General features: G+C 47.6%; 6 protein-coding genes across 25 annotated transcripts; 3 read left to right on the forward strand and 3 right to left on the reverse strand.

The window, feature by feature from the left end:
* Positions 1-14,702: 14,702 nt before the first annotated feature.
* On the reverse strand, positions 14,703-111,627 carry FKBP15 (FKBP prolyl isomerase family member 15). Of its 10 annotated transcripts, none has more exons than XM_039506568.1 (30): positions 111,460-111,627; positions 103,097-103,209; positions 86,242-86,329; positions 85,516-85,585; positions 82,446-82,520; positions 79,539-79,637; positions 78,816-78,965; positions 77,160-77,228; positions 75,129-75,272; positions 74,541-74,683; positions 73,867-73,915; positions 64,795-64,914; positions 64,347-64,449; positions 63,187-63,290; positions 45,315-45,405; positions 43,895-44,004; positions 43,034-43,144; positions 42,747-42,841; positions 39,115-39,217; positions 37,879-37,911; positions 35,727-35,898; positions 31,919-32,055; positions 31,456-31,611; positions 30,460-30,612; positions 26,575-26,667; positions 25,874-25,999; positions 25,253-25,360; positions 20,070-20,815; positions 19,336-19,429; positions 14,703-17,247 (listed from the first exon to the last, which is right to left on the reverse strand). In XM_039506568.1, exons 1-30 carry the CDS (start codon positions 111,510-111,512, stop codon positions 17,170-17,172), a joined length of 3,786 nt encoding a protein of 1,261 aa, XP_039362502.1. In that variant the 5' UTR covers positions 111,513-111,627; the 3' UTR covers positions 14,703-17,169. The 10 variants fall into 10 exon arrangements, with proteins under 10 accessions (XP_039362502.1, XP_039362501.1, XP_039362503.1 ...); XM_039506567.1 differs by having other exon boundaries at positions 30,460-30,609; positions 86,242-86,332; XM_039506569.1 differs by having other exon boundaries at positions 103,097-103,206; positions 111,460-111,626.
* Positions 111,628-111,695: 68 nt separating this feature from the next.
* SLC31A1 (solute carrier family 31 member 1) lies at positions 111,696-187,572 on the forward strand. 8 transcript variants are annotated; one of them, XM_039506580.1, is made up of 6 exons: positions 111,762-111,842; positions 119,322-119,462; positions 175,661-175,842; positions 180,557-180,629; positions 181,021-181,189; positions 183,644-187,572. In XM_039506580.1, the coding sequence occupies exons 3-6, from the start codon at positions 175,708-175,710 to the stop codon at positions 183,843-183,845; spliced, it is 579 nt and encodes a 192-aa protein (XP_039362514.1). In that variant the 5' UTR covers positions 111,762-111,842; positions 119,322-119,462; positions 175,661-175,707; the 3' UTR covers positions 183,846-187,572. The 8 variants fall into 8 exon arrangements, with proteins under 8 accessions (XP_039362513.1, XP_039362514.1, XP_039362517.1 ...); XM_039506583.1 differs by having other exon boundaries at positions 119,322-119,379; XM_039506579.1 differs by lacking the exon at positions 119,322-119,462 and having other exon boundaries at positions 111,696-111,842.
* A 2,018-nt stretch (positions 187,573-189,590) lies between these two features.
* CDC26 (cell division cycle 26) lies at positions 189,591-194,489 on the reverse strand. 3 transcript variants are annotated; one of them, XM_039506588.1, is made up of 3 exons: positions 194,364-194,489; positions 192,957-193,065; positions 189,591-190,040 (listed from the first exon to the last, which is right to left on the reverse strand). In XM_039506588.1, exons 2-3 carry the CDS (start codon positions 193,035-193,037, stop codon positions 189,864-189,866), a joined length of 258 nt encoding a protein of 85 aa, XP_039362522.1. In that variant the 5' UTR covers positions 193,038-193,065; positions 194,364-194,489; the 3' UTR covers positions 189,591-189,863. The 3 variants fall into 3 exon arrangements, with proteins under 3 accessions (XP_039362522.1, XP_039362524.1, XP_039362523.1); XM_039506590.1 differs by having other exon boundaries at positions 194,440-194,461; XM_039506589.1 differs by having other exon boundaries at positions 194,413-194,438.
* Positions 194,490-194,514: 25 nt separating this feature from the next.
* On the forward strand, positions 194,515-217,131 carry PRPF4 (pre-mRNA processing factor 4). The gene is made up of 14 exons (XM_039506575.1): positions 194,515-194,680; positions 203,051-203,228; positions 204,743-204,929; positions 205,169-205,256; positions 206,183-206,262; positions 206,561-206,654; positions 208,207-208,301; positions 210,102-210,160; positions 210,619-210,742; positions 211,812-211,901; positions 214,251-214,373; positions 214,509-214,616; positions 214,707-214,825; positions 215,065-217,131. Exons 1-14 carry the CDS (start codon positions 194,597-194,599, stop codon positions 215,256-215,258), a joined length of 1,623 nt encoding a protein of 540 aa, XP_039362509.1. The 5' UTR covers positions 194,515-194,596; the 3' UTR covers positions 215,259-217,131.
* Positions 217,132-218,704: 1,573 nt separating this feature from the next.
* On the reverse strand, positions 218,705-221,633 carry RNF183 (ring finger protein 183). 2 transcript variants are annotated; one of them, XM_039506577.1, is made up of 2 exons: positions 221,410-221,633; positions 218,705-219,969 (listed from the first exon to the last, which is right to left on the reverse strand). In XM_039506577.1, exon 2 carries the CDS (start codon positions 219,903-219,905, stop codon positions 219,318-219,320), a length of 588 nt encoding a protein of 195 aa, XP_039362511.1. In that variant the 5' UTR covers positions 219,906-219,969; positions 221,410-221,633; the 3' UTR covers positions 218,705-219,317. The 2 variants fall into 2 exon arrangements, with proteins under 2 accessions (XP_039362511.1, XP_039362512.1); XM_039506578.1 differs by having other exon boundaries at positions 218,705-219,972.
* Positions 221,634-251,962: 30,329 nt separating this feature from the next.
* LOC120386925 (RING finger protein 223-like) lies at positions 251,963-252,649 on the forward strand. Its single transcript, XM_039506974.1, has one exon. It carries the CDS (start codon positions 251,963-251,965, stop codon positions 252,647-252,649), a length of 687 nt encoding a protein of 228 aa, XP_039362908.1.
* Positions 252,650-274,507: the final 21,858 nt, after the last annotated feature.

Raw genomic sequence — 274,507 nt, forward strand, 5'->3', positions numbered from 1 at the left:
ACCCCACATTGGGGACATTGCAGACTGTATATGTTATGTGCTGTCCAATACCAAAACACTTAGCATCCCCCTATACTCTGTATGCCACCTCTGATGACCAATAACTGACGCTTCAAACTCTCTGTATCATTTATTTTTAAACATTCTCTAATAAACTTTTAATCTGGCCCTGCAGCCTTTCTCCGCAGCCCCAGCTAATCACTAGCTGTCAGGGAGAGCTCATTTAGACTTCGCTTACAAATCATCATTTGAAATTATTAGGTTGGCCAACATCACCGAAATGAATGCACTGACATCATAAAAAACAACAGCTGTATAAGGAAGCAAGGAAGCTAGTCTATACTTTTCAAATCTATTATACTTTTTCAGATACACATATTTTATCATACACTGTATAAGCTTTTAAAGTGTGTATTAATGTTTCAGTTTAAATTCAGATTTCCAAACAGTCACTAAATTGGTATGTAACTAGCTCACAAAACTGGGGGGGGGGGGGGGTGTAGGGAAATCACTGCCTCCTAGTTTAGTGTCATCTGCAAACTTGCTGAGAGTGCAGTCCAGGCCATCCTCCAGATCATTAATGAAGATATTGAACAAAACCGGCCCCAGGACCAACCCTTGATACTGGCTGCCAACTAGACATGGAGCCATTGATCATGAGCCCAACGATCTAGCCAGCTTTGTATCCATCTTATAGTCCATTCATCACGACTTGCCCTTGGTGAATCCATGCTGACTGTTCCTGATCACTTTCCTCTCCTCTAAATGCTTCAGAATTGATTCCTTGAGGACCTGCTCCATGATTTTTCCAGGGACTGAGGTGAGGCTGACTGACCTGTAGTTCCCCAGATCCTCCTTCTTCCCTTTTTTAAAGATGGGCACTACAGTAGCCTTTTTCCAGTCATGCTGGACCTCCCCCGATCGCCATGATTTTTCAAAGATAATGGCCAATGGCTCTGCAATTACATCCACCAACTCCTTTAGCACTCTGGGATGCAGCGCAGCCGGCCCTATGGATTTGTGCTCATCCAGCTTTTCTAAATAGTCTTGAACCACTTCTTTCTCCAGAGGGCTGGTCACCTCCTCCCCATGCTGTGCTGCTCAATGCAGCAGGCTGGGAGCTGACCTTGAGAGGCAAAAAAGGATTGAGTACATTAGCTTTTTCCACATCCTCTGTTACTAGGTTGCCTCCCTCATTCAGTAAGGAGCCCACACTTTCCTTGACTTTCTTCTTGTTGCTAACATACCTGAAGAAACCCATCTTGTTACTCTTAACATCTCTTTCTAGCTGCAATCATGTTCAGCTGATTATCCACTGTGACCCCCAAAACTTTTTCAGAGTAACTTCTTCCCAAGATCATGTCCCCCATCCCATGCCTACACTTGTTCCTAGATGTAGACATTTACATTTACATTTACTCATATTAAAATACTCTAGGTATGTCTACACTAAAAATGATATAGTGGCACAGCTTCCACTCTTTCGTTGCTGTAGTTAATCCACCTCTTTGAGAGGCAGTAACTAGGTCAATGGAAGAATTCCATGTCAACCTGATAGGCCAGTAATTAGCTGAGTCATCCCGTCTATGCTTTTAAAGTATTAGCTTTTCCAGTCTTTTGAAAGTCCCCAGTGTTCCAAGGCTTATTGCAAATCCACATTTATGGTCCAGTGAGCTCATCAGCCAGCTCTTTTAAAACTCCTGGATGCAAGTTAACTGAATCTGCTGATTTAAAAATGTCTAATATTAGTAGCTGCTGTTTAACATCCTTCTGAGATTCTACTGGAATGGAAAGTGTTATACAGTATGGCTTTAGCATCTGACCCCTCCCCCCTAATAGAGAGCAGAGGTGGATTTTTTTTTTTAAAACTTATCTGCTTTTTCTTCATTCTTTTTTCATTATTTCCATCTAGTAATGAACCAATATCATTGTTAGGATTCTTTTTGTTCCTAACATACTTTAAAAACTCCCTCTTATTGTGATTTTTCTTTGCTTAATGTATCAATTTTCTACAATTTCTAGCTTCTGGTTTATGATGTTCATTGCTATCAACTTCCCTTTGTTTATATATATATATATATATATATATATATATATATATATATATATATATATATCTGGCTGCTTTCACTTCCCCTCGAAAGCAGGTTGTTTTTTTAATCAATAGGGCTTCCTTCTTTGATGGGACAGTTATAAGTCAAACTCAGATGCAACAGCTCTTCTCCCATGTAGTTGTACATAGACATGTGCCTATTGGAACTTAAGACCAACACTGTAACTGTTTGGCCATCCTGCTTGACTCCATGAAGGTTTTCTCAGCAAAACAGCAACTTCATGGGATGTCTCTGACCCAGCTCTATCTGTGTCCATCCCCAAGTGACCATTGCAGACACTATATGGCATATGGGGTGGGGCCTAGCACCAGGTTTGACTCTGTAGCTTAGGAGGTTGGTGCAATAACCTTATAAAGCAGCAGTCATAAGTTCAAAACTCACTAGGGGCCTTGGCAAATCAGCAGTTTCTGGGGAGAGAGGTTATCCCCTGAGTGTGATGGTGTTTCTGGGGGAGGGGTCTATGTTAAAGGGAAACAGTATTGTGATTAATTTTTATACAAATTGTTAAAAAGGAAGCAGCAACAACCCCATACAGGGCAGTCAGAAGTGGCCTTGACCCCCTAGAGGCACACGTCCACTAGGATTTGAGTAACAGAATGGCCTAGTGCTAAAGGTGGTGAACACTAAAGGGAGACGTCTCCATTCCAACAGACATGTCTTTGGCATGCTCCAGCGCTCTCGCTTTTGGTAATAACACACACTTGTGGGAGATAGGTTTGACACTCAGGGCTTAGCACACTGGTCTCATAAGTCAGGGGGTGTGAGGCCAAATCTTACCAGGATCTTAGCAAAGTTACTGGTTCTTGGAATCCTTTTCCTCTCCTAATGTCACCTTTGCAGTAATGGGAGTGGATGGGTGAAGAGAGCTTCAGTTACATGGGGCTGTGACAGTTCTCAGGGTACTCAACACTGAGGGCTTGGCTACACTGGAGAGTTGCAGCGCTGGTGGTGGGTTTACAGCGCTGCAACTTAGTAACTGTCCACACCTGCAAGGCACATCCAGCGCGCTGCATCTCCCTGGCTGCAGCGCTGGCTGTACACCTGATCTGCCTCAGGTATAACAAGTGCAGCGCTGGTGATGCAGCACTGGGGAGCAAGTGTAAACAGTGATTAATCTTACTACGCTGTAACTGACCTCCGGACCCTTACCAAAATGCTTTAAGAGAAAGTTACTCACCTTGCAGTAACTGAGGTTCTTCGAGATGTGTGTCCCTGTGGGTGCTCCACTCTAGGTGACGGTGCGTCCCGGCGCTGTCGATCGGAGATTTTCGGTAGCAGTGCCTGGTTGGGGCGCATGCACCCAGATGGTATCTCCCGTCTAGTTGGAATCTTCCTGAGTGCGTGCGCCCCACACCCTCCTCAGTTCCTTCTCTACCGTGGAGAGTCATCTCAGTACTCCAAAGTAGAGGGGAGGAGGGCGGGGAGTGGAGCACCCACAGGGACACACATCTCGAAGAACCTCAGTTACTGCAAGGTGAGTAACTTTCTCTTCTTCTTCGAGTGCTGTCCCTGTGGGTGCTCCACTCTAGGTGAATGTGTAGCAGTACCCACTATGGTTGGTGGGACTTTGGAGATACGGCAGGGAGTACTGAAGATAGTACTGTATGACCTACTATTGTGTCTGCCGTGGTGTCTTGCGTTAGAGCATAGTGTTTTGCAAACGTGTGTTCAGATGACCATGTAGCCGCTTTGCAGATATCAGGAATGGGAACGTTGTGTAGGAAGGCAATGGATGCCGACATGGCTCTAGTGGAATGAGTTCTAATGCCTTCGGGTGGTTGAAGATTCTTCGCCCGGTAACGGGATCTGATGCAGTCAGAGATCCACTTGGATAGACGTTGTTTAGAGATAGCTGTGCCTTTTGATCTTTCGGCAATGAAAACGAAGAGTCGTGGAGACTTGCAAAATGGTTTAGTCCTGCCTAAATAAAAGGCAATTGCTCGCCTGACGTCGAGAGTATGCAGGGTTGCATCCTGTGGAGTTTTGTGAGGTTTGGGGTAGAAAGTAGGTAAATATATAGGTTGGTTGAGGTGGAAGGTTGATACCACCTTAGGAAGAAATTTAGGATGTGGTCTCAAAGTGACTTTATCTTTAGAGAAGATTGTGTATGGAGGGTGGGCCATCAGGGCACTCATTTAACCAACTCTCCTTGCTGATGTTATGGCAACTAGAAAAGCCACCTTCATGGACATATGTAGATCATAGGAGGTTGCCAAGGGCTCAAATGGAGGTCTCATGAGAGCATGAAGAACGAGGTTAAGATTCCATGTAACCACTGTTGAGTGAATCTCAGGGTAGAGATTTTGCAGGCCAGAGAGAAAGCGTTTAATGGTGGGGTGTGTAAAGAGTGAGTACCCATCCAATAATTCATGGAAGGTGGTAAGCGCCGCCAGGTGCACTTTGATGGAGCTGAGCGACAGTCCGTCCTGTTTTAGTTCGAGGAGGTAATCTAGAATATTAGGAAGGGTCACGTTGTTGGGTGCTAAATGTTTATGTGAGCACCAAAGAGCAAAGCGCCTCCATTTCTGAAGGTAGGTTTTACGAGTGGAGTCTCTCCTACTGTGCAATAGGACATATAGGACTTGCTCAGAACAGGCTAGTTCATGGGTTTGGAACCATGAAGGAACCAGGCTGTGAGGTGGAGCTTCTGGAACTGGGGGTGAAGGACTCGTCCATTGTCCTGGTAAAGGAGGTCTGGCCTGTTGGGGAGAACCCATGGGTGACGGGAGGACATGCGGAGAAGGTAGGAGTACCACGTCTGTCTTGGCCAAGCCGGGGCAATAAGGATGACCTGGGCCTTGTCATCCGCGATCTTCCGAATAACCCTTTGTAGTAGATGGATAGGTGGGAAGGCGTAGAGGAGGTAGCTGTTCCTAGGGATGCAGTCCCGAGTCCCGCCCTGGAGCAAAACAGGGGCCATTTTCGATTTCGGGTCGTGGCGAAGAGATCTATTGACGGGGTGCCCCAGTGGGAGAAAAGCTGTTGGAGTACTGCGGGGTGCAGCTCCCATTCGTGTTCTGTCGAGAAGTGCCTGCTGAGTGCAGCGGCAGTAGTGTTGTGGCAGCCTGGTAAGTAGGAGGCGATGATCTGTATTTGATGTTGTATGCACCAATTCCATAGTCGAATGGCTTCCATGCAGAGGGAATGTGAGCGGGCTCCCCCTTGTCTGTTTATGTAATACATACATGCTATGTTGTCTGTTAAGACTCGCAGGTATTTTTTCTTTATGAGGGGAAGAAAGTGAAGGCATGCTCTCCTCACTGCTCTGAGCTCTAGGAGATTTATGTGTAGATGCATCTCTGATGGAGACCACCAGTCTTGTGGCCTGTGATGAATAGAGAGCGTGCGTATGAGCTGTGTGATAGCGAGGAATCTGTTGTATGGGAGCGAGGCCCTGCTCTGGGTTGAGTCGAGATGAGCTCCAATGAACTTTATCTGTTGCATGGGTATCAGGGTGGATTTTGGATGTTTATTTGGAGACCTAGGCTGTGACAGAGGGAGATGGCGAGACGCGCGGCTTGAAGTGTGTCGCTATAGGAGTCGCCCTTGATGAGGCAATCGTCCAGGTAGGGGAAAAGTGTGACCCCATGTTTGCGGAGGTGAGCCACAACGACGGCTAGGGTCTTGGAAAAAACTCTTGGAGCCATGGAAAGTCTGAAAGGAAGAACTCTGTATTGAAAATGATCCTGACCGATTGTGAATCGTAGGAAGTGTCTGTGAGCTGGATGAATTGATATGTGGAAGTAAGCATCTTGTAGGTCGAGGGCTGTGAACCAGTCCCCTTGATCCAATGCAGGTATTACTGTGCCCAGTGTGACCATCTTGAATCTTTGTATCCTCACAAATTTGTTCAGTCAGCGTAGGTCTAGTATAGACCTCCATCCTCCGGTCTCTTTCTGCGTTAGAAAGTATTGGGAGTAGAAACTTGTCCTCTGGTGTTGCAGATGCACAGGCTCCACTGCACCTAGCTGCAGAAGGTGAGCCACTTCTGTGCGAAGTAATTGCTCGTGAGAAGGGTAGGATATAAAAGGGATGGAGTAACCAGTCTGAACTATTTCGAGGACCCAGCGGTCCTGTGTGATCCGCTGCCAGGCATGTTGGAAATACTGGAGGCGGTGGCCAAATGGACAAGTAAGTGGTGGAATCAAAGGGTAGTCGTGCAGACCCTCGACCAATGCTTCAAAACTGTTTATTGCCCTGTGGACGGAGAGTGGTTGCTTGACTTTGGTTTTGTCTGGATTGAGGGCGATAGTACTGATGTGTGCGTGGTCTTTGGTAGGGTTGGTATCGCTGTCTCCTGGGAAGAGATGGGTGAATGCCCAGGGTGCGCAATGTCGCTCTGGAATCCTTCATGGTGTGGAGGAGTTCATTTTTTTTTTATATATATATATATTTGGGGGGGGGAAGAAGAGTTTGTCCTTATCAAAGGGGAGATCCTCCACTTTAGTCTGTAGTTCTTTAGGAATGCCTGACGCAGAGAGCCATGCGGCTCTGCGCATAACCACAGCAGTTGCAGTAGTACAGGCTGCTGTGTCCGCCGTGTCTAAAGATGCCTGTAGGGCCATTCTGGAGATCAGTTGTCCCTCAGACAGGATTGATTTGAAGTCTGCTCTTCTGTCCTCTGGTATGTAGGAGGCAAATCGAAAAGCTTATTGTAATTATCAAAATCATAGCTGGCGAGGAGGGCAGAATAGTTAGCAATCCTGAACTATAGCGTAGAGGATGTATAAACTTTGCGGCCCAGGACATCAAGGCGTCTAAGGTCTTTGTCTTGAGGAGTGGGTCGATATTGTGACTGTTTGGTCCTCTGTGCAAGTGCATTGATGACAATAGAGTTCGGTGGTGGATGAGAAAATAGGAAGTCTGCGTCCTTTGCAGGAATGTAGTATTTACGTTCAGCCTTCTTGCAAGTTGGTACCAGAGAAGCTGGGGTTTGCCAGAGAGTGTCAGCTGGCTCCATGGGTGCCTCATTTATAGGGAGCACGATTTTCGAGGGCGCAGATGGTTGAAGGATTTTAAGGAGTTTGTGTTGCTTCTTCTGAACCTCTTCCAAGGGAATATCCTGGCTGAGTGCAACCCTCCTAAAAGGTTCTTGGAACTGTTTGCAGTCGTCCATGGTCTGTGGAGGTGAAGGGAGGATGGCTTCATCTGAGACTAGTGGAGAGTTAGGATTAGGCGAGTCAGGATATGGTGCGTAACTCCCAGAGTCAGGAGGGGGCTCAGGCACCCTAGAAGTGGATGGAGCAGGAGATTGAGGCACAGACGGAGGATGATTGGTAGGAGGATGTTGCCACGGGTACCACTGAGGCCAAGGCATAGGATAGGAGAACCCAGGTGCCACCCACAGGGGGAGGCAAAGTAAGGAAACTGAGGCTGCTGAACTTGATCCGTGACCTGAGGTGGTAAAGGTGCCTGTGGAAGAGAAGCAGGAGGGGAGAACTCCGCTTGCTGCTGTAGCTCAAGGTCACCATCAGTGAGAGCCAGTTCAGGAGAAAGTGGCGGTTCAAGAAAAGAGTCCTCTGTATCTAGGAGCGGAGTGAGGCTCAAGTGGCACTAAAAGGTCACTTTGAGTAAGAAACTGTTGCTACTGCTCCCTAGGCTGAGCTAAGCTTGCTCTCTGCTGTAGCTCGTTAGTAGTGAGTTTAGAGGTGCCCTGTAGGGGTCTGCTGCTGGTGCGCGGGTACAAGAGTGGCTGGGTGCCGATGCTTTTCGCCCTGCCGAGGCTGATCACGCTGTCGGCACCGCAGCTATTTTCACTGCTGAGGCACAGCGCGCTGGCTGGACCACGGCTGCTTTTAGCGCTGAAACTGACAGCGCTTTGAGTGACTTTGTCAATTTCACTGCCGGTGCCGAACGCGCTGAGGGCACCGCAGCTATTTTCACTGCTGAGGCAGAGCGCGCTGGCGGGACCGCGGCTGCTTTTAGCGCTGAAACTGACAGCGCTGTGAGTGCCTTTGTCAATTTCACTGCCGGTGCCTAAAGCGCTGCCGGCACCGCAGCTGTTGTCGGTGCCGAGGTGGAACGCGGTGCCGGTGCTGCGGCTGTTCGCGGTGCCGAGGAGGACTGAAGTGTCCGCGCCGTGGTCGTTTGTGGCGCTGAGGGGACCGAATTAAGAAGTACCTTCCCGGCGCGGGAGGTAGGGTCCCTGCCTCTGTGCTCTGTCAGAGCCGTTGCTGAGGCATTAGAGGAGGCTGAAGCAGCTGTCTTTCCTGCTGTCAGCACAGAGGGTAGGGATTTCGCAGGAGACCCCCTACCCTTGTCAGTCTCTCTTCTGTGAGACTGTTGCGCTTCGTGCCTCCGCTCCAGGGAGGGTGAAGCGACGCTCCCTGCCGGTTCCGATCTGGCTGGGGAGGATGTGGGAGTGGGTTTAACTTTCCCCATCTCCAAAAGTGGCTGTGGGGATTTTCCCATGAGAAGTATTTCAAGCCGCAGGTCTCTGTCGACTCGAGGCTCATACAGTGGAGGCACTTTGCGGGGATGTAGGCTTCCGCGAGGCACTTCACACAATGTGAGTGCCCATCCAACCTTGGTATGGAGTCCTGCCAGAAAACACACCTCTTGAATCCTGAAGCCCCTGGCATTGTAAATTAGAAATGGCAGGGGAGAGTGTCTCAGTGAGAGACAAGTCTGAAGTGATTTTTTTTTTAAACTAAGTAACTAACTATGTAACTATACTAAAGGAAGGGAAACAACTGGGAAGTAATTAATAATTATTTCTATGTTCTTTGTTACTGTTTCCTATAGATACCAGGGAAGAGAAGGCAGCACTGCTCTGAGTCCCGTCTTCAGCCGAGGACGGTTGAGAAGGAACTGAGGAGGGTGTGGGGCGCACGCACTCAGGAAGATTCCAACTAGACGGGAGATACCATCTGGGTGCGTGCGCCCCAACCAGGCACTGCTACCGAAAATCTCCGATCGACAGCGCCGGGACGCACCGTCACCTAGAGTGGAGCACCCACAGGGACAGCACTCGAAGAAGAAGTACCAGATAACATTCTTTGTTTTGTTGTGATGCCTCTCTTTGTTTTGTTGTGAACGCGGGGCTCCCGGAGCTGCTTATCTAAAAAATAAACACAGCTCCTGTTTACTGGAGCAGAGACAGGCAGGGGAATTCCTTTGGAATGAGAGAGATAATTTGCTTGAGGAGAGAAGCGGGGGGCGGGGGGGTCCGTTTTGAAACAGCTGCTTATGTAGTCTGAAGGCTATTTGCATTTAGTGAATAAGAGAGGGGTGGGGGAAGGGGTCAAAAGTTTTTAAATGATTGAAGGTTGGTGCTGTGTATCTTCCAGTCCTTAGAACTTGCAAGGCAGGGAGCTGACACACAGTGTCGGCTCCAAAAATCCAGTCTGTCTCCCCCACGCTCCCTGTCACACTCCACCCCCCCCTTTTGAAAAGCACGTTGCAGCCACTTGAATGCTGGGATAGCTGCCCATAATGCACCACTCCCAACAGCGCTGCAAATGCTGCCACACTGCAGTGCTGGTAGCTGTCAGTGTGGCCACACTGCAGCGCTTTCTCTACACAGCTGTACGAAGACAGCTTTAACTCCCAGCGCTGCACACCTGCAAGTGTAGCCATGGCCTGAGTCACCTTGTTACTCTCTTGCCTCCAGTGAGAGAGGTGCTGATGCTTAACTAGGTGCCACCTCCCTAATAGCACCCAATCAATCATCTCTGGCACCCTTCCTTTGCCTTGCAAGTTAACAATAGTTGCACCCTAGTTCCTGAGCACCTTTGAAGCATTCCTTGTAGCGGCTGGCCCCTTATCCAGCAAACAGTCACAGAAATACCACGTTTGCTGGCCCCAAGGGAACAGTGCAGACTCGACTTGGGATCAGTTCCTTGCTTTGTATGATTACTGTAGTACTGAAAACAATATAGTGAAAACAATCCTGAGTTTATTACCACAGATCAAGATTTAAGAGCTAGTGAGTAAGGCTAATGGAAATAGAAGGGTTACTTATATAACAAAAATCAATACACATATTCTGGAGCCTAAACTTAACAGGCTAACCTCCTGTCTAGGACAGTCTTAGCTCACCCCTAGCCTTTTACAGCATTTTCAACCAAGGCTAGTGGGGCCGGGAATAAGGAGTTTGGGGTGTAGGAGGGTGCTTGAGCTGGGACCAGGGGGTTCAAAGAGCAGGAGGGGGAATCAGGGCTGGACTGCCAGAGCGGGGCCATGTGAATGCTTTCAGATGGTTCCGCGGGCCAGATGTGGCCTGTAGTTTGCCCAAGTCAAAGGTCATGAGCTCAAGTCTTGCAGCGGCCTAGGCAAAGCAGCAGGTTTTGAGAAGGGGCATCGTGCCCCTGGAGTGGTGGGTTGGGTTTTTTTGGGCACAGGAGAGGCCATGTTAAATAGAAACAGCAGCATGCATTCTTGTACCAGCTGGTCAAAGAGCAGGGGCAAACAGAAGTGGACTTCAAACCCCCCCAGCTTCACACCCTGGCGGTTTACATCCATCACCGTAACTGCTTGGCCATTCAGCACAAGTCAAAATCTTCTCCTCTACTCAGGGCCGGCTCTGGCTTTTTTGCTGCCCCAACCAAAAAAAAAAAAAAAAAAAAAAAAAAAACAAACACACCTGCAGGCCGGCCGGAGCAGCCAAGCGGGAAGAGAACAAACCAACCTGCGGGCGGCCAGAGCAGCGAAGGGCGGGGGCGGGAGAGAACAAACCAACCTGCGGGCGGCCAGAGCAGCGAAGGGCGGGGACGGGGAGAGAACAAACCAACCTGCGGGCGGCCAGAGCAGCGAAGGGCGGGGACGGGGAGAGAACAAACCAACCTGCGGGCGGCCAGAGCAGCGAAGGGCGGGGGACGGGGGGGGAGAGAACAAACCAACCTGCGGGCGGCCAGAGCAGCGAAGGGCGGGGGACGGAGGGGAGAGAACAAACCAACCTGCGGGCGGCCAGAGCAGCGAAGGGCGGGGGGAGAACAAACCAACCTGCGGCGGCCAGAGCAGCGAAGGGCGGGGGACGGAGGGGAGAGAACAAACCAACCTGCAGGGCAGTTGGAGCAGCAGGGAAGGGACAAACAAACCTGCGGGCGGCCGGAGAAGCTGAAGTGGAAAACAAACAAACCAACCAACCCACCCTGCTGGGCGCCCGGAGCAGTGCGGGGTGGGACACAACCTGCAGGGTGGCTGGAGCAGCAAAGGGGGGTGGCGGGGGGAACAAACCTGCGGGCCGGCCGGAGCACCTGAAGAGGAAAAAAACCAAACCAACCAACCTGGGGGGTGGTGGGAACGGCGAAGGAGGGAAAAAAACTGTCAAGGTTCCTTCCCCACTCTGGACTTCAGAGTACAGATATGAGGACCTGCATGTGAACCCCTAAACTGAATTACCATCTTAGATCTGGTTTTGCTGCCACCACTCCCAAATATTAACTCCCTTCCTTGGATAGTCTTGAGAGACTTCTTCACCAAGTTCCTGGTGAGTCCAGATCCAATCCCCTTGGATCTTAAAACAAGGAAAAATCAATCAGGTTCTTAAAAAGAAGGCTTTTAATTAAAGAAAGAAAGGTAAAAATCATCTCTGTAAAATCAGGATGGAAAATAACTTTACAGGGTAATCAGATTCATAGAGCCCAGAGGAACCCCCTCTAGCCTTAGGTTCAAAGTTACAGCAAACAGAGGTAAATCCTCTTAGCAAAAAGGAACATTTACAAGTTGAGAAAACAAAGCTAAAACTAACTCGCCTTGCCTGGCTGTTACTTACAAGTTTGAAATATGAGAGACTGATTCAGAAAGATTTGGAGAACATGGATTGACGTCTGGTCCCTCTTAGTCCCAAGAGCGAACAACGCCCAAAACAAAGAGCACAAACAAAGCCTTCCCCCCACCAAGATTTGAAAGTATCTTGTTCCCTTATTGGTCCTTCGGGTCAGGTGTCAGCCAGGTTTACTGAGCTTCTTAACCCTTTACAGGTAAAAAGATTTTGGTGTTTCTGGCCAGGAGGGATTTTATAGTATTGTACACAGGAGGGCTGTTCCCTTCCCTTTATAGTTATGACACAAACAAAAACAAAACCTGCGGGGTGGCCGGAGCGCGGGTGCAGGGGGACTCCCAGCCCTGCAGATCTGCCCCAGGCAGCAGGGGGGAGAGAGAAGAGGGGCGTCCAGGGCTTCCTTCAGTGGGGCACTCGCTGTGCCACCTGCCAGGAGGGCTCCGCGCCGCTCTGGTCGGTGGGCAGGGAAGGATGCGGGCTTCCCTGCTGGGCTTGCTACAGACCTGGCACTGGGTGCTCCCCTCCTCCGCGCTGCTGCCCCCTACAGGGTGGCCGGAGCAGCAAACCAAAAAGAAAAAAACCTGCGGGGGTGGCCGAAGAGGCAAAGCAAAAAAAAAAAAAAAGGATTGGCCTGAACGCTGCCCCTTGGAATCTGCCGCCCCAAGCACGAGCTTGCTCGGCTGGTGCCTGGAGCTGGCTCTGCCTCTACTGCAGAAAAGTCTTGGGCATGCTCCAGCACTCTCATTTTGGGGGATTACTCGCCGCCTTTGTCACTGTGACTACCATCTCAAACATAAGGGCATGCCCCACACTTGTGGTAGATAGCTTTCTACCTGACTCTGGAGCTCAGGGGGACTGCATTGGCCTTAGAAACCAGGGGCTAAGAGTTCAACTCTCAGCAGCCCTGGCAAAGCAGCTGGATCTTGGAATCTCTCTGCTTTTCTAATCTAATTTTGGTTGGAAAAGGGACCTGGGCAAAAAGAGCTTCACATATACAGCACAGCAGCCAAATGGAGAAACGGCACTCATCTACAGCTCATAGCTAGGTGAGCAGCACACTCAGCCCGAGACCTTCTTTCTATGAGAAACAGGAATGCTAGTGTCTTCCACTGGCTAGGTGCTAGGAATGACAAATGCAGGTCATAGCGACAGGGTGGGGGACTCTCCCGGGAAGCAGTGACTGAAACAGATTTGGGAGTCATGGTGGAACATGAGCTCCCGCTGAGACACAGGAATCTCAGATAAAAACTACTGGAATATTGTGACCAGTTCTACTGTCTGTAATTTAATAAAATTGGCAAAGTTCAGAGAATAGCTGTGAGAATGATTAAGGGATTAGAAAACATGTCAGACTCAAGGAGTTCTAACAACAAAAAGGCTACTTGATCATAGTATGTAAGGACCTACATGGGGAACAAAAATGTGATAGGTTCTTTGATCTGGCAGACAAAGATGATGTTGAAGCTGGATTAATTCAGACTGGAAATAAGGCATAGTATTTTTAAAAGGGAGGGTAATTAAGCCATTGGAGCGATTTACCAAGGACTGTGGTTTCTCCAACACTGGCAGTTTTAAAATCAAAACTAGGTGGTTTTTAAGAAACATACCAAGGTTCAAACAGGAATTATTTCAGGGCAGGTCTGTTATACAGCTCAGACTAGATCGGGGTAGGCAAACCTTTTGGCCTGAGGGCCACATTGGGGTTGTGAAACTGTCTGGAGGGCCGGGTAGGGAAGGCTGTGCCTCCCCAAACAGCCTGGCCCCTGCTCCCTATCTGCTCCCTGACTGCCCTCCCCCTCAGAACCCTCCTGCTCCCTGACTCCTATTCACATCCCGGCCCCCTGGGACTCCCGCACGTATCCAACCCCCCCATTCCCTGACTGCACCCCCCAGAACCTTCACCCCATCCAACCGCCCCCTGCTCTCTAGAACCTCCAACCCCTCCACCCCCTTATCATGCCGCTCAGAGCTGCAGGACTGGAAGCTGCACCACCCCACAGAGCCAGCTGTGCTGCCTACGTGGGAGCATGACTGCAGAGATGGGAGGGGGGGCAGTGGGGGAGGGGCCAGGGGTAGCTATCCCAGCCAGAGCTCAAGGGCTGGGCAGGATGGCCTGTAGTTTGCCTGAGGTTATGTTTACACCACAGAGGCACAGCTATGGTGCTGCAGCCCTGTTACTGTCATAGGTACTGACTCCATCCAGGTCTGGAGCACTGACAGAAAAAAAGCTTTGTGGGTGCCTCACGCCCACCACGATCAGCTGTTTTGCAGCATGCAAGAGGTGCTTGGGAGGGAAAGGTAGAGTGGGGACGGGGCGTACTCGGGGGAATAGAAGAGGCAATGCAGGGGTGGGCCCTTGGGGGAAGAGGTGGAGTGTGTGTGGGGGGGGTGGAGGGGGGAAATCAGCACCAACCCCTGGGAAGAAGAGGAAGTCGGCACCTATGGTTACTGTAGTGTACACACTTGCTCTGAACATGGAAGGAGTTTTTCCCATGGGTGTAATTAATTCACACCCTCAAAAGGCAGCAGCAAGGTCGGTGGAAGAATTTGCTTGGCCTGTTAAGATGAGCAACAATTATGCTGAGATCTGTGGAATTGCAAAGGATGTTGTAGCAACTCAGTCACTTCCTGATTCTGGGGCTAACTGCCCAGGCTCTGCTCACTCTTCTGGAGAGACTTCATAAAAACCCTGGATCACCTCACCAGGCCTCCTGACAGGAGCCCATTTCTCTTTTTGGACAGGAATTTCAGGGAAACTGGACAAAGAATGAATAAAACGAGTTTCTGGATTTACAACTAAGCTTGGTGAGCTTTGCAAACAATGTACATTAAAAGCAGGAATTAAAGACAGTGAGATCCGGAAATAGATTTGTTTAATTGCACTTTTATTTTTTAGGTTTTATCAAATCTGTGTAGGAGACAGACATGGCTTTTACAGTTTCCACAGACACGTTGATTCCAAAGACCACACTTAAAGGACAGATACATAGAGACTATCACAATGAAGAGGACTTCTGGAAAACCTGGTTTACATGTGTTAATCCCTTTGCTCTTACACATTTATTCCATACTTTGACTTTAGATAGTTTCTACTTGAGAGCAAGGTGCTCTACCCCAAGCTAGAGGAGTTATGTGAAACAAGTGTTTACACTTCAGTATATTGGCTGGGTCACAGGAGTTAGTCTTTCATATTTTTAAGTTAAATTTGGCTACTTATCCCATTTTTATTCACTAGAACAAAGCAGCCTTTGGGTATGTGAGTTACTGCTGTCAATCAGGTCTGTACTCTGCACTGCCTGAATTAAAACAAGTTATTCTATATTTAACAGAACACTTGCAAATTTTGCTCAGGTATTTTTGTAAAAAAGTGTTCACAGAACCTAGAACAGATCTAAACAGTTTCCATTATGCGATTATAATTTAAGTGGAAATTTTTGTTTTTAAAAACAATTTGTTCCCTCCCCTCATGTGCAATATTTGCAACTCAAAATGCTGCAGGGTTGTGTACACAAAGTAAAATGACTAGAAAATGAACATAAGATTTAAACTTCCCAGCTGAGTGAAAAGCAAAAAGGAAATAGAGCACAAAGAATGAAAATTGGATTTACAAATTCTGTTCCAATAACCTATGGTGTCCTGAATAAGCCGGTTAAGATATATACACCCTCATCTATAATTTAACAGTGCCCCTTTAATCTAAAGAGTTCTAGTTTATCCTATAATCCTGCCACCTTTAGCAGCAGAAAAAAAAGGCACAGCAGATTGGCAAATGACTGCCCGGAGTAACTCCCTCCTCCTCTGTCTGGACAGGGATCCCATTAACATCTTGTTGCCAGTAGTGCTGTTGTTGTGGGGTTTCTATTGCCCATGGCAAAGTGCAGCCTCAGATAATCTAACCTGCATCACATATGGACATACATGATGTCAATGAAGTAAGGACAGGGGTGTGAGCAGATTGTGCGGTGACAAAGGTGCCTTTGGTGGGACTGGTGGGGAGCGCTAACAGCCAGGGGTTGTGGGACACGATGGCTTCATGGTATCAGACTGCAGTGAGTAGGAGGCAGAAAGTTTTGTTGTGCAGGTATTTATCGCATCAGAATTGCACTGCTGCCAAGTGCCATACACAGTTAAATAGTCAATGGTAGCTGCAAATTCTTCTGTTTCACTGGACCTGTACACTTGGTAAGGAGCAGGCTGCCTCTTCTGCAGGCTTTTCGCCTTGTGGTTTGAAGAGGCTAGTTGGATAGTTCACCCCTAAAGGGATGAAGGTTCACAATAGGCAATCTCAGTCTCACTCTTGGTCCTATACTCAGCCAGCGTGCTGCCTCCATTGGATTAGTTTTACAGGATGTCCTGGCACACACATTAAGAACATACTGGATACACATGAGCATACTATAACCCTTCAGTGTCACTCATTTTAGTGAAGGAGGGTAAAGGGATTTAACTTCTCACAATGGGAAACACTAGAGGAATCTTTAAAGCACTTACTAGAAGCTGCAGGTCTATATTTAACAGAGTATTCATTCTCTTGGCACTCTGGTCTCAGCCTGTCAGAGCTCAATGGAGCTGTGATGAATTCACAGCTTTTGCAGAGTAGCCCTTGGCTCAGGTAGCACCATTTATTGTTTTTTACAGCTCAGTGTTCAACACTCAAAACCTATGTTACCTCAACTCCTTTAGTTTCCACAAGGCATGTACGTGGGCAGGAAATACTCGGATTAGAAGTCTCAATAGTAACCTACTTCATGTACTTTCAATTGGCATCTAACTGCTTGGTGAGCATGTTTGTGATGGCCAGATGTGAAGCCCTACAGGTGGATCCTGAAGTGTCTCTAGTGAAGGGTTAATCTGACATCCCACAGATCTTCGGAATTCTATATTTGTTGTTTTAGTATTAATGGTACTAGGAGAGGTACAATTTTCTCTGCCCTGTTTTCATCACTGTGTCCGCTGCAGAGTACTGCCAGACTCGCTTATTCCAGAACTGGTTACAAAGTTCATACTTACATCAGAGTTTCAGATTAACAAATTGATGGCTCACACAAAAGGACGGCGACAGGAACATGCAGGATGAGTGGCTGACTGCTTAAACCGGGCTAGCTGATCAGGACAACGAGATTGGGTCCAACTGCCCAGCAGTGCTGTCATTTGCTTATAGTCCTGGTTAACTTGCAACCTGGGGAGCTTGGAGAGTCCCAAGCCTGTTCCATTTCCATCCCAAGGAAATGCAGCTGGTAAGTGCAAAATACATTTGAGAGGCAGCCATGTGCCCGAAGGGGAAGCTCACAGGCTTGCTTGCCAGCCACATCCAAATCATCTTCCAACACTTCATCCCATCCAGTCCAGGTCATCATCATCGTCATCATCCCCAAAGAGTGGGGTTGGGGGAGGGTGCCCTTTCATGCTCTGAAAACCCAATTGGAAAGCAGGGTGAGATTATTAGATTTCAGGCTCTGTACAGTCTTGAGGGAGACAGCACCGGGAAACCTCCCAGCTGACTGTCTTCCTCTACCTAGCATGGTGGCTCAAGCCTTTTAAATCAGGTAGGAAGGTCTGCAGTCCCAGAATATGCCTATGGAGCCTTAACATCCCCTAGATGTCCCTTGCAGGAGGGTGTCTCTTGTCCCATCATTACAGTACATTAGCTCTGAACCTGGTGATGTTTTCCTGCTGACCTGTCACCAGACAGGTGGTGTTGCTGGTCACTGCCTTTATGTATGTAGCTCATCCCTTATGTAATGTCTCAGATTCACTAGACAGTCTCCAGTTCAGCCCCAAATTTGGGGCTCCCAAAAACCTAACTAATCAGAACTAAAGTAAATGCAGGGCGCATAAGTAGTGATAACCTGAAGCTACTGGATGTCAGACATGAGGTTCCCCCATGTCTCGAAAGTTCTTCCAGAGCAAGCGGTGGCTTAATGCCTCAGTCACTTCAGAGAAACAGAAAGACTGGGGTGGTATCGATGAAGGGACTTAGGTGTTACAATGCTGAGTGGCCCAGCACATAATCTTTAGGCTTGTAGTAAATTACAGGAACACTGATCCATAAAGCCAAGTCAGGCCTCTAGGTTCCCTGTACAATAAATGGGGAGAGATAGGCACCACAAAAGCCAACACATTAGGTGCAGAGCGACTTAAGCTAACCAATGGGAGATACCAAGCAGAGGGGTGTGCGCTGAGCCCCACCCACTCTGCTTGTGATCTGTGAATGGGACACCCCTGCCTGGACTCAGGAGGCTGAATTGCTTAAGCTGCTTCTTGCAATAACGAGTTAGATGCTGCTCCACATGTGGTGATACCATCCACTTTACAACTTTTAGCCCAGTGGCTAGAGCTCTGATCTAGGATGTAAGAGACCCAGGTTCAAAACTTCTTCTCCCTGCCCAAGGAGAGAAGATATTTGAACGGGAACCTCTCCTTCTCCCCTGCAGGCAGGGGGTAGAAATTGAACCTGCATCTTCCACATCCCAGGATAGTGCTGTAACCACGGGACTCTGCGATATTCTGATGTGAGGCTCCCTCTTTCGCCTGCTGAAGCTGTTCCACTGTGGATAACTAATGAAAAAAGGATCAGAGCCTGGGGACTGGACCCAGGGCCTTCTATCTCCCAGGCTGGTGCCCTAATCACAGGACCACACTCCTCCCACCACGATGATTATCCCCAGCCAGTGGAACAAATATCTAAATAGTCACTGGGCCAGAGAGCATGGGAATGAGTGAGCACTAGCACCATTTCCTCCTGGATTTTGTGAGACCTAACCCTGCAGGCAGCCTCTGAGCATGCCTACTGGAACGGTCCTCGACTTAGGTGGACAAACGCCTGTCTTCCCTGCTTTGCAAAGCACCCTCGGGCTTAGGTGGGAGACAGGCGCCTGAATGCCTAGATGGAAGCAGCAGTGCACATACCCCCAGGATCTAGAACCTAAGAGTCTAGAGAACATTTCCAGTGGAAGCTTAGGCACCTATAATGTTAGGTGACAGCCAAGCAGGGGTTTCCCTTAGCTTTTAGGCCCAACCTGACTGGAGCCCCCAAGGGTCAAGCTGTTTTCAACCCAATCCCGACACTTCCCCTCAAACCTAAGCTGTTTTGCTGCTGCAGTGCCTCCTGCCCCTAGGGTTGGCATGGCAGCAGCTGTATGCCTCGATCCTTCCATCTGCTGCGCTCTGCTGCAGAGTGCGCTGCCACTCTTTGGCACACTCCGAATGGCAGTGCACACAGCGCAATGAGGTGGTGAAGGATGGCAGGAGCAGGGCATGCAGCTGCCATCACCCAATCCCATGGGCAGGAGGAGGGGAGCCATCCAACTCTGGGAGTCCAGCTGTTTTTACACCTAACCCAAACCTGACACTTGTAGTCCCATCCCACTGGGTTTGGGTCGGGGTGCAGGGACCTAGTTTGGTGGACTGCAGTGGTGCTGTGCATAGAGACTTAGGTGCCTAACTCTGGAGTTCAGGTTTCTAAGTTACTTTGTGGATCACACCCCAAGTTCTTACCACTTCTTCCTCATCCTCCTCTTCGGGTGGAACTCCAGGCTTTAGTGGTTTATGGGTTGCAACTTTAAACAAGTCATCATCATTCTCAGTGAGACTAGAAAAAGGACAGAGAATTAAAAGAAGCTAATTCTCAATGTGGGAAAGGAAGCCAAATGCAATTTGCCTGCATTTTAGGAATAAGCTCTAGTCTCACCACTCAGGTTTGTATGGCAGTAACAGGCTACTCACGGATGCATGAAGCTAGTTGGGGCTTATACAGTGAAGTAACAGGATTCCCCTCTAGGCAGTCAGGACGAGATCACACATTGGAGTGGAACTTCACAATAGCTAGCTGTTGATAACAACTTTGCAATGGAATCTACTGATTCAGCTAGAAACAAGGGACAAGGACCATACTGACTGCCCAGTTTGTAGTGCAGCACTGCAATCACCTATCCTGTAGGTCTCAGCCATACTAGCACTTTTCAGTTTCTCCCCTGGAGACAGCACTAATTTAGACTGGACACCTGCAACTACTATTATTTTAGCCACCATTGTTCAGATTTGCTCTGAACAAGTACCTAGCTGGCTAGCCAGTCCAACCTAGCACACTGCCCTGCACCAATGGGACAGCAGCACCAGCTGCCAGATGGTTAGGCTCCACTAGCCCACCACCAGTGGCAGGGCAACTGCACAACAATGGGAAATTGAGAAAGGAGCTACTGCAGCCATAGCACTCTCCAATCACCACTAACCTGGAATCCTTCTGCTTGGGGCTAGATGCCAGTCCTTGGGGTTCTGTAGTTTCATGGTTGGTGGCTGGATCCTTCTCTGCCATCTCTGATGTTAAGTCAGAAATGCTTGTACCCATTTCAATCCTGGGTGCATCTGGGATTCCCAGACAACTTGCCCCCTCTGCACTTTTCAGAGGCAGGGGTTCCAGTCCTCCTGTAGGCTCCTCTGCCTTGTGCTCTGTAGCTGGCATTTCTGAAGGCATGGCCTCTTCCATTGCTCCCAGCTGTGTGTCTAGAATAGAGGGCTCCAGAGTTTCTGCCTGAACAGATGCTATTTTTTGTGAGCTGCCTTCATGCTGAGCTAGCCCACTGGGAGCACTTGCCTGCCTTTGCTCAGCCAGTACAGAGTCTACATCCTCCTCAGGATCCACCAGCCCTTGGTTGGGCTTTACTGGCTGAACCAATTCAGAGAAGGTATGCGCTTCATGCATCTCCTGGATCATCTTCACTTCTGATGCTGTAGTGTTCTGGGTCCTCTGCCCTTCCTCAGGAGACCTGGGAGGTGTAGCAATACCAGCAGACTCACCTGCTGGTTTAGTTGGGTACACAGTGCTTGGTGCTGACCCATATTGGACAGCACCTTCATGGTCCTCTTCTGCTTTTGGTGGGCTTTCCTGTTTCCTCTCTCCTGTTCTAGGCTCCTCCTCCTCATCACTGTTGCTCTCTCGCCTCTCCTGTTGTCTGCTGAGCAGCTGCAGAGTTACAGTCTGGAAAACAAAGGAAAAAGAAAAGGAAAGGAAGTGTTAATCACTAGATATACAAACAGTCATGGTGGTTCATAACAGCTGCTGCTCCACTGAAGGAAGGAAAGTTTCTTGATGTTTTAATATGGAAGAAGATCATCCAGCCAGTGCACTTGAGTGGTCCATGTATTAGCAGGGCCTCTGAGGCATTTTCAGATAAGTTCTTGCACTCTTGCAGAAAGCAACTATCTAAGGTAGAAATGCTACTGCACTTGTACTCTTAGAAGATGGCAGTGAACATTAGACAAGTATCAGGCAGCACTTCTCCTCAAAGAGGCAGGCAATGCATTACCTGCAAACGGGAAAACCAAGGCTGGGCAGTTGGGACACAGCAAGTCACTGTCTGTTCTTGGAGGTGAGGGAGAAGAAATTAAAACTCGTTCCCTAACTCCCAATCCCATGTTTCTAGCCACTAGGCAACACTGTTTCCAGTTACACAGCACAGTCCTCCTTCCTTCCCCTAACCAATGGGACTTGAAACCAACCCAGGAAGCGCATTTTGGGGAAATGAGACTTCCAACTTTGCCCTCTCTCCTGAGCCTCCCAACAAAGCAGCCACTGAGTGGATGTGTGTTTGCCATCCAACTTCCACTACTCAGGCCAATACTCGGCATCCCACCTGTTGACATGCTCAGGACTGAGTCAGTGTCCTGGAGGTCAAAGGTCATGTCTCATCCTTGATGCTCTCAGCTTCCTAACCCTTGCTTCCCCTACCCCCAAGTGCCAACACAGGAAGCACTTCTGGCTGTGTAAAAGTTCTATTGCTGCCCCAAACCTAACCTGACAATCCTGAGGCTGCTATGTGTGTAGGGATTCTAGGCAGAGGCAAAGTCTAATTTCTAACGAAAACTGTTTCCACCTTAATTGTTGAAATGAGACATCTGCCATGAACTAAGCCCTACTCTTAACCTTTCTTGGTGAAGGGACCTAGAACAATCCTCAAAATCATCTCTCAAGTTGATCTGAGAGGGAAGAGTGGGTACAGCAGGCAGCTGTGTTTTGGAAAGTGCCATGTATACTTTCGAAAGTATATTGGGAAGGGCAAAAGTAAAACTTCTTAGATTCAAGTCAGCAAGAAGCCAGCAGGAACTCAGCAAAGAATCCTGTGGCACCTTATAGACTAACAGACGTTTTGCAGCATGAGCTTTCGTGGGTGAATACCCACTTCTTCGGATGCAAGCAGTGGAAATTTCCAGGGGCAGGTGTGTATATATAAGCAAGCAAGAAGCAAGCTAGAGATAATGAGGTTAGATCAATCAGGGAGGATGGGGCCCTGTTCCAGCAGCTGAGGTGTGAAAACCAAGGGAGGAGAAACTGGTTCTGTAATTGGCAAGCCATTCACAGTCTTTGTTTAGTCCTAAGCTGATGGTGTTAAATTTGCAGATGAACTGGAGCTCAGCAGTTTCTCTTTGAAGTCTGGTCCTAAAGTTTTTTTGCTGTAGGATGGCCACCATAAAATCTGCTATTGTGTGGCCAGGGAGGTTGAAGTGTTCTCCTACAGGTTTTTGTATATTGCCATTCCTAATGTCTGATTTGTGTCCATTTATCCTTTTCCTTAGAGACTGTCCAGTTTGGCCGATGTACATAGCAGAGGGGCATTGCTGGCATATGATGGCATATATTACATTGGTGGACGTGCAGGTGAATGAACCGGTGATGGTGTGGCTGATCTGGTTAGGTCCTGTGATGGTGTTGCTGGTGTCGATATGTGGGCAGAGTTGGCATCGAGGTTTGTTGCATGGGTTGGTTCCTGAGCTAGACTTACTATGGTGCGGTGTGCAGTTGTTGGTGAGAATATGCTTCAGGTTGGCAGGTTGTCTGTGGGTGAGGACTGGCCTGCCACCCAAGGCCTGTGAAAGTGTGGGATCATTGTCCAGGATGGGTCGTAGATCCCTGATGATGCGTTGGAGGGGTTTGAGCTGGGGACTGTATGTGATGGCCAGTGGAGTCCTGTTGGTTTCTTTCTTGGGTTTGTCTTGCAGTAGGAGGCTTCTGGGTACACATCTGGCTCTGTTGATCTGTTTCCTTATTTCCTCGTGTGGGTACTGTAGTCTTGAGAATGCTTGGTGGAGATTTTCTAGGTGTTGGTCTCTGTCTGCGGGGTTAGAGCAGATACGGTTGTACCTCAGTGCTTGGCTGTAGACAATGGATCTTGTGGTGTGCCCGGGATGGAAGCTGGAGGCATGAAGGTAGGCATAGCGGTCGGTAGGTTTTCGGTATAGGGTGGTGTTAATGTGACCACCACTTATTTGCACCGTGGTGTCTAGGAAGTGGACCTCCCGTGTAGATAGGTCCAGGCTGAGGTTGATGGAGGGGTGGAAGCTGTTGAAATCATGGTGGAATTTTTCCAGAGTCTCCTTCCCATGGGTCCAGATGATGAAGATGTCATCAATGTAGCGTAGGTAGAGAAGGGGCGTGAGTGGACGGGAGCTGAGGAAGCGTTGTTCCAGGTCGGCCATAAAAAAATACTACCCAAGATCCACAAACCCGGAAATCCTGGACGCCCCATCATCTCTGGCATTGGAACTCTCACTGAAGGACTCTCTACTCAGACCCTATGTTACCAGCACTCCCAGCTATCTCCGTGACACCACTGATTTCCTGAGGAAACTACAATGCATTGGTGACCTTCCAGAAAACACCATCCTAGCCACCATGGATGTAGAGGCTCTCTACACAAACATCCCACACACTGATGGAATACAAGCTGTCAGGAACAGTATCCCTGATGATGCCACAGCACAACTGGTTGCTGAGCTCTGTGCCTTTATCCTCACACACAACTATTTCAAATTTAATGACAATATATATCTCCAGATCAGTGGCACCGCTATGGGCACCCGCATGGCCCCACAATATGCCAATATTTTTATGGCCGACCTGGAACAACGAAAGCTCATGCTGCAAAACGTCTGTTAGTCTATAAGGTGCCACAGGATTCTTTGCTGCTTCTACAGAACCAGACTAACACGGCTACCCCTCTGATAGCAGGAACTCAGTCCTCTGAGCCAGGTACCCACATCCAATGCCCATATTCTGACTGATCCACTTCCTCCAGTACCACAGTGACAGCTTGCATTGCTGCACTTGTATTATTTCTTTAGAGGTAAAAACTACCAAATTCTTCTGCCCAGTTTTCCTTAATATTAAATCAAATTAAACCATCCTTGTCTTATTTAGCTTATCCCCTACTGTCTTGTGAAAACGCAACAAGAATGTTGAGCATATCAGATGCATTGTCTGGGGCCGGTTTTGTTCAATATCTTCATTAATGATCTGGAGGATGGCGTGGACTGCACTCTCAGCAAGTTTGCAAATGACACTAAACTGGGAGGAGTGGTTGATACGCAGGAGGGTAGGGGTAGGATACAGAGGGACCTAGACAAATTAGAGGCTTGGGCCAAAAGAAACCTGATGAGGTTCAACAAGGACAAGTGCAGAGTCCTGTACTTAAGATGGAAGAATCCCATGCACTGCTACAGACTAGGGACCGAATGGCTGGGCAGCAGTTCTGCAGAAAGGGACCTAGGGGTTACAGTAGACAAGAAGCTGGATATGAGTCAACAGTGTGCCCTTGTTGCCAAGAAGGCTAACGGCATTTTGGGCTGTATAAGTAGGGGCATTGCCAGCAGATCGAGGGACGTGATCATTCCCCTCTATTCGACATTGGTGAGGCCTCATCTGGAGTACTGTGTCCAGTTTTGGGCCCCACACTACAAGGAGAATGTGGAAAAATTGGAAAGAGTCCAGCAGAGGGCAACAAAAATGATTAGGGGACTGGATCACATGACTTATGAGGAGAGGCTGAGGGAACTGGGATTGTTTAGTCTGCAGAAGAGAAGAATGAGGGGGGATTTGATAGCTGCTTTCAACTACCTGAAAGGGGGTTCCAAAGAGGATGGATCTAGACTGTTCTCAGTGGTACCTGATGACAGAACAAGGAATAATGGTCTCAAGTTGCAGTGGGGGAGGTTTAGGTTGGATATTAGGAAAAACTTTTTCACTAGGAGGGTGGTGAAGTACTGGTATGGGTTACCTAGGGAGGTGGTGGAATCTCCTTCCTTAGAGGTTTTTAAGGTCAGGCTTGACAAAGCCCTGGCTGGGATGATTTAGTTGGGAATTGGTCCTGCTTTGAGCAGGGGTTTGGACTAGATGACCTCCTGAGGTCCCTTCCAACCCTGATATTCTATGATGATTGTCCTAGTTTCTCTGGGAGAAAAGGTTCCCATATTTTACTGTCCCTCACTGTTACATCTCCTCCTATTATTTTATAGTATCCTTTTCATTGCGGTTACTAACCACAGCTTCACACTATTTCAGACCCAGGCTAGAGGTATATGTGTTCTTTTGGCCCAAGACTCATTTTCACCTTTGTTGGCTTGTATCCCATCAGTACTGTACCTTGATGGTGTTCATGATAACACCAAGAACCATTCTGCCACTGTATGACTCCTCCAGCTCAAATTCACCTCTCAAAATCTGAAATACCCCATTCATGATCTTCTTCACCTGAGAACAATGAAGAGGAACATATAAATATGATATCTGCGTCATTTGTAACATGTAAGAAAGAATGGGCCACCAAACCAACATCGTAGGCTTCTCCATACAGCAGAACAGTCAGTCCAAGAGGGACCACAGTTCTGTTTTACGAGAATGCACCTTTCACATTAGGCATGGCAAGGCTGGAGACTGCCAGAGTTGCACAAAATATAATTAGTGACAGCTTGAGCATGTGCAAATGGTACATCTTCCAGGATTTTCATTCTTTAAGAAGTTGTAATCTGTATTGAGGGGTCAAGACTTCACACCAGGAGTCACACTGCATCTTTCCCTCCAACGCCTCTGATTCCTAGTACTCTACACAGGAACAAGCTCATCCTCTGGGCATGCTTCCCCCAAAGAATAAGGCACTGCCAATGTGTTTAATAAGTAACTCTTCCCCTACCTAGGGAAATAGTTCAGGGTAGATATGGAGCAGAGACGAGGGTAAACCAGACCACCCTGGTTGGGCCAGCTCACCTCTTCTGTAGAGTCTGCAGGCGGAGATCTCTCCTGATTTTCCAGTACAGAGTCCTTCTCCAGCTCCCTGATACGCTCTTCATAGCGAGCCTTCAGGGCAGCAACATGGGACTGTAGGGCTGAATACTGTCAAGGGAAAGAGGTAGTCAGAGCAACTCAGTAGATCTTCACTGACATTCAGATTTTGCTACTGTTGTGCCCAGTTTGCAGCAGGACAGGTTAGTGACAGCAGCACATTTGTTCACAATGCCATGATTGTCTTTGCAAGAGAGATTAAAAAAACAACAAAAGCCTAAAAAATTTGCAGAGAGCTCCTAAGAGGCAGAACACAAGCTGCAATTTTCTCCTGTTCCTGATAAAGCAGCTTTATGCAGGATTTCACTAACTGAGGTATTTACAGAACTCCCTCAGAATTGTCCCAGGAACAACCACCATTGCCCCTACCCCTGTGAAGACAATAGTCATGCTGGGAAGGAAGACCCTGTGGAGTCCTCCAACCTTGGGATATCAAGGAGGGGGTACGACTGCACTGGGATGCTATGCAGCAGCATTCTCTGGCAGAAGAGCTGGATCCTATCACTGGGCCCATATCAGCCACTGGAAACAACACAAAGCTCTCTCCTTCATCCAATGGGACAACATCAGTGGCCTCAGTCAAGATACTACATCAGTGAGGGCTGGCCTTAGTGTTCACCCTTTACCTTCTCGTTGATCAGCCCCAGTTGCTCCAGCTTCTCCTGAAGCACAGAGAGTTTTTGCTCCTCGGCATTTCTAGAGTGTTTCAGAGTGGAGAGCTGAAAAAAAGAAACAGAATTTTAACAACACACATAAGAACGGCCATACTGAGTCAGACCAAAAGCCCACCTAGCCTAGTATCCTGTCTTCTGACAGTGGCCAATGCCAGGTGCTTCAGAGGCAATGAACAGAATGGGTAATCATCAAGTGATCCACCCCCTCTCACCCATTCCCAGCTTCTGGCAAACACAGGCTAGGGACACCATCCATGCCCATCCTAAGCCATTGATGGACCTATCCTCCATCCATTTATCTAATTCTTTTCTAAACCTGTTATTGTCTTGGCCTTCATAACATCCTCTGGCAAAGAGTTCCACAGGTTGACTGTGTGTTGTGTGATTTAGCTGGGGATTGGTCCTGCTTTGAGAAGGGGTTGGACTACATCAGGGGTAGGCAACCTATGTCACACGAGCTGATTTTCAGTGGCACTCACACTGTCCGGGTCCTGGCCACCAGTCCAGAGGGCTCTGCATTTTAATTTAATTTAAATGAAGTTTCTTAAACATTTTAAAAACCTTATTTACTTTACATACAACAATAGTTATATATGATGGACTTATAGAAAGAGACCTTCTAAAAACGTTAACATGTATTACTGGCACGTGAAACCTTAAATTAGAGTGACTAAATGAAGACTCGGCACACAACTTCTAAAAGGTTGCCGACTCCTGGACTAGATGACCTCCTGAGGTCTCTTACAACCCTGATAGTCTACGATTCTAAGAAATACTTCCTTTTGTTTGTTTTAAACCTGCTGCCTATTAATTTCATTTGGTGACCCCTAGTTCTTGTAAAAGCAGCAAAGAATCCTGTGGCACCTTATAGACTAACTGACATTTTGCAGCATGAGCTTTCGTGGGTGAATACCCACTTCTCCAGATGCAAGATCTTGTGTTATGTGAAGGAATAACATAACACTTCCTTATTTACTTTCTCCACACCCATCATGATTTTATAGACCTCTATCATATCACCCTGTAAATGTGAGGGACTCACCCCTGCAGCGCCTCCTGCTGGTCTCTTAGGGAATTAGCTCAATTCAGCTCCAAAGCGCCCTCTGCAGGCTGGTGATCCGCCTGTCCTCTGGCCCCCGTGTCCCTCCCGGACCCGGTGCCCTTGTACGTGGGGTGCTCCCCTCAGTCTTAGGGTCTCCCCTCGCTGGGGAACCCCCACCCACTAGTCCCACCTCGCCTCAGTATAAGGCTACTGCTAGTCATTGTCTAGCCCCCCCGCCCTGGGGCAGACTACAGTATCAGCCTACTCAACACTGCCAAGGTTGGGTTTGGATCTGCTGCCTTGGCCTACCCCTGGGCTGCCCTCTGCAACCCCCAGTACCTGTTGCCTTATGCTAGGCCACAGCCTGGGGCTTTCCAGGCCGGAGCTCTCCAGCCCCTTTGCCTTTCCCCAGCCCTGCTCCACTCAGGTACCTAGTCTCTAGCTCCTGGCAGCTAGGCCCTTCTCCCTCTACAGGCAGAGGGAGACTGTATGTCTGCCCCTGGCTTCTCTGCCTTTATAGGGCCAGCTGAGTCTGTTTGGGCTGCAGCTGGGGCCATGCCCACTTCCCCCAATCAGCCCAGCCTAAAAGCTGCTTTCTCCAGCCACAGCCCCCTCCCAGGGCTGTTTTTAACCCTTCAGGGCAGGAGCGGGGTAACCACCCTACTACACACCCCTTAGTTGTCTCTTTTCCAAGCTGAGAAGTCCCAATTTTATTAATCTCTCCTCATATTGCAGCAGTTCCATACCCTTAATAATTTTTGTTGCCCTTTTCTGAACCTTTTCCAATTCCAATATATCTTTTTGAGATGGGGCGACCACATCTGCACACAGTATTCAAGATGTGGGTGTACCATGGATTTATATAGAGGCAATATGATATTTTCTGTCTTATTATCTATCCCTTTCTTAATGATTCCCAAAATTGTGTTCACTTTTTTTAATGCTGCAATACATTGAATGGATGTTTTCAGAGAACTATCCACAATGACTCCAAGATCTCTTTCTTGAGTGGTTACAGCTAATTTAGATCCAATCATTTTATATGTATAGTTGGGATTATGTTTCAATGTGCATTACTTTGCATTTATCCACACGGAATTTCATCTGCCATTTTGTTGCTCAGTCACCCAGTTTTGTGAGGTCCTTTTGTAACTCTTCACAGTCTGCTTTGGACTTAACGATCTTGATTTTTTTGTTTTGTATCATCTGCAAATTTTGACACCTCACTGTTTACCCCTTTTTCCAGATCATTTATGAATATGTTGAATAGGACTGGTCCCAGTACAGACCCCTGGAGACCACCACTTATTTACCTCTCTCCAGTCTGAAAACTGACCATTTATTCCTACCCTTTGTTTCCTATCTTTTAATCAGTTACCAATCCATGAGAGGATCTTTCCTCTTATCCCATGACAGCTTACTTTGCTTAAGAGCCTTTAGTGAGGAAACTTGTCAAAGACTTTCTGAAAATCTAAATACACTATATCCACTGGATTACCCCTGTCCACATGCTTGTTGACTCCCTCAAAGAATTCTAGTACATTAGTGAGGCACGATTTCCCTTTACAAAAGCCACGTTGACTCTTCCCCAACAAATGATGTTCATCTGTGTCTGACAATTCTGTTCTTTATTATAGTTTCAACCAGCTTGCCCGGTACTGAAGTCAGGCTTACTGGGCTGTAATTGCCAGAATTGCCACTGGACCCTTTTAAAAAGCTTGGCATCACATTAGCTAGCCTCCAGTCATCTGGTACAGAAGCTGATTTAAACGAGAGGTTACATACCAAACTTGTTAGTTCTGCAGTTTCACATTTGAGTTCCTTCAGAACTCTTGGGTGAATACCATCTGGTCCTGGTGACTTATTACTGTTTTATTTATCAATTTGTTCCAAAACCTCCTCTAATGACACCTCAATCTCCTCTGATTTGTCACCTAAAAAGAATGTCTCAGGTTTGGGAATCTCCCTCACACCCTCAGCTGTGAAAACCGATGCAAAGAATCCCTTTAGTTTCTCTGCAATGGCCTTATTGTCATTGAGTACTCCTTTAGCATCTCAATCGTCCAATAGCCCCACTGGTTATTTAGCAGGCTTCCTCCTTCTGATGTGCTTAGCAAAAATTAAAACAAACAAACAAAAAAAAAACCCTACAACTTTGAGTCTTGGCTAGCTGTTCTTTAAATTCTTTATTGGCCTTTCTAATTACACTTCATTTGTCAGAGTTTGTGCTCCTTTCTATTTTCTTCAATAAGATTTAACTTTCACTTTAAAAGGATGCCTTTTTGACTCTCACTGCTTCTTTTACTTTGTTGTTTAGCCACAGTGGCACTTTTTTGATTCTCTATGTTTTTTAATTTAATCAGCAGCAGAGATGCATTTTTACTATTCCCTGTCCACCAGACCTATCAAACCTTTCTCCTCAGAAAAACTGTCATACTCAGTAGACATCAGCTGCAGCATTTCCTGATAGCTAATTCTGTTCTGAGGTCAGCATGCCCCTTCTCTGCCCTATACAGAACCCCTGCTAATACATCAACAGCCAGCCTCTGCATTAATCTCAACCACCCAGAGTTAATGGGGGCAACATCCAGACACATCCTCCAGTCAAGAGGGGCACTGTCATCTCCTCTGAAAAGCCAGGAAATGGAAAACACTAGCCACACCAAGGTGGCAGAGCACTACTGGGTATTAGATTCCGACTACACCCCTCCCATTTGCTTCTAAGGGACAACAGCATGCAGGAAAGAGGTGGAGAAGTGAGTGTATAGACAAGCAGTTAGCAAGGGAGAGTCTACCTTCTCTTCCAGCTGGGTGATGTGCTGCTGTTGAGAGTCTCTCTGCTCACACACCTCCTGATACTGCCGTAAGTGCTGCTCCTTGGCAGAGACCAACATGCGCTCACATTTTGCTTCCCACTGGGATTCCAGTTCTGCCTGGATGAGCGACTGCTGCCCATGAAGTAACAGCAGTTATTAGCAGGGAACTACCAATACATGACAGTTACATCCACTCTTATGAGCAGAGAATTCTGAGGTAGGGCCAGGGCAAGGCAAACTCTCTTGCCTAATTCTGCCATCTTGGAGTTGGTGTTCTATCCCTGCAGCATTTCCTCCCCACACAAAGCACAACTCTATCCTCCGTGGGAGGGCAATTCTCTAACGCTGGCTCAGATTGCAGCCCCTTGCTTCACCAGCTGCCGTTGCTATTTGAAGGAAGCCCAACAGTGATGGAGCCCGGTTCACGCTTCCCTCTACAAACAACTCTACTCTTCCCCAACTCCACTCTGACTAGTTAAAAAGGAGCTCCGCTCTTCTCCTGCTCTGTTAGCCAAGAGGTGTCCACCCTTGTGCCATCTTCTGATCACTGCATCACTTGCTCTGGAAGACCAAGCAGGCAAGATTTGCACGCATCAGAACTCAGGCTGCTCCTGTTGCCCCAAAGCCACACAAAAGCTGGCTGGAGACCAAACTCAGAATCACAGCCAATTGTTTTGAAGTTAGGAGCCTTCCTTACTCCCTAACTAGTGTAGTTTCCTGTTTGCCTTGGTTACTTAGTTCTTTGAAGTCATAGGTAAGAATCCTGGAGCAGGAGGTAAAGGCAAAGCCAAAGCCAACACAGGCCAGCAAAGCAGAGGAGAAGCACTGAAGACTAATCCCCTTAGTGAAGCAGGGTGCTATTTCTACACTGAGCAACTGATGCAGCTGTATCTAATGTGTATTGGCTATCTATAATCAACTGGCTTTCCAGCTGGAACTCACACAAACCTATCCAGTGGGAGGAGGTCCCCTCACCTGCTCTGCTGCTGCTTGATCAGTTGAAGTCCGTGCCTTTTTCAGGAGCTGTCGAAGCTTGTCCAGTTCTTCCTGGTAGGACCTGCGAATCTCATCCATCTCTTCCTCAGCCTGGCTTCTCTCCAAGAGGGATTTCTTCTTCCTCTCAACAAGGTTCTGGGGCACAGATAGTGGTATGTCTGAGCACAGGTCTGGACTGCATCCAGATAGCATCTCATCCCCTGGGGCTCTGTGGGGAATCTTATTATCATTATTATAATATACGGTCATTAACATACAAGGAACATTAAAATCTATGTAAGTGCACTCCTGAACTGATGCACCAAAACTGTGTTGCTTGTAGGGAAAGAGTTGGCAATCCAAAATTTGGTTTGCCTTGTGTGGGTCTGCAGAAACACTAGGTTAAGTTTAGCATCTAACTGGAACTGTGCATTTCCCTTGAAATGTAGATGCCTGGTCCTACCTTTTCCAGGTTCTCTTTCTCTACTTTCAGGTCTGCTAGCTCTTCTTCCAGTGTCATAACCTTCAGGTCCAGTTGCCTGTGGCTCTGCTTCTCAGCTCTGAATTTAGCGTGCGTGTCTTCTGAGGATTCTTGGAGCTCTGCAAGAACACAGCTCACTGTGAGTTTCCACACTTCGTATTTCAGATTAATCTGAGTGGAAGAAAACTTACAGCCCATAGCAAGAGTAGAACACAGAAGGGTCACAGAACACGTTAATGGCTGTTGTTATGAGGACTGAAGGTAGGACTAGAAGTAATAATCTCCCTTGCAGCAGATTAAACCTGTTACTTCTTGTCCTACCTTCAGTCCTCATAACAACAGCCATTAACATATCTCAAGACTTATCAGTTTCCCCTGCCACCCCCCGCCCCCAAGTCTTTCCCCCCCCCCTCAAGAGTTCTTTTAGCAGCTAAAATTTTTAGTCTTTCCTCATAGGTCAGGATTTCTAAATCCTTTTTTTTGTTGCTCTCCTCTGGACTCTAATTTGCCCTCCTCTTTCCTCAAGTGTGGTGCCCAGAACTGGAGAGTACTCCAGCTCAGGCCACACCAGTGCTAGGTGGGACAATTACTTCCCAAGTCTTACATACAACACTCCTGTTAATATACCCCACAATGATATCAGCCTATTTCGCAACTGCATCACATTTATAAGAGTCTCTGGCTCTCGCATTGCACGCTGACCTCTTATTAAACTCCAAAGATATCCAATGAAGTGACTACTTGTGTTGATTTTATTACCCTAAAGAAATACTGGTACATTACATATTGACTGAATTAACCCTTCAGAGTCTGTATGGCTCCTACATGGAAGACACCTGGGAAACTAGCTGTTTTCAGAAAGAGGTGGAAAGGTTTCTGGCCCAGGGGAGGACAGGACGGGTCTGGACTCTTGACCAAAGCTACTCCAAATCTGATATTTTGCTTCCAGGAAAAAAACAACAACAACTGAACTTCTGCTTGCATCCAGTCCACTTCTCTACCACCAGCTTGAGCAGACTGTCAGCTGAAAACAGAGCAGCCAGGATTCAGCCTGGGGGCAGGAGGAATTGATCAGTATAATAGAAAAAAAACCACAATAATAAAAAACTAACAACTCCTCTTCAGGTTCATAGTACACAGTCTCCTGAAGGCAAGTGCCTATATAGAGCCAAGGAGAGCTTAATAGTGAGCTGAAAAGTAAAGCCCGCTTTTTAGCTCAATTAGATGAAGCAGACACCGCAAGAACAGTGTCTCAACTAACAACAATACTTAAGGCCAGATCTGTTTACACCCGAAAAGAATCAGGATTGAGCCACAGTGAAATATATGGGTTTTCACTGATTTCACCAAGAAGGGAAATTAACTTTGTTACTAGAGTCTGCATTGTTTGCAAAACAATCACCAGGTTATGTCCACTAAACAACTAATGAATGCTGAGAAGTTACCCAGTTGCGAAGCACTATTGGTGTGCATGACAAAGTCTCTATCCCATAAAGGAGCTTAATCTAACCCTGAAGGAAAAGCGAGAAGAGAAAAGGAGAGAGGAGGATCTGCTCTTGGAGGAACATTTGCAAAGAACTCAGAGCATTTTAGTCTGTGGGCTCCTCCAGCCTTGAATGTGCCACAGAAACAAGGCACTCTTTACTCATCTATGTCAATAAGCCACATTTGCAAACAGGGCAGACTTTGTATGGCCCTCCTTCCCCACTGCCAGGCATATTACCAAGGAGGATTCAGGAGACTGAGTGAACATAAGAATGGACGTACTGGGTCAGACCAAATGTCCATCCAGCCCAGTATCCTGTCTACTGACAGTGGCCAATGCCAGGTACCCTGGAGTGAGTGAACCTAACAGGCAATGATCAAGTGATCTCTCTCCTGCCATCCATCTTCACCCTCTGACAAACAGAGGCTAGGGACACCATTCCTTACCCATCCTGCCTAATAGCCATTAATGGACTTAACCTCCATGAATGTATCTAGTTCTCTTTTAAACCCTGTTATAGTCCTAGTCTTCACAACCTCCTCAGGCAAGGAGTTCCACAGGTTGATTGTGCACTGAGTGAAGAACTTCCTTTTATTTGTTTTAAACCTGATGCCCATTAATTGCATTTGGTGGCCCCTAGTTCTTATATTATGGGAACAAGTAAATAACTTTTCCCTATTCACTTTCTCCTCACCACTCATGATTTTGTAGACATCTATCATATTCCCCCTTAGTGTCCTCTTTTTCAAGCTGAAAAGTCCTAGCCTCTTTAATCTCTCCTCATATGGGACCTGTTCCAAACCCCTAATCATTTTAATTGTTCTTCTCTGAACCTTTTCTAATGCCAATATATCTTTTTTGAGATTAGGAGAACACATCTTTATGTAGTATTCAAGATGTGGGCATACCACAGATTTATATAAAGGCTATTTTGTTCCCAATCACTTAGTTTTGTGAGATCTTTTTGAAGTTCTTCACAGACTGCTTTGGTCTTAACTATCTTGAGCAGTTTAGTATCATCTGCAAACTTTGCCACCTCACTGTTTACCCCTTTCTCCAAATCAATTACGAATAAGTTGAATAGGATTGGTCCTAGGACTGACCCTTGGGGAACACCACTAGTTATCCCTCTCCATTCTGAAAATTGATCATTTATTCCTATCCTTTGTTCCCTGTCTTTTAACCAGTTCTCAATCCGTGAAAGGATCTTCCCTCTTATCCCATGACAACTTAATTTATGTAAGAGCCTTTGATGAGGAACCTTGTCAAAGGCTTTCTGGAAATCTAAGTATACTAGGTCCACTGGATCCCCCTTGTCCACGTGTTTGTTGACCCCTTCAAAAAAACTCTAATGGATTAGTAAGTAGTGAGAAAAAAAAGCAGCAAAATCTTTGAAGCGTTCAGTCAATTTTTTGGTTTTGCTTTTGGCTGTGCAATATTAAGTATGGGGAGGAGAAGCTTTCTTTTTTACCCCATCTGGTAATCAGTTTATGCTGTCAGAGTATGAGGACTGTTGAAACCCTTGTCATTTTATGGGCTACTATTCATCTAAAAGTCATATCCTTTTATCTATCTTGCCGAGTTATTTATCTCCATAGCTTCTTATGGCAGGAAGCAGGAGGCGTCACAGTAAGCACTGATATTCTGTACCATGGTGTTTCAAGAAGGCTGCTCACCCAAGAGGTGCCAATGTCAGAAAGCTCACATGCAGTCCAAACTCAGGTAGTTCCATTATGCCTAACTAATCTCTGCATTTATGCTAATTATTGATTTCCTCTCTTAAGACTTGGCTGTGTTCCACATTAGAACTAGCTTCAGTAATCTTTGGGATAACGGTGCTATAGGAACATGGACTAGTTGACCCAACTGCAAGAGGGACTTAGTTGCACAACTCACTAAGGACTGCCATACTCTCTGGCAGGGCACCCTCAGTGGGTGAAAGGGAACCACCAGTATATCAGTTTAAATCTAAATCTCAGTAGAGACAAAAGTGATAGGGATGAAGCCCACCAGCCTAACAGCAAGGTGTCCACCTAAGAGCCTGTCCTAACAGGCTCCTTTGTTGGCAACCTCAGCAGGGAGGCTAAGCACTGATTTGCACATAGAGGCAGAGCTTCCTTCTCTCCCTTAGTTGGCCCCTCTAGCTGAAAGCTAAGGCACATTATGCTAAATAGATTTTTTTGGCAATTCAGACAGCTGCCACTGAAGTATAGAGTTAAGGTCACCAATACAGCTGACCTCAAGTTAACAGAGAACTAGACCATGATCTAAGCAATAGAATCCACCCCCTGACCGAACACTTACCAGCTAGATGTGCTTGCAGTTTGTTGAGCTGTGCCTCATTCATCTCTGCCTCCTGCAGGGCTGTGGTCAGCTGTGTGTGCAGGTCCATCTCCTTCTTCTGGTGAGCAGTCAGCTCCAACTGCAGACGGGAGACCTGTGCTGTAGCAGCTGCCAGCTCCTCTGCAACTTTGACCTGCAGCACAGAACAGGGGGAAATATCAGAACTCCTAAGTATGTAAGGAGGGCCATTTAGGGATCTAGGGCAAAAAATTGGGGATTGGTCCTGCTTTGAGCAGGGGGTTGGACTAGATGACCTCCTGAGGTCCCTTCCAACCCTGATATTCTATGAAGTGGGGTTTCCAAAAGTTGACTTACAGGTCAGTGCTAGGAGCCCAGATTCCATGCTTGGTTTGCATAACTAGATGGCAGATGCCCTCCTCCATTACAGATACACCTTGGTGGAAGTTGCAGGCCAAAGATGAAGCACTATACATTGAGCTGAGCGGCAGCTACCTGACCACACCCTCCACCCTGATTTATTCTAGTGGCTGGTGACAACCTCATTTCCAAGACAGATTAAAGCAGGTCACTTCAGGATGTTTTTTCTGAAAAAGCTTTAAATGAGACGTGTTTCACTGGTTGGCTGCTCTGTTCAGCCCTTTGGGACTACCAGCTGGCGAGACATCAAAGCCTAATTGCCCACAAAAAGGCAGACAGGAGTCTGCCACCTGCAGACACACACAGCTCCCTGGAGGTTGCAAACAGACTGAGTGCCAGGGTAGCAAGTCTGATGATACAATTCTGCCCCTGTCCTTCTAGATTTGACATAAACAATTAAAATGAACCGGATGATGTGCTCCTGGGGATAAAGCTATGTTTGGGATGGGTAATAGTCAGATGGAAGTGGACTTGCAGACTATTTTCAAGTGAGTACAGGGATCAGCTTATGAAGACTAGTTGTGGAGCGGGAATTTCAGAACAGGATGTGTTCTCTGCATTCTCTAGATGGTTAGGTACATGCTAATTTGCTGAGGTATTTTTCTGGCTTGCCAAGTTATGCACTGTAAAGTGCAAGTATTATATACTTCTAACAGTGATCACTGTTCTATTAAACTTTTACATTTGGATTTTATTTAAGTCAGTGATTCACAGGAAGCCAGAGCTAATAGACAACTTGTTAATTAAAACGTATTGTTAAAAAAACAAAACACTGAAAAGGCTCAAAGCATCTAAAGGAAACGGATACAAACTAGATCCAGCTCCAAGTCTTTTGGGATAGGGACAAAATTCATGAAGGATATGCTGTAAAGACAGGCTGCATTATAATAGCGTGAATTTACACAGTTCCTACTGTAGTTAAAAGTTGCATTCAGATTCCCAACAGGTTCTCTTTTGTGCTCCACATAGTTCCAGCCCAATTTCCTCTTGGGCTAGCTACTTGCTGGCATTCAGAGAACTACCTCAGGTCTTGAATTATTGGTGGTCTCAAACTTGGAAAATGGATCTGTACACCAGAGACTGACACTGTGGCTGTTAATTAATCTTACCTAGAGACCTCTCTCCAAAGTATTTTAGTTACTGGGCTGCCAATCACACTTCCCCAGTGGGAGAAATTGTGTGATCACTTAATTAAACAATAAAGTACTAGTACCTGTGGATTAAGCACCTGTGGATAATGTGAAGTGATAAGTGCTGACTATATATTAACATAGTTCCTAGAACAGCATTCCCTTCTGTTCTCTTTTGGAAGGGTGAAAAAAGATCATTACCAATGTAGCTTGTAAACTGTGGTTCCCCCGCCCCCATCTCCAGATAAGCTGCCTCCAGCAGTTTTTATAAACTCAAAGGAAAACAAAGACCTGTTTCTGTGCTGAAATCAGCCAAGGTCAAAAAGAGTGGGTCCCCCCCCTTAACTTCTGTATTCTGTGCAACAGTATCTGAACTCCTAAGATTGGCAAGTTTCCATCCACTCAGTTCAAACAGTTGAAAGGATTTTGCTCACAATTCTTCCTACCCAGCCTCCTGCCAAAAAAAGTGTTGGCTGTGGACTGTAAAGATGCAGGAGAATCTTCAGCTCAGAAAGAAACGTTATCAAAGTCAGAGGCATGTGTAAACTGTAGGTTATGGGAGAGAAACCCCAAGGCTCTAGACAGTCAGAGACACACTGCCTCACCTGGTCCCAGCCCCGATCCACTGGCAGCATGTGCTGGGAAGAGAAAGCAGTGACAGGAAACAGGAAGAGTTAAGAACGCCAAGTAGAAAGGCAAAAGCATTAATTACTTAGAACAGCTAAATGTGGCATTACAGGGGCCTGAAATGTGACAAGAGAAGCATTCAACCTATTTCTTGTTTGACAGCTGCAAAAGCTCAAAGGCAGAAAGAACAGCAGTGAAGTCATTTTTAAAAAGCAAGGGACTAAATCTTTCCAAATGTGCAGGACTGTATGGAACATGGATGGTCAAATGGACTATGCACTCAACTGGGAGCCAGGAGCTTCTGCATTCTAATCTCTGTACTGCCAGTGACAGCAAGTCATTTCACCATTCTGGAGAGCAGTGATACCACCAACCTTATAAGAACATGGCAAAGCCTTGATATCAAATACTCTGCAAGTGCTAAGCTGAAATGTACTACCCCAGGGGCAGCAAGTTACAGATTCACTGCTCCTCACTGAGACCTGGGCCATGCCGGGATAGAGGGCTACATCTGGTTCCACGTTAAACTGATATGGCTACTTGAGAGAGAAGATGGGTGAGAAAGTAAGTCTACTAAGAAATTACCTCACCTACTATGTCTCCCTAATATCCTGGGACCAACACAGTTACACTATGATGGCTACTAGAAGTGAGTTTGACATATAACACTATATTACCATATCTGAAACCTGAGATTTCACGGATTTTTGAAATCAAGACATCTTATCAGAGAATCAAATCTATCAGGTAAGAGGATTGTTATATGGATATTTAGCTGTGCCCAAGTTCTACCAGCCATTTAACAGTAGGAGAGGAGCTTTTCTGGGAAACTGACAATGTAGTAAAATAGGCAATGTGCAGTTATGAGGCCCTGCTAATATACATGGTAGCTTAACTTTCTGTTTTCACACCAAATGGTAGCTAAGAGTAACTTTTGTACCTTCCATACCAATTTAACAATTGAAAGAATTCCAAGCTAAAACATCTTTAAGCCTTATGCAATAGAAGCTACAGTGCTGGGGCCATGCAAACACCTAGATAGATCAAATGAACACTAAGGTAACGGCTTTAGAAACCATGAGTGAGAACGACTGGGTTCTCTTTTTAGGAGAGTTTTAGGTCAGAATCCCCAGCATCTGTTAGATAGAATTGCAAACCCCTCTCTAGCCTCAGTCAGAGCTCTGTGCTTGTACTTAGTGCTTGGCTAGTTTTACCTTCTCCTGCTCTGCATGCAACACCCTTGCCTGAGTGTGTTCATTTGTCGTTTGCAATGAGTTGTTTCTCTGCTCCATCAGCAGGTTGCTCTGTTCAACATACCTAGGAAAGGGGGGGGAAAAATCATAGAAAGTGACTTGAGCACAAACACAAAAGGGGCCTTGAAGTGAAAGCCTATTATGGAGGAAAGACAACAGTGTTTGTGACAAAGCCTCATTAACAGAGTAAATTCCAAAACAACTCTGTTAGATGTCTTGCACACAAATGAAACTAAGGATATGTGGCTATTTAAGATCTGTCAGTTTAAGGCCAGAAGGGACCATTAGGGCATCTAGTCTCACCTGCTGTACAGCACAGGCCACCAACATCACCCAGCAATTGTACGCTAAACCCAACAACCAAAACAAAAATCAAAGTACTATAGACCACAGGAGACTAGATTATTCTGTGCCACAGGCACAGAATAGGAGGTACTGAGGTATACCAGTATTTGAGGCTCTCCTGAATGCCAGGGAAATTAAATGATATACACCCAGATAATCTTGGCAAATGAGATGCACCCACATTCTGCAGAGGAAGGCAAAACCCTCCCAATGTCACTGCCAATCTGAACTGGGGGAAAATAAGAACATAAGAAAGGCCGTACCGGGTCAGACCAAAGGTCCATCTAGCCCAGTATCTGTCTACCGACAGTGGCCAATGCCAGGTGCCCCTGAGGGAGTGAACCTAACAGGCAATGATCAAGTGATCTCTCTCCTGCCATCCATCTCCATCCTCTGACGAACAGAGGCTAGGGACATCATTCTTACCCATCCTGGCTAATAGCCATTTATGGACTTAGCCACCATGAATTTATCCAGTCCCCTTTTAAACATTGTTATAGTCCTAGCCTTCACAACCTCCTCAGGTAAGGAGTTCCACAAGTTGACTGTGCGCTGCGTGAAGAAGAACTTCCTTTTATTTGTTTTAAACCTGCTGCCTATTAATTTCATTTGGTGACCCCTAGTTCTTGTATTATGGGAATAAGTAAATAACTTTTCCTTATCCACTTTCTCAACATCACTCATGATTTTATATACCTCTATCATGTCCCCCCTTAGTCTTCTCTTTTCCAAACTGAAGAATCCTAGCCTCTTTAATCTTTCCTCATATGGGACCCTCTCTAAACCCCTAATCATTTTAGTTGCTCTTTTCTGAACCTTTTCTAGTGCTAGAATATCTTTTTTGAGGTGAGGAGACCACATCTGTACACAGTATTCGAGATGTGGGCGTACCATGGATTTATATAAGGGCAATAATATATTCTCAGTCTTATTCTCTATCCCCTTTTTAATGATTCCTAACATCCTGTTTGCTTTTTTGACCGCCTCTGCACACTGCGTGGACATCTTCAGAGAACTATCCACAATAACTCCAAGATCTTTTTCCTGACTCGTTGTAGCTAAATTAGCTCCCATCATGTTGTATGTATAGTTGGGGTTATTTTTTCCAATGTGCATTACTTTACATTTATCCACATTAAATTTCATTTGCCATTTTGTTGCCCAATCACTTAGTTTTGTGAGATCTTTTGAAGTTCTTCACAATCTGCTTTGGTCTTAACTATCTTGAGTAGTTTAGTATCATCTGCAAACTTTGCCACCTCACTGTTTACCCCTTTCTCCAGATCATTTATGAATAAATTGAATAGGATTGGTCCCAGGACTGACCCTTGGGGAACACCACTAGTTACCCCTCTCCATTCTGAGAATTTACCATTAATTCCTACCCTTTGTTCCCTGTCCTTTAACCAGTTCTCAATCCATGAAAGGACCTTTCCTTTTATCCCATGACAGCTTAATTTACGTAAGAGCCTTTGGTGAGGGACCTTGTCAAAGGCTTTCTGGAAATCTAAGTACACTATGTCCACCGGATCCCCCTTGTCCACATGTTTGTTGACCCCTTCAAAGAACTCTAATAGATTAGTAAGACACGATTTCCCTTTACAGAAACCATGTTGACTATTGCTCAAGAGTTTATGTTTTTCTATGTGTCTGACAATTTTATTCTTTACTATTGTTTCAACTAATTTGCCCGGTACCGACGTTCGACTTACCGGTCTGTAATTGCCGGGATCACCCCTAGAGCCCTTTTCAAATATTGGCGTTACATTAGCTAACTTCCAGTCATTGGCTCCTCTAGCCTTCCCCCAGCCCTGCTCCACTCCCAGTACCCTGCTCAGATCCCTAGCAGCCAGGCCCTTCTCTCTCTACCAGCAGAGAGAGACCTGAGCTTCTGGCTGCCCAGGCCTTCTTGTAAGGCCCGGTTAGTGTGTTTGGGGCGTGGCCCCAGCTGCAGCCACTTCCCCCAGTCAGCTGGGGCTTTACTCCCTTCCCCAGCCTCAGCCCTCTCCTGGGCTGTTTCAAGCCCTGCAGGGCAGGAGCGGGTAACCACTCTGCTACATGTATATATAGATATCTTAAGATATTTCAGCATGGCCCTCTTAATCCGCGGTCCGTTAACACACGGTCGTGACAACTTGACTCCTGACATCCACGCGTAAACAGGTCTGAAGAAGTGGGTATTCACCCACGAAAGCTCATGCTGCAAAACTTCTGTTAGTCTATAAGGTGCCACAGGCTTCTTTACTGCTTCTACAGGTCTGTACTGTAAGTTGTTTGCCCCCCACAGCTCCTATTGGAAAGGCTGTTCCAGAACTTCTCTCTCCAATAGTTAGAAATCTTCTCAATTCCAGCTGAATTTGTTCATGGCCAGTTCACATACATAATTTTTTGTGCCAATACTGCCCTTTAGTTTAAATAGCTCTCCCATCTCCCTGGTATTTACCTCTCTAATGTGTTTAGACAGAGCAATCATATTCCCATCTCAGCTGCCTTTTTGCTAGACTAAACAAGCCAAGCTCTTCTAGTTTCCTCTCATAAGACAGGCCCTCCATTCCCTTAATCATCTTTGTTGCATTAATTCAAGATGAATTTAAAGACTGGAATGTGGGTGACCAGGATCGTACACAGTATTCCAGATGAGAGAGACAGTATGCTGCAAGTTACAGAAACATTGGTCAATCTAGAGATAGAGGAAATTGGTTAGTAACTCTGCTCCATCGTCCTGCCAAGAGAGCAGTGTTGCTGCAGTACAATGAAGTGTTTAACATCCCAAGTGATGAGGCTTTCACCACTTCCTTTGGGAAACTATTCCATTCTAGAGACATTGTATGGCATATATCTGAGAACGGTGATACATTGGGAATACATCCCATGCACCAGCACCATTCTCCATTTGACCTGAAGGAGCAGCAATAAGAATAACCAGAGAGAGCAGACCCCTCTCCCTTTGGCCATAAGGACTGTTCCTGTGATGTGGTCAGGAAAAGCAGCAGCAGGACTTTACCTGCCTGCTGTGCTCCAAGTTTATGACAAACCCCAGTTTCAGAGATATGCACGCCTACAGTACCTACAAAAAAACACATGTCCTTGTGCTAGAACCTAAAGAATCTAGGGCCCCTGTCCCCTGAATTCAATAATCTTTGTTCCTTTCAGCAGTGAAATGAAGACCTTCTCTACAGGCAAAAGAGAAAGTGCAGTTAGTAGCCAGGTCTGTAGCCATGAGTAGGCTGCACCCGCCCATTCCTCACCGCTGATTCCGCTCAATCAATTCGCCGATCTTCTCATTCTGTTCTTCAATTCGGCTGCTCTTCTCAAATATCTCCTGCTTCAACCTCTCGTTCTCCTAAGGTGTAACCACAGAGTAGGAGCACAGTCATCTTACTTGAGGTGACCTAGGGGATGCCACCTACAGCTGACTTCATTATCAGAAGAAATTTAATAGTAATGCTGCTACCGCCTAGGCAGCTACACAACACAATATCAATTTCCTTACTGAGGAACCAACAAGGTTACCCTAACACTCAGCCACCCTCACCTGAATGATGCGCTGGATGTTGCTCATGATCATGGCAGTTTCCATGGTAACCGAAGAGATGCCAGGTAGCAGCAAGTTGTTGCTAGTGTTTTGTTTCTGTAACTCCTCCACCTGTAAGGAATAAACCATGGAAGCCACACTTTAACATCCTGCTGATGTGAGCATTTAGCACATCACAACTTGTCACAACTTCACCTGAGACACACCAAGTAGGTGAAGTAGTATCTTTTATTGGACCAACTTCTGTTGGTGGATGATAGAAGCTTTCTAGCTTCATCTGATCACTCATACAGCAGTTGTAGAATATGCATGTAAACTACAGCCATGCCACCTTGTGCAGGGCTGTGGGATTCCTCACATGCGAGGCACTAAGTGTATGATCATAATAGACCGCTTTTTCATGAGGATCATCTTGCTGCAACTGGGCATTTTTTATAGTAGTTAAATTGCATGTGAAGTATAATTAGTGAAAACTCCACCTTTATATGGTTAAGTTACTGTATAATAATAATAAAAAAATGGAGATATACCTCTCTCTTAGAACTGGAAGGGAAGGTCATTGAGTCCAGCCCCCTGCCTTCACTAGCAGGACCAAGTACTGATTTTTGCCCCAGATCCTTAAGTGGCCCCCTCAAGGGTTGAACTCACAACCCTGGATTTAGCAGGCCAATGCTCAAACCACTGAACTATCCCTCCCCCCCGGTACAATGTACAAGCTAAACACAGCAGCCTGAACTCTTCAACAGAACACTTACTTCTGAGGCACTATATGGCTGAGACAGGCAAGTGGCTTTATCCCCTTATGAACAAGCCCCCTCCACATCAGGTCTCTCTCCTCTACTGCCAGGTCTATATCATTACCTTGGCAGCTAGATGATCCATTTTGTCAGCTACTTTGCTAACAGCCATTCGGATTTCAGTGTTATGTTGTCGAGCTTCTGTCATCAAGAATGAAGTAACATCACTAGGTGCTAGAATGGGACCGAGAGAGGTGACCAATTAGCGTGGCAAAAAGACCACCACAGAAGCAGTATTTGCATTGGTCTGCGTTCAAATCCTGGCAGCTACAGGGATTGCCATCTTCCTAAAGGTCAGTGATTAAGAAGATCTAGCAAACAAGACATGTTATTGCTTTAACTGTAAGAAACCAGGTCTATAATGGCAGGAAATCAATGGGACTCGTTTACAGCAATTCATAGATTCCAAGGCCCGAAGGATCATTGTGATCATCTAGTCTGACCTCCTGTGTAACAAAGGTCAGAGAACTTCCCAAAATAATCCCTAGAGCAGGGATTCTCAACCTTTTACTCCCCTCCCCCGCCATGCTATAAAAAGTCCAAAGCCCACCTGTGTCACAACTGCTTTTCTGCATACAAAAGCCAGAGCCAACATTAGGGGGGTAGCAAGCAGGGCAATTGCCTGAGGCCACACACCACAGGGCCCCCCACAAAACTAAGTTATTCAGGCTTCATCTTCAGCCCTGGGTGGTGGAGCTCAGACCTCAGGCTTCAGCCCCCTGCGGTGGGGCTTTGGCTTTCTGCTCTGGGCCTCAGCAAGTTTAATACAAGCCCTGCTTGGCAGCCCTCCTGAAACCTGCTTGCAGCCCCCCAGTGGGCCCTGAAACGTTGGTTGAGAACCACTGGCCCTAGAGCATCTCTCAGAAAAACATCCAATTTTGATTTAAAGATTGCTAATGATAGAGAACCTACCACGACACCTGAGAAATTGTTCCAATGGTTAATTATCCTCACTGTTAAAAATGTATGGCATATTTTTCCAGTTTGAATTTCTCTCACTTCACCTGCCAGCCATTGGACTGTTCAATCTGATAGAATGGTGTAAGAGCTCATTGTTAAATATTTGTTCCCCATGTTTAATCTGTAAATTCCTACATTTGGCAGCCACAATGACAAACACATGGAATAGGATAAACAAATAATAATTTATAATGAAATTTAACAAGTGACTATGTTAAAGAGTCACTAGCCACATGCACACTCAGGAATCGATCTTAGGAATTTTTTTGCCCATATTAGTCCCTCCCCTGAGTGCACCTTGCGGGGTGGAGGGCGGAATTTGAATTATTAAGAATCATTTGTCCTTATCTGACATTAAAAAAATAACATGGCACAACATAAAACTGAGCCAGCAGATGTAAGGGTTCTGAATGGGATGGCTGTATGTCTGCTTCCAGTCCTGTGTGGATATTTATTACAAAAAATTTTTACAATGCATCAGTGCAGCTGAGAGATTTCATATGGTGCACATTTTCCTGACATACCTTGGAAAGGTGCTGGATACATCTGTCCTAGAGGCTGGAGCTGGGAAGCAGCTGCAGTTTGTGAATAGGTATATGCCATTTCTCCATACGGCTAAGGGAAGAAGACATTTCATTTTGTTTTGTTCTAACAGTTTCAGTTACACGCTACTCACTATAATTTCTGGATGAAATTTGAGAAACAAGGTCTGAGTGGAGCATCTGTAGATTAAATAGTCTCAAAATGGATGCTAAAATAGCAAATGTCATTGAAGCCATTTTTAAGGAAGAACAAGAATAAAACCCATTCACTTCTGTCCTACCTAGAGATGACCACCACAAAACCCAAATAAATATTCTCCTGACAAGCGTTCCTCACTCAATGTAAGTGAGCTGAAGCATTTGAGGGTCACAAATGCTATTAACTCAGACTTTCCATTTAGTCCAAAACAGGAGTTTTGCAAGGGAGTGTGCAAGCTGGATACACCTAGTAAATGTTCTCTGAATTTAGACCAATTAACATTCCAACCACAAAAAACATCAACAAAAAAACCCTGCAAGAGTACAAATAATACAGGCACAAGTCCAGCAGCAGAGTAGAGGCTATCTAGTTTACTGCACTGAATGTGGCATGTATTACACCTGCCTTGTGGGAAAGTGGCAGATAGCCCTTAGAGCAAGTGCAGGCTCTTGAGACTAGAGTGGCTGAACTGGAGGAGCTAAGGGAGACAGAGAGGCACATAGATGAGACTCTCAGGACACAGTAGAGAAGTCCCACTCCCCATATGACAGCCTCTGTGCTGTTGAGGAGGATGAAAGTCTTGGGGAAGGAGAACATCAAGGTGGAATGGAGGGAAATAATCCCATAATAATCCTCCTTCCAGATCATGTCATGGTATTCTCTCATGAGGGTGGGGAACTATGTTATTAGGAAAAGCCTGTAATAACAACAACAACAACAGGGGTGTGATGCTGGCAGACCAGATGCCAGCTAATGCCAAGGCCTCTAGGCCTCCTTTAACACTGACAAATCCATAGCTGGAAACTAGTCTGGCTCACATGTATGTCAGTATTGTTAAAATAAGTATCAGAGCTATAAGAATGTGTTTAGACTTTAGGATATGCTTGTAAGTTGCTGCGTGTATTAATCTCACTTAATAGCTGTATCCCATGTTATAAGGTAATATTTAAGTGTTTGTTCCATAACATAAAAGTGTTTCCTAAAACTATAAAACCCCACAGTCAGGAGAGAAGCACTACCGAGTATGAAATGCTAGTATATCACAAGACGTGTTATCTCCAACACAACAAAAGAAGGCCCTGAAGACAAGCCATAGTGGAACATCAGGAGAAAAATACTTTGTTGATTGCTCCCTCCCACACCCATCAAAAGGGGACATACACAAGCCCTCATCCCATCACAGCTTGTACTCTGGGGTAAGGGGATCAAAACGCCTGAAAAGAAGAAAATTGTTATCACTACGCTCCTTGGAATTCAGAGAGGGCAATATTTCTAGCAAAAGCAAGGGACCCCCATCTGCTTGGCCTGGGTTAGCCCTAAAGGACATATGCAAGCTCTATATTATAGCAGCTACTATTACCTTTTGGAATCTAACACTATATCTCATTTGTGTGCGTATGCTTACCTGCTTTAACCTTGAAAATAATTCTCTTATTTTTTTTTCTTAATTAATAAATCTTTAGTCAGCATTCTAGGATTGGCTACAAGCATTGTCTTTGGTTTCAAATCTGACGTACAGTTGCCCTGAGGTAAGTGACTAGTCCTTTGGCACTGGGAGTAACCTGAATATTGTTGTGATTTTTGGTGTAAGGTGCCATCTATTACAAAGGCAGGCTTGCCTGGGTGGCAAGATAAACCAGAATACCCAGCGAGACTGTCTGTGACTCCACATTTAGACTGTTATAGTGCTTGAGAAGTTCACACTTGACACCTGGTTGGTGAAATCTAATAGAAGAACACACTACTGATTGTTACAAACCTGGGCACAAACCCCAATCTGCCCTGAGATTGGCACTTACAGTCATGAGTTACTTCAGAGAGCCTGACTGGGGGACTGGAGTATTAGAAATATAGATGGTTGGGTTTTGATGACTAAGAAAGCCACATGATAAGTTGCCTGCTCAGTGTGAAGGTCAAGTACCTCTCAAGACATCTAGACAGACCTATGTGCAGTGCTGGGGATGAGCCATTGGTCATGGTACAAGTCAGTACCAATGACATAGGGAAAGGTAGGAGAGAGAGAGATCCTGGATGCCAAATTTAGGCTGCTAGGTAAGAGACTGAAGTTCAGGACATCCATGGTAGCGTACCTGAAATGCTTCCAGCTCCACACACAGGGTCAGTTAGGCAGGAAGAACTGCAAGGGCTTAATGAGTGGATGAGACTGAGTTCAGAGGAGGAATTTAGGTTTATTGGGACCTGTGGAAATTTTTGGGAAAGGAGGAGCCAATGCAGGAAGGATGAGCGCCACCTAAACCAAAACAGAACCAGAATAATGGCATGTAAAATTAAAAAAATATGTCTAGAGGCATTTTTAAACTAAGGGGTGGGGGAAACAGATAGGTGGAACACAGGATCTGGTCCAAGAGGTGAATATAGCTAAACCACTACATAACAGAGACCATAATGTAATAAAAGTTAACATCCTTGTAAGGGGAAAATACCAAAGAAATCCACCACAGTTTAACTTCAAAAAAGGGGAACTGCACAAAAATTAGGCTAGTCAAATGGAAATTAAAAAGAACAGTCATAAGAGTGAAATGCCTGCAACCTGTATGGAAACTTTTTAAAAACACTACAGTAGAGATTCTGACTATAAAGTATAACCCAAATTTAAAAAAAAAAAAAAAAAAAAAAAGGACCAAAAAAAGCTGCCATGACTAAACAGAGACAAAAAGACAACTTTTTAAAATTGGAAATCAAAACCTAAATGAGGAAAATAGAAAAGAAAAAACTCTGGCAAATCAAGTGTGGAAGTATAATTAGGCAAGCCAAAAACAAATCTGAAGAGTAACGAGAAAAAATAAATAAAAATAAAAATAAACCGACAAAAAAAATTCCTGTTAGTTTTTGTAAGTAAGTACATCAGCAGCAGGAAGCCTAACAAACCATCAGTGGGGCCACTGGATGATCAAAGTGCTAAAGAAGCACTGAAGGAAGACAAGGCCATTGCAGAGAAGTTAAATGAATGCTTTGCATTGGTCTTCACTGCAGAGGATGTGAGGGAGATTTCCACAACTGAGCCATTCTTTTTAGATGTAAAGTCTGAGGAACTGTTCCAAATTGAGGTGTCAACAGAGGTGATTTTGGAACAAATTGGTAAATGAAAGAGTAATAAGTCACCAGATGTCTTGGATGAATACCATCTGGTCCTGAAGGAGCTCAAATATGTAACTGCAAAACTATTTACTGTGGTATCAGGTTTCAGAGTGGTAGCGGTATGTAACTTATCACTTAAATCAGCTTCTGCACCAGATGGACAGGCAGAGAGCTAATGTAATACCAATTTTTTTTTTTTTTTTTTAAAAGGCTCCCTAGGTGACCTGGGCAATTACAGGTCAGCAAGTCTAACTTCAGTACCCAGTAAAATTGGTTGAAACTATAGTAAAGAATGGAATTCTCGAACACACAGATGAACACGATATATTGGGGAAGAGTCAACATGACTTTTGTAAAAGGAAATAATGCCTCACCAATCTATTAGAATTCTTGGAGGGTGTCAACAAGGGTGAATCAGTGGATATAGTGTACCTGGACTTTCAGAAAGCCTTTGATAAGATCCCTTGCCCAAGACTCATAAGCAAAGTAAGCAGTCATGGGATAAGAGGGAAGTTCCTCTCATTGATCAATAACTGGTTGAAAGATAGAAAACAATGGATAGGAATAAATGGTCAGTTTTCAGTGGAGAGGGGTTTCCGCTCCACTGGTCTGCCAAGGATCTGTACTGGGACCAGTGCGGTTCAACATAAAAGACGGTTACTCACCGTTGTAACTGTTGTTCTTCGAGATGTGTTGCGCCTATCCATTCCAGTTAGGTGTGCGCGCCGCGCGTGCACAGCTCTTCAGAAGATTTTTACCCTAGCAACACTCGGTGGGTCGGCTGGGTGCCCCGTGGAGTGGTGCCGCTATGGCGCAGGATATATACCCCTGCCGACCCATCCGCCCCTCAGTTCCTTCTTGCCGGCTACTCCGACAGTGGGGAAGGAGGGCGGGTCTGGAATGGATAGGAGCAACACATCTCGAAGAACAACAGTTACAATGGTGAGTAACCGTCTTTTCTTCTTCGAGTGATTGCTCCTATGCATTCCAGTTAGGTGATTCCCAAGCCTTACGTAGACGGTGGGGTCGGAGTTAGATGTTGCAGAATGCAAAACTGCTGAGCCAAAGGCTGCACCATCTCTGGACACTTGGGCCAATGAGGCAAAGGTGTGGACCGAGGGCCAGGTAGTTGCACGACACATCCCCTGAAAGGGTACGTGAGCCAGGAAGGCAGCAGAGAAGCCTGAGCCCTGGTGGAATGTGAAGTAAGGTGGCTCTATGGAACATGTGCCAAAACACAGGAGGTGCGGATGCACGACGTCAAAGACGAAATCCTGTAGGAGGAGACAGGCATGCCCCTCGTCCGGCATGCCAGCTCGACGAAGATTTGGGGGCGTTACGAAAGGGCTTTGTCCGCCCGATATAGATCGCGGATGCCCTACGGACGTCTAGGGAGGGCAATTGCTGCTCTCCTTGCTATAAGTGAGGCTTCGGAAAGAAGACCGGAAGGAAGAGATCCTGGATGATATGAGAGGCTGACACCACCTTTAGGGAGGAAGGCCGGACGTGGTCACAACTGCCCTTGTCCTTGAGAGACACAGTATACCGTGGGTCCATCGTGAGCGCCTGAAGCTCGGAGACTCATCTGGCCGATGGAAAGGCTACAAGGAAAAACTGTCTCCCAGGACAGGTATGTCAGCGAGCATGTCGTCAGTGGCTCAAATGGGCAACCATAAAACTGGTTAGAACCAGGTTGAAGACCCAGGTTTTGGCGGGGCCAACTGGGGGGGGGGTATAATGCTCCAAGCCCTTGAGGAACCTAGAAACCACAAGGTGTAAGAATACGGAGCGGCCACTCTCCGCTGGGTGGAAGGGAGAGATGGCTGCCAAGAGTGCCCTTAATGATGACCGCGCCAGGTGCTGCTGTTTTAGAGACCAGAGGTAGTCCAAGACGGAATGGATCGGGACCTCGGCGGGAGAAACATTGTGCGTTTCGTAGCAGCAGGAGAAACGCTTCCACCCTGCCGGATACGTTAACCGAGTGGAAGATTTCCTACCACCCAGGAGAATCCTGTAGAACCGAGGCAGAACAATGTAATTCGGATCGGTTTAGCCACGCAGCAGCCATGCTGTGAGGTGCAGGGATTACAAGTCTGGGTGGTGAAGCTTGCCGTGATCCCGCGTTATGGGGTCTGGACAAAGAGGTAGGGAAATAGGGTTGGCTACCGACAGGGGTAGCAACCTGGGTAGCAATCCAGTGCTGCCTGGATTACGCTGGAGCGATCATGATCAGGTGCGCTCCGTCCCTGCGGAGTTTTAGCAGGACCCTGTGAACCAGCGGGAACGGTGGGAAATCGTACAGCCAATGGCTCATCCACAGCATCAGAAAACCCCTCCAAAACTGAGCCTGTGGAGAGGCCTTGGAATGAGGAGAACTTCTCTCTCTTTTCGTTCTCGCGGGAGCGAAGAGGGCTATGCGGGGAAAGTCCCACTTCCGGAAAACGGAACGGATAATGTCCGGAGGAAACGACCACTTGTGAGACAGGAAGGATCTGCTGAGGCGATCTGCCAGCTGAAATGCCTGGCATACAAGGCAGACTGCTCTCAGACATTGATGTGTAAGGGCAGCTCTTGAGCCGACCGAAGGCCGTGAGTGCGAAACTGACCCAGGTGAGCACCCAGCTGAGAGATGGGGTGTCTGTCATGAGGGTCCCCGAGGGGTTAATGGAACAGCCTGCCTGGATACACCAGGGAGGGCGCTGACTCCTGGTCGAGGGAGCTTAGGATGCTCAGGGGGAACGAGACGACCAGGAGTATGCTATCTCTGCCCGGGTGGTACACCAAGGTGAGCCACGATTGAAGTGGACGGAAGCGAAGCCTGGCATGTTTGGAAACAAACGTGCAGACAGCCATGTGACTCAGGAAACCTAGGCAAGTGCGAGCCAAAGTTGTCGGGAAGGTCCGTAGACCTTGTACAATTGTTACCATCGCATGAAACCGAGGCTGAGGTAAGCAGGCTCTGGTGAGACTGGAGTCCAGGATGGCCCCAATGAATTCTATTCCCTGTGGGGGAACCAGAGTGGATTTTACTATTGATCATCAGGCCTAGACACAGGAATAGGTCCATGTCGATGCCCACAGGACTGGTAACTTGGGCCGGGAGGTCCCTCGAATGAGCCAATTGTCTAGATACGGAGAACGTGTATCCGACAGTGGCGAAGAGAGGCGGCGACTACCGCCATGCACTTTGAATACACTTGGGCTGTATAGAGGCCAACCGGGAGGGCCGTATACTGGAAGCGACGGTAGGCCCCTGTGGAAGCCAGTAAATAATTAACAAGGTTTTGAAGAGATCTTAATGACTGTTAGTTAGCATGAGTTAGGTTAACTCTGACCCTGGTGACGTGAGGAAGCAAGATAATGTAAGACAGAGTGAATTGTGTGAAAGTTATTACGACCTTGCAATATGCAGTCTTGCAGTCTTGTTTTTCTAGTGAGATAGCAGAAAAGCTTATGTATAAACAAAATGTATTTGTTGCTTTTTACTGTCTGTATTATTGCTAGAAATTGTCCGAAACAACGGTATAAAGGCTTGATGTAATTGTTTACCAGTTGAGAGACCTGTCCAGGACCCTGTGTCCTATGGCACTCTCTCCCCTCCATTGTAATTACTGGAGAAATAATAAAGTATTTAATTTTGCTGCACCCAAACAAAAAGCGAGAACTGAGTTTTTCTTCAACAATTTGGGGGCTCGTCCGGGATGGCAACGCCCACGGACTCACAGACAACTACTACGGATCATTCCCCTTCGAACCCCATGGCGCCACATGAGAGGTATGAGACCTTTTGAAATCTCTATTGGGGTATCGGAGGAGGACTGTCCCTGAGGACGTCTGTCTCTCTGTTGGGCTCACGCCATCTGAACTTATTGACTGTGCAGCAGGATCAGATGCAAAGTGGTATTGGGGAGAGGCCCCAATAAGGTTAGTTTATAGCAGTACTGGGAACTGCTGAGTTGGCCAAGGAAATGCATAAGGTAATGCATAAGGTAATGCATAGGTAAATGCATTAGAATGCACCGGTGCTGAGGGGTTTTTACCGCCTCAAGAGGGGTTGTCATACCGCCTCATGGTATTGGTCCGGACCAGGTAAAGATGCATCATGGTTTAAAAAAAAAAAAAAAAAAAAAAAAAAAAAAAAAGGTTGAAAAAGGGTTAAAAAGAAAAAGAAAAAGGAAGAAAAAGAGGCCTTGGTGTGTGTGTGTGTGTACACCAGTGTGAGTGGCTGTTACCGGGCTAGCCCGGTAACTAGTGGATCTTTAGGAGATCCGACCCACGGTGGGCTGACTCAGCCTGGCATAGTCCGGCGAGGAAGCTGCCTAGGTCTAGGAGTGTGTGAACCCATCTTCCCTCCCCTTTCCTTGTGAGTCTCTCCTGTGTGAGTGGAAAATGGGTAAGGGACTGTCTAAATATTCCACCTTACCCCCTAAGGGTGCCCCAGCATATTACATGTATGTACATTATGGTCCTAAAACCTGCAGGTATTTAAATGATTGGAATCTGTATACGCGTGAAAATTCATTTAAACAATGCCCATTAGAAGGTACCTTCAATCTAGATAAGATCATATATCTCAGTGGAGCTTTAATCACAAAGAAAAACCTCTGTCACAGTGTGAGCAATTTGTCTGGAACGGGTTAATTTGAAATTCGGCTTAGCCCTGAGATAAAGGAGAAGTTGTTTTGTGTTCAAGGTCATGAATTAGTGCGGACTATGCTAAGTGCAAAGAAAACTGCTTTCAGCCCCAGCTGCTTGTGGAAAATAGAGGCACTACAAGTTACAGAATTGGAATTATATTTGCAAAGCTTAACTTCCCAGTGAGACATGTGTGAGTATTGAAGTGGTTTAAGGCTTGGGGCATTCATATTTTTCCCGAGTGATGTGGGAGCATTCCCAACACTCTCCATTGTTGTTTTATTATTTTTAATGAAGCTTTAAAATTTGATTATATGCTCTGTTGGTCTGATCACCTGACATGAGGGATAAATTAGTAACAGGAATTTGTCACAGTTTGGTGAGCAATTAAGAATGGGAAGCCCTGCAGAATTTACACCATTTATCTGTTTTACCCTTGTTATTTTGTGTTTGCTTTGTTTGGTATTGTTGGTATTATATGATAAGGATTGTATGGTTAAAGGTGAGCCCTAATAGAATAAGGAAACACTATTTGGTTTTGGTGCACTATTTAGCTTTGGCTCTGTTTTGTTTAACCGGTTACTGATGTTTTTCTGCTCTGTTCATTTGGGCGTTGGGTGTGTGAGCGGAACTGAACTTCTCGTTCGTAATTCCTCAGGGTGGAAGCCATGTGTGCGATGAAGCTCTGAGGTTGTCCTGAGATTTTACAGTCCCCCCCCCGTAGCGGACAATGTAATAGAAGTAGAAAAATCTGGCTTAGACTGTAATTTTCTCTGCTCTCTGTGTAATTTTCTTTTCTGTTTAAGTGTCAGCAGACAAATGGGTGGGTCTCTGGGTAGACCCCCAAAGGGGTTTGGATTATGTGTTAAGTGAATGGCCATGTATTTTTGCCCAGGTGGCAAGCCTTACTAGGGAGGACTCAGGTAGTCTTGTGAGTAGAAATGTTTTGGGGACAAGAACAGAAGGGTGGGGGCTAGTTGAGTAGCCCACCCTCCTAGCTAAGAACTGGTTGTGGAACAAACTCGTGTCCATGGACGGGACGATTCAGCGAGAAAAAAAGGATCGGGCCCAAGCGGGAGGACAACAGACAGAGTGATTGGAAAACAGGTTGGAAACTTTTGAGGGTGTAGTGGAAAGAAGGAGTAAGTGAATATAAGCATGAGGATTTCAAATACTCAGAAGGATATTTGGAATGGTGATTTGCATTGGTAAAGTGGCTGTTGGAAGGAAAAAAGCAATTGATTTTTAAGGGAAAATGAAAAATTGACTGTGTTTGCTGGGGGGAACAGCAGTTGAACTTTGTGAAAATGCTAAAGAGAACAGTTTTTTGGTGTCTTTGACATGTTTGTGAATGAATTCAGGCAAAGAAATTATTAGATTGCACTCATTTGGCTATGAACAATTTTGTTAAATCAGTTGAAGAATGTATACAGTGCTATGTAATGAAATTTTATTAGGCCCTACAGGCACTATACGTGGGGATGGTATTCTTTCAGTGTTTAAAAGCAGGAGTTAACAGTAAAAAAAAAAAAGCAAGCCGGAGAGCATCTGTGTTAATGCAAATTAACTAACTGATAAGGTAGAGGCCGCTGAACCAGGGCTGTCTAAGAAGCACATACGAGAAAATATGGGGTAATTCCTCTGTTTTGCCTAGAATCAACAAGAGTATTTGTATATTTTAAGTATTTAACTGCCCCGAAGGGGTGGACCTCTGTTTTTGTCTTTCAGATAATCAAAGAACATTAATGCCAGCTACACAGCATTCAACGTACCTTGATTTACTGGCACAGTAAAAAATTATGTTGTGCGTTCTATGTTCTGTCTTGTCGTGTTTGTCTAGTGGCCAGAATTGTTGTGGTTCATATTTTCATGAGATGGTCTGATTTGAAATCAAGCAGAAGTGTTGGATTGAAATACAGATACTTGTTTTGTTTAACTTAGAATACAAAGTGTTTGGTTACATCAGAAAAATGTGATATACTAAAGTCTAATACATTTTCTTCAGTAAGAGAAAGAAACTACATTGGCCAAATCTTTTCATTGAGAATTGTTGTTAAAATCATACTGACAGTCTTTGGAAGCAAGGACATGAAAAGTTAACCCACTCCCCATATTGTACAAGGGATCCTTCTGGCTACCTCAGACTTTTAGCCAGAGGGCTGGGGATGGTGGATAGCTATTGGACTAGAAGTTATATTAAGTGAACTTCTCAAAGTGGGTGTGCTTGTCCTGGCTTGTTCTTCCAAAGTTCTGTAATAAGGTTATTTTAGTGAAAGGGTATATGTGGCATACATTGAATGATAATACTTCTGTACTGTATAACAGTACTGTTTATGTGTTCATGGTATGAAAAAGGTGTATAATTGAAGAGTAAAAGTTTCCTTTGTAGGTTACATGGAAAAAACAACCAGAGAATGGCTAACATGCGCTGGCCCCAGTCAAGGACACTGCTTGGCTGCTTACCAAGGGAAGTGGGGGGGGGGATGGTTACTGCAGTTACACGAGATTGGTGTGCAGCGGCCAGCCCACTCTCCTCCTTGGGGACCTTTTGTAAATATTCAGATTGATTTTATTTCGATGTCTACATGTTGTGGTTATGGATATGTATTTGTTTTAGTTGATGTATTTACCAATTGGGTTAAAGCTTTTCCCTGCAGGAAAGCTGATGTCAGGACTGTTGTGAAATTTTGCTTACAGATTTTGTACCACGTTTTGGCATCCCTGTGACTATCAACAGTGGTCGTGGAACTCACTTTACTGGACAGATTGTAAAGGAGTTATGTGCAACTCACTGCCCTCACCACCCAGAATCTGCTGGGACAGTGGAACGCCAGAACGGGATTTTAAAGAATAAACTGGCCAGGATTTGTGCTGAGACACACTTAAAGTGGCCAGATGCCCTTCCTTTGGCACTGATGTGTTTGAGAACCATTCCCAATCGAACGACTGGACTCAGCCCTCATGAAATTTGACAGAACACCCAATGCTGACTACCAACTGCACCCCCACTAACCCCAGCTCAGATGGACATTCATTTGCTGGATAACATAATGCTTACATATTGTCAGGCACTAATGAAATGTGTTAAGTCTTTTTATACACAGGTGATGGAAGCACTACCAAAGGATCCTGTGCAACCTTGCCACTCGTTGGAACCAGGAGCCTGGGTCTACATAAAGATCCATCAGCGAAAGACTGCCTTGGCTCCATGCTGGAAAGGCCCTTTCCAAGTCCTGCTGACTACCGACACCGCTGTGAAGTGCCACAGACTGACTGCTTGGGCCCAGGATTCTCACTGCAAAAAGACCCCTCCACATCAGGAGAATTTTCCTATTGATGATTAGCCTATTCTTTCTTCTAGTTCTACTGTGCTTCTGGACAGCAGGGAAAAAGCTCCCTTGTCCACTGACAGATCAACTGTGCCTTTAGACTTTTCTAGAAAAAGCAAAGCCATTACAGGGTGATATGTGCTGGAAACCTCTCCCCTGTAGGATGCTAAACCTTGATTGTTTTGGGAACGAAGAAGAAACACTCACTCCACTGACATTGCCAAAGTCCAGGAATTCCTGACTGAAAAGGACATTGAGAACTGACCCTGGTGAAGAAACAAAGAATTGTACACTGGCAGGAGGAAATTTGTGGGACCCATGCTTGGGACTGTGGTATTAATTGGATTTTGGGGTTTATTCTACAGGCTGTGCCCTGTGTTTTGGATAAATCCTTCAGTATGTATTGCCCTCCCTAATTGGATTTTACCTGACATTGCCCTTATCCAGTTTTCTACATACCCAGATTGCTCACAAGGGGCTACCATTAGATTAGCACAACAAAAGGCATGGGTTATTTCCTCTAGACAAAAAGGGAATTGACCAGATCCCTGTGGGCTGGAGCCAATAGTGTAGTAGCCATTTGGACTACTCTTCCAGGCCAAGAACATGATAAGAAATTGGGGCAACTAGAAAAGGCCACTAGTCTTATTTTTGAAGCTCAGCTATCTTCAGTACAGGCTGGAGTTGGTGAGTTACATGTCATTTCCACCCTTAGTTCTATGACCCAGAAGTTACTGACAGAGATGGTATTGAATATCACTGAGGCTGGGAAGGCATTGCAGTGGGATCTGGACTAGACTTGGCCCACTACCCTTCCAGACACGTCAGGAGTACCATCTGATCTGTGGTCATGAAGACATACTTGGACACTTTCTGGATGGAAGTGTGGCCATTCACAGTGCTCCTTCCGAGCATATGGACCGGTTAGGGTGGGTGTGGGCTCCCACATACCGAATCCTGCTGGGTCCATGGGGAGGATGTAATTGTTTACCGAGACATCTGGGGAAATTAGACCACCTGGTATCTCCAACTGATTTCTAGACAGTACCCCTAGAATGACACCTGACATTTTGGATAAGAATAGAGAGTCAATGGACATTTTGGCCGTTAGAACCACCACAGCTCAGTGTATCTATAAACTGAAGCTAGGAGAAGTTGTCACTGTTTATGACAATATTTGTTGAGAGGGTGGAGGTCAAGGAACTACCCTGACGGGACACCCATTTTTTTTCAACCTAATGATAGCTGTGTGTGCGTTAATGCCACCACTTTACAAGATATACATATTGATCTTACCACTGCTGCAGGCAATTATATCATTTACTGGCCTGCAGATAGAATGCAGATAGAATATTGCAAGTAGCTTTTAGATTTTAGGTATATTTTGATTGGACTAGAATAGTGCCTGATCAGTTTCAAAATTTGCTTTCATTGTTACCAAAGGTTCAAAGAATCTCTAAATTGCAAGGGCAAATTCCCATGCTTTAGAATATATATCAAGCTGGAAGGCATGCCTTTCATACAGCTTATAGAGTGTTTACTTTATGTACTAGGTATGATGTTTTGTGCTTTGTGTTCACGATTGTACAACAGTCCCATTATGTTATTCCTATAGGATTGTTATTATTTGTAGTGTTGTTAGTTAATTTAGGATTATATTATTGTTGTTGTTGTTGTGAATAACGTAAGAATAGCAATACCTTTCATGTTCATGCTAATTATGCATTGTCATTACGTCCCCTGACGGTTCACATGTTTGCTGTAGAATCTGAAGTCCATGGTTTCATGCGAATTGAGATTTGAAATTGTTTGTTGTAGTAGTAGTACAAAAGGGGGGAGTGTGGAAGCCAGTAAATAATTAACAAGGTTTTGAAGAGATCTTAATGACTGTTAGTTAGCATGAGTTAGGTTAACTGTGACCCTGGTGACGTGAGGAAGCAAGATAATGTAAGACAGAGTGAATTGTGTGAAAGTTATTACGACCTTGCAATATGCAGTCTTGCAGTCTTATTTTTCTAGTGAGATAGCAGAAAAGCTTATGTATAAACAAAATGTATTTGTTGCTTTTTACTGTCTGTATTATTGCTAGAAATTGTCCGAAACAACGGTATAAAGGCTTGATGTAATTGTTTACCAGTTGAGAGACCTGTCCAGGACCCTGTGTCCTATGGCACTCTCTCCCTCCATTGTAATTACTGGAGAAATAATAAAGTATTTAATTTTGCTGCACCCAAACAAAAAGCGAGAACTGAGTTTTTCTTCGACACCCCCAACCGGGGGTACCTTCTGTGTGGAAGAGAAATGGCGACGTGAAAATACGCGCCCTTCATATCGAGGGCGGCATACAGTCTCGGGGATCCAAGGATGGGATGACGGTCCCCATGGGTACCATGCGGAACTTATCTGCATCATGAACTTGTTGAGGTCCCGCAGGTCTAGGATAGGTCTGAGACCTCCCTTCGCCCAGGGGATTAGGTTTCGTCCTTAGGTACCTCCTGTATAGCTCTGATGAAGAGGAGCGTCCGCACCTGTTGCAAGCGGAATCGCTCGTGAGAGGGGTCCCTAAGAGGGACGAGGATGGGTAGGCTTTTGCCCCACTGGTGGTTAGAAGGACCTTAATTTTGGCTCCTTTGGGGGCCTGATTGACGCCTATGACCGCGTAAGTAACGCCTGCTGGCAAAGTCCTGTCTTTGTCTAGGCGCAGGGTAAGAGCGGTGAGGCTGGGGACGGAAAGGTCGGTGCTGAAGCACCGGCGTGTGCATGCCGAGAGAGAGCGCGCAAAGTGCCCCTGCTGCCCTTCAGGCTTTGCAGCCTAGGGCCCGTTTTTCCAGAGAACAGGCCTTTGCCATTGAAGGGCAAGTCCTGTATAGTGTACAGCAGCTGCGAGGGAAGGCTCGATAACTGGAGCCATGAAATGCGCCTCGTGGCAACACCCGAGGCCAGGGTCGTGGCAGCAGAGTCAGCTGCATCCAACGAGGCCTGGAGGGAAGCTCTAGCCAGCTTCTTCCTTCGTTCCAGGAGGGCATCGAACTCTTGAGAGTTCTGAAGAACCGACTCTGTAAATTTGCCCACCGCCACCCATAGTAGCGGCTGAGCAGGGCTTGCTAGTTTGCTACACGAAGTGGCAGGGCCCCCGCCGAGTACATCTTACGGCCCAGTAAGACCATTTGCCTAGCCTCCTTGGCTTTAGGGGCTGGTGCCTGCTGGCCATGGCATTCCATCCCATTGAGGGACTGGACGACAAGGGAGCGGGAGGGGGGGGGTAGATGTACCTAAAGGCACTCGTACCCCCTGGATGATACCATGCACTTGCGTTCCGATCAGAGGAGGGCCCGAGGAGTATGTTCCTGCCCCCGCCTCATCTGGGGAGGAGGCAGAAGAAAGGCCAGGGACAAGCGGGTCCTGTGTGGGCTCGTGCTCCTGGACGACCTCCTGATCCGGTGGGATCTGGGAGCCCGGTGGCTGAACCGGGGCTTGCTCCGTACCGGTCGGAGGGGGAGGCTAATTGTCGCCTCTGGCACCCAGAGCTCCAACAGAACGGAGCGAGATGGGAGCACCGGTATGCCTCTGGCGTGGTAGTATGCCCAAGGTGACTAGAAGGACCACTGATAGGTCTCCTGGAAGACTCTGGAGGGCACATCGGAAAACAGAGTACTGCGCATATGAAGTGTCCGCACGTGGCAACACTGATGCGTGGCTGGATGGTGCTGAAGGAGCTGAAGAGCCTTTGGTAGAGTCTCCTTCTCTAACTGACGTCGCTCGACGCGGCACCGGGGATCGGTACCGGGAGACATACCGGTACTGAGAACGGGACCTGCCACCGCAGCTGTGCCGGGCGGTCGACCGAGAGCGCGAGGCTCGATGTTCAGGAGTGGCTACGGGAGTCTCGGTGCCTGGGGCGGTGCCGGGAGCGGGATCGGTGCCGAGTGTACCGGGCCAGCGAACGGGACGCTGACCGGTGCCGCGAGTACTAAAGGTACCGAAATAGAGAACGGTGCCGAGACCTCAATCGGTGACGGGACCGAGAACGTCTGCGGGACCGCGATCGGGAACGGTGCCGCTCTGCGGTACCGACGCAGGGTGGCGTGAGCAAGACAGGCTCGCCGATAGACAATGTAACCCGCACCGGCGGTGTCGGGGGTTAAAGCAGCGCAGGCTCTGCCCTTGCCATCAACTTCCTCGCTGTGGAAATGTTTCCAGCATGGAGGGAATAGTGAGCTCGACCACAGCTCGCACCGGGGAGCGTTCAGGTGCTGGACTCGACGGCTCTTGTGTGTCCGGAGTCTACGGTGCTGATACTGTCGGTGCCGCAGCAGGTACCGGTGCCGGGCAGTACAATGTAGTAGAGCACTCGGGCTGCGGAGCAGGCGGCTCGGACGCAGCTTAAAAGCGAGCTCGACCACGGCAGGTACCGGGGAGCTTTCCAGCACCGGACTCGACGGCTCTTGCCTGGCCGGAGTTAACGGTGCGGATACTGTCGGTGCCGCGGCAGACATCGGTGCCGGGCGCTCCGACTGAGCATAGCGCTCGGCTGCGGAGCAGGCGGCTCGGACGCAGCAAGTATATTGTGCCTCTTCATCCTCCAGGAGAGGGAACCATGCCGAGTGGACGTCGGAGCCAGCGAGGGCCAGTGCCGGGAGGCCTTGGCGGTACCGGCGATCCGGTGCCGAGGGAGCGCTCCTTGAAGACTAACCAGCGCTTGGCGCCGAGAGCGGAGGAGCAAGAGCTGCCTCCCTCAGGAGCTGCTTGAGACGAAAGTCCCGCTCCCCTTTGTTCTCGGATTAAAGGCCTCACAAATACGGCACTTATCTGTTAGTTGAGATTCCTCGAGGCACTTAGGAGAGGCTCTCTTGTCGGCATCGGCTTGTGGCCGGCTGAGCAGTGTAAAACCCTGTGGACCGGGCATCGGACCCGGCACCGGGTGAGGGGAAGGGGATAAACCCCGAACCCCTGAAAATAAATACTATACTACAAACAAACAAAGTTAACTACAACTATAAACATCTGAACTATATACTAAACGAGAGAAACTACGAGTAGCTAGGGAAGTGGAGGTCAGCTAAGCCACGCTCCACTGTTCCAACGGCCGTCACGGGCGGGAAGAAGGAACTGAGGGGCGGATGGGTCGGCAGGGGTATATATCCTGCGCCATAGCAGCGCCACTCCAGGGGGCGCCCAGCCGACCCACCGAGTGTTGCTAGGGTAAAAATCTTCCGAAGAGCCGTGCACGCACGGCGCGCACACCTAACTGGAATGCATAGGAGCAATCACTCGAAGAAGAATAATAAATGATCTGAAAAAAACGGGTAAACAGTGAGGTAGCAAAGTTTGCAGACAATAGTAAATTACTCAAAATAGTTAAGTCCAAAGCTGACTGCAAAGAGTTACAAAGGGTGACAAAAAGGCACATTGGAAAATACTATCCCAACTATAGACACAAAATGATGGAGTCTAAATTAGCTGTTACCACTCAGAAGAGAGATCTTGGACAGTTCTCTGAAGAGTTCTGCTCAATGTGCAGTAGCAGTCAAAAAAGCTAACAATGTTAGGAACCATTAGGAAAGGCATAGATAGTAAAACAGAAAATACTATAACTCACTATACAAATCCATGGTATGCCCACACCTTGAATACTGTATGCACTTCTGGTCACCCAATCTCAAAAAAGATATTACAATTGGTAAAAGCACAGAGAAAGGTAACAAAAATGATTAGAGGTATGGAACAGCTCTCATATGAGGAGAGATTAAAAAGACTGGGACTTTTCATCTTAGAAAAGAGAGAGTGGGTGGGGGTGGGGAAATATGACAGAGGTATATAAAATCCTTATTCATTTTCACCACACCATTTGTGAAGTGTTGTTCATCCCTTCACGTAACACAAGAACCAGGGGTCACCCAATGAAATTAATGGGCAGGAAGTACTTCACACAATGGACTATCAACATGTGGAACTCATTGGCAGGGGTTGCCGTAAAGGCCAAAAGTATAACTGGGTTCAAAAAGAGTTCGATAAGTTCATGGAGAATAGGTCCATTGATGGCCTAGGGAGGTTGTGAAAATCTCCATCACTAGAGATTTTTAGGAGCAGGCTAGACAAATACCTGTTAGGGACTGTCTAGATAATATTTAGTCTTGCCCTGAGTGCAGGGGACTAGACTAGATGAGCTCTCGAGGTCCTACGATTCTATGGCTATTAGCCAACATGGTCAGGGATATAACCCCATGCTGTGTGTCCCCCTCAACCTTTGAATGCCAGAAGCTGGGACTGGATGACAGGGGATGGATCACTCACTGATTGCCTGTTCTGTTCACCTGGTATTGGCCACTGTCAGCGGACAGGATACTGGGCTAGATGGACCTTTGGTATGACTCAGTATAGCTGTTCTTATGTTCTTTAATTATTCTTGTGGCTCTCTCCCCGAACCCTCTGATTTTTCAACATCCTTCAGTTTGGTGAAACGGCTCCTTCTTTGGGTGGCTCCTCAATTCCAGTTGTGGATCCCCTCTTCCCAACAATGGAGAAGAGTATACATCTAAGAGAGCGCTGCCATCAGAAGCATCAGAGGTCTCCACTAATCTGATTTCAATACCTGAAAGCTCTGTGCACTTCCAGCGAGAGCTGAGTGGGGCTGAAGGGTTGCAGGCATTAAGGCAGCAGAGGGCACTTGGAGCCCAGAAACAGATGGTTGAGGTACTGAAAAGGAACAAGAGAAAATATCTAGCACAGTAAGTCTATCATTTGTTGCTGACAGTCAGTTTCAGTTGTCTAAGTTACTTGACATAAAAGTGTATGGGACCCCTACACGATGCATGTAACTACAGTCACTGAACAGACCAAGGCTAACATGAGGGGAGGGATAGCTCTAGTGGTTTGAGCATTGGCCTGCTTAAACCCAAGGTTATGAGTTCAATCCTTGAGGGGGCCATCTGGGGATCTGGGGCAAAAAATTGGGGATTGGTCCTGCTTTGAGCAAGGGGTTGGACTAGATGACCTCCTGAGGTTCCTTCCAACCCTGATATTCTATGAGACTGCCCACAATCCTGCCTAAGTGAGAGTCTGTATGATGGAGATTAAGGGGCTGTCTTCAATGCAAAGCAAGCAAGAGTTTGCCCCTAATCTGAGTTCCCTCCACACACAGAAATACTCAACTCAAGTGCAGTAGTGCTTTTAAGTCAAGTTGTCTGGCTTGCCCAGGAGGTAAAGGTGAACCCAACTCATATGCTAACATGACAACTCTGCAGTGTGGAAGCCAGCTAGCTCCACTTAAGTGCTACGAGTCCTCCAATGCCTTCCCATAATTCCCCTTCTCTCCCTCATGTACACAGAAAGGACAGACATTCTCCCACAATCTACTGGGAAAATTCCCACAGCAGCTCAGTGAGCCATGGGATGTGCCCCCCAAAGTTTTAGTGACACAAACAAGTGCAGTGCCAGTGTGGACATAAACAGCTCAAATGTTACTTTGCTTTGAGGTCCTCTTCCACTCAAGCTAGACTAACTCATGAGAAGTAACTTCAGTGCAGATAACTAGAACAGACACTGCAGTGAACGCATACCCTCAATAACTCAGCCTTTGGGTACAAGAAATAGTTCACCTGGAGAGCTGAGTGATGGGAAGGTCACTCACAAGTCACATCCTCTTTTCAGTTCCTTAAAGGAACACACAATTCATGCAGCAGAAAATGGTTAAACATGCCAGTCCATGACTGCAGTTTCTATTTATCAAACCCAAGCAGACCAATTCATTACCTTGCGTTGTCAACTGAGGCAGTACTGCATGAGCTGGCTGCAAGAAAGGTCTCTTGGGGGACGAAGAGACAGGCTGTGCTGTTCCTCTCAATGTATTTGGGTCCTAAAACATTCCCAAATTTCAGTCAGTATTAGTGAGCTAACAACGTAGGAATAGCTTTGCATCCAAACTTTTGACTAAGACAAGATATGATTAATAGCAATGCACCCATTATAAAGAGGGAATTTAAGCTTGACAGGAATGCTAGCCTCATGTGGATTTGAATGTCAACAATTCCAATCATACAAGGTGTCCCCACGAGCTTCAAAAAGGCACAAGTGAGACACTGACAGAGCAGTCACCCTGCAGGCAGGCAGAACAGCCACTGCACTCAGGAGTAGTTCTTGCACTGCCTGGAATGTACATCAAATCCTACATTTTATGGAACATGAGTGCTTGGTGACGCACCTCTATTTCTGAGTCACTGGAGTCCAGCTGAGTGCCTGCTGTTCCTGCAAGGAAAGGTAGCATAGGCTGTCCCATTTTAGCCATCCGAGAAATCAGCTTTGCTTTTGCTACATCAGGATTCTGGAAGAAACATTTGCAATTACATTGCCTCTGTATCTTTTAACTCATTTTTCAGTACCCTTGATACTAACCCAGATTACTATGGTTTTATATACCACAGAGTTATACACTGACTCAGTTGCAGAAGCTTTGTTCAGTCTTTTTCCAACTATCAAATGAAGACAGTCTCTGTATTTAGAGAATTCCTGAGATCTTTTGGTCCTTTAGATAATACTTAATTAAAAGAGAGAATAGAGTTAATATACTGTTATTATAGTCACGAGTACTGTATGGCTATCTATTGCACAAACACATTGACAAGATAGAAAGACAAGCTGGACGAGGTAATATCTTTTATTGGACCAATGTCTGTTGGTGGATGGGACGAACTTCACAGAGCTCTTCCTCAGGTCTGAAGGAAACCAAAGCTTCCAAACTAAATACAAGGTGGGACAGATAAGGATAAGTTAAGTTAAGCATAAGGGGTTCACACATGTTGCTGCATAGCTTTTGAAGATGTGCAGATTTTATTTGAGAACATGACAGAGGTCAGATACAGAGTGTTCACTTTGCGAAAATTCACACAGGAATTGAGGGGAATCAAATCTTTCCTGAAACAACTCTACAACCTCATCCTCCAGGGACCCCACTCTAGGGACCTCCTACACGCTTCCCAAGATACACGAACAAGGGAACCCAGGCAAGGCCATCATATCTAGCCAAAGGAATATCAGGACTCACAGAAGCTACCTTCAAACCACTCACCACACAAGGGGCAGTTTCCTTCAGAACACAACTGATTTCCTCTAGAAAACTCCACGACATTAACAACCTCCCTTAGAACACCATCCTTGCCACCATGGATGTCAACCTCCCTAAACATCAAAATCATCATCATGATGGAATTGCTGCCTGCCTCAAATATAGTAACTCCTTGCTTAATGCTGTAGTTATGTTCCTGAAAAATGCTACTTTAAGTGAAACGATGTTAAGCAAATCCAATTTCCCCATGGGGGGGGGGTTAGGCTCCAGGGAAATGTTTTTCACCCTATACTGTGTGTATGTAGGTGTGTAAGTTTTAAACAAACAATTTAATACTGTACACAGGAATGATGATTGTGAAGCTTGATTGAGGTGGTGGAGTCAGAAGGTGGGCTATTTCCCAGGGAATGCCTTACTGCTAAATGATGAACTAGCACTCATCTGAGTCTCACGAAGGCAGCACGAATGGAGGGAGGAGACACAGAATGGCAGTGGCTGCAAACATTCCCTGTGGAAACAGAATGTGATGATGAACTCATGTTATCCCACTGAAGCGCATCACTCCCTCCACTTTCCAAATTGCTGGGAGGTGGGGGTGCACATGTGTGAGAGAAACACACACACACCATGTGTGTAAGGGAGAGAGATCTGTATTGCCCCTTTAAATAAGCTGAAACCACTCTAAGGGTATGTCTACACTACGGGACTATTCCGAATTTGCATAAACCGGTTTTGTAAAACAGATTTTATAAAATCGAGTGCGCGCGGCCACACTAAACACATTAAATCGGTGGTGTGCGTCCATGGTCCGAGGCTAGCGTCGATTTCTGGAGCGTTGCACTGTGGGTAGCTATCCCGTAGCTATCCCATAGTTCCCGCAGCCTCCCCCGCCCCTTGGCATTTCCGGGTTGAGATCCCAGTGCCTGATGGGGCAAAAATCATTGTCGCGGGTGGTTCTGGGTAAATGTCGTCAGTCACTCCTTCCTCTGGGAAAGCAACGGCAGACAAGCATTTCGCACCTTTTTTCCCTGGATTGCCCTGGCAGATGCCATAGCATGGCAATCATGGAGCCTGTTTTGCCTTTTGTGACTGTCACCGTATGTGTACTAGATGCCGCTGACAGAGGCGATTCAGCAGCGCTACACAGCAGCATGCTTTTGCTTTTGCATGACAGCAGATGGTTATCAGCCATACTGCACCATCTACCAATCCATAAATTGGTAATAAGATGGGCATGGCTACCAGTCCTTTTGCACTGTTCCATTTGCTGCTGTCATAAGTGCCCCTGGCTGCTCTTAGCCAGGGGCGCAAAAGCCAAAATTGGGAATGACTCCCTGAGTCAATCCCTCCTTTTTGGTATCTAAAAATAGAATCAGTCCTGCCTAGAATATGGGCAAGTGTACTAGAGAACCGCTGTATCAGAGAACCAGAGAGCACAGCTGCTCTGTGTCAGATCCTGCAGAAATTATGAACTGTATGCTATTCACAGGGGGTGCTCCTGCAACAACCCCACCTGTTCATTTCATTCTTCCCCCAGCCTTCATGGGCTACCGTAGCATTGTCCCCCCACTTGTGTGATGAAGTAATAAAGAATGCAGGAATAAGACACAGTGACTTGTTAGTGAAGGCAGCCTCCAGCTGCTATGATAGTCCAGACAGGACAGTAAGGAGTGTGTAGGAGAGGAGCCCAGCATCCCTCTGCTAGTTCAGGGGCACTTGAATCTTTTCTTTACACATGAAGGGTGGGGGCTGATGGAGCTCAGCCCCCTATTGCTATGACGATGATGGATATCAGCCATACTGCACCATCTACCAGGAAAAATTAGGACCAGGCGCCCTTGATCGACCTGACCGATGCTAGTATGCATGGTTACCAGCCCTTTTGCACTGCCCCATGTGCCAATAGGCTGATAACGAGGACGGGTACCAGTCATATTGCACCATCAGCCACCCATGGCGGGGGGGGGAGCAAGGATGTTGGTGTTGAGTGCTGCACCATCCCGTCTATCTGCAGCATTCAGTAAAGATAGGGTGACATGTAAAACAGTCAAGAGAGGATTGTTTTCCCTTTCACTTCTGGGGGTGGGTGGGGGGGTGCGTAAATTGCCTAGCTATGCCCTGACCCACCGCGGACACTGTTTTTGACCCTAGAAGCATTTGGAGCTCAGCCAAGAATGCAAATGCTTTTCAGAGACTGCAGGAACTGTGGGATAGCTTGAGTCCTCCAGTCCATGAGCGTCCATTTGATTCTTTGGCTTTCCGTTACGCTTGTCACGCTGCAGTGCGCTGAGTCCCTGCTATGGCGTCTGTCTGGAGATTTTTTAAAAAGGATTCTGAATTTCATCTTCTGTAACGGAGCGCTGATAGAACGGATTTGCCTGCCCTTACAGCGATCACATCCGCATGGTCCGTGCTGGAGCTCTTTCTTTATTTTGATTTCGGACTGCATCGCCACCCGTGCTGATCGGAGCTCCACGCTGGGCAAACAGGAAATATTCAAAAGTTCGCGGGGCTTTTCCTGTCTACCTGACCACTGCATCCGAGTTCAGATTGCGGTCCAGAGCGGTCACTGCTGCACTGTGGGATAGCTCCCGGAGGCCAATACCGTCGATCAGCGTCCACACTAACCCTAATCCGATATGTTAATACCGATACTAGCGTTACTCCTCTCGTTAGGGAGGAGTACAGAAACCGGTTTAAAGAGCCCTTTATACCGATATAAAGGGCCTCTTAGTGTGGACGGGTGTGGCGTTAAATCGGTTTTACGCTCCTAAAACCGGTTTAAACGCCTAGTGTAGACCAGGCTTAAGTACACTGCTTTTTTAAGTACAGTAACTCCTCACTTAAAGTCAGCCGGGTTAATGTTGTTTCATTGCTGATCAATAAGGGAACATGCTTGTTTAAAGTTGTGCAATGCTCCCTTATAACGTCGTTTGGCATCCGCCTGCTTTGTCAACTGCTTGCAGGAAGAGCAGCCTGTTGCAGCTAGCTGGTGGGGGCTTGGAACCAGGGAGGACCGGCAGCCCCCTGTTCTCCGTGTGGTAGCCACCTAGCAGGCTATCAATTGCCATCAATTGCCAGCAGTTCAGCGGTCCCTCTCCCACACTGCCATGTGCTGCTCCTGCCCTCTGCCTTGGAGCTGCTCACTGGAGCCTCCTACTTGCTGTGTGGGGGTGGTAGAGGGGGGCTAATGTCAAGGTGCCCCCCTCCCCCCTGCTTTTGCATCCTGCTTACCCCATCTTCCATAGAGTGCGGGGGGAGGAAGGGGGGAAAAATGACAGGGCTCAGGATGGAGGGAGCTTCCTGGCAGCAGCTACCATCTCAGCTTGCTGATTAACTTAAAAAGGCAGTGTACTCAGAGTGGAGTCAGTATACTTAAAGGAGCAATGTGCATCTCTCTCTCTCTCTCAGACAGGGTGTGTCTCTGCCATGCTGTCTCCTCTTCCTCCATTCGTGCTGCCTTGTAGAGTGTGAGGCTACACTAACAACGAGTTAACCCTTGAGGGCTCAGCCAATTGCTAGTTCATCATTTAGCAGTAAGGCATTCCCTGGGAAATATCCTACCCTCTGACTTCACCACCTCAATCAAGCTTCACAATCATCATTGCTGTGTACCAGTATTAAACTGTTTGTTTAAAACACATACTGTGTGTGTATTATATCTCTCAAAATAAAAAATACAGTCTTTATCTGGTGAAAAAAAATTCCCTGGAACTTAACACCCCCCCCCCCCCATTTACATTCATTCTTATGGGGAAATGGGATTTGCTTAACATGGTTTGCCTTAAAGTCACATTTTTTCAGGAACAGAACTATAACCTTAAGCGAGGAGTTACTGTAGATCAGCAAGTTGAGACAGCTGCTGCTGCCGCCAGCAAGCTCCCTCCATCCTGAGCTCTGTCCTGTCCAGTCCCTGCTCTGTGGAGATGGGGTACAGGAACGGGGGGCAGGGGGATTCTGACATCAGCACCCCTCTTCCCCCCCTCCCCTCCACTGCACAACAAGCAGGAGGCTCCTGGGAGCAGCTCCAAAACAGAGTGCAGGAGCAGCACACGGCAGTGGGGGGAGGGATACCTGAACTGCCCAGCAATTGCCAGCCTGCTGGGCGGCTGCCACACAGAGAACTTAGGCGAGCTGATCGGGGGGCTGCTGGTCCACCCTGGTTCCAGGCCCCCCACCAGCTAGCTCCAACGGGCTGCTCTTTCTGCAAGTAGTGGACAAAGCAGGCGGCTGCCAAACAAACAATGTTATAAGGGAGCATTGTGCAACTTTAAACAAGCATGTTCTCTAACTGATCAGTGATGTAACAATGTTAACTGGGACATTAAGTGAGGAGTTACTGTAACTACAAGACAATGGACCATACAGAGAAATCCAACCCAAACATCGCCAAACTCATCCATTTTTATCTTCACTGATAATAACTTTACATTTAACAGAGGGGTAGCCGTGTTAGTCTGGTTCTGTAGAAGCAGCAAAGAATCCTGTGGCACCTTATAGACTAACAGATGTTTTGCAGCATGAGCTTTCGTGGGTGAATACCCACTTCTTCACGAAAGCTCATGCTGCAAAACATCTGTTAGTCTATAAGGTGCCACAGGATTCTTTGCTGCTTTTACATTTAACAAACACTTTGTCTATACTATGGGAACTACCATGGGTACTAGGATAGCTCCCCATTATGCCAATCTCTTTATGGGGTACTGAGGAAAAGCTTCTAGAAAGATGCACCACAAAATCAGTAATATACCTCAGATACATCAATTATATTTTCATCCTCTGAACAGACAACTTAAACTCCTTCATAGTTTCCATTACAGCTTCCATCACCTTGACTACATCCCCCATCTATCAAAATCTCTTCCACACCAACATCAGCTTCCTGGGCACCATGATAAGCTTCAGCAATGGAACCCTACAGACAACTATACACAGGAAATCCAAGGATCACCACACCTATCTTCACAAATCCAGTAGCCACCCAAGACCCAGCAAGAAATCTGTTATCTACAGACACTCTGATATCACAGAATATGCTCTTAGGAGGAAGTCTGAGATACACATCTTAACACCGCCTTCATCAAACAAGGACACTTCACCAGAGAAGTAGATTGCAACATGGAACAGTCCACCCACATATAACAGGAGAACCTGCTTCAATACAGAAAAATCCCTACTTTTCAGCTACCACCCCACACTAGAACCTGTATGGGGTATCAAACAATTACAACCCATACCTGATGGGAACCACATCCAGGAAATATTTCTTTCAGAATGCCCTCTTCTGGCCTTCAGACAATCCCACAACCTCTCCAAAATCATCAGAAGAAAGCTGTCCACAGACCAGGACACACCAACTCAGAGCTGCACTAGCACTAGACCCTGCCAAAATAATAGATGCAAAACCTGCAGCCATATCTCCACTACAACAATAATCAATATCACACAACACATCTTTCCAGATTCATAGGTCTTATACACCACATGTTGTGATAGATGTGTGTCTCATCCAGTGCATCAAATGCCCCAACAGCAGCTATGCTCCACTCATGCAGAAAAATGATAAGACACAAAACACCCCATCACCAACTGGCAAACACTTTTCACAAAGCAATCACTCCATATCTGACTTCAGTCCTCGTCCTTAAAGGAAACCTGCACGACACCTCCACCACACGAGCTTGGGACCTTAAATTCATAATTCTGCTGGACACTCAAGAACATGGACTTGACAGAGAGACTGGTTTTATGGCTCATTACAACAACTTGTAACACTCTGCTGCCTACTAATTCTCAATTGTCCTACAACAGCAGAGGTATTAATTTTAAGTTGTCTTCTACAACAGGTGTGAATCCCTTATGCTTAACAATCTGTCCCAGCTTGTATTTAGCTTGGACACTGTGGTTTCCTTCTCCAGACCTGAGGAGAAGCTCTGTGAAACTCAAAGGCTTGTCTCTTTCATTAACAGAAGTTGATCCAACAAGAGATGAGATAATATCCCACATTGTCTCTCTGATAGCTTGGGACAAACATGGCTACAACAACACTGCAAAAGATGGAGAGTTTCATGCCTGAACTCCTAGAATTGATTTTCAAATTTAACCAACTCCATTCTATGGCTGTGCTCCATCTGGATAAGGTATACAAAAGAGCCCAGATTTCTTGACAGTAGCCCATTCTATTCTGTAACACGTAGGAGACCACCTCATGCTATTGCAGCTAACAAGCTTTACTTCCGAGGGCCTAAAAATAAAATGGATAGCAAGAAGTTGACTATCACCTTGGTATCTGATCACTACATATGAGATGATCGTTACAGTTCTATTAGCACCCACAGAGCCAAAGAAACTAAGCCCTTCAATACTGTACAAAATTACCCTTTAAGGGCCCTTATACAAATAATGTTTTTAAAAAAGCATATAGACCCATATGTCCTTGAGTTCCCACATCATAACTGAAAACGATAGGGAAATCCTCAAGCTCTCCTAAAATGCCTGTAGAGGATCAAGCAAGTCAGATTCAAGGCTGAAACTGTTGCCTTAACTCCAGTAGACATGGCCTCATCCAGGGAAGTGGGAGAGAACCAGACCCTCAAGTGATAACCTTCAGGCTACTGGACAAGGTGAAATGAAAAGCTTTTCTAAAGAATGGAGCTACTGAAGATGCCCCTAACCATTAACAGGATGAGAGATGCAACATTTTAAAACAATTTACTAAATGAGAGGCCACAGGGAAGCGAAGGAGGAGTTAAGACTGGCATTTCTCTTTGAAAATGTCAGTGATGACAAAGCCCCTGAACCCAGAGGACAGAGTTGTTTCAGGCTCCCATGAGGTTTACTCCTGGGGGGATTCTGCAGGACTGCGTGCCTGCAGAAAATCCTGCCCCCTCCGCGCCCCGCCCCCGCCAATTTCCTGTGTTTCCCTGCGGGAAGCAAAGGGAAGCTGGCAGGGGGAGGGGACCATGGGCAGAGTTTTGGGGGGAATTGCCCCCCTCCAAACAGAGGCAAGGCATGGGAGGAGACACACAAGGTTACATGTCACTGTCCTCCTCATTCTGCAAGCGCAGAGCTGCCTAGCTGAAGGAGACTATCTATCTTGGCTCCACTAACTCTGCAGCTGAACTCTGACCCCGCACTCCACCGATCCCAACCAACTGCACCTGGACCCCCACCCCATCAAGCACCACTCCCCCAGCATCCAGACCCTCTCACCAAGTTCCACCCAGCCAGACCTCCCCACCCTCACCAAGCCCCAATCACTTTCACCACTGAGCCACCTGTACCCAGATTGCCCCACACCAAAACCTCTCACCCCACACTAAGCCCCTCCACACCCGGATCCTGCTGGGCTGAGCCTGCCCACCCACATGTGGTGCACCTGGCGCAGAGGGGCAGGCCCAGATCTTGCACTGTCAGGATGAGGTGCAGCCTCACTGCTGAGTCTCTATATCAGGTGAGGTGGGGGTTTCGGGGTGATCTACCACCTCAATGCAGCCAGTGGCCTGTGCTCCCCACTGCCATGCTAGAGCCACATTCATTTATTGACAAATGAAATTTGCAGAATTTTAAAATATTGTGCACATAATTTTTAATTTTTTGGTGCTGAATTCCCTCAAGAGCAGAGGTTATTGGCTATTCTAAGGAAATCATGAACCCCAGGGTGCTTGTACACCTCTACCCCGATATAACGCTGTCCGCGGGAGCCAAAAAATCTTACCATGTTATAGGTGAAACTGCGTTATATTGAACTTACTTTGATCTGCCAGAGCGTGCAACCCCGCCTTCCCCGTAGCGCTTCTTTACCGCATTATATCCGAATTCATGTTATATCGGGGTAGAGGTGTGAATTACAGACAGACAAAAAGTTATCCATCTATCATTTCAGGGTGCATAAACCCTAAAACATTCCACTGATGATCCAGGGAGCTTAGTTTTCAGTATAAAACTCTTGCTGTTCATTTAAAGACAAAGTTTCAATCTTAATTCTGAATGGACAAGGACTAAGTCTTCCCATGTTTGTACAGCACAAAGCAAAGCTAGGCTTTGATCCCAAGTGAGGCTTCTGGGTAATAACACGATAAGTGTTAAAGATATAATGCTTTGCTTACATGCATTTCAGATAGGCCCTTAGCATTATTTTAATAATTTGGGCATGACTTAAATATTTGGACATTCTTGTGTATGTTTCACATTAACTAAAGCAACACTTACTGCTAGTTGTTCACTTATAGAGTTAGACTTGGCCCGAACAGCTGGCTCTCTGCAGAGAGGAAACAAGTATATGGTGGGATTAAAGTTAGAATAGAAGAAAAAAAAATCATCTCTGAAGAACTGATGAAGAGTACGCTACATCTCTAAATTGTTGAACATACTCGTCAACTGTAGTTCCCACAAGAAAAACTTCACTTTTCCATCATAAGATATTTCAACACTTCATGTTTGGAAAGCTATTTGTAACCATATATGACAACTTAGATTCTGTACCACTATTCTGTAGCAAATTCCATGACTGCAGAATTGCAAAATACACATGTCATTGATGATAAGTATCAGAGGGGTAGCCATATTAGTCGGTGGCACCTTAAAGACTAACAGATTTATCTGGGCATAAGTTTTCACGGGTAAAAAAAACCCACTTCTTCAGATGAATGGAGTGAAAATACAGATACAGGCATAAATATACTGGCACATGAAGAGAAGGGAGTTACCTTACAAGTAGAGAATCAGTGTTGTCAAGGCCAATTCAGTCAGGGTGGATGTGGTCCACTCCCAATAGTTGATGAGGAGGTGTCAAAGGGGTTGCCATCAGTTTGGGTCTTACAGATATTTTCACAAATACTAAGTTCTAGGAGCTCTGAACTCATTCTGCTTCCTTATTTTCTTACCCAGGCTTCGGAAGTATTGTCAAAGGAGGCAATCCGACAGGGTCTGCGGAGAAGCTGTCCGAATTGGGCACTGGGGAAGATGCAGAAGAATCCCTAGAACCAATACTCTGCCCATCAGAGCCAGACTCCTTTATCAGCTTCACCTAAGAAAACCATGATGAAGGTATTACACAGAGACCTGTTTTTTCTGGGTACTGAAACAACTCTTTAGTATTCTGCTTCATTCTGGCCAATGTTTTGTTCATCACACGTTTGCTACAGAGTAAAAATTTACATCTATTTAAGAACTATAGGTTTGAAGTTCCCTCTCCATCTCACTCTAAATCTAGCCTTCATCAAGTTATTAATTTTTTCCTGGACATCTTAAATGCAAGTGGAAGAAAGATACCTCAAATCAGATGTGTCTTAGTAAGGCAGTTATATTTTTGTTCTTATCCTGACATTTTACTGGGTATATAGAAGCTTCTAACTATGTTGTAATTCTCATGTACAGGGACGTTGTTACTTTACAAGTAGAAACAATAGAAGTGTTGCCAACCAACAGCCCAAACCAGATGTACAAAAATATATTTGGAAGGAGACACTCACCCGCTTAACTTCCACCTCAAAAACCAGGGTGGAATCAGGAGGAATGCGACTGGCTACTCCTTGGGACCCATAAGCCCATGCTGGAGGAATAATGAGAAGTCGTCTCCCCCCTTTCTTCATCCCCATCATTCCTTCTTCCCAACCCTTACGTTTTAGAAATACAAAAGAAGAGAAAGTTGATTTGTAAGCAGCAGTCTGACTCAGTGACAGAAAAATATCTGCAACCATTCTGGTGAAGCTGTTCTAGGCCAGGTTATAAAGGTTCCAGTATGCATATTGAAAAGTTTCTTGTGAAGCCCTGGGGATACAGCATTGCTCCATTTAGGATAAAAACCCTTAGAGTAGAGGACCCATGATATCCAATTAAGAGTAGCAATATTAATTTCTAGGCATCAGAAGACAACACCTAACATACGAACAGTGGAGCAAATTTCACCTTCTGCCATCTTTAATATGGAGATGCAGCCAGCCTCCAGGACCTCTATTTGGGTTGGAGAAGCTTGGATGAAGCCTTGCCTAGTAACTCAAGGCTGGTCTACACTGGGAACTTATACCAGCATAGCTACGTCTTGCAGGGGTGTGAAAAACCCACCCCTGAGAGATGTAGATATGCCAACCGCCTCCCTCCCCCGCCCAAGTGGAAGACAGTGCTAGATTGATGGAAGAAGAATTCTTCCCTCAACCTAGTACTGCCTCTCTGGGAGGTTAATTACCTACATAAACAGGAGAACCGTTCCCATTGGCATAGGTAGTGGCCACACTAAGCACTACAGTGGCACAGCTGCAGCTGTATTGCTGGAGTGGTTTGAGTGTAGACATATCCATATTTTTCATGGGTCAACAATTGTATACTTTAAAGAGTGACCTCTGGTAACTTCTGCTGTATGTTAGTAATCTGGCCAATTAAGTGCTATGCTTAGGTTTAGACATAGCATTTAAGGAAACTGATTATGGGTAGAAAAATGTAGAAGTTAATGGAGCAAATTAAAGAGTCAGTTTATAGCAATATCAGCTACTGGATTAACATGCAGATATACATTTAAACAGACAGATGACAGAATTAATCTTCAGTTAGTGCCAGCTGGCCACAGGACCAGTACAAAATTACTATTAATGCAGTAATTAAAGTATAAATTGGGAAAAACTGGTTTTGAAATCTTGAGGCTTGTTTACACAAACACTTAGTTCATGGGCAAGCTGGGGTGTAAATCTACCCCACACTAACCTGCTATACACTAAAATGTCTGTGTGGATCTTGCTGCCATTCACTAAAAGTTCTGTAGTCCATAGCAGCAGGGTCCACGCAGATACTTACACTTCGGGCACAGCAGGCTAGTAGATTTATGGGTAGATTTATGCCCCAGCTTGCACAAACTAAGTGCACAAACTAAGTGTTTGCACAGACAAGCCCTTAGCAGACAAAAAAAAACCCCTCTCCCTCCTCCCCGACTATGAAAGAATCTCAGATCTGCACCAGTTTGATGGACCAGAGGGGGTGCCATGATGCTGACGTCTTCAGAGGAGTTTCATAAAATCCTCACACAGCTTCAAGTGATCTGTACACATGAATGAACATAACAGAATACATTCTTCTTGAACTGGAGTTTCCTCACAAGGAAGCTACTTTTCTGGAACCTGTGCAGGGTACAAGGGCTGCCACCAGAAAAGTCTCAAGGAACCTCCTGATATAAAGATTAATTTTCAAACAGGCAGCTTCCTTTCTACTGCACAGGAAAGTTCTATGGACTTTGCTCTCTATTACTGAGAGAGAACAAGAGGCTTGGTTATTGGACGGCAAGTCAATAAGTATAGATGCAAGATGCTGTGCAAAACAAGGAAAGAAGAGATTTAAAAAAAGAAGTCAGCAATTTCTTTCATGTCACTGATGCAAGCACAAGTCTTATCATACTATCATAAATACAACAGAAGTTATTATGGTTTGTGTGAATCCAGACAGAACTTTCAGAAGTCCTCCAAGATCTACGAGACTTTAGTACACAGAAGATGAAGGTAAAATGCCAGAAGTTCTACCTTAATGACTTTTCCAGAACCCAGCTTCAGACGCAACAGCTTGTCTTTGTTGATGTTTGAATCAAACACCTATGGAATTGAAGATTAACATGATACAATCACTAGGACTTCCTACCATGGGGCTGATGAAGATTGCAGTTGTAACGCAGTATTCAAACTAGTAAATAATGTAAAAAAAAAAAAAAGCAATGTTCTTTATTTCATAAATACCTACCACCACTTGTCTCTCTCAGTGTGGTAACTTCAAAAATAAATGCTAATCAAGGTGGAGGAGAAAAAAATAAACAAACCAAAAAGACACAGCATGCCCAAAATTTCTAACCAACTGCACACTGACAGTTTTGTAGGCGTGCAGTAACTGGAGACTCAGGCTTGAAAAGCAACTTTAAATTCTACAGCTTGGGCAAGAGTGAATCAAATTAAATGCTGCACAGCCAGATTGCCATAGCAATAGTACAATGGGCCCAGCCACCTGTTGCTAGCTTAGTGACCTCTGGGAGTTTGCTAGACAACTAGATTTTAACTTCTGTAAAAGTATTATACCACTGTATAACCTTAGTACTCTTAGTACCACCAGTTTAAGTGGACAGATGATAGTGTCCCACAGCAAGGAAAGGAAATTAGACCTGGATCTTATATACCAGGGATCAGTGGGCCAGGCAGGTTCGGCCGATCGCAACTCCCACTGGCTGTGGTTTGCCGTCCCAGGCCAATGGGGGCTGCGGGAAGCAGCGCAGGCTGAGGGATGTGCTGGCCACTCTTCCTGCAGCCTCCATTGGCCTGGGACGGTGAACCGCAGCCAATGGGAGATGTGATTGGCTGAACCTGCAGACGCAGCAGGTAAACAAACCAGCCCAACCCACAAGGGACTTACTCCGATGGGCTGCGTGCCAAAGGTTGCCGATCCCTGATCTATACAGTAGCAGAGATCATGAGCCACAAGACTATCATGCTGACATCCTAATGACTTGCTTCCCAAAGAAGAAATGAAGTCACCTTATTGACTAAGTATCTGGATGCTTTATTGGAGGAAAAGCATTCTTCTCACAAAGCATGAGAAGCTGACTTTGTAGGAATAAGATGCTCTCAACCTCCCTCAAAGCACTTTCCTAACCAATTCGTTACTAAACAAAGCACAACTTGTGGTTTAAGAGTAACATCTTCAAACGTTCTTAAGTTTCTAGAGAAAGGAGGCTCTGATGACAGATGTACCGTTACATCTGATGTCCGGTCAAGACATTTTCAAAGCCAGGATGATTAGTTCTGTTTTCATGTCTCTTCCGTTAAATATCCATGTTTGATATTAAAAATAAGTCACAAGAATTTTGATCATCTCTTCCTGAACACAATGGAACCAGTTACTATCCTCACTGTTCAATACTCAAAGGAATTTATGAAGGGAATTTTCTGTAATTTTTTTTTACAAATCCTATGTGTAGCTCAGTTCCCCCTATATGTAGCATTGTTGTCCAGTGGGGGGGAAAAGGAATAAGTTTGCTCTCCGGGCAAACTAAGAGACATGGATGCCTCAGACTAAGTTGTGATGGAGAGAATAGTTTGCCATCCAATGGTGTTGAGATTACAAGTCTCTTCCAATGACTTAATTTGAGAACAGTGTTAATATTAACCCATTTCTAGTAGTAAAAGCCCATTTACCTGTCCAAGCCCATTGTTCTGGAACAGCCAACCGGTATAGGCAACCTCCAGAGAGTCTCCTACTTCCAATCCCTGCCCCTCTCCAACAATGAGATCCTGGTACAGTACTGAGTCCAGTGAAGGGCTGCTGTTGCATTTGGCAATGCATAACTACAAAGGAAGTCCGAACATTAGCACCTTTTGTCTGTGGCCAGCTGCAGCAGCACAACAAATTCCACTTAGACTGAAGACAAGCAATATAGGATTTATTTCTCACTGCATCAGTAAGAAGCTGAGTGTTACTGATATACTTTACACATGTGGACATTACTGATGCTTCATCTCGTTATGCAGCACTTTGCTCATATATACAATGAGAAAACCACTTAGCTTACAACAGCATGTTGATGGGTTTAATTAACATTTTAAAACACTAAGTTCTTTGAATGAAAGCGCTAGAGAAGAGTATCACAATTTGAGACATGCTACCCTGTATTCAAGTGAACCAAACAGAATGCCAACTAATCAAAGTGCAGCCAAAACTCAGCACATTCACAAAGCTGCAATATGCATTTCAGTTTTATTTTAGTGGGGAGATGAGACTGAACTGGGCTTTGATTAAGAATGCAACTAGGCAAATTGTGAGCAACCATGATTTTTGTTTGCTGTTCTGAACAGGATACAGCACCAACAGCATAGGTAGAGTTAATGCAAGAGTGCAGCCTGCTGGCTTAAAAAGATTACCTGTTTACTAAAATCCATGGCTGCCTTTTCTGACTCGAACATGATCGACCAGTTGTGTCTCTGATCATCATAAAATGTACCGTAGTTGTTGGGCTGAACCTATGGAAAAAGAAATCAGTCCCATATCAAAATCACAAATACATGTTCAGTTCAAGCACTTGGATTTTAATTATGATAAAAATCTACTGAATGAGATAAAACTCCTCTATTGCTTAAAAATGAACCAAGCTCAGATGTCAGAAGTTAGCCTTTATTCCTCTGATCAGTACAGACGCTCCCCGACTTATGCAAGCGTTCCGTTCCGGAATGCCTTGAGTAACTCAAATTTTGCATAAGTCGGAAACATATCTCCGACCATTATGCGAAAAAAACCAACCCTCCTATTTCTAGCTTACTGAACTTTTTCCATAAGCTCGGATTTGCGTAAATCGAGTTTACGTAACTTGGGGAGTGTCTGTACCCTGAAGAAAAATGTGTCAGAACTTGCTAAATATATGATTTACAAAGTTCTTCATAGAAGCCACAATTTCCTAAAATGGATGCCTAAAGTAAGGCTAGGAAATCTATATTTGGGCCGTTGAATATGAGCGGCCTGATCTTCAGAGATGTAAAACATACTTGGTTCCCACAATCAGTGGGAGCCAATAGGTGCTCAGCACTTCTGAAAAAAGTCAGCCCATCTCAATTTGGGTCCATAACCATGAATTTAGGAGTCTAACTTTAGGCACCCAAGTGTGACAGTTGGAGTTTTATTTTTTAAAATGAATCCTATGTGTATTTCTGTTTTCACTCCATACTTTACATTGCTACCCAGTAAGAGGAAAAGGATTAAGTTTGCTCTGAGGACAGACTAAGACACAGGTATGTGTGTGCGCGCAGTCTAGCTGGATGAATGGATTGAATGGGTAATTAAAAGAAGCGGCTGAAACTGACCCAAACCAACAAAGCGGACCCAGGATGACAAAGAGATACCCCCCTCCTCCTGGAAGACTCTCCCCCCACAGCAACTGAACATTCAACACTTAACACCAGGAAACCCCAGCAGGAAAGACATGTGAACTGAACTGGAGAACAAAGGGGAAGAGGTGTCAGGTGGTTGGAATAAGGGCTACCTTTTGGAGGGTCATAGCAGCTCTGACCTGGGCAAAAAAAGGGTACAGAGAGCCAGAGCAAGGGATAGAGTCCATCATAGCTTGGCTGATGGCACTGACTGGGCCAAGATGGACTATGATGTAACTTCTGCCTCTTGCAGCTAATCTAAGGATTTTCAGATTTTGCGTGTTCCAGGCAACTAAAATAGTTACTTTGTTTTGAAAAGGCTGCCTGTGTCACTGTACATCTTCACTGAGAGCACTGCATCCCAAAGGGGTACACTACAAGCCTCCTGCAGGGGTCTGACTTGGCTGCAGGGAGCTATGAAGAGAGAGACAAGGATCTCTGCTGCTGTAGGCCCAGTCTTGGAGGAACTACCTGGGTCCTTGGGGCCTGATACATTAAAAAGGAGTCACTCCCAAGAGACTGATTACAGGCTGGGGCATAGACCAGAGCCCATGGATCTGTGATACCAGGTTTGAAAGTTTTGGCAATAGTTGTTAAGTCAATGTTAAAACAGGACAGAATCTAGTTTAGAATTTCTTAACGAGATTCCCATGCCATCAGCACAGGCAAAACATTTTAGTAAGATCACTGCTTTGGCTCCATGTTTGTTTATAAACACCTGATACTACCCATGGACTGAAAGTGCTTTATAACACAAGCTTGCTGAAAATGGATTATGGAGCTAAAGGGCAAGAGGAATTATTCTTAAATCAAATAAAGGGATGGAGGTGGCTTGACATCTTTCCTGCGACTTGTTACTAATAGCTATTTTTAACCTATTCAGGGCTCTGGTTCTCTCTGAAATTGGAGGAAAAGTTAAATAGAAACTTTCAGAAAGGCTTGCAAAAACCTAGCAAATTCTTACTGAAGGAGAAACATGCTGTCAGATTTCACACAGCGCTTAGGCAGTTTCTTGCCCTCTCTTCATCAGACATGGCATTTTTTCGCATTCCCATAATCATTTAAGAAAAGTCTAGGACATATGTGAATTTGGGTTTCTTTGATCCCATTGCAAGTGTACAAGAAAAGCAAAGCAATGTAATTTGCTCTGTCAAATGAGGATTATCTCCACTGTATAGTGCTGTGAGATCTACTGTTGAAAAAATTCCTTGTGCAATTTATGATAGGAAGAGAAAGAATAGTTATACAAACATTCTGAATTCATGGTGCGCTTTACAAAACATGAATGACGGCTTGTCTACAATTGCACTCCCGTTGACTCCTGTACTCCACCTGATCGAGAAGAGTTAGGGGAGTCGATGGGAGAGCGTCTCCCGTTGATGTCGCATAGTATGGACCCCGCGGTAAGCAGATCTAAGCTATGTCGATTTTAGTTACACTAGTCACCTAACTCAAATTGCATAGCTTAGATCAACTTTTCCCTTTAGTGTAGGCAGGGCCTGAGTCACATGCCTTGTCTCAAAGACTTTACAATCTATAGCCAAGAGGACAACAACATTTCAAGAGAGGGAAGGTGATAATTCCTAGCTGCTGTACAGAGTACAGTGTACCAGAAGCTTAAGGGCAGGTCTACACTTAAAACATTGCAGCGGCACTGCTGTAGTGATTCAGTGAAGATGCTACTATGTTAGTGAGAGAGCTTCTCCTATTGGCATAGTTAATCCACCTCCCCGAGATGTGGTAGCTAGGTTGATGGGAGAAGCCTGCCTGTTGACATAGTGCTGCCTACACTGGGTTCCCCCCCCCACACACACACACCCCTGAACTACATTGTCTATACTACAGATTTACATTGGTATAACTAACACACATGACTACTGAAAAAAAGATTTTCTAATGCAGTCTTACCGTGAGCACAAACCCTGGATGGATCCTGGCAACCGTGACCTGCTGCTGCTGATTGATATAAAGGAGAATCTTGTACTTGATTCCACAGGAGGGAGGGAGAAGGGGAAAACAAAAACAAACAAAATTAATCCTCCCACATCTGTGAAATTCTGGTGTGCACTATGAGAGATACAGTAGCATTCGAGCCATAGTTTGTCTGCCAAATGCACCAGCAGTAGGTGCATTCAAAGCAATGACGTTTAACTGCTGAAATGTAAATAGCAGATTGTACTGTACTCCGCATGAATCTATGCACTTCTGTATTAGAGCATGTGCAGTATGTGCGTATACTTTCAACACTTTTCCATAGACACATACTTGGCCTGGAGAGTCACCTCACAGCTCTTAAATATTCATTGGCTGAAGCACCCTTCTTTGATTACACCAAATCAGCTTTGATTCTTGTTTTGTATTCTGCTTCCTCCTATTCTGCAGTCTAACAGCACAGCTGTAAGGGTGGCGAGCTGTCTAGAAGAAATGTGCTCAGGTCACAGTCTCCTCTAGATGTTGTATGGCCTACTAGACAGAGCACTAGACTGGAATTCAGGAGACCTGGGTTCTATTCCCAACCCTATCATTGACCTGCAGGGTGACCATAGACAAGTAATTTCACCTTCAGAAGTCAGACTAGATTGGGGTAATCAATTATTTTTTTTGTCAAGGTCCAAATTTCTTGGTCAAGATATAGTTAAGATCCAGACTCCAGAGAAAACAAAACAAAATAAAAAGATTTTTGGGTCCATTCAAAAGTGTGTGGCAGTCCGGATTTGGCCCGTGGTCTGCTCATTGTCTACCCCTAGACAAGATGATCACAATAGTTCCATCTGACCTTAGAACACATGAATCTTTCAGCCCATAAGACTACCTATATGCAAGGGATATGGTAAAGCAGGGGTTGGCAACCTTTCGGAAGTGGTGTGCCGAGTCTTCACTTACTCACTTTAACTTAAGGTTTTGTGTGCCGGTAATACATTTTAACGTGTTTTAGACAGTCTCTCTCTACAAGTCTATATTATATAACTAAACTATTGTTGTATATAAAGTAAACAAGGTTTTCAAAATGTGTAAGAAGCTTAATTTAAAATTAAATTAAAATGCTGATCTTATGCTGCCAGCCTGGGGTTCTGTTCACCTAGATCGGCAGCAGGCTGAGCGGGGCTGTGGGACCCTGGCTGGCAAGGGGCCGCCAACTAGGACCCCGGGCCAGCAGCCAGGATACCAGACCGGCAGCGGGCTGAGTGGGGCTGGCCACCGGGACCCCAGACTGGGGGTGCAGGTGGGAATGTGTGTGTGTGGGGGGGGAAGCTCCCGTTTGGTGCTCAGGGTGGAGGTGGGGATGTGTGGGAATGCAAGAGTCAGGGCATGGAGTGTGTAGGGGGTGGGTATGTGTGGGGGGTGCAGGAGTCACGGTGTGGTATAGCTGGGTATGTGTGGGGTGTGCAGGGTTCAGGGCAGAGGGCTGGGGTGCTCGGCTTATGGGGGTGCTCCCAGCCCCCTGCCGTGAGCCGCTCATGGCAGGGGGCTGGAGGGGATATGCCCGATTCCACTCCTTTCCCTAGGGCCCCTGTCTGTCCCCACATCTTCTCTGCCTCCTCCCCAGGGCAGCGAGCGCGCTGCGGCTCTGCTTCCCCTCCCCCTGGCAAGGGCAATTAGCTGATCAGCGCAGGGAAGAAGAGGAGAAGGGGCAGGAAAGCACCACGCTGTGGGAAGCAGGGGGAGGTGGAAGCTTGGCTGCCGGCAGGACCAAACTTCTGCCTCCTGCCCCCGCAGGAGAGAGCGGTGGGGCTGAGTGGGGCTGGGACCCTGGCAGGTAGCAGCATGCCATTTAAAAAAAAAAAAAAAAAAAAAATCAGCTCGCGTGCCATCTTTGGCACGCATGCCACAGGTTGCCAACCCCTGTGGTAAAAGGATGGGTGTTCAACTATAACTTTTGTATTTCTTGACTTTTGAGAGATTAACCATGCAGTCATAGTTTTGCATTAACAGTCTAACATTAAATTTCCCAATTAATTTGTTCACTGAAAGATGAAAAGATCTCCTCAACTCTCTGATGGATCAGGTAGCAATGGCCAGCAGCTATCTAGCAAAATTAAGCACACACATATCAGTGGTTTACTGAACAGTAGTCAAACAAAGGTTAACAAGTATGAATATTGCAGACAAAGCACGCAGTTGCATACCTGTGCACATAAATTCCTTTATGAAAGCACAATTTCAGAGAGCAATAAAGGTAGTACGAGCACCTCTCTTTCATGCTTGGCCAGCCCTCCACTTCCTTGTTCACCCGAGAATTTGGGGGGGGGGGGGGGGGAAGGAATTTTTTTTTAAACAAACCCAAAGGTCTCAAAATCAGTTTACTGTAAGAAGTATTTAAAAAAAAAAAAAAAAGACAATCCACACACACAGCAATTTAGGGAGACAACAGAAAAAGGGAAGCTGGAGCTGGCTGAGGGTGGAAGGGTGCAGGGTAAGAGGCAGCACTAGATCAAGGGCAGATTGGATTTAGGTTATTTCTTTTAAAACAGCTTGCTAAATACTCCTTTGTTCTACACTTAGAGTGGCAGATAGCTATAAGAGTGGAGCTGCATTCAAGAACTGATTTTTTGTATAAAAAGGTCAAGTACAGCATAATTCATATCAATCTGTTTACATGAACTGAATTATACGGGATATGCATATGTATTTACTAATGGATCTGAGATCAGGTTCATAGTTTGAAAGCATCCGAACAAATACCAAAATAGCTTTTGCATAAAAAGACTGCAATGGAACAGACATTCCACCTTCTCTAATGTGTTTCAGTCTCAGGTGGGAAAATATCTTTACAATAGCCTTGCTGAATGCTCAGAGAACAGGTGCAGCTACAAAAGTAGCTCAGGTGCCGAGCCACCAAGAAACCTAACAGGGCTGGAAATCACCAAACAGGAATGGCACTAAAAATGATAACGTTAAAAATGAGAAGCAATTCAGCTTTGAACAAGATGTGCTTTTAGTATAGGAGTATGTTAAAGAGAAATGCAGCCTCTCTCACCTCTTTGGTAGCATGGTTCCCCACCACAGCTGCTCCATACTTGCCTTGCTTCACATACTGCCCATTTGTGCTAAAAGGCAAAGTAAGAAAGTCAGCTGCAAATCCATTCCTTCTTCACATTTCTTTGGTGTTTATGAGGAGCTTTTCACCTTGATATCCAAAGGCCACTTCCTATAGGCTTCTATGTCAGACTGATATCTCCTTAACTTAGTAGAGCTAAATCGTTTTAGCTTGCCCAAAAAAGCCATAGGGAACTTCAACTCTGGTATTTTTTACACTTGAGTGATCTTTCCACAGCAGAACACAGACAGACATGTATAGTTTTGGTACTAGGTTCCCTACTTCGGTTTTCTAGGGGGTGAATTTAGCATTGATAAAGAGGATCTGACTGAGTTGGTCACAAACAGTGCAAGAATCCCCCTACTGCTCCTCAATCAAAACATGCAACACCCCTCAGTGTTTAAGTCCTGGGCTTCCCAGACATCAGGCAATGGACCACGTACTCCTAACCTGAAGAACACCGATGTTCCATTCATAAGCTTTTATGACCCAAGAGTTGTACCAAAATCATGGGGCATTTGTGTAACAGGGATACACACATAAAAATCCCTTTCCTCGCCCAAAAATACTTTCTGCTTGTGATAAAACTTTAAAATTGGGAGTCCAAGTCTCTAGCAACGAAAGGCCAGTGCAGGAACTCTCAGTTCTGCCTACTACGGTACTTACTATCGAAAGGCATGAACTGCTGCAGCGACAAATACTGATGGGGCTGCTGAAGCCGCTGTGGTTGTAGGCATCTTCTGGGCTGGCTGACCTGCTGAAAAATAAACCAGAGTGAGAAATGACAGCAGTGGAACTTTTTTCACAATTGGAATTGACCAGCATAATTCAAAATACAGTAGCTTTAAGTTAAGATTGCATTGATTTGTTTACTGTAGACAGTTTATCAAACTAATAGCAAGGTGGATGTAGACTGACCCAGATGGTGAATCCATTTTTGTATTTACCTAGAACTAGTCCCTACCAACGCAAAGAACCAAATTCAGAAGAGAAACAGGAGCCTGTGAGAGCTGTTCTTTGCCCAACAGCTGGTACTAGTGCAACTACAGTTGTTGCAAAGCTGTCATTGCAGCAAATCTCAAATGGATGGTCAGAGGGGACAGCAACTGACCGGATCATTGGGATAGCCATCATTATGGTTTTACCCAGGTAATAGATAATCCAACCAAAAGGTCACTGTGCAACAGTATTAAGGGTCTCCATTTCCCAAACAAGCCTAGGAAACTTCTAAGGCTGAAGTTCAATCCTTAGTTTACTTAAGAGTTTAGAACAGAACAGAGTCCCTTGCTTGGGGCTTGTCTGTAAGCAGACTTTGTGTGCAGCAAGCCAGGGTATAAATCTACAGTGCACCAGCCTGCTGTGCACTAAGTGTCCATGTGGACTCTACTACTGTGCATTGGGAGTTACTAGTGCACGTTGACCTACTGCTGTTTAACAGCGTAACAGGTCAAAGTGCAAAAGGGAAATTCTAGTGCACAATAGCAGGGTTCACATAGTCACTTTATGTGCAGCAGGCTGAGGTGCTCTAGACACATACTGCAACTTATCATGCAGTAGGTCTCCATACAGACAAGCCCCAAGACAAGGGACCCTGTTCTATGCTCAACTCTCACTTACTCAGTGGTAAGATGAAGGTAAAATTTGTTCACGTTTTTGTGAAGAGCTTTGGGGGAAATACTAGAGAAATGCTATGTACTGATAAAAAGGGAAAACATGCCTACTGACATCTCAAGAGATCTGTGGTCTGTTCCAATCACAACAGTGATAGTTCCCAACAACAGCAATCGAATCCTTTACTTTGCATTTTTACACACCCTGAGCAGCTGTTTTACTATTCATACTGTACAGTGAAGTACAGACTAATGTACTGTATAATTTGAAACACTGCTTGCCAGCACACTATTGAAAATCATACAAGCATTGTGCATCATAAAATGAATATTGATGGCAAATACCTCACTGCCATCTTACATGTACTGTAGAAGGAACAATATATTGAAGAAATTATGGATGCCAGATACAGTACATCAGGTCAGGCAAGTTTTGTTTTGTTACTTGAAGGGACTTAACACAAAACATTCCTGAAGTTATTTAGGTGCTGTTGTATTAATTAAGATGGAATACATGTGGGCTAAAGTTGTTATCATAAGGCAATCACAGGCCAACATTAAACAAGGTTCAAGGTTTGGTTTACAGAGACCTCAGCTTGCTTAGTAGGCAAACAATTAAAATCCTTTTAGCCTCTTATTAAAGATACAGAAAAGGAAAAAGTTGAAGCATTTGAAAAGTACTAAGTAAGGCTTTCATTTTAACAACATCCCTTGTTCCCTTTTCCTTCTAAAATGTCTCTCCAGCTAAAGGGAAACACCCTTGTTTGACAGTCTGTTAGTTGGTATTAAAGATGGAATGACCATCCTTTGGAGGAAAAGAGAAGTTAGTTGAGATGGACTGGAGCTGTTGTTCTTAAGGTCGATTCAATTTCCTAAAAAGAAAAAACTACACACAGGAGGGGAAAGAAAAGAACAGCAAAAGAGAAAATAAAGCTTCTATCTCTGGTGAGGACTCTCACTTGCAGCCTCAAAGCTGGAGAAATACAGTAACTCCTCACTTAACGTTGTAGTTATGTTCCTAAAAAATGCAACTTTAAGCAAAATGATGTTAAGTGAATCCAAGTTCCCCATAAGAATTAATGTAAATAGATGGGGTTAGGTTCCAGGGAAAAAAAATTTTCACTAGACAAAAGACTATTATATGTATTATACACACATACTACGTTTTAAACAAACAATTTAATACTGGTACACAGCAATGATGATTGTGAAGATTGGTTGAGGTGGTGAAGTCAGAGGATGGGATATTTCCCAGCTAATGCCTTACTGCTAAATGATGAACTAGCAAACAGCTGAGCCCTCAAGGATCAACTAGTTGTTAATGTAGCCTCACAATCTACAAGGCAGCACAAATGGAGGGAGGGGAGACAGCATGGCAGACAGAGAGAGAGAGAGAGACAGTGTGTGAGGCACATTGCCCCTTTAAGGATGGCTGAACTGCTGGCAATTGATAGCCTGCTGGGTGGCTGCCGCACAGGGAACTTAGAGGAACGGGGAGCTGATGGGGGGCTGCCAGTCCACCATGGTTCCAAGCCCCCACCAGCTAGCTCTAACGGGCTGCTCTTCCTGCAAGCAGTGGACAAAGCAGGTGGCTGCCAAAGGATGTTATAAGGGAGCATTGCACAACTTTAAACGAGCATGTTCTCTAATTGATCAGCAACGTAACAACAAAACAACATTAACCAGGACGACTAAGTGAGGAGTTACTGTTCAGGTCAACCACATGGTCTGATGAGCTACTCAGAGACTTGATAAACTTGTATCAGCATTGGGCTGTTTAGAGCACTGCCTTTCATTCCCTCTCTGGTCACAAGCTAACAGAAGTATCACAAAATATTCAGTCTTAGCTGGCTAAACCAGACTCATTAGACAGAAGAAAAAAGTAGAGTGATAGGAAAGACAAGAAATAAGGGGGGGGGGGGGGCGGAGAGGAAGTCTCTCTCACATCCCATGTTTTTTTTGGATTTCAGCATGTGGAGGTTGCAATGCCATCTGGCTCCCTCTCTTTTGGCCCAGTGTAGTCAGGACAACTTTCAGGATCAGTTGGCAGCCATGAGGGTGAAGCTTGCTGCAAGAGCCAATTTTTCTCCCCAAAGTCTCTTTATGAAACCAGAAAGGGAGTGATGGGCGGAACAGCCCATCCTTGTATTATTTTATCCACCAACTGGGCCTAGTTTCCAACACACCAATTTCAGTTCACTAATTTATGGTTCCACACTTTTCTTGTCTACTTACCTAGCATGATCTTAACACAGTAGAACTTTTTGTTTGGACTAATTCAGACAGTTGCAGTGGCACAGGAGCCAGCAAACAGAACTGTAAACAAGGGAGTTTGCAAGGGGAGTTGGGGGGAGGGGGAAGGGAGAGACTAGGAGAACAAGGCAGAGGAACAGATAGGCTAGTGAAAGGAGCGTGTGGTGTTCTGGCAGTGTTGTGGTGCTCGTTGCGGGTTTGTTTTGCTGTGGATGGTGGTGTTTTGGTTTGGTTAGTCTGGGAAACACAAACAGGACCTAGGTGGGAAGGCTATGACAGATACAGAGGCAGCAGTGGTAGTGACCCAAGCAGTGGAGGACACAATGAAGATGACTGGATGTGGAATTTGCAGTATGTACATGATCTTGGAGGGGGTACCTGAAAAGAGTTTCATCTATCAGGCACGCCTGATAGAGCTGATGGAAGAAAAGATCTGAGGATTGGAGATGTAAGTGGAAACTCTGGTTGAGTTTAGAAGGGGGTTCAAAGCAGATGATGGAGAAGAGACATGAGGAGTCTGAAGAGAAAAGCTCAGACTTGCAGATGGAAGCAGGACCAAAGAACTCTGAGGGGAGACTGCTGGGTGAAGAAAATGGACAGTGGAAGCATGTGACTAAGAGAACCAGGCAGAGGAAAAGATGGGCTAGTGAAGGAGAAACAGAGCTCAGGAACAGGTTTGCAGAGATGGAAAACGAAGAAGGGGTACAGCAGGTGGTCACTGAAGGTGGGAGGGCAAGGAAGAAGAGAAGAGCAGCTAGTCCTATAGGAAAAGGGGAAGAGTCAATGGAGATAACACCAAATATGAGCCCCAGGAGGATACAGGATAGGTTGCAGAGGATTGCAAGGGAGAATAGGAATTGAGAGGACTTGCAGCCAGAGGCAACAGGGTATAGACCAGAGAATCACGTCATCTCCAGGAAAAGGCAGGTCTACATGATTGGGGACTCCTTACTGGGAAAAACAGACAGGCCTGTAACCACAGCAGATCCAGAGAAAAGAAGGGTGTGCTGTCTGCTAAGATACGGGATGTGAACCTGAGGCTGAAGAGGATCCTAACGGGAGTGGGAAAGAATCCACTGACTGTCCTTCATGTGGGAACAAATGATACGTCTAGATTCTTGCTAGAACGTATCAAGGGAGACTATGCCAGGTTGCAGAAGATGTTTAAGGAAATTGAGGCTCAGGTGATCTTCAGTGGGATTCTACCTGTTCCTAGAGAAGGGCAACAAAGGTGTGACAAGATGATGATGATGATAAAATGGCTCAGGCAGCAGTGCTATAAGGAAGGCTTTGGAATATCTGGCCACTGGGAGGCATTCATGGACAGAGGATTGTTCTCTCAGGATGGACTTAATCTGAGTAGGGAGGGAAATAGACTTCTAGGATGGGGGCTGGCACAACTGATTAGGAGACCTTTAAACTAGGAATTTGGGGGAGATGTTCAGGTAATCGCCATGCTGGATTTTAACATTGAGAGAGAAGAAAATGAAGTAAGAAAGGATACAGCCGCGGGTAGGAGAATGGACAAAAGGAGGAAGGGTACTGTAGATACTAGTCTAATAGGTAATACTGGCGGTAGAATGTCCGTGCCTAATCGGGTAAAGAATGTGAGGCCAAACAGCAAAAATTAAGGTGTTTGTATACCAATGAGAGGAACCTAAGTAACAAAAAACTAGAGCTACTGGTGCAGGAAGTGAAACCAGATATTGTAGGGATAACAGAAACATGGTGGAACAGTAGTCATGACTAGAGTACAGGTATTGAAGGCTATGTGCTGTTTAGGAAAGACAGAAATAAAGGTAAAGGTGGTGGAGTAGCACTGTATAGCAATGATGCAGTAGACTGTAAAAAAATAAGAAGGGATGGAATGGATAAGAGAGTCTGTCTGGGTAAAAATGACATTGGGGAAGAAAGCTACTAGAGCCTCCCCTGGGATAGTGCTTGCGGTGTACTACAGACCACCAGGATCTGATTTGGATATGGATAGAGACCTTTTTAATGTTTTTAATGAATACTATTGGGAATTGTGTGATCATGGGAGACTAACTTCCCAGATATAGACTGGAGGACAAGTGCTAGTAATAATAATAGGGCTCAGATTTTCCTAGATGCGATAGCTGATCGATTCCTTCACCAAGTAGTTGCTGAATCAACAAGAGGGGATGCCATTTTAGATTTGGTTTTGGTGAGTAGTGAGGACCAAGGTTGTAGGGGACAACCTTGGTTCAAGCGATCATTAGCTACTTCAGTTCAAACTGAATGGAAGGATAAACAAAAATAGATCTGTGACTAAGGTTTTTGATTTCAAAAGGACTAACTTTAAAAAATTAAGAAAATTAGTTAGGGAAGTGGTTTGGACTAAAGAACTTGTGGATCTAAAGGCAGAGGAGGCTGGAATTACTTCAAGTCAAGGTGCAGAAACGATCAGAAGCCTGCATCCCAAGAAAGGGGGAAAAAATTCATAGGCAGGAGTTGTAGACCAAGCTGGATAAGCAAGCATCTCAGAGAGGTGATTAAGAAAAAGCAGAAAGCCTACAAGGAATGGAAGATGGGAGGGATCAGCAAGGAAAGCTACCTTATTGAGGTCAGATAATGTAGGATAAAGTGAGAAAGGCTAAAAGCCATGTAGAGTTGGATCGTGCAAACGAAATTAAAACAAATAGTAAAAGGTTCTATAGCCATATAAATAAGAAGAAAACAAAAAGAAAAACTGGCACTGCTAAACACTGAGGATGGAGTGGAGGTTAAGGATAATCAAGACATGTCCCAATATCTAAACAAATACTTTGCCTCAGTCTTTAATGAGGCTAATGATGAGTTTAGGAATAATGACAGGATGACAAATAGGAATGAGGATATGGAGGCAGATATTACCACATCTGAGGTAAAAGCCAAACTCGAACAGCTTAATGAGACTAAACTGGGAGGGCCCAGATAATCTTCATCCAAGAATATTAAAGGAACTGGCACATGAAATTGCAAGCCCATTAGCAAGAATTTTTAATGAATCTGTAAACTCAGGGGTTGAACAGTATGACTGGAAAATTGCTAACACAGTTCCTATTTTTAAGAAAGGAAAAAAAAAAAAGTGATCCAGGTAACTACAGGCCTGTTAGTTTGACATCTGTAGTATGCAAGGTCTTGGAAAAAAATTCTGAAAGAGAAAGTAGTTAAGGACATTGAGGTCAATGGTAATTGGGACAAAATACAACATGGTTTTACAAAAGGTAGGTTGTGCCAAACCAACCTGATCTCCTTTGAGAAGGAAGGTAACAGATTTTTTAGACAAAGGAAATGCAATGGATCTAATTTACCTTGATTTCAGTAAGGCATTTGATATGGTTCCACATGGGGAATTATTAGTTAAATTGGAAAAAATGGGGATCAATATGAAAATTGAAAGGTGGATAAGGAACTGGTTAAAGGGGAGACTACAACGGCTCATATGGAAAGGTGAGCTGTCAGGCTGGAGGGAGGTTACTAATGGAGTTCCTCGGGGATCGGTTTTGGGACCAGTCTTATTTAATGTTTTTATTACTAACCTTGGCACGAAACATGGGTGTGTGCTAATAAAGTTTGCAGATGAAACAAAGCTGGGAGGTATTGTCAATACAGAGAAGGATTGGGATATCATACAGGAAGATCTGGAGTAATAGGAATAGGATTGTGAAAGCTATTTGGGGCCTCCCTGCCCTTTTCATAGTTTTGCAAACGGCCAGTAGGTGGAGGCAGAAGCCTCCAAAAGGCCTCACGTACACAGTACCTTAAACTTTTCAATTAATCTTCCTTTTGCTGCCAAAGGCAGAAAAATCCTGCTTCAAGCCAGTTTTTCCTGACCAGATAACGGTTTTACGGGGTTCGGTAACCACCAATGAAGTGTTAACATGGCATGGTCTTTGTCTGAAAGTGTATAAAAAGCTTGTGAAACTTGTGTGCAGTAGAGTCTTCTGTATCTATTACAGAGCTCTCCTTTCTTCTGCAGAATAAAGCATTTTTCCTTATCCCTGTCAGGCTGTTATTGGCTCTCAGCTAGGCAGACCCGATATTTCGGTAACAGTTTTTGGCGACCCAGATGGGACTCTCCTAGCTCGGACATTGGACTCCGGATGGCTGCGGCGAACTGGGAACGGCACCAATGGGGTGTTTAGCCCCTCTTTCTCTGCTTCACCGCGGCCCCTGGGGTTCGTGTTCCGATAAGGTGAGCCCTAATAGGATAAGGAAACACTATCTGGTTCTGTTCTGTTTAACCAGTTACTGTTGTTTTTCTGCTCTGTTAATTTGGGCGTTAGGTGTGTGGGCGGAACTGAACTTCTCGTTCGTAATTCCTCAGAGTGGAAGCCATGTGTGCGATGAAGCTCTGAGGTTGTATTGAGATCCTTCTGTCCCGTCCCCTGTAACGGACAGTGTAATAGAAGTAGGAAAACCTGGATTAGACCGTAATTCCCACTGATTTCTGAGTAATTCTCTTTTCAGGTTGAGTGTCATCAGACAGATGGGTGGGTCTCTGGAAAAACCCTTTAAGGATAGCCCTTTATATTATATGTTAAGTAAATGGCCTTTACCCGGTGTTCAGAAAGGTATATCAAGGAAGCGCTTTGTACAACTTTGCACCCAGGACTGGCCAAACCTGGGGACTGCATGGCCCGAATTTGGCTCCTTTGATATTCCGACTTATTTAACTCCTTTGCGCCTGATATTAGAGAATCAAGCGCCTGGTCAAATGGACTATTGGTTTTTGTGGGACGATGAGGCTCATCGTCGTTTAAAGAAGATAAAAATCCAGACCCCTCTATTCCTGAAAGCTTCTGCCCCAAGTGAAGCCGATTGTTGGGAAGATACGCCCCCTATGTATTGTCCTAGACCGCGGCGGCCACCCTCGGCAGCAATATCACAGGCTGTGACGGATCAGGTTTCCTTGTCTACGGGGCCCAAGACAGTGGTCCCCCCACTGAAGACTGAGGCAACCACAATTCAAGTTAATGAATCCACTAGTGGAGCGACGGGTAATGGGTACACTTCTGTTCTGTCTACTGCCATTAGTTCATCTCGTACGAGACTGGGAGTAGTCTATGGGGAGGATGCAGTTAAAACCCAGGCACCCCATCGGACCATCCTGGTACCCACTACAGATGGAGAGGTTGTAGACCTTTATGTATGTGTCCCTTTTACTACAGCAGATCTTATGAACTGGCAAAACACTACGCCTCACCTCAGAGACAACTCGGACGTCGTTCACAGGCGATTCCGTGCTATTTTTCAGTCTCATAATCCTGATTGGCAAGACGTGGGCCAACTTTTAGATTGCCTACTGCGCACGGAGGAAAAAGAGCGGGTCCTAAGGGGGGCCCGGGAGGCAGCGGAGGCTGCCGGTGACAGGCGTGATTTGATAGCTCTCACTAACCCTACCCAATGGAATCCGAATAATTCAACCCACCAGGCAAACTTAAAGAAATTCTTAACCCATGTTTTGACAGGTATAAAACAAGCAGGAGAAAGAACTCTAGATTGGTCAAAAGTCCATAATACTGTGCAAGGGAAAGAAGAACACCCTTCTGACTTTTATGAGAGACTTTGTAAAGCATTTTGTACTTTTACTAATATAGACTCTAAGGCTGCGGACATACAGTCCACGGTCAGGCTTATTTTTATCTCTCAGTCAGCTCCGGACATTAAGCAGCGGTTGCAGCAGCTTGAAGGCGCTGAGGGAAAATCCCTGGAGGAACTGGTAAGCATAGCCACCCGTGTGTATCACACAAGAGATAAAATTCAAGAGACCAAACAGGTGAGAATGCTAGCAGCCCTTGTGAACGCGGGGAGCAAAAGACAAGGAGGGAGGTGGGGACCCCCCAAGTGGCAACCGAAGGCAGATCTGGGGGGCCCCAAGCCGTGCAAATGATGTATGCCATTACTGTAAGCAACTTGGTCACTGGAGGAGAGAGTGCCCAAACCGACGTACCGGACGACAGCCCTGACCTCGATATCAGATGGAAGTGGAAAGAACAGACGCTGTCAATAGTGAGGAATGACGGTGACCCGGAGGTCCACTTGTTACCTACTCAAATGACTTTACCACTTATGTTTGTTCCTCCACAGACCCCCAGGTCTGTTTATCTCTGGGAGGAACTGCTTATTCTTGTCTTTTGGACTCGGGGACTGCCCTTTCCACTGTTATTGCCAAGCCAAAGGAAGGAAACCTCACAGATAAAAGCATTCCGGTAATGGGTATAGGCGGAAAGCCATTTGAGTGTTCTGTATTGCAGGAGGCTGCTGTAGAAATCTCTGGTGTCTCAGCCTCCCATGCATTTTTGTTAGCTCCTGACAGCCCAGTTAATCTTCTAGGCAGAGACTTGCTGTGTAAATTACGCGCTCAGATTTTCTTTTCAGCTGATAAAATCATTCTTCGGTTGCCTCAGAATCAACTCCCCCAGCTATGTGCCGCACTAACCCAGGCTACCGAGGACCCGATCCTGCCTGCGAGCCCGATGAACCTGCCTGAACGACTCAGACGAGAGGTACACGCCTCCCTATGGGGCACTTCCAAAACAAACCTTGGCACTCTCCGGACAGAGCCTGTGTGAATAACCCTGAAGCCAGACATTGACATTCCCCAAGAAGCTCTGCTGGGCCTCCGGAATCTTATCAACACATTCCTACGGTTGGGAGTGCTTATTTGTACTTCATCCCCTTTCAACACCCCCATTCTGCTTGTTAGAAAACCTGACCTGGATCCAGAAGGAAAACCGGTATACCGATTTGTGCAGGACTTGAGTGCAGTGCACAAAGTTGTTCAGGCTAGAAACAATGTGGTACCTAATCCTCACACAATTCTGACTGACATTCCAGCAGGTACTGCTTGTTATTCAGTAACAGATCTGTGTAATGCCTTTTTTAGTATTCATCTAGATCAAGACAGCTGGGATATCTTCGCATTTACATGGACGGACCCAGAGACCGGGAGAGCAGAACAACTGACCTGGACTCGGCTACCACAGGGATATGTTCGAGTGCGAGAGCGTAACACTTGGAGTCATTACACCCGAGTCAAGCTAGCCCCTAGGCTGGGGCCAGAAGCAGACGACTCCGGACCTTGAGGGAGCCCCGCCAGCTCTTCCCACTGCGACCCGGAAGAGCCTGAAGCAGACGATACCTGGAAGGCTGAGCCTCTCGAGGGACTAAAGCTCCTGTTCCGACGGAATAAGCCCTGAGACTTTTACTGACTATGAATTTCTGGGTGGTGGGACAATGGTTACTTGCTTTTAGTTTGCCCTTTGTACATGCCAACCCCCACTCAGCGGTTGAATCCTTGCAGCAACTGGCCCAGAAGTGGCTTTGCAAAATAGACGTGTGTTAGATGCCATGAATGCTGAAATGGGGGGGGGGGGCTTGTGCTCGCATTGGAGAAAAACGTTGCTTTTATGTTAATTACTCTGGCTTAATAGAAAAGGATTTACAAGCTATTAAGAATGCTGCTGTTGTATTTCATGCTGTATCTCTTGATCACACCTTTAGTTTTGAGGACCTCCTCCCAGACCTTGGGTCTTGGTTCCCTGGCCTTTGTTATTCCTATGTGTTATTTGGATAATGATTCAATGTGCAAAATGTCTGTGTAAAACTGTAACGGACAGCAGAGTTTTTGGTAAGACAACCCAATACCTGTCTCTTCAGCTTGATTGTAAGTTACGTAACGGGCCTGACAATCTGAGCTTATCAGGCCCGAAGGGGGAACTGTGAAAGCTATTTGGGGCCTCCCCGCCCTTTGCATAGTTTTGCAAATGGCCAGTAGGTGGAGGCAGAAGCCTCCAAAAGGCCTCACGTACACAGTACCTTGAACTTTTCAATTAATCTTCTTTTTGCTGCCAAAGGCAGAAAAAATCCTGCTTCAAGCCAGTTTTTCCTGACCAGATAACAGTTTTACGGGGTTCAGTAACCACCAATGAAGTGTTAACACGGCATGGTCTTTGTCTGAAAGTGTATAAAAATCTTGTGAAACTTGTGTGCAGTAGAGTCTTCTGTATCTATTACAGAGCTCTCCTTTCTTCTGCAGAATAAAGCATTTGTCCTTATCCCTGTCAGGCTGTTATTGGCTCTCAGCTAGGCAGACCCAATATTTTGGTAACAGGATGAAATTTAATAGGGAAAAGTGCAAGGTCATGCATTTAGGGATTAACAAGAATTTTAGTTATAAGCTGGGGACGCATCAGTTGGAAGTAACAGAGGAGGAGAAAGACCTCGAAGTATTGATCAAAGGATTACTATGAGCTGCCAATGTGATACGGCCGTGAAAAAAGCTAATGGGTCTTGGGATGCATCAGGCGAGGTATTTTCAGTAGAGATAAGGAGGTGTTAGTACCGTTATACAAGGCACTGGTGAGACCTCATCTGGAATACTGTGCGCTACTAGGATGATCCGAGGAATGGAAAACCTGTTTTATGAAACTCAAAGAGCTTGGCTTGTTTAGTCTAACCAAAAGAAGGCTAAGGGGAGATATGATTGCTCTCTATAAATATATCAGAGGGATAAATACCAAGGAGGGAGAGGAATTACTTAAGCTCAGTACCAATGTGGACACAAGAACAAATGGATATAAACTGGCCATCCGAAAGTTTATACTTGAAATTAGACAAAGGTTTCTAACCACCAGAGGAGTGAAGTTCTGGAACAGCCTTCCAAGGGAAACATGGAGGGGCAAAAGACATATTCAAGATTAAGCTTGATAAGTTTATGGAGGGGATGGTATGATGGGATAGCCTAATTTTGGCAATTAATTGATCTTTGACTATTAGCAGTAAATATACCCAATGGCCTGTGATGGGATGTTAGATGGGGTGGGATCTGAGTTACTACAGAGAATTCTTTCCTGGGTGTCTGGCTGGTGAGTCTTGCCCACATGCTCTGGGTTTAACTGATCACCATATTTGGAATTTTCCTCCAGGGCAGATTGGCAGAGGCCCTGGAGGCTTTTCACTTTCCTCTACAGCATAGGGGCCACTTGCTGGAGAATTCTCTGCACCTTGAAGTCTTTAAACCATGATTTGAGGACTTCAGTAATTCAGACATAGGTTAGGGGTTTATTACAGGAGTCGGTGGGTGAGATTCTGTGGCCTGTATTGTGCAGGAGGTCAGACCAGACGATCATAATGGTCCCTTCTGACCTTAAAGTCTCTGAGTCTCCCTTTCGCAACTTTTCCCATCAACATTTGTTCTTGCAGGTTATTGTGACATCTTATGAACTACCTTTTACAATTAAATTCACAATCAGAATAAATTTGTAGGCCCAACTATCACAGTGCTTAACTCCCACTGAAGTCAATAGGCGTTAGATACATTTAAATATCTGGCCCTTAGTATTCACATTTTGGTCCCATCAAAAATTGAAGTGATTTAAAACAAGAACATGCACCTTAAAAAAAATAGGCCTGCTGCTCTCTGATGAGGAAATTAGAACCTCATATTTCTAGTGGACAGGACACTAACTTGATGTGCATGCACATCCTGATGCTCTACATGATTTAGCTGATCAGACAGGATATTGAAATATAACAAGACAGGGTTTTCTGGACCTCAAAAAGCAGAGCTTACTTTAATACCCAGCCTAGTCAGAAGAACAAACATGACCTTCAGCATGGTCAGTGCAAAGACATATGCATAGTAAAATATGTGCACCTTTAATAATTCAGCTATTTCAGGCACTTTTAATGCCTCAAAACACCTTATATTTTTACTAGAAACTACCCAACCAATACAGATAAACTAATGGAAACAAAGCGATCCACATTTGCTACCAAGAAGAGGATTTCTCAACAGCAAGCTAAAGCAGAATTATAGATGCCTTAAGAGTTTATAATGGAGAATGCGACACAAAGTTAGAGGGCTGCAAAGAGCCATTGAAACACAGATTTGGGCCATCTTGAAGCAGATTATATATCAGCTGACAGCAGCAATTATTGGCATTAGGCAGCATGAAGACTATTCTCTGGCCTAGCCCTCACTCTGCATCAAGCAGATTTATGTACTGACAGTTCAGAACCATGCAAAGTTGTCAGGAGCAGGTGTTGAAGTTTTGGCAGTTGGTAACTGAGGGTATGTCTACACTACGGGATTATTTCGATTTTACAGAAACTGGTATTTGGAAACAGATTGTATAAAGTCGAAAGCACGCGGCCACGCTAAGCACATTAATTCGGCAGTGTGCGTCCATGTACCGAGGCTAGCGTCGATTTCCGGAGCGTTGCACTGTGGGTAGCTATCCCATAGTTCCCCCATCTCCCCCGCCCATTGGAATTCAGGTTTGAGATCACAATGCATGACGGGGCAAAAGCAGTGTCATGGGTGATTCCGGGTAAATGTTGTCAGTCAATCCTCTCTCCGTGAAAGCAATGGCAGACAATCATTTCGCGCCCTTTTCCATGGATTGCCCTGGCAGACGTCATAGCACGGCAACCATGGAGCCCGTTCAGCTTTTTTCACTGTCACCATATGTCTTCTGGATGCTGCTGACAGATGTGGTACTGCAGTGCTACACAGCAGCATCCCCTTGCCTTTGCAAGTTATCAGAGACTGTTACCAGTCATGTTGTATCGTCTGCTGCTGTCATGGGTGCTCCTGGCTGGCCTCGGTGAGGTCAGCCAGGGGCACATGGACAAAAATGGGAATGACTTCCCCAGGTCATTCTCTTCTTTATGTTTTGTCTAAAGGTAGAGTCAGTCCTGCCTAGAGTATCAGGCAAGTCTACTAAAGAACCAGAGAGGCAAACAGCCGCTCCGGGTCAGAGCCCCAGACATCCCGCAGAAATGATGAGCTGCATGCCATTCTAGGGGGTGCCCCTGCAACAACCCCACCTGTTGCTTCCCTCCTCCCACACCCCTCCTGGGCTACCATGGTAGTTATCCCCCCATTTGTGTGATGAACTAATATAGAATGCATGAATAAGAAACAACACTGACTTTATTGAGATAAAACGGGGGAGGCAGCCTCCAGCTGCTATGGTATTCCAGGCAGGACTGAATCTCCATTAGACAGTAAAAGGGGGCGGGGGGGGAAGGCAGCCTCCAGCTGCTATGATATTCCAGGCAGGACTGAATCTTCAGGAGACAAAGCTTAAAGAAGGAAACGACCGGGAGTCATTCCCTTTTTTGCCCAGGTGCCCCCGGCTGACCTCACCGAGGCCAGCCAGGAGCACTCAAGGGATGAGGACGACGGATACCAGTCCTATTGTACCGTCTGCCATCCGCAAGGCAAGGGGATGCTGCTGTGTAGCGCTGCAGCACCGCGTCTGCCAGCAGCATCCAGTAGACATATGGTGACATTGAAAAAAGGCAAGAAACGATTTTTTCCCCTTTTCTTTCACGGGGGGTGGGTGTGTGTGTGTGTGTGTGTGTGGATTGACGACATATACCCTGAACCACCCACGACAATGTTTTTGACCCTTCAGGCATTGGGAGCTCAGACATGAATGCAAATAGTTTTCAGAGACTGTGGGATACCTCGAGTCCTCAGTCCCCACTCCCTCCCTCCGTGAGCATCCATTTGATTCTTTGGCTTGCCGTTATGCTTGTCACGCAGCACTGTGTTGAGTCCCTGCTGTGGCCTCTGTTTATCATAGCCTTGGAGATTTTTTCAAATGCTTTGGCATTTCATCTTTTGGAACGGAGTTCTGATAGAACAGATTCATCTCCCCATACAGAGATCAGATTCAGCATCTCCTGTACGGTCCATGCTGGAGCTCTTTTTTGATTCTGGGACTGCATGGTCACCTGTGCTGATCGGCGCTTCACGCTGGGCAAAGAGGAAATGAAATTCAAAAGTTCGCAGGGCTTTTCCTGTCTACCTGGCCAGTGCATCCGAGTTCAGATTGCTGTCCAGAGCGGTCACAATGGTGCACAGTGGGATAGCTCCCAGAGGCCAATACTGTCGAATTGCGGCCACACTAACCCTAATCCGAAATGGCCATACTGATTTCAGCGCTACTCCCCTCGTCGGGGAGTAGTACAGATATTGGTATTAAGAGCCCCTTTATATTGATATAAAGGGCTTTGTTGTGTGGATGGGTGCAGGGTTAATTTGGTTTAACGCTGCTAAATTCGATATAAACTCGTAGTGTAGACCAGGCCTGAGAAAACAGATAATAGTCTGGCATTTCAAGATTCAAGCCTTAGCTTCTGATGAACTGCCTTAGTTTCTGATGAACTGATGAACTGCTCAACAGTGAAAGAGTTAACACTGAAATTTAAATTGCCATCTTAGGCCTGGCCGGGGGAAGGAGGAGGGAAAAATCGAACTAAGTTATGCAACTTCAGCTACGTGAATAACATAGCTGAAGTCTACGCACTTAGATCTACTTCTTCACTGCAGTAGGTCGACTGCTGATGCCCCCCAGTCGACTCCACCTACGCTTCTCGTTCCGGTGGAGTACTGGAGTTGACAGGAGAGTGCTCAGCAGTCGATTTATTGAGTCTTCACTAGACGCGATAAATCAACCCCCGCTGGATCAATCACTCCGGAGGTAAGAGTAGACATGCCCTAAGTTTCATAGTTACCAGCCCATTGAGACAATTGGGGCAGTTCAGAGTTGTCAGATTGAGTTTGCAGACAGCTTGAAACTATGAGACAACCTGGGATTTTTTAATTTATTTATATTTAGTTAATATTTTCAATACTTTCTTTAGCACCTTGAGTACTGGAAACTTTAAGTGAGAGCTTATACTCCTGAGCACTATTTTATTGCAAGAGTCCGTGGCAAATTCCAAGGCATCTTAAAATACAAAAGGCCCTGTCTACTGCTGTAGGTTATTCATTAAAAGACTAAGTTAGTTTGCTGTTAGTCTTGGACTTAGTTCTCTTTTCTAGCCAGCAACACACATGCCTAGAGGGTTTGCTAGTCATGTGTGTAACCCAGTTGTCATGGGTTCACAGGGTCTGATCTATGCCCAAGCCTGTAACCAATCCCTTGGGAGGGACCCCTTTAGTGTGCCAGACTCCAAGGTTCCACACAGTTCCAGAGGGGCAGGCCCATGGCCTCCACAGCTCCAAAACTGGGACTCTGGGTGCTTGCAATCCCTCTTAGAGGCTCCCGGAAGCCAAGACAGACAACTATAGGAGACTTGTTTTGTACCTTTTCTCAGAGCAATGCCTCTCAGTATATATTTGCAGCGACATCAGGCAGTCTTTTCAAAACAATGTAATAATTTGTTAGTCACCTGGGATAAGGAATCTGAAAATCCTTAGGTCTACACAGAGAAGCAAAGGTTAAGATACAGCAAATTCTAAGGCACTCTTGAGCCATGTTGCTGTAGCAAGCATCTTTGCTTCCTTTCTGTCTCTATTCCTTTGTCTTAGCCCCACATGAGAGCCCTGTGTCTGTGAGTTTAGCTCTTACCACAGCCACCTAACAGCATTGTCCTTCAGCCCTGAGAGCAGAGTAAGATGGTGAAGCTCCTTCCTCTGAAGTCCTGGATGCGAAACGTGAATGTTCCGGGCACTGGGGTTTCCATTGTATATTCTAGATTTTCCTGTCACATGTTCAGTTTGTTAACACTTTGTCCCATCCCTTCTCTTCACACTCAGTGCATAGTGCTGCAAAGCCCAGAGGGAAACTGAGGCATGCATCAGAATAATAAAAATTGCTAAAATTTACACATTCATCACACCAGTTACTTACTTGCTGCTGCTGGGCCTTTTTTAGGCTGTTTTGGTGCTGTATATTGGAAGAATTCATTTCCATGGATTGATACTGTCTGATCCAATCCAAAGAGAGAGGCCAATCTGGCGCTGCTAAGAGAAAAGAAATCATTCATTTTGTTTATGGGACAGTTCTTTCTTGATTTTTAAAGAACAGGGAAGTTGCTAACTTTAAATTATACCAAGATAAAAGTGTCATTTGCTGTTTTAGAGATCCACGGTTGGATTGAAATAAAATAGCTCAGTACTGACTAACTGATCACTAAATTTGGAAAAAGCTGGAGTTTTAGATGCACAAATCATTTTAACTATTTGTAGTGGGGATTATAGAGAACATTCATTTTGTTATGCTTCCCCAAACCTAATACACACTCAAGATTGATTTCAGAGTGGTAGCCGTGTTAGTCTGTATGTGCAAAATGAACAAGGAGTACTTGTGGCACTTTAGGAGACTAACAAATTTATTTGGGCATAAGCTTTTGTGGGCTAAAACCCACTTCGTCAGATGTATAGAGTGGAACATATACTAGGAATAATATATATATTAGTCTCTAAAGTGCGCAAGTACTCAAGATTGAGAGAACAACAAAACTGAATTGCTCCATATTAGCAAGGATGCACAGTGGTATACCCCAGGGCCCCCAACTGCAGACATTTATAGACAAGGATGTAAAGCATTTTTTAAACACAAGTTTTTTAAGAAAGCAGAGAAGAGATTAAGAGCATTCTCTTTGAGTGCTATAAACCCAAACAATCTAGATAAAAAGAATCAAAATGAATCATAGAATATTAGGGTTGGAAGAGACCTTAGGAGGTCATCTAGTCCAATCCCCTGCTCAAAGCAGGACCAACACCAATTAAATCATCCCAGCCAGGGCTTTGTCAAGCTGGGCCTTAAAAACCTCTAAGGATGGAGATTCCATCACTTCCCTAGGGAACCCATTCCAGTGCTTCACCACCCTGCTAGTGAAATTGGATATTAGGAAAAACTATCTAGACCTCCCCCACTCCAACTTGAGACCATTGCTCCTTGTTCTGTCATCTGCCACCACTGAGCTCCATCCTCTTTGGAACCACCCTTCAGGTAGCTGAAGGCTGCTATCAAATCCCCCCTCACTTGTCTTTTCTGCAGATTAAATAACCCCAGTTCCCTCAGCCTCTCCTCGTAAGTCATGTGCTCCAGCCCCCTTATCATTTTCGTTGCTCTCCGCTGGACTCGCTCCCATTTGTTCACATCCCTTCTGTAGCGGGGGGCCCCCAAAACTGGATGCTATACTCCAGGTGTGGCCTCACCAGTGCCGGACAGAGGGGGAATAATCACTTCCCTCGATCTGCTGGCAATGCTCCTACTAATACAACCCAATATGCCATTGGCCTTCTTGGCAACAAGGGTACACTGCTGACTCATATCCAGCTTCTCGTCCACTGTAATCTCCAGGTCCTTTTCTGCAAAACTGCTGCATAGCCAGTCGGTCCCCAGACTGTAGCGGTGCATGAGATTCTTCCTTCCTAAGTGCAGGACTTTGCATCCTATGACTCTATGAGTTCACTGGCTAATGGCTAAAGACTGCTTACTATCGAATGGATATGATTTTATTTTTATGGTTAAGTAAATATTAGTATGATGTAATGTGAGCAACCACTATTATTCGTAGTGTTCATCCCTAAAAAAAAAATTGTAAGAGCATACTTATTACTGTATGAAGAATTTAACACACAGCTGCTTTCAGTCTTTGACGACAGCCTCATTTTCAGATGTTAATGTACACCTATTTCCAAACAAAACTAGTGTGCAAGAAATAACTTTAAAAATTAGAATAAATTAATATTAAAAATCTTGTTTTTTCTTGACTGCATTACCACCACCACCAACTAAGGGTGGAAGAGTGTGGATCTAATTTACTTTGCATCTTTCATACTACAGGTTTACTTTGAAGTTTCACAACTGAACTACTCTAGTCAGTTTCACTACTACACCTCTACCTGATATAGCGGCCCTCGGGAGCCAAAAAATCTCACTGCCTTATAGGTGAGACCGTGGGTTTTTTGGGTTTTTTTTTTTTTTTGAAGAACTGGAAGGGACCTTGAAAGGTCATTGAGTCCAGCCCCCGGCCTTCACTAGCAGGATCAAGTACTGATTTTTGTCCCAGATCCCTAAGTGGCCCCCTTAAGGATTGAACTCACAACCCTGGATTTAGCAGGCCAATGCTCAAACCACTGAGCTATTCCTCCCCCTGTTATATCAGGTTTGGTATGGTACGGTGTACTGGCAAGAGCCGGTATGCTGTGCCGGACTGGACCGGCTTCCCCGGCGGGGATTTAAAGAGCCCGGTGCTCCAGCCACTGCGGGGTGCCCCAGTCCCTTTAAATCACCACCGGAGCTCTGGCAGCGGGGCTCAGGTGGGGATTTAAGGGCCCAGGGCACCCTGCAGCGGCTGGAGCCTCTGACCCTTTAAGTCACTGCCCGAGCCTGGCTGCCAGAGCCCCGGTGGTGATTTAAAGGGCCCGGTACTCCAGCCACTGCCGGGAGCCCCAGTCCCTTTAAATCACCGCCGGAGCTCTGGCAGCAGGGCTCGGGCAGTGATTTAAAGGGCTCGGCCCGCCACACGAATTCGGATAGAACGCAGTAAAGCGGCAGGGTTCGGGTGGCCTGGGGCTCCCCACTGCTTTACCACGTTATAGCCAAATTCGTGTTGTATCGGGTCGCGTTCTATCAGGGTAGAGGTGTACTTCTCTTCCACAATGCTGCTGTGGTCTAGGCTTGCAATGCTTCCCTCCTCCAGCACATTTCATTTAGAGTTTAACATCTGACATCTCAATTGTATGAATGAAAGCCCTACATACTTTAAGTCTGTTTCCTGCTCCTTGGGGGGAAAAAAAAAATCTATCAAAGCAAGGAAACGTCATGATTTAATGTATACTTTAGTATTGTGATGCACAGTTTAAGAAACATAGGAAAAAAGGTCATTTAGGAGCACAGTCCAGCAAACTATAACATTTACAGCCTTGATAACTTTTTACATCAGAGAAGGCAAAAAGATATTTTTTCCTGCCCAAGTATGATCCAGCAATAAGATTAGAATTTTAATGAATTCTTTGACATCACTCATGCCCTAAAAGTTGCATTCAATTCTTTTCTTTTTATCACATTCATATTCTTTGATTCTAAGGGCAGAAAGAACCATTGTGATAATCTAATCTGACCTGCATAGCATTGGCCAGAGAAGTTCCCCCAAAATAATTTTGAACCAGAGCATATCTTCTAGAAAAGCACCCAATCTTGATTTTAAAACTGCCCCCTTATTTCCTGTTTGAATTAGTCTAGTTTCTACTTGCAGACACTGGATCTTTACAACTTTGTCTGCTGTATTAAAGAGCTCATTATCAAATATTTGTTCCCCACACAGAGATTTGTAAACTGCAATCAACCATCTATTTATTAAGCTGAACAGATTGAGAACTTGAGTCTATTACTAAGGTCAAGAAGATTTGGTTTATACTGTAACTTTATTTCATACTGCATTTTAGAGAGAAAACATTGCTAGACTTCCTTCATTTTAGTGAACTTCCATATTAAATGGATAATAGAAAAAAAAGAGCTATTCGTTCATTATCAGATCAGAAACGCAAAAGGCTTGTTCTGAACTGCAACTGAGAGTATAGTATTATGGCTGAAGTTCAGTTACAGATTGTGAGGTTTCAGCTACCACCAAGAGAATGTCTATAAAATCAAACTACTTCTACAGAAACAAACTCACAGATTTCCTGACAAAGATATTCCAGTCTCCATGTTCCCGACAGTATGCTCTGAAAGGTCATTTTCTGTACACTGTTTTTCTAACACTATTACAAATTCTGGGGTGAGCCCAAGCTTTACTGTGGCTCTCTGTGAAATGTAGCATCTCGGCATATTTCCCCACAGTAGTAGTAGAAACCGATTTTAAACAGCATTTTTTTCCTCCCACATCAGTGATTTTCTGAAAGCACATGTGATCTTTTAAGTAGAATATTACAAACATCTGATTGCTATTTGTACTTGAGAAGTTTGTGGGAAAAGAGGATTGGTGTTCAGCTTTTTTTTTTTTTTTAAAACATCTACAAAAACTAAAAATGGAAGAGAAACTTAGATGAGTCACAAGTTAACTTTGTTTGCAAAGTCACAATTAACCTAATCACAAGACCATCACATCCACCTGACTCCACTTCCTTTTGAAAATAAGGAAGCAGCAGCAGGTCTTCTAATATATGGGCTTGTCTACACTTACTGTACACTACAGCGATTGATTCACTGGGGTCGATTTAGTGGGTCTTAGACCCACTAAACCAGGGGTCGGCCACCAAAGATGGCACGTGAGCCAATTTTTAATGGCACGCTGGAGCCTGCCGGGACTCCAGTATGCCATTAAAAATCCTGCCCAGCCTGGCCCGTTCTCCTCTGCCTTCTGCTCCCCCCGCGGGGGCAGGGAGCAGAAGCACAGCCGTGCGCATGGGGTGGGCAAATGGCCCCACTCTCCCGGCGCGGCAAGCCGCGGGGTCTGCACTCCCGGGCCGGAGTGCCGGCCCAAGCGCATTAAGCTGCCGGCCCCTCCCCCACCTTCTCCCCTCCCCTGGAGGCCTGCCGCCGCGCGCGCAGCGCTCTGGGGGTCGGGGCTGCGCGCGCCTGCAGGGCAGTGTTTGGCTCTGCGGGGAGGCAGAAACGCTCCCCGCTCAACCAGAGTTCTGCTGCCGCACGCACAGTGCTCCGAGGGGCAGGGCTGTGTGCTCCCGCGCGGCAGCGTATCTGGCTCTGCGTGGAGCCTCATGGTAAGGGGTCCAGGGCTGGGGGGGTTGGATACGGGGGGGGGGCAGTCAGGGGACAGGGAGCAGGGTGGGTTGGATGGGGATCCCAGTGTGGTGGTGGTTAGGGGTGGCAGGTCTCTGGAGGGGAAGTCAGGAGCAGGGGCGGGAGGGATGGATGGGGCATGGGAGTCCCAGGGGTGAGGGGTGGATAGGGGTCAAGGCAGTCAGGGGACTGGGAGCAAGGAGGGTCCTGGGGGGGGGGGGGCAGTTAGGGTGGGAGGTCTCTGGAGAGGGTGGTCAGGGGACAAGGAGCAGGAGGGGTTGGTCTGGGGGTCCTGTCAGGAGGCAGGGGGGGGGAGAGGGGTTGGGGCAGGCAGGGAGGGGTCAGATGGGTCGGGAGTTCTGGGGGTCCTGTCAGGGGGTGGGGAGTGGTTGGATAGGCATGGGAGTCCCAGGGGTCTGGCTGGGAGCGGCGGTGTGGATAAGGGTCGAGGCAGTCCGGGGACCGGTAGGGTCCAGTCAGGGGACAAGGAATAAGGAGGCTTAGATAGGTGGTGGGGTCCTGGGGGGCAGTTGGGGGCAGGGGTCCCAGGAGGGGGTAGTCAGGGGACAAGGAGCAGCGGGGTTGGGAGTTCTTAGGGGGGCAGTCACTCAGCCCTCTCCCCTGAGCCCTGACCCCCCACACACGCACCCCGTCCTCTGCCTTGAGCCCCGCACACCCCCCAGGCTCCTGCCCTGAGCCCTGTACCTCCCTCATACACACTCAGCCCTCTGCTTGACTCCTTCATCCCTCCCCCACAACCCTAGCTCTGACTCTGGCATCCCCACTCATACCCAGCCCCCGCCCCCCCGCCCTGACTCCAGCCCTCTGCCCTGACTCTTGCACCCCTCCACAGCCCCCCCACACCTCATGCACCTGCCACATCCCCACCCGGAGCACCAAACAGGAGCTCCTGCACCCCCTGTTCCCACATTCCCACCTGCACCCCTCACATCAAATGGGAGCTTCCCAGGTAAGTGCCCCACACCCGAACCTCCTGCCCCAACCCTGAGCCCCCGCCCTCATTTTAACTCCTGGCCAGACCCTTCACCCCCAGCCCTGTGCTCAGTGCACTCCCACCCTCAGCTCAGTGCAGAGAGAGGAAAAGAATGGCCAGAACCAGGGTTAAGGTAGGTATGTGGGGAGGGCTGGGACCCCAGACTGGCAGCGGGCTGAGCAGATCTGGCAGCCGGGATCCCGGCTGGCAGGAGCCGGCGGATGGAACCCCTGAGCGGCAGTGGGCTGAGCGGCTCAGCCCACTGCCGGTCTGGGGTCCCAAACACCGGCCCCGCACAGCCCGCTGCTGGTCTGGGGTTCTGGCTGCTGGACCTTTGCCAGCCGGGGTCCCGGCCGCAGGCCTCGCTCAGCCTGCTGCCGGCCTAGGTGAACAGAACCCCAGACCAGCAGCGGGCCGGTGGCGTAAGATCAACATTTTAATTTCATTTAAAATGAAGCTTCTTAAATCATTTTGAAAACCTTGTTTATTTTACAATACAACACTAGTTTAGTTATATAATATATAGACTTATAGAGAGAGACCTTCTAAAAAACATTAAAATGTATTACCAGCACGCGAAACCTTAAATTAGAGTGAATAAATGAAGACTTGGCACACCGCTTCTGAAAGGTTGCTGACTCCTGCACTAAACTGACCACCAATCGCTCTCCCATTGACTCTGGTACTCCACTGAAGGAGAAGCACAAGGTAAGTTGACGGGGGAGTTTCTCTAGTCAACCCAGTGCAGTGTAGACACCGCTATAAGTTGACCTAAGCTACAGCAACTCCAGCTACGTTAGTCACGTAGCTGACGTTGTGTAACTTAGGTCGACTTAACCCCATAGTGTTTTTCTGTGAGAAAACTATGAGCATCACAGATCCACCTCTGCATGTAAGGGTGGCTACAGGACATAGGGAGAAGATAGATACCCTAAATAAAAGTGAATTATAAAATAAACTCAAATGACCTTTAGAATAAAGAGATATTTGTGAGTAGATACACTTTGGAAAATAAGTATCAGAGGGGTAGCCGTGTTAGTCTGGATCTGTAAAAGCAGCAAAGAGTCCTGTGGCACCTTATAGACCAACAGATGTTTTGGAGCATGAGCTTTTGTGGGTGAATACCCACTTCGTTCGTCTGTTAGTCTATAAGGTGCCAAAGGACTCTCTGCTGCTTTATTTATTAACACACTCTCTCTCTGAAGAGCACTTTTCCACTTGCAAAATTTGACCTGTAGTTTCTTATTTCATGACAATTTTGCAACCACAATTCACAATAGTCTAAACTCAAAGACGTAGGGCCCTAATTCTCCCTGCAGAGTTTAAAGAGCAGGGCTTCACTATCACTTTTTAGTTAGTTCTGAATGGATATAACAGCATGAAGCAACAGTGAAAGTCATGGACTTTTTCAAGTAAAGATCAATGATCCCAGAGCAACTGCTAGAACTATTAAGCTACATCATATTAAAAAGCCTATACAATCTTAGAATTATATAGTTTCTAAAAACAGGATCCTGCCACTCAGAGTCAGGAATGTTGAAAGACAACTGTTCAAAATACTCCTCTGACTACAGTATCTAATGCAGCCCTTGGAAACCCAGTGGAACAGGCCTACAGAGTTTACTCTGATGCCAAACATTTACAGTGAAGTTGAATGAAAGTGTCCTACCATTTCAATGTACTGAAGCAGTGTGCATTATGCAATTCCATTTATAGCAAGCTTACACTTATGGCCTGCCTAGACTGGTCATTTCAAACGGACTACTGCCATCTCCAGATAAATATTGTATTTGTAATAGACACTAGACTAAAGAGAGTGAAGCTTTAAGAGAAGTTACTTCATTATAAAAAGGATCTCCACCCATCCTACAAAACACGTTGCCAACGTAACTGGCCGCCAAATTCACTCCTTCTTTTCCCCGAATTTCAAGAATCCACTAACACATTACATGGGTCCTTCTGACCACGCACCAGGCTTACACCAAGAACTAAGATCGGAGAGCAGAAAAGCAAGTCAGCCAAAATCAAGGCAAAGAGCGTTAAGATTCCAGTTTCAAGTTGCTAACGGGCTGTTTTTAGAAGCAGTAGCGAAAGGACAATGCTAACGCGTCAGCCCCTCGCGAAGGATTACTAGCGCTGCGGCGAAGCTGCAACACTACGGCTGGCGCCAGGACGAGCTCAGTACCACTCCGCTGTTAGAGGCCCGGCCGAGCCGCCGAGCTGTCCTGGAGCGGCCAGCCCCGCCAGCCGGGGGCCTGTCGCCAGGGCCATGCACGAAGGGAGGAGGCGGCGGCCCGGCCCGGCCCCCGCTGTCAGTCGCTCGTCGGGGGAAGGTCCAGCTCCACAACCCGGCAGAGCCCGTGTGCCGGGCGCGGGTAGCAGGAGCCCCGTGCGGCCTGTGACTCGCAGGTCACCTCAGGCAGGCCCGTCGGGGGCCGAGGCCGGGGAGCCAGCGCGAGCGGGCAGGGAAAGCTGAGGGCGCCCCGCGGGGGGGAAGAGGTGGACAGACCCACCCGGGAGCGCTCACCCGACCGTAGGGGACAAAAAGTCCGCGTCATCCTCCTCCGCAGCCCCGAACATGGTGACTCAGGGCGGTCGGTCTCGGCGGCCCGCTTGCCCTCGGAGGCGGGACAACAGCCAAGCCAGCTCCAACGTGTGTCGCAAAACCGTCGTCCGGCAGCCCCTAAGGATTCGCTTGCTTTCCAGCCGGGCCTGGGGGCGGGCCTTTGCCACACTGACCAATCGCGCCCATCCCGTCCCGGGAGCGGATCGCGTTGCCCAATGGAGCGACATCCCGCCTTCCAGGGGCAGGCCCAGGCTCCCAGGACACGTCCGAGGGGGCGGGGTCTTCAGCCCTTGAGTGGCCCCGGGGCGGCGGATGAGTCTTGTGCTAGTAGCCAGGCTGGAGCGGTGAGTGGCGCGAAACCGGCTTGTCCCTGCCGTGGGGGCTGGTCTCTAGGAGGGGTCGCCCTGCTCGAGCGTCTAGCCGGGCCGGACCCCAGCCCACGCGCCCTGGGCCGGCGGCGGAGCCCGGACGCCTGCGTTCCGTTCCTCGCCCGGGCCCTTCCTCTCCGCCACTCCCCTGCGTGCGGCGCGGACCCGGCCGGCCAGGGAATGCGGCTGAGCCTGTTAGCGGGGGATGGCTCGGATCCCGGGGAGCTGGGGTGTGGACACGTGCCCGCCGGCGAGGCCTGGGTCACTGACGTCTGTGCAGCGCTGGAGGCAGAGGGTTTAATTCCTCGTTGTCTCCGGGGGGAGCGGAAGCTCGCGGTTGCACGATGCCCCCCCCGAGAGCACGTTTCCGCTGGGATCCCCGGGCGTTCAGTTCCCCTGGGGGCAAATGTGGAACACAGCAGCTGCTGAACTTTGCATGCCAGCCCTGGGCAGCAGTTTAGGACAGGAAGTAAAAGTGCAGAGTAACCGAAGAGAATGACACTGTAGAGGGCGTTTAGGGAGGCAGATTGTACATATTCAATTGGAGTTTGGCCAGGAACCTAGAGATTGCTCCATATTCTTATGAGAAATGTCGCAGGTGATTAAACCCTGGGTCTTGCATCCCAGCCAAATAACCCCTTTTATAATCTAGTGCTCACTGGACCCAGATGGGCATTGGACATTATAGACTCAGAGGGAGAGGTACCCCAGTTCAGCGACCAGCACCATTTTCTGCAGCACTGCACCCTTTCATTGAGGATTTTGTATCTGTGTGTTGACTGTCCCAGTCCTCTTTGGCTTATGAATTCTCACATGATCACAGCACAAGATGTAGCATGGCTATAGGGTTTTTGCGTAAAGTGCTTTGTACTTGAATTCTGAGTATACAACACTTAAACTGGTGCTTATTTGAACCTGACTACTGGCAGATGTAATAGTATTTGCATTTCAAATTTTGCCACTAATACTTGGTTAGCATTTCTCAATTAAACCCCTCTGTGAACAAAGCTGTAGGGACAGTGTGTTAAGGGGAGAAAGTCATTAAAGTAATTTAAAACAAAATTCTAACTCCGGCCTGGCTTCTATTCTGGGCCATGTGTTCCATTACCTCCCACTTCCTGTTGAGTTGTCTATCCTTTAACCCTCTATGGAACGATGCCTGATCAGAACCCCAAACTGAAGGAATCTGGTATGATTCTGAGACTTGAGGTGCTCCAGGTTCATATGTGGCTTATACTGTTCACAAACAAATAGGAGTTAGGTAGCAATGATGCACCAGGTCCTGACCCAGGGGCACATCCCTGAACTCATTAAGTTGTGGTGAGGTGAGTGGGTAGGAGGATGGAGCTGATTGGTAAGTCTATGGAGTTAGTCTGGTGTGGATGGGAAGGTTAAGCAGATCTGTTCTGTTTACTCCACTAACACAAGAGCATTGATTTCGAAGGGGAGAGCTAGGACTGCCCATGAGAAAATCTCCACATACCATTTTTAACATACCCTCACTATTTCAGTGATAGAGGTGCAAGTGCAGCAGGAGGGTCAGGCACCAACAGCGTGTCAAGACTTTACTGTTTACAGGAGCACAATACTGCTTTTGCTTTGTTTATGGATCTGAGCAGTGACCATGTAAATCTACAATTTGCTGTGTTGTCGGAGGGATAATAAAAGATGTAGACAGTCCTTCATGCTCGGACTTGGTTTGGCTTCCGAGAAATGGCCTGGAGTGTAGGAACTGTTGTGCAATACACAACTCTGTGATGAAGTTTTGCAAAAGTAAATATTTCAAAGAAAATGGAACACAAAATTGCTATTTTTCCCACCCTGTTCATGGCCAATACTTGGAAAAGTACCTCTGATACTTGGAAAAGTTTACTGATCCTGAAAAGATTTGTACTGGCCCTGCCAGCAAAGAAGTTGTTGCAAGACTTTTCATGATGATTTTAGCAGATTCTGCCTCTGAAAAGAATGCTTTTTTACCCTTGGAAAGTAGAGATTCTTGTCTGCATTTAAGTGCCTGTAGTCTTGGCCCTTAGCTATAGCAGACCAGAGCTTAGGTGACATTGAAACTGCAATGGAACTGAAGTATGAAGGAAGGAAAGATTAGAATAGTATGAGTCTAAGGTCTGATAACTTGTAAGTTGCTGGACTTAGTGTCAAATGCTTTATACTAGTAGTTCCACGGGCCATAGTTTGCCCAACTCTGAACTAGAACTGTCCTACCCGGCCCCTGAGCTCCCAGCCGGGGAGGCTAGGCCCCGGCCTCTCCTCTGCTGTTCCCCATCACCGCAGCCTCAGTGCGCCATGCCACCAGCGCTCCCGCTGGGCAGCACGGGTGGCATGGCTGGCTCTGGCAGGGCTGCGAGCTCCTGCTGCTCTGAACAGCATGGTGGGGTGGATAAAGGGCAGGAAGTCCCAGGGAGCAGGGGGTGGTTGGATGGGGCGGAGATTCTGGGGGAGCAGTCAGGGATGGGGAACATGGGGGCGTTGGATAGGTGTGGGAGTCCTGGGGGGACTGTCGGGTGTGGATAGGGGTCAGGGGACATGGAGCGGTGGGGTTGGATGGGGGTGGGATCCCGGGAGGTGGTTAGGGGCGGGGGTCCCAGGGTGGGGTGGTCAGGGGACAAAGAGCAGGTGGGGGTTGGATGGGTCGGAGGTTCTGAGGGGGGCAGTGGGAAGTGGGAGGGGGCTGATAGGGGGTGGGGGCCAGGCTGTTTTGAGAGGCACAGCCTTCCCTACCAAGCCCTCCATAGTTGCGCAACGCCGATGTGGCCCTTAGGCCAAAAAGTTTGCCCACCCCGTTCTAGTTTTTACTCTTTGCAGTTTATGATCAATCAGATCATAGAACTGGAAGGGAAATTGAGAGGTCATCTAATCCAGTCCCCTGCACTCAAGGCAGGACTAAGTATTATCTAGGCCAGGGGTCGGCAACCTTTCAGCAGTGGTGTGCCAAGTCTTCATGTATACACGCTAATTTAAGGCTTCGCGTGCCGGTAATACATTTGAATGTTTTTTAGAAGGTCTCTCTATAAGTCTATAATATATAACCAAACTACTGTTGTATGTAAAGTAAACAAGGTTTTCAAAATGTTTCAGAAGCTTTATTTAAAATTAAATTAAAATTCAGATCTTATTAGTTTAGTGTGATCTGATCCTTGCCCTTGCTTTTCCTTGCTGAGTTTTCCAATGTCTGGTGGCACCTATTTAGATACTTTAAGCTGCACACAGGCTGAGTTACAAGTTGATAATTGGCTGGCAGGAGGTCAGCGGCTGGAACCCCAGATTGGTAGCTGAGGTGAGTGGAGCTGGCGACTGGTAGGGCTGAGCAGGGCCAGAAGCCTGGACCCTGTCTGGCAGAGGGCCTGCGCTGGAACTCCAACTGGAAGCAAGGTGAGTGGGGCTGTGGAGGGGACCCCGGCTGGCAAGGGGCCAGCAGCGGAAACCCCAGAGCGCGGTGGGCTGAGCAGCTCAGCCCGCTGCCTCTCTGGGTTTTCCACCACTGGCTTCTTGCCAGCTGGGGCCTCAGCCTGGGGTTCCTTCCCCCAGGCCAGCGGCGGGTGCTTAGTGGGACCCCGGTTGGCAAGGAGCCAGCAGCGGGAACCCTAGAGCGGCGGGCTGAGCTGCTCAGCCCGCCGCCGCTCTGGGGTTTCCACCACCGGCTCCTGCCAGCTGGGGTCTCAGCCCAGCGCCAGCCTGGGGTTTCTTCTCCCAGGCCAGCAGTGGGTGCTGAGTGGGACCGGCTGGCAAGGAGCCAGCAGCGGGAACCCCAGAGCGGCAGCAGGCTGAGCGGCTCAGCCCGCCCCACGTGCCATCAAAAATCGGCTCGCGTGCCACCTTTGGCACGCATGCCATAGGTTACCGACCTCTGATCTAGACCATCCCTGACAGGTGTTTGTCCATCCTGCTCTTAAAAATTCCCAATGATGGAGATTCTACCACCTTCCTAAGCAATTTATTCCAGTGCTTAACCACTCTGACAGGAAGTTTTTCCTAATGTCCAACATAAATCACCTGTGCTGCAATTTAAGCCCATTGCTTCTTGTCCTATCCTCAGAGGTTAAGAAGAACAATTTTTCTCCTTCCTCCTTGTAACAGCCTTTTATGTACTTGAAAACTGTTATCATGTCTCCCCTCAGTCTTCTCTTCTCCAAACTAAACAAACCCAATTTTTTCGATCTTCCCTCATTGGTCATGTTTTCTAAACCTTGAATATTTTTTGTTGCTCTTCTCTGGACTTTCTCCAATTTGTCCATGTCTTTCCTGAAATTTGGCGCCCAGAACTGGACACAATACTCCAGCTGAGGCCTAATCAGCATGGAGTAGGGCGGAAGAATTACTTCTTATGTCTTGCTTACAACACTCCTGCTAATACATTCCAAAATGATGTTTACTTTTTTTGCAACAGCATTACACTGTTGTCTCATATTGAGCTTGTGATCAACTATGACCCCCAGATCCTTTTCCGCAGTACTCCTTCCTAGGCAGTCATTTCCCATTTTGTATGTGTGCAACTGATAGTTCCTTCCTACATGGAGTACTTTGCATTTGTCCTTATTGAATTTCATCCTGTTTACTTCAGACCACTTCTCCAGTTTGAATGATTTTGAATTTTAATCCTATCCTCCAAAGCACTTGCAACCCCTCCCAGCTTGGTATTGTTCACAAACTTTATAAGTGTACTTTCTATGCCATTATCTAAATCATTGATGAAGATATTGAACAGAACTGGACCCGGAACCGATCCCTGACAGACCTCACTTGTTTTGCCCTTCGAGCAGGACTGTGAACCATTGATAACTACTTTCTGGGAACAATTTTCCAACCAGTTATGCACTCCCCTTACAGTAGCTTCATCTAGGTTATATTTCCCTAGTTTGTTTATGAGAAGGTCATGCGAGACAGTATCAACAGCCTTACTAAAGTCAAGATATACCATATCTACCGCTTCCCCCCATTCACAAGGCTTGTTACCCTGTCAAAGGAAGCTATCAGGTTGGTTTGACACCATTTGTTTTTGACAAATCCATGCTGACTGTTATTTATCACCTTATTATCTTCCAGATGTTTGCAAAATGATTGCTTAATTATTTGCTCTATTATCTTTCCAGGTACAGACCAGTTAGCTTAACTTCTGTAATTCCCCAGGTGTTCCTTATTTCCCTTTTTATAGATGGGCACTGTATTTGCCCTTTTCCAGTCTTCTGGAATGTCTCCTGTCTTTCATGACTTTTCAAAGATAATCGCCAATGGCTCAGATATCTCCTCAGTCACCTCCTTGAGTGTTCTAGGATTCATTTCATCAGGCCTTGGTGATTTGCAGACATCTAACTTGTCTAAGTAGTTTTTGACTTGTTCTTTCCCTATTTTAGACTCTGATCCTACCTCATTTTCATTGGTATTCACTATGTTAGACATCCAATTGCCACCAGTCTCCTTGGTGAAAACCGAAACAAATAAGTCATTAAGCACCTCTGCCATTTCCACATTTTCTGTTGTTGTCTTTCCTTCCTCATTGAGTAACGGGCCCACTCTGTCCTTGGTCTTCCTCTTGTTTTGAATGTATTTGTAGAATGTTTTCTTGTTTCCCTTTATGTCCCTAGCTAGTTTGAACTCGTTTTGTGCCTTGGCTTTTTTAATTTTGTCCCTACGTACTTGTGTTTGTTTATATTCATCCTTTTTAATCATCAAACGTGTGGGCCTGAACTGACATTGGATTAGAGTTTCTTTTTTTAGTGATCCAGAACTAGAGATGAAGATCCAGATGGTAGGCCAGTGTAATTGTAGGTTCCTGTGAGATTAGGGGCAGGGAGAAATGCTGAGTGGTAATCTGGTTTCCCTGGAGAATATTGCATTTGAATCTTTTACAGACAAATAAAATCTGTATCTTCACTGCAAACAAAACACATACCACAACCCCTATCTCAGTGAAAAATCCTAGTGGAGACAAGGCAACAGGCAGATTTTATTTTGAAGGTCAACACTGTACCACCCCACCCAGCTACATTGAGGTAAAAACTACAGTCTTGTCTCTGCTAGGATTCCATATAGAGTTAGTAAAAACACACCTCTTTTACAGTGAAGCCTCTTAAGCTAAATTCCATTGATTTTCAGTGAAACAGAGACCATGTCTACAGTAGAAGCGTGCTTCTGATATCCCTGTACTGGTATACTATACTGGCAAAGTGCTGCTAGCATAGGCGCCGACTCTGTGGATGCTCCGGGGTAGGGGCACCCATGGGGAAAAATTGTTGGGCAGCTCCCTGCTACGCCCCCACCATCCCAGCTCACCTCTGCTCTGCCTCCACCTCCTTCCCTGAGCGCACCGCCACCTCCTGCTTCTGTCCCCCCCCCAAGCTTGCCGGGGAGGGGGGAAGAGGGGGAACGTGGCGCTCTCGGGGGAGGAGGCAGGGCCAGGGCAGGGATTTGGGGAGGGTCCAATAGGGGCAGCGAGGAGTGGAGTTTGGGCAGGGACTTTGGGGCAGGGGTGGAGTCAAGTTGGGGTGGGGGGGTGCGAGTACCCACCGGCGCCAACAAAAGTCAGCACCTGTGGCTTCTAGTGTGAATGTATCTTATACTAGCAAAATTGTGCTTTTTGCCAGTATAGTTTATTCCAGTGGCTCCCCCCCACCCCCCACTCTCCCTTCCAAGCAAAATCAGCTATATCAACAAAGACACAGTTTTGCCAGTATAAGTGTGTCTATGCTAGGGGAACAGTGCTGTCAATCAGAAATCACACCTCTTCACAAGCCTAACCCCTTTAAGTACATTGCCTTGTTAATTAGATCAGCAAGCTGAGCCACAGCTGCTGCCTGGAAGCTCCCTTCCTCCTGTGTCCCTGCTCTATGGAAGATGGGGTAAGCGGGGTGCAGGAGCAGGGGGGAGGGGGGTACCCTGACATTAGCCCTCCTCTTCCTCTCCCCCGCCCCTCCTCCCCCCAGCAAGCAGGAGTCTCTGGGAGCAGCTCCAAGGCAGAGGGCAAGAGCAGCACAATGCAGCGGGGGAGGGACAGCTGAACTGCAGGCAATTGCTAGCCTGCTGGGCAGCTGCTGCACAGGGAACTTAGGGGAGCGGGGAGCTGATGGGGGGGGGGGGTTTGCAGGTCCACCCTGGTTCCAAGTCCCCACCAGCTAGCTGCAAGGGGCTGCTCTTCCTGCAAGCAGTGGTCAAAGCAGGCAGCTGCCAAATGACATTAGAAGGGAGCATTGCACAACTTTACATGATCATGTTCCCTAATTGATCAGCAACATAACAACGGACAAAACAACGTTAACCAGGATGACTTTAAGTGAAGAGGTCCTGTATATGAGATATTTATGAAGCAATGTATGGAGATAAAGCACAGCATCTTTAGTACTATTAATAAAGCATGTCCTTTATGAGAGTCAACAATGTGCCCTTATTGCCAAGAAGGCTAATGGCTAAAGGGATAAAGCTGTATTTTTTTTTTTTACACTGCAGATTAATTGTAAAAGCCTTTAACTCATTGGTCCTTGGAACTGAGCTGCCCTACTTGGAAGTGAGTGTGGAATTGAGCATATAAGTGCACTTGAGTCAGGGAAAAAAACTCCATAACCCACCACCTTTTCTCTGTGCCTCTCTGTGAGTATCATTTTCAATGTCTTTCTCTGAGATCAGGGATATGACCATCACTACAGAAATGCTGGAGTCTTTTCTGTGTCCACCTCTTCCATTCATAATTGCTTGGCTTCCCTCTGCTCTCACTGGCAGTTGAATAACTTCTCTGTACCAACTACAGCACTTGCTTATATGGAAAAATATTAGGAAATAATTTAATGTTTTTGTAGTTTGTTTTCATGCTGTTTTTAGGAGCTAGAAACAAAGGAGACCTTGCTGCAGGACTTCTTAGCATTTTAAAGATGTTAGTTGGAGAACTTTAGTTACTGTTATTTATGTGATACCATGGGTGTGCCTGTGCTTCCCATAAAACACTCTTTCTTGAAATCCTTATCTGCTCACTGTGATAGTCCTCTAATGTAATGGCAACAGAGTATGGGACATATAGATTAAGGGCTCAATTCCGTAAAGTGCAGAGGGCCTTCCACTCGCATTGAAGTTGGTGGGAGTTGAGGGTACTCAGCACTTCATAGAATCTCAGGGTTGGAAGGGACCTCAGGAGGTCATCTAGTCCAACCCCCTGCTCAAAGCAGGACCAAACCCAACTAAATCATCCCAGCCAGGGCTTTGTCAAGCCTGACCTTAAAAACCTCTAAGGAAGGAGATTCCACCACCTCCCTAGGTAACCCATTCCAGTTCTTCACCACCCTACTAGTGAAAAAGTTTTTCCTAATATCCAACCTAAACCTCCCCCTCTGCAACTTGAGACCATTACTCCTTGTTCTGTCATCTTCTACCACTGAGAACAGTCTAGATCCATCCTCTTTGGAACCCCCTTTCAGGTAGTTGAAAGCAGCTATCAAATCCCCCCTCATTCTTCTCTTCTGCAGGCTAAACAATCCCAGGCTAAACAATCCTACTTCATAGGATTAGGCCAAGGGAAGTTAGGAGTCATAGAAATAACTTAAAGGTCAGGACTTCCCAGCTGCAGTGTCCTCTTCCGTTCTTTGAAGGGAGATGTCTACCTCCATAACTCAGCCAGCTGTCTGTCTGGAGACAGAAAGCTGGAACAGAGTTTGCTCTGAATCATAGGCCTGGTCTACACTACGTGTTTAAACCGATTTTAGGAGCGTTAAACCGATTTAACGCCGCACCCGTCCACACTAAGAGGCCCTTTATATCGATATAAAGGGCTCTTTAAACCGGTTTCTGTACTCCTCCCCAACGAGAGGAGTATTGCTAATATCGGTATTTCCATATTGGATTAGGGTTAGTGTGGCCGCAAATCGATGGTATTGGCCTCCAGGCGGTATCCCACAGTGCACCACTGTGACCGCTCTGGACAGCAATCTGAACTCAGATGCAGTGGCCAGGTAGACAGGAAAAGCCCCGCGAACTTTTGAATATCATTTCCTGTTTGCCCAGCGTGGCGCTCCAATCAACACAGGTGGCAATGCAGTCCCAAATCCAAAAAGAGCTCCAGCATGGACCGTACGGATGTGATCGCTGTATGGGCAGACAAATCTGTTCTATCAGAGCTCCGTTACAGAAGACGAAATTCCAAAGCATTTAAAAAAAATCTCCAGACAGAGGCCACAGCAGGGACTCAGCACACTGCTGCGTGACAAGCGTAATGGAAAGCCAACGAATCAAATGGACGCTCATGGAGGGAGGGAGGGGGGACTGAGGACTCAAGCTATCCCACAGTTCCTGCAGTCTCCGAAAAGCATTTGCATTCTTGGCTGAGCTCCCAATGCCTGTAGGGTCAAACACATTGTCCGGGGTGGTTCAGGGCATAGCTCGTCAATTTACCCCCACCCCTCCACCCACCCCCAGAAGGAAAAGGGAAAAAAATCGTCTCTTGACTTTTTTTTAAATGTCACCCTGTGTCTACTGAATGCTGCTGGTAGATGCGATCCTGCAGCAGTGAACTGCAGCATCCTCTCCCCCCCTCCCTGGTGGCAGATGGTACAATATGACTGCTATCCATCGTCTGGTGGCAGACGGAACAGTGCAGAAGGACTGGTATCCGTCCTCGTCATCAGCCCGTGAGTGCTCCTGGCTGGCCTCAGGTGAGGTCGGCCGGGGGCGCCTGGGTAAAAATAGGAATGACTCCCGGTCATTCCCATTAGATGGTACAGAATGGCTGGTAGCCGTCTTCATCATAGCAACTGGGGGCTGAGCTCCATCAGCCCCCGCCCTTCATGTGTAAAGAAAAGATTCTGTACTGCCTGGACTATCATAGCAGCGGGATGCTGGGCTCCTCTCCCCCACACTGCTTAATGTCCTGTCTGGACTATCATAGCAGCTGGAGGCTGCCTTCCCCTCATTGTCTCACTAACAAGTCACTGTTTCTTATTCTTGCATTCTTTATTACTTCATCACACAAATGGGGGGACACTGCAACGGTAGCCCAGGAAGGCTGGGGGAGGAGGGAAGCAACAGGTAGGGTTGTTGCAGGGGCACCCCCTGTGAATGGCATGCAGCTCATCATTTCTGCGGGATCTGCCACGGAGCGGCTGTGCTCTCTGGTTCTCTGATACACTGGTTCTCTAGTACACTTGCCCCATATATTCTAGGCAGGACTGATTCTATTTTTAGATACCATAAAGGAGGGATTGACTCGGGGAGTCATTCCCATTTTTGTCTTTTGCGCCCCCGGCTCACCTCAGCCAGGGGCACCCATGACAGCAGCAGACAGTACAGTACAGAAGGACTGATAACCGTCATCTCATTGCCAATTTACAATGGCAGCAGACGGTACAGAACGACTGATAACCATCTCTGCTATCCTGCAAAAGCAAATGAATGCTGCTGTGTAGCGCTGCTGTATCGCCTCTGTCAGCGGCATCCAGTACACATACGGTGACGGTGACAGTGACAAAAGGCAAAACAGGCTCCATGGTTGCCATGCTATGGCGTCTGCCAGGGCAATCCAGGGGAAAAGGGCGCGAAATGATTGTCTGCCGTTGCTTTCCCAGAGGAAGGAATGACTGACGACATTTACCCAGAACCACCTGTGACAATGATTTTTGCCCCATCAGGCACTGGGATCTCAACTCAGAATTCCAAGGGGCGGGGGAGACTGCGGGAACTATGGGATAGCTACGGAATAGCTACCCACAGTGCAACGCTCCGGAAATTGATGCTAGTCTCGGACCGTGGACGCACACCACCGAATTAATGTGCTTAGTGTGGCCGCGTGCACTCGACTTTATACAATTTGTTTTACTAAACCGGTTTATGTAAAATCGGAATAATCCCATAGTGTAGACGTACCCATAGTTAAGAGAATCATCCCTTGACATGAAAGACCTGTTCACACTAAAGTTACAACTGTGATTTTTCCTAGTTAGTTATAGGCATGGCCACATCAATCAGTTAAAAGTTGTGTGACCCAATTTGTGTCCACATAGCAGCTTTTCTGTTATTTCAACTCTGCCTGCACCTCACTACCTACCATGTGGTCTGTCTTGTATCAGTGCATTCTGGGGAAATCTTGTCAGTTGTCTCCTGATGTCTCAGCTGGGGATTGTGTGTGTGTCCTCTATTAAATGAGCGACCCCAGCTGCACGGTTAGTAGCCACAACTACTAGCAAAGTTTAAACATTGTGTGGACAGAAACAGTTCTTGAAGCCAGCCGTGTGACTAGCTGATTACAAATTCAGTTAAAAATTGCAGAGTAGGGAGGGCTAAGGAGGAATCGTACTAAGGAAGCTTCACAGTATTGTCTAAACCTGACTGCATGTTTGTGTTTGGGATAACTATCTGTCCTTTTATTGAAAGATATTAACAAATGTAGAGAAGACTCAGAGCCAGTGTTCCCATCAGGTAAATAGTCTCACTCCTACTTTGTTGGCAGTGAGCAGATGGCTGTTTGTCAGGAGTTCAAGCCAATGTGTAGTGATGATAAGGACTGTTGGTAGTGCTGTTTTCTGTTCTGATGACAGGGCGAGATGCCACTCTTTTTATATTTGGTGAGCCCTCCCCTACTGCATATCAGAATAAGGGTGGGAATAGGACAGCGAGCTGCTACACAGCACTTCCAGGCTGAAACAGGAAATCAGGGAATTAATTGCACTTTATTATGCCAGTCTGATCTTCTTATTCTTTAATTCCTACTGACCTTGCGATTCCTGGGTCAGAAAGATTTTATGGTGAGATTTTGCTGCTAGTTGTATTTAAAAACTTGACTCATGTACTATACCAGTATATTGATCTTCTTAAGCCAGTAGTAAATTGTAACTTTTCTTTAGAGTGTGGTCTATGGGTATGTCTATGTTGCAGTTAGGCATTCCTGGCTAGCCCATGCTGGCTGATTCAGGGCTCGGTCTAACGGGCTGTTTAATTTAATCCTAGGGTAATTCGGTATCACTGTGCACATGCAGAATTCATGTTCCCTGCAGAATTCCCCTCCTCTCCCCACAGAAAATAGATTCTACCAGCAAGGTGCTGCAATTACACCTTTTGCCCACCAGGGACTGCTGTGGTACCAGAACAGAGGGTAGACAGCCATGGATAGGGAGGGGACAGTGACTGCATTCTTCACAGCACCCTGCCTGCAGAGCTACGTGAGGAGGCATGGGATATGGGGGGATAGCATGGAGCACATGGGGCTGCTGGGGAGTGACACAGACTGGAGTTCAGAAGGGCTAGTGGGGGATGGGACAAACTGGGGTGGGGGCACAGGAGCTAGTGGGGTGATAGTATTGAGCCAGGGACTGAATGGGAATGGTGGTGCAGGGTCACATAGGGCCAGGGGAAGGGGAGTGCAGGGATACACAGGGACAGGGGCAGATGTGTCTGACTGAATGGGAGAGGCTATAGATCAGCCAGGGTCTGCACAGGGGATGCTCTCCAACTCCCTAACAATCCCTTCTCTCCCCTCCAAAAAACCCTGTTCCATACTTCTCCCAGCCACACCCAACAATCCTTCAGGTTCACTCTCAGGCTGCTTCCGAGCAATTACTTCGCTCTCCCTCCGCTCCTCCATTACCCCTCAAGCCTTCTCACTGCTTATGAGGGGGGTGGGAAATACATTTCTGTATTGTAGTTTCAATGAATTATTATTCAAAGTTCTGTATTAATATGTGTAGGAAGGAATGTATTTATTAAAAACATTTCTTGGATCTTATTTTTTGTCTGTTTTATTACAGACGTACTTGCTGACAGGTATTTTGAAATAAATTACCATAATAATTGAAATTGGTGTGATTATATTTTGTTGTTTTGATTAATAAAATATGCAGAATTTTAAAATCTCGTGTGCAGAATTTTACATTTTTTCGTGCAGAATTCCCCCAGGAGTATTACTGTGTAGACGTTCGGGCTCAGGCTGCAGCTTGAGCTCTGGGATCCTCCCTCCTCACTGGATCCTAGAGCCTGGGTTCCATCCTGAGCCAGAATGTTTACATTGCAATCAAACAGCCCCATAGCCTGAGCCCCCAAGTCAGTTGGCATGGGCCGACTGTGGATTTTTAATTGCAGTGTAGATATACCCTTACGGGCTAAACCCGGGGTCTCAAACTCAAATGACCACAAGAGGGCTAGTTCATTGGCCCAAGGGCCGCATCACTGACACACACACCCTTGCTGCCCCTGGCTCTGCCCCCACTCCACCCCTTCCATGAGGCCCTGCCTCTTCCCATCCCTTCCCTGCCCCCATTCCAACCCCTTTCCTGAAGTCCCCACCCCAACTCCACCCCCTCCCTGCCCCCAGAGGGTGCATGAGGGATGTGCTTCGTTGCTCACAGTACAAATTCGCTGGAGACCACTCTTTCACATACCAGTGAGAACATAAGAACGGCCGTACCGGGTCAGACCAAAGGTCCATCTAGCCCAGTATCTGTCTACCGACAGTGGCCAATGTCAGGTGCCCCTGAGGGAGTGAACCTAACAGGAAATGATCAAGTGATCTCTCTCCTGCCATCCATTCCATCCTCTGACGAACAGAGGCTAGGGACACCATTCTTACCCATCCTGGCTAATAGCCATTTATGGACTTAGCCACCATGAATTTATCCAGTCCCCTTTTAAACATTGTTATAGTCCTAGCCTTCACAACCTCCTCAGGTAAGGAGTTCCACAAGTTGACTGTGCGCTGCGTGAAGAAGAACTTCCTTTTATTTGTTTTAAACCTGCTGCCTATTAATTTCATTTGGTGACCCCTAGTTCTTGTATTATGGGAATAAGTAAATAACTTTTCCTTATCGATTTTCTCAACATCACTCATGATTTTATATACCTCTATCATGTCCCCCCTTAGTCTTCTCTTTTCCAAACTGAAGAGTCCTAGCCTCTTTAATCTTTCCTCACATGGGACCCTCTCTAAACCCCTAATCATTTTAGTTGCTCTTTTCTGAACCTTTTCTAGTGCTAGAATATCTTTTTTGAGGTGAGGAGACCACATCTGTACACAGTATTCGAGATGTGGGCGTACCATGGACTTATATAAGGGCAATAATATATTCTCAGTCTTATTCTCTATCCCCTCTTTAATGATTCCTAACATCCTGTTTGCTTTTTTGACCACCTCAGCACACTGCGTGGACATCTTTAGAGAACTATCCACGATAACTCCAAGATCTTTTTCCTGACTTGTTGTAGCTAAATTAGCCCCCATCATGTTGTATGTATAGTTGGGGTTATTTTTTCCAATGTGCATTACTTTACATTTATCCACATTAAATTTCATTTGCCATTTTGTTGCCCAATCACTTAGTTTTGTGAGATCTTTTTGAAGTTCTTCACAATCTGCTTTGGTCTTAACTATCTTGAGTAGTTTAGTATCATCTGCAAACTTTGCCACATCACTGTTTACCCCTTTCTCCAGATCATTTATGAATAAATTGAATAGGATTGGTCCCAGAACTGACCCTTGGGGAACACCACTAGTCACCCCTCTCCATTCTGGGAATTTACCATTAATTCCTACCCTTTGTTCCCTGTCCTTTAACTAGTTCTCAGTCCATGAAAGGACCTTACCTTTTATCCCATGACAGCTTAATTTACATAAGAGCCTTTGGTGAGGGACCTTGTCAAAGGCTTTCTGGAAATCTAAGTACACTATGTCCACCGGATCCCCCTTGTCCACATGTTTGTTGACCCCTTCAAAGAACTCTAATAGATTAGTAAGACACGATTTCCCTTTACAGAAACCATGTTGACTATTGCTCAAGAGTTTATGTTTTTCTATGTGTCTGACAATTTTATTCTTTACTATTGTTTCAACTAATTTGCCCGGTACCGACGTTAGACTTACCGGTCTGTAATTGCCGGGATCACCCCTAGAGCCCTTTTTAAATATTGGCGTTACATTAGCTAACTTCCAGTCATTGGGTACCGAAGCCGATTTAAAGGACAGGTTACAAACCTTAGTTAATAGTTCCGCAACTTCACATTTGAGTTCTTACAGAACTCTTGGGTGAATGCCATCTGGTCCCGGTGACTTGTTAATGTTGAGTTTATCAATTAATTCCAAAACCTCCTCTAGTGACACTTCAATCTGTGACAGTTCCTCAGATTTGTCACCTACAAAAGCCATCTCAGGTTTGGGAATCTCCCTAACATCCTCAGCCGTGAAGACTGAAGCAAAGAATCCATTTAGTTTCTCCGCAATGACTTTATCATCTTTAAGCGCTCCTTTTGTATTTTCTTCGTCAAGGGGCCCCACTGGTTGTTTAGCAGGCTTCCTGCTTCTGATGTCCTTAAAAAACATTTTGTTATTACCTTTGGAGTTTTTGGCTAGCCGTTCTTCAAACTCCTCTTTGGCTTTTCTTATTACACTCTTGCACTTAAGTTGGCAATGTTTGTGCTCCTTTCTATTTGCCTCACTAGGATTTGACTTCCATTTTTTAAAGGAAGTCTTTTTATCTCTCACTGCTTCTTTTACATGGTTGTTAAGCCACGGTGGCTCTTTTTTAGTTCTTTTACTGTTTTTCTTAATTTGGGGTATACATTGAAGTTGGGCCTCTATAATGATGTCTTTAAAAAGGGCCCACGCAACTTGCAGGGATTTCACTTTAGTCACTGTACCTTGTAACTTTTATCTAACTAACCCCCTCATTTTTGTATAGTTCCCCCTTTTGAAATTAAAGGGGTTCCCTGTTCCCGGCCAATGGGAGCTGCAGGGGGACGGTGCTGGAAGCCAGGGCAACACACAGACCGAGCCCTCTGCTTCTTCCCCACCACCCCACCCCTCCCGGCCACAGGGATGTGATGCCAGGGAGCGGCACGGGGCTCGAGGCAGGCAATCCTGTGGGTGTAGTTTGCCCACCCCTGGCCTGGAGGTAGGCCGGGCAGCGGGGCCCGCAGGCCGCATCTTTGAGACCCCTGGGCTAAACCAAGGGACTGTGTATGGTGACTTCTGGGTTCTGTACCTATCTTGGCAATACCTCCTGAAAGCTGGATTTTATGCATTTTTTGTAAGAATATTCATAACAAAAAGTTGATAAGAACCTACAACGTGTTTTGTGTTCCTGCAGTGGAGTCTAGAAGACTATGCTCTCGCAGTGTGAAAAGTCTATTAATATAACTTTGAGTTCCAGATTTAGTTCGCTCTCATTGCAAGAAAAATTAGTGCAGTCTGCAAATGAGGCTAGGTTACAGTGAATTCAGATATGAGAGGAGGAATGCCAGAAATTGGAGGGGATGATTTAGATCAGGAGTCTCAAACACGTGGCCCGTGGGGCTCTTCTGTGTGGTCCGCCGGGATGGGCAAACTACAGCGGCCCACGGGATTATCCCCCGTGGCTCCGTGCCGCTCCCTTAAGCGGCTGGCAGCACATCCCTCCAGGCCGGAAGGGAGGGGGGAGGAGGCAGAGGGCTCCTGCATTGCCTCACTTCAAGGTACCACCCCTCGCAGCTCCCATTGGCCGGGAACAGGGAACCGTGGCCAACGGGAGCTTCATGGGAGGTACCTGGAGGAGCAGCAGCGGGGCCCTGTGCCCACCTCCGCTCCCCCAGGGGCCGTGGTTCCGGCTGCTTCCTGGATCGGAGCGGCGCAGGGCCAAGGGATGCATGCCACTGCCACCCCGAGCTGCTCTAGGGATGCATGCCACTGCCACCCCGAGCTGCTCTAGCTGCTGGGCCGGAGCTCGCCCCCCGCCCCCCTCCGGCACCCCAACTCCCTGCCCTGAGCCACCTGCTGCACCCTGCACCTCTCCTGCACCCCTTGGTGACAGGGAACGGGCAGCCTTGGGGTGGGGACTTTGGGGAAGGGGGTGGAAAGGGGCTGGGAAGAGGTGGGGCAGGGGCGGGGCCTCATGGAAGGGGTGGAGTGGGGACGAGGGCAGTGAGGGTGGGGGTGTCAGTGATGTGACCCTCGGGCCAATGCACTAGACCTCATGTGGCCCTTGTGGTCATTTGAGTTTGAGACCCCTGATTTAGATGCTTTTAAGGTGAGAAGAAGGAATCCAAAGATAGCATAAGGAAAGGTGGGAACAAATGTCTAGAAGGTAACATTTAAAATATAAGCATTAGAGAAACTGAGAAATGTTTCTCGAACTTTAAGTTCTTGCAGGGATGTGAAGGGTAACAAGAAGGGTTTCTACAGGTGTGTTAGTAACAAGAAGGTCAGGGAAAGTGTGGGACCCTTACTGAATGGGGGAGGCAACTTAGTGACAGATGATGTAGAAAAAGCTGAAGTACTCAGTGCTTTTTTTGCCTTGGTCTTCACAGACTAGGTCAGCTCCCAGACTGCTCCACTGGGCAGCACAGAATGGGGAGGAGGTGAGCAGCCCGCAGTGGTGAAAGAGCTGGTTAAGGACTATTTAGAAAAGCTGGACATGCACGAGTCTGTAGGTCCAGATCTAATGCCTCTGAGGGTGCTGAGGGAATTAGTTGATGTGATTGCAGAGCTATTAGCCATTATCTTTGAAAACTCGTGCTGACTGGGGAAGGTCATGGACGATTGGAAAAAGGCAAATATGGTGCCCATCATTAAAAAACGGAAGAAGGAGAACCCAGGGAACTACGGACTGGTCAGCCTCACCTCAGTCCCTGGCAAAATCATGGAGCAGGTCCTCAGGGAATCCACTTGGAGGAGAGGAAGGTGATCAGGAATAGTCAACATGGATTCACCAAAGGCAAGTCATGCCTGACCAACCAGCTTGCCTTCTATGATGAGATAATTGGCTCGGTGGATATGGGGAAAGTGGTGGACCTGTTATTCCTTGACTTTAGCAAAGCTTTTGTTACGGTCTCCCACAGTATTCTTGCAGCAAGTTAAAGTATGGATTGGATGAATGGACTATAAGGTGGATAGAAAGCTGGCTAGATTGTTGGGCTCAACAGGTAGTGATCAATAGCTCAATGTCTAGTTGGCGGCCAGTATCAAGCGGAGTGCCCCGGGGGTTGATCATGGGGCCGGTTTTGTTCAATATCTTATTAAAGCACCCTTGGCAAATCTGATGAGGTTCACCAAGGACAAGTGCAGAGTCCTGCACTTAGGATGGAAGAATCCCATGCACTGCTACAGGCTGGGGACAGACTGGCTAAGCAGCAGTTCTGCAGAAAAGGACCTGGAGATTACAGTGGATGAGAAGCTGTATATGAGTCATAGAATCTCAGGGTTGGAAGGGACCTCAGGAGGTCATCTAGTCCAACCCCCTGCTCAAAGCAGGATCAAACCCAACTAAATCATCCCAGCCAGGGCTTTGTCAAGCCTGACCTTAAAAACCTCTAAGGAAGGAGATTCCACCACCTCCCTAGGTAACCCATTCCAGTGCTTCACCACCCTACTAGTGAAAAAGTTTTTCCTAATGTCCAACCTAAACCTCCCCCTCTGCAACTTGAGACCATTACTCCTTGTTCTGTCATCTTCTACCACTGAGAACAGTCTAGATCCATCCTCTTTGGAACCCCCTTTCAGGTAGTTGAAAGCAGCTATCAAATCCCCCCTCATTCTTCTCTTCTGCAGGCTAAACAATCTCAGTTCCCTCAGCCTCTCCTCATAAGTCATGTGCTCCAGCCCCCTAATCATTTTTGTTGTCCTCCGCTGGACTCTCTCCAATTTATCCACATCCTTCTTGTAGTGTGGGGCCCAAAACTGGACACAGTACTCCAAATGAGGCCTCACCAGTGCTGAATAGAGGGGAATGATCACATCCCTCGATCTGCTGGAAATGCCCCTACTTATACAGCCCAAAATGCCATTAGCCTTCTTGGCAACAAGGGCACACTGTTGACTCATATTCAGCTTTTCGTCCACTGTAACCCCTAGGTCCCTTTCTGCAGAACTGCTGCCCAGCCATTCGGTCCCTAGTCTATAGCAGTGCATGGGATTCTTCCGTCCTAAATGCAGGACTCTGCACTTGTCCTTGTTGAACCTCATCATATTTCTTTTGGCCCAATCCTCTAATTTGTCTAGGTCCCTCTGTATCCTATCCCTACCCTCCAGCATATCAACCATTCCTCCCAGTTTAGTGTCATCTGCAAACTTGCTGAGAGTGCAGTCCACGCCATCCTCCAGATCGTTAATGAAGATATTGAACAAAACCAGCTCCAGCACCGACCCTTGGGGCACTCCACTTGATACCGGCCGTCAACTAGACATGGACCCATTGATCACTACCCGTTGAGCCCGACCATCTAGCCAGTTTTCTATCCACCTTACCGTCCATTCATCCAGCCCAGACTTCTTTAACTTGCTGGCAAGAATACTGTGGGAGACTGTATCAAAAGCTTTGCTAAAGTCCAGAAATAGCACATCCACTGCTTTCCCCTCATCCACAGAGCCGGTTATCTCATCATAGAAGGTAATTAGGTTAGTCAGGCATGACTTGCCCTTGGTGAATCCATGCTGACTGTTCCTGATCACTTTCCCCTCCTTTAAGTGGTCACCAGTGTGCCCTGGTTGCCAAGAAGGCTAATGGTCTATTGGGCTGTATTAGTAGGAGCATTGCCAGCAGATTGAGGGAAGTGATTATTCCCCTCTATTTGGAACTAGTGAGGCCACACCTGGAGTATAGCATACAGTTTTGCCACCACCCCCCCACTACAGAAAGGATGAGGACAAATTGAAGAGAGGGCAGCAAAAATGACTGGGGGCTGGGGCACATGATTTATGAGGAGAGACTGAGGGAACTGGGCTTGTTTAGTCTTCAGAAGAGATGAGTGAGAGGGGATTTGATAGCAGCCTTCAACTACCTGAAAGGGGGTTCCAAAGAGGATGGATCTAGACTGTTCTCAGTGGTAGAAGATGACAGAACAAGGAGTAATGGTCTCAAGTTGCAGTGGGGGAGGTTTAGGCTGGATATTAGGAAACACTATTTCACTAGGAGGGTGGTGAAGCACTGGAATGGGTTTCCTAGTGAGGTGGTGGAATCTCCATTCTTAGAGGTTTTTAAGGCCCAGCTTGACAGAGCCCTAGCAGAGATGATTTCGTTGGTGTTGGTCCTGCTTTGAGCAGAGGGTTGAATTAGGTGACCACCTGAGGTCTCTTCCAACCCTAATCTTCTATGATTCTATGCAGTACACCAGCATCAGAACTTGGGATCAGAGCTCTGTTTTGTTTGCAAGGAGACTGCATGTTTTCTGTGAGGAGACTGCAGCGGAAGCTCGAACTGTTCTGCAGTTATAGCACAGACAATAAAGCATCTCTAGGTGTGTGCTTTAATCATGGTAATTGCGTAGTGAACTTAACGCTTGATCCCTTTTGGAAGGTCAGCTGCTCTATCTGCAGACCTCACCCTTGCCATTGATCAGGGCTGGAACCTCAGTCCCCAGGACAAGAGCATTTATGTTCTAGAGCAGGGGTCGGCAGTCTTTCAGAAGTGCTGTGCCGAGTCTTCATTTATTCACTCTAATTTGAAGTTTCGTGTGCCGATAATACATTTTAACATTTTTAGAAGGTCTCTTTCTATAAGTCTATAATATATAACTAAACTATTGTTGTATGTAAAGTAAATAAGGTTTTCAAAATGTTTAAGAAGCTTCATTGAAAATTAAATTAAAATGCAGAGCCCCCCGGACCCGGGCAGTGTGAGTGCCACTGAAAATCAGCTCACGTGCTGCCTTCGGCACAGGTGCCGTAGGTTACCTACCCCTGTTCTAGAGCATAGTACTTCTGGGTTTTCTGTTTTCAGCCTCCTGTTTGGCTTTTCCCCTCCAAGTACCCCTCTTTCCCTCCCTTGCAGCTGCCAGCCTACACCAGTCTCTGCCTAGGAAGGTCAGAGAGCAGTGTGCTCTGAAGGGATTTGGAGTGGAGCACCATGTCTCCATAGGGTAGCAGGGAATAGCTTTAAGTGCTCTTTTCTCAAGCTGGCAGAAGCTGCATTGCTGCTTGGACCTTGGCATCTTTACAGAGACCAGCCTAGCTGAGTATCAGAGGGGTAGCTGTGTTAGTCTGTATCCACAAAAACAACGAGGAGTCCGGTGGCATGTTAAAGACTATCAGATTTATTTGGGCATAAGCTTTCGTGGGTAAAAAACCCACTTCTTCAGATGCATGGAGAAGAATAGCTGAAGAATTTCAAGAAGTTTGCAAATGAAGTCTATTAACACACCTTTTTCCACACCCAATGAGATTTGACTGACTTTGTGAAACCTCCAAAGCAAATACCCTTCAAATTCCCTTTGACATGTTTGTAACGAGTGTTCAGAGCCACCTCTGTTCCACGTTTATGCCACACAAGGGGAAGTGAGGGAGCTATAAAGACTGTAGTTGCTGTTTGCAAAAGTATTCACAAGTGGGAGATCCATTAGTGAGTTTTGCTGTCATCCTAAACTCATGGCAATAAAAGCGTTATAAAAACATGTGATGATATGGGGGTGGCTTACTGCCTCTGTCATGTGTTCAGGTGCCCACAGCACTGATAAGTGAGTTATGCAGAGCTTCCCAAGCCAGTGATATTAAAAGATCTCTCAACTCACCTTCCATCTTGTTTGTGCATCTTATATTTTGCTTTGGGGGCAGTTTTTCCCCTTTGCAAGTCTAGAGGTTAGTACTGAATCAGTTTTGTCATTGGCCTAGCTGGAGCTTGTTGATCTTCAAAAGCTTAAAGTGAATTTTTATAATGGTTGGAAATCTACAGTATTCCAAGGCTTGTAATTCAGATGGGGTAGGAGAGGATAATGTATGAGTGTCATATGTGTGAAAACTACATCTGGGCCTCAGTGCTCCCTCTTGTGGAAGAAACCCATGGTGTGGGAAATCCCACTCCAAAAACTTGTCATCAAGTAGAATCTGGAGCTTCCCTTCCAAGGAGAGGGGGTTGTGGCAGCAGGAAGGAGCTGCAGAATGTGAACTCCACAGATGTTGTGGAAAGCAGAATCCAACTGCTTCCCCTCCACTCTGCTTTCTAAGGGTCCCCCCCACATCAGAAAGATTCCCTCTGCAGCTGTGTGCTAGCACTGCTCCCAACAGGTGGGATGGTGAGCACAGAGGGGAGTTCACAGTGCAAAAAGCACCATTATGTCCCACAAGGTTTCCAGTTGGGAACCTGCTGGGAAACCATGCTGCACAAAGGGGCACTTGGGCATGGGAGCGTGCTGCCTACTCCCTCTCTTCTGTGCTCCCTGCCTGTAGACGTGTGCTTCGTTGCTCACAGTACAAATTCGCTGGAGACCACTCTTTCACATACCAGTGAGAACATAAGAACTGCCGTACCGGGTCAGACCAAAGGTCCATCTAGCCCAGTATCTGTCTACCGACTGGCCAATGTCAGGTGCCCCAGAGGGAGTGAACCTAACAGGCAATGATTAAGTGATCTCTCTCCTGCCATCCATCTCCATCCTCTGACGAACAGAGGCTAGGGACACCATTCTTTACCCATCCTGGCCAATAGCCATTTATGGACTTAGCCACCATGAATTTATCCAGTTCCTTTTTAAACATTGTTATAGTCCTAGCCTTCACAACCTCCTCAGGTAAGGAGTTCCACAAGTTGACTGTGCGCTGCGTGAAGAAGAACTTCCTTTTATTTGTTTTAAACCTGCTGTCTATTAATTTCATTTGGTGACCCCTAGTTCTTATATTATGGGAATAAGTAAATAACTTTTCCTTATCCACTTTCTCAACATCACTCATGATTTTATATACCTCTATCATATCCCCCCTTAGTCTCCTCTTTTCCAAGCTGAAGAGTCGTAGCCTCTTTAACCTTTCCTCGTATGGGACCCTCTCCAAACCCCTAATCATTTTAGTTGCCCTTTTCTGAACCTTTTCTAGTGCTAGAATATCTTTTTTGAGGTGAGGAGACCACATCTGTACACAGTATTCGAGATGTGGGCGTACCATGGATTTATATAAGGGCAATAAGATATTCTCCATCTTGTTTTCTATCCCCTTTTTAATGATTCCTAACATGCTGTTTGCTTTTTTGACCGCCTCTGCACACTGCGTGGACATCTTCAGAGAACTATCCACAATGACTCCAAGATCTTTTTCCTGACTTGTTGTAGCTAAATTAGCCCCCATCATATTGTATGTATAGTTGGGGTTATTTTTTCCAATGTGCATTACTTTACATTTATCCACATTAAATTTCATTTGCCATTTTGTTGCCCAATCACTTAGTTTTGTGAGATGTTTTTGAAGTTCTTCACAATCTGCTTTGGTCTTAACTATCTTGAGCAGTTTAGTATCATCTGCAAACTTTGCCACCTCACTGTTTACCCCTTTGTCCAGATCATTTCTGAATAAATTGAATAGGATTGGTCCTAGGACTGACCCTTGGGGAACACCACTAGTTACCCCTCTCCATTCTGAGAATTTACCATTAATTCCTACCCTTTGTTCCCTGTCCTTTAACCAGTTCTCAATCCATGAAAGGACCTTCCCTTTTATCCCATGACAGCTTAATTTACGTAAGAGCCTTTGGTGAGGGACCTTGTCAAAGGCTTTCTGGAAATCTAAGTACACTATGTCCACTGGATCCCCCTTGTCCACATGTTTGTTGGCCCCTTCAAAGAACTCTAATAGATTAGTAAGACACGATTTCCCTTTACAGAAACCATGTTGACTATTGCTCAACAGTTTGTTTTTCTATGTGTCCGACAATTTTATTTTTAACTATTGTTTCGACTAATTTGCCAGGTACCGACGTTAGACTTACCAGTCTGTAATTGCCAGGATCACCTCTAGAGCCCTTTTTAAATATTGGCGTTACATTAGCTAACTTCCAGTCATTGGGTACCAATGCCAATTTAAAGGACAGGTTACAAACCTTAGTTAATAGTTCCGCAACTTCACATTTGAGTTCTTTCAGAACTCTTGGGTGAATGCCATTGGGTCCCGGTGTTTTGTTAATGTTGAGTTTATCAATTAATTCCAAAACCTCCTCTAGTGACACTTCAATCTGTGACAGTTCCTCAGATTTGTCACCTACAAAAGCCAGCTCAGGTTTGGGAATCTCCCTAACATCCTCAGCCGTGAAGACTGAAGCAAAGAATCCATTTAGTTTCTCCGCAATGCCTTTATCGTCTTTAAGCGCTCCTTTTGTATTTCAATCGTCAAGGGGCCCCACTGGTTGTTTAGCAGGCTTCCTGCTTCTGATGTACTTAAAAAACATTTTGTTATTACCTTTGGAGTTTTTGGCTAGCCGTTCTTCAAACTCCTCTTTGGCTTTTCTTATTACACTCTTGCACTTCAGTTAGCAGTGTTTGTGCTCCTTTCTATTTGCCTCACTAGGATTTGACTTCCACTTTTTAAAGGAAGTCTTTTTATCTCTCACTGCTTCTTTTACATGGTTGTTAAGCCACGGTGGCTCTTTTTTAGTTCTTTTACTGTGTTTCTTAATTTGGGGTATACATTGAAGTTGGGCCTCTATTATGGTGTCTTTAAAGAGGGCCCATGCAACTTGCAGGGATTTCACTTTAGTCACTGTACCTTTTAACTTTTGTTTAACTAACCCCCTCATTTTTGTATAGTTCCCCCTTTTAAAATTAAAGGCCACAGTGTTGGGCTGTTGAGGTGTTCTTCCCACCACAGGGATGTTGAATGCTATTGTATTATGGTCACTATTTCCAAGCGGTCCTGCTATAGTTACCTCTTGGACCAGCTCCTGCGCTCCACTCAGGATTAAATCTAGAGTTGCCTCTCCCCTTGTGGGTTCCCGTACCAGCTGCTCCATGAAGCAGTCATTTAAAGTATCAAGAAATTTTATCTCTGCATTTCGTCCTGAAGTGAAATGTTCCCAGTCAATATAGGGATAATTGAAATCCCCCACTATTATTGGGTTCTTAATTTTGATAGCCTCTTTAATTTCCCTTAGCATTTCATCATCACTATTACTGTCCTGGTCAGGTGGTCGATAATAGATCCCTAATGTTATATTTTTATTAGAGCATGAAATTTCTATCCATAGAGATTCTATGGAACATGTGGATTCGCTTAAGATTTTTACTTCATTTGAATCTACACTTTCTTTCAATATAGTGCCACTCCTCCCCCTGCACGGCCTGTTCTGTCCTTCCGATATACTTTGTACCCCGGAATGATTGTGTCCCATTGATTGCTCTCAGTCCACCAGGTTTCTGTGATGCCTATTATATCAATATCCTCCTTTATCACAAGGCACTCTAGTTCACCCATCTTATGCACTCTAGTTCACCCATCTTATTTCCCTTATGCCCTTTTATTTCCCAGTATTTTCCCACCACCACGTATATACAGCTATATACAGTTCAATACCAGTCAGGTAGCCCCTTAGGGAACAGTTTGCTCTTACAGCAGCTGGGAGCAACAGGTCCTCACTTTCCTGTCCCCCCCACTTCCTCCAGCTAGCTTTATAGGCCTTCCTCTCAGCGGGCTCACAGGTGATTGCCCTGCCAGCTCCAGCCAGTTCCCCTTGATGGGAGCTATGCTAGCAGGTTCTGAACTAACGGGCTGGTTCAGTGCCTCTTAAGCCAGCACCCTGTTACGCACCCTCCCCCTTAAGAACAGTGGCCCCTCGGCCCTTCCGCTGTTCCCCCAAAGGAGGCTCTTTCGGGGAGCTCTCCCCACTCTCAGCTGGGCCCTGCCCAGCCAGCATCCCGGATGGTTTCTCTATCCCTCTCCCAGAGAAGGAGCATTTCTCCGGGAGTGGTGGCCCCCCCATCTCTGCTTCCGCCCTCAGGTCGTCACACCAATCACAGTGGGGCAGGCCCCCATCCCCAGCTCCCCCTGTGTGTCTGGCCAGGGTTCGGGGGTGGTTTTCACTTCTAGCGGGATCTCCCACGCCCAGTTTCCCTTGGCTCTCCTTGCAGCTCAGGGCTCTCCTGCCCCCCCTGAGGAGGGGGCGGCATTCATCCCACCGCTGGGCAGGACCTTCCATGCCTCAGTTTCCCCCATTCGTCCCAGTACATCTGGGGCTTCTTCCGCAGAGAGCGGGATCAGGGGGTGTTCCCCCATACCTCTTCCTTCTCTGGGGGAGTCCAGACCGACCAGCTCCCCCATATATGGTTCCCGCAGGTCTCCCCGCTCTCGGCTTTGCCGTCTAGGAGTTTTGTCTTGGTTCCCAGGACAGGGCCCGTCCTCCTGCCCTGGGGTCCTCATTCTCTGGGGATCCAACCCCCCTCTCGGGGTATCCTCTTGTTTCGCACCCGGTAGTGAGGCCCATTCTCGGCCTAGCAGTACCGGACACGGTAGTTTCTCCAGGACCCCTACCCGCTTCCACCGGAAGCAACCCTTCACTTCCAGAGGTACCTGGGCTACCAGGCAGGACTTCCTATCCCCATGTACACACCTGAGGCCATCCTTTCCCCCAGAACGAGCCAATGTGGCTTAACCAGTGCCTTTCGCACGAGCATGCAACTCGAGGCGTGTCGACCACAGCCATTTGGGGTTTCTGCCCCACTTTCACAGGCACAGTGGACAACCCCAGTCCCCGCTTCCGTCCTGCCTGTTCAGTCCAAGCACAAAAGTCCGCCCAGCCACATTCCATGTCCGGGCAGTCTTGTTTAACGTGCCGTGGCTTCCCACACTGCCAGCACGTTAGGCAGGCGGGCCTCTCGGGTGCTCCTTGGGGCTCCCCCTTTTTCTCCTTGCCTCTCCCGGGGAAGGAGTCCATGGGCTTCCGCCCCAGTTCCCTGTCTTTCCGTTGTCGGTCCTCCCCCCAGGGTCTCTCAGCCTCTATATACTCCTCGGTTACCCGAACCGCCTCTTCGACGGTGCTCGGCTTGTGTCTCCTCACCCAGATGCGCACCGTCTCCGGGAGGCTTTGCAAGAACTGCTCTAGTATCAGGGAGTCCATTATCTCCTCCACTGCATGCGTGTCAGGCCTTAACCTCTGGGTGAATGCCCGTGGGTCGCACAGCAGACGTCCACCAGGCAGACTGGAGCTTCTGTCTGTACCTTTCCGCTGATAAGCCTACTTGGTCCAAAATGGCTGCTCTCACAGCCTCATAGTTCTGGGCAGCCCTTCCCCCAAAGCCATATAGGCCGCTTGCGCCTCGCCAGTCAAATAAGGGGCTAGTCGGAGGGCCCAGGTTGTCCTGTCCCATCCGGCCCCCGCGGCTACCCTCTCAAAAGTTCCTAAGGAGGCGTCTGGGTCATTCGCCGGGCTCATTTTGCAGAGTCCCCAACCTGGCGGCCGGACGCCCTCCCCTGCCCCGGGACTCACCAGCCACTGCAGGAGCTGCCCGTGGACATTGCTTTGCTCCTGGATGAAGTCCTGCAGGCTTTTCTGTTGCTCGGCCTGCCAGGCCAAAGCAGCCTGTCTTTCTGCTTGGTGTGCCTGCTGGAAAGTCTGCAGAGCTTGCTGGGAAGTCTGCAGGGCTTGCTGGGTCTGTTTCTGTTGCTCTACGAGCCATTTCAGGGTCTCCTCCATTGCCAGGCCACCAACCATGCTCATTGGCTTCAGTGGTTCCCGAACAAGCCCCCACGTGTAGATGTGCGCTTCGTTGCTCGCGGTACAAATTTGCTGGAGACCACTCTTTCACACGCCAGTGCCCTTTTATTTCCCAGTATTTTCCCACCACCACATATATACAGCTATATACAGTTCAATACCAGTCAGGTAGCCCCTTAGGGAACAGCTTGCTCTTACAGGAGCTGGGAGCAACAGGTCCTCGCTTTTCTGTCCCCCACTTCCTTCTGGCTAGCTTTATAGGCCTTCCTCTCAGCGGGCTCACAGGTGATTGCTCTCAGGCTCCTTTAATGAGCCACACCCTGCCAGCTCCAGCCAGTTCCCCTTGATGGGAGTTATGCTAGCAAGTTCTGAGCTAACAGGGGCTGGTTCAGTGCCTCTTAAGCCAGCATCCTGTTACACTGCCTCAGTGCCAACCACGTCTACAAGTGGAGGAAAAAATGGAGTCCCTAGGTTGTGACCATTCCTCTCCGGTCACCCCACAGGTCAAACCCCTGCTTTGCCTCGGCCCCCTATTGGATTTTAAAAGCCTGAACTATAATGTCCTCGTTCTGCCGGCTGGGAAGAAAGTATGAACTTTGCTGCTCCTGGAAACAAAGTATCCACCTGTAAGAGAGGTGATAGACACCCCATGGGGAAAGAGGAGCCTCACTCTAGTGACCCAGCCCACCTCATTGCTACCTCATTGCTCATTCCACTCTCATGCTAGGCTTGCAGCAGGCTGCCTCCCTGGAACTGTCTCCGGGCCAGTTATAACTACGTGTCTTACACAGTACAAAAGTCTTTGGCTTTGTTAATTGAAAACATCAGTGTTTTGGGGGAGAGATTATTTGACTCAGGATGGAATGGGGCTGAATCCTTCCTGCCTTCAGCCCCTACTATGATCCACACACCCCCAAAATATGCCAAGAGTGACTCATTCTCTCTGAGGTTACTGGGACTAGATGGACCTGATTTGGGATAGGCTGGGTGTTTGGCAACAAAAGGACTAAGACAGCAGTAAAAGCGCTGAGAGTAGGAAAAGGTATTAGTTAAATCTGAGCACTAGTTAATAATTACTCACAGGGTAGAGATAATGGATATGGGTTCTGCTTGTCAGCATTATGTGAAATTGCCCTTTTAAAAACTTTGATCCATCTAAGGATTGCTGTACTGGGGGAGACGGGTCTCTTGGAGACAGTGGATGGGAAAACTGGCTCTGGGAAAGTAAGTACCCAGCACAGCTTCTCTGGCTGTGACTCTGGCTTCCTTTGGAGGGTGTGTGGGAGTGTTAGGGTGTTTTAAGTGCTGGATAATCTTCATGGAGCAAACTACTCTGTTGGTCCCTGATTGTTCCCTATCCAGTGCTGTGTTTGCCAAGCCCTAAAAGTGACCTGTAAGAATGATCAAGCTGCCTTGCTCACCTAAAATACTTTTTATAGGCATTATCACTTCCAGAGGATTTTGTTTGTCATCTTCTCTCAACTCCCTTCCCACCCTCCCAGTCCCCACAGAGGAGAAAACTGCTGTCTTGGTGAAGTGACAAAAATGGTAATTTTTTGAGCGATGGGTTTTTGGTAGTTTTTTGAGGGATGGGTTTTTGACTCCATAAATGCAAAAATATCTTAATGGTTTTGATACTGTCAAATGCACTGGATGATGGGGAAGTGCTCCCAGAATGTCATCCTGGCTCTCACCCATTCCTAGATGAATGGATGGAAACAATTTGCTTGTTGTACTTTGTCTTTTTTTCTCCATCCATGACCTTTTCCATGTCATTTAATAAGGACAGATGGGTGAGTCCATTCCTGATCTGGGAGCTTTATAGGTCAGCTGGTGAGAGCAGGAGAGTGCCTCTGGAGATTGAGGCCTTTGGGTTTAATTAAAAGTAGACTTTGTGGCATGTACTTGGCTGACAGGCATGCACACACTAGAGTGATTTCTGCAGAGAAGGGACTAAATTCAAACTTCCCAGTGCCACAGCCATTTCTGGCAATGGATGCACCAAGGAACTGCTCCATTTTTCCATGGCTGAAGTGGGACAAGCTTTGGTTTTGCCAGAGATCTGTAGCTAGCTAGTGATCTCAAGTGGAAGGAGAGGGCTGCATTTTTAACTCTCCTGCAAATTAGCAAAACTAAATCTTTTTCTAAAAATCTCCTGGAGGTGGTGATTAGTCATGGGGGGTAGGGGGGTGGAGTGTTTAGAAGTTTAAAATGTGATCCAGGTTGTGAACAAAAGTAGCTGTTGTACTAAAGGCATGGAGTGGGTTGAAGATCTCAATCCAATTCCTTACGAGACTGTGTCCTTGGCATAGCAACTCCCAAGTTCCAATTAATGCCAGATGTCATGAACATTGTCAGTAGAGAGGCCAAGGGTTGAATGGCTCCCACATCTGTAGATTAACCCTGGATGCCCAAACAGTCTCTTCCAAATGATATTTGGGGGTGGGGGGAGAAGAGAGAGTAGTAAAATGAGCTCCTGGGACTATTGTTTAAGGTTGTTAGGCACATGGGCACTTTTTTTCCCCTCAGGAGCCTGTCACTTGGGTGCTTTGAAAATGTTACCCAACAATACTTGATGGTGGCTGCACGACACACACTGGAGATTCTGACAAATCAGGGACCAGCTATCCTAAGGGGACAACAGTGTGTTTGCACCCCAAAGAGTCCAATTGACTATATACAGTGTTATTGTACTATAAAAACATGTCAAGTAAGGACTTTTATGAAAAATTGTAATGTTCTAAACTTAATAATCATTGTGAGATGTACAGATTATTGTTATGGATTACCAGTATGTACTTGTGTATATAGAGGGGGATGTTCATAAAACTTTGGCTCCACCTCGCAGCAGGACGGAGCGATCAGACAGGGAGAGGCACCTCACAAGTAACAATCCATTGCAGAACCCAGAAAGAGACAAGGATGGGCCATTAACGTTAATGGAAAGACACTGAGACAACTGGGGATTTCCCCACTCTGAATATCTATGGTTACTGAAGAAACAAATAAACTTCAAATCTTGTTAAAGTGGAAGGGGTTTGAAGTGAAAGAAATCTGGAAATTGAGGGACAGCCTTTGGCAGAAAGCCCTGTGAAATGCTGCATCCCTGCTAAATTTAGGTGAGGGAGGGTATGCTGGGGAACTGTTCGAAAGCAATAGGTAACTTGGATTAGAAAAAGGAATCTTTTAGGGCTGTTGATTAATCGCAGTTAACTCTCATGATTAACTCAAAAAAATTAATTGTGATCAATCATCACAGTTTTAATTGAACAATAGAATACCAATTGAAATTTATTAAATATTTTGGATGTCTTTCTACATTTTCATATACATTGTATTCTGTGTTGTAATTGAAATCAAAATGTATATTATTTTTTATTACAAATATTTGCACTATAAAAATGATAAAAGAGAACTGGATAAATTCATGGTGGTTAAGTCCATAAATGGCTATTAGCCAGGATGGGTAAGGAATGGCAGGAGAGAGATCACTTGATCATTGCCTGTTAGGTTCGCTCCTTCTGGGGCACCTGGCATTGGCCATTGTCAGTAGACAGGATACTGGGCTAGATGGACCTTTGGTCTGACTCGGTATGGCCGTTCTTATGTTCTTAAACAAAAGTAATAGTATTTTTCAATTCACCTCATACAAGAACTGTAGTGCAATCTCTTTGTTGTGAAAGTGCAACTAACAAATGTAGATTTTTTTTGTTACATAGCTGCACTCAAAAACAAAACTGTGTAAAACTTCAGAGCCTACAAGTCCACTGAGTCCTACTTCTTGTTCAGCCAATCGCTAAGACAAACAAGTTTGTTTACATTTACAGATAAATAATAATAATAATATGGAGATATACCTATCTCATAGAACTGGAAGGGACTCAAATGGTCATTGAGTCCAGCCCCCTGCCTTCACTAGCAGGACCAAGTACTGATTTTTGCCCCAGATCCCTAAGTGGCCCCCTCAAAGATTGAACTCACAACCCTGGGTTTAGCAGGCCAGTGCTCAAACCACTGAGCTATTCCTCCCTCCCTGCAGATAATGCTGCCCTCTTTTTATTTACAATGTCACTAGCAAGTGAGAACAGTCATTTGCATTACACTTTTGTAGCTGACATTGCAAGGTATTTACGTGCCAGATATGCTAAACAATCGTATGGCCCTTCATGCTTCGGCCACCACTCCAGAGGACATGCTGCCTTGCTGATGACACTTGTTAAAAAAAAGTGTTAATTAAATTTGTGACTGAACACTTTGGAGGAGAATTGTATGTCCCCTGCTCTGTTTTACCCACATTCTGCCATATATTTCATGTTATAGCCATCCCGGATGATGACACAGCACGTGTTTGTTTTAACACTTTCACTGTAGATTTCACAAAACGCCAACTCAACATTTGAATCTCACTGACTCAACATTTAAGAATTTAAAGTGTCTTCCAAAATCTTAGAGGGATGAGGTCTGGAAGATGTTTTCAGAAGTCTTAAAAGAGCAAAACTCCGATGCAGAAACTACAGAACCCAAACCACCAAAAAAGAAAATCAGCCTTCTGCTGGTGGGATCTGACTCAGATGATGAAAATGAACCTTCATCGGTCTGCACTTCTTTGGATTATTATTGAGCAGAACCAGTCGTCAGCATGGACACATGTCCGCTGGAATAGTGATTGAAGCATGAAGGGACATATGAATCTTTAGTGCATCTAGCACGTAAATATCTTGCAACGCTGGCTATAACAGTGCCATGCGAACACCTGTTCTCACTTTCAGGTGACATTGTAAACAAGAAGTGGGCAGCATTATCTCCTGCATATGTAAACAATTTGTTAGTCTTAGCAATTGGCTGAATAAGAAGTAGGACTGAGTGGCCTTGCAGGCTCTAAAATTTTACATTGTTTTATTTTTGAATGAAGTTCTTTTTGTACATAATTCTACATTTGTAAGTTCAACTTTCATGATAAAGAGATTGCCCTACAGTACTTGTATTAGGTGAATTGAAAAATACTATTTGTTTGGTTTTTTTACAATGCAAATACTTGTAATCAAAAATAAATTTAAAGTGAGCACTGTACACATTTATTTTGTGTTGTAATTGAAATCAATATATTTGAAAATGTAGAAAACATCCACAAATATTTAAATGGTATTTTATTATTGCTTAACAGCACGATTAAATAGCAATTAATTTTTTTAATCGCATGATTAATTTTTTTCATTGCTTGACAGCCCTAGAATTTATCTAATATAGAAGTATCAAGCCTGTGGTTGGATCTTTGTTTATTTTCTGTGTAACTTGTATATGTTTACCCTCCCTTACTATTTCATCTTTGAATGCATGGTTTTTCTATTAAATCAACGTTGTCTTAGTTTTTACCCCAAGCGGGTCTCTTTTGGGTAAACTGTGAGGAGTGTGTGCCCCAAAGTGAACTGATAACTGTGGGGGTGGGGTGGAGAGGTTGATTTCACACCTTCCAGGGTGACTAACCTGAGGGGAACAGTGAGAGTTGTCTGGTAATTAAGAATCTGGGTAGGTAGATTTGGGGAGACTTGGGACTGGAAGAACTGTTGGTTTTAACCCTTCAAGGAGTAACAAGGCTGATGAAAGCTAGCGGGAGACCTTGTGCTTATGGGCATGCTACTGGTGTCAGAGATCTGAACCACAGCAGCATAGCATTAAGGCACCCCAAGTTTAGAAGGGTGGGTGTTGACAGAACCCCTTACTTGCCTGGGTAATCCCCAAAAGTCACAGTGGTGTAGTCAGCACAGGAGCTGCACCTCATCTCAGTGAATTGAGGCTCACTTGTGAAACATTTGCTAAATAGACGTTAAGAGTTAAAAATGTGAAGAAGCAAAGTACAATCGAATGGCTTATTATTTTCTTTTGTTTATTTTGGATTAAGGGAAATACAATAAGGAAAGGAGACAGTGAGCCAGTTAGTCTCTTTGGATACTATGCTAAAAAGCAGCTTGGGAGCTTATGTTTGAAATATTGTTTGAAATGGTTGAATATGAAATCACAGGGATAGATAGAATTTTATATGAACCATCTAGGCCAATATGTGTAAACAAGGAATTGAGTGGTTTTCCAATACTTAATTCAGAAGGAGTATTGACTCCTGTAGGATGCTGTTTGTGTTGTGTAGATTCTCAAAATGTTTTGAATTGACCTTCAGATGCTTCCTGCAGCATAGGCGGTGCATCTTTCTGTGCTAACTCCCTAAGTGAGTAACACTGAGTTTCTGTGAGGAGGATTTCTATGGCAAGAAACCCCAGGCTGAGATTTTAAAAAGTAGGAGCCTAAATTTAGTCTCCTAAATCTATATTTTGGTATCTAACCAAGTGGCCTGATTCTCAAAGGTGCTGAGCACTCAACAGCTCCTATTGATCTCAGAAGGGGATGAAATAGCAATACCCAGTTTAGGTGCTTTTTTTAGACTTCTGTTTCTGAAAATCTTGACCCCTGCTTCTCTCATGTACTGCTCAGGAGAGAACCATTCCTGCATCTACTCTTCAAGGGTCAGTTTGTGGAGAGGTTCTGTGTTTGTGAGTCTTTGTTTCCTGCTCAGTGTGGTCCCTGATAAACTAATGTTGTCATCACATTTAGTGTCCTCTGTCTTATTTTATGGTCTCTCTGTAAGACTTGCTTATTTGTATAAGAGCTAGGTTATATTATCATCTTGCTAGGGAGCAAGCTATTTCAGGCCAGCTAGTGTATGCAGTAGGGTGTGATGAGTCACCTTAAGTTTTCTGCAAGCGGAGGAAGTTTTTTCCTCACTGATATCCTGAGGATGCATTGGCTGAATTTTAACTTCCTTTGCATGCCACTTAAGATTGTTTCTCAAAGTGTGATGAAAATATTATCTGATGAAGTATTTATCACAGGGTCACATTTCTGATTTATTTTCAGTTAGTCAAAAATCCTGAAATAATGTAAAATGATTGTAGGCAGAACAAAAATGTTAGTGGAAACTGCCCTGAAGTACATGCAAAGTACAGTATCTCTATAGAGAATGAGGTAAACATTAATTTTCTAAGGAACCTGTCCTCTGAGGGATTGAGGGCACCTAGCGTAATGTGCTGGATAGGGCTTTTAGTGCTGGGTTTGGCTTGAATAACAATTGAAGAGTATTCCAGGGCCTAAACCAGTAGCAGTGCTGAAAGTGGAACCCTTCCACCACTACCACCCCCCACACACACACATTGGTTCCTGTGTAAAAGCTTAAGCAGGGATTCTCAAACTCTCGCAGTGTGGCTTGCATCTGATAACATAAGAACGGCCATACTGGGTCAGACCAATGGTCCATCTAACCCAGTATCCTGTCTGACAGCGGCTGCTGCCAGAGGCTTCAGAGGGAACAGGGCAGTTACTGAGTGATCCATCCCATGTCATCCACTCCCAGGTTCTGGCAGTCAGAGGTTTAGGGACAGCCAGAGCATGGTGTTGCATTCCTGATCATCCTGGCTAATAGCCAGGGATGGACCTATCCTCCATAATGTAATGTGTCTTGTGAGCACTCACATTCATAGAATCATAGAAAAAGAAGATTAGGGGTGGAAGAGACCTCAGTAGGTCATCTAGTCCAACCTCCTGCTCAAAGCAGGACCGACACCAACTAAATCATCTCAGCCAGAGATTTGTCAAGCCAGGCCTTAATAACCTCTAAAGATGGAGATTCCACCACCTCCCTAGGTAACCCATTCCAGTGCTTCAACACCCTCCTAGTGAAATAGTTTTTCTTAATATCCAATGTAGACCTCCACCACTGCAACTTGAGACCACTGCTCTTTGTTCTGTCATCTGTCACCTCTGAGAACAGCCTAGCTCCATCCTCCTTGGAACCCTTTCAGGTAGTTGAAGGCTGCTATCAAATCCCCGCTTACTCTTCTCTTTTGCAGACTAAACAAGCCCAGTTCCCTGAACCCCTCCTCGTAAGTCATGTGCCCCAACCCCCTGATCCTTTTCATTGTCTTCTGCTGGATTCTCTCCAATTTGCCCACATCTTTTTTGCAGTGAAGGGCCCAAAACTGGACGCAATACTACAAATGTGGTCTCACCAGTGCCAAATAGAGGGTAATAATCACTTCCCTCAATATGCTAGCAATGCAGCCCAATATGCCGTTAGCCTTCTTGGCAACAAGGGCAAACAGTGCCTCCCCACCCCCTGCCACCCCAGCCCTGGGCTCCAGCTTCTCATCCACTGTAATCCCCAGGTCCTTTTCTGCAGAACTACTGCTTAGCCAGTCAGTCCCCAGCCTGTAGTGGTGCATGGGATTCTTCCATCCTAAGTGCAGGACTCTGAGCTTGTCCTTGTTGAACCTCATCAGATTTCTTTTGGCCCAATCCTCTAATTTGTCTAGGTCCCTCTGGACCCTATCCCTACTCTCCAGCATATCTACCTCTCCCCCCAGTTTAGTGTAATCTGCAAAAACTTGCTGAGGATGCAATCTATCCCATCATCCAGATCATTAATAAAGATGTTGATCAAAGCCAGCCCCAAGACCAACCCCTGGGGCACTCCGCTTGATACCCGCTGCCAGCTAGACATCGGGCCATTGCTCACTACCTGTTGAGTCCGACAATCTAGCCAGCTTTCTATCCACCTTATAGTCCATTCATCCAATCCATACTTTTTAAACTTGTTGGCAAGAATAATGTGGGAGATAGTATCAAAAGCTTTGCTAAAGTTAAGATATATCATGTCCACTGCTTTCCCCATATCCACAGACACAATTATCTCATCATAGAAGCTAATCAGGTTGGTCAGGCACGACTTGCCCTTGGTGAATCCATGTTGACTGTTCATGATCACCTTCCTCTCCTCCGAGTGCTTCAAAATGGTTTCCTTGAAGACCTGCTCCATGATTTTTCGAGGAACTGAGGTGAGGCTGACCAGTCTGTAGTTCACCGGGTTCTCCTTCCCTTTTTTAAAGATGGGCACTATATTTGCCTTTTTCCAATCGTCCGAGATGTCCCCTGATCCCCACAGATTTTCAAAGATAATGGCCAATGGCTCTGCAATCACATCAGCCAGATCCCTCAGCACCCTCGGATGCATTAGATCTAGACCCATGGACTTGTGCATGTCCAGCTCACCTCCTCCCCATACTGTATTGCCAGATCAGCAGTGTGGGAGCCAGGGCCGGCTCTAGGATTTTTGCCGCCCCAAGCAAAATAAAATTTGGCTGCCCCCACCCCAGCCCTGGGCTCCCCCCCACACCCCTCTGCTGCCCCAGTCCTGGGCTCTCCCCGCACACACATCCCGTGCTACACCAGCTCTGGGCACCCTCCTTCCCCCCCATCAGTGCCTCCCCACCCCCTGCCATCCCAGCCCTGGGCTCTGCCCCCTCCACCCGCACCCTCTGCCGCCCCAGCCCTGGGTCACTGGTGGGGCGGCTCCCATGGCATGTCATTCAGCAGGAATTTTGGATGTGCACAGAACGCAGACAGGATTGGTTCCCATATGGTTACAGAACTGCAGTAAAGTGGAACAATTTTCAGCTTGTGTGATTGGAGGATATCTGGATGCATATTATAAGACTGTCCTCCATAAATGAGGAAAAGTCAAGGTGCCTTTATTATTCTTTTGTTCCACTCTTTGTTTCTATGGGGAATTTGCCAGTGCAATATCACTGTCTTCCTTTTAAACAACTAAAAAAAAAAAAAAGCAATGGCTGTTGAAAATAGCAATTCCAGTCCTAAAAACCACTGGGAAGCATTTCTTGCTCAATTTTATCCTACTTTTTCTACAGCAAATTACAGTGGATCAGTATATTTGATTTGGGAGAAATGAAGTAACAGCTGCCCAAATTGAGCTTGAGCACGCCTGAATTTTGAGGGTGTTCAAATCTGGAAGGCAGGTGCTAGATTCCCTTTCTGAATATTAGCTAAATCGGGAAAGGAAAAGACAATTTCTGCTTCCATGGTTCAAAAGTGGAGATCCTCCTGCGTGCCTGGTACTGTATCTAAAGCTGCCCAGGTCCAGTAGAGCCTCCCCTCCCTTACTTTTCATTTTAAATTCTAGTGGGATGCACATACCTCCCTTGCTAGGCTTCAGATAGAGAGGGGCACTGTCCATTTAGTCCACCCAGTTCCTTCTTTGGCGGCTGCAAAGTGAGGTCACACCAGTATCCCTAAGCCAGTGTGGGGATGTCTTCTGAAGGGGATATCTGGGCCAAAGCCTTCTACTCCTTGGGCACACTTGTTCCCCAGTCACAGTGCCATCCCGCTCTAGCAGTGAGCTCAAGCTGCAGCCTGAGGTTTCAGCTACCATACTCCCTCCCCTCCTTTCCTGTTGGTAGTGACCAAGGGAATCCTGGTAAATGTAGTTCTTTCCCTGCTCCAGAGCTGGTTCTATTAGGCAGGGAGCTAACCAAGGAACTACAGCTCCCAGGGCCCCCTGTTGGTTCTCAGCTCCCAGGCTCGATCCCTGCTGGCTGCCGCCCCTGCAAATGGGCTGCCCCAAGTAGCTGCTTTCTTTGCTGGTGCCTAGAGCCACCCCTGGTGGGAGCTGACCCTGTCTGTGAAGACCGAGGCAAAAAAGGCATTGAGTACTTCAGCTTTTTCCACATCATTTGTCACTGTGTTGCCTTCCTCATTCAGTAAGACTCCCACACTTTCCCTGACCACCTTCTTGTTGCTAACATACCTGTAGAAATCCTTCTTGTTACCCTTCACATATCTTGCTAGCTGCAACTCCAGTTGTGCCTTGGCCTTCCTGATTACACCCCTGCATGCTCGAGCAATATATTTATACTCCTTAATCATCTGTCCAAGTTTCCACTTCTTGTAAGCTTCCTTTTTTGTGTTTAAGCTCACCAAAGATTTCACTGTTAAGCCAAGCTTGTCGCCTGCCATATTTGCTATTCTTTCTGCACATTGGGATGGTTTGTTCCTGCACCCTCAATAAGGTTTCTTTAAAATACAGCCAGCTTTCCTGGACTTCTTTTCCCTCCGCCCCTCATATTAGCCTCCCAGGGGATCCTGCCCATCAGTTCCCTAAGAGGAGACTTTTCTGAAATCCACGGTCTGTATTTTGTTATTCTCGTTTCTTCCTTTTGTGAGGATCCTGAACTCAACCATCTCATGGTCACATTCTCACTCGCAATTACACAACACCTCTGTGGCAACTGCAACAGTTGTGGCTGTGGTTGAGTAATGTTAGGAAAGTATCAGAGGGGTAGCCGTGTTAGTCTGGATCTGTAAAAGCAGCAAAGAATCCTGTGTCACCTTATAGACTAACTGATGTTTTGCAGCATGAGCTTTCGTGGGTGAATACCCACTTCTTCGGATGCAAGTCATCCGAAGAAGTGGGTATTCACCCACGAAAGCCCATGCTGCAAAACGTCAGTTAGTCTATAAGGTGCCACAGGATTCTTTGCTGCTCTGTTAGGAAAGTACTGTTACTGAATGCGGTTTGTCTTTTTTGGAAAGAGTTAATTACATGAGGAAGAGAAGGTTGTTGCCTCTTCCATTCCTGGCTGTTCTGTCCTTCTCCACTGGTGACAGGAGGGGAGCCAGTAATGTTTGATTGGCCAAGTCTCCCCACTTGACCAGTGAGTGCTCTGTGGCTCTGAGCTGAATTATGTGCAGAGAATCCCTCTGACTAGAAGCTTTGAGCACTCTTGCTCAATAACAGAACTAGCTTTAATGAGCTTGGACTCAAGACAAAGCCGATGGAGTGGGAGTGAAAGTCCAAAGGATGATCTGCAGTCCAAGAACCATTGCTGCTGTGGGTTGCTCATGTTGAGTCGTGTTCCAGGAAGTATGAGCATTGTTAGAGCCAAAGTGGCTTTCCATGAATCTGACCTAACTTCCAGGCCAGCTTTATGTTAGAGGCTTCTGCCGACATAGCTGTCTCCTGTCGAGTCTGAAGAGGGGTGAGCCCTGACCCACAGAAGCCCCTAGTGTAGACACAGCTGCAGAACTGTACTTTTACTGGTATAGCTTGTTTCACTCATGCAGGGTGGTTTTACTGCAGCGGTACAGAGTGCTGCTTTGCCCATATAACAGCTGCCACACTAGAAGTGATTTGCCTCTGGTATAATAGATTGGTATTCCTATACTGGTGAAGTGCTCCTAGTGTAGACTAAGCCTAAGACATCATAGGCCCACTTTTTACCCATGTTAAGCAGGTTGAACTGTTAGTGGAGTTGGATCCACTTACAATGGGTCTGAGCAGCATTGCTCTAGGTAGATGGCTAGCCAAAATCTTGAAGTTGATATTGAACATACATATGGGCTTCTAGTAACTACACTGGCCAGACTCTACCATGATTTTCTAATGGTTCCTCCTGACATTAGTGAACAATGAATGTGGACACTCTGTAGACTTCATAGTATAAGGTAGCCTCAGGATTGTTGGCACAATCTCTTCACAAGATCTGTATAACAGAGAACCCATCATGATCTGGAGCTTGTTTGTGGGGGTCAAAGGGACGCTGTCAACTCAAAATCTAGTTGGGGTCCAGAAAGGCCTTTCAAATACTATACTTGTGTGACAGACTGTATCCCTAAGTTTGTCCTTTTTACAAAACTATGATACATTTGTACAAATTATGTCTTGTGAGCTAAGTTCCCTCTAAGCTGCATGGCTGCCCAGCAGGCTGTTAAGGATTGTGCAAGCAGGGAGAGGCGCCTCTCCCCCGGCTCCAACTTCGGAGCTGCTGCGGCCAGAGAGAGGTGCCCTGGCCCCAGCTACTGTGGTAAGAGAGTGCTGGGGGGAATCCTCTTTCCCTGCCACAGCCCTGTGGCAGCCTGCACCCCAAATTCCTTATCCTGACCCCACCCCAGAGTCTGCCCCCCCCAGCCAGAGCCCTCAACCCCACCACACACCCCAACCCTCTGCCCCAGCCCGGAGCCCCCTCCCACATCCCAAACCCCTCATCCCTGGCCCCACTCCAGAACTCGCACCCCTCGCCTGCCCCGCATCCCAACCCGCTGTCCCAGCCCTGATCCCATTCCGACACTCTGAACCCCTCGGCCCCATCCCTGCCACACATAACAAAATTCATTTGCACATTCATTAGAGGGAACATTACTTGTGAGGTATAATTTAAAAACTCATAATCTGCTGACCGTTATTTTCCTGGTAAAATATGTGTGGCAACGTTGTATGTAAAGGTATAAGATTCTGTTGGATAACACTGCGCTGACATGTCCTAAAGTTAGAAAAGAAGGCCCAAACCAGTTCTTCAGAGACAAAAGACACATTGACGTCGCGGTCAGGTATCAGCGTAATCAAATGCCGGTTTCAAGTGGAGTGCCTCAAGGGTCGGTCCTGGGGCCAGTTTTGTTCAATATCTTCATTAATGATCTGGAGGATGGCGTGGACTGCACTCTCAGCAAGTTTGCAGATGACACTAAACTTGGAGGAGTGGAAGATACGCTGGAGGGTAGGGATAGGATACAGAGGGACCTAGACAAATTAGAGGACCGGGCCAAAAGAAACCTGATGAGATTCAACAAGGTCAAGTGCAGAGTCCTGCACTTAGGACAGAAGAATCCCATTCACTGTTACAGACTAGGCACTGAATGGCTAGGCTGAAGTTCTGCAGAAAAGGACCTAGGGGTTACAGTGGATGAGAAGCTGGATATGAGTCAGCAGTGTGCCCTTGTTGCCAAGAAGGCTAACGGCATTTTGGGCTGTATAAGTAGGGGCATTGCCAGCAGATCGAGGGATGTGATCATTCCCCCTATTCGACATTGGTGAGGCCTCATCTGGAGTACTGTGTCCAGTTTTGGGCCCCACACTACAAGAAGGATGTGGAAAAATTGGAAAAAGTCCAGCGGAGGGCAACAAAAATGATTAGGGGGCTGGAGCACATGACTTATGAGGGGAGGCTGAGGGAACTGGGATTGTTTAGTCTGCAGAAGAGAAGAATGAGGGGGGATTTGATAGCTGCTTTCAACTACCTGAAAGGGGGTTCCAAAGAGGATGGATCTAGACTGTTCTCAGTGGTAGAAGATGACAGAACAAGGAGTAATGGTCTCAAGTTGCAGAGGGGGAGGTTTAGGTTGGATATTAGGAAAAACTTTTTCACTAGGAGGGTGGTGAAGCACTGGAATGGGTTACCTAGGGAGGTGGTGGAATCTCCTTCCTTAGAGGTTTTTAAGGTCAGGCTTGACAAAGCCCCGGCTGGGATGATTTAGTTGGGAATTGGTCCTGCTTTGAGCATGGGGTTGGACTAGATGACCTCCTGAGGTCCCTTCCAACCCTGATATTCTATGATTCTGTGAAATGGGTTGTCATAAACTCTCACCTAGGTAAGCAGCCATTCCTCAGCAGAAAGAAGGGTGTAAGCAAAACCTTTACATATAGACAATAGAACTGCTGGGATTTCCTGTGTAAATAGACTGGCTGTCAGTTGAACCCCAGCTGGAGATAATCCTCAAAGAGAGGAGAGTGTTGTAGGAATAAAGAACACACACAACATAAATTACCTCTGTACTCCACTCTGTTCCCGGCAGCAACAACTGAAGAAACACTGAACTGGGGGAGGGATCCTGGTCTGGAGGCTTCCAGACAATAAAGACTGTAAAGCATGTGGTGAGAAAAACCTTTCCTTGAATCCATTTAACTTGCTAAATTAGGCATCCATCTGCATTTTATCTTTTATTTTCTTTGTAACCAATTCTGACTTTTAAGCCTCATTAGTTGTAATCAGTTAACATCTATCTTTCTGTAGTTAATAAGATTGTTTTATTGTTTTATCTAAGCCAGTGTGTGTTTGGATTGAAGTGTTAGGAACCTCCACTTGAGATAACAAGGTTTGTGCATATCATTTTCCATTGATGAAATGATGGATCTTACATTGTCCAGTAGAGAGCTGAGCAGTACAAGATGCACATTTCTGGGGGGAAGATCTGGGACTGGGAGTTTGCAGGTGTCACCCCGTATGTAATTCATGAGCGGCTGGCCAGATCATTCGTGCAATTCAACTGGGAGTGATTTTGCCCGCTAGAGGCTGGCATCTCAAATTGGAGAATTGAGGGAACACAGCTGTTCAACAGTCCAGGCTGTACCCTGGGTAATGTCACAACTTGCAGGGGTGGGACTCCCCCCGTCAATTTTTATGGGCTTTGTTACATTTCTCCCCTGGCCCCCGTGTACTCATTGCTGTGTGAAAACCCACAAAAACAGCGGAAGAAACTGATGGAAAAACTTTACTGTACAGTGGAAAACTGAAACTGATCACATAGCACTGGTGCTTGTAGTAGGAGAGAGCCTGAAATATGGAGCCCGGTGTACTGCCTAAGGCCTAAACAAAAGTCAGGCCCTATTGATATAAAGCAAAGTTAGCAAGAGTCAGACTGTGAGCAAAAGTCAGGCCCTGTTACAAAATATGCCTGCTTACAGGTTCATTGTCTGGTACATGAACATGGCTCGTGCTGCAAAACCACAGACACTCCTAGGAAGTGCTAGACACTGGATACTTGCATAAACACATTCTAGAAGGATCATGTCAGAACACCCCGATACCAACACACACCCCGAAGATGACACAAGGACACACTGACCCCTCCTAAAGATAAGGTCAGGACGACAGGGATAGAGATATTTTGATTGAGCCAAGAGGTACAAGGTAAAGGTTGGTTACTAACCACATCAGAGGAATATGTAACTGGTTTGTATCAGGGAATAAAAGGGTTGTCACCTGGGGGTGTCTTTATCTGGCTGAAGGTCCTGCTGCTCACTGATTGCTGGTCCATTGTAACGGGCATACCTGTCTTAGTATCCCTGTAGAATCTGTGGCAGGGACGGGCAAATTTTTTGGCCTGAGGGCCGCATTGCATTTCCCAAATTGTATGGAGGGCTGGTTAGGGGAGGCTGTGCCTTCCCAAACAGCCAGGCGTGGCATGGCCCCTGCCCCCTTTCCAACTCCACTTGCTTCTCGCCCCCTGACGGCGCCCCCGGGACCCCTACTCCATCAACCCCCCCGCTCTCTGGCCCCGACCGCCCCTGGACCCCCCCCGCCCCTAACTGCTCCCCACCCAAACCTCCCTCTCCTTCCTGACAGCCCCCAAGGACCCCTGCCCCATCCACACACCCCCGCTCTCTGTCCTCTGACTGCCCCGGACCCCTGCCCCTAACTACCCCCCACTGCCTCATCCTACTTCTCTCCTTCCTGATGCCCCCCCCCAGGACCCCTGCCCCATCCAACCACCCCTTTTCCCTGTCTCCTGACCGCCCCCGGCACCCCCACCTCTGACTGCTTCCTTCCGCCCCCTCCCACCCCACCTCTCATTCCGGACTGCCCCCCGGGGCTCCCTGCCCCCATTCAACCCCCCTCTGATCGCCATGCCCCCTATCCACACCCCTGCCCCGACCACCCCCCGAACTCCCCTGCCCTCTATCCTACCCACCTTGCTGCCCTGCCCCCTTACTGCGCTGTCTAGAGCACGTGTGGCTGGCAGCGCAGCTGCACAAGGACAGGCAGCTACGCAGCACAGAGCACCAGGTCAGGCTGCGGCTCTGCAGCTGCGCTGCCCTGGGAACTCGCAGCCTGCCGCCCAGAGCATTGCGCTGGCGGCGGGGCACGCTGCGGGGGTGGGGAAACAGCAGGGAAGGGCCGGGGAGAGCTCAGGGGCCTGGCACGAGGGGCCCGTGGGCCATAGTTTACCCACCCCTGATCTATGAGGTGCTATTACTGTGCTTCATTGACAATAAACCTGGCTGAGTGCCCTCGCCACTGAACTGAGTCTGTGGGATCGAGGTCTGCTGTGCTGGCTACCGGGCCTGAACCAGTGCAGCACAGAGAGTAAACACACACTCAGCCAGCAACTGACAGCAAAAAATAAATGAACTGGAAAAATAAATAACTTTTTTCTTTATACTCCTTCAGTTATAGGCATCTTGAGTATTGTAACAGTAATTGGTTAAAAAAAAAAAATCTGAAATATTTTTTAAGGTAGGCTGTGTCCTTTTAAGATCTCCAATAGTGCTTTCTATGTGTTACTGAGATGAATTGTTCTAAGTTGTGCTAGAGGAAATTGTCTGTATGTGATAAAAGTAGCAGCTATGTCTTGTTAGTATAGTGGCTGCTCCTAAAACATACTATTGGATATTGCTGTGGTATTTAATCTATTCTGTTATGAATTTGGGAATAGGTGCCAGTCCTGAGGTAAAAATAAATACTTGGATGTGGGAAATCCTGGCTGTTTATCCCTTTTTTTGAATAGTAAACTCTCTACCTAGACTCTTAGATAAAGCTGGCTAAAATGTTAGTTTCCATTTCACAGGGTTCAGAATGGCCCTTTTTTGCAATATCCTTCTTGCAAAATGTCTTCAATTTTTTTTTTTTTTGCTTTGTGAAAACCCCAGGAGGGTAGGAGGAACAGGATCTGGATTCTTCTGCTTGACCTCTGTCTAGTTTCCCTCTTTCCCTCTCTCAAATAGGGAGGATGATGCTGAGCCACCTCTGAAACACTTGGGCAGGAGGCCCTGTGGAAGTGTGAAGTACAAGTAATAATTCATTCAGCAGTTTGTGCAACTAAATATCTAAAAATGTGTCCTAAAAGCAGAGGGGTGGCTTTTTGTGCAGGCTTGGACATGAGGTAGGGCTTAAGTTCTTATGTAAGACCCTGCTGCAAACTCCAGCTCCCCTAACAAGCTATGCTTGGGCTGATTGAAGTGACAACAAATGGAAAGTCATGACAACGGTGCAAAAGTCATAATTTTAGTTTACAAAAGGTCCAGGCCCATGCTGTTTTAGTGACTGTTAGCTTAATCCTTTTCTAATGGAAAATATCTTCATAAACTTTCAGACTATTAGGTATCAGAGGGGTAGCCGTGTTAGTCTGGATCTGTAAAAAGCAACAAAGAGTCCTGTGGCACCTTAAAGACTAACAGATGTATTGGAGCATAAGCTTTCATGGGTGAATACCCACTTCGTCAGACGCACGTCAGACTATTAGGGACAGTTATCAAAACAGCACAAGAGTGAAGTGTGTGAGAACAGGCTTACTCAGTAGCATGCAGCTGGAGGGAAAAGACCATGAAATATTCCTGGGTTTTGCCACAGAAATCATGGCCATGGCAAACCCAAAGCTTAGCAGAGCTCCTCATGCCAAAGCAAGGGTAGGTTGAAATGCGTCTCATGAAGTGGTCAGATCCCCAGAAGAGACTGACTTGGCACAAGGGTTAGACTGACTGTCAGTGCTTAAATAACCATCTGTCCAGGACACAATGAAGGCTCTCCCTACTCTGAAGAGCATCTCCTCTTCATGTCACAGGATAGCAGAAGCTTGAAGACCGTTGACATGGGAGCATGAGAAGCCAGAGAGCCAGTCTGATGCTTACTAAAAGTCAATGTGCTCTGCAGTGCCAGTGAGCAGAAGCAGAAGAGGAAAAAGTATAGAATGAGCCAGTCGGCCTGTGTGTGTCCTCTTTTGCCCTTTGGTAGCCCTTCACAGAATCATGCAGATGCCCTTTCTCCGGAGTGCTCGGTGTTTGCTGTTCTAGCTAGGCTCACCCATCTCTGTGTTACCAATACTGTGGGAGCAGAGCTCACTGCATCCCTCTGTACTGCTTTCTCTGCATTTATAGCATGTGGCAGAACACAGCAGAGGTGCAGTTGTAACAGCATGGTCCTGATGAGATTCTTACAAGTGTCCTTTGCACACGCAGGGGCCATCCAGAAGGATCTTCTGAAGTTGCCTCCTGGTGCCTGGGATCAGTCCTCTTTGGGAGCACATTAACATCTGCTTTTAATTGCATGTTATTGCTGAAGGAATAAATGGCTTGTTTAGGATGTATAGTGCCTGGCATGCTCTAATGCGGGCGCTTTGGTCATTAAAATATCTTTAGAAATTAGTGGCAGGGTTGACAGTGGGTTCTCTAAGTCAACTTACCCTGTGTCTTGTCTTTTTTCCCAGATCCATATGGGAAGGTAATACTGTTGTAGGCAAACTGCCCCTAGCTGGAAGGAAGTTCAAACCTGCTGTCTTGTCACAACTGTTTTTCTGACCTCTCCATGAGTGCCCAGGCCAGATGGGGGGGACTAAGCTTCAATCTGATCATGACTAGGCTGCTCATTGCATTAATAAGGTCTCTGCTATTGAGCAGACAACTTTGATAAGCAACCTGCTCCTAATTATAACTCCATACCAGGCTTAAGATACCTCTGGCAAATGGTAGACTCTTGCGTAAATAGATCTTATCAGGCTGTCCCTGTGCCTCACCCTGCCAAGACAAAGCACCATGCAGCGCACGAGTTGAGTAATAAGGCCGTTGCTATAACAAATTATTAACACCAGCCTTGCTGCTGATCAGTGCCCACTGGAGGGCTGCTATGTGCCCACTGCACCTTTTGGGATACATTATTCTCAAAGGCCAGGAATCTAGATAAGAGTGTCTCCAAATCATTAGTTTCAGAAGCCTCCTGATGTGGCAGGTGATTTCCTTATGGAAACATTTTCTCTTTAAATATGTTAATTGTGGTCTAGAGCAGGGTTTCTCAACCTGTGGGTCAAGATCCAAAACTGGGTCACCAGGATGTTTCAGAGGGTCACATAGCATGTCCTGTGGCTCCTGTTCCACAGGGCTGGCTGGGCTTGCCTCCCCACTTCAGGCGCTGCAACCTCTGAGGTCCCCACTGTGATGGGTTGGATCACAGAAACCCCCGTGGGAACTGCCAACTGATGTGCCAAGACTACTACTGCCCCTGCTTTCCTGCCCTTTCCAGCTTAGGACCCCAGACCCACTAGTCTGCTCCAAACCCAGACCCAGGTCTGGACCATGTCCCCTAATAGCTGTAGGCTTTCCTGGAAACAGCTTAGGAAGTGTTCCTGTCTTTAACACTCAGATGCTCAACTCCCAGTGGGGTCCAAACCCTAAATCAATCCGTTTTACCCCGTTTTACCCTAAGCTTACACAGGGTAAACTCATAGATTGTTCGCCCTCTAGAACACTGATAGAGAAAGATCCACAGCTGTCCCCCCAGGTACACACGTGTACTCCAGGTTAATTAATAAGTAAAAAGTGATTTTATTACATACAGAAAGTAGGATTTAAGTGGTTCCAAGTAGTAACAGACAGAACAAAGTGAATTACAAAATAAAATAAAATAAAACACGCAAATCTATCTCTAATACAGTGCTAAAAACTGAATACAGATAAAAACCTCATCCTCAGATGGTTCAGTGAGTTTCCTTTTACAGACCAGACACCCTTTAGCCTGGGTCCAGCAATCACTCTCACCCCCTATAGGTACTGTCTCTTGTTCCAGTTTCTTTCAGGTATCCTTGGGGGTGGAGAGGCTATCCCTTGAGCCAGCTGAAGACCAAATGGTGGTTCTCCCAGGGGTTTAAATAGACTTTCTCTTGTGGGTGGAGACCCCCTCCTCTCTCCTATGCAGAATCCAGTTGCAAAATGGAGTTTCAGAGTCACATGGGCAAGTCACATGTCCCTGCAAGACTGAGTTCCTTACCAGTCAAGCCACATTCCTGGGAAAGCTCAGATGTGGATTGGCGTCTCCAAGTTCATTGTTGGCTTGACTGGTTCTTGATTGGGCACTTACTGAGAATAGTTCTTTCTCAGAAAGTTGACCAGCTGCTTCACTGAGGCTATTTAAAATTAACCAAGTACATAGCCAGTATTCATAACTTTGAGTACAAAAATGACACATACATACAAGTAGGATGAACATATCCAGTAGATCATAACCTTTACAGAGATATGTTACATGGCATATGTAGCAAAAACATATTCCAGTTATATCATACATACATTTATAAGCATCTCCCCATAAAGCCCTATGGGATGTACTGTCACACTTGCACCACTCAGGTTTGACCCAGCCATCATGATGATGGAAGCCCAGGCAGGCCAAATTTGAGTGAATGGCCCTGCAACCCATGATCCAGCTAACAACTCCGCTATCACAGATTTGGGCCAGTCAGGAGGGTAGGGCTAAACCAGAACCGAGAACCAAGCCCAGCCAGTCTCATAGCGCAGGAGCCTCCGCTGCGGGGTGAGGGCTGGGCAAGACCTGACTGAAACCACCCCAGGGCCCCCACTTTCAGACTATTTACTGGGTCATGACAGGCCATAAACATTTACAGATGGCTCCTGAGCCCAAAAAGGTTGAGAACCACTGGTCTAGAGACTTGATAATGATTGTACTGACCTGTGGAGGTCTGTCACTACCCTCTGTTGGATGGAAGCAGACCTCATCTGTGGCAAAGATACTGTAATGTTCATGGAGATTCTCTTTAGCTCAAGTGATACAGGTTTGTGGTTATGGAGCAGCAGGATCTGGGTTCTCTCCTAGTTTTTACATAGCATGAGTGGATGAAATTGGGAAGAAAGGGGCATCCTGGACTCCCCTGTCCTCTAGCACCACCTGCTACTTGTCTTGGTGAGGCCTGGGGGGAAGAAGGGAAAAATGGTCATATGTACAAACAGAGAAAGGTGGGGGGTATGCGGAGGAGCAGTGGGGAGGAGATGTTGAATGTGGTGTCTGGAATCAATGAGGAAGGAGAGAGAATGAAGCAATACTGGAATGAGCATGGGGATTAAAATAAGGGGGAGGGTGTGACAGAATGTAACCATGGGTGTCCACACCCTACGCACTGTCATAATAACCTTTGTACAAAATACACTTTGTGAGATACCGTTTGAAAACTCATGATTTGCTGGTCATTTTTATCCTGATAAAATGTATATGACAACATTGCATGTGTCGTTATAAGATTCCACTGTATGGTGTTTTTAACATGTGTTCCAAACCACAGCCCTACCCAAGCAGAAGTTGGCATTCAGGGCTGTCCTGAACAAAGGAACACGTGCTCTGCTTAATTTGCATTTAAGCAGTAAACAGGATCATCAAGCAGGAAGAGAAACAAAGGGTTTCTCTCATAGGTGAGGAAAAAGCAGCAGGGAACATCGTTCCTTATTGACACTGTCTCCTGAATCTCAGCTGGAAATGGTTTTTCAAGAGGGGGACTGATACTATAAGAAGGAGGAACAAAAACTCCAAGGTCTGCCCTCTCGTAGCATTCACAGCACCTGAAGCAACAAGACAAAGGAAGTGCTCGTTGGATTCTAGGGAGAAGGGGTCCTGACCTAAGAAATTTGGTCAGTAAAGTTGCTGAAAGCATGTGACAGAACTTTTGCTTCGAGTTTGACATAGTTTGGTAAGTTAGGCACCAGTTGTGTTTTATCTTTCTTGTAACCATTTCTGAATTTTATTCCTCGTTACTTGTGCTCACTTAAAATCTCTCTGTTTGTAGTTAATAAACTTGTTTTATTGTTTATCTAATCCAACATGTTTAAATTGAAGTGTCTAGAAAACTCCATTTGGGGTGACAAGTTATGTGCATATTATTTCTATTAAAACAATGACAGACTTTACATAAACTTGTATTGCCCAGGAGAGGACTGGGCTGTACAGGACATACTTCCAGTCTTAGATTGTCTCCCAGAAATGTATGTTGGAGGCACCTGCAGCAGAACCAAGGCTACTAAGAGCCAAGGTGTGGCTGGCTGGCTGCAGTACACACGGACGGATGTAGCTGGGAGTGACTTGCATGCTGGAAGCTGTTTGTGATCAGTCAGACTGGAGGCTACAGCAGCAAAGCAATATAAAGGGCATCCCAGGTCAGAAGGCAGGGGTGACACAGCTACTCATTAGCCTGGATTGTACCCTGGTATGTCACTGAGGGGCCTAAGTAATAGAGGCTGCATTTGTAAGTTAAACTGAGCTTGGGCAGTCATTCAGAAAAAACAAAGGATGGCTCCTTGGTCCTGCCATTGCCCTCCCTCCCCCCCGCTTTCACTGTGTGTTCATGTGCCATCTCCTGGTACTGTGATGGTTACCACCTCTGCAGTTTCCTAATGCAGTGTGTCTCTAACTCTGGTAAGAGGAGGGCACAATTCAGCTGGAGCCAGAACATTGATTCATAGGGTGCCTATATCTTACGAAAACAACGAGGAGTCTGGTGGCACCTTAAAGACTAACAGATTTATTCAGGCATAGCCTTTTGTGGGTAAAAAACCCACTTCTTCAGATGCTTATGCCCAAATAAATCTATTAGTCCTTAAGATGCCAACGGACTCCTCATTGTTTTTGTGGATACCGACTAACTCAGCTACCCCTCTGATACTTGGTACATCTTATGTTGAGGGCTGCATTAGCAGCTTGCTGGGAGCCTGAGAACAGCACCTAATTTGCATTTAAATTGACACTACACATTACTGTCCTATTGTTTGCTAAACTTCAGTGTGTGTGCTCAGCTAGTGTCTGCTTGCCCATCTCTCCTTCCCAGAGTGGTGACTAGACCGAGGTCATTGCTGGAGTTCACCAGCACAAACAGCCACCAACATGCAGTCAACCTGCTTGGTCCTGCCATCCACAAGCCACGTTTTGCTCCTCATGCTGCACTTTTGACTACCCTGGTTTATAACAATATTTCCTCTGGCTCAGTTTGTCAGGAGAGCCCGAGCGAGTTAGGTGCCTGCCTACTTTGAGAGTCCCTGCCTGTGCTGCAAAGTGTCCGTTGGAGCCCCTACCGGAGGCTCTACCAGAGTCAGTTCTGTGTCATTAGGGAGAAATATACTTGTATCTTCCTGTGATCAATCACTTATTAGCAAAGTGCTTCAAGGTCAAGCATTGCAGTTAAGTGTTTCTAACACAGTTTTCCCCCAACACTGGTCAGTTTGTTCACTGTAGCCAATGTTGTGTAAGCTGGAGCAGTGCACCCACACAGCGCTCCTGCCAGCCAGTGCTGAGTGTTTTGCGTTTGACACCTGGCTCATGCATCCAGAAACTCTCCCAGAGCAAGTACACTGCAGCAGTGCACAGGTACATATCTGGTGACAAAGTGCATGTCTGTATAGACACTGCCTATCTATGAGGGCATCTCCCCGATCACCTTTTATAGATGCTGTGACGTTATCTGATGTCAGAAAGTTCCTTCTCTGCCTTGGTGGATCCTGCGCTTTTGGCAGATTTGCTCGCCTCAGAGGTTCACTGCAGCCCTCAGTTTGGCCGCTTCTGCTAGAGGCTCAAATGTGCCCGTCACTCAGCTAACCTCATCACTGGCCAGCATGGGGGAAACGGAGAACAATCTCCATAGTCTCTGTTGTCCCACCTAGTGGGTCGGGGATAGGCCAGATCCCTTTCTAAATTAGACCTTCCCTTCTGGTGTTGCTCACGGACCAGGTCAACTTCTGTGTATGATCAGGAGTTGGGGGATATGGGAGGGAACCCGGGCCCGCCCTCTACACTGGGTTCCAGCCCAGGGCCCTGTGGATAGCAGCTGTCTACAGTGCGTCCTTTATCTCCCCGCAGCACCTTCTTTATTCTCTTTGCAGGATCTTCCTCCTGAAGCCTAATCACACTTATACTCCTCAGTTCTCCAGCAGCACACCTTCTCACTCCCTGCTCCTTGCATGCCCTCCACTAACTTATGGGAGGTCCTTTTTAAACCAGGTGTCCTGATTAGTCTGCCTGCCATAATTGATTCCAGTATGTTCTTAATTGGCTCGAGGTGTCTTAATTAGCTTGCCTGTCTTAACTGGTTCTAGGAGGTTCCTGATTGCTCTAGCGCAGCCCCTGCTCTTGTCACTCAGGGAACAGAAAACTGCTTATCCAGTGGCCAGTATATCTGCCTTTTACTTCTCTGCTGTACCCTGAGTAGGGTGACCAGATGTCCCGATTTTATAGGGACAGTCCCGATTTTTGGGTCTTTTTCTTATATAGCCTCCTATTAGACCCCCCACCCCCACCCTCTGTCCCGATTTTTCGCATTTGCTGTCTGGGCACCCTAACCCTGAGGCCTGCCGGGGATGTCAACAGGCGGATCCTTCACGGAGCCATGAGCATGAGTGTGTACTTGGCACGGTTCACCTCTGTCCCTGAAGCCTGTTCCCTCTGTGGCGTGAGGGAGACCCTGGCGCATGCGTACCTTCAGTGCATCAGGCTGCAGCCCCTCTTCCAGCTCCTCCAGAACCTCTTATTGAGGTTCTGGCTGCACTTTTCACCGCACTTATTTATTTATGCACACCCAGTCTGAGGCGCCACGAAGTCCCGGGACCACCTCGTCAACCTCCTCCTAGCCATGGCCAAGGTGGCCATTCGTAACACCAGGGAGAGGAGGTTGAGGGGGAGGGGGAGAGCCTGCAACTGTGGGGCTGTTTTTCGTTCTTTCATCCATTCACGTATCCAGGCAGAGTTCCTCTGGGCAGCATCCGCGGCTCTCTTGATGTCTTCGAGGAGCAATGGGCACTGTCCGGAGTTCTCTGCTCAGTGTCTCCTTCCGGTTCTTTAGTTTTGGCCCTTTGACCCCCACGCCTGTTCCTGTTGTTGCATTCATTGTCCCCTGGACTCAGTTGGGTTCTGGGTTTAGTAGCCCCTCCCCAGGCTGGGGGGGGGGCTTATAGCAGTAGGCGAGCTAGCGCTCGCCCACGTCCCAGCACTCAAAAGGACTAGGCGAAATGCATGGATATGTGACTTGTCCATGTGACTCCAATCACCATCTTGTTACTGTAATTTTCCACTGATTGTGCTGAGGGCTTTGTTTGAAACAATAGGTTTCGCTCCACATGGCAGAAGATATAAAAGGTCCTGGAAATTTCTCCATTTTGCCTCTTTCCTTGCCCAAACCTCTGGACTATGAACTATACAAATGGGAGCATTCTAACCAAAGGACTGAGGACCTTCCAATGATTTGGAAGCAACCAGAGACTTATCAAGCCAGTGGTTTATCCCATCACTGCTACAAGCCTGAACCAAGAACTTTGCCATTACTGTCTGTATTTGATTCCTTTAATCAATTTTAACTCTCACCTTTCTTTCTATTTATGAATAAACCTTTAGATTTTAGATGCTAAAGGATTGACATTCAGTGTGATTTTTTTTGGGTAAAATCCAGTTTATATATTGACCTGGGTGTGTGACTGGTCCTTTGGATCAGAAGAACCTTTTATTTGAAGAGACTGGTTTTAAAGAACCACTGATCTCTAAGTCTAGTGTTTTCGGTGGTAATACAAGGACTGGAATGTCTGAGGAAACTGCTTTTATGACTTCTTGTTAACCAGTGTCGTGAAGCAGAAATTTACTTTGTTGTTTGTTTGGTATCTCCTATGGGGGATTAGCCACCAGTCTTTGGGTGTATCTGCCCTATTTCTCTGCAGTTTGCCCTGAATTTGGCATTCTCAGTTGTGACCCACAGAGGTATGGTTACAGATGCCATATACTGCAAAGTTACATGCATGCTGCTAAATCTGTCTCAGTTGCCTGTTTTTAATAACTCTGTTCCTCTTGAGGACTTACACATCTGTCCCAAGGGGCAGGTACGTCCTCTCAACACTAGGCAAATGCCATTTTGGGATGCTCCCACAGGCCATGCAGCCCTAGCTGGCCAGACTCTGGTCCTGGCAGCCTTGGGAGAACACGTGGGCTTTTGAGGTGTGGTGGGTCAGGAGGGGAGACAAGCCACTCGCTGTTATTGATGGCTTCCCTTCTTGTGTCCATAGCCTAGAGGGAGGCATAGGAGGGGCCTAGGCCAAGGGCGGCAGGGAGGCTGCCCCTGGGAGACAGGCCGCGCAGATGGAGATCTGAATCTCTCTGTAAATGTTAGTTAATTTTTAAATATTTTATCTTCAAGAAGGTTTCATTGTGTTTGTGCTGGATTCCTCTTCAGGTCAGGGGGGTTTTGAAGGCTGTCATAGGGCCTGCTTGCAATGGAAGAAGCTGGTGGGACCCAGAGCCTGCAGTGGGGAGGGGGAGGTGAGCTGGGTAAAGAATATCACATTGTCTGTGCTAACTTGGAGAGAGTTATGGTTTTGGCTCTGTCACTGAAGAGTGGGCTGGGACACGGTGGGACACCTGTACATCTGGTCTGCACTAGCTCTGCAAGGGCTCAGGTATCACCGGTGCAGGTGGAGGGGTAACCATATCATGGCTGGGCTCTAGGCCATTTTGAAACATTAGGGGATTATTCTGTGTGGACACAAAGTTCTCACTTGTACCCCCAAGCATTGAACTTCTGCAGAAATGTCAGAGATCTCTAGTATAGGCTGGGTTACAAATGGAAAATTATTCTATGGGCGTTCCCTATCCTGCTTCATTGCTCACATGTTTCATTCCTCTGTCTATTGTGGCAGAGCTCTGACCTTGCCCCCGTGGGTCCTGCGCTTCTAGGCGGTTTATGCTAGCCTCAGTGGCTCACTGTGACCCTCCACGTAGCCCTTCTCTCTCTAGGGCCAGGGTTACAATCTACTGAGCCCTTTTCATCATAGGCTGCAAGGAGGTTGGTGAGAGAACTCCCACAGTCTCTGTTGTCCCTGGGAGCTTATTTCAGAACAGTTTAGCCTCCTGTCCTGACAGGGGCCTGACTTCCCCTTCCAGATGTTCCTGTAGTGCTGGGTTGGGGGGAACCCGGGCCCGCCCTCTACTCCGGGTTCCGGCCCAGGGACCCTAATGGTAGCAGCTGTTGGCAGCCAACCTCTCACTGCCAGAGTTGCTACATTTCCCTGGGCCACTTCCCCACAGCTCTCCTGCTTCTCCCTTCTTCTCCCTTACCTTAGGGCTCCCTTAATGATGGTTTGAGGGTGTCTTCATTAACCAGCCCTTCAGCCGCACTTCCTCTCCTCTGGCTCCCTGGCTGTCCTCTGCCTGACTGGAGTGAGCCCTTTTTATAGTATCAGTTGGGCCTTAATTAGACTCAGGTGGTCACATTAGCTTAATGGCCTCACCTGACTCTTTGCAGGTTAATTAGAGTCAGGTGTTCTCATTAGACACAGTTTAATGTATAGCCATTAGACATTGTAATGGCTATACGAGCAAAGGCTGAAGGAACTGGCAATGTTTAATTTGGAAAAATGGAGATTAAGGGGGGACACGATAGCAGTTTTCAAATATTTGAAAGGCCGCCATAAAAAGATGGAGAAAAATCGTTCACTCTTGCCACAGAGGGCAGGACAAGAGGAATGGGTTCAAACTACAGCAGATATAGATGAAATCTCAGGAAAAACTTGAACTGTAAGAAGAGTAGGACAGTGGAACAAACTGCTTAGGGAAGTCATGGAAGTGCCTTAACTGGAGGTTTTCAAAAGGAGGCTAGATAGCCATCTGTTTAGCCACAACAAATCCCGCATTTTGGCAGGGGGTTAGACTAGATGACGTTTGTGGTTCTATGATCCTATATCTCAACCCCCCTGTATCTCTGTCCTTGTTAAATTGTATCTATGCCCTTTCCTGTTCCTCTCAATAGCCCTTCCCCATTGTTATTTTTATGGCTGAATGCTTTTGTCTGCCATCCAGTATTGCACTCTGCTGTCTTGCAGTACAGTACAAACTGCTTGTAGTAAACTCTGCTTGAATAAAGCCTTGTTTCATAGAGTTCTGTGGCATTGTCCTTGTAGGAAGTTATTGTCCTTAATTCCCTATTTTGTCTCCTATTTTGTTGAAAGTTCAGAATTGTCCCTGAGAACTCTGAACAGGCTGGAACATTAGGACACTCCATTTATGGGGGGAGTAGATCAATTGAGCTCTACTGACTGGACGAGTTTTTTTGTACATTATGAAAATAAACTCCATGAAGGAACGTGATCCTAATCCTGTTAAGAGGAAGAGCACTGGCCTCTCCTCTGGTGGGTGGGGGTGGGGGTGTGCGTGCGCTAAGTCGCTCCAGTGAATATCTCCCATGGGTCAGATGTAGGCAGTCATGCCACTTAGTCCTCCCTGGCCTTTCTTTAATAAGCATCTCATTAAAGCCTAACTAGTGCTGCTTTGTTCTCTGGTTTCCCTATCAAAATTGTGCAGCTCCGGGAAATGTACACGAGCCAGCATTTGAACGAAGCCCCTGCTCTAATCAGGCCATTGTTTTATGTGTGCAGAAGCAGTGTGAGAAAGCTGGTGGCCTCCTGCCATGCATCCTACACACAGTTGTGTGAGGAGGGCACAGCCCTGTCTGTCGGGAAGCATGAATGTGGGTAAAGAGAGAAGGAAGCAGGAGATGGGGAGGAAGGAGAGAAACAAAAGTTAGGGAAGGGGAGGAAAGAGGGCAAAGGGTAGCAGCAGCAGTGGCCCTAAGAGGGGGAGATTCCTACTGAGTGGTGTCAAATGTAAAAAACAGCAGAAAAGAAACCACCCTGTTACTTACTGCATATGGCCAAATTTTCCCCAGATCTCTGTGAGGCTGCCTGGTGATCCCTGGGGGGACCCAGACCCTCCCAGTGACTGCTGGCAGGAAGATCCGACAAGCACTGAAGGAAGCTGGAGTCCTAAACTCCAGCCCACGGACTGTATTTAAAAGTGGAAATGGGCCCATGAGTTGGATATTTCTTTACTGCAGGGGTGGGCAAACTACATCCGGCCCGCGGGACCGTCCTGCCTGGTCCTTGAGCTCCCAGCCGGGGAGGCTACCTCCAGCCCCTCTCCCGCCGACCCCCCTCCCCCAGAGCCTCACCTCACCGTGCCAGCAGCATTCTGGGGGGCAGGGCTGCACACTCCTGCGGGGCAGCGTGTCTGGCTTCGCGCCGCTGCCAGACGCTGGTCTGAGTGGCATGGTAAGGGGACCAGGGCTGGGGGGTTGGATAAGGGGCAGGGGGTCCCGGGACGCAGTCAGGGGACAGGAAGCAGGGGACGGTTGGATGGGGCGGAGGTTCTGGGGGGGGGGGTGGTCATGGGATGGGGAATGAGGGGTTGGATAGGGGGTGGGAGTCTAGGGGGGGTCTGTCAGGGGGCAGGGGTGAGGATAGGGGTTGGGGCAGTCAGGGAACAAGGAGCAGGGGGCTTAGATAGGGGGTGGGATCCAGGAGGAGCAGTTAGGGGCACTGGGGTCTCTGGAGCGGGTGGTCGGGGGACAAGGAGCAGGGGGGGTTGGATGGGTCGGGGATTCTGAGGTGGGCACAGCCTTCCCTACCTGGCCCTCCATACAATTTTGCAACCCTGATGTGGCCCTTGGGCCAAAAAGTTTGCCCACCCCTGCATTACTGGAACCTGTCCTAATAGTCCCTCCAAACCCTCCTGCCATGCATAGTGGGGATCTGCTCCATCTATCTCCTAGAGCTGGAAGGGACCTCAAAAGGTCATTGAGTCCAGCCCCCTGCCTTCACTAGCAGGACCAAGTACTCATTTTTGCTCCAGATCCCTAAGTGGCCTCCTCAAAGATTGAACTCACAACCCTGCGTTTAGCAGGCCAATGCTCAAACCACTGAGCTATCCCTTCCCCTGAGACTGGTTCTTATAACCTCTAGGTTTGTCAGGACTAGGATGGTCTTGTTCACACATGGGCTAATGAACAATGCCTGGGACTGGCACAGGTCAGCCTGGGCTGTTACAGGTCACCATGGCCCTAGGTGGTGAGGAGACGAGGCAGATCCCTTGGGTCTATAGCGAGAGGTGCCGGGTCTGTACCTTAATGCTCCTAGGCTGAGGTTTTCAAAGGCCTCTTGAAATCTATCTTAAACGGTAACAAGGCTGTGAATTCTTTCGATTTTTGTTCGTTAGAAAACAGAAGCCCCCAATTCTGGTGCGTGCTATATGCAGCTGCCCAAATGCCCATCTCCCTCATGCACCAGTCTGTCCTTATCTTCCTTTCTCCAATCCCATTGTTGGTTTCCACACTCCTTTTCAGATCACATGCAAGACCCTCGTCCTCCCCTTCATAGCTCAACACAGCTGTACCATGGCCATATCCCTGCTCTCCTCGCCTCCTGCCCCTCTTCTTTCACTCCCGCCTAGGCATCTCTAGCATCTCCCTGCTAAACAGTCACAAGATCTGCCCTCTCCTCCTTTGAACCCCCAAAGACCCACTTCCCCTGTGCCTTCTGAGGTGGATCAGGGGTATCAACCTGTTGCATCCTAATACTTCACTGTGTACGGCCACTGTGATCCTGGGTTGACACTTGCTGTACAGAGTTCAGACCCAGAATGACCTTTCCGTGCTGAGCTGGGAAACCAAGAAATATGGCTTTAGAACCCCAACTCATGAAATACAACAGGTAGAATATGCTGGCTGCTTTTGAGTGTAATCTCCTTGAGTTTAGTGATGCCCCGGAGGCAGGCTTTTATTTTGGAGAGGAAGCATTTGAAGCTGGCAAGGGTGTCAGGAAATGGAATAAACCAGAGGCAGCACTCTGGTCTTATGATGACTAGCTCAGACCATTCACTGCAGACCACAGGTTGAGGGAGTGAACAGTACTGCAGTGTGTCTATGGACTCTCCTCCCCCTCCCACATCTGGCTGGGGTGTCTTCCTTTGAAAAGCTCTGAGCTCAAGGGTGGCTGCTCAGAGCAAGTCAGGAAGGTTGGAAATCGTTGGCTGCCTGCTGGACTGCCGTAAGTAGACTGCTAATAACTGCCATGTATTTCTTGTATGTATCGCTTCTTAGCATCAGGCAGGACTGGCAGATTCATGGCTTGGGAATGGCACAGAAACTGTGTCTTTTGTGCTTATGACTTGTGAACAGTTCAGTTTCTCTTCTTCTCTAGGTTTGCTTTCAGGGCTTTCATTACAGTTTGGCATCAGCTTTAAATCCTGAAACTTTCACTACCTGCTCTGGCTTTAGTTTGTGAACCTCTAAATGCTGTTCTTGCCACTAAATCAACCCCGTCAGGAGACCCATTTGCCACATGGTTGTCCCCCAATCAGGAATGCTGTCTCACCTGTGTTGCAAGATGGAACTGATGTCCCCCTCCCAACATGGCTGATACATGTACTGTCACTAGGACCTCTGACAAACACTATTCCAGGAATAGAGTAAATAACCCTCATACAAGAGAACCTGATAGGTGTTTTGCAAGGGTCCCATTCTTCTGGGCAGTAGCCATAGAAATGGATGGCTTTTATTCCTTTGAATAGCTGGTGTGTGAAAAGCTGAACAACTCTATTGTGTGGAGCATGTTTAAGTGCTGTGGGAGTTGACTATTTTTTGGTTATGTCTGTGACACGTATTAATTTCAAAGGGGGCTCAGTGTAGTGGAATCCACTTAGCTGTCTGGCTTGGCAAGAAGGGCTCCATTTGCCCACTAGGAGTCTTAGAGTTTGTCTGTGCTGCAGTTGGAGGTGTGGCTGCAGCATGTGTAGACGTACCCGATCTAGCTCTGGTACCAAGAGTAGTGAAGTCGCAGCAGCACAGTCTTCAGTATGGGCTTTGCAAACCTGCCAGGGATCCTAGGTATCGACTTGAGTGGCTGGCCTGGGTTGAAGCCTGTGCTGTTAGGGCTTCACTGCTGTTGGTATTCGCACTAGTTAGGTCTAAGCGAACTGGGGTGCCTCTGCATGGGCTGCAGTCACATCTCTAGTTAAGTGTAGACAGATCCTTAGACCAGGCTGAGTGCTTCCTCCTCAGCATTTGTCTGGATCCCGCCCCCAGTCTAGACCTTTCCTGACCTGTAGTGTCTCTCTGGGATGTGTGAAGGACTGGCTGCCACTGGAGAGCTTACCCCAGAGAGGTCTGAGCAACAGGCCTGGCTGTCTCCAGGGAAGAGCCACAATGGACTATTCTTTACATAGCGTGTTGCCTCCTCAAAGCACCTCGTTCTTCTTAACTGGCCCTTGCAGATCCCCTGGGAAACGGGGAGCATCGGGATCCCTATGGTACAAGATGCTTGTCTTTCATCTTCTGAGAGTAAGCCAAGAGGTGGCCAATCTTCCTTCAGTCGCTCTCTATAATCCCCAGTAATACTCTGCTACGTCAGTCCCAGGGCTCCACAGAGGAGTGACCCCACCTACATCTGCATTGTCTGCATGTCCTGAGAACTGGTTCTGCTCATGGATGAGTGGGGTTGGTGGGTGGGAACTGAGACGGGGTGTCTGGCCCAAAGCGATGGAGGGAATTGGTGTCCGGAGTTGGGATTAGAACTCAGGATCTGGTTCTGCGCTTCTAGTCCTGTGTGTAAGTCCTGGTCTGCTTCTCTTAATGTCTTGATGAGCCTTCAAACGGAACGCACTGCCCCTGTATAGAGAGCTGGCTCCAGAACTAAACTGTGATGTGAAAGAGTCAGCAAAATGAGATGCAGAGGAAATTTATCCCTTAACCAGTTTTTCCCTTCCCTACTTTTCTTCCTCACTCAGTAGGATGCTGTTGAGGATGCATGTGCTAGAAGTGCTGTGTAGACAGGTGAACCTGTCCAGGTCTCAGTAGTCACTGTGTAATTTTATTTCCTTCCCTGAGTGCATTAATAAGTGCTAGAGCAGGCAGCAGTGCAGTCTGGAGAGCAAACCTCCCCTTCGCATAAAAATACCTGCCGCTGATGGCTGGGTGTGTGCTCTGGACTGAACCTACTTAAAGCTTTTGCCATAATAGGAGCTAGCATCTGGCCCCAGTTAGACTCTGGCTTTGTAAAAGCAATGCCTCTTGCAGGATATACAGCTCTTCGCCTGGCAGCCAACTAGTTACTCTGGATTGCTCTTGCTGCCTTAAGTCTTGTTGCAGACCCACAAACCCACTAATTTACTAGAGCTGCTGCTCCAAGCCATCTGTTCCCACCATCAGCTGGGGAGAGTGAAGATCCTTGATTGTAACTTCAGTCGATTAGTGCCCAGCACTCACTATGCAGCCAGGCTGACTTTTTCCTTGCTCTCCAGGGGGGTGACTCTTATTTTTAAATGATTTTTCCATGTATTGATTCCCTTTGCACAATGGCTTGAGCTGTCTCTCCGTCATTATCTTACTTTAAGGGCTCACGAAATATCTTACTACACGTGTCAAATAGCTGTAGAGATCTTAGGGGGGGGTGTGGCGGGGAGATCGGTGGTCCTCGTTCCTTAGGGAGAAAGGCTTTGTGTGAACATCACCAAGGGCAGTATTAACCAACTCAGACTTGAAAAAACAAAACCAATCCCCCCACAAACGGCACAACAGAACCAAACCCCACTTTCTCACTCGAATACTTCACTGTCATTTTGTTAAGGTAGTTAGCTTTTTCTGAATGCTCCTCCCACTGCTGACATCCCCTGCATCCCCAGCAACCAAGACAAAGAGTAAATCATTAAAATCTAAAAAATAATCCCTACCTCCCACACAGTTTTTTTACCTGAAAAGGAAGAAGAGCCAAGACTTCCTGGAATCTGCTAGGGACTTGGCTATTGCTGTTGATTTTACAGGTATGTTAGGGAGAAGGGTGGCAGTTTAAAGCTCTAAGACAGAGGGATAGTTGTTTAATTTCAACACTGGTGCATCCAGGGAAAAGCCATTAATGACATCAGTGGGGGAATGAAGGTGGTTTTCGGGGGAGGAGGGGGAATTTCATATTATCCTACTGTGAGAAGGAAGGGGTGGCAGAATGCACAAAATCCTCAAACTCTGGAAACATCACTTAATTATTTAGCTTAAAGGGGTTCTCAAACTGGGGGGTCGGGACCCCTCAGGGGATCGCAAGGTTATTACATGGGGGGGGGGTCGCGAGCTGTCAACCTCCGCCCCAAACCCTGCTTTGCTCCAGCATTTATAATGGTGTTATAAATTAAAAACACTTTTTAATATATTTAAGGGGGGTCACACTCAGAGGCTTGCTATGTGAAAGGGGTCACCAGTAAAAAAGCTTGAGAGCACTGGTAAACTCAGAGCTCACTCCAGAAGTATCAGTTTCTGGTGTGCTTATCTCAACATCTCCCCTTCCACTTTCCAACCACCTAAAAACTTCTACAAAAGCTGGGTTGTTTCCTGATCACCATTGCTCCCATATTGAAGACCTTTCTCCATCTCTTCTGCACACAACACTCCCCTTCCCACTGTCTCCTGTAGCTTGTGGCTTTAGGATGGTTGAGATGGGTTTTCATTTCATTGTTTTTTTTAAAACTGTATCACTTTGTTGTGAATAGAATCCTAGACCATAAAGGACCCAGAGCACAGTCTGTTGTAGTCAATAGGGCTACCTAGCACATCTCTCCAAGGAGAGCAGAGCAATGCTTTTCAGTTTTGTCAAGCTCTGGGAGAGCCTTCAGAACTGGTGCTAAATGACTTAACCAAGGCCACATGGCAAATTGGTGGCAGAGCTGGGAAGAGAGCCCAGGTCTCCTGAATCACTGTCTATTTGAGGCACCATGCGTCTGTCCAAGGCCCTGGTTGTTCTGCAGTGCCCATGCAGCATGTCTCTTGCAAGACCTAATATACAGGGCTGTACAGTTGTTTGCCCCTTTGCTTGGGCAGGAGAGATTTGAGGCTTGGGGTTGTGTGTGTGTGTGTGTGTGTGTCAGTCAGTGGGTGTTTCCTCCACTCTGGTTCTTTGGCTTTGAAATTTAACAGTTGTATGTGCATGTAGATGAGGCAGTAGGCTCTTCTGATGCATTGAACAAATAAACACTGAGTCCACCTGTAATGCTTGCTCCCAGGCGAGAGCGCTGAGGATACAGTAGTTACTTTCTTCTGCTATTTGCACTAGCCCTTAATATTCCCTTAATTTGCTCACAGTCTGATTATGCCTGTGTGGCCTCTGTGCTCCTCGTGCCAGACCCTTGGGTTTGAACAGTAAGTATGGAAAGAGGGATTCTTTCTTCCCCCTCCGCCCAGTAGATTACATTAGCTATATCATTCACTTCAGTGTTTGATATGAGGTATAAGTTGTCCCCTTCTCTGTATCCCTATGCCTCACCGACTCTCCAGCTCCTTTCTAAATCTCCTCTGAACCCTTAATCCCTTTCTGCCTTTGCTCTTTTACTCTCCAGAGCATTTTGAGATCAGCTCCTGTGACAGGCACCTCACCCCAGGGAGGGGGAGAAACCATGACCACCATTAACCATTTATTTGCTCTCTTCTTGTTCTAAAGTGCCCGTCCAGACCCACTTGATTTGCAGTAAACAGATTTAATGGTTTTGGATTTGCAGCCTTCTATATGTTTCTCTCTCTCATTATGTCTAAAGTAATTAGAGGGGAGAGGTGAAGAACGAAAGTTCCTTGAAATGAGACTGGCTTGCCTGGGGCTATTCCAGACCTTTCCATCAGCAATAACTCTTGTCCCAAACTAATGCAATTTTTGGATAGACCTGTTCCCAATCAAATGCATGGCTGCCAATTAGGAGAATTATTGTGAATCTGATACCTTGATAGATTAAATTAAAATTGGGAGCAATTAGATTCAGCAGCAACAAAAGTCAGCTTTTGCATGTTCAATGTCTGGAGTTTAGAGGAGACTTTTTCACTTAATGAGTTAAAAAGGATCCTTTCTTCCCTGCTGCATGTTTTCTCAATTGGATTGTAGGTTCTTCAGGGTAGCGACCTTGTGTGCTTACCACCCACTAGAGAGTTGCAAAGATATTAAAGAAATTAACATAATGGAAACACACCTCATTGGAAATGCAACGTTTGCTTTGAGTTCTGTGTACAGAGCTTGAGGGATGATGGTATGTCCCAAGCTATGAGCCACATCTCTAGGACAGCAGTTCTCGTGGTGTGGCTTGTTGGAGGCCTGACTTCTTCTTTGTGGACAATAGAAACTGCCTTCTGTTTGGAGAAGGGTTTCCTGTGACTCTCGCCCTAACATCCATTATTCCATCTTTCTTCAAGGCTCCCACTGTCCTGTGTGTGCCATCATTGACAACTCTGCAGTAAAGATGTCCAGCCACCATGCAAACCATATGATGAACAGCTCCATGGCATCCACCTCTGAGCATTATCATCCAACCTCGGAACACCATCACCCTACAACATCACCGGGGCACAATCATGGAGAAGGGATGATGATGATGGTAAGTGAAGTCCAGAAAAGTACACATCATCCAGAGCTTAAATTGAGCTCGGTTTCCAAAGTCCAAAGACTTTTGCCTCCCTGAACAGGTGGCTCTTTGTAGCAAGGAGTCAGAATCAGTTTTCTAAAATGCTTATTTATTAATGTTTAGCTGCAGGGAGGACATGACTTAATAGCACTAAATCCATTCACCCAGTTGCTGAGCTCACTTCCTGAGGGGTGTTTCTCTACAAGGATTCTTTAAATCCTCTAATATTGCTGCTTGCCCCAAATGTGCTATTCTGTCTTCAGTGGCAGCTGTTAACATAAATGAAAATCTGTCCTGCCTTGGTTTGTGTATCTGAGCTGGGAGAGGCAACAAGGGCAGTTTCCCTAGCGGACATTCTGTCATATGAAATGTGTTCAAGAGTTGGGCTCATTTTACTGCAAACTGTGCTTCCCTTGCAGAAAGCCAGGTAGCCTGCATGCTTGGCACCCCACCTTTTGTGAGCAGAAGACATGCATGAAAGCCTGAGTGTTTCTGGAAGGGCCTCTCTAGGCATTTGCTGGGATAGCTGCTCCGAGTCATTTAGACCAAAGAATATGTGGTCTTTCCTTACTGGGATTTTCCTATAGACAAAAGGAAATGAATAGAAAAGAGGTTCTCAAACTTTTATATTGGTGACCCCTTTCATATAACAAGCCTCTGAGTGTGACCCCCTTTATGAATTAAAAACACTTTTTAATATATTTAACACCATTATAAATGCTGATTGCAAAGTGGGGTTTGGGGTGGAGGCTGACAGCTCACAACTCCCCCACCATGTAATAACCTCGTGACCCCCTGAGGGGTCCCGACCCCCATTTGAGAACTCCTGGAATAGAACTCTTCATCTGAGCTCCTAGCAAGAACATTAACCAGCTCTGTGAAGAACATTCACTGTAATAAATGAAAGATCTAAGTTACGATTGAATCAAAGTAACCAAGCCCAACCCCATTCCTTAACTCATCCCCATGACCTGAGTGCAGGACAATGCCACGCTGAATGTACAGTATTTTGGTGGGTGCCAGTTTGTGTGTCAGTCACCACATGGTTTCCTCTACTGTAGGGGTGGGCAAACTTTTTGGCCCGAGGGTCACATTGGGGTTGCAAAATTGTGTGGAGGGCCGGGTAGTGAAGGCTGTGCCTCCCCAAACAGCCAGGCTGGCTGGCACTGTCACAGAGCCCTCTTGCCAGCAGAGGGAGACAGAAACTTTCCCTCTAATCCACCCTGGCTGCCTGTCTCCATTGTTCTCCTCTCACTACAGGTGGAAATACCTTACTGACTGGCTCCACTAGCTTTACGGTATTTGTGCTGCTTTTTCCCTTACAAACTGTTCCTACCCCTAGGACTGAGAGTTGTGTCTTTGCACCCATTTTCATACTAAATGTTATGTGGCAGCCACTACAGATGCTGCTCCCGTAAGTGGACCCTTGTGGTCCATTGGAGAGAGGGGCCTTTCCACTCACTTGGCATTTGCTGCTGTCTGGTTTGCCATGTGAAATGAGATGGGTGGCTTCCCTCCCTGCTAACACAGCTTCCTGAATCCTGCTGGTACCAGCCCAGACACCCACCCTGCATTTCTGTTATGATGGTGGAATCAGGTCTCTCTTCTGTGAAGCTCTCTCATCAATACTTGTAGAGTGTGTGTATCATAGAATCATAGAATATCAGGGTTGGAAGGGACCTCAGGAGGTCATCTAGTCCATCCCCCTGCTCAAAGCACGACTGTAGTGGGGTGGTCCCCTGCTCCTGCCCGGAATTGCTTAATACAGCTCTGGCAGAGGGCTGGGGCAGGGGAAAAGCTGGTGGCAGAGCAACCGCAGCTGGGCCATGCCCCAATCAGGCCACAGCTGATCCCCCCTCATTCTTCTCTTCTGCAGGCTAAACAATCTCAGTTCCCTCAGCCTCTCCTCATAAGTCATGTGCTCCAGCCCCCTAATCATTTTTGTTGCCCTCCGCTGGACTCTTTCCAATTTTTCCATATCCTTCTTGTAGTGCAGGGCCCAAAACTGGACACAGTACTCCAGATGAGGCTTCACCAATGCCTAATAGAGGGGAAGGATCACGTCCCTCCATCTACTGGCAATGCCTCTACTTATACAACCCAAAATGCTGTTAGCCTTCTTTGCAACAGGGGCCCACTGTTGACTCATATCCAGCTTCTTGTCCACTGTAACCCCTAGGTCCTTTTCTGCAGAATTGCTGCGTAGCCACTCGGTGCCTAGTCTGTAGCAGTGCATGGGATTCTTTCGTCCTAATTGCAGGACTCAGCATTTGTCCTTTGAACATCATCAGATTTCTTTAGGCCCCAATCCTCTAATTTGTCTAGGTCCCTCTGTATGCTATCCCTACCCTCCAGTGTATCTAACACTCCTCCCAGTTTAGTGTCATCTGCAAACTTGCTGAGGGTGCAGTCCACACCATCCTCCAGATCGTTAATGAAGATATTGAACAAAACCGGCCCCAGGACCGACCCTTGGGGCACTCCACTTGATACCAGCTGCCAACTAGACATGGAGCCATTGATCACTACCCGTTGAGCCCGATGATCTAGCCAGCTTTCTATCCACCTTATAGTCCATTCATCCAGCCCATACTTCTTTAACTTGATGGCAAGAATACTGGGGGAGACCATATCAAAAGCTTTGCTAAAGTCAAGGAATAACACATCCATTGCTTTCCCCTGATCCACAGAGCCGGTTATCTCATCATAGAAGGCAATTAGGTTAGTCAGGCATGACTTGCCCTTGGTGAATCCATGCTGACTGTTCCTGATCACTTTCCTTTCCTCTAAGTGCTTTAAAATTGATTCCTTGACGAGCTACTCCATGATTTTTCTAGGGACTGAGGTGAGGCTAAAGGGCCTGTAGTTCCCTTGGTTGTCCTCCTTCCCTTTTTTAAAGATGGGCACTACAGTAGCCTTTTTCCAGTCATTCGGGACCTCCCCTGATTACCATGAGTTTTCAAAGATAATGGCCAATGGCTCTGCAATCTCATCCGCCACCTCCTTTAGCACCCTCGGATGCAGCGCATCCGGCCCCATGGACTTGTGCTCGTCCAGTTTTTCTAAATAGTCCTGAACCACTTTTCTCCACAGAGGGCTGGTCATGTCCTCCCCATACTGTGCTGCGCAGTGCAGTAGTCTGGGAACTATCTTGTTTTGAAGACAGAGGCAGAAAAAGCATTGAGTACATTAGCTTTTTCCACATCCTCTGTCACCAGGTTTCCTCCCCCATTCGATAAGGGGCCCACACTTTCCTTGACCACCTTCTTGTTGCTAACATACCTGTAGAAACCCTTCTTGTTACTCTTAACATCCCTTGCTAGCTGCAACTCCAGTGTGATTTGGCCTTCCTGATTTCACTCCTGCATGCCTGAGCAATATTTTTATACTCCTCCCTGGTCATTTGTCCAATCTTCCACTTCTTGTAAGCGTCTTTTTTTGTGTTTTGTGTGCAAGGATTTCACTGTTAAGCCAAGCTGGTCGCCCACCATATATACTGTTCTGTCTGCACATTGGGATGGTTTGTTCCTGCAACCTCAATAAAGATTCTTTAAAATACAGCCAGCTCTCCTGGACTCTTTTCCACTTCATGTTATTCTCCCAGGGGATCCTGCCCATCAGCAGAAAAGTCTGCTTTTCTGAAGTCCAGGGTCCATATTCTGCTGCTCTCCTTTCTTCCTTGTGTCAGGATCCTGAACTCGATCATCTCATGGTCACTACCTCCCAGGTTCCCATCCACTTTCGCTTCCCCACTAATTTTTCCCTGTTTGTGAGCAGCAGGTCAAGAAGAGCTCTCCCCCTAGTTGGTTCCTCCAGCACTTGCACCAGGAAATTGTCCCCAGCATTTTCCCAAAACTTCCTGGATTGTCTGTGCACTTCTGTATTGCTCTCCCAGCAGATATCGAGGTGATTGAAGTCCCCCATGAGAACCAGGGCCTGTGATCTAGCAACTTCTGTTAGTTGCCTGAAGAAGAAGCATCCTCTCTCTCTCTCTGTTCTGTCTTTAATTTACATTGTCATCTTTTTATAACCTGAAGACATCTGCCAATAAGATTCAAAGAAGGGAGAAACTCCACTAGATCTTTTTAACCCTGAAAAAAAAATGTCTGAAGATGCACAGTTCTGTGGCAATGCACCAACACACTGGGCACACCTTAATGACCTATGTGGGATCACTTTTTAAAAAGAAATTAACAAAACAATAAAAACCCTTTATTTAAGTTATAGGTAGGGTTTGAAGGGTTACATTTTTATGGATAAATGTTAATCACCGTGCACACACAAACTGACAAAAAAATCCATTGATGATGATTGAAATTTACATATAGGCAAAGTAAGAAAAATGCTGCTGGAGAAATTTTTAGAGTAAAATCCAGTGACTTTTCAATTAAAATCGTTACAAATGGACAAGCGACTAGTTACAGCTGTAACTGGAGTGTGCACAGCATACCTAGCACTGCAGTCTGTGTTTCTGCTACACTAGGTTGCGGTAGAATGTCAATTCAACTATGTACTTAGTTACTGACCAGAATGGACTGCCTCCAAGGTTAACTCTAGTTATATTGTCACAATGTCCTTCCATTTAACTTTTTTAGGGCTTGTGTGTGTGTTCTGTGAAGTTCTGTCTCCCTCCATTGGAGCTTACGCATCTTGCTGAGGTTTTAAATGATTTTTCTGTCTTGGCCAGGACATGACTTTCCACTTCAGCTACAAGAACGTGCCACTGCTTTTTTATGGACTGGTGATCAATACACCTGGAGGTTAGTAAAGCTATGTTAGCAAAACGGCTGACTTGTTGCTCACCCCAGGCCAAACCAAAGGCTTGCTACTGAGCAGTCTTGTCTGAATGACCCCACCCCATGAGGTCAGAGGCTCCTAGAGCGTCCAAGGCAAGATGGTTAACAGGTTGGAAATTGGGGCACAGAGGCTGAAGGTGATGGGATGACTTCCGTGTCACTATTTGAGTGTTGCACAAGCCTTAGCGAATGTGATCAAGAGTTTCACTTTATGCGGTTGGACATCGCACTCCCTGTGGCCTGTGCAGTGGGAGCTGTTTGTTGGATTGTTAGGTACTTTTCTCTATGTGCTTGAAGCAGATGACTCATCCTGTGCAGAGTCAGTAACCTTGTTTTGTCCTTTCCTGTCTGTCAGAAATGGCTGGTGCTTTTGTTGCAGTCTTCTGCCTAGCCATGTTTTATGAGGGCCTCAAAATAGCCCGGGAGAGTCTGCTCCGTAAATCACAGGTCAGCATTCGCTACAACTCCATGCCTGTCCCGGGACCAAATGGCACCACTTTGATGGAGACGCACAAAACAGTTGGGTAAGAATCCACTTTCCTTCTAACACAAACCCTGCTCATCTCAGCAGAAAACACAAGGAAGACTGAAACATAGCAAATTCTATACAGATCAAATAGTCCTCTGCAGTAAAACTAACTTCATGCTTGTACACACTTCATCCTGAAGGAGCCTAAAGAACAAACTGTAAATACAGGGAACCTGCAGCTCCCTTTTTTGGAGGGAAGAGAATGCAACAGCTACTCTGCACCAGCCACGTGAGGCCCTTTTTACGAAAAGGGAAACAACAAATAAAAGCAGGGGAAGCTCGTAGGGAGGTGTGCTGTTTCCACATTTTAATTTGGCCAGGACACTAGACTCTCTCTGCCTATTCTTACATTAGGCACCAAAGGATCTTTCTGTGCCCATGAGTGGTCAAGGACTCTGTTTGCATACAAGCTGCTCTGTGTGGCTGGCAATGAGGTCCAGGTAGTAAAATGAGCTGGAATGATTTTGATCTTAGCAGCTGTGATCACCCAGTGAACATAGTTATTCCTTATTCAGGAATAACCAGTTTTATTACAAAGCACCCAGCTTCATGGAGAACATTGCAGTCATCTATGACAAATACACATGACAGGAGATCTCTGCCCTTTACTATCCCATCTCTCTTGGTGTTTCATGGCCACCTTCAAAAAGATCTCAGAAAAACTAAGTGACTGGGCAACAAAATGGCAAATGAAATGTAATGTGGTTAAATGTAAAGTAATGCACGTTTGAAAAAAATAACCCCAACTATACATACAATATGATGATGGCTAATTTAGCTACAACTACTCAGGAAAAAGATCATAAGAACGGCCGTACCGGGTCAGACCAAAGGTCCATCTAGCCCAGTATCCTGTCTACCAACAGTGGCCAATGCCAGGTGCCCCACAGGGAGTGAACCTAACAGGCAATGATCAAGTGATCTCTCTCCTGCCATCCATCTCCATCCTGTGACAAACAGAGGCTAGGGACACCATTCCTTACCCATCCTGGCTAATAGCCATTTATGGACTTAACCTCCATCTTGGAGTCATTGTGGATAGTTCTCTGAAGACGTCCACGCAGTGTGCAGCGGCAGTCAAAAAGCGAACAGGCAGGGCCGGTGCAACCATTTAGGTGGTCGCCTAGGGCACTAGGATTTGGGGGCCACCATTTTCTTTGGCAGCGACCGCGGCGGCCGGATCTTCGGCCGCCCCGGTCGCCACTGGCATTTAGGAGGAGGGAGCTGGGGCAGGAGAGCGCGGGGAGGGCCGCTTGCAGCAAGTGGGGGGGAGGGGCGGCACGCAGGGGAACTCCCCGCCCCAGCTCACCCCAGCCCCGCCTCCTCCGCAAGCACGCCGTGGCTGCTTCACTTCTCCCCTGTCCCAGGCTTGCAGCGCCTAAGCTGATTGGCGCCGCAGACCTGGGAGGTGGGAAAAGTGAAGCAGCGACAGCGTGCTTGGGGTGCTTGTGCTCGTATGTGGAGCTGGGGTGAGCTGGGGCGGGGTGCCTCAGGGTGGAGGGTGGGGAGTGGGGAGCTGCTGCAAGGGGGCACCTCAGGGTGGAGGGGGTTCTGCTGCAGGGGGGCCTTGGGGCAGGGGTGCGGGGGGGGCGCAAGGTGGAAGTTTCGCCTGGGGCACTAAACATCCTTGCACCGGGCCTGAGAACAGGATGTTAAGAATCATTAAAAAAGGGATAGAGAATAAGACGTAGAATATCATATTGCCATGGTGCACCCACATCTTGAATACTGTGTACAGATGTGATCTCCTCATCTCAAAAAAGATATACTAGCACTAGAAAAGGTTCAGAGAAGGGCAACTAAAATGATTAGGGGTTGGAATGGGTCCCATATGAGGAGAGAGTAAAGAGGCTAGGACTTTTCAGCTTGGAAAAAAGGAGACTAAGGGGGGATATGGTAGCGGTCTATAAAATCATGAGTGGTGTGGAGAAAGTGAATAAGGAAAAGTTATTTTTACTTGTTCCCATAATGTAAGAACTAGGGGTCATCAAATGAAATTAATGGGCAGCAGGTTTAAAACAAATAAAAGGAAGTTCTTCACACAGCACACAGTCAACCTATGGAACTCCTTGCCTGAGGAGGTTGTGAAGACTAGGACTATAACAGGGTTTAAAAGAGAACTGGATAAATTCATGGAGGTTAAGTCCATTAATGGCTATTAGCCAGGATGGGTAAGGAATGGTGTCCCTAGCCTCTGTTTGTCAGAGGGTGGAGATAACTTGATCATGACCTGTTAGGTTCACTCTGTTTGGGGCACCTAGCATTGGTCACTGACAGTAGACAGGTTACTGGGCTGGATGGACCTATGGTCCGACCCAGTACGGCCGTGCTTATGTTCTTATGTAACTTGGCATTCCCAGCCCATAGGTTATTGTCTCTCTGCGAGGACCCTGCATTTCCCATCCTGTGACTCTGTTCACTGACTGCTCATCCTTTTCTGATTCCTCAGACAACAGATGCTGAGCTTCCCTCATCTCCTGCAGACAGTGCTGCACATCATACAAGTGGTGGTCAGTTACTTCCTCATGCTGATCTTCATGACCTACAATGCATACCTCTGCATAGCTGTGGCAGCAGGCGCAGGCACTGGCTACTTCCTCTTCAGCTGGAAAAAGGCAGTTGTTGTGGATATCACGGAGCACTGCCATTAATGCTGGACACAGAGCGAGAGCCTCTCTTTGCCCCTTCGCTCGCTCTAACTGCAGTCACCAAGAGGATGAGGATCATTCCCCAGCTGTCTGAGAAGCAACATACACCATGAAAATCAGTGTGTTTTTTACCACCAATGTCCTAGTCAGGACAGTGCCTGGGCAGCTCACAGGGATTCCTGGTGTTGAGGATTTCCCACCAAGCAGTCTGGTGCCCACACTAGATGGACCAGCTCTTGAGGTCACACCAGAGCCACCCTTGACCACAATTTATGTTGTATTTGTAGATTTTTCCCTGATTGAAATTACATAGCAAGTAGATATTTTCAAGATTATTGAACTGTCCTTTTAAATCATTTTATTTTTAAAGAATAAATGCTCAGATCTGGGGGGTTTATGCATGGTCGATAAAGGAGCCAGTATGTGACAATGACTATTTTAATTTTCAAAAAAAATCTGTACTTAATGCCTGGGGGAGGGAGGCGGGGATGTGACTGACCTCTGGGCCAGCAAAACCCTCTGGGACAGTTTGTAGAAACTTCTGTCCACAAAATTACAGAGTGCTGCTGGTAAATCACCAGAGGCCTAATGGGCTTAGGTCTGCCCCGAGAAGTGTGCACCATTCTTATTAACTCCAGTGGGCATATTGTATCTATGTGTATCTGGGCCAGACTGGGGCTGCTTTCAAGTCTGTTTAATGTTACTGGTTTTCTGCTGTATTCTTGCTCTGAACAGCAGAAACATTTCAAACTGGCCACTTTGGCTTACTGATCATGGAAACGTACTTGCCATATGCAAATCAGCAATTGCATTTTTAAGTAGCAGAAAGAGACTTTAAATAAACCATCGAAGCCCTGTTGATTTCATCTTGATTTGCAGCCATATGCTGTTAGACTCCGATTTGTCATTCCATGCAAATTGTCAGCAGCTGGCTCTATTGTTCTGACTGTTTACAAGATTGTGATTTCTCTTTTCTTTCCGGTTAAACCAAGTGACATGAAGAAAGCTATTAAAGATTGACATTTCTGTAGAGGAGATTCCTTGGCTGGGCTGGCAGGTAAAGAACCAAACTTGTGTAGGGAGGATATAGCAGCCTTAAAACTTGCTCCTCTTAGATGAGGGTTGGGGGATAAGAGACTATAGGGTCAGTAAAAGGAGTTCCAACCCTGAGGACTCTTCTTTATCATAATCACCAAACTGGAACTTCTCAACATGGCTGTGCTGGAGCAACCAATGCCAATGTCAGAGCTGGATAGCAGCCAATGGAGAGCTTCCCACCTTCCAGCCAGGCCCCTCGTGCTAGGAGCCCAACAGATCTCACGAACAAGGCAGGGTTCAGGTCCTGCTGGGAGATCTGTGTGGGCAGCAGGGTTGATTCAATAGTTGGTGGTCTTCCCTCTGAGTCACAGCTAAACTGTGGAACTAGAGAATTCTGTGTTGCTAGGGTGCTAGAGATAAGATGTAAAGCTGAGTTCCTGACCGCTTGTTACAGATCTCTTGGTTTTCTGGGTAGGAGGTGGGCCGAGTGTGCTGGCCTGATTCTGATGGGAGAAATGCTGTTCTGCCTCCTTAAATCCCCTTGCAGCTTAAGTAGTTATTTTACACCTCATTTCCTGTCCTAAGCAGCTGTGTGGTGTGAAATGGCTGCTTAGGTTCTTGATATGATCTCTGTATATTGTTGGTTCTGATACTGTGGCCTAAGGTCAAGCCCTTGGAGCCCGTCTTGATCTGGCTGTGGGAAAGGTGGGTCTGGGTCTCTCCCAAAGAGTATCATGGAATGGGAAAGCTGGAGAACTGCTGCTATTCAGAGTTGATTAGCTCATTTGTAAGGTACTTTAGGATGAAAGATGCTAGAGAAATGCCATTTGTTTTACAGCCCCTGAATGTGATGTGAGAGGCAGGGCTACGTTGTTTCAAGCAGCCTGTCACACAAACTCTACTCTCCCCAGATGCTCTGAAATTAATAAAATCACCAGAGGGTGAGAAATGGCAGAGGCAAGGAAGAAAAAGCTAGGTAGCCCAGGGGATGCATGGTCAGTGCGGCCTTAGAATCAGTCCCAACATGAACTCCAGTTCATGTTCTGGTTGTGTCCAAATAGCCACTGACCTCTAAGCACATTGTGGCTTGCTGATACTTTAAGCAACTGCTGACAGCAGTTAATGTCCCAGGCAGCTATGGGCTCAGCTATGATGAACTGGCAGTAGTGTTTCCTTTGTCAGTCTACTCATTGTAGAGTCTCTGAGGGCTTGTCTACACTTACATTTTATAGCGCTCTAACGTGCTCGGATGTGAAAAATCACCCCCTGAGCACAGCAAGTCTCAGCACTTTAAAGCGTTAGTGTGGACAGGCTCCCAGCCCTCGGAGCTAAACCCCTCATGGAGGTGGTTTACCAGGAGCGCTGGGAGAGCTCTCTCCCAGAGCTCGCACATGAACACACACACACTTCAAAGTGCTGCCACGGGACTTAGATTTCAGCTCTTGCTGTTTCATGTAGCTGGTCAGCATGTGACTGAAAATCAAGGGGATCAGATGTGACTACCCCTTCTGGGATTTTGATGGGAGATAAGGAAGACTCCTGCCTCCATTCTTCCATGCCTGGCAGTGCAGGTTCTTCCCTTTACAATCCTGGTGTTTTCCATATCCAGATAAACGTCCAAGGTGATGTGGGAGGAGTGGCCTCCTGAGGAGTAACTGATGTATAGTGAAAACTAGGTTGGGTACACTAGTGCAGCAAAGTTCCAGCCAGACTGATGTCCTCTCTCCAGCAGTGGCCCACACCAGCTGTATCATGGAAGGAAAAAGCCTCCTAATGTACTTCAAACAATTCTCTCCTGCCTATGGCACTTAGGAGGGGGTTGGGGGGGGGGCTTTCTGCCCCCCAGCTATTAATGGCTCCATGCCCTGAAGTTTAAATAACTTCACTAGAGGGGTGGCACTGGCTCAAGTGGGTGAAGTATGTTCTGATGCTAGTCAGGCCAAGGCTGGGAGAGGAAGAGAGGGGCACATCAATAACGAGTACAATTCAAAACTACTCTTCCCCATCCCCGATACATGAATTGTGCCTGTCATCTCTACCCTGGTTGCAGCATGTTTTCTCTGCTTGATGAGACCCTGCTGTCTCGCAATCTCCACAGACTTTACTAGCCTGAATTGTTGCATTTCACAAGTTTGCTAAGAGTGGCCAGGGCCATGTCTTAGCCTTGAGGCTCACTTAATATGAATGTGCCCCTGTTATCTCTGTGGGCTTCTCATGAGCCTTCAATCCATGGCCAAGTTTTATCCTTTGTGGTCAAATGTAAATTGACAATCTAGTGGTGTGTTTATAAAATAAACTGACAGAGCCACATCCTTCACTGGGTTACAATCTCCACATGGTACATCAGTCCTAACATCCCTGTGTTCCTGGCCCAGGCTTGTTGATTTGCCAACCTCTCTAGAGCACCTTCTAGTAACACCCCTTTTCCTGCCTGGAATCTTTTGCAGGAGTGTTTGAGGCAGACCTCTTGATGCTGACACTAGACTTCTATTGGAGGAAAGCCCCCCCCTCCAATGACTACTAATTGTTCTTCAACGATTTAACATGCTTAAAGATAATGTATGATGGGCTGCATGCAAGTATGTTGTTTTCAGACTGTGCCTCCTGATTGTGACCTTGGATGAATTACAGTGTTCACTCAACTCCTAGACTCTGATTTCTGTTGCAAATAAACTGTCTTTTGTTGCTTTTTTATCTAAGTGCCTTTAGGAAACAATTGGGGGTAGTGCCTTTTAGTTGAGCTATAGCTGGTTCCAGCTGTATCACAGGGTTGGTAACAGGGGACCATGACTTTGTTTTTAAATCCACTGTTCTGGAAACAACTTGTTTGAAATGCAAATAGAGCTCTTCCTGTATACAATTAGTTAATAAAGTAGACTGCATTTTACTGGGGTGGAAGTGTCTTGGCAGCTACCTCCAACATGGAAAAGGTAAAGCTAGGCACTGAGCCAGAGCAGGTACCAACAGCCTCCACGAGGAGTAACTACCCAGCTGTAAGTGACCTATGGAGTCAGCACCTAGACTGCTCAACATGGCCTTATCCCAAGCCCCTTTCCAGCCGACCCACCTTCACAGGACAAGTACACTGCAGAGGCTTTGAATACCAGGCTTGCTGTGTTTAAGAATGGAGAAAAGGAACAGTATCTGCTGTGGCACTTGAGTACCAATACCAGCCCATGAAAAACAGCCTCCAAAGCTCTTGGGACAGTAGTGCTGGAGCTCACTGATGCATGACCAGCAAGGGTAACTTTCTGCTCATGTAAGCTTACAATGCATGGGAAAAGTCAGGTAGAGGAACAATAGTTAGCAGATTTTGGAGGAAGTTGTGCTTTCTATATACAGCCTGAGCAGAGGGGCCATAAACTTACAGCTGTTTCAAGTGGGTGAACAGCAGTGCTAGAGAGGAATTTAGCATAATGGATGAGTTTATAACTAGAAGTAGCAGGACAAAACTAAGACAGGGAAAATCTGCCCCTGTGTAGTACTAGTCTCTCTCAAAAAATGGTGGTTACTCCATCACTTGGGCTACTTGGAACAAGAATGGCCAATCCATCAAAAACTGGTGGGAAACAACCTTGGACAGAAGGTGACAAAGAGATGTTAACTTGGTCATCCACTCTGAGGGTCCATGTCCTGCCGTCTGTCCCCAGGCTCAGCCAGTAGGGAGTGGAGTGTCAATCTTGTACACCAAGACTCAGTTCCCTCAGTTTTTGTAACCTAGCTTTCTCTCAGTCACTTACTTGTGGCCTGCACTAGCTGACTATGACCTCACTCAGGTACAGGTGCTGGCTATGCAGCCAGTTAAACCTAGCACTACTAACCTTCATCTCAGACCTGTGGATTTTGCTGATCAGCCTCTGCCAGAAAACAATCCGTTTAGGGGTATTTTTTGTCTGTGACATTAAGCTATGCAGCTATGATTGGTAGCCTTTGCTCTTTACAACCAACGCCCCTCAGCACTCTAAAAATCCTCTCCAAATAGCTAAAGCCTAGTGACACGGTCCGGCTTTTAATTATTTACTACTTCCATTGTCCAAGTCAAACTTATTGATCAGAAAGCCCACAAAGTGAGTCACCTCCCCAGCCTCCCATTTATACTGTTGTACTGTTGGAAGTATTTAGAGAGGGAGATTGGATTGTGAAAGGGATTTGAGCCTTTCATCTTTGAGGCGCCAACTCAAATCCACCTCAGCTTGGCAGTAGCTGTCTGAATGCAGCTATGAAATGACTTCTGTGAAATGAGTTGAAGCCTGGTCCATTTCCTAGTAAACCAGCAATCCACATAGCAGCCATCATACATGGCTTCATTCGTGGCATGCTCAGGGGAGGCCAAGGATTCAACAACTTGGGAGTAAACAGTAAGGCAGTTGTGCAAGCGCAGTGTCTAGGGAAGTTTGCCCTGCCTCCTCCTGGTGTGCAGAGAAACTGGGGCTTTCACTCACAGGTACCCAATCCATAAAAATGTGAGTGACACCTCTCTGAATTACTCCCCTGGGCTCAATCACCTGCACCACTTGGAGCTGGGTTTTTAAGAACACCAAAAAGATTGCTCCATGGCGGCAGACCTTTGCCTCTGTGCAAATCCCTATGGGGGCAGTGGCCTCAGTTGATTCCTGTTTTTCTCCCCCACAGGAGGCCAACTCTGCTGGTCACATTTTCCATTAATCTTTACCTGCCCCTGTGTGTGTTTTCTGATACGTTAAGAGCCTCTCATTTAAAAAAAATATTTATTTAAAACAAAGTTGCTGGGCAGAGGGGTTTCTGGGAGGTACAGTAACAAGTCAGGTTAAAAACACATCCCACCAGCCTTTGGAAAAGGCAAACACTTTCCCCTATTGAAGCCCAAGACTCATTGGCAAACACAGGCCAGTCCCAGACCTATCCGAACAGCCTTTGAACATCTCTGCCAGCACTGTCTGGGATGAACACCCCATCATGGTCCAATACTCAATTGCCTGTGGAAGGTGGCAGGCCATCAAATCTCTAGAATTCAAAACTTCCAAACTGGGAGGAACGGTTGTTGGGTTTGGGCTGAGGTTTGTAACCAATTCGGTCATTTATCATTTGTTCTCGACTCTTGTGGTCATTGCTCAGACCAATAGCTCCTTCTCCATCAGTGGCTCCCACTACATCCACATCTTCACGCTGCTTCTTACAACTCTGGGGCGAGAAAAAAGTGATCAACTAAAAATATGGACAATGGAAAACTAGAGAAACTCTTCCATAGAGGGAATGTTAGCACTGTCAAGGAGATGTCCATTTCAGCTCTGACAACTGACCACAGGGAGAGCCTTCAAACTGTGAAGGTAGGAAAAATGTTAGGTAAGCTGATTTCATTACAGAGAAATTGCTTACAGACTGAACAAGTTCATTGGATGTTTTTGGATAGCCATAAGGATGAAAATTAGGGCTGTCAAGCAATTAAAAAATTAATAGTGATTAATCGTGCTGTTAATAATAGAATAGCATATTTAAATATTTTTGGCTGTTTTCAAATATATTGATTTCAATTACAACACAGAATACAAAGTATAGTGCTCACTTTATATTTATTTTTGATTACAAGTATTTGCACTGTAAAAGAGAAATAGTATTTTTCAATTCACCTAATACAGGTACTGTAGTGCAATCTCTATCATCAAAGTTGAAAATGTAGAATTATGTACAAAAAAATCTGCATTCAAAAGTAAAACAATGTAAAATTTTAGGGCCTGCCAGTCCACTCAGTCCTACTTCTTGCTCAGCTAATTGCTCAGACAAACAAGTTTTTTTACATTTGCAGGAAATAACACTGCCTGCTTCTTGTTTACAATGTTATCTGAAAGTGAGAACAAGCGTTCTCATGATACTGTTGTAGCTGATATCACAAGATATTTATGTGCCAGGTGCGCTAAAGATTCATATGTCTCTTCATGCTTTAACTACCATTCAAGGGGACATGTGTCCATGCTGATAATGGGTTCCGCTTGATAACAATCCAAAGCAATGTGGACCGACGCATGTTCATTTTCATAATCTGAGAAAGATGCCACCAGCAGAAGGTTGATTTTCTTTTTTGGTGGTTTGAGTTCTGTAGGCGCTGCATCGGAGAGTTGCTCTTTTAAGACTTCTGAAAACAAGTGCCACACCTCGTCCCTCTCAGATTTTTGTAGGCACTTCAGATTTTTAAATTTTGGGTTCAGTGCTGTAGCTATCTTTAGAAATCTCACAATTGTACCTTCTTTGCTTTTTGTCAAATCTGCTATGAAAGTGTTCTTAAAACAAACGTGCTGGGTCATCATCCGAGACTCCTATAACATGAAATATATGGCAGAATGCGAGTAAAACAGAGCTGACAACATACAATTCTCCCCCAAGGAGTTTAGTCACAAATTTAATTAACACATTTTTTAACAAGCGTCATCAGCATGTCCTCTGGAGTGGTGGCCAAAGCATGAAGGGGCATATGGATGTTTAGCATATCTGGCACACAAATATCTTGCAATGCCAGCTACAAAAGTGCAATACAAATGTCTGTTCTCACTTTCTAGTAACATTGTAAATAAGAAGAGGGCAGCATTATCTCCTGTAAATGTAAACAAACTTGTTTGTCTTAGCGATTGGCTGAACAAGAAGTAGGACCTGTAGGCTCTGAAGTTTTACAGGGTTTTGTTTTTGAGTGCAGTTATGTAACAAAAAAAATTACGTACATTTGTAATTTGCACTTTCAAAACAAAGAGTTGCATTACAGTATTTGTATGAGGTGAATTGAAAAGTACTATTTATGATTTTTACAGTGCAAATATTTGTCAAAAATATACACTTTGATTTCAATTACAACACCATATATATGAAAATGTAGAAAATAAAAAAATTAATTTTTAATCACGATTAATTTGAGTTAATAACATGAGTTAACTATGAATGAAAGCCCTAATGAAAATACATTGTCCCATAAGTGTTAATATACGAGTCACAGAATTAAGACATCTCACAACCTGCATGTATACAAATGGCTATCAATTAATAGGGGTGATGCTACAGTCACACGGGTGCATGGCAGTGCACTGCAAGTTAAGAATTTACACTGCATATGGCTAAATTCAGTGCCTTGCATGGTGACAGGTTTCAAAGTGGTAGTTGTGAAGTACTCCTCGTTCTTTTTGCGGATACAGACTAACACAGCTACCACTCTGAAACCTGCAAGTTAAGGGAAGCCAAGTCTTGCTCAGGATGTGTTTAGAGATAAAGTTACTCACAAAATTGGGGGGGGGGGGGTTCGGGTGCACATCCATTCCCTGAAGAAATGGAGAAAGCCTGTATATTCCCAATTATGGGGCTATCATTCCAGGAAGGGATTCTGATGGCTCTGAAGTTTTAAGATGTTCCAGAGCTTTTCACAGAACTACTGTACACCTATAGCCCCAAGATTCCCAACTAACATCATTCTATGTTTTCAGTGTAAATATTATGCTTGTCCCAATGGCTACAGGTGCATGAATACAAATGTCATTCACACAATGATAAACCTACATTAACATCAATGCTCCTCTGCACCCCCTACCCTACCAGAAATAGATAGATCCCCTCTCCACTCACTGATCCCCTCAGGGACCACCTGAGCAGATAGGCAGGCCGTGCAAGATATCCTGGAGGTCCCACAGTTAGGGTCCCAAGAAAGCAAGTTCCAACATCAGAATTCTCCATTGAGAATAACAGGCCCCAGAGGTACCAATTTAGGGACTGTCAAATCAAGACTCCCAGCTTCACTTGACTACTGAGAAGAGGAGAGAAGCAGATGTCTAAGATACACATCAGCCAAATGATCAACCAACTTGAACTGCACCCAGATGTTAGCTGGAGGCTGTAGAGACTGTAGAGCAGAGGAGTAAGATGCTCGGTACATGAACCATCAGTAAATGAAAAGGCTGCTGCTCTGCACTAGCTGAAATTTTCTATTGGTTTTTGGACATTCTCGTATACTGCTGCAGAGTGAGATTCTATTCTCAGACAAGCCCTGTTATGCACATGTCCGAATTACCAGGGTTCAATCACCTGGTTTCCATACAGGGGTGTCTCCAGAAGGTTTACTCTCACCTCAAGATCCTTTCTAATGCTCTCAAACTCTTCTATATCATCTAGTTTCAGCTCCAGGCGGGTTGGTTTCCGACGCAGCATTTCGAATGCTTCTCAGACAAACTGGTTCCTGTTTGCATTTTTAATAGAGGGTCAGCAGAACCTGGCTATCTTGCACTAGTACAGGGGTGGGCAAACTTTTTGGCCCGAGGACCACATCTGGGTTAGGGTGACCAGATGTCCCAATTTTATAGGGACAGTCCCGATTTGTGGGTCTTTTTCTTATATAGGCTCCTATTACTCCCCACCCCCTGTCCCGATTTTTCACACTTGGTATCTGGTCACCCTAATCTGGGTATAGAAATTGTATGGCGGGCATGAATACTCATGAAATTGGGGTTGGGGTGTACAAGGAGGTGAGGGCTCTGGCTGGGGGTGCGGGCTCCAGGCTGGGGATGAGGGCTTTGGGTGTAGATGGGTACTCCGGGCTGGGACCAAGGGGCTTGGGGGCAAGAGGGGGCTCAGGGCTGGTGCAGGGGAGGGTGGCTCAGGCATGCAGGGTTGGGGCAGCACTTACTTTAAGTGGCTCCCGGAAGCAGCAGTATGTCCCCTCTCCAGCTCCTACGCAGAGGCGTGGCCAGGTGGCTTTGCTGTGTGCTGCCTTGTCCACAGGTGCCACCCCTGCACTTGGGGTGGGGGGCAGCATGCAGAGCAGAGTCTCCTGGCTGCCCCTACGCATAGAAGCCAGAGGGGGAACATACCACTGCTTCCGGGAGCCATGCAGAGCAGCTCCCGACCCTGTGCCTCAGCTGGAGCGGGGCAAGCCCCAGACCTCGCTCCACAGCGGGAGCTCAAGGGCTGTATTTAAAAGGCTGGCGGGCCAGATGCGGCTCACAGTCCATAGTTTGCCAAGGGAGACCCAGACAAATGTCTGAACGATGTAAATTAGCCAGTGACTAAGTATACTGTAGCAGAGACTACTTGTCTTGTTACTCTGAAAACTGCAGTTCCGTTTTAATTAGCTAAAATGCTCCACAGCGTGACAACAAGGGCCTGCTAGCTATTGCTGCAAGTACGGGGAGGGCTCAGAACAGGGCCTGGCCGCCTCTGGTGGGATGGTGGGTGGATTGGGCAAGTAGATTAACTCGCTCCCGCTACAATTGGCCAGTTACCATTTGCAATCCCCTAGCACCCAGAAGCTGCGCTCAGGCCAGGCCCATGTGGTGGGTGCAGCACACAGAACGGCCCCTGCCCGCACGGCTACAATGGCACCGGGGGGGAGGCGGGCAGGGGGCTGCATCCCCGGGCACAGGGACCCCCAGCCCTGTCTGCAGAGGGCCCTAAGGGGCTCCTACCCCCCCTCACTCCTCTCCGGCCCAGGAGACCCACAGACCCGCCACCCCGAACGCCCCGGCCCCCAGCACTCACCGCCCGCCGCACCCGACCCCGCCAAAAGCAAACGGGCCCCTAAACCGACCGGCGCCGCCGCCCCGTGGGACCACACCTCCCAGCATGCCCCGCGCCGCGTTCCGGGGGCGCCGGCCGGCTCCTCCCTCCATGCTCATATAACCCGGAAGCACACGCCGCCTTCCACCCCGTGACCCGGAAGTGGCTGTGAGGCCCGGCCCGTTGCACAGGTCTCCGTTCCCCTCTGGAGCAGCATGGCGTCCTCGCGGGCCCCCGCGATGCGTGTCGCCCCGGGGCGGGCGCCCCTTCCTCAGCCGGGCCCGGCTCCATCCCCGCGGGTAGGGTCTCACTCGGGGCCCTCCTAGGGCATCGCGGGGGGGGGGCGTTGCGCACCTTCCCGCCGGTGTCGCTTCGGAGGCCGCAGCGCTGAGGTGCCCGCCCGCCCGCCGAGCACCGTGCCTGGTGCGAGGTGCTGTGGGGAGAGCCCCGCTCCGAGCCTTGCCTGTGGTCAGAGGCCAGGCTCTGGGAGATGGGCGCGCCTGGTGCAGGGGAAGAGGCTGTAATGAAGTTTTTGGCGGGGAGTCTGAGTGGTTGTCTGGGCTAGGCAGGAGTAGGGCGCTCCGGTGAACCACAGGGCCAAGGCAGAGAGCAAGGGTGTGTGATGGGCGCATTGGGGCATCACTCACAGAGGGCAGAGTTAAGGTAATTCACTGCATTTCCTTTCAAAAGTCTGAGATTTGCTGAACCTCATGTTTTGTAGGAAACCAGATTGAACTGGGCAACCCTAACTCTGTGTGAACGAAGTTCTTTGGCAGTGAATGTATTACTTTTTTGAACATAAAGAGAAATGTGGGTGTTCAGTGTAAGGGTATTTCTACACTGCCCACGTTACAGTGCAGCCACTGCAGAATTGTGACATGGGCAGTGTAGTCACGCTTTATTGCTGGGGGAGAACTTTTTTGGTTATTTAAAAAAAAACAACACCCTGAACGAGCGATGTTAGCTTTATGCTCCCAGCAATAAAGCACTGTCTATACTGGCGCTTTTCAGCACTAAAACTTTTGTTGCTCAGCGGGGGGGTGTTTTTTCCACAACAAAAAAAAACCTGAACAACAGAAGTTTTAGCACTGAAAGTAGTTGTTTAGGTTGGTAGTTGAGACACTACTGTGGCTAGGCAACAGTGATAATACCTAGATCTTATGTAATGTGCTTTTCATCGGTAAATCTCAAAGCACTTTATCCTCATTGTACAGATGGGGAAACAGAACCATCAAGAGGTGTTGTGACTTGGGGCTTGTCTACACTGTGAAGTTGCCGACAAAACTTCTGTCTTTTACAGTACTTAAAAAAGCTCTCCCCTCCCCCACCCCCCGAAAGACAAAAGTTTTGTCGATGCAAGCAGCAGTGTGAACGCAGCTTTGTCGACAAAGCTAACGTCACTTGGGGGGCTGGAAGTATTTTGTCAGCAAAAGTGCCGGCAAAGTACCAAAAAAGAGCTTAGCGCCCCTGTCAGAGTGGGCGCTCGTTCATTCGCGCACCATTCAGAAGAACAGTGCACTATCTGGCGCTCCGTCATCCTTTTTGTTTTCCAATCGCTTGCGCTTCTTTCCTTCGTGGTCTGCTGCTATAACATCGGCTGGCTGGGTCCCAGCACCATCACGGCTACACCTACTACTACTTCGCCCCCCCCCCCCCCCCCCCCACCCCCCCTCCCTCCTCTCCCCTCCTCCTCTCAAGTCCTCAGGAGGTGCAGGCTCTGCTGTTGCGTGTGGGTGCTGTGCCTAGGTGCTAGCGAGGCAGCCTCCTGGGCAGGGATTCTACTCATCCCCCTCCTCATCCTCAGCCCCAAATCTTCCTTATCTCTCGGGACAGGGGGGGATCTCTCAGAGCTATCTCTGATAGCTCTGCAAGCTCATTATGGTAACCTTTCCTTCCATTCCCCCTTTCCGATCCGTTGGATTGGATGCCGCTTTCGACATGATGAGCACAACACGGGCAGCCATGTTCTATCTGAACAAACAGAGTGGGCCCGATCCTCCCGCTGTGCAGGGCGATGCTCCTATGGGACCCTGTGTGTAACCACTCCCGATCGCCTCTGGCGTTCTTTCTGCCCAGCAGAACGCTCATCTTCCAAAGGTGGGATTTCCCAAATAGACCTGTTTGCCTCCCAGACCAGAAGTGAGTGCCACAGGTTCTGTTCGTACCAGGGGGTCACTCATCTCTCCGGAATCACCTACATGGAATGGATAGGAGCAATCACTCGAAGAAGAAAAAAGTTACTCACCTCACCTGCTGGGTGTGGTGTTCTTCGAGATGTGTTATCCATTATCAAACTCCCTCCTTATAGGAGCAACACATCTCGAAGAACACCAGTTACTACAGGTGAGTAACCGTCTTTTTTACGCACACTGACTTTTAGCGACAAACACAGCCTTGTTGCTAAAAGCTATGTGGTGTAGACAAGCCCTTGGAAGGGGTTCTACATATCCATCTCCAGCATAGGAGACTCAGAGAGGTGTATGGAGAGGCCAATTGAGCACACTGTGATGTAATCCTGTGAAGAGGAATGCCCCATGGAGATGTATAGAGCCTGAAACAATAGCTCTGAGATGTATAACTGCTCTGTTCATCTGAAGCCTGATCTACACTAAGGCATTAAGTCAGTATAACTACATTGCTCAGGGGTGTGAAAAATCCACACCCATGAGCAACATAGTTAAATGGACCTAACCCCCAGTGTCGACTGTACTAGGTCGACAGAAGAGTTCGCCTCTGGATTTAGCTACCATCTCTCAGGGAAGTGGATTACTTATGCCAGTGGGGGAACCCCTTCCGTCAGAGAAGGTAATGTCTTCACTGAAGTGCCACAGCTGCAGCCGTGCCACTGTAGCAGTTTGTGTAGACATACCCTGAGTTAGTGTTCCTATCCCTTTTCTCCAGTGCCAGTTCTTGAGTGCCTGTGACACATGTCAAGCATCTGTTCTCCGCTCCTCACCCCATCTCTCAGCAATGTGTTTTTGGTGCATGTTCCTAGCATGCCTGTTCTCAGCTCCCCAGCTAGAGGGGCAGGGCTTCCCTAGATGCCAGCTCACATGGGGGAGCAGGGAGAGGAGTCTGGGGCTCAGATACCTCCAGATCCCTGCACACATGGGAGGAGCGAAAATGGGACTGACAGGTGTCCCCTGCCCCAGTCTCTTCCCCACACTTCCATATTATCCATCCCTTATCACCCATACCCATTTGTTCCCCTGCCCTTAATCCCCTCTCCTTTCCTCCTGCCCCAAATCCCTCTCCCACACTGCTTCTCCACCCTTTAAACCTCCACATCCCAGGAGGCATTTGCCTGTGTAATTTATTTTCTTTTAAAAAACAGTGTGAACACCTGAATTTTCTGCTGTGCTCAGATTGCATTTCCTCAAAATGAAAAAACACACCCCTTGACAGAGGCAGATTATAGCTGGGTTTGAATTTCCAGTGCCTGGGGGTTGCTCAAGTACAATGGCTGTAGCGTTTACTCTTGACCCACTCAGGTCCTGTGCTTACTGGCTGGTTAGCAAACCTCTTGGGCACACGCACAGCGTAATCCAATGTGTGCTAGTCTCATGCCCATCTGTAAGCCTAACTCTTTTTCAAATACCATTTTCACTTTGGTCCACCAAAGACTTAATAAGAGCCATACACTAACTGGGGAAAATGTCAAGTAACTTGGACCGTTTAGGGCACTCTTATTCCAGAATAAGAGCATCTAAACATAGAGTTGTGCCCAAAGATGTTATGAAATCATTGGAAATGGATCCTTTACATAGGGAATAGACTATTATAATCTAGTAACTGGTTGGTTTGACCTTTGTGTTTATTTTGGAAAAACTGGGGAGTGTAGTGGGTCAGGGTGTCAGTGAACTGTGTTATAAAGGGGAAGGAACTCACTGAATCCCTCAGCTTTACAGCTACATTTTCCAACAGTCTGGGGTCTTTTTGCTTTAGAAGGTCTTAATTATTTGTAGGGAGTGTAATTTTGTTGTGCATATTAGCTGGATTCCATTGAAAAACATTGTCAGTCTTAAAGGTGACCTGCAAATAGTCCCTTTTTGCTTCTATCTGGTGGATAAAGAAGGGAAGAAAGTGTGGGTTTTTAAAGTTTGTTTTTCCTGCTTGTTTTCTACAGGAGAAATTAAGGACCTGTCTATACTAAAAGATTCTCTGATGGAGAACTTGTGAAATGGTGACAATTGTGATCAGAAGGAAGAAGCAGAGGGAAATCTTCCCATAGTTGGGACCCTCCTTTCAGATGATGTTGGGGTATCCTCTTGTACTGAGGTTACCTCTCTGGGGGAGGGAACTCCAGTCAGTAGGAAAAGGCAGGTGTTAGTAAAGGGAGATTCAATCATTAGAAACATAGATAGCAGGGTTTGTGATGACCATGATGACTTGCCTGCCTGGTGCGAAGGTTGCGGATCTCTCGAGGCATCTAGATAGACTTATGTGTAGTGCTGGGGAGGAGCTGGTGGTTGTGGTACATGTAGGTACCAATGACATAGGGAAGGGTAGGAGAGACGTCCTGGAGGCCAAATTTAGGCTGCTAGGAAAGAGACTGAAATCCAGGACCTCTATGGTAGCATTCTCAGAAATGCTTCCAGTTCCACATGCAGGGCAGACAGAGCTTCAGAGTCTCAATGCATGGATGAGATGATGGTGTAGGGAGGAGGGGATTAGATTTATTAGGAACTGGGGAAACTTTTGGGATAGGGGGAATGTATACAGGAAGGATGGACTCCACCTAAACCAAAGTGGATCCAAACTGCTGGCACTTAACATTAAAAAGGTTGCAGAGCAGTTTTTAAACTAAGAGATGGGGGAAAGCCGATTGCTGCAAAGGAGCAAGTGCATCAGACAGAGACTTCTCTTAGAGGAGAGTCTACTGATAGAGATTCTCTAGGTTTTAGTCAAGAGGAGAGGATGGACGAGTATAAAGAATGGGCCAGATCAGATGAGAAACGTTCACATAAAGAAGAATCGGACACATCAGAAAAGGGCAGACAAATAAGCAGTGACAAGTTTTTAAAGTGCTTGTACACAAATGCTAGAAGTCTAAATAATAAGATATGTGAACTAGAGTGTCTTGTGTTAAAGGAGGATATTACAGAAACCTGGTGGAGTGAGGACAATCAATGGGACACAAACATTTTGTACCCCAGAATGAATCTGAAAGACAGAATAGGTTGTGCGGGGAGGGGGAGTGGCACTATGTGAAAGAGAATGTAGAATCAAATGAAGTAAAAATCTTAAATGAATGCACTTGTTCCATAGAATCTCTATGGATAGTAATTCCATGCTCTAATAAGAATATAACAGTAGAGATCTATTATCGACTACCTCACCAGGACAGTGATAGTGACTATGAAATGCTAAGGGAGATCAGAGAGGCTATCAAAATAAAGAACTCAGTAATAGTGGGGGATTTCAATTATCCCTATATTGACAGGGTACATGTCACCTCAGGACAAAATGCAGAGACAAAATTTCTTGATACTTTAAATGACAGCTTATTGGAGCAGCTGTTCTGGAACCCACAAGGGGAGAGGCAATTCTTGATTTAGTCCTGAGTGGAGCGCAGGATCTGGTCGAAGAGGTAACTATAACAGGACCGCTTGGAAATAGTGACCATAATATAACATTTAACATTCCTGTGGTGGGAAGAACACCTCAGCAGCCCAATGCTCTGGCATTTAATTTCAGAAAGGGGAACTATGCAAAAATGAGGAGGTTAGGTAAACAGAAATTAAAAGGTACAGTGACTAGAGTGAAATCCCTGCAAGCTGCATGGACACTTCTCAAAGACACCATAATTGAGGCCCAACTTAAATGTATACCCCAAATTAAAAAAAACACAGTAAAAGAACTAAAAAAGAGCCACTGTGGCTTGGCTTAACCATGTAAAAGAAGCAGTGAGAGATAAAAAGGCATCTTTTAAAAAGTGGAAGTCTAATCCTAGTGAGGTAAATAGAAAGGAGCATAAACACTGCCAAATTAAGTGTAAAAGTGTAATAAGAAAAGCCAAAAAGGAGTTTGAAGAACAGCTAGCCAAAAACTTAAAAGGTAATAACAAAATGCTTTTTAAGTGCATCAGAAGCAGGAAGCCTGCTAAACAACCAGTAGGGCCCTTAAAGATGATAAAGTCATTGCAGAGAAACTAAATTATTTGTGTCAGTCTTCACGGTTGGGCAGATTCCCAAACCTGAGCCATCCTTTGTAGGTGACAAATCTGAGGAATTGTCACAGATTGAAGTGTCATTAGAGGAGAGTTTTGGAATTAATTGATAAACTTAACAGTAACAAGTCACCAAGACCAGATGGCATTCACCCAAGAGTTCTGAAAGAACTCAACTCGTGAAATTGCAGATTTATTAATTATGGTATGTAACCTATCCTTTAAATCAGCTTCTGTACCCAATGACTGGAAGATAGCTAATGTAACACCAATATTTAAAAAGATCTCTAGAGGTAATCCCAGCAATTACAGACCGGTAAGTCTAACATCAGTACCAGGCAAATTAGTTGAAACAATAGTAAAGAATAAAATTGTCAGACACATAGAAGAACATCAATTGTTGGGCAAAAGTCAACATGGTTTCAGTAAAGGGAAATTATGTCTTACTAATCTATTAGCGTTCTTCAAAGGGGTCAACGAACATGTGGACAAGGGGGATCCAGTGGACGTAGTGTACTTGGATTTCCAGAAAGCCTTTGACAAGGTCCCTCACAAAAGGCTCTTGCGTAAATTAAGTTGTCGGGGATAAGAGGGAAGATCCTTTCATACCTTGAACTGGTTAAAAAACAGGGAACGAATGGTAGGAATAAATAGTAAATTTTCAGAATGGAGAGGGGTAACTAGTGGTGTTCCTAAGGGTCAGTCCTGGGACCAATCCCATTCAATTTATTCATAAATGATCTGGAGAAAGGGGTAAACAGTGAGGTGGCAAAATTTGCAGATGATACTAAACTGCTCAAGATAGTTAAGACCAAAGCAGATTGTGAAGAACTTCAAAAAGATCTCACAAAACTAAGTGATTGGGCAACAAAATGGCAAATGAAATTTAATGTGGATAAATGTAAAGTAATGCACATTGGAAAAAATAACCCCAACTATACATACAATATGATGGGGGCTAATTTACCTACAACTAATCAGGAAAGAGTTCTTGGAGACATTGTGGATAGTTCTCTGAAGACATCCACAAAGTGTGCAGCGGCAGTCAAAAAAGCAAACAGGATGTTAGGAATCATTTAAAAAGGGATAGAGAATAAGGCAGAGAATATCTTATTGCATTTATATAAATCCATGGTACGCCCACATCTTGAATACTACATACAGATGTGTTCTCCTAATCTCAAAAGAGATATACTGGCATTAGGAAAGGTTCAGAGAAAGGCAACCAAAATGATTAGGGGTTTGGAACAGGTCCGATATGAGGAGAGAGTAAAGAGGCTGGGACTTTTCAGCTTGGAAAAGAGGAGACTAAGGGGGGATATGATAGAGGTCTATAAAATCATGAGTGGTGAGGAGAAAGTGAATAGGGGAAAGTTATTTACTTGTTCCCATAATATAAGAACTAGGGGCCACCAAATGAAATTAATGGGTAGCAGGTTTAAAACAAATAAAAGGAAGTTCTTCACACAGTACACAGTCAACCTGTGGAACTCCTTGCCTGAGGAGAGTGTGAAGGCTAGGACAGGATTTAAAAAAGAACTGGATAAATTTATGGCAGTTAAGTCCATTAATGGCTATTAGCCAGGATGGGTAAGGAATGGTGTCCCTAGCCTCTGTTTGTCAGAGGGAGGAGATGGATGGCAAGAGAGAGATCACTTGATCATTAACTGTTAGGTTCACTCCCTTTGGGGCACTTGGCATTGGCCACTGTCGGCAAACAGGATACTGGGCTGGATGGACCTTTGGTCTGACCCAGTATGGCCATTCTTATGTTCTTATCTGAAGATCAGAGAAGGTTCAGCTTTAAAGTGGAGAAGGGATTACTGTTTTAAATTTTGCTTCTGTTTACTGTTAGTAAAACCTGTTTAGCTTCTGAGGCTAAGTAATGTTTCGAATAGTGAAATTCCTTGTGAAAGATTCAGATCCTTCCACCTTTCATTTAGAGTGTTAAGACATGCCTTATATAACCTAGAGGTCCTCCAGCAAAGCTAGAGAAGAGCAGACTCTACATTTTAAGGGCTTGTCTCTACATGGAGTTATTCAGGAATATCTCTGTGTGCATGCTCATATTTTCTGGAGCATGAGTGTGTTCTGGTTTAGCTGAATCGAGAGGAGCAAGGTGGCACCCTTATTTCAGAATAAGAGCTTCCTCACAGGGAGTTCATCAGAAATAGCTGATACCATTTAAATTTGCACCTACCTTAAGGAAAGCCTGAGAGGATTTTTGTAAACATCATAAAGAAGCAGAAAAGATCACAAGTCCGGTTTTTTAAAAACTCCTTTGCAGCTAACTCTTCTTTAATACAGTTTTGCTGGGGAATAGTCTCGATGTTCAAATGAACTTTTATATATAATTTCAGGGCTTCTCACCTGGATGACCTCATTAACTCTTTCTCACTGGGGGATGCTGTCTGACACAGCTGAAGAGATTGCAGAATTACTGCTTTGTAGCCAGATAAATATCTAACAAGTCTTTTGAAATCCTGCCTTTATTCTCCAGGCAACAAAAAACAAGCTCTCAGAGGACAGCGATGCTCCCGCACCCAAGAGGTCCCATATCTTCTACGGCAGCTTGGAGGAGAAGGAAAGGGAACGACTTGCCAAAGGAGAATCAGGGCTGCTGGGAAGAGATAGAGTGAAAGCTGCGATTGAGGCAGGCAATATTAACATAACCAGTGGTAAGAATGCTCTCTGCGTAACACCCTCTTCTTGTTTGGGCCCTGTGAAATCTGCACTAATGAGAACACAGACAGAATCAAAACATTAATGTAGAATCCTGCTCTCCCTGCCACTAGGGCTGCTGCAGGATGCCATCAGGGAGGGCTGCATGGCTGAGCTAGGTATAGCCGCACTTAGGAGAGTCAAGCTGCTCTCGATTGGGAGCCCCCTGATCTGCTGTGGTGTATGGGGCGGGGAAGGGGCACAGATGTCAGGTTGTCCCCCTCCCCCTGCTGGTATACCCATCTCAGCTGGGGTGGGGAGACAAAGGGGCACCTGTCTGCACCAGCTTCTGGCTCAGCCTGGCTGCTGTCTGAGCAATGGGTAGCATTGATGAGTGCACTGCTTAAAGAGACAGCGTGCGGACATACTCCCCTAACACACACGCTGTCTCACTAACTCCCCTAACACACACACCTACTCTACTGTGGACTTCTTGTGTTATTGTTCAGCAATGTCAGATTGGTCATATTACTGAGTGCTACTTTAAAAGGTGATTTTAAATGTCACTTTTTTACCATATACTGTATATTTGCAAAAAGTGACAGAGTCCTGTGGCACCTTATAGACTAACAGAAGTATTGGAGCATAAGCTTTCATGGGTGAGTATCACATTCATCTGATGAAGTGGGTATTCACCCATGAAAGCTTATGCTCCAGATCTGTAAAAAGCGACAAACATGGCTACCCCTCTGATACTTGTATATTTGCAGGATGTTTTGTTTAAATTGTGGACATTTTTTTAAATCAGCTTTTCCCATTATAATTCAATTCTGAACATTGTTATGCATGTATAGTAAGGCTAATTAATTATTGTCAGTGTATCAAACAATCTTGATTTAAACCCCATCCCATAAAGATGGAATTAATTTTTAACTGACTTAGAGACGTTTATAAGGATTAATGAGTCTTTGATTAGGTTTGAATATTGGCCAAAATTGTAGATGCACAAACTTTGCCCAGCTATGAAATCTGGAGAAGAGTGGATTCATTTTTTAAAAATCCAAAAATCTACAAAAATAAAATGGATTTCGTAGGACCCTAGGCATGCTGGCAGCTTCCCAGAAGCCTGAGGACTATACTTAATCAGCTGCTGTACTTCAATACAGAAGTTGGGGCTGCTGAGACTACAAGTCCTAATATCCAATGCTCCATCTTGATTTGAGCAGGGTGTCTGGAGGAACATGCCATTGCTGGTACCAAATATCCCTGCCTTAAATGGTGGTGAGAATCATTTTTATATATATAGCTATATATATAAAGCTATATATATAGGTACCAAATATCCCTGCCTTAAATGGTGGTGAGAATCATTTTTATATATATATATATATATATAAATGATTCTCACCACCATTTAAGGCAGGGATATTTGGTACCTATATATATAGCTTTTAGTGGTTAGAATTGTCCAAACCTTTGCTGCTTTAATTTCATTTCTTGTTTTAATCTGATGGCTCTGTTTCTGGTTTAGGTGAGGTCTTTGATCTTGAAGACCACATAAGTGAGCGTCAGGCAGAAGTGTTGGCTGAGTTTGAGCGCAGGAAGCGTGCCAGGCAGATCAACGTTTCCACAGATGACTCTGAAGTCAAGGCGTGCCTACGAGCACTTGGGGAGCCCATCACGCTCTTTGGAGAGGGGCCTGCAGAACGGAGAGAGAGGTGCTGTGCATAGTCCTTTGAGTGGCTGATAGTGGTAACCACCCCCACCCCATTCAAATCTCCTGTCGAATTCCTTGAGATGTTGAGTGCAGCGAGTATTGTTGACTAGTGAGTCTTCATAGTGATGTAGGAGGAGTTGAGGGGAGGAGACAGTGAAAGGAACTGACCATCTCTCCTGACCAAGATTATCTAGAACTCACTGAGTGAATAGGGTTAACTTTTGATGCATCTCATTACAGATTGAGAAATATCCTCTCGGTGGTTGGCACAGACGCCTTAAAAAAGACCAAGAAAGATGATGAAAAATCTAAGAAATCCAAAGAAGAGGTAAAATCTCCCATTCTTAGTGTCTGCTGGCTGTTAATGCAGAGAGGAGGAGGCTGCTTGGCAGCCTGTATTATTTCCAGGCCTCTATCCTGGTGGATTCTTGTTTCAATAGAGGGTCTGATAGTATGAATTCACTCCACGCATCATCCCTTCCTGCCACTGCTGCCCATTTGAAAAAGCCTATTGCTTCCACTTTTATAACCTATTAAATCAGGGGTGTCAAATTTATTGTGTAGAAAAGGCTGCATTCCACATTTAGTTATTGTCCGTGAGCCAGAAGTGTAGATGTAGGGCTCTATGCCCCTCTCCTTCAACAGCAGAAAACTTGCTGCTGGCAATGAGAGGACTGCATGAAGAGCAAGGCCAGAATGTGTCCTTTTAGAGTAATTAACCTTTTAATTACTATTAAGTACTTTATTGCAACATTCGTTGTCTTTGCCACCCACTTTGAGCCACCACACCACTGTTTCTGCCCTTCTCCGCCCTTCTTTCTCTCTCTCTCCATTTTGTTTTTTCTTTGTTGTACTCTCTGCATTTTCTTCCTTGCAGCAACTCTCACTTCCCACTCCCTGGACTTCCTTCCCCCTTCCATCTGCTAAAATAGCTATGCAGCGATTAAATGAAAAGCTGAGACTGCGCAATCTGAACACGGCATGTGGGCTATGGAAACGTCTCAGACAAGCCAAATCTGGTCCATGAGACCGTATGTGTGACACATCTGCCTTAAACCCTTCTCTAGGGATAGTAGAGCCACACTAATCCACACACTTTATAAACCCCCGGAAATAGCTGCTTCCCACTCTCAGCACAGATTTACCAGCAGATGCTGCAGTGGCATTCTGGTACCATGGTGATGGAGGCAATGTAGGGCACCAAATAGAATAGTGACATCACTCAAACTGTTTCTGGGTTTGTTTGTTTTTTAGTATCAGCAAACTTGGTACCATGAAGGGCCAAACAGCCTGAAAACAGCTAGGCTGTGGATCGCCAACTACTCGCTCCCCAGGTAAGGAACCAGGTTACAAATTGAAAACAGTGGGAGAAGATATGAGCTGTTATAAGGAGCAGCAGACTTGTTAAACCAAGCTAATGATTGCCCTGTGGTGGTCAAAGCTGGGAGCTTGAGAACAGGGGACTCATAGCTGTGGTTGGAGCCAAGCATAAAGGACTATAGGGTTGTACACATAATGACTAGCGCTGGCAGTAGCCCAGCTTTGAGGACAGGAAGAAGAGGACAGGACCTATGCCAGCCCTAGGGCAGGGGGATGTGAGGTATAATCACTCTAATTTTGCTCATGCCACAGGGCAACAAAGCGGCTGGAAGAAGCCCGTCTGTACAAAGAGATTCCAGAGGCGACCAGGACATCCCAGAAGCAAGAACTGCACAAATCCCTGAGGGTAAGGGGTGGTTTTGTCTCTGATCATAAGTGATCAGCAAGAGATGCTGAGCAAAGCTCCCAGGCCTAGAGTGACTTCCCAGCTGCATGTTATTCTCCAAGCCCTGCCTAGTATGCTCTGCCCCTTCTCTGATCGTGTGATCAGGCTGGGCCTTGAACCTAAAATGGTCCTGTCCCATCAGTGGTTCAGAGGACAGGGTTTGGGTTTAATCCTTAGAGTCCTGCACGGATACAAATTTATATCCCAAACAGGAGATGCAGTCAACTGCATGGAAGGGACGGGGGCAGGGACGCGCCAGAGGACCTGCCAGTGTGGGGCACTGGCTCCTGGGAGCATCAGCCCCACATTCTGCTCCTTTCCCCACTGCAGTTCCTGGGAGAGCCCTGCAGTTCCACCGATGCCGATTTATACCTGCAGATGTCCGCATCCATGGATATAAATTTGTATCCACGCAGCTCTGTTAATCCTCTGCCTGCAGGGCAAAAGGATGGAGACACATCGGTGCACTTCTGCATGAGTAGCCTATGGTGATAAAGAAACTGCCTGGGCTTGTCACTGGCTTGCTCAGCAGGGAAGAGGGATCATGTTGGGTTTGTTTGTTTTTTTTTTTCCCCTTAAAGATTGTTCGCTCACCTGCTTCCTTGGCACCTGGGAGCCTTAAACCAATTGAAAAAACCAACATAGTAACAATTGTTTCAGAATGAGTCAATGGAACCCCCCCTTCTGTAAAAATGATCTAGAAGCCAATTCAGAGCTTAACAGAGCTTTTTCACACTGTGCCCTAAAGCCAGTAATATTCTACATAATACCTCCAGAGGGGGGCAGCTTTAGATAAGTGGACTCTTTCATGAGAGCACCCTGCCACTAGCCCTGGCGAAATCAGTGGTGATTGCACCTGGTATGTAGGAAAAGACGGACCCAGACCACATAGGGCTCTCTGGATCAGAACCAACACTTTGAAGTGCACCTTCTAACATATCCAGTAGTGCAGGGCCCAGCAAGCTGAGAGGTTATGCTGATCTAACTCTTAAGCGTCTACATTAAAAATCCCACCAATGTAAGTCGCCTACTACATTGATTTAATAACTCCACCTCTGAGAGAGGCATCACGCTTAGGTCAATGTAGTTAGGGTGACAAGGTGTTCACATAGACACTGCATTACTTACATCACCTTTCGGCTGTCAGCCCCGCCCTGTGCAGGACTCTCAGCTGTCAGTGCCCCACAATGTCTTGGTGGAAGTGCTCCTGGTGAGGAAGCACAGCACAGACAGAAGGAACATAGTGTGAATGGGAACCACTGCTTTAATTACTGCAGTGGTGTACATTGACTTAAGTCAACTTAATTTTGTAGTGTAGACCTGCCCTACGGTAGAATGTGTCTGCTCCATGGAGTTGGCATGGTGCTGGGGCAGTTTACCTCTTTGCAGAGTGACTTGGTGAAGGTCTCTGTTCTCTTTGCTTAGGTGCGTCACTTGAATGGCCTCCTTAAAAAGGGGAAGTTCTTGCTGCTTTGTGCTGTTTTAAGTCAGAGTTGTCTCTGTGTCTTTGCAGTCCTTGAATAATTTCTGCAGTCAGATTGGGGATGACCGCCCAATATCTTACTGCCATTTCAGTCCCAATTCCAGACTCCTCGCCACAGCCTGCTGGTCAGTTTCCTTTTACAATACTTTTTGGGAGGGGAGGGGTGAGAAGGATGTGGCAGAGTCCTGGGAGATTTATTCTTGGGGGAATTCTGTGCCAATTTTTTTTAAATTGTGCAGAATATTCTAAAATTCTGCAATATTCTGCATATTTTTTGTCAAATTAACACAATATAATCACGCCTGTTTCAGTTATTTTGGTAATTTATTTCAAAATACCCATTTACAAGTGTCTGTAACAATATAAACCAAAAAAGATTCAGGAAATGTTTTTTGACAAATAGATCTCTTATTAGGCATATTAATACAGAACTTTGAGTAATGATTCATTTAAACTACAATACAGATATGTATTTTCTGCACCCGTCAGAAGCAGTGAGAAGGCTTCTGGGATTTAGGGGTAATGGCGGAGCTGAGGGAGGGGGAAGTAATTGCTGGGAAGCAGCCTGGGAGTGAACCCAGAGGGTTCTTGGATGTTCGTGGGAGAACTGTTTAATAGGATTTGGGGGCGGGGATTTGTTAGAGAATTGGGGAGCATCCCCCATGCAGACTCTGACTGACCCTTATCCTCTCCTATTTAGTCAAGTACATCTGCCGTATCACCGTGTGTCCCTGCACCCCAACTTCCCATTCAGCCAGACATGTCTGCACATGTCCTCATGTGATCCTGTACCCCCTTGACCCTGTGTGGCCCTGCACCTTCACTCTGCCAGCCATAGCTGCCTCTGTCTCCATGTACTCCTGCACCCCCAGGCCCATTCAGCCCCTGGCTCAATGTCACCCCACTACCTCCTGTGCCCCTGCCCCAGTCTGCCTCCCCCACTAGTTCTTCTGAATCCCACTGTGTGGAGACTGCCCCCATGTGCCCTGCTGCTCTGTCCATCTCTCCCCCTCCCCTTCTTCCTCCCCCATATATCCTGTGCCTTCTCACCTGGACCTGTGGGGCAGGGCACTGTGAGGAAGGCAGCCTCTGGCCCCTCCCTCTCCATGGCTGGCTGCTCCAGCCGTTGAGTCAGGTGCCTTCTCCTGGCACCACATCAGCCTCTGGTGAGTGAAAGGTGTAATTTCAGTGTGACCTCTCTCACAGTTTCCCTTCAACACTTGGTCAGAATCCATTATTCTGCAGGGGGGAAAAGACTGCGGAGGACATAAATTCTGCGCTTGCACAGTGGTTCAAAATTCCCCTAGGAGTAGGGTTTTGAGATCTCAGTAAGGCTTATGCCTGCTTTTCTAAACCCTGCCTTCACCCGAATCTACTTCCTAGCAAGGGTTTGGAGCATCTGTTCCCCTTATAGCAAGGTCACAAAGCATTCCTGGCAACTTCATTTCATGCCCTCACTTTTCACTTCTGTGCCTCAAGCCCTCTGCCGAGCCTTTTCAGTGTGTGGTTTGTGGGATCATGTCATATTCTAGTGTCTGCACCACAAATTGGATCTGAGCCTGCAGCTTACACACAGACACAAAACACTGAGTGGCACATTCCACCTCTGAATTGGAGGTGGCTCTCCTTGCATTGACTAAGAGCAGTGAGAACTGTCCCTTCTCCTACTGGTTGAGCTCTTCATCCACAATCACTCCTCAAGGGAGGAGACTTCTCATCTGTTCAGTGGACTGCCTGCCAAAGCCCCCTCTAACCCTTCAGAGATCAGTCTTGTGGGAGTTAGGTCAGTGTTTACCAGTATTTTAGTCACTGCAGTAACCCCACACTCTGTTTTCTTAGTTGTTTTTTGAGCTGTGCTTTTGGGGTTCGCAATCCCTCTTGTGTTGTGACTGTGAGACTCTAACCATGTTTCTTGTGTTCAACAGGAGTGGCCTGTGCAAGCTCTGGTCTGTGCCTGACTGCAATCTTGTTCATACTTTACGAGGTAGAGGTGCTTTTGCTGATGCAAGCTCTTTGCTAAGTACCCTTATTCCCCTCAGAGTCTGGTTATAATGTAAACCATTGCTATTTGGCTAAAGATGCTTTGGGAACTGGATTCTTTGTGGGTGACTCTGCAACTTTCACCAGTGCTGGAGAGGGTGCCATGCGCTTATTGTTTGTTGCTGGTCATTGAAATTGGTGGGGGGGGGGGGTTTCCTAGTCTAGGCTGACATATTTTAGCCAGATGTCCAAGTCCCTGGCTAGTCCACAGTGAGGAAGAATCCTGTGGTTCCATGTCCAATATGCCAGAACTTGGTTGCACAATTCTGACCTGATAAAACCTGTTGTCAGAAGAGCTGATGGGGGGGGAGGGGGGGGAGGGAAGCAGAGATCACCCAGCAGAGCATGCAGTCTTTTGACTTTCTCTTTCTCTCTCTCTCTCTCATTCTCACCCCCGCCAAGGGCACAACACCAACGTAGGAGCAATAGTGTTCCATCCCCAGGCTACTGTCTCCCTGGACAAGAAGGACATCAACCTGGCCTCTTGTGCAGCTGATGGCTCAGTCAAACTCTGGAACCTTGAAAGGTCAGAATGACACTGGACAGTGGAGCCAAGGTCTGGGTGATAGACCTTATTCTAAGTGCTGCTGAGGTCTTAAAAACCCTGCGTTGGGAGTTCAGTGTTTCACTGTAGTCTTCTGCCAGGAGAAAATTCCCAGCCACGGGAGCTAAGTAGTTAACTTTTCACATTGTCTGGGCTCTCAGTTAACACCAGTATCCAGAGAGGGATGGACCAAATGTAGCACCTTGCTACCAAAGAGTCATTTGTTGGGATCAGGAGTAGACATGGCTGTCATCAAAAGCCATGTCCAGCCTTCAGTCTGGCAAGAATAAAACGACGAGGGGTGCAGGATATTGACATCTGGCTTGTTTTAAAAGCAAAGCCATGCAGTGTGTCTCTGCATGAGACACAGGTGGCTTTGAAGGCCTCAGCTCCTTCCTGTTAGCTTTGAGGGATGGTTTTTAATTGCCTTTAGCATGGCAGCAGTAAATTTGCACCTGGGGATTTAGTTATTTGTCCCATGTGGACATGGAGACGGTTATCTCTTTAATTGGCCTGTTCGGATGAATGTTTTTCTTTCTGATACTCTTTCAAACCTCTTAGTGGCTGCTGGGCTGATGCGTGTATTTTTGGCAGAACTGATATCAGCCCATTCTTGACCACCATGTGACTCCTTCCATACTTGTTCTGGGCGACGGGGATGGTGATAACTGCTGCTCCCCTTGGTCATGTTCAGATTTCATGTCCACTGTGTATTGTTCTAGATGCTGCAGTAATACAGAGGAGGTGTTATACAGCCACAGACAAGATAGTCCCTGCCCCAGGGAGCTCAGTCATTTATAATGTTATTGTTTATGTTGCTGCTGCTATTTTAATTTCAAAGCACCTGAAAACAATAGGAGCTTCTAACATTCTAATTAATTCTCTCTTGGGGCGACCCTTCTCATGGGTGTTTCTAGCCCTGGAGACACATCCATGTGCATACAAGTTTTTGTCAGTCATGTTGCTGTGTGACCCTAATGGCTGCAGTAGTGCAGGTGAGGCCTGTCCCCCCCGGAGAGAATGTGTAACAGGGTTGGTTTGTTTCTTTCAGTGATGAACCGGTGGCAGATATCGAGGGCCATACAATGAGAGTGGCACGAGTGATGTGGCATCCCTCTGGGAGGTTCCTGGGCACCACTTGGTATGTGGCATTGATTTACAATACTCAGGGTACTAAGCTTTAGCTCTTAAATTATAACAAATAGAAGCTGCTGTATGTCTGCAGAGTGGGGTTGGCAAACTGATTGCCAAGGTAAGGGGGCACATCTCATCTCAAATCGTCCAACAGAGATCGCACCCAGACAGTTTTTTGCAATAAGCCACAGGTTACCACAAGCTGGGGCCTTAAAAGGGCAGGACCCTGTACAGTCCTCCATTCTCTTCCCTTCAAGTGAGACCTTGTTGGTCTCCAAGTGGGTATAAAGTACAGGAGATCAGAATAATATTTATCCCTGTGGAAACACTGACTATTGGAATAACTACTTCCTGCCTTTTGAGATGTGCCAGCTGTCAAAGCCCTGTTGTCAAGCCGTGCCATCAGCTCACGGCCAGTGGTTAACACTGATTTTGATCAGTAGAAAGCATGAGCAAATAAGCCTGGGAATGGAGGTTCTCCTGCTAATGGGCTTGGGCAAGGAGTGGAGCAGATCCTATTGAGTGATTAAGACCCAGATACCCCTAGGGCAGAGGGTCTGATCTGTCCTGAAACTAAGCCATACACATAGTCTGAAAATAGATCTGAAATGCTGGCTCCAGAAGGAGCCACAGACCCTGCTGCTTAGTAGAATCTCTTTTAAATGCCCCCATGGAGAACAGTAATAATTCTTATGAGTCAGTGACCCCACTCTCTGCTTCTCTTCCCTCCATTCCAGTTCCAGGGGATCTCCAGACTCTGTTCCCTGCTGTGTCTTGCATCTGTAACTAGCAGATTATAATGTACTTTTCCTGGGTCTTTAAACCATCACCTGAGTCTTTGTTTAAATGGGGACTCACCCTCCCCTCCCCTCAAACTATGCACAGGTGTTAAAAATAATGCCTCTCTCTCAACTGCCCCTTAAGTAAATATCTGCCAATCTTCCCAGAGCATTGGGTGCCAGAGCTCATACGCTCTTCGGAAATCTGCCAGTCAGTTCCCCTTGGAACCAAAATGATGCAAACTGGCAGCTTGTCACTATGACTGACTGACTTACCTGGAGAAACAAATTCTCACTCAGGTTCTGTCACTTGCATCTTTCAGCCCTACTAGGAAACATGCTTGCAAAGTGAAAGCTGGTTACAGTGAGCTGTAGGAGAGCATCTAACAGTGTGGGGCAAATGCAGTTCTCCACGTGTGGCCAGTGAATACGCATCTTTGCTCTGCTCTTTGAGGCTTGTAGTAGGAAGTGGGCCTGAAAAATAAGCTGTTATGTCAGAGGCCTGGTATGGAGCCTGAGGCCTGGGCTAAAGTAGCGGTCAAAACTTTGCTGATATAAAGCAAAATCGGGCTGTGAACTAGAGCCAGGCCCGGCTCGCAGAATCTGGCAAGAACAGGGCTGATATTGCAAAAACACCCACTCCTAAGAGGTGCTAGAAACAGAGCACTCGCATGAACACATTCCAGAAGGGTGGTACCAAAACACCTTGATACCAACATATTCCCTAAAGATAACAGGAACACACTGACCCATCCTAAAGATAAGGTCAGGATGACAGTGTGATGGATAGAGATGTACAAGGTGATGGGTGGTAACTGGCTATGTCAGAGGGACAGTGTGTAACTTGTTTGTGTTGATGTATAAAAGAGATCTCAGAGTGAGTGTCTTTGGCTGGCCTGGGGATAATGGAAAGTCCCACCATTAACTGAGCTAGTCCATTGCAATGGTCATACATGTGTTAGTGTACCTATAACCATTGAGCCAGGGCACTGGGACTGTGCTTCATTGACAATAAACCTGACCAAGTGCCTTCGCTATGAACCGAGTCTGTGGATTTATTGGGCAGTTTGATTGGAGCCTCCTGTACAGGCTTTCTGGCCTGAGTCAGTACAGCTCACAGAAAGAATACACATGCAGCCAAACATCTGACCACAGGGCTGACTTGTCCCAGCAGCACTAACACAGGTGTGCATGTGCTATTGCATTTATACCACGCAAGGCACTCAGTGGGTGAAATGTTCATTTTATTGACAGGATCTGTGCACCCTTTGGTGGCTGGCCAACTGGCTGCCATTTGTCATGTGGCACTGGGGAAGCGTCCTCTTCCTCAGCACATTGCAAGGACGCTGCAGAACATTGACGACTTCTCGGTGTCATCAGGGCGACAAGGCTTGTTCCTAGTCATCTCATGCTGTGCAGCAGATGAGGTTCTGGGTTGACCAGCAGTGATGTGCTGATGAAGCAGTTATCTGTTTGTGTTTCTAACGGTGTCTGAGCACCCACATACCTTGTAGTCTGAGCCAAGGTTAGAATTCTGAAAAATACATTGAGTTGGACACATGGCTTTGTTTTTCCAGCTATGATCACTCCTGGCGCCTCTGGGACCTGCAAGCTCAAGAGGAGATTCTCCATCAGGAGGGGCACAGCAAGGGGGTCTATGACATTGCCTTCCACATTGATGGCTCTCTTGCTGGGACTGGGTAAGATTTACATTGAACCTTAGCAAGGTTGTTGCTCAGGATCAGATGCCCTTTGCTGGGCTGGGTGTGTTTGTTTGGGCTAGTGACCACTCTTGTGTGTTTAAGAAATGTCAATGCTGAGTTTTCTTTCCCCAGTGGCATGGATGCCTTTGGTCGGGTGTGGGATCTGCGTACTGGGCGCTGTATCATGTTCCTGGAGGGCCACCTGAAGGAAATCTATGGGATTAACTTCTCCCCAAATGGGTAAGGAGGGAGCTGGAATGGTACAGCTAGTGGTTCTGAGAGCATGAACTCCAGCTGAGACCAGTGTGTTCTTCCTTCTCCTCATGGCAGATATCACATAGCAACTGGCAGCGGGGACAACACATGCAAAGTGTGGGACCTCCGCCAGAGGAAGTGTGTCTACACCATACCTGCCCACCAGAACCTGGTGACCGGAGTGAAGTTTGAACGTAAGTATTTCCCCTCCCACACCTTGGTTTGCTTAGCAACACTTCCTCTTAATTCCCTGGACTGATGTGGCTGGGATAGCTGTATGTGCAACAAAACTGCAGAACAATCTGTGCTGGTAATAGCCAGAAATCCCAGAACTCAGCAGACTCCTCTCCAGAATCTGCAATCTGGTGTTGGCAATCTATTTGCTGCTGTTTCTACATGCAAACCTCACCTCTTCCCCTCTTTTTCACTGCAGCTACGCATGGTAACTTCCTGCTCACTGGTGCTTATGATAACACAGCCAAGATCTGGACTCACCCAGGCTGGTCCCCTCTGAAAACGCTGGCTGGCCATGAGGGAAAAGTAATGGGACTGGATATCTCCTCAGATGGGCAGCTAATAGCAACATGCTCATATGACAGGACCTTCAAGTTGTGGATGGCAGAGTAGCTCTGAGCTGCCAGTGACCCAGGACAGGGAATATCACAGACTGGGCTGTCCCTGCATTTTTATATTTAAAAAAAACAAAAAAACTGTTGCATCAACTACAATGGTGGCTGGAGTTGCTGGCTGATGTCGGCTTCCCCATGGTGCTGGTGCATCCCCCGTGCTGGGAGTTGGCCAAAGTCAGAGTTGATCTGAACTCCTGGAGTGATTCTGTAACCTCACCTTGTATGATTTGTATAATCTCTACCCCCTGGCTCTGGGAATGAGCCATCTACTCTACCACCCCTTCATCGTGGGCTTTACTCTGTTATATGTGTTTGTAAATACCCACACACCCCTTCAGATGTACTGTACCATAAAATCCATCGGTTGGCATCACCCTCAAGATCAGTTTTGTAGGAGACTTTCCCCAGCTGTGGAGCCTGAATGATCTTGCTTTTGGCAAAGAGCCAACTGCTTCAGTCGTTTAAATATGGCACATTAGTTCTCCCAGCACAGAGATTGGATCTCTGCAGAACGTGGAAGCCCAGGCCCCCTTAAGCATCTGCTGTGGGTGAATTTTAAGCAGTGGGGCAGGAGGGAGTTTCTCTTCATGCAAAATCAGGCTTGAACTGCCCACTGCCCTCGCTCCCCTTCTGCCTCTCTGCTACTTCAGAGTATTAAAACCCAACCTTTCAAATACATGGACTTCTCCAGCCTAAGGTGCCTCCAAGTCTGCTGGGACCTGCATACAGCGGTGTCAGTTACAGTTTTGTTGCTAGTTTGTTTCACTTTAAGATTCTTGCTCTAGCCACCCACTGTAGAGAACATTCACTTTCTCAACTCTTCCCAGTGAAGTTTTGCAGGTGCCGATTTCTAAGAAACCTGTTGTGACCTCAGTATCTGCTCATTTTGGTTGTGCTGGAGCTGTGTGGGGGAGGGGCCTGCAGCATCTGTTACCAGCCACAGCTGTGCACCCAGGAAGCAGTCCCATTACAGAGGGAGGCACTAGGCTAGCTGTTGTCCCTCTTCTCTCCCTACACTTAAATCAGCAATATAAGAACCTGGCATGTAGCAGTGTATGTACTTGTGAGAGTGGATGGGTGATACAGGGTTGCTCGTTCTCAGTTGCACCCTTCCCTGTGTTTTGTATGTATGCACTAACCAGTGCATTAACCAGGGTGAGGGAGATAGCCATGCAGTGCAGAAAAGCTGATCTCTTTGTGGGGCTGTCTCTGAAAAGTGCCCCCAGCAAGGGAGAAGCAGCTTCATCTTCTCCCATTCCTCTCAAGAGTAGCAGTACATGTCTGCAGCAGCGTAGTTCTTCACCACCACCCATTCCCTAAGTACTATGGGGGATCATGGTTAGTGAAAAGGAATGAAATGGGCCTCTTTTGGCTGAGGAAGTGGGGTTACTCCTTGCCTCTCTAGCTGACTACATGAAGCATCTGGTCTCACCTGCTCTTTGCCCCATCACCTCTAATTCATTATTGAGAGGGTTACCCCTGAGGAAACAATGGCAGCTGACCAATGCCCAGTGCGTAGTCTGCTAGGAGTGGCCATCTTTCCAGCCCAGGGGTTGCAGTGGCAACATACTGCCAAAGTGCAGCACAGACTTTGCATATAAACCTAAGACAAGTCCTACCATAATCCCAGCCTGTACAGTGAGACCTGCACTAGGGACCCCACTTTCAGTCAGCCCTGACACCACCAGTCCAATTTATTTGCTCTTTTAAGATCCATCTCTACTAAGCAACTGATGTTTGGTCTTCTGGACAGTACCTTAAACCAGGTTACACTGTAGTTTACAGGCAAATAGAAATCACGTGATTGAGCAATAATACATCATTTGATTGAGTTCCCTACAGCTACCCAGCCCTGTCCCTCTGGGTTGTATCATCTACAGTGACCTTAGATAGAGGTGCCAGCAGAAGGAGCTGCTGCTGGAACAGGCTGAGGTCTAGCTTGACTCTGACCCTAGCAGGACTTGCTTTATTAAATAAATGTAGCCACCTGCCTGCTGAGCATGGAATTCATTGTAGAGTGGCCCATGCCAGCTCTCAGATGGTAACAACTAGATCCAAAGCAGCAGCCTCCACTCCTAAAGTCATCCAGTCCCTTATAGTTTCCTTAGTGACTCCAGCTTCTATTTTCTCTCCTCCTGGCCTCACCCCATCCCTCAGGCTATCATTCCCCACAAAGGAGTCCAGACTTGTCAGTCTCTGCAGCAGAAGGGATGGGTTAATATGCTAAGAGGAGCGATGGGTCCCATCATTACATTACCTGACCCCTTTCACACACACTAACAGGAGTTGCCTGCTATGATGGAGACTTGAGCCACCAATGGGGGGGTGGGGTACAGCCTGCAGCAAGAAGGAAGCGCTACCCTCTTTCCCATGACACTGTCTGCAGGCCAAGGCCTTTTCTGATGGCCAAACAAACTGTTAAAAGTGGGGCTGTTCCTTCCCCAGTTGTGGCAGTTGAATTCCAGCATTGCAGCAAGTATGTTCCTACCTCTCGGATTGCAGCTTCCACCCCTGAAATGCAGCCAACTCTGAGGTGAAACACACCTACTGCATGACAGCACACAGTAAACCTCCCCAACAGTCTGGGGAAGGACATGAGGCCAAACTTCCGTAACTCTTACTGCAGGAAGCAGAATGTAATTATCCCACCTGGTATGTGGCCAGTGGCTGCCACACCTGCTTTTTATTGACTGCCTGGGGCCTGAGGTCTCACCTGGTAAAGACAGCACCTCCAAAACTGGTTGAGTGCTGAGGCAAAGGGAAGAGACTGGCTCATGGCTATTGCTTCCTTAAAGGTCTCCCATCCACGCTAGCGAGGCCCAGGGCTGCTCAGTATGGCTAAAGCACAACTTACGATGGGGCTGATGGAGCAAATGTTAAAAAACAAAGCTGCTCAGACTGTGTAGATACTGAGCACTCCTGGGGACTAATGCAGTTACCCACAGTGAGTTCCTGCTAGCTGCCAGCCAGGTACACAGTGGGGAACACTGTCACTGCTACTGAGCCCATCTTGGTGCAGAACAGGCACAACTGAGGAATCACATGTCAATGCAAACCTGAGGAGTTGGAACAGCCTTCCCCATGCTGCCCTTCAAACGGAGCTGCTGCAATCTGAGCCCACTGGCCTTAATCCAGAGGCAGGACAAGGAAACAGGACAGATACTGGTGCTTTCTCTGTTCAGGCAATTCATGTCTGCCCCATGGAAATGGAAACCGTTCACATTTATTTCTTTGCCTCTGGAAAAGAAAGTGATGTTGAGGAGTGAGAGCAGAGGAGGAGCTGGGACCCTGGCACAGGAGCTGAATGTATTTGATTGTGAACAACACAACAAAAAAGTGCAACAATTAGCTCAAAAAGACAAAAGATTAAATTTCTTGCAGGTCTTTGCTGTGGGCCAGGGGTCTGCTTACCCAGCAGATGGAAAAAGTGCAGCCCCCCCCCCCCCCCCAATGAGGACCTTTGTCACAACAGGTGGTGTCCGTCTGTGGACATGAATGTCCTGGCCTGCATGTTGTCCTTGGTGGCACCCAGAAGATATAAGATGAGTCACAGGTGAGCCTCTAGAAATCTTCACTTTCCATAAGGTTCTGGCTCATTCCTCCTGGGCTGGGGTTTGCAGTATCTCCTCCTCTTGAGTCCTGGCCATCCAGTATAATGGCCTTGTTGCCCACTACTATGAGCATCTGTATTCCCATAGCGCCTTGGAGGTCATGTCGGGGCCCTAGACCCCATGATAGGCAGCAAAGAGCTTCAGCTGATGGGGCAGTTCCAGAACATCATACAGGTTCTGCTGCTGTTGGTGCACAATTCTCAGCGTGGCTGCCAGGGAACCCCCAGGTCTTGGGATGCAGCCAGATGACTAGTATGGCTGGGTGTATCACTGAGAAGAGATCAGGAATAAAGCTCATTAGCCAGAGCCTGCACAGATGGTCCTGGAGGGTGCAGAGAGGACTCCCCTGCCCAGAGCAGATGCCAAGTAGCTGATGTCACCTGGGACTTTTTGCTGTCTGAGAAGATGTTGAGCTCTGGGCTCCAGTTGTGGGGCTTGCCAAGCCCTCAGCCTATGCCCCAGAGGAACTGCTTGGTCCAGAAGATGGAGAAGATGAGCAGCAGTGTCATGCTGAGGATGATGGCCATCAGGTAGGCGAAGATGCGGAACTGGGGGTTACGGATGCACTGCTGAAGGGAAGAGCGGCTGGGGATGGAGGTCGGCCTGGGGAAAGCCTGGGAGCTACCTAGCCTGGGCCCTGGATCTGTTCCCAGGTTGAGGGTATAAACCCTGGGCTGGCGCAGGAAGTACCGTGATTTCCGCTCATCCTTTAGGCACAGCTGCCGGCCCTCCAGGATGATATGGTTGGGCTCCAGTTTGAGCAGCCGCAGGACATCCAAGTTGGTGGGCAGGTCGGTGATGGGCTGGTTGAAGGGGAGCACTGTGAGGTGGCGGCAGAGTGGGCATTGCAGCCGGTTGCGGGCAGGGGACACCAGGCTCAGGTGTGCCAGGCACTCGATGCAAAAGGAGTGCTGGCACTCCAGGAGCTTTGGGGTACGGAAGGTGTTGTTGTAGGGGTTCCAGCAAACTGGACAGTCTGCCTCTGGCTCCCCGCGCAGCCCTTCTGACATGGTCTCAGTGGGGCAAGGCGCCATCCCCAGCTGCTGTGCCCGTGAAGCTTATTTGCTGTGAGGGCTGCAGGAAAGATGATCCCACCAGCTGCTTGGAAAAATACAAAAGGCCCAGTTACAATGCATCCCTCTGCACTCCAGTGAGCTGCTAATCTCCCCAGGCACATATACCCTGCTCAGGACAGGGGCTGATCCAGCTGCTCGCTACAAGGACCCCAGGAAGGGGAGAATCGGTGCAGGTAACAGGTCAGTCCAACCAGCAGCAAAGTCCCTTGAGGGAGTGAGGAACCTGACCCTAGGCAGGGAGCTGGGTGGGTGCTAAGGGAATTGGACATGAAAACCATGCTCTCAATGGCCTGATAAAAGTGACAGCATGAGAGATGCTGCGCTGGCTCCAATGTGATCTGATGGGCTTTCAGACAGACAGGAGAAACCATGAAGCCAGGCCCTTCCTCCCACCGACCTCAGCTTGGAACTCAGACAAATCCTCTGGTGATTGTGAACGTGGAGGTCTGGCCCGTCCAGGTGGCGTTAAAGCTGTCTCTGGTGCAGAGGGCTTTCAGCCAGAGGAAGGCATAGGTCAGTGGTTTGAGCATTGGCCTGCTAAACCCATGGTTGCGAGTTCACTCTTTGAGGGGGCCATTTAGGGAACTGGGGTAAAAATCTGTCTGGGGTTTGGTCCTGCTTTGAGCAGGAGGTTGGACTAGATGACCTCCTGAGGTCCCTTCTAACTCTAATATTCTATTAATCAAGGGCCTTAGCAGTGGGGAATACAGCTGACCCTGATACAGAATGTGCTGGAGAACCCTTAATGCAGGACTGATATGTTCAATTAGCCCAGGAAACCAGAGACCACAGGCAAAGGCCAGGCAGGAGCACGGCCAAGCTCTACCCCAATAGCAGCAGAGGCCCCTGTCAGGATTGGGCCCTGTGCAAATATACCCAGAAGCAGGTCTGGCCTTCCCCCAAAGAGCTTGTGCCCTCAAGCCACAGCAACAAACACATTGCAAAGCAAAGCCAAGTCTTTTTCATTGCATAGAGGTCTCAGCCTCTTGTTGGAGAAGGTAGAAAGATGCTCTGGTTACCAACCCCGCCACTAATGCAGGCTAGGCATAATGCCCCGGGCCCTTCCTGCTGGGGAAGGGGCTCAGTTCAAGAGCACAATGGAGCACCAGGCTACTAGTTCTGCTTGACAAACACTTGTCCAATCCATGCAGCACCCAAAGTGAGGGTCTGTTGGGAATCAGCGCTGGGCTCTCAGCCTGGGTGTTGGAGAGATGCCCCAGCCAGGGCAGGCTGGGCATGGTCTGCTGAATGGTGACAGTGCAGAGGGAAGCCCTGAGAGCAGCACCTGGCACTAGCACAGAAGCACCACTCAGGAGGGCTCCTAACTGATTGCCAAGATGCAGCACTACCCCCCTGCCCCTGGACAGACAAACAGCCACTGCAAGGAAACATGCCTGGCTGTGTTACAGAAAGCTCCCTCCCAGCTGCCCTTGGGGAACCAGGGGCTGCAGGGGACACTTACTTTCACAAAGGGGGCCTGGTATCACAGCTGAGCGTTGGCAACATTGCTAAGCAGGTGCCCCTCATGGGGCACAGGGTGGTGGAGCTGTCCTGCTCCTCAGATTGGCTAGCGAACACACCCTTCATCCTCCTTTGCAGTCTGCATCTGCCTGCTCCTCACTTGCAGCCACACACCATCGCTTAGCAGCGGGCAGGACCAGTGGTGGCCTTGACAAACAGGTTTCTATTGGAGAGAAGAGGGAGGGGAAGATAGACATCCATGAGCTAGCTGCTCCCGAGAAGCTGTGCTGGCCTGGGAGAGCGTCCCAGGCCAGTTGGAGGACAGTGCCCTCTCACTGTGCAGGCTGCAACTGATTTCCATGGAGCAGCACACAAGGCACTGAGCTCCAAAGGGCTGTCAGTGACTTGTTTACAGCACGCAGCCGGCACTGGAGAGAGGCGCTGGCAGGGGAGGGGATAAAAATACCAACAGGAGGGAATTAGGTCATGTGCATCAGCTTCCACCCCCAGAGCAGGCCCGGGCAGCTCAGGGTTGAGGCTCACCTGGTGGGTCAAGAGGGAAAGCCCTTCTGTCTCAGGCTGCTGGGCCCCACACACCAGCTCACAGACAGCACCCCATGGATGGACAGGCACCCTGCTGGCAGCCTCGGTGCAGAAGGGATGAGCCAGATAAGCCATGGGGCCAACCCCCTTTTCTTCTGAGATTTATGGATGGATGGACCTGGGAGAGGCCAGTGGGAGGGGTCTAGCCTAATGCAAGAGCAGCAGCTTTGTTAGAGAGTACTTAAAGTTCACCCACCCAGCCAGGGACATGGGGTGCATGCAGCAGACCAGGATGACATGAGATTTGGCAGCCTGGGGTCACACAGGATGACAGTGGCTGGCCAAGGTCACAGGAGACACCAGTGGCAGACCAGAACACTGAATCCTAAGCTAGAGCCCTAAGCACTGTGCCATCCTGCCTCCCCTTTGTGTCAGTAACCATCCTAGTCCGTTTCCCTTACCCCAGCTCACTGAAATGCACTGATCCCCATCGCCCTTGTCCCCAACCCCAGCCTCTCCCCCAACACTGCTTCCCTCAGCCTCCTTTCACCCTAGGCTCTGCTTCTGCTCCAGCACCTTCCCATTCAAAAGAGGCAAAACCACCTGACAGAGCAACATAACCACACTGGATTCCTTGGGGCAACAGGGCAGCACTACCTGCGCCCATCCCTTCCAGGCTCTGTTGTGCCTATCTGACTTAACCTGCTTAACCTTGTGGCTATGGGATTGGCCCTGCTCACCTCTCCTTTACCCCTGTGCATGGGGGAGGGTAACATGTCAGTCTTTCCTCCAGGCTTTCTGTGGCCACAAAACCGCCAAAGCCATGTCTCTTCTTGCCCCAGCCCCAGTATTCGCCCCATTGGAGTGCACCCTGGTTCCAGAAAAGGAACTGCCTGCTAACAACTACTGTGCTTTGCTTGCTGTGGGCTCCCCCAGAGCTAAAGCGCTGGGCTGGGTACCCGGCCAACAGACAAGCCCTGAAATGTGTTCCTGACAATGGCCTCAAAGCCCTGGAGCAGGGTTCTACAAGGGGGCAGCTGAAGCTAGAGGTCTGGGTCCTCCCACTGCAAGCACCAGCCCTGCCTAGGCCTGGGCTGCTTGAGAGAGCTGTGCTGGTTTAACCAGGGCCGGCTCTAGGTTTTTTGCCGCCCCAAGCAAAAAAAATTTTGGCCACCTCCTTTTTGGCTTTTACACGTTTGTACTTTGCAATGTTTTGTTTTGCTCTGCGCTGCCTGGGGCACGCCTGCCAGCCAGCAGGGGCTTTACTGACCCCCTGCTCTGAAGGGTGAGACACCGCGACCCCCCACCACAGCACTGCATGGGTTAAGCATCTGTCAGGAAATGCAAGAGCACTGGGCAATGCGCCTTTCCACCCCTGTGCCCCAGGCCTGGCTCGAGGGAAGACTGCTGCAAAGTAGGGAGCGGGGTTTTAATATTGAATTAAAGACCCCCCCCCCAATCCCAACTGAATGGTAGTTCAACAGCAGCCCTGCCCAGCCCTGCCCTCCCCTCCTGGCTACAGGAAAAGCCCCCAAACACATGGTAACAATGCAGTTCTTTTAACTCTATGGCAAAAGTCTTTATACAGCCATTTAGAGAGCTAAACCTCCCCTCTCCGCCCGGCATCACGTCTGTGGTTGAAATACCAGCTGACATTTCTATAGAATCAGAGCAATCTGTGTAACTTGTGTCCTCTGCACCCCTCCATTACCCCAGTTTTTCCTTGGTGCATTTTGACCAAGAGCTGGCCAAGGGGAAGACTCCCTCCTTGCACACTGGCTCCCCCTGGTTAGCGGGCCCAGGTCCCTTGGGGTACAGGTGGGATTTTCTACTCAGTGACAGAGATTAAAACATTGACAGCCTCATGAAGTACAGTTGTCCCTCAGAGATGCCCAACACAGATTACAGCGGCTGATGGGGCCCGGACCTGACACAGCTGATCTCAGCTGGAAACAGGGTTCGCAGGGGCAGTGGCCCTTCCAGGGCAGAGGAGTTCCTCGAGGCAGCACTCTGGGGGTTTTTTACATCCTCCTCTCCAGGTAGTCACTGTCCACCATCCCCAGAAATAGCTACCCCTATGCACTTCATGGCACACCCACCCCAGGTTATGCGGCGAGGTCCGCGTCTGCCTCCCGCCTGCAGCAGCAACCTAACCCCACAGCTGCCTCGCAAAACACCTTGAAAGACATGACACGAAGAGAGCGAATCCACAGTGCTGCTGTATTCAATGCAGCCATCTTTGCCACCAGGGTCGGCTCTAGGTTTTTTGCTGCCCCAAGCACATGCTTGCTTTGCTGGTGCCTAGAGACGGTCCTGGGTTTAACTCAAAGGGGTTTTAAAACCCTTTAGTTTAATGGCTGCAAACCCGTGGGGCTGCTCAGTTTTTGGTTTAGAGCAGCTGATTTCAATTTAGCTTCAACAGTTCCTAGTGGTTTATGCTAAACAAGACTAAGCCAGAGTTAAATGGTAATCAGAGTGGCCATTTTAATGAGATGGCCCAATAGCTCCAATAAATGGACACAAATCGGACATCAGGAATGGTAAGATACAAAAGCCAGTAGGTGAACACTTCAATCTCCCTGGTCATTCTAGAACAGATTTAAAAGTCACTATTCTTGAACAAAAAAACCTTCAGAAACAGACTTCAGCAGAACTAAAAATTCATTTGCTAATTTAACACCATTAATTTGGGCTTGAATAGGGACTAGGAGTGGCTGGCTCACTACAGAAGCAGCTTTGCCTCTCCTGGAATTGACACCTCCTCATCAAATTATTGGGAGTGGACCACATCCACCCTGATTGAATTGGCCCTGTCAACACTGGTGGTTCACTTGTGAGGTACTGCCTTCTCTTCATGTGTCATTATATAATTCCTGCATCTGTAACTTTCACTCCATGCATCTGAAGAAGCTTTTACCCAGAAAAGCTTATGCCTAAATAAATGTTAGTTTTTAAGGTGCCACCAGACTCCTTGTTGTTTTTATAAAATTAGAATGGCAGATACTCCATCATACTGGGGGTTGGGTTTGGTGGGGACGGGAAGCAGACTGGGTTCGGGTCAGTGGGGGATTGGGTTTGGCTGAGGAGCGGAAAGGAAGCAGACCAGGTTAAGTCAGTCGTGTATCGGGTTAGGTGAGGAAGGGAAGGAGACTGGGTTCAATCAGAGAAGGAATCAGGTTTGATAGAGAAGGGAAGCGAAGCAGACTGGGTTCGGTCAGTCGGGGTTCGGGTTTGGCTGAGGAGTGCAAGGGGAGGAGACTCGTTCAGTAACTGGGAGGATGGGGTTTGACTGGGGAGGGGAAGGGAAGCAGACCGGGTTTGGGTGTGGAAGGGGGAGAGGGTGCAATCTGGGTTTGGACGGGGGGCGGCGGGCGGGGTAGGATTCAAAGAGCCGCAAGGTGAAATGGGCACTCTCCTCTCCAGTCCTTGGCATGCAGCAGCAGCGGGCCAAGTGCAATTACAACAGGGCAATGAGAGCATGTGGCCTGCTTTGCCTTCAGGAGTCCATCCTGCGCCCGGGCTGGGGAGTTGAATGCTGGGCTCTCGCTCCGGCAGGGGGACGTGGGGCAGGCAGGACTATGAGGCAGAGAGTGTGCTGCCCTCACGCCAAAGCAGGGTCGGGAGGGTAGAAAGCTGGGGTGCAGGGAAGTGGATTAAAGCAGCTTAGCCGCCCCTCCACGCGAGAGAGCCCACAAAGCTGCCAGCTGCGGCGTCCCTCTCTTCTCTCCCCAGAGAGCAGCAGAGCCTCTGCCTGCAAATCCTGCAGCCTGCTCTCCGAGCATGCCATGCAAGCCGGCCCCAGTTGCACCTCACTGACAGCACAGCTCAGCCCCAGCAGGGGTCTTACACTTCCTGCGGCAAGCTGCCCACTCTCCTTCCGGCTGCTGGGCAAGCTACAAGCCAAAGGGGCTATTACTGTGTAAATGGGCCTATCAACACAGCAATCAACTCAAAGGACTTCGCTGACTTTCTAAAGGCAGGAGAGCAATTCATTGGGAGCGTGGTTCTTATCCTATACGTCTTCCCTCCCTATAGTCTGCGATCTGCAGCCAGCTTCTTGATTGGCGGCAGCGCCCCCAAATCTTGGCGCCCTAGGCGGCTGCCTAGTCTGCCTAGTGGTTGCACCGGCCCTGCATCCACCCCATGGCACTGGTTACAGCCCATCCAAACCCACTGCACTGGCTACAGCCCATCCACCCCACAGCACTGGTTACAGCAAATCCAGCCCACTGCGCTTGCTACAGCCCATCCACCCCCACGGCACTGGTTACAGCCCATCCACCCCCACGTGCTGGCTACAGCCCATCCACCCCACAGCACTGGTTACAGCAAATCCAGCCCACTGCGCTTGCTACAGCCCATCCACCCCACGGCACTGGTTACAGCCCATCCACCCCCACGTGCTGGCTACAGCCCATCCACCCCACAGCACTGGTTACAGCAAATCCAGCCCACTGCGCTGGCTACAGCCCATCCACCCCATGGCACTGGTTACAGCCCATCCAAACCCACTGCACTGGCTACAGCCCATCCACCCCACAGCACTGGTTACAGCAAATCCAGCCCACTGCGCTTGCTACAGCCCATCCACCCCCACGTGCTGGCTACAGCCCATCCACCCCACATCGCTGGCTACAGCCCATCCACCCCACGGCACTGGTTACAGCCCATCCACCCCCACGTGCTGGCTACAGCCCATCCACCCCACATCGCTGGCTACAGCCCATCCACCCCACGGCACTGGTTACAGCCCATCCACCCCCACGTGCTGGCTACAGCCCATCCACCCCACATCGCTGGCTACAGCCCATCCACCCCAACGTGCTGGCTACAGCCCATCCACCCCACATCGCTGGCTGCAGCCCATCCACCCCACTGCAGTGGTTACAGCAAATCCAGCCCAATGCGCTTGCTACAGCCCATCCACCCCCACGTGCTGGCTACAGCCCATCCACCCCACATCGCTGGCTACAGCCCATCCACCCCACGGCACTGGTTACAGCCCATCCACCCCAACTTGCTGGCTACAGCCCATCCACCCCACATCGCTGGCTACAGCCCATCTTCCCCACGGCACTGGTTACAGCCCATCCACCCCCACGTGCTGGCTACAGCCCATCCACCCCACATCGCTGGCTACAGCCCATCCACCCCACGGCACTGGTTACAGCCCATCCACCCCCACGTGCTGGCTACAGCCCATCCACCCCACAACACTGGCTGCAGCCCATCCCCCCCACGGCACTGGTTACAGCCCATCCACCCCCACATGCTGGCTACAGCCCATCCACCCCACATCGCTGGCTGCAGCCCATCCACCCCACAACACTGGCTACAGCCCATCCACCCCCACGTGCTGGCTACAGCCCATCCACCCCACATCGCTGGCTACAGCCCATCCACCCCACAACACTGGCTACAGCCCATCCAGGGGCTGCTCTACCTTTTTGGCCGCCCCAAGCAGTCATGCGCGGGAGGCGCCCCGGAGCCGCGGGAGCAGCGGACCTCCCGCGGGCATGACTGCGGAGGGTCCGCTGGTCGCGCGGCTCGGCTGGACCTCCTGCAGCTGCGGATGGTTCGCGGGTCCGGCGGCTCCGCTTGAGCTGCCGCAGTCATGGCTGCGGGAGGTCCAGCCGAGCCGCGGGACCAGCGAACTGTCCGCAGTCATGCCTGCGGCAGGTCCGGTCGTCCCGGGGCTCCGGTGGACCTCCCGCAGGCATGACTGCGGCAGGTCAGCCGGCCCAGCCTGCCGCCCGCCCCAGGAAAGGGCCGCCCCATGCGCATGCTTGCCGCGCTGGGGTCTGGAGCCGGCCCTGAGCCCATCCACCCCACGGCACTGGTTACAGCAAATCCACCCCACTGCGCTTGCTACAGCCCATCCACCCCCATGTGCTGGCTACAGCCCATCCACCCCACAGCGCTGGCTACAGCCCATCCACCCCCACGTGCTGGCTACAGCCCATCCTCCCCACGGCACTGGTTACAGCAAATCCACCCCACTGCACTTGCTACAGCTCATCCACCCCACAGCGCTGGCTACAGCCCATCCACCCCCACGTGCTGGCTACAGCCCATCCACCCCACAGCGCTGGCTACAACCCATCCTCCCCACTGCGCTTGCTACAGCTCATCCACCCCACAGTGCTGGCTACAGCCCATCCACCCCCACGTGCTGGCTACAGCCCATCCACCCCACGGTGCTGGCTACAGCCCATCCTCCCCACTGCGCTTGCTACAGCTCATGCACCCCACAGTGCTGGCTACAGCCCATCCACCCCCACGTGCTGGCTACAGCCCATCCACCCCACAGCGCTGGCTACAGCCCATGCACCCCACAGCGCTGGCTACAGCCCATTCATCCCCATAGCGCTGGCTACAGCCCATCCACCCCCACAGTTGTCCAGGAGTCAGTGATCCACCATTGGCTAGTTGAAACGTGGCTAATTAAACCCCACCCCCATATCTGCCACTGTCTGTGCTTTCTGTTAGGAGCCGCCAACGTGCTTAGCTGAACCATTCACTCTGAGTCTTCACATGTGTGATCAGCCCCAGGGTCCAGTTCTGAATCGAGCAGCCCTTTTAAGAGGAGAAAGCACCTGGTGACGAGCAAAGGATGACCTGGGAACAGCTTGTTCTTTGATACTACTGAACATTTCATTCTCTTTCCGTCTGGTTCTTACACTGGGCCCATCACCATCGGTCCTTTAGTACCTGGCTAGGGGAACATTGGCACAGAACAGACATTGCCACCATATGAATGGCACTGAACTGAATTGGAGTAATTTCTTCATGAGTCTATTTCAGGGTCTCAAACACGCGGCCTGCGGGCTGCCAGGTTATTTTCTGCGGCCCACTAGCTCCTCGCCCCCTCCCCCCACCCTTCCGCAGCATTTACCTAGAGTGGCTCCGACCTGGCACGCACCAGGGGCAGGGCAGGCTCCTGGGGGAGGAGAAGCAACAGGGGGGTGTGTTGACATTGCTTCAAGCACCACCCCCAGCAGCTCCCATTGGCTGCGGTTCCCTGTTCCCGGCCAATGGGAGATGCTGGGGGCGGTGCCTGAAGCAACAGCAACACGCACATCCCTGCACCTCTCCTCCCCCAGGTTCCAACCGCTTCCCGGAGTGGCATGGGGGCAGGGCAGGCAGGCAGGGAGCCTGCCCTGCCCCCGGTGTGTGCCGGGCCAGAGCCCACCCCCCAAACCCCTCCTGCACCCCAATCCCCTGCCCTGAGCCCCTGCCACACCCTACACCCGAACCCCTGCCCTGAACCCCCTGCCGCACCCCGCACCCCTCCTGCACTCCAACCCAGAGACCCCTGCGGCACCCCTCCTGCACCCCAATCCCCTGCCCTGACCCCCTGCCACACCCCTCACCTCTCCTGCACCCCACACCCCAACTCCCTGCCCTGAGCCTCCTGCCGCATCCTGACCCCCTGCCACCCCCACCCCCCTGCCCTGAGCCCCCACCACACCCCACACCCCTCCTGGGGGCAGGGAGCAGGCGGCGTTGTGGTGGAGATTTCAGGGAAGGGATTGGAATGGGGGCAGGGAAGGGATGGGAAGAGGCAGAGCAGGGCAGGGCCTCATGGAAGGGGTGAAGTGGGGGCAGGGCCGAGGGCGGCCCTTCTGGTCATTTGAGTTTGAGACCCCTGGTCTATTTGGTCCTTATTCAACCAGCTCTGGGGCTGAATATGTATAGGAACAATTAGGCTATAGCAAGGCATTATGCTTGGGTTGGAACAGGCCATCATACTCTGGAAGGGTTACACTTACAGAGCTGCATTAATTCAGATTGAGAGCTCCTCGGGGCAGGGCCCAGCTTTCTGGTTTGGGCTGTCCAGCACCTAGCACGGGGGCAGGGGGCTGCTCAGTGACTGGGACTCCTGGATGCTCCAGTAACACCACTAACAACAACTAAACCAATGCAGGAATGGCTTTTGGAAAATACTGTTTGTTTAACAGTCAATGATCAGGAAGGCTGCCTGGTGCACACTGCACACTGCATTATGGCAGGGGTGTGCTTGGATGCTGAGCACACTGCTCCTGGATTGCTAGCACTGGATTACTAATGCAGTCACATGAACTTTGCAAAAAGTTGTAAGAGGAGAAAGCAGGTGAAGCTGCAAGCTAAGAACCCTCTACTTCTCCCAGAGAGTCACTACTTCAACGTATTTCACCTTGATATCAGCAAGGTGAGTAACAACCCTGGGCAGCTTTTGATTTCTTATTTCAGTTTTTTTCTTTCCCTGGATTTTGTTCTGAAGGCCAATAACTTCAGTAACTTCTTACCCATAGGGTGGCAAGCAGGCTGCAGTGTCCAAGCAGTATCCTCAGGCTGGGGAGCCAGCAAACGTTCAGCCCTCCCCAAAGGATCAAACAAACCTACCTTTTCTGAACTGGCTGAAGCCAGCAAGCTTTACTGAGAGCAAGCCAGGTGTGCCAGGAGAGAAGCGTGCCGCCGCTGCGCTTCTCCCTGTTTCGCAGCAAGCCTGGGAAGCAGGGAGGCGGGAGAAGCGGAGCAGCGGCAGTACGCTCAGGGGAGGAGGCAGCGGTGGAGCGGAGGTGAGCTGGGGTGGGGAGCTCAATTTTTCCCCATGGGTGCTCCAGCCACGGAGCATCCATGGAATCGGCACCTATGGACAGCACTGTCTGTCACTGCAAATGCTGGGTGAGGTGCATCAGTCCCTGCAGAGTGAACATGTCTCTAATTCGGAGTCACTGGAATCGCTGGGCAGAGCTCACAGGATGAAGCAGGAGGGCTGGGGCCTCAGAGGTTCAGTCTCAGGCAGCGATGAGTCTGTGTGGCCTGCCCTGGAGGAAGAGTGAGCCCGGCTGGGGGTCTGGCACACCGAAGGGGTTCCTTCTAGAGCCTGTTCCAGTGCTGTGGGCGTTGCACCGGTTCTGTGGATCCTACTATATGTATCATTCTATGCACTGATGAAGTGGGCTGTACCCCATGAAAGCTTATGCTTAAATAAATTCATTAATCTCTAAGGTGCCACAAGTACTCTTGTTCTTTTTGTGGAGCTGTGACACCTGCGCTCCCAGCGCAGGGTGAACGGAAGGTGGCAATGGGAAGGGTGGGGTGGCAATCAGGCATGCCAGTGGGCAGGAGAGAGATTCTACTGGGAGCCTGATGCCTGTAATCCTGCACACTTGGTGACTGTAGAATCTAAACCAGGGCCCAAAGAGGCATCCCCCTTCTATATTTAGGGGCCACACAGCACAGCCAGATCCCCTAGAATCTGAGCTTTCATTTCAAGCAACTAAACCCCTGGGATATGAAGAAAACATTCCCTGTGCAAACCAAGTGCAACTGAAGCAGTCCTGTCTACCAACCTGAGTGCAGACAGCCTGACCAATGACCTCCCCATACACCTCTTAATAGTCCTGGGGTGTTAGCACTTGTCATAAACAGACAGTCCAGGGTTAATTCCTCTTTTACCTGTAAAGAGTAAGATGTTCCCATAGCCTAGCTGACACCTGACCAGAGGAACCAATGGGGGGAGAAGATGTTTTCAAAGCGAGAGGAGGGAAATCAGTCCAGGGCCGCCCAGAGCAATTTTTGGGGCCCCTTCCATAAAAAAAAGTTGCAATACTCTAGAATCCTGTATTCTCGTGGGGGGCCCTGTGGGGCCCGGGGCAAATAAACATTTTAAAACCTTCCACATCTCAGCACAAACCCAGTTTTGAGAAAATTTCTTTTCAAGTCACCTTTACAAGGTATCACTGGTTCTCAGCATCAGCTAGTACTAAAAGGCACTAAAGCTCATTAAAAGGGTTGGACAAATATTTTCCGTCAAAACTTTTTTTGGATCGAAAACTAGGGGTTTTTAAAAAGCAGAAAAAAATCAGACAATGTCTGCTTTCCTTCAAAATGTGTTGTGCTTTTCTTAATTGAAAAGCTGAAATAAGTCTGCCAAAACCTGAACATGATTTGGGGTTTCAGAAGTGTGTGGCCAGAGATTTGCTGCTTGCTGTTTTTGATTGTTTAAAGAAACAATAAAAAAATTCTGCTTAAAAAAAATCCAAAATTTTTGAATTTGAATGGCGTTAGATGGCTGCCTCCTTGATGTTCTCTGGCAAAAGCACACACAACGACAGACAGACAGAAAAAGACTTTCCTCCCTCCCAGATTTGAAAGTATCTTGTCTCCTTATTGGTCCTGTTGGTCAGGTGTCAGCTAGGTTATGTGATCTTCTTAACCCTATACAGGTAAAAGAGGAATTCACCCTTCACTGTAGGTTTATGACACACTCTAAAAGCTTTTCAGATGTCACCGCTCAATCTGACAGGGGCCCTAGTAAGCCAAAGTTCTTCCAGCCCTTCTGGAAGGGTTGCGTCTTTGGTCAGAAGGACTTGTCTGCCTGCTGAATCAAAAGCAGGCCCTGAGTCAGTTTAGATGCAGACTTTTTATGCCAAACGTCCTTTCTTAGTCAGTTGGTCTCTAGAAAACCTAGTTTGAACCGGTTTATGGAAGCGTCCCCAGGCATGGTACCTCTCTGGAGGTCTTTACAACCTGAGTGATTCACCTTAAATCACCATCCACTGCTTTTAGTTCCTGGAGGAGCTGTGGTATCATTCCCCCTCACTCTCCTCCACTGCCCCAAGTTGCATACAGTCCCTGGCCCACAGTGATACATACACCATTCATAAGCTTAATACAGTATGTACCCCCAGAGATATTGCACAAGGTTGCAACATATGTCATAACAACCTAGTATTAGTCTCTTTTGTAGCTGCATCATATTGTTGACACATTCACTTTGTGATTCACTATAATCCCCAGATCCTTTCCAGCAGAGCTATTGCCTAGCTAGTTATTCCCAATTTTGTAGTTATGCATTTGATTTTTCATTCCTAAGTGTAGTACTTTGCACTTGTTTTTATTGAATTTAATCTGCTGATTTCAGACCAATCCTCCAATTTATCAAGGGCATTTCAAATTCGAATCCTGTCCTCCAAAGTGCTTTCAACCCCTCCCAGCCTGGTGTCATCTGCAAATTGCATAAGTGAACTTTCGACTCCATTATCCAATTGATCTATGAAAATATTGAATAGTACTGGACCCCTTTGGGACCTGCTGGACACATTTCCCCAGTTTGAAAGTGTATCATTGATAACCATTCCTTGATTACTGTCCTTCAACCAGTTTTTCACCCACTATTTCACCTACCTGCACATGACTGAGCCATAGAAGGCAGGCCAAGCACATACTTGGCTAAAATAATGTAGAAATATCTTGTGGTTAATCTGCAGAGCAGAAATACACTATTTTTCTTCTTTGCCCAAGGAGTGACTCAGTGATAGGTCAGAAGGAGGAATGTGCTGATGCCATCCAAAAGTAACAGTTTCAGCCAGATATCTAGGCACTAGGACAGAGGCTGGGTGAGAAGCTGAGAGTTAAGGTAAGCCAGCCATATTTAGCAGGTGCCCCCTATGAGACTGTACTCAGGCCAGTGGGCCATTCAGGCAAGGCATAAGGAGCATACAGAAGCCTGTGCGGTTACAACTAAAGCTGGGTGATTTTTTTGTTCAATCAAAATAACATTTAAGAAAAATATGTAGAAAAATGTTGTTTCATTCAAATTTTGTTTTCCACTTTAATTAAAGTCTTTTAAAGTGGTTTTCATTGAGCTTTTCCTCTCTTGGGCTTTCCTTCTCCTCGCCTCCTTTCCCCTCTCGGGGCAGCGACAGAAAAAGGTAAAGAGGGAGAAAAAGGAGGCGGGGTAGAGGGGTAACAACAAATTGAAAACCTTGGAGGCTTTTTTGGGTCTTGTTTCACCAAGAAGCAGAAAAACAAAAACAAACAAACAAATAAAAACCCTGCCAAACATTTAAAATGAAATGAGAATTTTTTAGACTATCTGACCCATCCTGCTCCTTGTCCCCGACCACTCCCCCGAAAACCCCCCATCCAACCCCCCCTTCCCTGTCCCCTGACTGCCCCCCCAGAACCTCTGCCCCATCCAACCCTCCCTCCCTGTCCCAGGACTCACTGTCCCTTATCTAACCCAACCCGGCCCCGGCCGCTTACCCCCGCCTCCCAGCACCTCAGCACGCACGTCGAGAAGTGGCCCCGAACAGCGCTGCAGCCACGTGGCTGGGGGGAGGGGCTGAGCTCCTCCCGGCTCAGAGCCGCGTGTTAAGGGGAGGAGCCACTCGGCCTGGAGCTCGCAGCCCCGCCCCCTTACCACACGGCTCTGAGCAGGGCGGAGCTCAGGCCCCCCCCCCCAGAGCCACACGGCTGCGGCGCTGTTCAGGACGCACTGAGGCGCCGCGGGGATGGCAGGGGCGAGCCTCAGCCATTCTCGTGGGGGCCCCTGCAGGGCCTGGGGCAAATTGCCCTACTTGCCCCCCTCTCTGGGCGCCCTGAATCAGTCTTTCTCTGTTCAGAAAAGTTTGTGCCGGAGTGAAGGATCCAGGAATCAGCCATCTAACATTTCTTAAAAGTAGTAAGTGTTTAGAGCAGGAATGCATTAGATTATGTTTATTTTCTTTTGTGACTTCATTTTTGCATAGAGGGAGAATCAAATTAGGTGTCTTTGTGTAACTAAGGTTTTTGCCCAGAGGGACATCCTCTGTGTTTTGAATCTGTTGTCTGTGAGAGTAGCTTGCATGCTTATCTCACAGAGGTATTCCTTTCACCCTTTTTCTTTAATTAAAAGTCTTCTTTTAAGAACCTGATTGATTTTTCCTTGTTTTAAGATCCAAAGTTTTTTTTGGATCTGGGCTCACCAGGAATTGGTGGGAGGTGAATCAGTCTCAATCCTGCCAGGAAAAGGGGGATAAAGACTGGGGAAATATCTGGGGGGAAGACAAAGTTTCCAAATGACTCTCCCATAAACATTTGTTTGTTTGTTTATTTGGTGGTGGCAGCTTAGGGGTTCTCTCATGCAGGTCCCCACATCTGTACCCTAAAGTTCAGAGTGGGAGTGACACCTTGACAGTGCTAATGTGCAGCGATGACCGTTCCAGGCTGGCATTAACTGTCCAATGCTCATGGCCCTCTCTCGTGGCAAAAGTGGGTTGAGCTGAGCATGGGAGCTCTCACTGTACTGGCCAAAGCTGGGGAGCTGTGGGAGAGCTCACCCTTGCCAGGCACAGGAATGGGGATGTCCATCTGCTTTCAGCAGAGAGGGGAGCTCTGCCCTCTGCCAGGATTTATGGGGCCCTATGCAGTATTATTAAACTGGTGCCTCTATGCCTGACTTGGGGCACAGCCACCACCCCTGCCCACAGACCCCCAGAAGAACCCCTCCCCCCCATTGCTCACACACACTGAGCTTCATATGCAGCAGACGCTGCATCAGCCCAGGCTCGCAGCTTGTGGTGGAGGGACAATGCAGCAAAGGGTACCGAACCACCCAGCCCGCCTCACGGGGGCGGAGAGTCACAGTTCCCCACAGAGACCCCCATTCCCTCTCCCTCAAGCAAAACATGTGGCACCGGTGCATTCGGCTCTGTGACTACAACCCGTCTAAGGAGACTGCAGCGTGTGCTGAAGCCAACCCGCTCTTACCTGCTGTCCAGTGGTGCCCCAAATTTTCAGGTGCCCTACGCAGCTGTGTATGCTGCGTGTGCCTAAGGATGGCTCTGCCCCCTGCTGCCTTGCTCTTGAACCCCTGGAGGGCTGCGTGGGTGGGTTAGTTAATGTCTGTGCAGCAAGCTGAGCAGGGAGAGTGCTCAGGAGAGAGCAGTGCCAACAGAGGTCCTGGCCAGGTGCTACAGGGTCTGCTCTGGCTGCTGGTAGGGCCTGAATATTTTGACCTACCTATTTGAAAGACACCGCCCTCTCCGACCCACAGTGAGATCAGCAGGGGTGCTTGAGCGTAAACAGTGAGGGAAGCGCTCACACAGCTACAAGGACATATCCCCCCTTAGCAGGGGCGGCTCTACAAAGTAGGCTGCCCCAAGCAGCGCAGAGCGCTGCGCCGCCCTTCCCCAGTCCCGCGGCGGGTCCCCTCTTCCCGCGGCTCCGGCATCCTGGGGAGGGCGTCATTGGGCATGCCTGCGGCAGGTCCACCGGAGCCCGGGACGAGCGGACCTGCCGCAGTCATGCCTGCGGGAGCTCAACCGGAGCCGCGGGAAGACGGGACCCGCCGCAGGCATGACTGCGGCAGGTCCGCTCGTCCCGGGCTCCGGTGGACCTGCCGCAGGCATGCCGGCGGGAGCTCCACCGGAGCCAAATGCCGCCCTCCCCAGGATGCCGCCCCAAGCGGGTGCTTGGCCCGCTGGTGCCTAGAGCCGCCCCTGCCCCTTAGTCATCTCTTTTTCAAGCTGAAAAGTCCCAGTCTTATTAATCTCTTCTCATATGGCAGCTGTTCCATACCCCTAATCATTTCTGTTGCCCTTTTCTGAACCTTTTCCAATTCTAATATATCTTTTTTGAGATGGGGCGACCACATCTGCACATAGTATTCAAGCTGTGGGCATACCATGGATTTATATAGCAGCAATATGATATCTTTTGTTTTATTATAAGAAATATCTATTATTTCTTGATTCCTAACATTCTGTTCACTTTTTTGAATACCGCTGTGCATTGAGTGGATGATTTCAGAGAACTATCCACAATGACTCCAAGATCTTTTTTGAGAGGTACCAGCTGACTTAGACCCCAATCATTTTATATGTATAGTTGGGATTATGTTTTCCAGTGTGTATTACTTTGCATTTATCAACACTGAATTTCATCTGGCATTTTGTTACCTAGTCAGACAGTTTTGTGAGAGCCTTTTGTAGCTCTTCACAGTCTCCCTGGGACTTAACTATCTTGAGTAGTTTTGTATTTTCTGCAAATTTTGCCACCCCACTGTTTACCCCTTTTTTCCAGATCATTTATGAATATGTTGAATAGGACTGGTTCCAGTACTGGGGAACACCACTATTTACCTCTCTCCAGTCTGAAAATTGACCATTTATTCCTACCCTTTGTTTCTTATCTTTTAACCTGTTATCAATCCATGAAAGGATCTTCCCTCTAATCTCATGACAGCTTACTTTGCTTAAGAGCCTTTGGTGAGGGACCTTGTCAAAGGTTTTCTGAAAATCTAAGTACACTATATCCACTAGATTCCCCTGTGATGGTGCACTCCATATGATGTTATGAAAATATGCTAATGAGTGTCAACATAATGTAACTGGAAAATGCTTCATGCAAAATGTCTCCTGTAAGGTATCATTAGGGAGTTTATAATCTACTGAGTGTGATCATCCTATTTGTATGAATTTATCATTCTTGTTCTCTGAAACTAGACATATGAAATATAACTCTGAGGTCCTATTGTAATTATGCAAAGTGTGGGCCATTAATTGTGGCTTGGAATCTTGATGGCTCCCATTTAACCAGGACAATTGGTTGTAAATGGTTTTCTGTTTACCTGTAAGTCTTCCTGTGTGCTGGCAAGTGAGTAATGAAGTCTTACAGTGACATGTGATCATGTCAGCTGAACTGGAATCCATCTTTAACCTGGTGCTTTTCCATTTAGAAGGAGGGGTGGGAACCCAGAGAGGGACAAAGGATTCCCACCTGGTGTCAAGGACATATAATGGGGTAGAAGAGAACAAAAGGGGCTGCAGTCATGAGAAATCCCCTAGTTACCAACTGAGCTGGAACAAGGACTGTACCGGGGGAAAAGATTGGGCTCAGACTAGGAAGGAATCCAGTCTGTGAAAAATAAACCATTGAAATATCTCTGAGGGTGAGATTTATCTGTATTCCGTTTTTTTGCTGTATTAGGCTTTGACTTGTGTTTTATTTTATTTTGATTGGTAATCCACTTTGTTCTGTTTGTTATTATTTGAAACCACTTAAATCCTACTTTTTGTATTTAATCACTTTATACTTATTAATACCTGGGAGGTGGAACAGAGAGATATGCATGTTATAGAGAGCAAACAATTTATGAGTTTACCCTGTATAAGCTTTATACAGAGTAAAATGGATTTATTTGGCATTTGGATCCCCATTGGGAGCTGGTTATCTGAGTGCTGGAGACAGGAGCACTTCTTAAGCTGTTTTCAGTTAAGTCTGCAGCTTGTGGGGGACATGGTTCAGACTTGGATCTGTGTTTGCTGCAGGCGTGTCTGGCTCAAACAAGGCAAGGTACTGAAGTCCCAAGCTGGCAGGGAAAATGGGCTCAGAGGTAGTCTAGGCACATAATGGGGCAGTCCCAAAGGGGTTTCTGTGACCCAACCCATTACATCCCCCTTGTCAAAGAATTCTAGTAGGCTGGTGAGACATGATTTCTCTTTACAAAAACCATGTTGACTTTTCCTCCACAAATTATGTTTCGCTATGTGTCTGACAATTTTGTTCTTTACTATAGTTTCAACCAGTTTGCCTGGTACTGAAGTCAGGCTTACTGGTCTGTAATTGCTGGGATCATCTCTGGAGCCATTTTTAAAAATTCGCGTCATATTAGCTATCCTCCAGTCATCTGGTACAGAAACTGATTTAAATTATAGGTTACTAACTACCATTAGTAGTTCTGCAATTTCACATTTGAGTTCCTTCAGAACTCTTGGGTGAAGATCATCTGGTCCTGGTGATTTATTACTGTTTAATTTATCAGTTTGTTCCAAAAACACCTCCTAATGACACCTCAATCTGGGACAGTTCCTCAGATGTGTCATCTAAAAAGAATGGCTCAGGTTCGGGAATCTCCCTCACATCCTCAGCTGTGAAGACCAATGCAAAGAATTCATTGACTGGTGTGGATTCCTGCACAGTGTGTTTAAATGCATGCCAAGGGCACCCAAAGCTGTGGATAAGCACCCTGTGTCGAGTGGCCAATTTTAAGATAAAAATCAAGATTGATTGATCAATGTGGCCCCTGTTTCTGGGGATGAATTATCCCCAAAAGTGACTTGCGGTTTTACTGGTTTATTCCTTATGCACATGTAGACGTGCGGACTCACCCCTGCGGCATCTCCTGCTGGTCACTTTTGGGAATTAGCTCGTTCCAGCTCTGGAGCGCCCTCTGCAAGCCGGTGATCTGCCTGTTCTCTGGCCCCCGTGTCCCTCCCTGGACCAGGTACCCTTTTACCTGGGGTGCTGCCCCCTGGCAGTAACCCCTCAGTCTCAGGGTCTCCCCTCCCCAGACAATCCCCACTCACTATTCCCACCTCGCCTCAGTGTATGGCTACTGCCAGTCATCATGTAGCCCCGCACCCTGGGGCAGACTGCAGTGTCAGCCACTCATCACTGGCAAGGTTGGGTTTGGACTTGCTGCCTTGGCCTACCCCTGGGCTGCCCTCTGCAACCCCCAGGACCTGTTGGCCTTATGCTAGGCCGCAGCCTGGGGCTTTCCAGGCTGGAGCTCCCGGGCTCCTCTGCCTTTTCCCAGCCCTGCTCCACTCTGCTCAGGTCCCTGCAGCCAGGCCCATCTCCCTCTAAAGCCAGAGAGAGACTGACTGGGCTTCTGCCTTACAGCCTCTTATAGGGGCCAGCCAGCTGGGCCTGATTGGAGCATGGCCACAGCTGAGCCTACTTTCCCCAATCAGCCCAGGCTTCTTGCCCCAGCCCCAGCCCTCTCCTGGGCTGTTTTCAGCCCTTCAGGGCCGGAGCAGGGGACCACCCTGCTACAGCACAATTATTCAGCCAGTAGTTCATGCAAACCCTTCCTGTCTATATGCTTCTCTCGAGTACCACACTACTCCACATTCATCATTTGCAGGCTATGCTTTTTTTTGCTGCTCTCCCTGGGTGATCATAGCCATAGGTTTGGCAATGTCTAGTTCTCACAAGCCCCTGTTTGCAAACAAGCAGAAATTCTAGGCAATCTGCTGAGGTCTCACACTGCATGTTGTTTGGATCGAATCCAGAATGCAGCCACCAACTCTTGCTGGTGGCTGCTCTCACTTTTTCCTAAAATACTTCATTAGCTTTAGGAAAACCAAATAAATATGCACATAGATATGTCCAAATCACTGGAGTTTATTTATTGATAGCCAGTAAGTCTGTTGTGAAAAGTGGTATTAACAAACATACTAGTATCACTTCTTACTGCAGCCTTACTCAGCCCTGGCAAGCCTGGGGTCAAATAAGCCCTGGATGGAGGGTCAGGGAAGGCAGTGGGGGCTAGGGGAGATGGGGGTTGGAGGCTGGGAGAGGTAGCGGAGGGCCGGTGCCTGAAGCTCTGCTCCCAGAGCCTGAAGCCTCATGGCCGGAGGACAGGGCCCATGGACGGAGCCTGAAGCCGTGTGGCTGGAGCCTGGGGCCTGCTGTTGTGCAGCCAGAGCCCAGGGTTGGAGCCTGAAGCCCCATTTCCAGAGCCCACTGCCCCCGCCACCTCAGAGCTGAAGCCCAAAGCCTGAATCCCAACGCCCCTGGGAAGGTGGGGAACTTACTGGCTGCCTGCTCCTACAGCGTTGTGCCCCAAGTGACTCCAGAGGAGGGCAGGGCCCAATCCCTGCTGGTAGCAACCAACACCAAGGCAGTGCATCCAGGAGCAACAAGGAGTGGGAGAGGGCGTTACTTTGCCTTCCCCCCCCGATCACAGCCCAGAAGGCCATGGCTACAAGAAAAGTCCCTGGTGGCTGCATGCAGCCACACGGTGGCCACATTTGAGAAATGCTACGCTAGAGACCCAGTGTCAGGGAACAGAGCACTAATTAAGGATTGTTTTCTCACCACCTGGGTTAATGTTTAATTGGATCAGTGACCTGTGTGCTGTATAAACAGATGAGGGAGAGATTGGCAAAGGCTCTGCTGTGCATATGTCCTGGAGTACTGCCCCTGCCCTGCCTTGTGAGGCTCTCTGGAAGCACCTTACTGCTCTTGACATAGCCTGGGGAAATGATCAGTGCTGCAAGAACAATGCCCACTGCTTCAGTCTTCTGTACTGCAGAGAGCAACTTCCAGGCAAAAATCTTTGTAGAGCTCAAGTTAAGGGTGAAAGCCTGTAACACGGGTGTAAAAACCCTCACAAATTATTGCAGGTATTAAAAAAACCCAGCAGGTAGGAACCTAGGAAATTCAGAGTTAAGGTTAACCTTAACAGCAGCCCAAACACTGAAAGGCATAGAGATGGAGTGATGGAACCCAAAGAAACTTAACTCTGCCCCTCAAAACAAAACCAGCCTCCCATCTGTCCTGCTTTGTTCCTTTCATACCTGCTTTCTAAGGTGTGTTTGTAAGGTACGTGAGCTGTGTCCTCAGGCCGCATGCAGGATGGTGCTTATTTTTGAAAATCTCATTGTTGCCCAGCATGCCCATGGCTCTCTTTTGATCACTCACTGTCCACGGCAGCTGCACTGAGCCTAGAGGGCAGCAGCACTGGCCCAGGTATTTCAAAGGGCCTGTGTGTGGTGCAACCATCACATCCCAAGAGGAGAGAGAAGCTTAGGGAGCCCAAATACAGCAGCCTCAAAGTCATGGGGGAGGGATAGCTCAGTGGTTTGAGCATTGCCCTACTAAACCCAGGCTTGTAAATTCAATCCTTAAGGGGGCCACTTAGGGAGCTGGGGCAAAATCAGTACTTGGTCCTGCTAGTGAAGGCATGGGGCTGGACTTGATGACCTTTTAGGCTCCCTTCCAGTTCTATAAGATAAGTATATCTCCATTTATTATTAGTGTACATGTTGTTATGCTGGTAGGGCAGCTTGCTAATGGGAGCTGTAATTAACAGAAGCCCATCTGTCTTGCTGATAGCCCCGCCATAGCAGGTGTCTGTCAGCAATAGAAATACTGAACTAGAAGCAAGGCCAGCTCTAGGGTTTTTGCCACCCCAAGCAAAAAAAATTTTGGCTGCCCCCTACCCCAGCCCTGGGCTCCCCTCCACTTATCCCTGCTGCCCCAGCCCTTGACTCTCTCTCTCTCTCTCTCTCTCACACACACACACACACACACACACTCTCTCTCTGCCACCCAAGCTCTGGCTCCTACCCCCCTGTTGACCCAGCCCTGGGTCACTGGTAACTCGTTCCCAGGGCAGGTCATTCAGCAGGAATTTTGGATGTGCACAGAACACAGGCAGGATTGATTCCCATATGGTTACAGAACTGCAGTAAAGTGGAACAATTTTCAGCTTCTGTGATTGAAGGATATCTGGATGCATATTATAAGACTGTCCTACATAAATGAGGAAAAGTTGAGGTGCCTTTATTATTCTTTTGTTCCACTCTTTGTTTCTATGGGGAATTTGCCAATGCAGTATCACTGTCTTCCTTTTAAACAAATAAAACTTAAAAAAAAGGCAATGGCTGTTGAAAATAGCAATTCCAGTCCTAATAACCACTGGGAAGCATTTCTTGCTCAATTTTATCCTACTTTTTCTACAGCAAGTGTGACAAAGTTCCTCCTCTACCTTGGTGGGTCCTGCGCTTATTGGTGGATTTGCTCACCACAGAGAGCTTCCCCTCTGGTCAGGGGCGGTGTGACGTTATTGATATAAACTGGGACCATATAGAATATGGTTTGCAACCAAGGTCCTGTAATGGCACCAAATCTTATGTAAAAAGGGGTCATATAAGGTGTCTAAGACCAGGTTATGGGTTGCTGGTTATGATTATGCTGTCTATATGTATGTATCCTTTTGTAGTTGAAGTTATGAGTATTGAATCTATACTGTCTGTATTTCAAATTTGTGCTGTGTTTTTGGAAACATTCCAGACAAGTTGGTATTAGCTCTGACTAGCCTGCTTGATGGCCCATTAAGGACCATCAGCTACACAATTGACCCATGGAGAGAAGGCAGATACGCCTTGTAACTCAGCAAATATGCAGGGACTTGCCCATGTGACTCCAAATTCCATTTTGCTGTAATTTTCCACAGTAAGAACAAAGAGGTTCTTATGCCTAAAAAAGCCTATATAAGGCTAATGCCTCATCTCCATCTTGTCTTCAGTCCTGCTTCTTACCTCTGGAGGGACTTTGCTACAAGCTGAAGCTCTACACAAGGGACTGATGACCCATCCCAGCGGGGGATGTACTCCAGAGACTTGATTTGAACCTGCAGTTTACTCCATCACTGCTACAAGCCTGAACTAAGAACTTTGCCATTACTGTATGTAATTGATTCCATTTAACCAATTCTAGCTCTCATCTCTACCTTTTTCCCTTTATGAATAAACCTTTAGATTTTAGATTCTAAAGGATTGGCAACAGCATGATTTGTGGGTAAGATCTGATGTGTATATTGACCTGGGTCTGGGGCTTGATTCTTTGAGATCAAGAGACCCTTTTTCTTTTATTGGGGTGTTGGTTTTTATAACCATTCATCCCCAGGATGAGTGGGACTGGTGGTGATACTGGGAGACTGGATTGTCTAAGGAAATTGCTTGTGTGACTTGTGGTTAGCCAGTGGGGTGAAACCGAAGTCATTTTTGTCTGGCTGGTTTGGTTTGCCTTAGAGGTGGAAAAACTTCAGCCTTGGGCTGTGACTGCCCTGTTTGAGCAATTGGTCCTGAATTGACACTCTCAGGGTACGTCTACACTACGGGATTATTCCGATTTTACATAAACCGGTTTAGAAAAACAGATTGTATAAAATCGAGTGCGCGCGGCCACACTAAACACATTAAATCGGTGGTGTGCGTCCACGGTCCGAGGCTAGCGTCAATTTCTGGAGCGTTGCACTGTGGGTAGCTATCCCGTAGCTATCCCATAGTTCCCGCAGCCTCCCCCGCCCGTTGGAATTTCCGGGTTGAGATCCCAGTGCCTGATGGGGCAAAAATCATTGTCGCGGGTGGTTCTGGGTACATCCTCACCCCTCCCTCCCTGAAAGCAGCAGACAACCGTTTCGCGCATTTTTTGCTTGGTGAACTGTGCAGACGCCATAACACAGCAAGCATGGACCCTGCTCAGCTCAATACCGCAATCGTGGATGTTTTAAACACCTCGCGCACTCTCGTGCAGTATATAGTGAACCAGGACCTTCAAACCGAGGCGAGGAGGAGGCGGATACGGCAGCGCGGCGATGACAGTGATGAGGACGTAGACACAGAATTCTCTCAAACCGCGGGCCCCTGCGCTTTGGAGATCCTGATGGTAGTGGGGCAGATTCTATCAATTGAACGCCGATTTTGGGCCCGGGAAACAAGCACTGACTGGTGGGACTGCATTGTGTTGCAGGTGTGGGACGATTCCCAGTGGCTGCAAAACTTTCGCATGCGTAAGGGCACTTTCATGGAACTTTGTGACTTGCTTGCCCCTGCCCTGAAATGCCACAATACCAAGATGAGAGCAACCCTCACAGTAGAGAAGCGAGTGACGATAGCCCTGTGGAAGCTTGCAACGCCAGACAGCTACCGGTCAATCGGGAATCAATTTGGAGTTGGAAAATCTACTGTGGGGGCTGCTGTGATGCAAGTAGCCAAAGCAATCACTAAGCTGCTGCTACGAAAGGTTGTGACTCTGGGAAATGTGCAGGCCATAGTGGATGGCTTTGCTGCACTGGGATTCCCTAACTGTGGGGGGGCGATAGATGGAACCCATATCCCTATCTTGGCACCAGAGCACCAGGGCACCCAGTACGTAAACCGGAAGGGGTACTTTTCAATGGTGCTGCAAGCACTGGTGGATCACAAGGGACGTTTCACCAACATCCACGTGGGATGGCCAGGGAGGGTTCATGACGCTCGCATATTCAGAAGCACTACTCTGTTTAAACAGCTGCAGCAAGGGAATTACTTCCCAGACCAGAAATTAACAGTTGGGGATGTTGAAATGCCTGTCGTTATCCTGGGGGACCCAGCCTACCCCTTGATGCCATGGCTCATGAAGCCAGACACAGGCACCCTGGACAGTGGTCAGGATCTGTTCAACGACAGGCTGAGCAAGTGCAGAATGGTGGTGGAATGTGCATTTGGCCATTTAAAGGCGCGCTGGCGGACATTACTGACTCGCTCAGACCTCAGCCAAACCAATGTCCCCTATGTTATTGCTGCTTGCTGTATTCTCCACAATCTCTGTGAGAGTAAGGGTGAGACCTTTATGGCGGGGTGGGAGGCTGAGGCAAATCACCTGGCCGCTGATTACGCGCAGCCAGACACCAGGGAGATTAGAAGAGCACACCAGGAAGCGGTGCGCATCAGAGAAGCTTTGAAAACGAGCTTCTTCAATGGCCAGGGTACAGTGTGACTGCTGTGTTTGTTGATGAACACCCAACCCCCTTGATTGACTCATTCCCTGTAAGCAACTCCCCCTCCCCCTTCGAGTACAGCTTACTTATGCAAATAAAGGCACTATATTTTAAAAATCATGATTTATGTATTAATTCATTATAAAAAGAGGGAGAGAAGTAAGGGTGTGGTTTGGGAGGAGGATAGGAGGGATGGAGAAGGGCAATAAAAAAATTTCACAGTAACGACAGCCTTCTGGTTGGGCTGTCCACGGGGGTGGAGTGGGCGGGTGCACGGAGCCTCCCCCCACGCGTTCTTACACATCTGGGTGAGGAGGATGTGGAACATGGTGAGGGTTGAGGGTGGTTATACAGGGGCTGCAGTGGCACTCTGTGATCCTGCTGCCGTTCCTGAAGCTCCACCAGACGCCGGAGCATGTCAGTTTGATCACGCAGCAGCCCCAGAGTTGCATCCCGCCACCGCTGATTTTCCTGCCGGTCTTCCTGCCGCCACCTCTCATCTCGGGTGTCTCTCCTGTCCTCACGTTCACAGGCATCTTTCCTGTAATTTGATACCACGTCCTTCCACTCATTCAGATGAGCTCTTTCCTTGCGTGTAACTTCCATAATATCCGAGAACATTTCATCTCGCATCTTCTTTTTCCTCCGCCTTATCTGGGATAGACTTTGGGATGGAGGCTTGAAAAATTTGCAGCTGCATGAGGGAGACAGTTGGGTCCCGCCAGAACTGCATCGTCACAGGCAGCTCTAGGGATTTTGCCACCCCAAGCACGGCAGGCAGGCTGCCTCCAGTAGTTTGCCTGTGGAGGGTCCGCTCGTCCCACGGCTTCGGCGTGCCTGTGGGAGGTCCTCTGAAGCCACGGGACCAGCAGACCCTCCGCAGGCACGCCTGCGGGAGGTCCACCGAAGACGTGGGACCAGCAGACCCTCCGCAGGCACGCCTGCGGAGGCAGCCTGCCTGCCGCCCTCGTGGCTCTAGCAGAGCGCCCCCCGCGGCTTGCCACCCCAAGCACACGCTTGGTGTGCTGGGGCCTGGAGCCGCCCCTGCCTCTGGTGGAACCCATAGTCTGGGTCAACTCCTCCTGTGTCTGATTAGGAGTTGGGAGGCTTGGGGGGAACCCGGGCCCGCCCTCTATTCCAGGTTCCAACCCAGGGCCCTGTGGATTGCAGCTGTCTATAGTGCCTCCTGTAACAGCTGCATGACAGCTACAACTCCCTGGGTTACTTCCCCATGGCCTCCTCCAAACACCTTCTTTATCCTCACCACAGGACCTTCCTCCTGGTGTCTGATAATGCTTGTAGTCCTCAATCCTCCAGCAGCTCACCCTCACCCTCTCAGCTCCTTGCACCTCTTGCTCCCAGCTCCTCACACACACACCTCACTAACTAACTGGGAGGCTTTTAACTAGTTCCAGCCAGCCCTTGATTGGCTTCAGGTGTCCCAATCAATGTAGCTATCTCCACTGCCTTCTAGAAAGATCTTAATTGGCCCCAGGTGTCTTGATTAACCTGGAGCAACTGCCATTTGGTTACCATGGTACCAGAGATTTGTTTAGCCTGGGGCTAACATATCTGTTCCTCACTACTTTACTGTAGCCATCTAGCCTTGCCCCATCACACAACTTACAGTGGATCAGTATATTTGATTTGGGAGAAATGAAGTAACAGCTGCCAAACTGAGCTTGAGCACTCCTGAATTTTGAGGGTGTTCAAATCTGGAAGGCAGGTGCTAGATTCCCTTTCTGAATATTAGCTAAATCTGGAAAGGAAAAGTAAATTTCTGCTTCCATGGCTCAGAAGTGGATATCCTCCTGCGTGCCTGGTACTGTATCTAAAGCTGCCCAGGTTCTCTAGTAGAGCCTCCCCTCCCTTACTTTTCATTTTAAATTCTAGTGGGATCCACGTACCTCTTCAGATAGAGAGGGGCTCTGTCCATTTAGTCCACTCAATTCTTTCTTTGGGGGCTGCAAGGTGAGGTCACAACAGTATCCCTAATCCAGTCTGGGGATGTCTTCTGAAGGGGCTCTCTGGGCCTTCTACTCCTTGGGCATACTTGTTCCCCGTTCTAGGTTACCTACCATACGTCCATATTTTCACGGACATGTCTGGCTTTTTGGGTTTTAAATAGGAGGAATTTGTAAAACTCTCAAAAGGTCCGGGATTTCCCTCCCAATGCAGAGTGTGGCGTGGCTGATAGGGTCGCCTGGCCGGATTGAGCTGCTCGCATCAGGGCCTCCAGCATCCAGAGCCCCTACTCTCCTCCCCTGCAGCCTCAGCACACCATGCCAGCAGGTTGGAGAAGGGGCATGGGATCCTGGGTGGCAGTCAAGGGAGCAGGGGGGGTTGGATGGTTCAGAGGGTTGGGGGGGGCTATCAGGGGTGGGGGTATGGAGAGGGAGGGGTCTGGGCAGTCAAGGGTCAGAGCGCAACGGAGCTTGGATGCGCCAGGGGTTCGGAGGGGGCCTGTCAGGGGGTGGAGGTGTGGATAGGAGTCAGGGAAGTCAGGGGACAGGTAGGGGGTGGAGTTCTAGGGGGCCAGTTAGGGTGGGGGGGGTCTCAGGAGAGGGCAGTCAGGGACAAGTTGAAGGGAGGCTTAGATAGGGGTGGGGTTCCAGGGGGCGGTTGGGGCAGAGGTCCCGGGGGGTGATCAGGGGACAAGGAGCCAGGGGGGTTGGATGGGTTGGGGGATCTGTAGGGGGCAGTCAGGGGGCAGGAAGTGGGAGGGGGTGGGGTTACCCCACCCAGTGGAGTGCCCTCTTTTTTGAATGTTAAAATATGGTTACCCTACCGTTCATAATGACACCCAGTTCTAGCAGTGAGTTCTCCATTCACAGTAAGCTGCAGCATGAGGTCTCAGCTCCCTCCCTCCCCCTCCCTTTCCTGTTGATAGCTACCAAGGGAATGCTGGGAAATGTAGTTCTTTCCCTGCTCCAGGGCTGGCTCTATAGGCAGAGAGCTAACCAAGGAACTACAGCTCCCGGGGCCCCCCGTTGGTTCTCAGCTCCCATGCTGGATCCCTGCCACCCCTGCAAATGTGCCACCCTAAGCACCTGCTTGCTTTGCTGTTCTTACAACTCTTCATTCCCCTCTGTTTTCACCCAGAGGAGATGAATGGGCAGCAGGTTTAAAACAAACAGAAGGAAGTATTACTTCACACAACATATAGTCAACCTTGTGAAGGCCAAGACTATATCAGGGTTCAAAAATGAACTAGATAAATTCATGGAAGATAGGTCAATCAATGGTTGTTAGCCAAGATGGGCAGGGATATGTCTCTAGTCTCTTATATCAGAGGGGTAGCCATGTTAGTCTGGATCTGTAAAGGCGGCAAAGAGTTCTGTGGGACCTTATAGACTAACAAAAGTATTGGAGCATGAGCTTTTGTGGGTGAATACCCACTTTGTCAGATGCATGTCTCTAGCCTCTGTTTGCCAGAAGCTGGGAATGGGTGCCAGGGGATGGATCACTTGATGATTCCCTGTTCTGTTAATTCCTTCTGAGTCACCTGCCATTGGCCACTGTCAGACCACAGGATATTGGCTTAGCTGGACCTTTGGTCTGACCCCGTATGGCCGTTCTTATGTTATGTTCTTATTTCCTTGTCTGTCATGAGCTGGGTGCCACTGGTGGCATTATCGACATTGTGACTAGCTGATGGGTTTGAGTGGATTTTTATGGGGTTTTGCTGATTTTTCACATGAGGAGAAACATGTGAATGAACATTGCAGAGGAAATCCGATGTTATAGCAGTTATGCTGCATGGTTTTAATGGCACAGCTTTGTTCTGCAGGCAATCTACATACCTCACTCAAGTGGATGGGTGTGCTACCCATCCTTACTTCAGGCTAAATGGAAGAAGCAATTAAGCTAGTTTATGGCATAGCGTAGCGTAGCTGAAATAACAGAAGCCACTGTCCAAGGCACTGGGCCATATGGAAGGCCTGAGCAAGAACTAAGGGCAAATAAGAGGAGTTTCTTTGGTGACTGATTTAAAATGCAGTGATGGAACACTGATTAGTTGCCTTTGTCAGGGTCAGAGGTGGAAAGTGACCAGAAATCCCAGAGAAGCAGCCATGTGGATAGCCCTGAGCAGGAGCAGAGGCAGAGCTTCTGGAGCTACAGGGCTGTCTGGAGAAGCAGGCTCGGAAACTGTCAACAAGGAAACTGCCTGATGCTGTTTGTTCCTGCTGTGTTCAGGGAAACAGGGCTGTGTGTGTGTGCTTTGTAAATAAGCAGAATTGCCCAGAGCAATACCTGACTCTCCCATAAATTTCCCCTAATGCAGTGGTTCCCAAACTGGGGTTCGTGAACCTCTGGGGTTCGTGAATGTTACAGGGGGTTCTCAGAAAAAAATTCCCTAATGGCAGACAGAGCTGTCCCTTGGACTTCCAAGAGCTATGCAGATCAAAGCAAGCATATATGTCACACTGAGAAGATTTAAATTTCAAGACTCCTTATAAGAAATGGAAAGAGAGGTGGATATTTTTTGCTGTTTTTAAAATTAAATAGGCACCTAGCACTGTTTTTAAAATTATTATGAAGAACAAGTTTAAGCTTTGTAACGTGTGTTGTTTGCCTGGACTACTCAAGACGTGAATGCTTGCGTAGGAGCTACTTTGAGTAGGCTTCTTAAATACTTTCATGCTGTTTCACATCTGATACTCCTTGATGAAACAGGCTTATTCAAAGTGATACAAGCTACGAAAGTGAGATCTTGGAAGAGTGTTGCCATTTTCATAATGTAATAAAAATACTGTAATGATAAATAATAATAGTGTGAATAACCATGTCATAAAAACAAATTTTACATTTCCAAGATCACTGCTTTTATAATTTATACTCAGGTAAAAGAGAAAATCCCTGGAAATATTAATTTTTAGGAGGGGTTTGTGAGACTTCACATTTTAGTGAAAGGGGTTCACGGGTTGTTAAAGTTTGGGAACCACTGCCCTAATGGAAACAGCCTAGTGAGGCCCTGCCCTGCCCCAATATTTGCTAACATATCGGGCCAAGGGGCAGCATCACACAGGGCCTAAAATGTAGAGTGTAGGCAGCAGTTTGCTAATGTTGATCTGCATCTTTGGACCTGTATTATGCCATATCCTCCTTCCTCCCCCTCCCCCCACCCCATAAAGTTCATTCATATGTTTCTCCTAAGGACAAACTTAGTTATTAAAAAAACATTAAAACCTAGAAGAATTAGCTAATTCTTCACTTAAAGCCTCACTGAAATCTGTCACTTGTGTGACACAACCAGACACAGGCATTGCACACTTTGCTCTTGTGTCACACGCACAGCTGGTTCCTATCAGGCATGGGCAGGTGTGAAGGTTGAGAGGATCATAGGGGTCTTTGTAGGTAAATTCTGCAGCTCTGGATGGCTACATGTCTTTAACAAGTGCAGTTTCACTGTCTAGTTCTGCTAACAGGCCCAGGGCCAACAAGTGGTGGGAGAAGCCAGTACAAATTACAGGGGCCCGGCTTCCCCGGCTTTGTCAGCCCTGTTTAGCCGGTCCGCACTTGCTGGGGAGACCGAAAAATTTTTTTCACTGGGGCCCAAACCTGCTCTCGGCAGCCCTGAACAGGCCAGTAAGTGCACTGCACCCTCTTTACTGAGTCATGGCACTTTCACACTGCGGGGCCTCACTCCAGCACTGCCTCAGCTGTACCAGCTGTGCTGAGCTTGGGGAAGGTGAGGCAGCCTTTGCAGGTCTGGCCTGGGTGCTAGTGGCTAGTGGGCACGATTGGCCATGTTGGGTTATTGTATGGGAGAAGAGCTGGTGACAGAATGCACCGCTGGATCGCTCCCACTCCTAGCACAGGTGTAAATGACAACACACAGGTGAACCAGCCCCTTGCTGAGGTGACCCATCCTTCTTGCCAAGGAGGCCAGCATCACCTGACCCTCTGTTCCAACCTACCTAGATTCTTCAGCCGGGCCCTGCGCTGCAGTAGCTCAGCACCCCCAGCTCTCTCCCCAGCTGCTGAGCCCACTCCATGGTTTTGTTTTGACACTTGTTATACCAGCAGCTCCTACTCAGAGTCTAGAAGGCATCCCCTGCTCTCCCACCACCTGCTGTGCTTTGGCACCCACTCAGCTGAGGTGGTTGGGGTCTCCGTGCTGGAGAGGCACCTGGCAGCTGGAGACGGCTGTTGGTGGTTCCTGGCTCACCCAGCTTTCCCTGTGAATGAGGGAGATCAGTACCACCTCCTTGCACTCCTGAGTGGGCCAGGGCAGCTGGCTGACCCAGCCCTGTGACTGGGATATTGGGCTCCATCAAGTCTGGCTTCAGCTCTCGGTTCAATTGCTGCTACTAATGACTAAGGATAAGGCATGGTTATTTCACTGCTTGACAGAGCAGACTGGGCTTGGCTTTTCCCTAGGTGTGGTAGCTTCCTGTAACAATGGGGGCCCGGGAGCATGTGCCACTGGGCCTGGCACCATAGCAGCCCAAATCCTGGACCGTGCCACTTGTTAGCTCGTCTGAAGGGTGCTGAGCATGCCTGCACCACCCTGGGGAGCTCTGAGTTTCCAGGGCTGCCTCTGTCTCCTTTGTGTCCCAGCGAGCTGGCTGTGTGTATGCAGAGCTGGAGTTGCTATGTGAGGAGGGAGGGACTGAACTGACCCTGGCTCAGCAAAAGTTAGAGCTCAATGTTGGTTACTAAGCAAAGGAACTCACAACAGGCTGGCAGGAGCAGTGCTGGCCTTTTCCCCTCAGATCGACTGGCCGGGCAGAGGAGGGAGCCCAAGCCGGGGGCCTCAGCCCAGGCCATGCAGCAACAAGCATTGAGATGGGCTGAGAAGCAGGAAAAGCTTCACTCACTGCTGGTGGCTCTGATAAAACTTACTCAACTCTGCTGCCCTGGCAAGTGCCACTCGGGTTAAACAGCTCCAGGCTGCTGGGGCTGTGGCTAGACTCTGGCTATGGACTGGGGTCCCAGCCCTCCCAACCAGACAGAGCTGCAGGCCTCTCAGCAGTCCATTCCTGAGTGTCCCATCTGCTATGGGCCCTATGACAACATCTTCCAGAGGCCCCTGCTCCTCCCTTGCGCTCACACCTTCTGCCTGGAATGCCTGTCGAGGATCTGCATCTTCGTGAAACAAGCCCAGACCTTCCCCTGCCCTCTCTGCAGAGCACAAGTGCCCGTCCCTGATGGAGGGATCCCCAAATTCCCACCCAATATGGATGTTGTGACCCAGTTCCCTCCATGGCTGCTGCCCCTGCAGGAGGTCTGGCTAGATGGACACAGACTGTGCTGGATCAAACAGCCGTCCTTGTCCTGTCAAGTGAGTGCTGGTGAAGAAACCCCTGAGATGCTGGTTACAGTGGAGTTATTATACAACCCAGCCCCTCGGGACGTCAGTAGAAGAGATCTGATAGGTATCCACCATCCCTCCCGCTTGTCCACATGCAGGGGGCTATGCCAGCTCCTATGGGAGCGTCGCCTGGCTGTGTTCTGGATTGCTATCCTGATGCTGGTATTGATCGTTTTACCCATCATTTTTATACCTGATTCCCACATGACCAGGACTCCAGAAGGTCAGCGCCAGGTGGGGACCTTTCTGACAGCCAATGCTCCAAGCAGTCTGAGCAGGTCACAGAGCTTCTAGCAACTTGCTGTCCTCTGCTTGTGTGTAACACGGTGCACCTACTGCTTTACTTCACCTGCCCAGGAGAGCCGGAAGGGGCTCACAGGTGGGCTTGGTGATGTGGAGCTGCTGGGGCTGGACCATAGCTTTTGCCCCAGCCTTGAGAGGCCTGGCCTCGGCTGCTGTGTTGTGCTGAAGGACTCTGCTCAGGCCCAGCTAAGGAAGGTTTCCAAGGCCAAGGACCAAATTCAGGCCTCATGTAAATCAGCCTGATTCTAATGAAGCCAGGGGAGTTGCATTTGCTTATACTGGGGCTGAGCTTGGCTCCAAACATGTTTCTGCAGTGTGATACCTGTAGCCCCTTTGCCTTGGTACATACAGATCAGCTCATCAGCTTGGGATGAGAGCAGGGGCAGAGTCCAGGGGAAGAGACACAGCCCAGGAACATTTAACATTGAGGGACAGAATGGAGAGGTAAATACAGGGGCGGCTCTAGAAAGTAGGCTGCCCCAAGCGCCTGCTTGGCGCGCTGGGGTCTAGAGCCGCCCCTGGGTAAATACACTCGGCATGAAGTGCCCTTTACAGCAGCCAAATGCAACAGATGCAGATTGTCATTGGAGGGCATAGAGGGTGAGGCCACCCACCTGCCCAGTCCCTGAGTTTGCCCTTGCTGCATGACCAGAAGCTGCAACAAGTTGCTCCTGAAATGCCAAATGAGAGGACATGAGCATGGTGACTTTCCATGTGGGGTGGGGGAGGGAGTGGAGGTTATGCAGCAGAGGCCAACCTTTCCTCCCTCCAAAATATGCAATAACTGCTTCTATCTGACTGAGGCAACCAGTGCCAAAAGCAAGACAGAGGGGCAGATGCAGGTGGGAGCTGCTGGAAGATAGCTACAGTAGAGAGGGTAGAAGGTAGATTACATGTGCATGATTAAAATAGAGGACTGGGAATCAGGACTCCTGGGTTCTGGTTTTGGCTCTTCCATAGGCTGCCTATGTGAACTGGGGCACATCATTGCTGCTGCCTGCCTCAGTTTCTCCATTTGTAAGATGGGATAATTACACCTGCTTCCTTGTGGGATATGAGGGTTCATTAATGGTTCAGTGGTACTGGTCCATTATTAGATGGAAATGGTAGAATTCTCAATGATAATACAGAAAACGCAGACGTATTCAATAAATATTTTTATTCTGTACTGGGGGGAAATATTTTTATTCTGTACTGATGATGTAGGCATGTCATATGATGCTGACATTCTTTCCATTCCACTAGTATTTCTAGAGGATATTAAACAGCCACTACTACAATTAGATGGTTTTAAAATCAGCTGAGCCAGATACTGTTCATCCAACAGTTTGGGAAAAAACTGGCTGAGGAGCTCTCTGGACCATTAATGTTGATTTTCACTAAGTCTTGAAACACTGGTTTTAGAAGACTGGAGGAAAGTGAATGTTGTGCCAATATTTTAAAAGGGTGAATGGGACACCCCAGGTAATTATAAGTTTATCAGTCTGACATTGATCCCAGGCAAAAATAGTGAAGCGGCTGATACAGGACTTGATTAATACAGAATTAAATGAGTGCAAATCAAGGTGGCTTTATGGAAAATAGATACCGTCACACTAAACTGATACTTTTTTTTGACTGAGATTACAAGTTTCGTTGCTAAAGGTAATCGTTTTGACGTCTCTAAGGCATTTGACTGGATACTGCACAACGTTTTTATTAAAAAACTAGAACAATATAAAATTAGCTTTGCACACATTACATGGATTAAAAACTGGCAAAATGTAATTGTAAATGGGGAAGCATCATCAAACAGATGTGTTTCCAGTGGGGTTCTGCAGAGATCACTTCTTGGCCCTATGCTATTTAACGTTTTTATCAATGATCTGGAACAAACCATGAAGTTATCACTGGTAAATTTTGCAGATGACACAAAAAGCGGGGGAATAATGAGGAAGATCGATCACTGATTCAGAGCACTCTGGATCACTTGGCAAACTGGGCGCAAGTGAACAATATGCGCTTTTAATATGACTAAATGTGAAGTTTCTGTGAGCTTTACATGCAGGCAGAGCCTGACTTCTTCTCACAGCCTGACTTTTGCTAACGTTGCTGTATATTAGTGGGCTTGACCTAGTGGTTTAGTTTAGCTTTAGTTCAGACCTCAGGCCTCATACTGGGCCTCTGATGCAAAGCCTCATGTCTTAGACTAGAAATAAAAGTAGACCATACGAGTGACTCTACCGCGGGAAGCAGTGTCTCTAAAAAAGATTTGGGGATTGTGGTAAATAATCAGCTGAACATGAGCTGCTGGTGTGACACTGAGGCCAAAACAGGGGAATCTTGAGTAGGACTAGAGAGGTTATTTTATTTCTGTATTTGGCACTGGTGAGACGGCTGCTGCAATATTGTGTCCTGGTGCCCACAATTCAGGAAGGCTGTTGCTAGATTGGGGAGCAGCGGCTCCAGAGGGTGAAGGGAGAGGGGCAGGGAGTCTCCCCGTGCTGCCCTCGCCTGCAGGCTTCGCCCCTGCAGCTCCCATTGGCCGGGAACAAGGAACCATGGCCAATAGGAGCTATGGAGGAAGTGCCTGCAGGCAAGGGCAGCATGCAGTGCCATCTGCCCCCTCCCCCCCCCGCCCCACTCCCCGAGCTGCTGCCAGACATGCCGGCTTCTGGAAGTGGTGTGGGGCCAGGGTGGGCAAGGAGCTTGCATTAGCCCTACTATCCTGCCACCTGGGAGCCGCCTGAGGTAAGCAACGCCTGGTTGGAGCGCGCACCCCAAACCTCTCCCACACAACCAAGGGGCGAGGTGATTCTCTATCACTAACAATATTGAACTCAAGACTGGCTGTTTTTCTAAAAGCTCTGCTCCAGGGGTTATTTTGGAGCAGGTCTCTGGCCTGAATCACACAAGGGATCAGCCCAGATGGTCACATTGGTCACTTCTGGCCTTGGAATCTAGGAATGTCTGACGTGCTCTGAGATTCCCTGGGTTGACGGCTCCACAATGAGGCAGCAGAGTTTCAGGAGGAGGTGAGCTGTGTGGGACTCTGATTTATGTGGGATCTGTTTTCCTTTGATGCAGCCAGGGGTGGCTCTAGACATTTCGCCGCCCCAAGCACAGTGGCATGCTGTGGGGGGCGCTCCCCCGGTCGCTGGTCCTGCGGCTCCAGTGGACCTCCCGCAGGCGTGCCTACGGAGGGTCCGCTGGTCCCGCGGCTCCACTGAAGCCGTGGGACCAGCGGACCCTCCGCAGGCACGCCTGCAGGAGGTCCACCGGAGCCGCGGGACCAGCGGACCTTCCGCAGGCACGCCGCCGAAGGCTGCCTGCCTGCCGCCCTCCCGGCGACCAGCAGAGCGCCCCCCTGTGGCATGCCGCCCCAAGCACGCGCTTGGCGTGCTGGGGCCTGGAGCTGCCCCTGGATGCAGCGTTTCTAGCCAGTGCAGCAGCAGCTCTCCCCAGCAATGGCTTGGCTGACTGGTCCCATTGCGCACCCTCCAGAACAGGGTGGAATATTGCCTGGGGTCAAGATGGCCTGGCTGCAGCCAGGGAGGCACTGGCACCCATAGGGGTTTTGCCTCCATCCCAGCAGGAGCAGTCTTTACCCCTTTGCATAGGGAACCTGCATCTGTGTGGGACCTTGTGGAAGAGGGAGAGGTATCAGCTTCTGCTCATGGGGCCAGACAGGACAGACTCAGAGAAGTGAGCAAACATGGTGAGGTCAAGGGTCACTGATTCTAAGGGCAGAATTTCACCTGTTCCTCTTCCCCGTCTGCAGCCATGGAGAGGTCTGAGTCAGTCTGCCCTAGCATCTCTCTGTGACGCTGTACCCCCATACTGCTTTATGGGAATATGACATAACTGGAATATGTTTAGTGCTGCCTGCGCCATGTGACATATCTCTGTAAAGGTTATGGTTTACTGAATCTATTCATCCTATTTGTACACATATATCATTTTGTACTTGAGGTCAAGAATATTGGCTGTATACTTGCTTGATTGGTAAGTAAGCTTTGTGAGGCATTTGGTCAGCTTCTTTAGGAAGGAATTCGAAGGTTAAGTACCCGATCAGGAAGCACTTGGGCAACAATGCATCTTGGAATGCTCCAATCACCATAAGAAGTCTTCCTGGAGACATACAAGATACCATGTGGACAATGGCTTCTGCCTGTAAAGACTGTGAGTCATGCATGGACATGTGACTTGCCCAGGTGACTCCAGAACTCCATCTTGGAGCTGGACTTTGCATAGGAGTGAGGAGGGGGTCTCCACCCACAAGTCTATTTAAGTAGACTTAAAGTCTATTTAAACCGCTGGGAGACCCCTCCATTTGGTCTTCAGCTGGCTAAAGAAGGAGCCTCTCCCCCCCCCCCCCCCAGGATACTTGAAAGAAACTGGAACAAAGGACTGTAACTACAGGGGGTGTGAGTGATTGCTGGACCCAGGCTAAAAGGAGATTAGCCTGTAAAAGGGAGCATTCTGGAACTGGTGAAGATCTTATCTGTATTCAGTTTGATTAGACATAGATTTGCACATTTTATTTTATTTTGCTTGGTGACTTACTTTGTTCTGTCTGTTACTACTTGGAACCACTTAAATCCTACTTTCTGTATTTAATAAAATCACTTTCTACTTATTAATTAACCCAGAGTCTGTATTAATACCTGGGGGAGCAAACAGCTGTGCATCTCTCTCTATCAGTGTTATAGAGGGAGAACAATTTATGAGTTTACCCTGCATAAGCTTTATACAGAGTAAAACAGATTTATTTGGGTTTAGACCCCATTGGGAGTTGGGCATCTGAGAGTTAAAGACAGGAACACTTCTGTGAGCTGTTTTCAGGTAAACCTGCAGCTTTGGGGCAAGTAATTCAGACCCTGGGTCTGTGTTGGAGCAGACGGGAGTGTCTGGCTCAGCAAGACAGGGTGCTGGAGTCCTGAGCTGGCAGGGAAAGCAGGGATGGAAGTAGTTTTGGCACATTGGGTGGCAGCTCCCAAGGGGGTTTCTGTGATCCAACCCATCACAGTGGCGTAGTCAAGCAGGATCTGTGCATAGATGATTGCTTTGAGATACTGGTAATGATTTAAGTGAGTTTTAAGTGTGGTGGCTGGAGAACAGACAAAGTGGTTACTGTTTTGTTATTTTCTGTTTGCTTATTTCAGGTAAGAGAAGTAGGGGCAGAAAAGGAAGCAAAATAAGTAAGAAGGAAGATCAGAAGAAGCTAAAACTGCACAGGGTGCAAATTGCCCAGAAAGGCTGAACACTGGGCACTGTGAAAGTCTCTGTTAACTAAGAATTCCCTGAGCTGAGTGCATCCTAGTTTCAGTGAACTGCAGGGAGGTGTGGCCCAGCAGAAGAAAGCAGGAAAATGACTCCCAGTGAAGCAGCTAACAAACTAGAGCTGGCTAGACTGGAAGCAAAAGAGAAAGAAAATGAACATAAAGGACTGATGGAGATGGAGGAGGCTGACCACAAGAGAGCTATACTGCCAGAAAAAGCCAGGGAAGAGGCTGCCCACGAGAGAGCTAGGGAGGCCCAGAAGATTGAACTGGCTGTAATGGAGTCGAAGAGACAAAACCCTCCACCTGCTGGCTCCACTTCCCCAAAAATCCATAAATAGGAGTGACTGTGTCCACAGTATGAGGAATCCAGCGATATTGCTGAATATTTCTTCACCTTCAAGAGACTATGCACCCTCCATGCCATCCCTGAAGATCAAAAGATGACCACATTGATAGCAAAATTGACCGGCAGAGCTCTGGACATATTTCATAAGATGCCTATTGCTGATGCTTCAAACTATGGTAAATTTAAGGATCTGGTTTTGAAACAGTTTCAGGTTATACCTGAAACCTATGGGTTAAGGAGTCTTAAGAGGGGATCTGGATTGATTAATGTGGCTTATGCCAATGAAATGAGAGATTTGGTAGATAAGTGGGTTTGTGGGAAAGGCATTACAAGCTTTGAAGGGATGTGTGATCTGGTTACTCAGGAACAATTCCTGAATATGTGCAGTGATCATAGAATCATAGACTTTAAGATCAGAAGGGACCATTATGATCATCTAGTCTGACCTCTTGCACAATGCAGGCCACAGAATCTCACCCACCCACTCCTGTATCAAACCTGTGTCTGAGCCACTGAAGTCTTCAAATCATGGTTTAAAGATTTCAAGGTTCAGAGAATCTTCCAGCAAGTGACCTGTGCCCCACGTTGCAGAGGAAGGCGAAAAAACCCCAGGACTTCTGCCAATCTGCCCTGGAGGAAAATTCCTTCCTGTCCCCAAATATGGCGATCAGCTAAACCCTGAGCATGTGGGCAAGACTCACCAGCCAAACACCCAGGAAAGACTTCTCTGTAGTAACTCAGATCCCACCCCATCTAACATCCAATCACAAGCCATTGGGCATATTTGCTGCTAGTAGTCAAAGATCAATTAATTGCCAAAATTAGGCTATCCCATCATACCATCCCCTCCATAAACTTATCAAGCTTAGTCTTGAAGCCAGATATGTCTTTTGCTCCCACTACTCCCCTTGGAAGGCTGTTCCAGAACTTCACTCCTCTGATGGTTAGAAACCTTTGTCTAATTTCAAGTCTAAACTTCCTGATAGCCAGTTTATATCCATTTGTTCTTGTGTCCATATTGGTACTGAGCTTAAATAATTCCTCTCCCTCCCTGATATTTATCCCTCTGATATATTTATAGAGAGCAATCAGATCCCCCCTCAGCCTTCTTTTGGTTAGGCTAAACAAACCAAGCTCTTGGAGTCTCCTTTCATATGACAGGTTTTCTATTCCTTGGATCATCCTAGTAGCTCTTCTCTGAATCTGTTCCGTAAAACGGTATTTATGGGACAAAAAGGTAAATGCAGTGAGTGAATTAGCTGGGTTTGCAGACTCTTATGAGCAAGCACAAGCTGCAATCAAACATAAACCACTGGCATAGGGGTACAGGGTTGGGGGGAAACAGAATTACCGCTTTACCCCTGGGAAGAAGGAGGCTGGGCATTTACCCCTCCCCCCCCATTCCCCTGTTACTTGTCCCAAATTTCCTGTACAAGCAGGGGATCCCAGAAGGTTCTTTCACTGTAATTCCCCAGGGCACCTGAGAAGCAGCTGTCCCAAATTAATGGAGAGTAAACCTCCCTTGTCCCAGGTTAGCTCGGTTGCCCTCAGCCCTGAGGCCCCCAGAGGGTACTCCTACCTCTTATCACACCAGCTTGGTGGACATGGGGCCTAGTGAAGCAGACAGGGAACACATCAAGGTTATCAAGATTGATGGTATGGAGTGTCTGGGGTGGAGGGATACAGCAGCTCAGTTCTCTCTGTTTTTACCAAGTGTGGTTCCAGATGCTAGTGTTCTGACGGGGCATACAACCCACATGAAGGAGGTGGGGTCACAGTGGTTCCCTGTGCCCCTAGCTAGTTTCATGTGGAGTGGGAAGGTATGGAAAGTGATTTACTGGTGGGAATGCTCAAAGATATCCCTGTGGACATGTTGCTGGGAAATGATGTTTTCAGCAAAATTTGGGCTGTTAGTGTGGTAACTCGCAGCATGAAGAAAAACTGTGAGGGGCTCCTAGATGGGGAGGCTGTTCCAGCTGATGACTGTAGGTCTGATGCAGCTGAACAACTAACACATCCTGCCCCAGGGAACACGGAGGTGGGTGACTCAGCGGGAGTCCCCAAGAATGGGGCGGGGCCCTTGGAACCCACAGGGGAGGTGGGGGAGGGTCCCATTGACACTACAGTGCAGGGAGGCAGGGTGTATCCAAGTAGGGGAGAGGCAGAACCAAGCCTCTGCCCTGCTGAAGACTCCTAGGGACGGGGGCAGGGGAGATGCAGTCAGTGCCCTGGGACTGGGACACAATCTCAAGGGTTGTCTGTCAGGAATTTGCAGCTAAACAAAGGGCGGACCCCTCCCTTGAGAGTATAGGAGAGTGTATCTCGGAGGGAACTCCAGGAAGGGGGTGGGGAGGGGAGAAGTTTTTTAAAGAGGATGGGAAACTGTATAGGGAGGCTCCTGTAGGGAAGAAACGGGTCCCAGTCAACCCTATCAGCAGTTGGTTGTACCCAGCCAACACCGGGAGGAATTAGTGCTGGTAGTGCATGACAGTCCCTTTGCTGGTCACTTAGGGGTACAGAGGATGTATGACAGGCCAAGGAGGAATTTCTACTGGCCAGGGATACAGAACGATGTGAGGGATTATTGTAGGACTTGTGCGGTGTGTCAGGAGAGGAAGAAACCGGGGGGGTCCCCAGAAGGCTCCGCTGGGTCCCCTGCCTGTCATCCAGGAGGCATCCCAAAGAGTGGCAATGGACATAGTGGGCCCTATGCCACGCCCCACGCGGAGTGGGAACAAATATATCTTAGTGGTAGTAGACTTTGTCACTCGGTATCCTGAGGCAATCGCGCTGTCTAAAATAGAAGCTGAAACAGTGGCAAGAGCCCAGGGGCGGCTCTAGACATTTTGTCGCCCCAAGCACCGGCATCATGCCGTGGGGGGGCGCTCTGACGCTTGCCGCTCCCGCGGCTTTGGTGGACCTCCCGCAGGCATACCTGCCGTGGGACCAGCGGACCCTCCACAGGCACAGAATCATAGAATCATAGAATCTCAGGGTTGGAAGGGACCTCAGGAGGTCATCTAGTCCAACCCCCTGCTCAAAGCAGGACCAAACCCAACTAAATCATCCCAGCCAGGGCTTTGTCAAGCCTGACCTTAAAAACCTCTAAGGAAGGAGATTCCACCACCTCCCTAGGTAACCCATTCCAGTGCTTCACCACCCTACTAGTGAAAAAGTTTTTCCTAATGTCCAACCTAAACCTCCCCCTCTGCAACTTGAGACCATTACTCCTTGTTCTGTCATCTTCTACCACTGAGAACAGTCTAGATCCATCCTCTTTGGAATCCCCTTTCAGGTAGTTGAAAGCAGCTATCAAATCCCCCCTCATTCTTCTCTTCTGCAGGCTAAACAATCTCAGTTCCCTCAGCCTCTCCTCATAAGTCATGTGTTCCAGCCCCCTAATCATTTTTGTTGCCCTCCGCTGGACTCTCTCCAATTTTTCCACATCCTTCTTGTAGTGTGGGGCCCAAAACTGGACTCCAAATGAGGCCTCACCAGTGCTGAATAGAGGGGAATGATCACATCCCTCGATCTGTTGGAAATGCCCCTACTTATACAACCCAAAATGCCATTAGCCTTCTTGCAACAAGGGCACACTGTTGACTCCTATTCAGCTTTTTGTCCACCGTAACCCCTAGGTCCTTTTCTGCAGAACTGCTGCCCAGGAAAAGTTATTTACTTATTCCCATAATACAAGAACTAGGGGGTCACCAAATGAAATTAATAGGCAGCAGGTTTAGAACAAATAAAAGGAAGTTCTTCTTCACGCAGCGCACAGTCAACTTGTGGAACTCCTTACCTGAGGAGGTTGTGAAGGCTAGGACTATAACAATGTTTAAAAGAGGACTGGATAAATTCATGGTGGCTAAGTCCATAAATGGCTATTAGCCAGAATGGGTAAGAATGGTGTCCCTAGCCTCTGTTCGTCAGAGGATGGAGATGGATGGCAGGAGAGAGATCACTTGATCATTGCCTGTTAGATTCACTCCCTCTGGGGCACCTGGCATTGGCCACTGTCGGTAGACAGATACTGGGCTAGATGGACCTTTGGTCTGACCCAGTACGGCCTTTCTTATGTTCTTATGTTATGTTACAGTCTTTATAGGCAGAAGCCATTGTCCACATGGTATCTTGTATGTCTCCAGGAAGACTTCTTATGTGGATTGGAGCATTCCAAGATGCATTGGTCCCTGAGTGCTTCCTGATCGGGTACTTAACCTTCAAATTCCTTCCTAAAGAAGCTGACCAAATGCCTCATAAAGCTTACTTAGAAATCAAGCAAGTATGCAGCCAATGTTCTTTACCTCAAGTACAAAATGATATATGTGTACAAATAGGATGAATAGATTCAGTAAACCATAACCTTTACAGAGATATGTCACATGGTGCAGGTAGGCTGATGATGATGATTGTTGTTTGTTATTTGTATTATCATAGTGCCAGGAGGTACAGGCAGGTGATCGCCCTTAGAAAGGCAGCCGTTGTCACCAGGATCTGTCCTATGGCTGCCAAGATACAGCTCTGATTCGAAGTAGAGGGAGTAGACTGGTTAATTACCAGGGCTGCATGGGCTGAGTGGCATGTGGGAGAGTAGCTGGGTAATATGGACCCCAGAGACTAGCAGCCAGGGCACGTGGGGCACTGAACAGCTGGTGGGACTGCTTTGGAACTAGTGACCAGGGGTGGAGGAGCTTGTGGCTGCAGGTCCCTGCTGGGAGGCTCAGGGAGAGCCACGTCCGTGGATTGCAAGGTCTCACCCTGGCTCCTCAGCATGGATTGCACCACTGCCCGTGTGCTGCGGGAGCACAGACTCCAAGGCTGGCTGGCCTTTGTGTGAAGTGGGGGCTGTTGACAGGGCCTGTGTGGGCCCAGTGCCAAACATATTTATGGGCCCTATGAAGGGATGAATGCACCCTGCACTGGATGGGGAAGGGTTAACTCCTCACTTTGTGTAGCGGAAGCCATGCTCTCCCCCCCCGCACGTCCCTACTGGGCATGCTCCAGGTGTAGCAGCAGTATAAGAGGGAACAGTCTGGCTCAGTTTGGGATGACTGCTGGAGAGGGAGGGTACTCCTTGCTGGCTCCTGCCCAGGAACCACTGGAGCCCTGGAGCAAGGAAGCCAGAGGCACTGAGACCCACACAAATGCCCAGCTCACGGTGGACACCCCAGGGAGGTCCAAGCTACAGGGAGTTGCACCAGCCAAAGAACCAGAGACCCTAAAGACGCACAGATCACAGACTGGAGTGACAACGTAGGAAGTAGCCCAGGGGGACAAGCCATTGTCCCAAGGCCGGTCAGCGTATTGTGGATGGATTCCCACTGACCCAGTTGTGGACTCACTCGCCACTGCAAAGGCCCTGGGCTGGGATCCAGTGGAGCAGTAAGGGCCTGGGTCCCCCTACCTGGCTGCCACCCCCCACCAACTCTCCCCGGGTGGTGGGCCACACTCCCCGCACCAAGTGGCTGCTTGACCATACAGCCTCGCCCAGAGGATGACTTTATTGACCCTGGCCGCCAGGCCTTACAGCTGTGCCTGGAGAGGTATTGACTTGGGCTGCTAGACCTGGCTTCCGGCGAACCCAGTGGATCATTAATGACTGTGGCTGCTAGGCCTTACTGCCCTGTAGACCCAGGGTATCTCTACTGACTTTGGTCATCAGGCCTTATTGCCTTGCAAACCCCAGGGTACTCCTATGGACTGTGGCCGCTAGGCTTTGCTGCCCAGCAGAGAAGGGCTATCCTCTGGACATGGGTCACGTGATGTTATTGCCCTGTGGAGCAACATGATTCCATAGACTCTGGCCAGTGGGCCTTAAAGCCCTGCGGACCAGGGCATCTTTGTGGACTCCTGCCCTTGGGTCTCAGGGCCTGGAGACCGAGGGCAGATTGAAGGATGGGGTGAACTCACCCCGTACTGGACAAGGACAAGGTCTCCCCCACCCTGTCACAGCCCCCATGGAGGGAATGGAGCATGGCATGGGGATGTCAATCCCCCAGAGTGAGGGGCCAGCCAGCAGCAATGGGGCATGGCATGGCAGGGATGGCCCCATTCCCCTCAGCCCAGTGCTAGGGCACTATTTACAAATTGGCAGTTTCCAGATGCACAGTGGCCTGCCTGGCCCTGCGCTGCCAGCATGCCCCTTCCCCTTGGGGGTGGGCCCACGCCACGCCACACAGCTCTCCCGCCCAAACCGCAACCCCCCCCCAAATTCCCTATGGCCAGAGACCCTCCAGACCTCCTATGCCCAGCGCCCCCCACCAAATGCACAGCACTCTGCACCCCACCCTTGCCCAGCACCTCCCTGCCCACAACCCCACCACAACTGCCCAGCACCCCCACAGAATCTCCACTCCCTAGTGCCCCAACACACACAGATCTTTCCTGCCACCTCACAGCCCAGAACTCCCCACCCCCCGCCTGCTGGGAGACAACTGTGTCTGCCAAGGCTGAGCCAGCAACGCAACCAGAGCTGGCTGGGAATCACTCTGACTCCTCAGGAATGGCATGATCAGCCAGCCCAGGGCCTGCCCTCACCAGGCGCTCTCAAGGCACCCTGCCACCCCACCTGGCTGAGACTGGTCAGGCTTCTGCACCAGTCCCAGACAGCTCAGCTCCGAGGGGCCCGGTGGGGCCTGACAGGTGGTAGGACGTAGAGACTGCCTGGAGCTGGAGGTGCACTGGAGTCCAGCCAGGAGGGAGAGTGGGGGGGGGGTGAGGTTAGGGGGCCGAGAGGAGCCTTCAGCCTGAGGAACAAGTGATGGGCAGCAGGGAGCCAGCGGGATCTGAGAACGCAGTGCAAACGGAGCAGGCTGAGGCCCCTTCTGAGCATGGGTGGGAGCTTTACACAACTCACCACCACAAAACACCTGTGCACTTTGATTTTTATTGGCTTCTGCACAGTAATATTCAATGCAGTGATGGAACAAACAAGGAATCTATAAAGCATCTTCCATTTGTATTTGCTCTGTAAAAAGTGCCAGCCAATCCGCTAAGTAGCTTACAGTAACACACGTCACTCTTTTCAGGTGAGACCAGAGGTGAAAGTAAGCCAGTATGGTCCGGTACGGCGTACCAGCAAGAGCCAGTATGCCGTGCCGGACCACACTGGCTTCTGCAGCGGGGATTTAAGGGGCTCTGCGCTGCCCGTGGCTGCGGGCAGCCCAGAGCCCTTTGAATCCCGCCCGCGGCTCTGGCGGCAGGGCTGGGGCTGGGATTTAAACGGCTCAGAGCTCCCCACCGCTGCGGGCAGCCCAGAGCCCTTTGAATCCCACCCGCGGCTCTGGTGGCCGGGCTGGGGCAGGATTTAAAGGGCTCGGGGCTCTCCATAGTGGCAGGAGCTCTGGGCCCTTTAAATCCCGACCCCAGCCTGGCAAAGCTCGGGGTTCCATGTGGCGGCCAGAGCCCCGGGCCCTTTAATTTGCCCTTGAGCCCCAGGGGGCTCCCAGCCACCTCTTCAGCTGGGAGCCCCTGGTTGATTTAAAGGCCCTGGGGCTCCCAGCCACAGCCAGTTTCCCAGGGCCTTTAAATCTTGAGAGGCCCCGCCTCTTCTGCTGGAGGCCCCGCCTCTTCTGCTGGAGGCCACGCCTCTTCCAGATGAGGCTACACCCCCCTCAGGACTCCAGCAGTACCAGTAAGTCCTGTAAATTACTTTCACCCCTGGGTGAGACTAACAGGTAACACAGGGGATGCTACACTCCCTGCTACAGTAACATTTTTTAGCTTAACAAGAATTGCCACCAGCACAGACACTTAGACTTTACTTTAAAAGAATGTACAAAAAGTAAGAAAAAGCATAGTACAGTAGTTCCTTGTCCTTTACAAACCAGTGTTCGCACAGACTGTAGTAGCACGTCTGAAAGAGCATAAAGAGGCCATTTCCATTTTGTGCAGATCCTACAGAAGTGACACACAAAAGTGAGGACATATATCTTACACCTGAGTCAAAAACACATGATTGTTCAGAGCATGGGGGTGGAGGCTAGGCAAACACACCCCTGGATGACAGATACACTCCTACTCTCTGCGACAGGCTCACAGAGAGCATAATTCAACGAAGGGGCACATACCAAAACTAAGGATACAATAAAACTGAGCTCAAGAGGCACCAAGCACCAGCAGCTCGTCTGAGGTTAGTGTCACACTCAGGATCGGGTGCATAAGAACACATCGTCTGATCCTGCCAGCTCACTCAAAGTGCACATCTTTGCTGGATGCTGGTGCAGGAAGAGCTAAAGCAATGGGAAAGGGCTGAATTTCAGCAAAACAACACTGTGGGCTAATGCATGAAGGAGATGGGGAGCTCACTGAGCTAAAACACGGGGCGGGGACGGGGAGAAGCCATGGAAAAGGAAGGAATTAGTGCCCAGCACAATGCTGTTGCCAAGACCTCACATACAGTGGTGCAGGAACACTTCAATTAGTGGGGGTGCTGAAAGCCCAGCCCCCTTACCCATCTGCTCCTGACCTGGCAGCCCAGACCCGGGAGGAGAGGTGTAGGGGAGCAGCAGTGGAGCACCCCCTGCACTCCTAGTTCCCGCACCTATGCTCACACAGTAGGAGTCAGAGGAAGACGGAGAGAAAAAGGGTGGGGGTGTCAGGGAAGGGGGATTATGGAACAAGGAGCAGCAACATGGTGGGTGAAAAGGCAAGGGGTAGACTAAGGAGAAGGGTGTCAGAGAAAAACAGAGTTCTCACTCTCAGGTTGGGTGCAGCAAGTCAGATACTTTATTTTCTTCAGCAATTGCATGGAGGGAGAGAACAAAACAGATCTCTTTCCAGGTAAACAATTATAGCAAGCATTTATACCTTTTGTTACATACAATAATGGGCAACAGCTGTATTTTTGTTTATACATATGTCATTCTGATAACTTATTTTCCTCCACAATTTAGACTATAGTCTACATGCCATACTTATCTAACACAAGGTCACAACAACTTCTCATACAGTTCTTTCCCACTCGCCTCACAGAATCCTCACTTCTACAAATCTCGCATTATTAAGGTTACAGCTAGCCTGACTCTTGCTTACATAAGGGGACTGTTTGAATCTAAAATCCCCTTCAAATCCCTGTCAGTTCTTTCTCTACTTCCACAAGGGATTATGTCAGGGCAGTTCTCTGGCCTGTGCTATGCAGGTCAGAGCAGATGATCAGAGTGGTCTAAGGCCATTCAGTGAATCAGTGACAGCAGGGGACAGGCAACTCGCTCATCAAGGACCCAGTTTGGCAAAGTGCTGAGACCCCTCAACAGCCCCTTGCAAGCAGGGCTGTCCCTAGCCATTTGGGTCTAGTAGGCAGGAGCTGTGGGGGCCCCACAGGCCCAGAGTAGTCCCGTGGGTTAGTGGTGGGCTGAGAGGAGCCCGCTCCGCTTCCCTCGTCCCAACCGCAGCCATGTGGCTGGGGGGGGGGGAAGGCTTGGGAGAAGGGACTCCCCTCCACTCACCGGCGGCAGCAGGAAGCAGAGCAGCCCAGCCCCAGCCCGCTCTACTCTGCCAGCTCCCAGCCATGGTGCTCCGCTTCCCGCTCCTGGTGAGAGCTGGGGACGGTCCTTTCCCCAGCCCGAGTGACATGGCTGGGGCTGGGGCAAGGGAAGCGAAACTGGCTGGGGCTTGTCACTCCACTTCCCTGGACTTTAAAGCCTGGATGGTCAGTTTCCAGCCCCAGCAACCATGACACGGCCTGAAATGGGCCATGTGTCCTGTGCACTGTCTGGCCCAAGTGAGGGGCACAGTTTGACATAAATCAGAGATGGGTTTTAAAAGACCTTTTGATGGGCTGTAAGTGAAAAGCTGTCAAATTGCTACAGAAAGAGCTGTACGCTGGTGTAAGCAGAGTCAGGATGAGCTCTACCTTGACATCTGGTGGTGAATTGTGGCAAGTGTGGGAAAGAACTTCAGGAGCTGATCTTGTTTGCGTAGGCACAACCACTCCACCTAGCATCAGCCCCCAGCAGCCCGAAATGGTCACTTTGGCAGCTGTGGGCTCACCAATTTCTCTGTTATTGGGGCAGGAGGAATAAAGTGTTGTTACCCTGATTATGTGAATCAAGGACAATGAAACTGTTTTATGACAGAGGGTCTCACCATCAACTAAGTAGCACTCGCTAGACAAGGAACATGGGTTCCAAAACCTAGTGAATTGAGAGAGGCTGGGAGTAGGTATTTGTACTTAGTTGTGTAGGACTAAAACACCAATTGCACCTTCTCTTCTCTCCACTGTTGAATGTCAGAGCTAATTTTGATTCCCTTAGGAATGTAGTTACAGGCTGCTGAGCTGAATTCACTTTGGGCCAATGGTGCACCAGCACTGGGGCTCCCCTACTACAAGCTGAAATCACTGAGTGCTGTGTTAACTAGTGGGGGAGCCTGAAGCTATATTGTTAAGCGGCTAGTGGAGCGGAGCAGTTTGCGGGGACAGCTGGAGTGGCTCACGGGATGGCTGGTGGAGTGGAGTGGCTGGCAGAGCAGAGTGGTTTGTGGGATGGTTGGAGCAGCCCATGGAACAGTGAGCGGAGCGGAGCTGAGCAGTTTGCATGGACGGCTGGAGGAGCGGAGCAGCTGGTAGAGCAGAGCAGTTTGTGGTGACGGCAGACGCAGAACCCCATGGAGAGGGTCAGCCTCGGACCATGTAAGATGCCCCTTAACACCTCACGCGCACACACCCCTTTCCACCCAGGCTGGGGGGGGGGGTTTAAAACTCTGCAGATAAACTTTTGAACTCTGGGGCTGCACTGACTCGGGACAGAGACTTTTGGGTTGTGGGACTTTGAGTGATTTTTGGGTTGCTGGACTCAAGAACCAAAGGGAAAGGACATGGTCCAAGTTGCTGGGGTGGGTCTTTGCTCATGGTTTGGTCTATGAACTCTAGTTGTGTTGTTTTCCCAATTTAATGCTGATGTCATTTACCTCATGTCATTAAACATTTTCTGCTACACTGAGACTCTGTGCTTGCAAGAGGGGAAGTATTGCCTTTTCGAGGTGCCCAGAGATGTGTGTAAGATTTTCCCAGGTCACTGGATGGGGGCTCGAGCTGGTTTTGCATTACGTTGTTGGGAGGGGACCCCTATGTACTGAACCCGGCCCTTGCTGCTATCAACTCGGCCTGGCAGAAGGGTTACACTGGTATTAATCCAAATCCCTACAAGAGAAAAGGGGAAAGGACAGATCACTGAGGACAGACATGAAACAACATTACACAACAAGACAACCCAGCAGCCATTTTAACTGATGGGCATTTAGATATTTTTAAAAAAATTGGTTGGCTCAGGTATAATCATGTGAAAAAAGTGCCCAGAATCCAAGCCATTGCTACAGGTGCTACCCTACTACACAGTCTCAGCAGTCTAGGCAGAGAGGTCCCAGGTGACGCGCTCTGCAGTGGGCATCGCCCCTACACCTAGCCACAACCACCATGTTAGATCACATCTGTGTGTCACCATTAGGTTCAGTAGAGGGGAGCTGCTAGCATCCCCTGTATTTAGGTTGCCCTACACTCTCCATTGGCAGAAGTTCTTGTGACCTTCCTTTGAGCAGCTCTCACACCTCAGCCTCTGAGATGAGGCACAGGTTTGGTCTTGGAGGTCAAGATGTGCCTTTTGCTGGCTGCATGTAACCCTGATCAGGTCTGGCCCAGTTAGAAGGGGCTGACAATCACCATTTCCCAGCTGTGTTTTCACAGAGCACAGCTCACCTTGGAAGAATGCCCTGCAGATCCTAAAGGATCACACACGCACCCTGCCCCAGTGCCTTATTGCAGCACCCCCCAGAGAGCTGGGTCTCTGGGCAAGACATGGAAACAGTGAATCCAGGGGACGTGGAGCAGCGGAAAAGGGGACATCTTTGGGGACACTACAGAGAGGGGAGCCAAGGGCACAAAGAACATTGGGAAGCTCAGAGGGTCACAGAACTCTTGGGGAGGGGACAGAGAGGAGCAAACGATCCTTTGGGGAACAAAATGGGTGTTAGAGCTCGAGGGGGGGGGCAGAGTTTGCTCTGTGTTCCCTTCTAATGCCACAGAAGGGAACAGCCTTCTCCAGCATCCAGATCCTGCAATTAGCCTTTAGCTCATGGGGTATCATTTTCCAATGTGGACCTATGAACATGTTATTAGCCATAGTCACATATGTATCAGGCAGCTCTGTCAGACAAGAACCGTAGGGGAACAGCAGCAGCAAGGACACAGCTAATGCTTGTGAACTGGGAGGGTTTCACCTGGTGCCATGAAGAGGTGGATGAGGCTTTTTTTAAACAACAAACAAAATCATCCAAAGCCCAAGATTTGGTGGTGATAGGGAACTTTAACTATCCAGATATATGTTGGGAAAATAACACAGCGGGGCACAGACCATCCAATAAGTTCTTGGACTGCATTGCAGACAACTTTTTATTTCAGAAGGTTGAAAAAGCCACTGGGGGGAAGCTGTTCTAGACTTGATTTTAACAAATAGGGAGGAACTCGTTGAGAATTTGAAAGTGGAAGGCAGCTTGGGTGAAAGTGATCGTGAAATCAGAGTTCGCAATTCTAAGGAAGAGTAGAAGGGAGTACAGCAAAATAGAGACAATGGATTTCAGGAAGGCGGATTTTGGTAAGCTCAGAGAGCTGATAGGTAAGGTCCCATGGGAATCAAGACTGGGGGGAAAAACAACTGAGGAGAGTTGGCAGTTTTTCAAAGGGACACTATTAAGGGCCCAAAAGCAAGCTATTCCGCTGGGTAGGAGAGAGAGAAAATACGGCAAAAGACCAGCTTGGCTTAACCAGGAGATCTTGCATGATCTAAAAAATAAAAAGGAGCCATATAAAAATGGAAACTAGGACAGATTACAAAGGATGAATATAGGCAAACAACACAGGAATGCAGGGGCAAGATTAGAAAGGCAAAGGCACAAAATGAGCTCAAACTAGCTACAGGAATAAAGGGAAACAGGAAGACTTTTTACCAATACATTAGAAGCAAGAGGAAGACCAAGGACAGGGTAGGCCCACTGCTCAGTGAGGAGGGAGAAACAGTAACAGGAAACTTGGAAATAGCAGAGATGCTTAATGACTCCTTTGTTTCGGTCTTCACCGAGAAGTCTGAAGGAATGCCTAACATAGTGAATGCTTATGGGAAGGGGGTAGGTTTAGAAGATAAAATAAAAAAAGAACAAGTTAAAAATCATTTAGAAAAGTTAGATGCTTGCAAGTCACCAGGGCCTGATGAAATGCATCCTAGACTACTCAAGGAGCTAATAGAGGAGGTATCTGAGCCTCTAGCCATTATCTTTGGAAAATCATGGGAGACAGGAGAGATTCCAGAAGACTGGAAAAGGGCAAATATAGTGCCCACCTATAAAAAGGGAAATAAAAACAACCCAGGAAACTACAGACCAGTTAGTTTAACTCCTGTGCCAAGGAAGATAATGGAGCAAGTAATTAAGGAAATCAGCTGCAAACACTTGGAAGGTGGTGAGGTGATAGGGAATAGCCAGCATGGATTTCTAAAGAACTAATCGTGTCAAACCAATCTGATAGCTTTCTTTGATAGGATAACGAGTCTTGTGGATAAGGAAGAAGCGATGGATGTGGTGTACCTAGACTTTAGTAAGGCATTTGATACGGTCTCGCGTGATATTCTTATCGATCAACTAGGCAAATACAATTTAGATGGGGCTACTCTAAGGTGGGTGCATAACTGGCTGGATAACCGTACTCAGAGAGTAGTTATTAATGGTTCCCAATCCTGCTGGAAAGGTATAACGAGTGGGGTTCCACAGGGGTCTGTTTTGGGACCGGCTCTGTTCAATAGCTTCATCAACGACTTAGATATTGGCATAGAAAGGACGCTTATTAAGTTTGCAGATAATACCAAACTGGGAGGGATTGCAACTGCTTTGGAGGACAGGGTCATAATTCAAAATGATCTGGACCAATTGGAGAAATGGTCTGAGGTAAACAGGATGAAGTTTAATAAAGACAAATGCAAAGTGCTCCACTTAGGAAGGAACAATCAGTTTCACACATACAGAATGGGAAGAGACTGTCTAGGAAGGAGTACGGCAGAAAGGGATCTAGGGGTTATAGTGGACCACAAGCTAAATATGAGTCAACAGTGTGATGCTGTTGCAAAAAAAGCAAACGTGATTCTGGGATGCATTAACAGGTGTGTTGTGAGCAAGACACGAGAAGTCATTCTTCTGCTCTACTCTGCGCTGGTTAGGCCTCAACTGGAATATTGTGTCCAGTTCTGGGCACCGCATTTCAAGAAAGATGTGGAGAAATTGGAGAGGGTCCAGAGAAGAGCAACAAGAATGATTAAAGGTCTAGAGAACATGACCTATGAAGGAAGGTTGAAAGAATTGGGTTTGTTTAGTTTGGAAAAGAGAAGACTGAGAGGGGACATGATAGCAGTTTTCAGGTATCTAAAAGGGTGTCATCAGGAGGAGGGAGAAAACTTGTTCACCTTAGCCTTTAAGGATAGAACAAGAAGCAATGGGCTTAAACTACAGCAAGAGAGGATTAGATTGGACATTAGGAAAAAGTTCGTAACTGTCAGGGTGGTTAAACACTGGAATAAATTGCCTAGGGAGGTTGTGGAATCTCCATCTCTGGAGATATTTAAGAGTAGGTTAGATAAATGTCTATAAGGGATGGTCTAGACAGTATTTGGTCCTGCCATGAGGGCAGGGGACTGGATTCGATGACCTCTCAAGGTCTCTTCCAGTCCTAGAATCTATGAATCTATGATGAAGAAAACCCTCCAGTCACAGTTCACATGTGCTGAGGAGATCTCCCAGGCCACCTAGGAAGCCTAAAGAGGCAAGTCCTTGGGGACCAATAAGGCAGCAACTCAAAATGCCATTAATTATTTAGTCAGATGGGAATATTCCAGGTATTTCAGGGATTACAGTGCAGATTAGTATCAGAGGGGGAGCCATGTTAGTCTGGTTCTGTAGAAGCAGCAAAGAATCCTGTGGCACCTTATAGACTAACAGACGTTTTGCAGCATGAGCTTTCGTGGGTGAATACCCACTTCTTCGGATGCAATACCGAAGTGGGTGAATACCTACTTCTTCTTCTTTCTTGCATCCGAAGAAGTGGGTATTCACCCACAAAAGCTCATGCTGCAAAACGTCTGTTAGTGCAGATTAGCACCACCTATTTAATCTAATTCTACCTGCAGCACAGAGAGCCACCAGACAGGTTGAGAGCCCATAGCCCAGGGTCCCCTCCCTCCCAAAGACTCCGTCTTGGAAATGTAGATCTACAGAACCTCGCCTCTGGCCAAGGAGTGTACAGCCACATTCAGGAGGCAGCAGGAAAGATGGCACCAGCCCAGGGCCAGCTGCCTGCCAGGCCACACCCCCAATGCAACTCAGAGAACCCTAAGGCGGTGCCAATTAGCCTATCAAGGGAGAATACCCTGGCCAGGGACCCCCTGGCGACACCCCTATGCCACAAACAGGGAGGGGCACAGCTGCCAAGTTTTGTGCAGCTACACGTGTGAAATTTCTCACCAGTGAGAATCACCAATCTTCCCCTTCCGAGCAGTGGGAAGAACATGAGGGGAGGAGGAGGGGCTGAGGCAATGCAAGGGGTGTCCAAGGGCAGACGACAGGAGAGGTAACGGGCTCGTTTGCAGCAGAGAAGGACAAGTGAGCCTTAGACAGCCTGAAGGGCTGTTAGGGGTGGGGTTCTCCATCCTTCTTCCCTTTACCCTGCATCTTCCATTCCTCCAGCTTCCCCTCATCCCACCAAAGCCCAGCCACATTCCCCTCTGCTCCAAACTGCCTGCTGAAAAGTGAGTGGGGCAAAGAGCTGCTTCTATCTCCAGCAAGCTGGAGGCAGGCAGGGTGTCAGCCCAGGGAGCATGGAAGAGACTCCCTGCTTTAGTGCTGGTGTCTGGCACCACAGCTGCTGCAGGGCGATAAATGCAGGAAGAGTCTTGCTGAGTCTCTGCAGCCCTGCTGGAAGCCTGAGACTCCATCAGGGCTGCAGGCAGGCATAAGGCAGAGGGCAAATGCATAAGCGTCAGGCCCAGTGGGTGACACTGGACAGCACAGTGAAGGGGTGACATAGCAGTTGCTATCTGAGCTCTGTGCCACCACAGCGTCCCCAGTGCACTGGGGTGACCCTTCCACAGGCAAGCACCCCAACAGCATAGCACAAAGCATCCACATCACGTGATCTGGGCCGTAGCTCCTAGTGCCCGGTAGGCAAGCACCAATCAAGATATTAACCAACACAGACAGCATTTTTCA

This window comes from Mauremys reevesii, linkage group 19, assembly GCF_016161935.1.
Source record: "Mauremys reevesii isolate NIE-2019 linkage group 19, ASM1616193v1, whole genome shotgun sequence".
Taxonomy (NCBI): domain Eukaryota; kingdom Metazoa; phylum Chordata; order Testudines; family Geoemydidae; genus Mauremys; species Mauremys reevesii.

What these genes read in the sequence shown, in the direction of transcription:
- LOC120386925 (XM_039506974.1), top strand. Translation starts at nt 251,963, where the DNA reads ATGGACTGGGGTCCCAGCCCTCCCAACCAGACAGAGCTGCAGGCCTCT.
- RNF183 (XM_039506577.1), bottom strand. Translation starts at nt 219,905, where the DNA reads ATGGCGCCTTGCCCCACTGAGACCATGTCAGAAGGGCTGCGCGGGGAG.
- PRPF4 (XM_039506575.1), top strand. Translation starts at nt 194,597, where the DNA reads ATGGCGTCCTCGCGGGCCCCCGCGATGCGTGTCGCCCCGGGGCGGGCG. An exon ending in TCTTGTTCATACTTTACGAG is followed by an intron (nt 210,161 to 210,618) that starts GTAGAGGTGCTT and finishes ACCCCCGCCAAG; the next exon opens with GGCACAACACCAACGTAGGA. An exon ending in AGGTTCCTGGGCACCACTTG is followed by an intron (nt 211,902 to 214,250) that starts GTATGTGGCATT and finishes TTGTTTTTCCAG; the next exon opens with CTATGATCACTCCTGGCGCC.
- SLC31A1 (XM_039506579.1), top strand. Translation starts at nt 175,708, where the DNA reads ATGTCCAGCCACCATGCAAACCATATGATGAACAGCTCCATGGCATCC. An exon ending in GAGAAGGGATGATGATGATG is followed by an intron (nt 175,843 to 180,556) that starts GTAAGTGAAGTC and finishes TGTCTTGGCCAG; the next exon opens with GACATGACTTTCCACTTCAG. An exon ending in GGTGATCAATACACCTGGAG is followed by an intron (nt 180,630 to 181,020) that starts GTTAGTAAAGCT and finishes CCTGTCTGTCAG; the next exon opens with AAATGGCTGGTGCTTTTGTT.
- FKBP15 (XM_039506564.1), bottom strand. Translation starts at nt 111,512, where the DNA reads ATGTTCGGGGCTGCGGAGGAGGATGACGCGGACTTTTTGTCCCCTACG. An exon ending in CCAGTGACTCAGAAATAGAG is followed by an intron (nt 64,450 to 64,794) that starts GTGCGTCACCAA and finishes GGAATGTTTTAG; the next exon opens with GACCCAAATACATTGAGAGG. An exon ending in TGGATCGGGGCTGGGACCAG is followed by an intron (nt 35,899 to 37,878) that starts GTGAGGCAGTGT and finishes TCTGTGCTGCAG; the next exon opens with GTCAAAGTTGCAGAGGAGCT.
- CDC26 (XM_039506588.1), bottom strand. Translation starts at nt 193,037, where the DNA reads ATGCTGCGTCGGAAACCAACCCGCCTGGAGCTGAAACTAGATGATATA. An exon ending in GCATTAGAAAGGATCTTGAG is followed by an intron (nt 190,041 to 192,956) that starts GTGAGAGTAAAC and finishes TTCTCGCCCCAG; the next exon opens with AGTTGTAAGAAGCAGCGTGA.